The sequence below is a fragment of the Marmota monax genome, unplaced genomic scaffold, assembly GCF_021218885.2.
Source record: "Marmota monax isolate L192 unplaced genomic scaffold, Marmota_monax_Labrador192_F-V1.1 WCK01_AAM20220418_F8-fsc00042, whole genome shotgun sequence".
NCBI lineage: Eukaryota > Metazoa > Chordata > Mammalia > Rodentia > Sciuridae > Marmota > Marmota monax.
Genome location: NW_026693008.1, coordinates 13,587,301 through 13,790,006, shown reverse-complemented (window position 1 = coordinate 13,790,006; position 202,706 = coordinate 13,587,301). Strand labels below are relative to the sequence as shown.

Here is a 202,706-nt window from a genome sequence, read left to right as displayed (position 1 = left end):
GCACCACATGTAAATAAATAAAATAAAGGTCCATCGACAATTAAAAACAAATTTAAAAGAAGGCTGGGGATGTAGCTCAGTGGTAAAGGCCCCTGAGTTTAATCCCCAGTACCAAAAAAAAAAAAAAGAGGGAAGGAGGGCAGCAAGTTACAGAACAACATGAATTTGTATAATCCAACTTGTGTACACATTATTTAAAATAAATTAGTACTAATATATGATAATGCATGCATAGAGCTGGTGCCAGTCCAGAAGGAGCGAAAAAGGCACTGGAGTATATGGAAATGTGGTGCCACTGAACTCAGGTTTCCACATGGGGCCACCTGTCACAACCAGTGATGGGGTAAATAGCACCCTCTGGGGAAAGTTAAAACACTCTCCGCCCTCAACACTGAGTCTGATCTTAGCTTGTGCCACCAAGCTACAATCCAACTGGGTGACAGTTTCTCTCAAGTTTTGGATCATGTGGGCTTAGTTCTTGGTCAGGGCTGCATGTGGCCACCGAGGCCTAGTGTTCTTTAGTGCATCACTTTAACAGCCCTGTTGACACTAACTGGCTTAGACAGCTGTAATCCCAGGGCAAGTCCAAAGAAGTTAAAAGGCCAGGTTACATTCTGTGCATGAAATAAATCCTTCATTTTGAAAAGAAAGAGGAATGTTGTTTTTTTATTAATAGAAAATCCATTTATCCACATTCTGCCTAAATAAATTTTGAATAAATATTTTTAAAATATCAAGTTAAAAAATATATATAAATATTCGATTAAGCTGGACACAGTGACACATGCCTGCAATCTCAGCCACTCGGGAGGCTGAGACAGGAGGATTGCAAATTCAAGGGCAAGCCAGCACGATGGCACACGCCTGTAATCCCAGCAGCTCAGGAGGTTGAGGCAGGAGAATTGTGAGTTCAAATCTAGCCTCAGCAAAAGCAAGGCACTAAGCAACTCAGTGAGACCCTGTCTAAATAAAATAAAAAATAGGGCTGGGGAGGTGGCTCAGTGGTTGAATGTCCCTGAATTCAATCCCTGGTACCAAAAAACAAAAACGAAACAAACACAAGACCAGCCTCAGAAATTTAGAGAGAACTTGCCTCAAAAAAAAAAAAAAAAAAGGCTGGGGATATATCTCAGTGGTAGAGCACCCTTGGGTTCAGTCCTCAGTACCAAAAAAACAATAAAACAAAATCAAGTGAATGGATGAACAATTGTTGCACCCATACAATAGAATAGTGTCTAGTAATGAAAAAGAACTACCTACTGCTACACACAACCACATAGATGAACCTCAAAATAATTGCACTAAGTAAAAGGAGCCAGGCCAAAAAAAAAAAAAGTACATACTGTTTGATTCCATTTTATATAAAATTCTAGAAAATGTAAACTAATCTGTGTTGACAGCAGATCAATGCTGGTCTGGAAAATATAGTGGGTAGGCAGAGAGGGACAGGAGAAAGAGATTACCAAAGATTACCAAAGAGTATGTGGAAACTTTTTTGGTTGATGGATATTTCACCATTTTCATTGTAGTAATGGTTTCATGGAAATACACACACCTCTGTATATGTGTATACATGTATGGGTGGGTGTCAAAACATCGGAATTATAGATTTAATTTTTTTGTGTGAGGTTCTGATGATCAAACCCAGTGCCTCACATGCACTAGCCAAGTACTCTACCACTGAGCCACTACCCCAGACCCTCAAATTGTATACTTTATGTGCAGTTTACTGTACGTCAATCATCAAAGGAAAGGAAAAAGGAAAAGTAAGCAAGTCTATTTTACATTTATAGGCAGAAAATGAGCAATAAGAATTCAAAGCCATACCCACATAAAAATGGTTACTATTTGATACATAACATGTTTGCCTTCTAAATCTTCTACTTCCCCATACCCATCATTGTGAGGACAGGTATACCAAATGTGCTTTGTTTCTGCTGGGCACAGTGGCCTATGCTTATAATCCCAGTGACTCGGGGGACTGCAGCGAGAAAATCACAAGTCCCAGACCAGCCTCAGCAATTTAGTGAGACCCTCAGCAACTTAGCAAGCCCTTGTCACAAAATAAAAAATAAAAAGATCTGGGGATGTAGTTCAATGGTAAAGTGACCCTGGTTTCAATCCCCATTACCCACCCCCTCAAAAAAAAAAAAAAACAAAAAAAAAAAAAAAAAAAACCTCTCTTCCTTTCTTCCCCCAAGAGCAAACGAAGTGGGATCTTGCTGAAATGGAGTCAGATAAAATTTCCTCACCTCCCTTGCTCCTCTCCCTGTGGAGGTTACAGGCTGCAAGGAATGTTGATGACATGTTTACTTTGGAGCAGACTTTGGCCAGTAAATACATTCTCAACTCAGACCACAATCAGCACCTGATAGGAGATTGATAGGCCCTTCCAAAATAGCTAGAGGTGAATCCTCTGCAGGTCTTTAATGGAAAGGGGAGAGGAGGGGTTCAAACTAATACAGAGCACATTTCCTTGGTTTCTCTAAAGGCTGAAGTGGGAAAAACTCTTGGCCACCAAAGCTCAGTGATAAAGAAGAAGAAGACATTTAGAACATGGATGGCCCAGCTCAATGAGGTGAGGTCGAAGTGTGAGACATTTGTTTTTTTTTCCCCTACACTTTTTGGGATGATGGGTAGGTTCCTCATTTTGATTGCAGTACCTCCAATGGTTTGGGCAGCTGAACAAGTTGGTTTGGATGAGACAGAGTCCATTGAATTAAATGGCTTTCTAGAATGCAAAATAACTGGAGATCTGATCCATACCAGGTAGGATGCCAGGCACTGACAATACAAGCATGTATCATAAAGCTCCCGTTCCCAGCAGTACTGTGGTGCACACTGTAATCCCAGCAACTTGAAAGACTGAGGCAGGAGGATTGCAAGTTCAAGGTAACTTAGTGAGGCCCTGTCTCAAAATAAAAATTAAAATGGTTTGGGGATGTAGCTCAGTGTTGGAGTGCCCTCCAGTACTGCAAAAAGAAAAAGAAAGGAAAGAAGGAAGAAAATTCCTGGCCTCTAAGAACCTGCAACGTAACTACAGAGACAGACATGTCAACAAATACTTAGAGCCTGAGTAACAACTGTGATCTACAGCAACCATTTATCAAGCTAAGCACTTTGGCATTGTCTCATGTAACCCTGTAAATTAAGATCACCACCAGCCCTATTTTATAGACATGGAAACTGTAGCAAGGCCTTAAACAAATAGTTATTCCATGTTTTCATATATGCCCAAGGGAAATGAAGAAATATATGGCCATAGAGAGTTGTACTTTTTTTTTTCTTTTCTTTTCTTTTTTTTTGGTGCTGGAGGGTCAAACCCAGGGCTTTGCACATAGTCCATTAAGCAATACTCCTTAGTGCCTACTTGAATGTTTATAGCAACATTATCCATACTAGCCCAAAGGCAGAAATGACCCAAATGTTTGCTGATGGATAAATGGATAAACAAAATGTGGCTTAGTCAGATAATGAAATATTATTCAGCCATAAAAAGAAATAAAGGGCTGGGGCTGGGGCTTAGTGGTAGAGCGCTTGCCTCACATATATCAGGCACTGGGTTCTGTCCTCAGCACCATATAAAAATATGTAGATAGCTGGGCAAGGTGGCTCAAGCCTGTAATCCCAGTGGCTCAGGAGGCTGAGGTAGGAGGATCATGAGTTCAAAGCCAGACTCAGCAAAAACAAGACCCTAAGCAACTCAGTGAAACAGTGTCTCTAAATAAAATACAAAATAGGGCTGGGGTGGTGGCTCAGTGAACTCCCCTGAGTTCAATCCTTGGTACCAAACAAATAAATTAAATAAATGTATTATTTCCATCCATAACTAAAAATTTAAAAAAAGAAATAAAATACTGTAACTTAAATGAACCTCAAAAATGTTATTTTAAGTGAAAGAAACCAGACACAAAAGATCACTTTCTCCCCCAGAACTAGGAATTGAATCTCACAGGTGCTTTACCACTGAGCTACATTCCCAGCCCATTTTATTTTTTGTTTTTTATTTTGAGACAAGGTCTCACTAAGTTACTAAGAATCTTGCTAAGTTGTGGTTGGCTTTGAACTTGTGATCTTCGTGTTTCAGCCTCCTGAGTAGCTGAGATTACAGGCATGCACCAAAGCACACAGACTCTATATGATTTATTTTCTATTACATATCCATAATAGGCAAATCTGAAGAGATGGAAAACAGATTCAAGGTTACTGAGTGGGGGGTGGGATAGAGAGTTCAGGATGTTTTGTAGGGTGATAAAAAATGTTTTATTTTATTATTTTTTTAAGAGAGAGTGAGAGAGAGAGAGAATTTTAATATTTTTTTTTTAGTTTTCGGCAGACACAACATCTTTGTTTGTATGTGGTGCTGAGGATCGAACCTGGGCCGCACGCATGTCAGGCGAGCGCACTACCGCTTGAGCCACATCCCCAGCCCTAAAAAATGTTTTAAAACTACAGAGAGCTGAGGTTGCACAGCATTGCAGATATTCTTAATACTGCTAAATTGTACACTTCTAAATTGTTCACTATATTTTATGTGAATTTTTACCTTAATAAGAAAAAAAGAAAAAGAACAAAAGAAAGAAAGAAAGCCAGCCTGGCATTGTAAATAGTAGAGGTTGGAACTAGGTCCTAAACCTGGGTGGTGTGGCTCAGTCTGTGATCTCAGTAAATGCAAATTTTAGTATAAGTAGTATATTTTTTAGTTCTGGAATTTCCGTTTCATTTTTTTTTTTAGAAAAATAGTTTCTAGTTTTCTGCTATAATTCTTATCATCTAATTTCCCAAATGTATTAATCACAGTTATTAAAGTTCAAAGCCTGAGGGCAACTGCAAATTTCAGGCTTGTCTTTCTGGAACACTTCTAGATGTCCTTGGTGGGAAGGCTGCCCTGATATTAAGACCATGGTGAAAAGCAGGAAGCAGGGCTGGGGATATAGCTCAGTTGGTAGAGTGCTTGCCTAGCATGCATAAGACCCTGGGTTCAATCCCCAGCACCACACACACACAAAAAAAAGAAAAGCAGGAAGCACCTGCCCCCACCCCCACCAGGACTCTTCTGCCTGTGTGGATAAAAACTCCAAAATTAAACAGCAAAATGTGAAATTTCAGGTTGGTGAAACTTCAGTTTTCAAAGTTATATTATTTATTTACTTATTTTTGGAAATTCTACTGCCCCTATTCATTTCAAGGAATACTACACTATAGTATTATATAAACTGAAGGAAATGAATTTTGTGATAATGGCATTTACTGGGTGCTTCTAAAGGACTTATTGTTTGAAGCATTTTACATGTGTTAACTCATGCTCCTCATAACAGCAGGGCTGGGAGGTGTACTTCAATAGTAGAGCATTTGCCTAGCATCTTTAAACCCAGATTTGGTTCCCAACATCACAAAATTAAAATTAAATAACTTATATAAAATAAAAATAAAAGCCCAGGATCTGGTTTTGCTATCACCGTAGCCCTGGTTGAAAGGACCAACTCCAGAAAGGTGACGACACTGGGTCAAAGACACACAGCTTGTACAGCATGGAATAGAGACACAAATCCAGGTCCAGCCAACTGCTACACATTGTTCTTTATGACCTAAGAACAAGGAGTGGGCAATAATAAGGAATCAGAATACCCAGATTTGAGAGGGCAAGGAAATCAGAAAACATTTGCCAACACCACGTAGGAGGAGGAAGCTGTGATCTGGGGGCTGATTTCCATTTAACAGGACCTTGCTTTGAGGACAGGTAACTTAACCTCTCTGGCCTCAGTTTTTTCATCTGTAAAATGAGACTCATGAAGGTACTTATCTCTCTGGGCTGTCCCCAGGACTCCAGCAATCAGCCCCATTTCCACCTCCCCTCTGAACTCCTTTTTGCTGGGGAGGGTTTGGATCAAGGAAAGGAAAACAGGGAGTCAGTCTCTTGGGTCAGGTGCAAAGGTACCTCATTCTGCTTTTTTTTTTTTGTGGTGCTGGGGATTGAACCCAGCCAAGGCCTTGTGCATGTAAGGCAAGCACTCTACCAACTGAGCTATATCCCCAGCCCTGCTTTGGTTTTTTGTTTATGTTATTTGGTTGTCTGTGTGTGCACGTGCACGCGTGTGCTCATGCACGTGCCGGAATGGAACCCAGGGCTCAAACACGAACACTCTACCTCTCAGCTACATCCTCAGTCCTTTTTATTTTGAAACACGTTCTTCCTAAATTGTCCAGGTTAGTCTTGAACTTGTGATCCTCCTGCCTCAGCCTCCCAAGTAGCTGGCTCATCTTGCTTGTGAAGAAACCTGGATTTGGACACCAGACTCAGCAAGGGAGAAGAACAGAGCACTTTCCCAGGTCAAATGAAGAATTCCCTGCAAGTCCCTATAGTTCTACAGGGAAATAGAGCACTTACCATGCAATCACCCCAGAACTTAAAGGGCTTAGGAGAATGCCAGAGCCCTCAATGCTTACTCAGTCCCTCACTGAGTACCCATCTATTAGTCAGGACACTGCTGGTTGATAGTGATGGAAACTCAGATAAAACTCCTAAACCAAAAAGGTGAATTGATTGGTTCCTGTAATCTGACAGTCCAAGGGGTGGATCCTGAATCCAGGAACCTTGATGCATCACCAAGATGTGCCTAACTCCATCCTGGGCTCTGCTTTCCCCTCCAGACTTCCTTCTCAGGCAAGCCCTCCCCATATGGTGGCAAAACAAATATCCCCATCAGGAGACAGAGTTTTTTTTTTTTTTCCCCAGAAAATCTAACCAAAGTCTGGGGCTGATGCTCTGTTGGTTCTGGTTTCTGACCCAATCCCATACACATTGGCTAGCCCTGGATTGCCCTTACCCAGGCACCTAGGGTGTGTCCAACCCCTTATTCATATGAGGAGGCACAAATAACAGATTTAGCAAGCCCTTGCTCTACACCACTGTTCCAAAAGCTGTTCATGCATTTAAGCCTCCCAAAATTTTGTTATCGTAACAGACAATGGAGGAAAGGAGCACAGAGAGATCTAGTTACTTGCCCCAAATCACATAGCTGGGAGGTAGCAAGGCTGGGCCTCAAACCCAAGCACCTATCACTCCAGTGCCCACCTTCCTAACCATTGCACCACCTGGCTTCTGTAATTTCACCCTCTGGCCCTGTCCTCTGGCCGGACTAAATTGCTTTCAGCTCCTCAAATGACAGCTTTCTCTCAGATCCTGGCCTTCCTGCTTGCTGCTCCCTCTGATCAGCACTATTCCTTATCCCTTGGCCTATTTATTATTTTACTATTAATATCTTTTACCTCCAGTACTGGGGATTGAATCTACAGGCACTCTACCACTAAGCTACATACCTAACCCCTTTTAAAATATTTATTTATTTATTTGCAGGACTGGAGATGGAACCCAGAGCTCTCACACTGAGCTATATCCCCAGGCTGGCTGGCTGGCTTGCTTATTTATTTATCTATCTATCTATCTATCTATCTATCTATTTATTTATTGTGGTGCTGAGGATTGAACACAGAGCCTTGCACAGGCTAGGCACCTTTTTATTTTATTTTGAGATAGGGTCTCATGAAATTATCCAGGCTGGCCTCAAACTTGTGATCCTCCTGTCTCAACCTCCAGAGTAGCTGGGATTACAGGTTATGTATCACCACATCCAGGGAATAAGGACATCTTGAGGGGCATTATTCTGCCAGCTGAAGTGGTAAATGTTCAGGATCTGAGCCCAGTGGGATCTCTAGAATCCAGGGGTTCAACCCCTAACTGACTGTATGACCAAAGGGTTTAACGTCCCTATGCTATAGAGCACAAAAGTCAGGCGGTGAGCCAGCATAGCAGGGTGAGGAACTGAAAGCAATTCAGGCTGGCCCAGGATGGGTTCCTGGGAGGAGGTCCTTGGCCTGGAGCCCTAGCTCTGAGTCAACTTCTTTGTAAACTAGAGGTGGTAACGGTCCCTACCTCACAGCACTGGTTGTCACAGTATTAAATGAGTCAAGACATATGAGGAGCTAAGCTCAGTGCTTGGCACTGAGAAAGTGATCAATAAATGTTGGCAATTCAATATTGTCTTAGGGCTGGGGATAGAGCTCAGTGGTAGAGTAATTGCCTAGCATGCATGAGGCCTTGAGTTCAACACCCAGTACTGCAAACATTTTTTTCATCCAGGGGCGTTTTACCACTGAGCCATATTACCAGCACTTTCTATTTTTTATTCTGAGACAAGGTGAGACAAGACCTAGGTGCTTAGGGCCTAGCTAAGTTGCTGAGGCTAGCCTTGAATTTGCAATTCTCTTGCTTCAGCCTCCTGAATTCCTGGGATTATAAGTGTGAGCCACTACACCCAGATTTTTCATTTTTAAAAATTGGTGCATTATAATTACATGTAATGGTGAGGCCTGCTGTTACATATTCACATATGCACAATATATAGCAATATAATTTGACCAATATATAGCAATATAATTTGCCCAGTATTTCTGCTTTCGCTTTCCTCCACCCTCCTGCTAGTCCCTTTTCTTTCTTTTTTTTTTTTTAAATATTTTTTAGTTATAGCCGGATGCAATATCTTTATTTTGTTTATTCATTTTTATGTGGTGCTGAGGATCAAACCCAGTGCCTCACACGTGTGAGGCAAGCGCTCTGTCACCAAGCTACAACCCCAGCCCCTAGTCCTTTCTCTTTGCTGATCTCCCTTGGATTTTCATGAGACCTTTCCCCCCACTATCTTTCTTTCCTTTTTACTCTCTAACTTCCACACATGAAGAAAAACATATGACCCTTGACCTTCTGCATTTGGTTCATTTTGCTTAACATAATATTCTCAAGTTTCATCCATTTTCCTTCAAATAACATAATCTCATTCTTCTTTATGGCTGAATAAAATTCCTTTGTGTATATGTGCCACGTTTTCTTTATCCATTCATCTGTTGATAGACACCTAGGCTGGTTCCATAGTTTGGCCACTGTGAATTGTGTTGCTATAAACCTGGTTATGCATATATCACTATAATATGATGACTTTAATTTTTTAGGATACATACCAGGGAGTCATATAGCTGGGTCGTATAGTGGTTCCATGCCTAGTCTTTTTGAGGAATCTCCATACTGATTTCCATAGTGGTTATACTAATTTACAATCTCACTAACAGTTTAAAAGTGTTCCTTTTGTCTGTGGAGAGGCTTTCTCCCAGATGTCCATGTTGTCTTGGACAGGCTGGGGTGGAAACGGTAACAGCATGCAGGGCCAGGTGAGGCCTTCACCACAGGTGACTGAGAGGAAGGCTTGGCTGCCCAGCACCTGGCACTGAGAGGAAAATGGTGTCAATGGGAAAATTCCTGGTTGGGGCTGAGCAGCTAGGGACACCAGTCGCAATCTCTACTTTGTCCAAGGAAGCTGATGGGTCATGAAGGACCCAGGGTGGGTTGAGCAATGGACAGCAGGAAGAAATGGCCTTTTAAAAGAACGTGGGCCATGAAGACTGTTGTAGTTCTGGGTGGAGGGCAGGGCTCTTGTGGCTTTCTGAGATATTTTAGTTATGAATAATGCTCAGATTGTCAGGGTGGAAAGCGGGGAGAAGTCCCCAGAGACAGGGAAAGGCCAACTACTCTGCAGCAGCTGAAATCTGAGGCCTTACACACATTGCCTCAGGGTAGCTGTGAGAGACAAAGGTTGTTTTCCATTCAGGAAACCTGCAGGGGCCTGGGGCCCATGGGAACAATGTTGTTTTGGACTGGAGGCCAGAGCTCTGGCACACTGAACTCACACACAGAGCCAGCACCCCAGCACCTTCCAGTCTCCCTCTGTTCCAAACCCTGAGGGAACCCAGCTAAAAGAATGTGCCCTGTTATTCAGAGATTGAAACTTGGGACCAACCTTGACCTCAGGTGAAGTTGTGATCCTCCTGCTTCAGCCTCCTGAGCTGCTGGGATTACCACCACCACTGTACCCATCACTCCCACATTTTTTTATTCATATATTACAGTTTTACCTAATGATGGGTTTTGCTGTTACATATTCAGACATGCAAACAATATAACAATATAATTTGATCAATATAACTCCCCAGCACTTCCCCCCAGATCTGTTTTTTAAATGGACTTCAAATAAAGTTAAAGTAGTACAGAGATGGTATGGGCTCCAGGTAGAAGGAAGAGCCTGGGCAGAGGTGTAGAAGGCAGCAGTGGCTGCCACTAGTGAGGGTTCTCTGTACCTCTGAAACTGTGAGAGTAAAGAATGAGGAGACTGTCTGAGGCCAGGGAAAATAGTTTTAAGTGTTTCAAGAATACCATAGAGGCTAAAATCATAGACTTGAGACCAGTATGGTAATGCATGCCTGTAATCCCAGCAGTTTGGGAGGCTGAAGCAGGAGGATTGTAAATTCCAAGCCAGCCTCAGCAACTTAGAGAGACCTTGTCTCTAAATAAAATATAAAAAGGGGTTGGGGATGTGGCTCAGTGTTTAAGTGGCTAATTACCGCTGGGTTTAATCCTCGATTCAAAAACAAACAAACAAACAAACAAACAAAACCAACAGACTCTGCAACCAGTCCTCCTGATCTAAGACCTGCCTTTGATATTTATAGGCTGTGTGGCCCTGGGCCAGTCACCCAATCTATCTTACCTTTGGCATCCTCCTCTTTACAATGGGCATGACAGTATCTGTAGAGATGAAATGAAATTGTGACTGCCAAGAGCCAGTAGGGCCCAGACTGAGAAAGGGCTTGATGAGCCAATCTATTATGGTGTGGATATGAGGTGTCCTCTGAAAAACTCCTGTGACAACACAAGAATGTTTAGAGGTAAAATTATTAGATCATGGGAGCTATGACCTAATCAGTGGATTACCCATTTGATGGGTTAATAATTTGAATGGACTATTGGATGATAACTTTAGGCAGGTAGGGCGTGGTTGGAGGAAATAGGTCACTGGGTGCATGCCCTTGGGGATTATATTTTGTCCCTGGCTCCTAGTGTGTGTGAGCGCTCTCTCTCTCTCTCTCTCTCTCTCTCTCTCTCTCTCTCTCTCTCTCCCTCCCTCCCTCCCTCCCTCCCTCCCTCTCCTGGCTGTCATGTTCTGAGCTGCTTTTCTCTGCCACACCCTTCCACCATGGTGTTCTGCCTCAGCTTGGGCACAGAGTAATGGACTCAGTAGACCATGAACTGAACCTCTGAAACTGTGAGCCGAAATAAACTTTTCCTTGTCAGGTAACTTGGTCACAGCAATGAAGAGTTGTCCAACACACAGTGTATAGGTGTTTGCTTGTCCCCTTCCCTCTCCTCAGTACTCCAAGCCTGATAACTCCCAGCTCAGCTTGGCTGTTCCCTCCAACCCAAAGCCTGCTTGTTCCCTGGTGTGGGGGAGTGCATGGAGATCTCAGGACACTGTAAGGACACCCAAGTGTTCCCCCCATCACTGGGGAAGTTCCACACAAACCTTAAACCCTCTGAGGAAGGGCTATATCCTTCTCAATCACAGCTGTACTCCTCCTGGCCATGGTGTCGGGTTAGCCACATGATAAATGCTGAGTGAACACAGGAAACAAATGAGTGGGTAGATGGATGATGGATAGACAGACGATAGAGCGATGGATAGGTACATGAAAGGATGTCAGGCTGAGGGGCAACTTTCATCCTGCAGGCTAGGACATGGAACACCCACAAATGTGTGGCCTCAAGCCCGACAGATCATGTCTGAAGCATCTACATCCTGTTTCTGCCCTGGGTGGGATGTTTATTCTTAATTCCACAAAGCAATTAACTGCAAACACTGTCAATCCAAGGAGACAGATTCTAGAAGGTCAAACAGCCCTTCCCTCCTTGACCAGGAAAAAAGTAACACAGTCTTGCCATCCACCTGTGGCAGCTTCAGTATCCTGATGTTTGCGTTCCCAAAGGCTCAAGCCCCATCTTTTTATTTTCCTTTATTCTTAGCCAAACATTGTACTCACAAGCCTTTCATTGTATCAATAATTTACAGTTTCTTATGATCTCTTCTACACTTTATTCCCCTAACAGTTAACTTCCACACAATTGAAATCATAATGTACACTGCCCTTGATTTTATTTTCATTCAACACCTTACTTTTCCATGAGGACAGATTCCATTTATTTGTGTAACTGCTTGTGGCTATGGCCAGGCCTTTGCTATACAGAATGTAATTTACTTAACCTTTCCTCATAGTGGGACAATTGGGCTGCTTACAGGGTCTCACTAGTGCAAGCAACCCTGTACTTGGGTATAAAACAGGTGTTGCCTTTGTGTAAAAAAGGTGGAGCAAAATATACCTAATTGCTTGTCTGTGCATTAAAATACCTCTGGAATGATTCACAAGAATGTGGCAACATTAGGGACAGAAGTGAGACAGACATTTCTTTTTGGTATTTTTTGCATTTCAAACCATGGGAATTTTTTTTAAAGCTAATTAAATTAGTATTTCAAAAATAAAGATTTTTCTGGCCAGGCATGGTGGCACACGCCTGTAATTACCATGACTCAGGAGGTTGAGGTAGGAGGATCACAAGTTTGAAGCCAGCCTAGGCAACTTAGCAAGGCCCTGTCTTAAAATTTAAAATGTGGTTTACGCCTGTAATCCCAGCACCTGGGGAGGCTGAGACAGGAGAATCGTGAGTTCAAAGCCAGCCTCAGCAAAAGCTAGGCACTAAGCAACTCAGTGACACCCTGCCTCTAAATAAACACAAAATAGGGCTAGGGCTGGGGATGTGGCTCAGTAGTTGAGTGCCCCTCAGTTCAATCCCTGATACCCCTTAAAAATGTGGTTCAGTGGTAGAGGGCCCCTGGGTTCAAACCCCAGTTCAAAAAGGAAAAAGAAAAAACACTATATTAGACCATTTAAGGAAAAAACAGGTGAAATCCAAATCAAGTCTGTAATTTAGTTAACAACAATGTGCCAATGTTCATTTTTTTAAAATACTTTTTTTAGTTGTAGATGGACACAAAATCTTTATTTATTTATTTTTATGTGGTGCTGAGATTCGAACCCAGTGCCACACACGGAAGGCTGAGCTACAAACCCAGTCCTGACAATGTTAATTTCTTAGTTTAACAAATATACTGTGGTTATATGTCAATAATGGGGAAACTGAGGAGGGAACTCATTATACTAACTTAACAACAGTTTTTAAGTCTATAATGATTTCAAAATAAAAAGTTCATTTTAAAAAATAGGGGTGTCCTAAGTTTTAGTGAGAACTAGAACAGGACAAATAGCCCTATGATAAGCCTTCTTGAATAAAGGTTTTGATTCTCCTTTCTCTCTGTTGGACTGGGGTGTGAGAGCACTTAGCTTGGTTTCAAAGATTCTTCTCTCAATCTATGCACCTTGTCTATGTGAAGGGGCAGCACCAGGCCTGTCTCATGCTTGGCACTTAGAGTGCCCAAATACTGTCAGCCAGATTATTAACAGCCTGGTTACAAAAGGTACAAGCTTATTTTGTGGATTTGTATTTCATTCCATAATAATAATGTAAACTCATTCAAGGAAATCAAGAAAGCAGAATTAAACAGCTTCCTCTTTATGATCCCTTTATGGGTTTCCTTATAAGGCTGCATGCATGTCCCTTAGGAAGGTGTTATCAACATGTGTGGCAACTGGCAACATAGGGCCTGGTTTCTTATGGCCTCAGACAAAATTCCTTCCAGGCTTGGGGCCTGTTTGTGCTAGATTCTACCGCAAAACCCTATTCTTCTTCCTCTCCCCCATTCCCAATTTTGTTTTGTCTCCATTCACCTCCTGCTAAACCAGAAGGACCATCTTTAATTTTATTTATTTTGTTAACTGTAATTTCTCATGTTGTAACAGCCCCACCCAACCTCAGACGAATGCCAGGCCCACATCAGACCTGTGTCAGCAGAACTGAGGCTGATGTGGGGAATGTCCCCATCCTTCCCTGAATCATCAGACCCCAGGATGACCTTTCTTCCCAAGTCCCCTTGCTGCTGAGGTTGGCAGCATTTGTACAATCCCTTCAGCTGGTACCTGGCTTCTTTCTTTGAGGGAAACAACTCCAGGTTAAGGAGGCCTGGAGGCCAGAGTTTAGGTGCCCCTTCTGGGAAGTGCCAACTTGGGTGTGGAGTTTCTGAATTTCAGTTTGCCTACCTAGAAAATGGGTTAACTTCTCTTTCATAAAGAACATAAAGCTGGGGTTGTGGCTCAGAGGTGAGCACTTACCCAGCATGCGTGAGGCACTGGGTTTGATCCTCAGCACCCCATAAACATAAAATCAAGGAGCCGGGAGTGGTGGTGCACGCCTGTAATCCTTGTACCTTGGAGGCAGGAGGATCCTGAGTTCAAAGCCAGCCTCAGCAAAAGCAAGGTGCTAAGCAACTCAGCGAGACCCTGTCTCTAAATAAAATTCAAAATAGATCTGGGGATGTGGCTCAGTGGTCGGATACCCCTGAGTTCAATCCCTGGTACCAATAAATAAATAAATAAATAAATAATAAAATAAAGGTATTGTGTCCACCTACAACTAAAAAATAAAATAAAAAAGAAAAGAACATGTAGGTTGGCTGGGTATGGTGGCACACACCTGTAATCCTAGCTACTCAGGAGGCTGAGGCAAGAGGATTTCAAATTTGAGGACAGCCTCAGCAATTTAGTAAGAACTTGCCTCAAAATAAAAAATAAAAAAGAGATGCAGCTCAGTGGTAGAGCACTCCTGGATTCAATCCCCAACAATGCGCCCCCCCCACCCACATACATAAAGAAAACACCTTGTAAGACCTCAGGCTTTCTACTGAAGGCCTAAGGTCAGGATAGGAAGTGAGGGTTTGAGGGTGGAGATAGGACTAATCAGAGAAACCCCTTCAAAATATGCCTCTTAGGGGTAGGGAGAAAGGAATCTCAGATTTTTTTTTTTTCTTTTCAGTGCTAAGGATTGAACTAGGGCCTCATGCATTCCTGGAGAGGTAAGTGCCCTACAACTGAGCTATATCCCCAACCCTACAACTTTCACTTCTGGGTGGTAGGGTGTGGATTTGATTTTGGATCAAGAGTGAGTCTGATCAGGAGTGGGTCCCACTCCACATCCTGCAGTGGAAGGAAGGAGGGAAGGGTGGATCGGGTCAGGGTGTGTTCACCATGAGAGCAGAACAAACCAATAATATGGGACTGTGGGCCTCCACCCAATCTTCCTGATCTCTCTTTAGGCTGAATCTGACCAGGGGGACCTACTGTTTCTTTGGATCTCCAAGTTCTGGGATGTTGAGGGACAGGGACACTTCTAGCTAAAATCTCCTCCTGAGGAGAAGGGTCCTCAGGCTCACAGGAAAAGAGAGTACTCAGATCCTGGCCTTAGGCTTCAGCCTTCTGCTGTGTGCCTGACTTCCACTTGGAAGCTGGCCAGCTCTTTTCCCTGCTCCTGACCTTACCCCAGATGCTGCCTCTGACCAAGGCCTTGCCCAGGCCCTGCCCACCCCGCCTCCACACCTTTGCCCCCACCTGAAACCACACCCTTTCCAGTGCACCTGTCCAAATCCTGCCTAGTCCTCAAGGTCCAGAGGCCAGACCATCTCCTCCCTAGGGCCCTTCCAACTTCTCAAGCTCCTGAGTACTCAGTCTCCCCTGAACACCTGCATTGCAATAGGCCATGAACAGTCCTACCTGGCCACTGTCTCTTGCTCTCACTGTTTTATGAGGTGTTATGTAGTGACATATAGTAAAAGGTTAAGAGTGTGGGTTCTGGAGAGACCTGAGTTCAAGTCCTGACTCCCCAGTGTCACATTGGGTGCCTCACCTAGCATTCCTGAGCCTAAGTTTCCCCACCTATAAGATGAGAATGGTGTTGTGGGTTTGTTGAGATAATACATGAGGGAGAGAATACTGACCAATGGCTGCTGATATTATTATTGTTATTCTTGTCATTGTTATGACTGGGGATGACAAAGAGGGAATTATGCAGAGGATTAAAGCATCTCAACTGATTTCAACATGACTCTGTATATTAGGCACCATCCTTACCCCCATTTCACCGATGGAACTGCACTCAAGGTAGTTTAACTGAGTTGGAGTCACACAACATGACATGGCAGCTCAGGTTCTCAAGCCCAGGTTTGGGCTGCTTTCTTCTCCAAATGGAGGCAGATAGGTCCCTTCCTGGAGCGTGTCCTTAGGCCCACTTGATTTATATGGCATCTGGAAACCAGTGCATAAATCACAGCAGCAGGTTTGGGAAGGCTAGGAGTGGAAGCCGCTCACCTCTCCTGGCTGCAAGGAGTGATGAGGTCAGGATGAGCCAACCCCTACCACTTTGCCTCCATCCATCCCTCATCACGCCCCTAGCAGGAAGAGGCAAGCTTTAGCCCTCAGGTTTCCCAAAAGTCTGGTTTTCCTGGAAGGCAGGATGAGGAGAAAACAGCTTAATTTACCAGTGAATAACTGGGGGGTGAGTCAGCCCCACACCTGGACCTGGGTGGGGTTAAGTCCTGCCTGGAGTCAAGGGGCTAGATAGGATGACCTCATGGGACCCTCCCCTCCAGGCCTACAAAATTTAAAATCCAAAAAAGTGGGGTGGCTTTAGCCACTCTGGTGGTGGTATCCCATCAATCTTTAGGGTTAATCTCTCCACGATTTTCTGCAGATTTTGTACAGCTCTCTCATTCCCATCTCTACCTCAAATCACCCAGATGATACCACATTTGTACACAACTTTGGTTGTTTTACTAAAAATAAACACACACACACAAAAAAGTTCTGGAGATGGATAGGGGTGATGGTGGCACAGCAATGTGAATACCACCGAACTGTATGCTCAAAGAGGGCTAAAATGGGGCTGGGGATGTAGCTAGTGATAGAGTGCTTACCTCTCATGCCTGAGGCCCTGAGTTCCATTCCCAGCACCACAAGCAACAAATAGCAACAATAAAAAAAGACTAAAATGGTAAATTTTATGTTATAGATATTTTATCACAATTAAAAAGGACAAAAAAGAAAACAAATAAATTTATTATGAAAAATTTAAAATATTCAGTAGTAGAAAAAGTTCATTTCTGTATGCCCTCATCCAAATTCAATCATCATAAGATTTTTTTTCCCCTTGGTACAAGGGATTGAACCCCGGGGTGCTTTACCACTGAACCCCAGGGTGCTTTACCACTGAATCCCAGGGTGCTTTACACTGAGCCACATCCCTAGCCCCCCCCCCTTTTTTTTTAAGAGAGAGGGAGAGAGAGAGAGAATTTTTAATATTTATTCTTTAGTTTTGGGCGGACACAACATCTTTGTATGTGGTGTTGAGGATCGAACCTGGGCCGCACGCATGCCGGGCGAGCACGCTACTGCTTGAGCCACATCCCCAGCCCCCTAGCCCTTTTTTATTTTTTATTTTGAGACAGGGTCTCACCAAGTTGATTAGGGCCAAATTGCTGAGGCTGGCTTTGAACTTGTGATCCTCCTGCCTCAGCCTGCTAAGCAGCTAGGATTACAGGCGTGCGCCACCATCCAGCTTATTTTTTATTTTGAGACAAGTTCTCACTAAGTCACCAAGGCTGGCTTTGAACTTGGTATTCTGGCCTCCTGAGTTGCTAAGTATACTATAGGCATGCACCACCACCAGGGCCTCACTGATAAATATTTAGGCCTAGAAGAGTATAGTGGCCTATATTGGATGTCTGAATGCATGAGTTTACACATTATTTAGGGCAACCTGGAAATGTATCTGAACACAACATAGCAAGATAAAATAGATTAAAAATAGGAAAATAAGAGATGAAATAAAATAAGAATAATAGGGGACAGGAGTGAGGTTGGAAGCCTAAACAGACTTATGAAACCCCCCTCACTTAGTAAAGATAGGTCTGGTTTTGAGTTTCCTAGACAGATGCTTTGTATATTCATTTAACACATATTTATTGGATCCTCATTATGTGCTTGATACTATATGATGAAGAGGGGGATACAGCAGAGAACAGGATGAATATGATTCCTGCTGTCTGGAGTTTATATTTTGCTGTGGGAAAGAGGAGAGATAGATTAAAAAACACTTAATAAAAAAAACCTCTCCATCAAATAAGTAAATAATTTAAATTCAGGTACCAATCAATGCTAGGAAGAATAAAAAAACATCGATAATAGTGATAGTGGTATCTGTTGTAGAAAGGGTTGTCAGGGAAAGTTTCTCTGAGGATGTGACATTTGAGATATGGAGTGATGGATTTTTTGTTGTTGTTTATTTGTTTGTTTTTGGTGATAGAGTTTGAACCCAGGTGTGCTTAACCACTGAGCCACACACCCATCCCTTTTTTGTATTTTATTTAGAGACAGGGTCTTACTGAGTTGCTTAGGCCCTCGCTAAGTTGCGGAGGCTGCCTTTGAACTCTCAATCCTTCTGCGATCCTCCTGAGCCACTGGGATTACAGGCATGCACCATTGTGCCTGGCAAGATGTGTAGTGATTTGAATTTGGGTATTGATATACCCAAAAATTTTGGCTGGGTACATAACTCAGAAGTAGAGCACTTGCCTAGCATATGTGAGGCCCTGGGTTCAATCCTCAACACTGCAAAAAAACAAAACAAAAACAAACAAAAAACTCTTGACAAAAAAAGATCTCAAGATGAGATCTTCCTAGATGAATATGGGCCCTGAATCCAATAGTAAATATGCTAATAAAGAGACAGAAAAAGAGATCATGTGAAGACAGGCAGAGATAGGAAGGAAGGCTGAGGGTTGCCTGTGGCCATGGGAATGGAGAAGAGAACAAATCTATCTCAGCACCCCCAGAAGGCACCAACCCTGCTCACATCTTGATTGTAGAGTTTTGGCCTCCAGAATTGTGAGACCACGTTTTCTCCCTTTCACAGAGGAGGAAACTGAGGCACATGGCAGGTGGTGTCACTTAGCTGGAAACAGCCAAGTAGGGACTTGAGTTTGATTTTGTGTGTGTGCACACCAGGGATTGAACACAGGGGCTCTTAACCACTGAGCCACATTTCCCAGCCCTTTTTAATATTTTATTTAGAGACAGGGTCTTACTGAGTTGCTTAGGGCCTTGTTAAGTTGCTGAGGCTGGCTTTGAACTCACAATCTCCTGCCTCAGCCTCCTGAGCCACTGGGATTACAGGTGTGCACCACCACGCCCTGGTCTGTTTGAGGGGCATCCTGTGTGATCCTAGGAATGCCATGGACTCTGCTGCCTCCCTAGGGCTGGGGCTGGATGGGTTAGGGGTTAGGAGCTGGGGAAACAAGTGGACACCAGACCTTCCTGCCTCTGTGCGTAACAGGAGGAACCACAGGCTGAGGGCATGAGACCTGCCTAGGTCCCACCTGACTCTGTGGCCTCAAAACTCACTCCCTACCTGGCACATGAAGCAACTTTATTTTTTCTTTCCCAGCATTCTAGATCAATGACTGGGAGAGACTTTGATGTGGGGGGAGGTGGGTAAGGAAGGGGGAGGGAGGGTCTCAGAAAACAAGGCTCCCATTCTGAAGTTCTCCATCCCCAATTCCCATTGGGTTTCTCCTCTGTAGGTCTCCTGGGGTCGGCATGTGCTCAGGAAATACCTGTCAAATGGATGAGTGAACAAACAAGAATGAAAAGATACAGCCTTTTCTCTAACCTTACCCTGCTTTTTTCCTCTTGTATTGCTGTATTTCTTTTGTTGTTGTTTTCGTCAAGGAGAAATTTGCAAATATATGGCCTTATGTAATTTTGTGGAATGTTTTCTTCTGGGTCCTCACAATGCTATGATGTCTTGGGAGCCATGATAAGTGTATTGCTGTATTTCATCAATTACAAGAAGGGCATTTTACCATCTCTGCATTAGGATCAATAAGTTTCACAATTGCTATTGGCCAGGCAGCAGTCATGATGAAATTGTCATTGCCTAAGAATTTGTTGTTGTTGTTTTTTGCCTTATTGTGGATGGAATCCAGAACCCCGGTGTGCTTTATCACTGAGCTACATCCCCAGGCCTGTTTATTTATTTGGAACTGGGGATTGAACCCAGGAGCAATTTATCACTGAGTCACACCCCAGACCTTTTTATGTTTATTTTGAGACAGGGTCTCACTAAGTTGTTTAGTTGCTGAAGCTGGCCTTGAACTTGCAATCCTCCTGGCTCACTCTCTCAAATCGCTGGGATTACAGGCCTGTGCCACCACACCTGCCAGTCTATTGGCAGAGTATAATATACTGATACTATATTGAGTGATCCCTGTGCTGTGGATCACCAGGAATTCCAGTAAAAGGGCCACGGGTTCCCTGCCGGGATTATTCTAGATGTATACAAAGCTCACCCCATCTTAATACCTTAAAAATCTATGTAACAGTCACAGAAGATTTCTGTGCAGGTTGGGTGCCTGAGTGCTACTAGGGGCAGAATGGAGGTGAGCTGATGAGATGATCCAGCAGAGATTCATGGAGGTGGCAAATTAAACCCACAAAACTCCAGGGTTTTGGCCAGAATCCAGTAATGCAACTACCTTCCCAGGAGAGCAGGGGCAGGTTTCAGAGGGAGGTGGAGCCCCCATCCACTGTCTGCTTTGTCCCTTTCTGGATGTCCTGGTTGGCCCTTTGGCCCAGACACTGGCCCTGGACCCTCTTCTGAGCTAGGCAGGCTGTGAATGAGGGACACACAGTGCCTGGAGCTGCTGGAGGGCGGATGCCCAGACTGGCTGCTGTGTGCTCTTTGACTGGGCAGGGACGGTTACCAGGCCTCTGTCCTGACAGAGGGTGTCTTCTCCACTCTGAGGCCACCAGCATCTCCTTAGCGGTGCCCTGCTTGGGTCCTGGGCTTGTTTGTTCATGCTCTGGTTACTCATTTAGCACTGGGTTCAAGTTTCCGCTCTATCAGTCATTCACTAGAGTGTGAAGACAGCTTGCCCTGGTGAGCCTCAGTTTCCTCTTCTCTAGAATGAGGGTGTTAATCTTACTCACTTCATAGTAATTCTGGGAGGATTTGGAGACAAGGCCCAAGGACAGTGCTCGGCATAGTGCCTGACACGCTAGGTTTGGAATGGGAGCTTATTGACCTGGTCAGACACTGTGCTGGTATTGGTGCTGAACAGGGTGAGATGTGTTCACAGGGGGACAGAAACTCATCTTTTAGGTTCCCGGGAGGAGCCAGGAAAGCGAGGATTTCTTTGCAGACCTGGATTTTAAACCTTATCAGAACCTCATTTAACGTGTCTGTAAAATAGGGATAAGGGTAGGAGCTGCATCATATGGTCAGGATTCAGTTACGTAATGCATGCATACTGCAGGTGCTTATCAAGTGTCAGATTTGTGGTTTTATTGTTTGGCTCTGGCAAAAACCTTCCAGTTGTCTCAACTTTTCAGAAGATGAAGAGCCCAGAGAGGTGAAGAACTTGCCCTAAGTCACACAGTGATAAGTAATTGAGCAAGGCCTACCCCAGGGAACTTGGGCTGTGCTCTGAGCTCCTTGGGGGCTCAGATGAACAATCAGTGGGTGAAGATAATAAGGTTCAGGCCAGGATAACTGCCTTGGGCACTGCACTGTGATCATCCAACAGCAATGCATAGGGCTCCTGAACCCCTGTCTAGTGCTCATGTGCCACTGACTCAGCCTTCCTGCCAATAGCCACCTGCCCTAGTTTTGAGCTCTAGTATAAGTATACCTAGGGGGGAATTTTTTCCCTAAGATGCTGCAGTCACTAATGGGAGGGGGGGATAGTGAAGCTAGTTAATTGTATTACCACTAGTATGTTCTGTGTTCTACTACAGTTTTTTTGTTTGTTTGTTTGTTTGTTTGTACTGGGGATTGAACTCAGGGGCACTCGCTACTGAGCCACATCCCCAGCCCTATTTTGTATTTATTTAGAGACAGGGTCTCACTGAGTTGCCTAGCACCTTGCTTTTGCTGAGGCTGGCTTTGAACTCATGGTCCTCCTGCCTCAGCCTTCTGAGCCACTGGGATTACAGGCATGTACCACTGGACCCAGCTACTATAGGGCTCTTTTAAGTCTCATAAATTCTTAGTACATTTTTGCTGTTATAACAGAACACCTTACCCTAGGTAATTTATTTATTTACTTACTTTATTATTATTGTTATATTTTGCAGTGCTAGAGATAGAATCCAGGGCCTTCTGCATGTTAGGCAAACACCCTATACTGAGCTACATCCCCAGCTTGTCAATAGAAAATTGCTTTTCTTTGCAGAACTCTACCACTGAACTACATCTCCAATTCCTTTCATTTTTTGAGACAGGGTCTCACTAAGTTGCTTGAGGGTTTAAGTTGCTGAGGCTGGCCTTGAACTTGCAATCCTCCTGTCTCAGACTCCAAGTGGCTGGGATTACAGATGTGCACCACCTTGTCTGGAGAAATTTACTTTCTCACAGTTTTAGAGGCTGGAAAGTGCAAGATTAAAGCACCAGTGGAGTCAGTGGTGCTGTTCTCTGCTTGCAGTACAGCTCCTTGTTGCTGCATCCTCACATGGTAGATGCAATAAGCTTTCATGGCCTCATCACCTCCTAAAAGCCATACCTCTTAATACTGCTGCATTGGAGAATTAAGTTCAACATGAATTTTGGAGGGAACGCACAAATTCCAACCACAGTATCCCCTGAAGCATATGTCGGGTGTCATCAGCCCTGTTTTAACACAGGAAAAATAAAACAGGCCTACAGTCACACAGCTTGGACACAGCAGGGTCAGGATTCTAACCTAGGTCAGTGAGGCTGGGGTGGTGGGAGGAGGCCTTGGAGGATGGAAGTCCTTGCAAGGAGTCAGAGGTTATGGCAGGCCCACAGACTGCCCTCAGAGCCAGATCCTTGTGTGGTTATAGAAGCTAGAAAAGGGAAAGCAAAGGAAGAAGAATCGGGAAGCTCTGTCATGGCTGAGTGTAGTCTCCATAACCTCTTGCTCCTGACCACTTCAGTGTCTGCTACCAAACTTTCAGCTGACAGCATCTGCTTCCTCTGGTTCATCAGAGTCCATCTGTGCCACACAGCAGACCTGACACATCCTGGATTGATGCCTCTCCACCCCAGTGGCCCTCATGGTGTGTAAGTACCCTAGCTCCTTTGTCTGTCAGCTGGGATAACTGTAAGATTCATGTTCCATATTATTTCCCAGGTTTCCTCTGAGGAATCTGGCCCCCCCATTCCCACAGTGACAAGCTCCCTCCCCTTGTATCCTCAGCCTTCCTTCCACCCTCCCTTCCCACTCTTCTACTCATACTCCTGAGATCTTCACCTTAAAATCTGCTGGAATAATCTAAATCAGTAGCTCTCATTCAGTGCTGTTTTATTTTATTGTATTTTTCCGGGTACTGGGGATTGAAACCAGGGTGAACCTAGGGTGTTCTACCACCAAGCTACATGCCTAGTACTTTTTATTTATTTATTTATTTTACTTTTGAGAGAGGGTCTCAGTAAGTTGTCCAGGATGCCCGGGGAACTTTTGATCCTCCTGCTTCATCCTCCCAAGTAGCTGGGATTACAGGTGTGCACCACTGCGCTTGACAAACAGTGTTGGTTTTGTCCCCCAGGGACACTTAGCAAGGTATTAAGACTTTTTTTAATTGTCACAATGGAAGAAGAGGGAAGATTCTATTGACTTACAGTGAATAGAGGCCAAGGATAACTAAACATTTAATAGTGCAAAGGACAAAGGATTATCTGGCCCCCATTTTATCTATTGTGCCGAGGTTAAAAATTCATTAACTAAACCGGGCATGGTGTTGCACTTCTGTAATCCCATAGACTTGCACGGCTGAGGTAGGAGGATCACAAGTTGAAGACCAGCCTCAGCAACTTATCAAGGTCCTAAGCAACTTAGACTGTCAAAATAAAAAAAGTAAATTAAATTAAAAAGGGCTTTCGATGTGGCTCCATGGTTAAGCATCCCTGGGTTCAATTTCTACTGAACACGCGCGCACGCACACACAAACACACACACATAATCCATTACCTAAATTAAGAGAACTGAGTGGCTCCTTTCCAGTGATAACCCTCTATCATCCTTTTTTTTAATTTTTTTTTAATTTTTTTAAATTTTTTATTGTTGGCTGTTCAAAACATTACATAGTTCTTGATATATCATATTTCACAATTTGATTCAAGTGGGTTATGAGCTCCCATTTTTACCCCATACACAGATTGCAGAATCACATCAGTTACACATCCATTGATTTACATATTGCCATACTAGTGTCTGTTGTATTCTGCTGCCTTTCCTATCCTCTACTATCCCCCCTCCCCTCCCCTCCCTCCTCTATCATCCTTGACCTTACAGGAATGGCCAGCAGAGCCTAGGTGTGGAGAAATAGTATGGGTGAGGAGGTAAACCCTAGATGGGGTCTCAAGTCTTTTGCCTGCCTCTGTCTCTTCCACTTCCCATTTATTCCATGTAGTTTGGCTGCATGGGTGGTAAAAGACAGGCTTGACCAATCAGAAAATTTCTTCCACAGACCACAGCAGTGATGTGACTCGAAATAAATCAATCAGAATTTTTTTCTGGGACTTTTTTTTCCCCAGAGATTTTCCACTTAGGGCCAGCAGGCTGGCAGGGCATAAACCTGGGCATCCAAAGGACATCTTGGTTGTCATCTAGGTAACAATGTCTGCCCTGATTGATATAAGCTGAGAGGGCAGAGTCCTGACGTCAACAGATGGTTTAGTGACCTGAGTCAGAACCTTCCCTTTTTCGGAATTGCTTTTCTGTCTTGACTAATAGAGGCTGGTCTCCCCCACTGGGCTGGGAATTTCCTGGGCTTTTATCTCATCTTCAAGTACCACACCCACCCTCCTCCCCTTCAAGAGCCTGGAAGCCTGAGCCAGACAGATGCAGGGTCACCAATCTGCTCATTTCTGAATTTAAATTACTCACTGAATGTCTGGTTCATGGAAAACACCTAATCTGGTCTCTCTGCTCCACCTTCATGAGGGAACTGTGGCTGAGAAGGAACCTTCTCCATCTTGGTGGAATCCATGGGATGAAACAGTGGTTTGCTTAGGCTCCCTTGAGAGGCTATGGAGGGCTTCTGAGGTACTCATACAACTCCTGAAGCCAGTGAGCATGATAGTGCACACCTGTAATCCCAGAGAAATGGGAGGCTGAGTCCAGAGAATCATAAATTTGAGGTCAGCCTGGGTAACTTAGTGAGACCCTCTCTTAAAATAAAAAGGGCTAGGGGTGTGGCTCAGTGATAGACGGGCTCTGGGTTCCATTAGCACACATACAAATAATAGTAATAATGATAACAACAGAACTCCTGAAGTCCATCCCTGCTTATCCTAATTGTTTTCATGTGCTTTTTTCTTTTTTAAGGGAGTTGTCTATGAATTTTGATTTGGACTTGAGTCCTGAATCTGAAATGAACCCTTCCTCTCCCTGATCCTCAGTTTTCTTCATCTGCAATGGACAGTAATACACCAGCTCCCAGGGTGGTTGTCATTGGGTGAAAATTGAAGAAGTCTGCGCAGGCAAAGCACTTAATGTTTGGCATTTGGCAAACAGTCAATACATTTGGGGAATAATATTCTGAAAATATTTTTTGTTTGAAGAATAAATAAAGAGGAGACGCCCTGGGCCACCCCTCCCATTTTAAGCTAGCAGGGTGAGGAATCCTCTCTGTAGCTGGCTGTCAGGAGGGTGTGAAGGCTGGACACTCCCAGAGGGACCTCCCTCTGGCTGGTTTGTTGGTGCAGAATGGCCCAGGGCCTGGTATTTGCAAGCACCCCACCACCACCCGCTGCCACACCCAGCCCCTCGCCCCTGTGAGTCAGACCCACTCCTAAGCCACAGCAAATCCCACAAGTCACTTCCTGGCGGCCCCAAACACAGGCTTAGCACCCGCATTCAGGAACTGGCCCCTTATCACTGTCAGGCCTGATAAGAAGGGCAGGAGGGTCTGAGTCAGCCAGGAGTAGTTCTTTCAGGACTCTCCCTGGACCTGGGCCTGTTCCCAGCCCATCCTGGGGCTGAGCCCCTCCCCTGCCCTAGCTGCCCCAGGGCCACTCGGTCCTGTGTTTCCACCACTCAGCCTTCCAATACACCTCAGGAAGAAACCAGTTCCTGGGAGGAGCAGCAGGCAAGGAAGTGGGCACTCCCCAGAGTTTATCAGGCAAGTTGGCAATTCTTGGCTCCAGGGAGTAGGCCAGGGGACAGGAACAGTGTGAGGAAGGAGAGGCAGGGAACAGGGGAAAGTAGGTTTGGTGTTCCACCTCCTGCAGGACAAGTGCCCCATATGGAGGGGTTCAGGTCGCATACTCCTCCCAGGTCCTCTAGCCTCCCAGCCCCACTCTGATCTGACCATACTCTACCCGTTAAAAGATGTGACTCTTTTAAGCCACATCTACTTTTCCCACCCCTGCTCAGAATCCTGCTGTGGCTTCCTACTGCCTTTGGAGGAAAAGCCAGGTGTTTTAGCCTGTTCAGTTTGCTATAACAATATTCCATAGACTAGGTGGTTTATAAACAATATAAATATATTTCTCACAATTCTGGAGGCTGGGAAGTCCCAGGTCAAGATTCTGAAAGCTTATGCAATTCCTCATAGACCATGCCTCATAGCCACTCTAGCCTTGTAGTGTGGCCCTAGGTTGGATCCCTAGTACCACAAAATACATATATACAGGGGTGGGGTTGTGGCTCAGTGGTAGAGTGCTCGCCTAGCACGTGCGAGGTCCTGGGTTCAATCCTCAGCACCACATAAAAATAAATAAATAAAATAAAGGTATTGTGTCCAACTACAACTAAAAAATAAATGTTAAAAAAATTACACGCATACATACAGACAGACAATCTCCCTGTGTCCCTGTTTCTGGGGGCCTCCTTTCCAAGGGCAGTAATTACATTAATGAGGGCTCTACCCTCATGGCCTAATTACCTCTCAAAGGCCCTATCTTTTAACATGGTCATCTTAGGCATTAAGATTTCAATTCCTCGGGCTCGGGATGTGGCTCAAGTGGTAGCGCGCTCACCTGGCATGCGTGAGGCACTGGGTTTGATCCTCAGCACCACATAAAAATAAAATAAAGATATTGTGTCCACCTAAAAACTAAAAAATAAACATTAAAAAAAAAGAATTCAATTCCTGGATTTTATGGGGACATAAATATTCAGGTTTTCTTCTGATGCTCAAGTCCTCATTCGTTTCATGGTTCAGGGGTGTTTCTCGTGGTTCCTGAAAAGGACCCTATTTAGTTGAGTGCTCGGTGAGTGGGTAGAGGTTTGGAGGAAGGCTTCCTAGAGGAGGAGGCATTTCAGTTGTCTAGGAATTCTGACAAGAATGAAAAAGGAAGGAGAGGAAGGAAGGCAAGACATCATCTCAGTGTGCTCAGCTGCCACCTGAGCAAGGAGCCTGACCTGTTTCCAGACAGGTATTCTCGGGAAACTGCAGGAAGCTCAGCTCTGATCACTGTGCTGTCTTGGACAGAGTCTCTCCCTGTGAGCCTCCACTTTCTTCTCTGTGATATGGGCTAAGGCTCCCTGTCAGGGCTGCTGGTGGAGGAAGGAAAACAGGCAAAGTGTAAATGGCTCAGGTCATTTGATCCATGATGGGGGTTTTCTCTAGGACAGTGTCTTGGCTGCTTCCCTGGTCTGGGTCAGAGGGCCAGGATTGGGGGGAAACAAGGCCAGGCCAACCCCGGATTTTCCCATTGTTCCTGGCTGCATGTTTGCTCTGTGGGGCTGGAAGGAGGAAATTCTCTGCACAAAGACAGGAAGGCAGAGGTGCTCCTGGGGCAAAGGCAAAGCTCACCATTTGCAGTGTGACCTGAGGGCTTTAGCAACTTCAGAGGCAGCATGGGAGTCACATCTCCAGCATCCTGGCATCCCTCACCTCCTCCAAGAGCATCAGGATGTCATCAATGGGGAACTGAGGCCAGAGAGGGTATGAACCTGCCCTTGGTCACATAATGTCCATAGCTTACAATTCAACTTCACCAAATTCTGTATCACTAACAGAGGGCCTCCTAGAAAATACCTTGGAGATGGCAATCCCTCACCAATTGTGGTTTTAAGAGAATTCTGAGCAGGGTGCAGTGGTGCATGACTGTAATCCCAGCAGCACAGGAGACTGAGGTAGGAGGATTGAAAATTCATAAGCCAGCCTCAGCAATTTAGAGGGGCCCTAAGAAAGTTAGTGAGACCTTGTCTGTAAATAAACAATAAAAGGGCTCAGGGGCTGGGTTTGTAGCTCACTGGTACAGCACTTGGCTAGTATGTGTGAGGCACTAGGTTCGATTCTCAGGACGGCATATAAATAAAGGTCCATTGACAACTAAAAAAATATATTTAAAAAAAAGGGCTCAGGATGTGACTCAGTGATTAAGCACCCCTGAGTTCAATCCCTTGTACCAGAGAGAGAGAGAGAGAGAAAATTCAATTTATATATGTACAATTTTAAAAATATTTATTTATTAATTGTAGCTGGACACAATACCTTTATTTGTTTATTTATTTTTTTAATGTGGTGCTGAGGATGGAACCCAGGGCCTCGCACGCGCTAGGTGAATGTTCTACTGCTAAGCTACTACTCTAGCCCCTATATATGTACATTTTAAACAGCTTTGCTGAAGAATAATTTATACACCATACAATTCACTCATAGTAAGTGTAATGTTCTGTGAGTCTTAATAAATTTACATGATAGTGCAACCACTATTATCAACCAGTTTGAAAATATCTCCCTTGCACCATTTGCTCACGTGCTGTCAATCCTACCTCCAGCCTCAGGCTTTATGATCTTTATGTCTATATAATTTTTGTCTTCAGTAGAAATCAACACCTACCTCTAACAAACAAAACAAAACTAAAAAACCACCCAGGAAGAGCTCTTGTTCTCTCCCAGGACTACAAAGGGAAGACTTTAAGGGTTGGGAGGGTATGTTTGAGAAGGGCCCTAGGGAGTCCAGTCTGCTGCTTCCATCTTCAACTCAGAACTCTCAGATGAACTTTGAGTCAGGCCCAGGTGGGAAGGGCTATAGTGTTCCCACCAGTCAAGGTCTTCCTTCCACAGACAGTAATAAAAATGGTAGCAATGGCAGCAGCAGTTACAATAGACACTCTTTGGGCTTGGCCTGGTCACATGCTGTCATCCATCTGAGAAAGGATGCATAGTCTGGATACAGATGACAAGAACCCCTCATTCCCTAGAGGATCAATGGGTTAGGCACTTAGAAAGTGCTGACAGGTCTTATTCCACCCAAATTGGAATGGGAAGGCTAGACCTGATCCCTGCAGGTCTCTAACTGGCCATGCTGGCCTCAGGAAGGCTGCTGTTCTCCAGCCTTTGCTTCTGGGCCCCAAACCACCCTGCCAAGCTTATCATGGGCTATAGATATTCAAAAGGGAAACAGCCAGTTGCATTAACTCTAAAAGACTGTATTAAAAACAAAACTGGAGAAATCACCTTTCAAATCAGTCTGGAACCAGCAACCAAAAGAGCTCATTCACAAAAGTAGGGCAAGTTTGGAAGCAGGGCCAAAGTACTGAGCTGGCCCTATCCTACAGATCCCCGGGGCAGGTGAAAAACAGAGAGATTTCCTTCATCTTAATGAGGAACTGGTCTTGCTGTGCTTTTGCAAGGGCTGGAAAATTTTCAATGAGAGTAATTAGGATGATCATAATAATCATAAACAGTGAACATTTAGAGCTTACTTCCATATGCTGTTTTAAGTACTATATTATGGAGTATGTACTATTGAGTACTTCCATTTCACAGATGAGGTCTCTGAGACCTAGCAAGGTGAAGAAATATCAGAAGTCACACCCAGTGGGGAGTGAGCTAGAAGATGAACATGGAAGGTGACTTCAAGCTTCCCTCTGTACATTCTGTGCAGTGCTGACTTCCCCTAGGGAGACAGCTTGACTTCCACCAAGCCTTATTAACAGGCATCTCAGAATGCCAGAGACAGAGCAAAGCTGACACCAAAATTACTTGTGGCTCTGCTCTTTCTATCACCCCAAATTGCCCTGGGGTCTGTGTTGCTGAGTAATGAATGAGAAATGAGTTTGTAAGGTAGTTGTTAAAAGTTCAATTTTGTCACCCAAAAAGATATGGTAAAGTCCTAACCTTCAGTGATGTGACCTTATTTGGAAATAGGGAATTTGTAGATATAATCAAGTTAAGATGAGGTCATGCTGGATTAGGATGGCCCTAAATCCAATGGCTGGTGTCCTTATAAGGAAAGGGAGATCCAGAGCCTACAGATACAAGGAAGAAGGCCATGTGACTCCAGAGGCAGAGACTGGAGTGATGCATCTATAGGCCAAGGAATGCCATCGACTGCCAGCCACCACCAGAAGCCAGGAGAGAGACTGGGAACAGATGCTCCCTTTTAGCCCCCAGAAGTATCCAACCTTTCTAACACCTTGATTTCAGACTTCTGGCCTCCTGAAGTGCGAATGGATGCATTTCTGTTGGTTTAACCCCCAGCTGGTGGTTATTTGTTATGGCAGTCCTAGCAAACCAACAGTCACTTTCTCGAGTCTCTTAAACTAGCTTTGCAATTTTGCTGGTAAAACACTTGTATGAGATCCCTTCTGAAAATTATACTTTGCTATAGCATATATCCAGAACTGCCCACTGCCTGGTAAGCAATGTCCCCCGTCATTCAACCTGATTTTTCAGATACTGGGAACATCCAGGTTAAGCTCCCAGCTCTCCATGGATGGCAGTCTACACAGAGTTTGGCAGGAGAAAAACAGCCCTCCCATCATTGGTCATTTTAAGCAGCTGGAGGGCAGATCCAGCCTGGGAACAGAAAGCTGAGAGGCAGAGGGCACAAGGAAGGGTGACCTTTTCAAATCTAGCCACATTTGAGGAGTGGGGCAGAGAAAAATGCTCATAAACCCATGCCAGAGGTGCTGGGACCCAGGGCTCAGTGACACAAACCAGACAGTCAAGCAGCCCACTGAGGACTGTGAGGTCATTTTTGAGGCTGACTCATTCAGATTGGCAGAAGCATGTGCGAGGAGGAAGTCAGCTTCCCTGAACCAGATAGGAGTGGAGTTTGTAGGATGGGGTGAACCCCTGGCCCCATTGCTTACTGAGGCTTCAGGCAGGGGCCGAGGATCTAATTGCCTCCTTTCTCTGGATACTTTTAGATCCAAGGCTGAGGTGAGATGGGAGTGGACAGCAGCTGAGTTTGAATCTTCTTTCTCTCATTTACTCAACTGTGTGATCAGGAACATGACTCTGACCTTCAGCTTCCTTATTTGGAGAGTTATCTCCCTTCCCACTAGCTTTCATAGGCCCTGATAGACTCAGGGATGAGAAAGCACAGGGCCTGACACGAGACTGGCACATAAATGTTAAAAATAAATTAAGTCATCTCCAGACACTGCTCCCTCAGTTTTTTTGAGGAAATCACTGTGAGCAGGAGGGTAAAAGGCAAAAGCAACTTAAGTAATTTTTTTTATCCAAAAATGGAAAATATTTTTTAATTTAAAAAATTGCATCATTTGGGCTGGGGTTGTAGCTCAGTGGTAGAGCACTTGCCTAGCACATGTGAGAAACTGGGTTCACTCCTCAGCACCACATCAAAATAAATAAATAAAATAAAGGTATGGTGTCCTACAACTAAAAAAAACATTGTATCATTCCATAGATTCTAAAATGTACATCCGGCCCCCTCCCTAGCCCCCCAGTTTAACATCTCAAAATCTGGGTATAGTCAGGCACTGTGACACATGCCTATAATTCCAATGACTCAGGAGGCTGAGGCAGGAAGAGAACAAGTTTGAGGCCAGCCTCAGCAATTTGGCAAGATCCTGTCTCAAAAAATAGAAAGGGCTGGTGATATAGCTAAGTGGTAAAATGGGGTTCCATCCCTAGGAGCTAGGTGGTAAAATGGGGTTTCATACCTAGTACTGCCAAATAAACAAAAAACCTGGATGTATCTTGCTAATAGATGAAATATATAGTATAATTGGTAGTGGTATCCTTCATGGTAGTACCTAAAATAATGTTATGTATTTTAATAAATGACATCTTAGATTTAAGAAATGTGGTCTAGAATCAATACATATTGTATTGCATAAAGTTTAGACACAGAGGTATACAGAATAAATGTTCTCCCGAATTACACACTCCAGAGAATACTGCCATCCTATGAACAGAGGCCACTTGGTGTGAAAGTATGCACTTCTGTTTTGTTCCCTTTAATTACCCAGCAAATCTCAGACCAGTCACCTACACCTTCTCTAGTTCAGGAGAGCCACATTAATGCTCAACTAAGGACAGCAACACATTACAAATTTGGATTTCATGACCAGACAACTTTCCCACCCACAGCCCTGTCGTGGGCGCTTCCCCTTGCTGCCCAGGCCTGTCTGGAGCCATAGCGCTGTGCCCTGTGCCGACCAGAAGGTGTGGGGCTGAGGAAGTCAATGATTGAGGCTTTTAAAAACATGTACACACAGTGCAGTTTGTAGTTTTACTACTTGCAAGTGACAAAAATCAGGGAGGTGTGGGGCCAGAAGGATTTGGAAAGCAGTGGAAAATGAGAAAGGCTTGTCTTATATAAGGACTTTTTTTTTTTTTTAAATAAACCAGGACATAATTTAGCAGAACCACCAGGAGCCCTCATGCTCAGTTGTATGTCAACTTAACCAAACAGGGAAGAAGGCATTTTCTTGGCCTACAGGAGGCAAACGGCTATCTGGAACACTGACTTGGGAAGGACTCTGAGAATCATATTTTTCAGAAGAGAAGGGGTAAGGGACTTGTCTAGGGTCACTTGAGTATTGATTACCAGAACCAACCTGGAGTGCAGTTTAGTCTATGGGCAGGTAAAGCCAGGGCTCTTTCTATTATGGCCACTCTGCTCCATTCCCATCAGCTATATACAAAATCTCCTTGCCCTATGCCTCCCTCTATGGCCTTATGTGGGTCCTGACTTCAACAGATGCTTGAAAATGAGAGGGAAGGCGAAGGAGGTGTGGACACACCAGTCTGAGAGACCACTGGCTATGAATGAGACTTCTGTTTGCCTGCCCTGTGTGTCTGGAATTTTGTATGAAAACAATGAACTGGAAGGAGGTGAAAGCATGTTCCCCAAAGCAAGGCCACCACATGCCCTCTCCCTCGCTTATCAAAGACCTGCTTTGTTTGGAGCAAAGCAGAGGAGAAGCTGGGGGCTGTGCTGAGGTTTGGGGAAATTCAGGTTTCTGGGGCTGACATGCCAATACCCAGGAGGAAGCAGCCATGAGAAAAATCAAGGGCCCAGCCAGAATCTGGGGTTTCAGACTCCTGATCATCTTCATAACCACACTCATATGTTTGCAAAATGCTGTCTCAGACATTTTCTCAACAGAGTGAGGCTTAGGAAGAGACAAAGAGCACAGATTCATTCAGGCAGCCTTCTATCTTGCTGTCTGGGTGACTGTGGTGTGCCAGACACTGTGGGGACCCCCTTTGTTCATCTCTGCCCCCTGTCCTTGGGTGTCTGACAGACTGGGCGGGAGTCCTGTTTTCCCTTGAAACTTGCATGAATCAGATCAATCATTGCTCCAGCTACAAAAAAGAAAATGCCAGTGGCTGCCTGGCGGGATGGCTGTGAGGATTAAACAAGCTCCTGAGTGGAGGGGCCTGGTTTATGACAAGAATTTTGTAGCTGTTATGGCCAGGCATAGTACAGTCTATCCTGGAAACTTCTGGGTATATTGCCGGGATATAAGTCCCATGTAAAAAACAGGGTGTGGTGGCAGGGAGCTGTATCATGTCAGGCAGGCTGTGGATCAAGTGATGCTCTGGGTGGGGAGGGGTTCACAGGGCTGGTGAACTGGTTAAGAGTCCAAGGAGTTGGGCAACTTTTCACTTCAACTATGCTACACAAGTACTGAGATCTAAAGAGGGTGAGGTTATATCATTGCCTCCTTCCCCCTTACCCTAGGTCCCTATCTCAACTCAGAGAAATAGAAAAAATGCTTATAAGTAAAATACTTTTTAGGGCCTATAGGACCCTAAAAATTTGGTTCCTTTTACCTCCCTGATATCCTCTTCCTCACTCAATTATGCCATGGCCTTTTCCATTGTCCTTGAACACACCAGGCATGCTCCTGCCTCAGGGTCCTGGCAAATGCTTATTCTCACTTCCAGATGTTCTGCCCCAACAATATTCAGACTTCTGCTCAAACACCGCTCAAAGGCGCTGGGACCACTTAATATAAAATAACAATCTGCCAATTGCCCTATCACATTGAAGTTTCCTCAGAGGACTTATGAGCCCATGATATACTTTATAACATATTGTTATCTTTCTCTCCATACAATTTTTGTAGGGGTACTGGAGACCAAACCCAGGAGTGATTTACCACTGAGCTATATCCCAGCCCTTTTTAAATTTTTGAGACAGGGTTGAGTTGTGGAGGCTGATCTCAAATTTGTAGTCCTCCTGCCTCAGCCTTAAAATAAACTGGGATTACTGGCATGTGCCATACAATTTAAGTTCATGAAGACAAGGATTTTGTTGTTTAAATGCCAGGTCTTGGGCTGGGGTTGTGGCTGGGGTTGTGCTAGGTGGAGAGCTTACCTAGCACGTGAAAGACCCTGGGTTTGATCCTCAGCACCACATAAAATAAATAAAATAAAGGTATTGTGTCCAACTACAACTAAAAAATAAATATTAAAAAATGCCAGGTCTTAGTACTATGCCTGTGGCATATAGTGGGTGATCAAAAAAATATGTGTTGAGCCCGGCATGGTGGTGCACACCTGTGATGCAGCCACTCAAGAGGTTGAGGCAGGAGGATCATGAGTTCAAGGCTAACCTGGGCAACTTAGCAAGACTCTGTTTCAAAAATCAAAAACAGGGCCAAGGATGTAACTCAGTGGCAGAGCGCCCTAAGTTCAATACTTAGTACTGAAAACAAAAAACAAAAACTGTTGAATGAATAAACAATAGCTAAGAGAAAATAGTAGGCTGCCACAGTGGTTTGGCATGAGTCCTTTTTTGTCATCTAGAACTGGCACTTGTTAGCAATTGCTTGGTGTTAGGCATTGGACTAAACCCTTGACATGTAATAGCTTATTAGCTTATTTAATCAGGCACTATTATTATCCTGTTTATTTTTTCTTCTTTAATTTTTTTAGTTGTAGATGGACAGCTTGCCTTTATTTCATGTTTCATTTTTATGTGGTGCTAAGGATTGAATCCAGTGTCTCACACATGCTAGGCAAGTGCTGTGCCACTGAGTCCCAGCCCCATCCCTATTTAGTATTTTTTATGTGGTGCTGGAGATCAAACCCAGTGCCTTACGTGTGGTAGGCATGCACCTGCTGAGCTAGAACCCCAGTCCTATCCTATTTTATACAGGAAACTGGGTCTTAAAAGAAAGAAACTTAGTTCCCGCTCAGTGTAGTGGTGCATGCCTGTAATCCCAGTGGTTCGGGAGGCTGAGACAGGAGGATTGCAAATTTGAGGAGGCTAGCCTCAGCATCTTAGCAAACTCCTATGCAAATTAGTGAGACTCTGCTAGAAATAAAATAAAAATTAAAAAAGGGCTGGGGATATGGCTCAATGGTTGAGTGCCCCTGGGTTCAATTCCCAGTACAAAAAAACCCAAAACTTAGTTCTCTTACTCAAGCTAGTAATGGCAGAGCCAGATCTGAAGGAGGATCAGAACCAAGCTGACAGGAGAGCTACATCCCTCCTTCATGTTTTTCTATAGTTGGGATTTTTCCCCTGCAGAAAGTATGTACTGATTTTATATTTGGAAAAAGAAAGAAGTTGTTCTACCTATCTACCCCACCAGGCATCACCCAAAAAGGGGATTCTGGGGCTGAGGTTGTAGCTCAGTGGTAGAGCAATTGCCTAGCACATGTGAGGCCCTGGGTTCGACCCTCAACACCATTATTAAAAAGAAATATATAAAAGAAAGGTATCATGTCCATTTACAACTAAAAATAATAATAAATTTAAAAAATAAGGGACCCTAATGAAGGTGGCTGCCCATGATGCTTCTAAGTGCCCCTGAATCCTAGTCTTTGGAAACTTAGTTAAAAGCAGGAAGGTTTAGGGAACCCCTGCCTCAGATGATGGCAGGGAGATAACTTCTAGGTGGGATGTTAGGATTGCAACTGTAACCTCAGGCATCAAGGGTGGAGGTGGAACAGAAAGCTTCTTCCACAATTTCAACAGTATCACTTCTTCCCCTTCTGGATTCCACTGTTGCTTCAAAAATGTTTCAAAGTCTGCCATTGGCTGGCTTCATTGATGCCACTTTCCCCAAACTATGTTTGGCTCTGAAGTCAAGGCTTGCATTTCACCCAGAAACAACAGGTCGCCTTTTCCACAGATACCCAGCCCCATACTTGTCCATGTGAGATTCTGTCCAGGCAAGGTCTAGTTAGAAGGAAGGGAATTCTGTGACCACTTTTTTAAAAAAAGTATTTATTTTTTAGTTGTAGTTGGACACAACACCTTTATTTCACTTGTTTATTTTTGTATATGGTGCTGAGGATCAAACCCAGGGTCTCGCACGTGTGAGGTGAGCGCTCTACCACTGGGCCACAACCCCAGCCCATCTGTGACCACTTTTTGACTAATTCCTTCAGATACATCAGATGCCCTCCCCCACCTTTTGATTGGCAGTCAACACCATATTAGGGCAAGAAGCCAGAACTCCTGGTAAGTAAAAACAGAAGAGATGCCTTTGTTCTTAGGGAACACACACTACAGCCTATAGAGGCAAAGGTAAACAGCTCAGAAAAAAAGCAAATGGGGCAAATGTAAACAGTTGGTAAATCTGGGTGAAGGGTAAATGTGAGTTACATGTGTTACTGCAACTTCTCTGTAAATTTGAAGTCATATCAAAATAAAAAATTACAAAGAAAAGGAAGTCTATCTGCACTGAATTAGCTAAGGTGATCAAGTTTGGTGCTCAGAGAAGTTGAGCAAAGGATCCAGTTCCCTTTCTTGTGCTAAAACAATGCAGGAACTGGAAAAAAAACTGTGATCACCCCACTCTTCTTCCTGTGGCTTACTCAAGACCCTCTTAAACTTCCTGATATGGAAAACATCCTGCTCAGAAGAGAGATCTAATCAGAATAATGTAATAAATGCCCAGAACTACAGAACAGAATCTTTGCAAGGGACTGTAGGAGATAATACACAAGTGGAGCCAGGCTTGGTGTATGCCTTTAATCCCAGATATCTGAGAGGTTGAGTCAGGATTGCAAGATAGAGACCAGTCTCAGCAAATTAGTTAGGCCCTAAGCAACTTAGTGAGACTCTGTCTCAAAATAAAATACATCTGACCTCCAGGGTTTCATAAGGAACTGTGGATTAGGAGCACATTAGGTACATCCTATTTTTTTTAGGAGTTATAATACCCTTTAAAAAGAAAAGTTTAGGACCTGTTTCTTGCCTTTTGTTTTTTAGGCAGTAGGGAGTGAACTTAATGCCTCTCACATAACTAGCCAAGTATTCTACCACAGAGCTGCATCCCCAGAGACAGGGTCTCATTAAGTTGCCCAAGCTGACCTTGAATTTTCAATTGTCCTGCCTCAGTCTCCTAAATAGCTGGGATTATAGGTGTGTGCTACTATGCCCAGCTCCAATGTGTGCCTTTTTAAAAATAAACAGGTTTGGGGTGTAGTTCATATCAATTACTGGTACTGCTAAATAAATATGTAAATAAACATCCATTTCTCCTTCTTTATCCCACTGAATTTAATTTTCTTTCTACCACCATTTCATAAGCAAATCTGGGAAGCTGGTAATTATACAGCTACTATTTATATTTTCTTTACATAGACAAAGTAGAGTGTTTTTTTGCATTTAATATTATTTCAACTTTATTGGAGTTGATGCATATAAACCCAAGTCATCAACTGTTACATAATGACCCATCACATACTGCAATTCATGTTTCTCTACTGAACATTTTTAGTTTTTTTTTTTTTTTGTGTGTGTGTGTGTGTATGAGTGAGAGAGAGCAGGGGTGGGGTGGGGATCAAACTCAGGGTGCTTTTTTTTTTTAATATTTATTTATTTATTTTTAGTTTTCGGCCGACACAACATCTTTGTTTGTATGTGGTGCTGAGGATCGAACCCGGCCGCATGCATGCCAGGCCAGCGCGCTACCGCTTGAGCCACATCCCCAGCCCCCTCAGGGTGCTTTTTTAATATTTACTTTTTAGTTGTAGTTGGACACAAAACCTTTATTTTATGTATGTATGTATGTATGTGGTATTGAGGATTGAACCCAGGGCCTTGAATATGCTAGGCAAGCGCTCTACCACTGAGCCACAAACCTAGCCCCTCAGGGGTGCTTTTTTAATCCAGGATTGCTGTAACACTGACCTACATCTCCACCCAATGTAAACATTTTTTTTTTTTTTTTGAGACAGGGCCTTGCTAAGTTGCTGAAGCTGGCCTTGAATTTGCCATCCTCCTCCCTCAGTCTTCTGAATCACTGGGATTACAGGCATGCTATCAGTCAGTCATGCCCAGTAAATTTTTACTTTTTTCTGGTGGTACTGGGGATTGAACCTAGGGCCTCACACATGATAGGCAAACATTCTAGCACTGATCTACTTCTCCAGCCCTATATGTAAGTTTTGCTATCACAAAGAATGTTTCAGTGAATGGGGATCTTTGTTTCCTGGTGCATGTTTCTTTAATAGGTATAACCAGCAGAGGGGCTGTTCAAAGTATTATGCATTTTCAATGTTATACTTTTCAACTATGTAAAATATTTGGGGAAATTCCCTCCCTTATAGTCAAGACCATAGATCCAATAGACTCTATATCTTCTATCTTTCAGAATAGCACTTAGGGTTAGTCATGTCTGGAGTTGATCCTGGATGATTTTAATTGGCCTAGTGACTGTCAAGTTAAGCTGTGCGTTCAGGGTACTGTTACATCTGTCAAAGAGAAAATTTTGTGGAAGGTGTGGTTGAAGCATCAAGAGGAACACAGAAATGGGATTTCACTGAGTTTTATTTAATAAAACTGTATTTAATCCCTGAGTTTACCAAATGATTATGATCTGTTTCTGTGCTGTTTACTAATAAATTTGTCTAATTAACATTTACTTATATACTTCAAAAAATATTGTTCAACTGCTTTCCTAAGTGGCTATATTGTTACAGTTCCACCCAAATGAAAGATAATTCCTGTTTTTACATTCTTTGCTAAGAGTATATAAGACGGTCAAGTTTTTCTAATGTGAAGGATATGGAAGATATTTTATTTATATTTAGTTTGCATTTCCCTGAATGATTTAATATTTATTGGACATCTTGATTTTTTTTTCCCCAGGAACTTGCTAGTTATATCTTTTGGAAGAATTAGTTCTTTATATGTTTGGTAGGATTCAGCAATTACATCATTAGGTCCTGGTTTTCCTTTGATGAAAGACTCCCCCTTCCCCTGGTCTCCCCACCAGTACTGGGGATTGAATCCAGGGGTGCTCTACTACTGTACTGTGTCCCCAGCTCTTTTTGAGACAGGGTCTCACTAATTTGCTGAGGATGGCCTTGATCTTGTAATCCTCCTGCCTCAGCCTCCCAAAGTCACTGGGAATACAGGTTTGTGCCACTATGCCCAGCTGGGTTTTCTACACAGATTATCGTAATATCTAATATTATGTCTTCCTTTTCAACTCCTATGTTGCATTTCTTATATCATATAGCATTAGTTAGTTCAATGTTGAGAAGCTGGAATGAGGATGGGTATCTATGTCTAGTTCTTAGCCTTAATGAAAATGCTACTAAAGTCACCTCATTGAGTATGATGATTAGTGTACATTTTTAAAAACAAAAAAGGGGATGATGGTGCATTCCTGTAATCCCACCTACCTGGGAAATTGAGGATCACAAGCTCAAGGTCAGCCTGGGAAAACTTAGGAACAACCTGTTTCAAAAGAAAACTTTAAAAAAAAACTTCAGATGTAGCTCAGTGGTAGAGCTCTTGCCTAGTATGCATAAGGACCTGGATTCAATCCCTAGTACCATAAAACCCAAAAAGAAATGATGTGGGGCTGGGGATGTAGCTCAGTGATAAAGTACATGCTTAGCATGTACAAGGAGCTGTATTTAATCCCTAGTAAAGGAAGGAAGAGAGGAGGAAAGGAGAGGAAGGTGGAAGGATTGTGGGAAATCGGTGGATCTTTATTTATTTATTTATTTATATGCAGTGCTAAGAATTGAACCCAGTGCCTCATACATGTTAGGCAAGCCCTCTACCACTGAGCCACAACTCCAGCCCCAATTGTGGGAAATTTTAAACATGTATCAGGAGCTGAAAGTGTAGCTCAAGGGTAGACTGAGGGTTTAGCATGCATGAGGCCTGGGTTTGATCCCCAGCACCCCCAAAATCCTAATACATTTAAAAGTAGAACAAATAGTATAATGAATCCCCATTTACTCTTCCCCAGTTTTGAGAAATGATGCTAATCTTTTCTATTTACTCAGAATATAGGTTTTGTTTTGTTATTTTCTCTTTACCTACTGGGAATCGAACCCAGGGACATTCTACCATGGAGTTACATCCCATGTATTTTTTTTTTTTTGAAACAGGGTCTTGTTAAGTTGCCCAGATTGACCTTGCACTTGTGATCCTCCTGCATCAGTCTCCAGAGTTGCCAGGATTACAGACACGTGCCTGACAAAAATTAAAAGGAAAAAAAGATTTTTATTAGCAACATGAAGTGCTAGCTTAGAATGCCCAATTTAACACCTATACCAAATTCAGTTTGCTGGGGAAAAAAGTAATCAGGGGCTGGGGATATAGCTCAGTTGTTAGAGTACCTGCTTTGCATGCACGAGGCCCTGGGTTCAATCCCCAGCACCATTAAAAAAAAAAGTAACCAGGTACATAAGTGTTTTCAAGAAAATTAAAATTTGGTTGAAAATATTCAAAACTGGGCTGAGGCTATATTTAGTTAGAACACTTGCCCAGCATGGGATAGGCTCTGGATTTGATTCCCAGAACCCAAAACAAAACAAACAAAACCCTAATTAATTCTTTTAAGATTGGCTCTGGAGTGCAGAAAGGAGAGTGATAGGGGAGGCTAAATAAGAGTAGGCTAATTTTTTTTTTTTTAAAGAGAGAGAGAGAGAGAATTTTAACATTTATTTTTTCAGTTTTCGGTAGACACAACATCTCTGTTTGTGGTGCTGAGGATCCAACCCGGGCCACACGCATGCCAGGGGAGCGCGCTACCGCTTGAGCCACATCCCCAGCCCAGTGTAGGCTAATTATCCAGTAAGTTTTCAACTCAGAGCCAGGTGAAGTGATGCACACCTGTAGTCCTAATGACTTGGGAGGTTGAGTCAGGAAGATTGTGAGTTCAAAGCCAGCCTCATCTACTCAGTGATACCATCTCTAAATAAAATACAAAAAAGGGTTGGGGATGTGGTTAAGCACCCCTGGGTTCAATCCCTGGTACAAAAAACAAAACAAAACAAAACAAAACCCGATCAAAATGATATAACTACGTGAAGATTCTATGAATAGGGATGTAATTTATGGTGGGAATCTGGGATTAAATACGAGAAAATGGTAGAGGTTTTCAGTGCTCTGGGAGCTCTTGTCTGCCGATAGAATCTGCCATTAGGAAAGATTCTCTCAGTCTAGTGGGAAAGGATACTGGTTTTTATTTATTTATTCTAATTTGTTATATATGACAGCAGAATGCATTTCATATTATACAAATAGAGCACAATTTTTCATGTCTCTGGTTGTACACAAAGTACAGTCACACCATTCGTGTCTTCATACATGTAATTAGGGTAACAATGTCCATCTCATTCCACTGTCTTTCCTAACCCTATGCCTCCTGACTTCCCCTCTTCCCCTTTGCCCTATCTAAAGTTCGTCCATTCCTCCCATGCTCCATCCCCCATCCCCATTATAGATCAGCATCCTCATATCAGAGAAAACATTTGGCATTTGGTTTTTTGGGGATTGGCTTACTTCACTTAGCATAATATTCTCCAACTCCATTCATTTACCTGCAAATGCCATGATTTTATTCTCTTTTAATGCTGAGTATTATTCCATTGTGTATATATTCCACATTTTCTTTATTCATTAATCTACTGAAGGGCATCTATGTTGGTTCCACAATTTAGCTATTGTAAATTGTGCTGCTATAAACATTGATGTGGCTGTGTCCCTGTAGTATGCTGTTTGTAAGTCCTTTAGGTATAAACTGAGGAGTGGGAAAGCTGGGTCAAATTGTGGTTCCATTCCCAGTTTTCCAAGGAATCTCCATACTGCTTTCCATATTGGCTGCACCAATTTGCAGTCCCACCAGCAACGTAGGAGTATGCCTTCTTCCCTACATCCTCACCAACACTTATATACTCTTAATAGCTGCCATTGTGGCTGGCATGAGATGAAATCTTAAGAGTAGTTTTAATTTGCATTTCTCTAATTGGTAGAGATGTTGAACATTTATAAAGGATCCTGTTTAAGATGAAAATGAATGCTGTTCAAGTGGCATGACTGCTTCAAATTTTGTGTGGAATGAAAGATGGAACAACTAATCACAAAAATTTAGGATGAAAAAACTAAAGGATGTAATTTCACAGAGTAGAAATATGAATTTCTGCTAAATGAGGTCTGACTATCTAGATACACATTGGCTAGCTCAAGAGGAGAAAATGCGATGATGAGGTGAACAGCAACTGTGCACAGCAGAAGTATAATGAACAAAAGCTTCTCTACTTGCTCCCCCATCTCTCTCCTGGTCCCCTTTGTCTATTTATTCTCAATATTCCTGTCTTTTTTTTCTTTTTTTTTTTTTTTTAAGATTTATGGGCTTTATCTCAGTGTCCTTGCATGATAGAGTAAAAAATCATAGATTTGGAATGAAACATGCTAAATCTTTAGGAGGAAATATGTCACTGCATAATCTAATGAATGAGTGGCACTAAATACAAGCAATAAGAGATGATTGATGAATAAATGCCTCCATCTGCAAGGGATTTATTATTGGATCCATCCAATCATGCCCCAACGCCATCAATAAGAGATTCCTTTCTTTTTGCAGTACTAGGGACTGAACCCAGGGGCATTTTATGACTGAGCTACATGCCCAATCATTTTTTATTTTGAGACAGGGTCTTGCTAAGTTGCCTAGGCTGGCCTTGAACTTATGATCCCCTTGCCCTGCATCAGCTTCCTGAGTTGCTGGGATTACAGGTGTACACACTGTGCCTGGCAGAAGACTCCTTCAAAGAGAGTCTGGCTAAACATTTTTCCTCTGCTTAAAGGAAAAAAAAAAAAAAAGTCCTTTACTAGTTGCCTGTTACTTGCAAGATACAGTTCAAACAATTTAACATGGCAAAATTCTAGGACAGTACTCCCAAAACCTTAAAAATACTTCCCAATCACAATGCCTTTTCTTTTCCAGAGAGAGAGAGAGAGAGAGAGAGAGAGAGAGAGAATTCTTTTCTTTTTAAACACTTATAGGTGGACACAAAACATTTTATTTTTATGTGGTGCTGAGGATAGAACCAGTGCCTCACATCGTATGCCAGGTGAGCGCTTTACCGCTGAGTCACAGCCCCAGCCCTCATAATGCCTTTCCTTTTTCTTTTTTAAATATTTATTTTTTAGTTGTACACAATACCTTTATTTTGTTTATTTATTTTTATGTGGTGTTGAGGATTGAACCCAGGGCCTTGCGCATGCCAGGTGAGCGCTCTACCGCTGAGCCACAACCCCAGCCCCTCACAATACCTTTTCTAAGAAAACTAATTTCAGATCTTAATGGTTTTCAAAATCAAGTACTTCAGAAAAACAGGACTTCAGAGAAATGAGCTCTGCTCTCCAGACCATCTAGAAGTACAACTCACCTTTGGCTTGCAGCAGGATTTCCTGGGCTTGGATGACAGTGTGGTTGAAAGTAAGGGGAAATGCACCTCTCCCCTATGGTTCCAGGCCTCCTGTCTCTTCTATTGCATTGTATTGTGTCAGCTTCCTTGCCTGTATTTCCCTTCTACACTAAAAGCTCTATGAAGATAGGGACTGAGCAGGGCCAGGATCTGGAACAGTGTGTCTTGTATCAGATATTCAATAATTATTTATTAAGTGAATGATTATAAAGCCCTTGAAACTTGGAGACACATGCAGAGTAGCAGAAAAAAGAAATGCATATCTTGGTTTTCATCTTCATAAATAAACTATTATTATGATTCCAAGTAAAAAACTCTCTGGATCTTCTCCCTGATGAGCAAAAAGGTGAGACTGGATTGCTAAGGGTTCCTTGAGCATTATAATTCTATGTACATGCATAAAGCATGTTTAAAATTATAAAACTGTTAAATGACAACTAGAATTCAAATACAAATGAACATTAGCTCCTTTAGACATGTACAAGTTATTCATTTAACTATAAAAATCAACTTTTGAGTCTTTTTGTTTGTAATTTAAAGCGAAACCAAAGTTTTCTTTAAAAATTCACAAAAGCAACATATATTTAATACTAAAAATAATTTTGAAATCATTAATGGGAAGGGTAATAACAGACCATCATGCAAAGACAACCACTACTATTTTCTGGATATAAATTTTTCCAAGTGTTCCAACATATCCTGTATGTCTACATTTTTTTCCTTTGTACAACCCATGCTATTCTACACCAATAATGTTTATTTTACTTAAAACAGTATGAATTAGCTCCCCCATGACCTCCTGCTTTTTTGCTTTTTTTTTTTTTAAACTTGAGTTCTTAGGCTGGCCTTAGACTTGTGATCCTCCTGAGTTCCTGGGATTATAGGTGTGTGCCACTGTGCTCAGCAATAGTGAATTTTTTTTGCATTTTCTTTTCTTTTTCTTCTTTTTTATACTAGAGATTAAATTCAGGGCTTTGTACAAATTAGGCAAGCACTCTACTAACTACATTCCCAGTCCTTTTAATTTTTAGGGTCTTGCTTATTTTTGTAAAGACTAGCCTTGAATTTGTGATACTTCTGCTTTAGCCTCCTGAGTTAATGGGATTATTATTATTTTTTAAATATTTATTTTTTAGCTTTAGGTGGACACAATATTTTATTTTTATGTGGTGCTGAGGATCGAACCCAGTGCCTCACGCATGCCAGGTGAGCGCACTATTACTTGGGCCATATCCCCAGCCCACTGAGTTAATGGGATTATAAGCATGTCCACCATACCTGGCACTAAAGCTGCATTTTTTTTTTTTGGTGTGTGTGGGGGGATATTGGGGATTGAACCCATGAGTTCTTTTACTATTGCCCTTTTTATTTTTTAAGACAGGGTTTCACTAGTTTGCTTAGGGCCTTGCTAAATTGCTGAGGCTGCCATAGCCTCTGGAGCAACTGGGATTTCATTCATGTACTGCTATGTCTACATTTCTTCCTTTATACAACCCATGCTATTCTACATCGATAATGTTTATTTTACTTAAATGTTTATTTTACTTTTCTCTTTGGTAGCAGATTCCCATCCTTTTGATAGTAGATATATACTCAATGGAAGAAACCAAAAGTTACTGGGGTTTAAGTCTAGTGATTAAAATGAGAGATCAAACTATGCATCATTATTTTTTATCTGAAAGCCTCTGACTATACAGCAATGTGACTCAAAATGTCTGAATAATATTATAGTAGGATATCCAAACTGTAATGGGCGATTGGTTCATTACCAAACTAAGTATATTATTTCCCAAAGAGACAACAATGAAGGGGAAGAACTAAGTCAGGTGATAATGCCTTCTTGCGATTTACAATGTTACAATCACATATCACTCACATGCATAAAAATTCTGAATAGGTGAGTCAATTCATTTAAAATAGATGTACTGATTAACCTAAAACTTTAATATTTGTAATAATTTTTCAGTATCATGTTCTCATAAACACTTATTTATCACTTGAATGGTACTTCATATACATTATCTTTTTAATTTTCACACCACCACCACAAATATAAGTATTATTCTCCCCATTTTATAGATCAGGAAATGGAGACTCAGAGGAGATAAGTGATTTGCCCAAGGTAACAAAGCCAATAAAAGGCAGAGTCAAGATGTCAATATAGATCTGTTTAGCTTTATTTATATATTTATTATTATTATACTGGGGATTGAACTCAGGGGCACTTGACCACTGAGCCACATTCCCAGCCCTATTTTGTATTTTATTTAGAGACAGAGTCTTACTGAGTTGCTTAGCGCCTCACTGTTGTTGAGGCTGGCTTTGAATTCAAGATTCTCCTGTCTCAGCCTCCTGAGCTGCTTGGATGACAGGTGTGCACCATGGTGCCTGGCTCTGTTTAGCTTTAAACACCATGCCCTTTTCATTTTCTGACCCTCGTATACCACCTTTGAATAATTCTTAACTGTATCATTATAGAGTGGTGGTTTGATTCTTAACTGCTATGCTTAAAATTTCTTTTTTTTTAATAAAAAACACTTATTTTTTAATTGTAGCTGGACACAATACCTCTATTTCACTTATTTATTTTTATGTGGTGCTGAGGATAGAACCCAGGGTCTCACACGTAAGAGGTGAGCGCTCTACCGCTGAGCCACAATCTCAGCCCTTAAAATTTCTTAATGACTATCACTATGGGGGAATAATCCTATTCTTTATTTAACCCAGAAGACTGAACAAAACTGAAGGTATTGCTTATGAATAGGCTCATTTATATTCTTGAGGAAAAAAACTGGAAGTAACTACAAAAACCCATTTATTCAATTTGAATAAAGTAAATATTGAGACTAGAACTTATTATAGTCAATGAGACTTGTCTGGCAAGTGAGTCACATTTTAACAATAACCGTACTAAAAGTGAAAAACATTAAAACAGTAAGTTAAATAAAAGGCTAATAAAAATTCGAGGAAACAGCTCTGTGTTTTCTTTTAAACCCGTATAACACCAAAGGTATGTTTGCCTAAAGAGTCATTTCAAGCAAAGATTATTAACAACTGAATAGTAGAATCAGCACTAAAAATTTCAATGATGTCCAACTCAAACATGCATAGGGAGAGTAAAGTTATTTTATTAAATCATGCACATCACGTGTGTTAGTGCAAATAGTTTAATCTGTACTCCAGAAATTCTATTGTACTTTATATCTTTACAAAATAGATTTCAAACAATTATTTACTTTAAAAAATGTAATTCTGAAGTTAAGCATTTCAGAACAATATTTGCAATAACCTATATACAAGAGGTACTGGGTACCACTGGCATATTAGCATTCTGTGGTGGAGTGGCTTCCTGCAACAGAAAATGATGAAAATGAACTATATGACAGTATTTTCTATAAGTCATTTGTGACTAATTCCTCCATAAATCTAGTGATCCTCCCAACAGCAACCCCAAATAGCTTAAAATATAACCTTTAAGTATAAACAATAACTGCCAAACATCACAAGGCAAATTATATCCTAAACTCCTATTTCAATATTTGGCTAGACCTGTGAATTCCCACAGAACCTTCAAGCCAATTCACTGATATTCCCTCCCAGTCTTTACTGACTGAAAATTTTAACTATGTGATACTTTAGGATATTCTATGACCTAAATAAACTTTATTGACATAACTATGGTGCTGCACAAAACCATAGCTAAAATTTGACTTATGTGTTTTAAATTTATAAAATCAAGCAGTGTTTAGGTGCTTCACTGTGCATGGAACACTATCAATCTTGGGAATAGTGCTTCTAATTAACAGAAAGTTCCAATTAATAACAATAAAAAGAAAATAACCACTTGCATACCCAACCAAGAAACCTGTTGTTAAGTTACAGCTCACCTTGAACATGAATTAGCTCTGAAACATCATAACCAAATTAAGTCAATAAAAGCTTATCTAAAGAGATATAATTCTTTCTTCAATGAAACATGCTTGGAGGAACAGATGATAGAAAAAAAATCATGCTTCCTAAAATGTTGTATATGAGAAAGTAACTTGGCTTATAAAGAAAATATCTCTTTAAATACATGAGGTTTAATAAAATTACATTCCAATTGACTCAACAGTTTGGTTGACTGCACTGAAATTGTGTAATTACTATGTTTTGCTCCCAGAAATACTTCAGGTCGCTCAAGAAAATACACACTCTCATGGAAAGCTTTTCAAAGTTGATGTCCTCCACATCTTCAAGTCACATTAAGGCAGAACAAGCGTGCACATACTCCCCAAATGATCACTAAAACGGAATATTTTCCAAATGTTTTTTTTCCCTTAAAAACAAAACAAAACAAAACAAAAAACTCACACAAAGAGTTGTCTCTAAGTCTTGTTCCCAATAGCTCAGTGGTTTTATAACAAGTAAAAATGGCGTAAATATGTAAAAAATATATATATATGTGCATATATTTCAAACTGATAGGCACTGAGCACACAGGGCCTCTCTTCCCATGTATGTATAGGTTGTTTGGTTTGGGTAGTTATCGAATCAGAAAAATGAATTATCTGGCCATCAGAATTCAGAGTAAAATACCCACAAATTTAATGGTATAAATAATTTGGTGTACCAAGAAGCCTACATTAGGCCACCATAATATTCAGAATCTCAACATACTTTTTAAAAATTACATGAAAAATTGCAAGCAAATTATTGCTTACAGTAGAATAAACTCACAATTTTATATTCTCTCTATAGACAGATACATTTTATATAATTTAAAGCAATGACCCTACAGTTGTATTCTTGCACTTCTGCTGTTTTAAGAGGTAAAAAAGAAGAAAATGGTTCTGTTTGTCCCCAGCATGAGTGTGATGCCAGCTTCTAGAGGGAGGACGGTGTACGGACTCAAGAAACGCTCTCATGGAGAAGCTCTGGCCAGACCTGGCACATACAGCACGATGGCTGTCACCGCAACCAGGGCAGCCAACATGGGCATCCAGGGCCAGGGTTTCTGTGTGGAAAGAAACCAAGAGTCAATATCACATTCTCCCCTCTCTTTTCATTCCTATTAACCCCTTGGTTCCACAGAGTCCTGAATACTTAACAGAATACTGGAAAAATTTTATCTTTGCATTTTAAGAATAAAGTATAAAAAGAAAGGAAAAGAAAAAAAGGAGAGAAGGAGTGCAAGTATAAGGAGAGCTATATAATAGCAGGGTCATTATTTGGAGGCCTAATACTTCCCAGAAAAGTCCTGGGCAGTTCTCAACTTTGTTATAGTTGACATATAGTAGTGACTTCTAAAAATCCTTTGGGGTTGGCCTGCTTTATTTACTCTGGTACCCACAGATTCCAATATAACTGATGTACATATAACCGATGCCTATAGTATGTTTCTTCCTAAAATATTTATTCTTTTATGAAAACAAGGCTCAGCTGTTAGGATAGTTATACAGTGCTTGGTGACTTAGGTGATAGAAAAAGATGGTCTAGGCTTTGATCCTCTAACTTAAAACCAACGAAGACAAAATCACATAGGTTCAAGATGGGGAAGTGCCATTATGGACACTGCCTATCTGATACTTCTGATAAAGACCTTGTCCAATGTAATAAAGTCATTAAAGTCATGTGATCCATGTCATATGTTCTACTCATATGCATGCCAGTTAGAGGCAAGTATGAATGGGCTATTTCCTGTTAACTTTCAGAAGGCTTTATAATGAAACTTGCTTTGATTGGTACCTTTATTGTTCCAAGAGTCTTGTTGAAGAAGTTGGTTTTCAAAGAAATATTCTGATTTGCAGATCAGGACTCAGAAAAAAATATGGGATAGGGGTCAGATCCCTACAGGTAAATTGTATTTGGATTTGAGATTGTGAGCCAATAGTTCATTATGCCAATTTCATTCTCTTTCATCTTCATAGCTAAAGTGCAAACAGGCAAAGGGTTGAAACAGAGAAACGCTATGCTATGAAAGGTAAAGGAGAAAGAAGAAGGGGGAGGAAAGCTGGCTGAAGACTTCAAAGATGCAAACTCTTCATTTCTCATTCAAATCTGATTAAACACATAATTGGGAAGGGGTACTAATGTAGAAATTCACTGTTTACTCCAGTTTGCTAAAGATAAAGACTTAGTTAAAGGAAGCATATTAACAACTGGTTAGGTTGGAATTAACTCATGGTTAGCATTACTACAAAGGAAACAAGACAAAATGTTATGTGATTAGTTGATTGTTCATTCATTGGTATGACACAAATACATGGCATACTAAATGAAGGGTTTGCTTCAGGTAACAAGATATCAGTGTGGTTTTGCCATGCACTATATTACAAATATGGCACAAATAGGTGACGGGGACAAACAGACAAGGACTCAACAGTATTGCTTGTACCTTTCTCTACCACAATGGACCGAAACACCAAAACAGGAAAGCCAGGAATAGGCCGATGAATACGGCTGGGACGGGTTGTAATATGGAAGGCTAAAGAAGGGAAGGGATATTAAAATCATTTTATGCTATGAAAAAAATCAGATAAGATGATTTAGACCCCAGGAGGGTAGGAGGAAGGAAAGGAAGACTGAGGTAATAGAAATAAACCACTCAGGTTTTGCACTGATTCAAATTTAAAGACATCTAACACAATCCAGAATGATGGACTGTGGTGTGTATGCTGGCAAACTACCACTTTAAAAAGAACATCTGGAGACAACGATCATTGTGGGTGTCCCTAACACTCAAATGAAACCTAGCACATTAACAAGTCAGAGCACTGACAACACTTCACCAAATGATGCTCCGTTTGACAGTATATTAATTTTGTTCTGTATCTGAAACCCATTACTCGATAATGCACTCCTTTTGCAAAAGTTAATGTTTATTTTATCCCTCTATCAAAGACCTTTTGCTTTTTTCCCAACCCTAACTTTAGTTAATGAGCTAATACTACTTTCAAGCTTAAAAATAAATGCCCTGTGATCATGTGTACTTCTTGAATCAGGCAAAAGATGTGTCACAATGTATGAGAAAACACTTGGCATATAACAGAAAGGCAATTGAGTCTCAGGGTTTTCAGTAGGTTTTCATACTAGAATATAATTGAATTTTTAAATGTAAAGAGATTACTTAGAACCATAAATTCAGTATGACAAAAAAGGGAAATTCACCTCCAAGGTGGATTTTTTTTTTTTAACAACATAAATAGTAACAACATGGTTACTTTTGAAAAGATTCTAAATATATAGGGAGGTCCATTCTGATTACGTTAGATGTCTTCATAGGTTAATTTAGCAGGAAATGGACTAAAATTTCATCATCAGAGGGATATGAATATTAAAAAAGAGTAGTAATTAAATCATTATGATCTGATTTTAGAATAATTCTATAATCTACATTTGAAAAACCAAATGCAATCCATTTTTGCTAGAAGAAAGCCTTCACATCCAATTTATCAATTTCTAAAAGGCTTCTATCAAAGCAACCATCTTTTACTGTTTAAATCTAACATATGCTTAAGCAAAGGACAGCTGGACACAACTCATGAGCATTCTGTGTACAACTGTGTAACTGGATGGCCATGCAACATCACTCTTGTACTTGTGCTGTAAGTTAAGCAAAGTGCCTTCCTCCATGGAAGCATGTGGCTCATGTCCACTACAGTGTCCAAGCCATGACAGAGTTTGAAATAAGTCAGAGCACAACCAACCACACTGAACATCCATCAATTAGGGCCCACAAAGGCAATGATCACCAAAACGTACAACATGACATTTATTTAGTATAACATCTTTATAAAGACATTTCTAGGAAATAAAAAACAAATATTGTCAAACTCAATTCATATCAAAACATTCTCCCACCTCTGCCTGTCTGCTTCTCTCTCTCTCTCTCAGCCCTACAGAATTTCACTGAATATTTCCTAATACTTACAGAATGCCAAAGAGACACTGAGCTTTTAAGGAATGTGCCTTAGTGAGACCATTATTAGTATAAAATGAAAACCATCTCAAATCTCCCCTTTTTAATACAATCAAATGCTAAGGATCAATATGTAGTACTTTTTCTTAAATGGGTCCCTGATATGGTACAGTGCTTCATCCCAGCAAGAGATAAATATGAACCAGATGATAGAACTTCAGTCTCATCTGAGAAAAGTTGAAAGTTCTTAGGTAAATTGTTTTATTGCAAACAAGGTTCTTCCTCCAGGCAGTCTTCAAGCTCTTATAGGGCATAAGTGAAAAGGGATAAATTCTTACTAAAAAATCCAACAGCACAATGATTCATCATAGAATGTCATAATGAAGAGCATATTTCATCTATACCCAAGGCCAATTAGTTTCTCAAATCAGCAATAAAGTCCTATGAATATCAATTTCAAGTCTCTCACTTTCCTCTCAATTAAAGCTAAGCCAAGTTAGCAAAGACTTACATTATTTCCTTTCTCTCGGAGCAGCTTCAGGTTGTCTTTACATTGTTTGAGCTCATCTGTGATTGATTGTTTTTCCTGCTCAGTCATTTCAAACTTCAACTTCAGTTCTGAGAGTACAGTCTGTGTCTTTTCATACTAAAGGCAAAGAAAAAAGAGTGTGCAGACTTGACTTAAAATGGGTATGAAGTAATGGTTCTAGTCAGGCTTATATACCAGATCCCATTTAGTCACCTTCAACACCAAAGTCAAGCCTTTTTGTTTTAAGGAGGATGAAAATCATTTGCACTCATAGTAAGAAGTCCTTAACGTTGACTTGATTCTATGTAAGAATTTTCTGGCCCTAGAGTTTAAAAAAAAAAAAAAAAGTGAACAGAAGACATTATTTTGTCATCTGTTTCTAATACAAAAGGTCACTTTTTCCACCAAGTGAGTTATGGGAGAAAAGGGAAATTTCAAACTGAGCAAAAGAAAAGCAGGTGAAAAAAAATATTCATTGCCTAGTTAAATGGCAATGTTAGGAAATCTGAGTTTATATTCTGGTAAGTAAGCAATGTCAGCCAAGCTATTTTAGTTTTGAAGTTAAAAAAAAAACAAAAACAAAAAAACCCAAAAAACTTCCAATAGATCTCCCTTTCTCCAGGTATTAAAGTGTCCTGGCTAAGTGATTTTTTTTTTTTTTTTTGGCAAATGAAGCAAAGAAATGTACCTAAAGTTCCCCCCACCATGATCAGGAAATTTCTCCCCTTAAAATCTATCAACATTAATTAAAAATGATTTTAACAGGGCTGGATTGTGGCTCAGCGGTAGAGCGCTCGCCTAGCATGGTTGGGACCCAGGTTCGATTCTCAGCACGACATAAAAATAAAGGCATTGTGTTGTGTCCATCTACAAAAAAAGATATTCTCTCTTAAAAAAATGATTTTAACAACTTTGTTTCTAATAGAAATTTTTCTATAGAGAAAATGCCACTTTCTAGTTTGAACATGGTTCAAACGTTTATAATATAAACTTATATCCATATAAAATATGTAATACATAGCTATATATGACTGACTTTCAGATAAACTATCCCTAGAAAACAGGTGAGACCAATGTAATATAGTGTTGTTTGCCCCTACTTTAAATATCCCTAGAAAGCTGGTCTTCTAAACTGTTTCCACTTCTAGATATTGCATCTTACATACAAACTGGGCTCCCAAAGAGAAGACTGTTCTGTTGGGCATGCCTTTGTCTCTGTATCCACTGCCCCCTTTGCCATCTCTGAATGATTCAGAAGGAAGACAGAAAGACAAGGACTACAAAATAAATACACAATGGGTATAGATTGTCAGAAAGGTTCCTCTTCCTGAAATATGGCTATGAGGCTGAAGGGTTTCTAGTTCCTCTCTACCTATGCCCTAAAATTCCTCAACAAAGGACACCTTTAGAATGGTGCTTCTGAAAAATTCAAATACCTCAGAGCGACTAGAACTCATCATTGTGTTCAATAAGGATAAAAATGTGTAATTAATAGAGATGGGAGGGAACAAGAGTCAGGGTCAACATGGACATTCCCAGAAAGGTGTAAGAAAGACATGAAAGAAATTCCCTTTGGGCTGGGGTTGTGGCTCAATGATAGAGTACTTGTCTAGCATGTGTGAGGCACTGGGTTTGATCCTCAGCACCATATACAAAATAAATAAAATAAAGGTATTGTGGGCTGGGATTGTAGCTCAGTGGTGGAGTGCTTGCCTTGCATGTGTGGGACACTGAGTTAGATTCTCAGCATCACATAAAAATAAATAAAGAGGGCTGGGGGTGTGGCTCAGTGGTAGAGTGCTTGCCTCACACGTGTGAGGCCCTGGGTTCGATCCACAGCACCACATAAAAATAAATAAATAAAAATAAAGATATTGTGTCCATCTACAACTAAAAAAAGAAAAAAATTTAAAAAAATAAATAAAGATATTGTGTCCATCTTCAACTAAAATATTCATATATAAAGAAATTCCCTTTTACTTTACAATGTTCCCAGAATAAGCCTGAATAGTATGCCAGAGAATGAACTCAGGAGTAAAATTCACAGGCTTTATGACAGTTTTTCTTTCCAGTTGATGTGAAGGTCTGTGGACTTCTTCCTGAAAGCAGAAAGGTTACAGGCAGGCTGCCAAGGCAAAGTCAGTGAACCTAGACCAGTTTCTGTACCTTAGAACGTAATCAATTTTCAATGATCCATGAACTGATTCTTAACAGTGACTAATAAAGTATAAGTAAAAATGCTTTCTTGAATAAAATTTTCCCTTACTTTCCCTTTCCACCATTCTTGCATCCAGACTGCCCTTTACACCAAAGGATTTAATCATTTCTCTATTCCAGGAGTTATGAAGCAGAACCACAGGAAGGCAGCTCAGAAAGATCTTCCTGCTCACCTCTAGCAGGGGAGTGGGTGGGGAGGACTGGCTTAAACAGCAGGATGGTGAAGCCAAACTCTCTCTCTTTTTTTCTGTAAACAGTGCTGGGATTAAACTCAGGGCCTCACACATGTCAGGCACATGCTATACCACTGAGCCACATCCCAGCCCTGACAAACTCAAGAATCTTTGCAGAGTAGACACGTGCTCAATGTTTTAGGAACTCTTAAATTACAGATGTTCCTATTAAATTAAAATATACAGATGCTTTCTAAAATCAAATATAGAGGTGATAGATCATTATTTTCTCTGAATACTGAAATTTAAAATTGATTTTTTTCTATTTTCTTATAAGATATTCATTCATATGACAACTGCCATATATAAAAATTTAATTAATGGAACACAGCACCTTCTGCAGCAGTGGTTTCACACCTTGCCTGGATATCACTTTTTGCTCCATCTTGTTCTTAAACTTTTTTTTGGGGGGTGGTGATAGTGGGACTGAACCCAGAGGTGCACTTTCATTGAGCTATTTCCCCTTATTTTGAGATAAAGTCTCAAAAAGTTGTACGGGCTGGCCTCAAACTTTGGATCCTCCTGCCTCAGTCTCCCAAGCTGCTGGGATTACAGATGTGTATCATTGTGCCCAGTTTTGCTTTCTAACTTTGAGGTGAGAAATGAGCTCAGTCTTGATTAAGAGGGACATATTACATATTACACCAATACCTTTGGTTCTTCTTCATAAAAATAATCATATCTGGGCTTTGCTTAACTTGTAATAGTTTGGCCTGTTACAGTAAAGATACATAATCATGATACTATGCATATTAATATTAAGTATGATTTTGAGAGAAAGGAGAATAAAGGGAAAATGTTGAAAGGGAACAGATGTATATTAATAAAAGGTAATTAATTTGCAGTGGATTACACAGAGATAGAACCTCAGAAAAGAACATTTAGTTACAGACTAGTATCTAATACATTGAAATCAGGACAAACAGAAGGAGCAATTTCACAAGTACAAAGAATATGATGGCTACACATCATTTCACAATGGAAAACAGTGAACAAGAAAATAGGAAACATATTGACAAGCTCAGACATATTTTTAAATGTGCTGCATTTAATGCAATCCAGACTACCAACAGTTTAGACACTGTGACAACATGCCACTGCCATTTGTGGAAACAATTAAAGCATTTTGCACTGATTGCTCAGTGACCCAAAACAGGCGAACAAATAATGCGACAAAATGGTTAAATGCATCCATAGTAACACACAATAGAACCACCTTCCAACCACAGCATTCTTCCCAGATTTTCAAAGAATTATGGCATATGGACTGGAAGGACACAAAGTGCTTACAGTATTAAATACTAGGATATTTACTTTGGCACAAAATTTGTGTTCCAAACAAAAATTATAATTCTCCTAAAACACATATCCTTAGCAAGGTAAAGACAGACACATTACAAAATCAATATGCCTACATGAAAATAAATAAAGTTACACTTTTTTTCTTTAGGAACAAACACAAAAACAGAAGAACAGTAACCATTTCAAAATTCAGGATACTACAAGGAAAGCAAAGCACAAAGAAAAACTGCATTGATTAAACAGATCTTCAAAAAACAATTTTGGGAAAATTCATTATTAAAGACAAAAAGTTGTCTTCAACTTTTTTCTTATTTATAAAGCATCTTTCCTTTAAGTGAGTCTATAGCTGGGGTGGTCCCCGGATGAGCAGATAAGTTTTATCAGCCTTTTCTATTCCCTGGGTTGGCCAGAGACAATGCAGAGAGTGATCTGAGACCAGCAGGATTGATCACAGGTCTTACTGCCCCTTTGTCAACTTAAAGGAAAGGTACCTGTGTTGCTCAGGAAGAAGCTGGGTAGGATCTCTGTTCCAAAGATACTCCTCAGCTTTTTTAACATGATTTTTTAAAAAAAGTCACCCAAATCAAGGTTTTAAGCAAATGCCTTGAAAATTGAGTGTGCATATTTGTGCAGAAGGGGAAAGGAGAAAGTAAAAAGTTAGAAAGTGTGTTTGGCAGGCTGGGTATGAGGTAAATTATAAGTAATTTTTTTTAGGCTAGTTTCACTCAGACATAACCCCATCATTATATAGTATGGCCCCAGCTTGCTTTCCAAAAGAATTCTAAGTTAAATATGATAATCTCTTTGCAAGATAAACAATGGATCAACTGGTAAAGAAAAAATCAAACTGTACTTTTATATATTTGTAATTTTGAGACCAAGCCCTACTAATATATTCTCTATACACGGACCATGCTATACAGGTAGAAATCATCAAGCAGGGATGCTTCAAGTGTCAACTTTGTGACAAGTAATGGACTTCCATTGCCCTTTAATTCTAACTAGCATGGATATCTGATTTGCTTTTGGCTTTAAGTCCAACCATAATTGGGCTCATAATGTCTTTTCGCTTTACCTCTTTCTGTACATCCTTTGCTTGGTTTTCAGCCTTACTGAGAAGAGTTTTTAAATCAGCTGAATCCCGAAGATGCTGCTCTTTCAAGGATCCCACTTGGTTCTCAAGTTCTTTCCTAGTCATCTGAAGGATGCTGAGATCACTGGTAAGCTCTAAACTCTGCTTCTGAGAACTGCAACATAAATATCAACAGTTACTCACAGGTAGAAACTGGACACAGCAAGAAGTCCAAGTTCTTAAATATTTCACTAGGTGAGACAGGATTTCAGAGGAGGAAGGAAGTTTAAAAAACAGAATGAGACTTTTTCAATAAATCAAAAGCATTAAAACACTCTGAAAGCTAAAATCAAATAATATATAAAGGTTGAAATTTTAAAAATAGAAGCCAGGAGTGGTGGTGCGTGCCTATAATCCTAGTGATTTTGGAGGCTGCAGCAGGAGGAGCTCAAGTCTAAGGCCAGCCCCAGCAAGTTAGTGAGTCCTTTTTTCTTTTTTAAAATTTTTTTAAATTTTGGTACTAGGAATTGAACTAAGAGGTGCTTTATCACTGAGCCACATCCTTTACATCCCTAGTCCTTTGTATTTTAAGGCAGGGTCTTACTATTTGCTTAAGGCCTTGCTAAATTGCTGAGGCTGGCCTTGAACTTGTGATTCTCCTGCCTCAGATCCCTGAGCTACAGTGAGTACCTTTCTTAAAATAAAAAATGAAAGGACTGGGGATGTACCTCAGTGGTAGCCTGTGGGTTCAATCCCTAGCACTGCAAAATAAATAAACAAACAAACAAACAGATAAATAAATAAATAAAACAGGAGGTTATTATATATTTTGCTTTATAAAATTATATTAATTATATCATTAAAAGATTGAAGTAGGTTTTCCCTAGAAAAAGAATATATACATTTCAACTACTTTCTTGTATGTTTAAGTACCTGGCAAATATTATGGGTGGAAGGAACTTAAAAGCTTGGTGTTACTATCATCTTATAAAGATAAACCTGCTCAAATGAGAAGCAACATCAAACTGGGAGAAATGCATGGGGTAAAGAACTATGAAGCTGTATCTAGATCCTGGCTCTGTTACTATTTAACGGTGGGATGTTGAGCAAGTCAATTAATGGGTAAATTTTATTCTTTGTTTATTTATTTATTTGCAGTGTTGGTGATCAAATCCAGTGAGACAAGTGCTCTACCACTGGGCCACATCCCCAGCAATACATTTTATTCTTTCTTTTTTAAAAATATTTTTGAGTTGTTGATGTATCTTTATTTATTTATTTATATGTGATGCTGAGAATCGAATCCAGTGCCTCAAACATGCTAGTCAAGTGCTCTGCCACTCAGCCACAACCCCAGCCCCACATTTTATTCTTTCAACAAACATTTCTTGTGCTTAGACCTGTGCCAGGTACTATGTTATACAGATACAAATAACAAAAGGGAAGTGTCAATGTCTTTCAATATCAAACAAGAGGGCTGAACTCAATAATTTCTGAAGTTTAAATTATATAAATACTTTATAATTTGGTATAAAAATATTATTTACACATGAGGAAAATAGCTTGATATGCGTAAATAAAAATTCCTTGTTCAAGCCAGGCCTGGTGGCGCATACCCATTATCCCAGAGATTGAGGTAGGAGGATCACAATTCAAGGCCAGCCTGGGCAATTTTACTGAGATCCTATTTCAAAATTAAAAATAAGAGATGCACATCAGTGGTACAGTGGTTTCTAGCATGTCTGAGGCCCTGGGTTAAATCTCTAGTACTGCAAACAAACAAACAACAAAAAGGTAAGGTTTTTAAGGTGACAGTGTATGGTCTTTCAGAATGGATCATAAGAATCAGAATCAGATTTAATATTGTAACTGAGATATGATACAGTATAAATTCTATCCTGACTATATCAGATTATATGATAGATTCTTAGGGGTGATTCTGATGATGTCAGGGTAATACAGCTAGGAACTCAATGGCATATAAGACCTTGTAGTAGCTCCTTTTCCTAGGATTCAGAAAAATAGATCACTGGTCATCTGAATAAACTTGCATAGAGTATATAAGATAGATTAATTCTGTTTCTTAAAATTTCTGATGTAGTTCTCTAAATTTATTTGGTAAGCCTCCCCAGAATTTAAGTAGTATTTAGAAGGTAGCCTTCTTTTATGGGATTTTTTTTTTTTTTTTTGAGCGAGGACGTAACTGGGGATTGAACCCATGGTTACTTTACCACTGAGATACACCCCCAGTTCTTTTTACTTTTTATTTTGAGAGAGGGTCTTGCTAGGTTGCTGAGGCTGGCCTCGAACCTCTTGCCTCAGCCTCCCAAACTGCTGGGATTACAGGCATGTATCACCATGCCTGACTGCTCCTTTTTTTGAGCTGGGCTTCACTATGTTCCCCACAGTTTCAAACGTCTAGACTCAAGCAATCCTCTACCTCAGCCTCCTGAGTAGCTGGGACTACAGATATGTCATGATGCTTGATTGGAGCCTAGTATTTTTAGGCCATATAATCACAAAGAGTCTGCAGACTTGTTTTTCAACACTTTCTTTAAAATATCAATATTTCTAAAACAAGAATAATTAAAATAATCAACACTAATAATTGAACACTGTTATTTCTTGCTTGCTAGAATATCAACCTAACTGGATTTACCAAGTTCCTACTGTTTTCTAAACATGAAGAACTTTGATATCTGTGCATCATTTTACACACATTTTATACCAAATAATTTGTCCAAATGTGTTCTCTTACACACACACACATACACACACACACACACATAAATATTTGTGTTTTTGGCCTTTATTATGTCTTATTCATATATATGTATATATTAATATAAATATAAATATTTGTGTTTTTGGCCTTTATTATGTCTTATTCATATATATGTATATATGAATAAATATATATTTAATATGTAAATATTATATATAATATTCAAAATAATATATTTTATACACACAACTGTGTGTGTATAAAATAACTTTTTTATTTTTATTTTTTGGTAGCAGGGATTGAACTCAGGGGCACTTGACCACTGAGCTATATCCCCAGCCCTATTTTGAGTTTTATTTAGAAACAGGGTCTCACTGAGTTGCTTAGCACCTTGCTTTTGCTGAGATTGGCTTTGAACTTGAGATCCTCCTGCCTCAGCCTCCTGAGCCGCTGGGACTACAGTCTTGTGCCACTGTACCTGGCTATGTCCTATTCATATTTTTGAAGAGCTTTTATGAACTTTTACATGTTATAAACAAACATCTGTTTTATTCTTTATTATTAATTATCTTCCCATATTCAAAAAGTAACACAAAAAGTATATGAAAAGATTAAGGAAAAGTTATAACACTAGAAGAGAAAATAAAAGTGCTTTATAGATACTTATATTGCAAATTCATGGCATTGTAAGGAGGAACTGCAGAGAAGAAATCAGTACCTCTTGTACCTTCAGTTAGTTAGTTCTTATTTATTTATTTACTTTGTCACTGGGTTACATCCCCAGTCCTTTTTATCTTATTTTTTTAAAAATTTTGAGACAGGGTCTTATTATTTTGTTGAGGCTGGCCTTGAACTTGTGATTCTCTTACCTCTGCCTCCCAAATTGCTGGGATTACAAATGTGTGCTGCTGAGTCCAGCAATTCTTAATGTTTTAAATGTATAATCAACATTACAATTGTTTTTATAAACAGGAAAAAAAAAAAAACATTATTTTCTGATACAGCTAGTACTGTCATTATTTTCCTCTAAGGTTTGTTTTTTATTTTTGCTAAACTTAATGCTCTCTAGGAATGAAAACAAAAGTTAATAAGAGAGTGATTTCCATTTTTGGGTGGTGGAGGAGGGAGCTGAAATTAATTAAGAGTGACTTCAAAAAGAAATATGTTAATTTTTATAATTCTGAATTAGAACACAAACATTGATTTAAAAATTAACATTAATTAATATGGACCACATTTTACAGAAACCAATTTTGCATTTTATTTAAATATGGCAAATGTTGGTGGTAAAATAGGACTCCACTTAATTTGTTGGTGTAAAGCCGTTGCATTTATCAGTTTGCTTGTAAGGTACTGGATACTTGAAAGATTTAGTTGATTATAGGTCAAGTTCAATGACTAATTATAGACCTTTGTTGTTTGTTTGTTTTTTGGCGAGGAGAGGACATTTAATGAATCTGTATTCCATGACTACACCAAAAGGAAAGTATATGTAGAATGATGGTGGTGGAAGAAAAATATGAAGAGGTATTTATTTATTGGCATGGTTACCCAGCTAAAACCCAAACAGAGTTTGGCTGAACATTTTGCTCCCAAAAGGTATTTAAGTATCAAAATTATATTTAATTTAGATAAAAATTTAAGACAAATTTTTTTAAAAAATATTTTTTAGTTGTAGATATACACAATATCTTTATTTTATTTACTTATTTATTTTTATGTGGTGCTGAGGATTAAACCCAAGGCCTCACACGTGTGAGGCAAGTGCTCTGCCACTGAGCTACAACCCCAACCCTTAAGACAAATATTTTTAAGTTAAAATAGAGTTTTTGCATACTTGTGCAATTCTTTTTCTTGCCGCTGCAGTTCTGATGACAGCAAAACATTTTCCTTTTTTAGAGAATGGCACTCAGTTTCCAATACATTCCATTCCTTTCTCAACTTCTCTAGTTCACCTAAAATAGTCCCAAAACATATTATTAATACAGAAACATAACTTCTATTATTATTCAAAGGATAAAAGGAAATATTTTAGAGAACATACTCCCCGACCCCCAACTAAAGCATGTACAGTTTTACATGGCTTTAAAAAAAATTTTTTTTTAAAGATGTTGATGGACCTTTATTTTATTCATTTATTTATATGTGGTGCTAAGAATCAAACCCAGTGCCTCACACATGCCAGGCAAGCGCTATCACCAAGCCACAACCCCAGCCCTACACAGCTATTTTTTTGATTCTTGTTACTTTGCATTTATACCTCAAGGAAGTTCCATCATCTTGAACTCGAGTAGTATTTTTTTTCTACTTCACTTTTGTAAAGACAATTTTTAATACTATATAATTTTTAAATGTATAGTACAGAATTGTAAAAATTGCAATTTATTGTATAACTTGTAGAATAAGATTATATTTATAACCCCATTATACTGCTTCATATAATTGATTGCTGTCAAAGAGAAAAACATGCTTGGTTATTCTGTTTAAGTTATAATGTTATCTTTGTCAGGAGTTAAGAGCTTTATGTAAATAAAATATTTACTCACTTTGCAATCTTGTTGCTTCCACTCTCTGCTGGTCTTCGCACTGTTGACATCGAAGCTGAAAACTGTTCTGCAGACTTGTGATTTCTTTCTCATACTCAGATGCGGCTTTCCTCCACCGCTCAAGCTCAGCTCGCACCTTCTTAAGCTCATCTTGTAAAGAAATAATGTCAGTGTCCCGCTCAGAAGCAGCCTTTGCAGCTGCTTGATGAAGCAGCAAAATTTCATCTCGGGCACTAAGCAATTCATCTCTAGTGCTTGTGATTTCACCATCTTTCTCTTCCCGGAGATTCTCAATATCAATGTGTAACCTCTGCAGCTGGCCTACAAAAGTATATTTATCTATTATTTTATTAGTCCACAGAAAATGATTTTATTAAGAATATCTTATTAAGAATAAAATAACCCAATAAAGGATTATTGCTACTGCACAGCCTACCTGTCAGAGCTGTTGCTGTTGAGTAAATTATATAAACAATCCACATTTGATGCAGAAAATGCCAAAATACAAGAGTGTGTGTGGGGGGATGATCTTTATTTCCCCCACACAGAGAAAATTAATTCTCACATTTTTGGTATTTTCCAGCTTATTCTTACATCTTTATATGCAATACAAAAACATTAAGGAGGGGTCATAATATATATAACACTAAATATATATTATGTTTTATATCCTCCAGCTGATGAAAATCTTTCAACAAAAATAGTTACTCTGTTATTTATTTAACTAATCCTTCATTTTAGACATTTTAGGCTTTCAATTTTTAATCATTACATACAATCCTGCTCATAATGCAATCCTGATAATGTTCTTAGCATGAATCATGGAGGTGGAATTGCTTGGTCAAATGGTAAGCTTTAAACATTTGATGTTAAGAAGATTCATTTTTCTGTTCAAATGTCCCTTAAATTAAAATTTTCCTTAAATTAAAAATTCCTTAAAGAGGTCTTCTTTGATGACTTATCTAAAAATTAGCTATACTTCATTCTGTAGTCCTTTACTCTGCTTTATTTTCTTTCAAAGCTCTTATAGGATAACACATTACATATTTTTTGTTTACTGTTTATCTTTTGTACTAGAAGATACAAAAGATAATGTGTACAAGGGCCTTTGTTTTGCTCACTGCTCTATCCCAAATATCTGGCAGTGCGAACAATAAAAAACTATTGGTTGAATTAATGAACTTACAGAATTAATGAATTTTATCTCTAACTGAAGAGGTGTGTTTCTAAAAGATCAGATCTTGTGCCCTGATGACCCAGCCTGGAAACAATCTGTATAAAGTCATACTTGGCTCAGAACCAGCATACTAGTCTTGGTTACCATAACAACAGGAAATTATGAATACAAAAAGTTCCAAAGGATAATAAAATAATTTAAGAGGACTTAGGGCTTGGGGAGAGGGAGGTTGCAACATAAACACTAACGATGACAATAGACCTTTTAAGTTTGTAGGAAAGATTGAAGTAACAGGTTCAAAATCTTAAAAGGTACAATGGCAATAGATAAGTCTTGCTGATAAATTTTCAAAATATACAAGCTGGCACTAGAGGGCAGTCAATGATGCCTGGGCAATATAGCTTTAAGATAAATGCAGCACTGTCATGGAACTTTTATTGAAAATTGTTCATACACGCTATCTGATGGAAATATAGATGTAAATCAATTTACATGAGCTAAAGGATAAATGGCATTAAACTACAGTAAGAATTTAAAGAGTTTTCAATTTTAAAACATATATACAACCTACCCTAGAAATTCTAATTTGACCATAATAAAATTCAAAAATTTAAATAACTCAAATGTCCCACTTCAAAAATAACAGGACTCAAAAAACTAGTTTTTCTATGGAGTATTTTTGGGTAAATATCAAATGGCTCACATAATGGTTCCCCATCTCTTCTGAAGTTTTATTCCTTGTCTATTTAATTTCTTCTCACTTTACCTCTTCAGCTAAAGTTTTAAAATAATACTGGTTCCTTCTTTGATAATGAAGGCAGATTAATTTTGCTTTAGGAATTTTACACTGACACAGGAAAGGAAGATTTCTCCTGGGTTATCTCAGGATTATAGCTTTATAAGACCAGGGATTTCAGCTTGAAGTAGACATTTGGCAGGCAGGGGTCATCCTGGTGATTTCTTTAATGACCCTGTGATAACCCAGAGAGACAGCAAAATGGTATGTGTGAAGAGCAGCCATTACCAACAAAGGCAGTACAGAAACCATTGTTCTATTCCATGTTGTAATATAGGTGTGTTTTGAGCATTATTAGATAAAATGACACCAGCAATATAAAAGTGCAGAGGCACAAGTGTAGCTCAGACAGATTTCCTGTCCAAAGCTTTCTCCTTAGTAACTCATGGCATAAACCAGAAATTGTCAGTCTTACCCAATCCAAATCTTCACCCCTGCTCTTTCCACTCCAGGTGTCTAATAATGGATTACTGGAGAATCTTCCCTTATATCTTCTTTAAGGAAAAAAGCTCCAAGAGCCAAGTTCTGTCAGGTTCTAAAGAAGAACCAAAGCCATAACAAATGGGGACCCTCTGTACTTTTATTTTCTATTCCTTTTGAATACTAAAAACAAACAATAACAACCTCAAATAGCCTTGGGATGCTCCATACCTTGAAGAACTTGTATTTGTTTAGCAGATTCCTCAACTTGATTTCTATAGGCTTTTCTTTCTTCTTCCAAAAGAGCTAAAAGTAAAAACACAGTATATCTAATTTCATGAATTAAAGTATTCAGAATTGAGCAGCTGAAAATGCCTAAGAAACTCTCCTAAAGCTTACTGAAACAAACAACAGTATTAATACTTAAGCCATAAGTATTATCAGTATTAGTAGTTAGACAGTTCAAAGATTCCAGGAACACAAAACAGTAGTAAATAATAAAGCTATTCAAATGAGTTTTTTTTTTTTTGGGGGGGGGGTTGTTTTGGGTGGTAGGCATCAAACCCAGGGACACTGCCACTGAGCTACATCCCCTGTCCTTTTTATTATTTTTTAAAGTTTGAGATAGGGTCTTACTAAATTGCAGTGGCTGACCTTGAACTCACAATCCTCCTGCCTCCTCATCCTGGGTCAATGGGATTATAGGTATGGAGTAGTACAGTTTCTAGACATCCTACTACTAAGATAGTATCTGGTATTTTTTTAAATATTTATTTTCTAGTTATAGGTGGGCACAATATCTTTATTTTATTATTTTTTTAAATTTTTATATGGTGCTGAAGATCAAACCCAGTGCCTCACGCATGCTAGGTGAGCACTCTACCACTGAGCCCCAGCCCCAGCCCAGTATCTGGTATTCTTCATAAGAAGCATTCTTCATAACTGGTAATCATCCATTTTTAGCTTATATTTAAAAAACATATTTTATATATATATTTTAAATATATATATATTTTTTAAAATAGTCTTAAAATCCTCATGTTTACTGCCAAGCACATAGTAAGCACCGAACTAAACTGTTGCTTACAGATAAATATAGTTTCATTGTAATTAAATATATTAGCCTGGACAGGCATGGTAGTACATGCATATGATCCAAATGATTTGGGAAGATGAGACAGGAGGATCCCAAGTTCAACACCAGCCTCAGCAACTTAGTGAGACACTGTCTCAAAAGATTAAAAAGGGCTGGGGATGTAGCTCAGTGATAAGAGTCCCTCTGGGTTTAATCCTCAGTACCCCCTGCTCTCCCGCTCATATTCTCTCTCTCTCTCTCTCTCTCTCTCTCACACACACACACACACACACACACACACACACACACACACTGCCTGGATATTCAAAAAGTTTCAAGTTAAAGGAACACTGCCAATTCTTTTGTTTTTCTTTTCTTTTTGTTTGACAGTTTTGAGGATCAAACCCAGGGCCACAAACATGCCATGCAAGTACTCTTCCATTGAGCTAGGTCACTATCTTTAAGATACCAATTTCTTTATGAAGCAGGGAATAATAATAAGAAGTTTCCAGTTTCTTCTTGGGATGTTAATTTTCTTCCTGATCAGGAAGACCATCTTAGAAAACATGAGAACTCCATAGGTCATTCACTTTCTCATTTTAAGATGCTCCATGATATTAATTAACTACAAAAAAGGTAATTACTGTGAATAAGTACAAGCTCTGGGGAAACAGCAGAGACTCTACTGGTTGGTGACACTGATAAGTAAGTTACTAGGAAAGAAAGTGGCCTGGATGTTAGATGATTCTATGCCATAATCTTGCTTGATTCCTCTTATTTACTGAAGAATATACCAAAACATCAGAGGGAACATAAATTTCCCTTGTCTTTGTACTGAGTATCTAAAGTTACATGTAACTAAAACTTAGATTTATTTTATGTTTTCTCCTTTTGTTGCACAGGTTGAGCATCCCTCATCTGAAAATCTGAAATCTAAAATGCCCTGAAATCCAAAACTAGTGGTTAAGATCACATACATATATGATAAAATTGTGGACCTGGAACAAGGACCCACACTTCTGGACTCCAAGATTGGGGCCACCTAGCCATATTGAGCTGCCTCCTCACATCCCCTGACAAACCAAAGTAATCTTGATCTCACCTTGAAGTTCAAAGCATTTTTGTTTACTTGCTCTAGCTAGCTCCTGGGCTTCAATCAATTCCTTGCGAAGATGCTGAATTTCTTGTTTTGCCTCAATTTCTGACTGCGCACCCTGCAAGTCATCTGACAGAAACATGTTTAATTTAAAAGCAAGAGTTAGTATCACAACAATCTCTACAATCAAAGACTGGCAATCTTTTTTCATATTTAGACATGCATAGTTAAATAACAGCACAACTGAGTTAAATAAAACTTAGAAGCAAATTATAGTAAGCATAAAAAATTATAGTAAGTATTTTAGTCATTTTACCCTGGAGAAAGAATACAAATACAGTTATATAAACAAACAAAATGATTATGCACATATATATTAGTAATTCATGGTAATGGAATTAAAAATACATATATTAATATATATTAAGTGATATATTTCACTCATGTACTGCTGATACAAGACTGGAATTCCATAAAATAGGCATAATGCCATTCACTGATTTTAAAACTTATGATAAGTCAGAAAAATTTCATTTGGACCTTAACTGGAAATAGAAATACAAAATAAACTTTTCTTCAAGAAGAAAAAAAGAAACATAGAAACAGAAAGAAAAAGAAGGAAGGAAGGAAGGAAGGAAGGAGGGAAGGATAGAAAAAAGAAAAGAGTTTAGCATCATTATCTCAATTATATAACAAAATAAAAACTGGGGCTGGGAGTTCTACTGAGCCTACTTCATCATCACCATTTCCCCAACTCTACACACATAACAGATCAATATATGTTGAACTATTAATGATATAAGTGGTTTTACTGAAATAAATTAAATCTAGCATTACATCTCAAATATGACACTTCCTCTAACCACTTTCCTCTCTGGTTTCGCTGCTCATCTTCCATTCTATTAAATCTTTCTGCTACTGATGGATAAACAAATCAGGCAAGCCATATTCTTCTATTGCACTCTATTTGAGAATGACTTTATTTTACAGGTACTTCAGCCATAAAAACTTTGGTCCTTCAAAATAGATCTGAGAATATTTTTTCACAATTCAATTACTGTAGGTCTCATGGGGCTGGGGTTATGGCACAGTGGTAGAGCACTGGCCTAGCATGTGTGAGGCCCTGAGTTTGATCCTCAGCACCACATAAAGATAAATAAATAAAGGTATTGTGTCCCTCTACAACTAAAAAAAAATTAAAAAAAATTATAGTAGGTCTCAGATATTACTTATATGCATGTATTTTCATACTCATAGGTCACATTCTATTTTCCCTGTCAAAAATTTTGATTCTGGGTTCATTTATGCTAGTCAATCTATCAATTTGTATTTCAAAAGCTCTTTTGGTCAGGGTGGGGAACACAAGCAGAAATTTTTTAGTGGCAGAGACACTGTCATACCAGCTACAAATTTTATTTGACAACTCTTTCCATACTGTCTGTTGAAGTCTGCAAGGTCCTGGTCTATGTCTCTGGATTTAGTCATCATGTAAGGCAGTACCCTAATATTCAGGAGTATTTAAGAAACAAGTGTTGGGCTGGGGTTGTGGCTCAGTGGTAGAGTGTTTGCCTGGCATGCATGAGGCACTGGGTTTGATCCTGGGAACCAGATAAAAATAAAATAAAGATATTGTGTCCACCTAAAACTAAAAAATAAATTAAAAAAAAAGAAAAGAAACAAGTGTTATGATACCTGTATCTTACTTTCAAGTGGTTTGACAAGAAAAACAAACAAACAAACCCTACTTAAAACTGTTGAGTAAATATTTTCCTAGCTGTGTTAATTTCAACCTTTGCACTACAGATATTTTTGGTTGAATAATACTTTACTGTGGTGGCTTCTCTGTGCATCGTGGGATATTTAGTAGTTTCCCTGGTCTCTACCCAGATGTCAGGAGACCTCCCTGAATCATAACAAATAAAAATGTCTTCAGATATTGCCAAATGTCCCCTAGTAGGTAAAGGTCCCATGTCAAGGATTACTGCTCCAACTTGATAAACATAAAAAAAAAACACAAAACAAAACAAAACAAAAAAACAAGCAGACCTACGTATGGCTTTCTTTTCCACAGAAACATTGGCCAATAATTCAATAATTTTTTTTTAATGGGAGGGGGTACTGGGGATTGAACTCAAGGATGCTTTACCACTCAGTTACATTCCCAGTTCTTTGTATTTTTTTATATTCATTCATTCATTCATTCATTCATGTATTTAAATTATAAATTAACATAATGATTTTATTTTATTTATTTTTATGTAGTGCTGAGGATTGAACCCAGGGCCTAACATGTGCTAGGCAAGTACTCTACCACTGAGCCACAACCCCAGCCCTTATTTTTTATTTTGTAACAGTGTCTCGCTGAGTTGCTTAGGGCCTTGCTAAGTTGGTGAGGCTGGCCTTGAATTTGTGATCCTCCTGCTTTAGCCTGCTGCATCACTAGGATTATATAGGTGTATGACTCTGTATCCAATGAATCTATTTCCTGTGTATTCTAAAAACAATCAAAGAACTATACAGTGGAGCCAAGCATGGCAGCACACGTTTGTAATCCCAGTAGGCTCAAAAGGCTGAAGCAGGAGGTTCTTAAGTTCAAAGCCAGCCTCAGCAACTCAGTGAGTCCCTGAGCAACTCAGCGAGACCCTGTTTCACAATAAAAAAGGGCTGGGGAGCTGGAGTTATGGCTCAGCGGTAGAGTGCTCGCCTCGCATGTGTGAGACCCAGGTTCAATCCTCAGCACAACATAAAAATAAATAAACAAAATAAAGATATTAAAAAATTAATATGGATTTGTGTGATACTATGTAAATAAACATACATGTAAACATGGAGGTTGCATATAAATATGTACCCACATCTATTCCTCCCCTCCCCACTTTTTCCTGTTCACAGTGCTGGGGATTATAAATCCAGGGCCATGTATATACTACATAAACAGTCTACCAATGAGCTACATTCCCAGCCCTACACATCTATTTCTTAAGTCTGTCTATTGAGTGGGCTTAGAAGAAATGACACACCAGTAGCAATGAGGACACCAAACACTAAAGATCTTGGTTTCTAAATACCATTTTCTACCAGAGTTCTCTGAAGAAATGGTTGATTTTAGGGATAAGAGAGAGAAAGTACAAGATGAACCTAAAATAACTTTTGGGCCAGAAGTGAGAAAGAGATAAAAGAAGGACTGGGTTATGTAAAAAAAACAAAAAAACAAAAAAACAAACCCAAATCCCCAAAACCCAAATGTCTCCTACTAGCCAAATATATGACAAGCTGAGCATCAAAGCAAATGACAGTGACAGAGTATATAACAGAGTTTATGACAGAATATATTAAATTATAACTCATAAATAAATGAGAAAACTTAAAAAAAGACATACTAAAAAGTTTGCTAATACACATAGACGGGATGATAAAATTAAGAAATCACTATTTGGCAACTATTAAGGTAATGATTCATCAGGCAAGAATCATTAGTAGATGCTAAAACTAAGTGGTTAAAATTCTTAGAGGGTGCTGGGCATAGTGGAGCACTCCTGTAATCCCAGCAGCTTGGGAGGCTAAGGCAGGAGGACTGTGAGTTCAAAGCCAGCCTCAGCAAAAGTGAGGTGCTAAGCAACTCAGTGACACCATGTCTCTAAATAAAATACTAAAAGGGGCTGGGGATGTGGCCTAGTGGTTGAGTGCCCCCTGAGTTCAATTCCTGGTACCAAAAAAAAAAAAAAAAAGTTTGAGAATTTGGGCTGAGGATGTGGTTCAATGGTAGGGTATTTGCCTGGCATGTGTGAGGACTCAAATTCAATCACCATTACTGAGAAAATTAAAAAAAAAAAAAAAAAGTCTGAGGGGTTAGACTTTTACATAGTCTTAAAATAGCTCTGCACAAGAAATAGTTAAAAATAGAAAATAACAACTTTATACTGGAGAAACCAGGGAGACAATACCTTAATCATATACTCAAAGTTAATATCACTAGTGCACAATTCAATATCAGGTATCTCCTGATATAATAATACCTAATATTACTTTGTTGATCTTGCCAAAAACACATGAATTTAATTATGAGGAAACATTAAACATATAAACAGAAGAACATTTTAACTGTCTTGTGCTCTTGAAAAATATCAATTTCATGAAACAGAAAGACTGAAGTGGGCTGGAGTACAGCTCAGTTGGTAGAGTACTTGCCTTGTATGCACAAGGCCCTGGGTTCAATCCCTAGCACCACACACCAAAAAAAAAAAAAAAAAAAAAAAAAGACTGAAGAACTAACTGTTCTAGGCTAAGGGAGAAAAAAAAAGACAGGACAATCGAATGCAATGTATCATGCAGGATTGTCTTTTGTCATAAAATACATTATTGAGATAGCTTTCAAATTGTGAATAAGGTCTATAAGATTTGAGAATAGTAGCATATTTCACTGTTAACTTTTACTTAATTTTGAGAATCATATGAAACAGGAACTATGTATTGAAGTTTTTAGGAATAAAGGCTATAATGTCTGCAACTGACTCAATGATTCAGGCTGAGAAGAGAGGGAAAAGAAAAGAAAGATTAAAATATTAACAACAGATAGGGGTGAAATGTTAATATTTGGAGAATCTGAACAAGCATATGGAATTCTTTGTTCTCTTACTGCACTCTTCTTAAGTCTAGAATTATGTCAAAGTAAAAAGTTAAAATAAAAATTTCTGGGGCTGAGGTTCTGGCTCAGTGGTACAGCGCTTACCTAGCAAGTGTGAGGCACTGGGTTTGATTCTCAGCACCACATATAGATAGATAAATAAAATAAAGGTCCATTAACATCTAAAATAATACAAAATAAAAAATAAATTTCTACATGTGATAAAACAAGAAAAACCAGGTGTGGTGGCACATGCCTATAAGCCCAGCAGCTCAGGAGGCTGAGACAGGAAGATTGCCAGTTCAAAGCCAGCCTCAGCAATGGTGAGGCACTAAACAACTCAGTGAGAACCTGTCTCTAAATAAAATACAAAAAACAGGGGCTGGGATTGTGGCTCAGCGGTAGAGTGCTCGCCTAGCATGTGCGGGGGGGCCCTGGGTTCGATCCTCAGCATCATATAAAAATAAAAAGAAGATATTAAAAAAAATTACAAAAAACAGGGCTGGGGATGTGGCTCAGTGATTGAGTGCCTCTGAGTTCAATCCCTGGTACAAAAAAAAAAAAAAAAAAAAAAAAGGAAAATATGGCAAGCTAGGCAATGTGGTATATACCTATGGTGGCAATTCCAGAGACTTGGAGGGCTGAGGATTGTAGCCTCAGCAACTTAGTGAGACCCTGGTCAAAAATTAAGGCAAAAAAAAAAGAGAGAGAGAGAGAGAGAGAGAGAGGGAGATAGCAGGATGGGGATGTAGCTTAGAGATAGAATGTTCCTAGGTTCAATCCCTAGTATGTCCACACCACCACACAAGAAAATGAAGAAAAAGGAAATATGATAAAACAATAGTTAAATCTAGCTAATGGGCATATATGGGTATTTTTTGTTCTCTTCAACTTTTCTCATGTTTGTTATTTTTTATAATTAGGAAAGGTCTCTTGAAATTACCAATCAAAATGTTATCATCTTAGAAGAAGCCTCAATCATTTCTGCTTAAATTCCTGTATCAACTTATCTTGTCCCTCTGCATTTATTATTATAAGCTTATTAATGGTAAATTAATTACTACAACAACTAAAAGAGGACTGTTATGCTTCAAGGAATCCTTTTATAATGAAGATTCATATGTAATTTCACCTCCATTAAAGTTTATAGTCTATTAAAACAGACTTTTTTGGGGGGATACCAGGGATTGAACTCAGGAGCACTCAACCACTGAGCCATATCCCCAGCTCTGTTTTGTATTTTATTTAGAGACAGGGTCTCACTGAGTTGCTTAGCGCCTTGCTTTTGATGAGGTTGGTGTTGAACTTGCAATCCTCTTGTCTCAGCCTGAGCGCTTGGATTACAGGCATGCACCACTGTGCCTGACTGAAACAAATTCTTGCTATAGTAGAACACTTCCCTTTTTCAATGATGCTGTGAAATAAAACTAATACTTGCTTTTCAAACAAAATAATAATGGAACAGGTTTTATGTCTTATGTTTCAAGAAACAATATCATCAAACCCCTATCTCTCACCATGCATAAAACTTAACTCAAAGTGGATCAAGGGCCTAGGAATTAAACCAGAGACCCTGCTTCTAACAGAAGAAAAAATAGGCCCTAATCTTCATCATGTCAGATTAGGCTCCAACTTCCTTAATAAGACTCCTATAGCGCAAGAATTAAAATCAAGAATCAGGGCTGGGGACATAGCTCAGTTGGTAGAGTGCTTGCCTTGCATGCACAGGCACTGTCCCCAGCACCACAAATTAAAAAAAAAAAAAAAAAGGAAAAGAAAATCAAGAATCAATAAATGGGATGGATTCAAACTAAAAAGTTTCTTCTCATCAAAATAAACAATCTGCCAGATGGGTAGAGAGCCTACATCTTGGGAGCAAATTTTTACCCCTCACACATTAGGTAGAGCACTAATCTCTAAGATATATAAAGAACTCAAAAACTAACACCAAAAAAACAAATAACCCAATCAATAAATGGGGCCAAGGACCTAAACAGACACTTCTCAGAAGATGATATACAATCAATCAACAAATATATGAAAAATTTTCATCATCTCTAACTATTATGAAGACAAACAATAATAAGTATTGGCGAGGATGTGGGGAAAAAGGTACACTCATACATTGCTGGTGGGACTGCAAATTGGTGCAGCCAATATGGAAAGCAGTATGGAGACTCCTTGGAAAACTGGGAATAGAACCACAATTTGACCCAGCTATCCCACTCCTCAGTCTATACCCAATGGACTTAAAAAACAACATTCTGCAGGGACACAACCACATCAATGTTTATAGCAGCACAATTTACAATAGCTAAATTGTGGAACCAACCTAGATGCTCTTCAGTAGATGAATGGATAAAAAAAAATGTGGCATATATACACAATGAAATATTACTCAGCAATAAAAGAGAATAAAATAATTGCATTTGTAGGTAAATGGATGGAGTTGGAGAAGATAGTGCTAAGTGAAGTTAGCTAATCCCACAAAAACAAATGCTGAATGTTTTCTCTGACATAAGGAGACTGATTCATAGTGGAGTAGGGAGGGAGGGGAAGGGAAGGGAGCAGGGGTTAGAAATGATAGTGGAATGTGATGAACATATTATCCAAAGTACATGTATGAAGACACAAATTGGTGTGAATATACTTTATATACCAGAGATAAGAAAAAAATGTGCTCTATATGTGTAAAATGAATTGTAATGCATTCCACCGTCACATATATAAAAAAAAATCAATAAAAAATATCAAACTGGTTGCTGGATACATAAAAAAAAAGAGACAATATAATCAACTCAAAAATATGAGATTATGCTAACTCATGGTCCCACTATCTGCAAATTAATTCTCTGCATCATATAATGAAAAAAATCAGCATTTTAATTAGAACATTTGCCATGTATCAAATTATGCAAACATACAAACTCTTTATAGTGTTGTTTGAACACAGAAGTAGAGATACTTCTATGAGCTTTACAAATTAAGTTTAGTAAACACAAATGACTACAAACTCATAAGTAATTAGTGTGCAGATCCTCTTTCCAGACAACCAAGTGACATTTTTTATTTATTTTTTAACCAAAGACTAATGAGCACATCTTTTTGTGTTAAGGTTGATCAAGGCTCATTGTATTTCACACAGTCGGGTGGGAAAATGCATTATTAGTTTATTGTGGCTTAGGTCTACTCTCATGGGGTCTCTCTCTTGTCCTAGAAAGGGAGTGTTTATTTTAATCTACTTTATAATGTTTAGAAAAGTCTGATGATGCGTATTAATGCAAAATGTTCAGATGAAGGTACATGAAAGCCTTCCTAAGCCAAATCCAGTTTATTTAGATGTACAATTCAAATGAAAATAAATGTTACTTAGGAATTATGACAGGTAGAAAAATTAACAGAATCTGTTTTCCCCTTAACACAAATGGTACATCTTTATAATTGCTTGATTTACAGTATGAGCCAGGGACCAGCTTTTCTTAGACTAAGGCTAACTCATATAAATTCACATAATGCATGAACCCACTAAGTTAATTAGCCCTTGGCCTATGGAATACCAAATATTATTCTAAATTAAACTGTGTGTTACCAATTTAGCTTCAGAAAGGTGGCTGGAGATTTAACTTAAACTCTGATCTTTGCTCTAAATGTGATTGAAATCACTTGGTAAAGGGTCAAATCAAAACATTTTTCCCCCAGTCTATTTGCATGTGCATGCTTGTTGAAGGCTGATCTAGCTAAAACATATGTCATATCAACTGACAGGAGTGATCTAGCTGAGGCAGGAAACACTACCACTGCTTCTTCTTTTAGAAAGTCTTGGCTTCTAAGAACAACCTTCATAATCTTTTTCCATCATGGATATAGGAGGCTGTAGGAGATATTCTCAGGTGGAGGAGGCAGCCTAATTTAAAGGCCTCTTCAAAGTTGATTCTCACCTCTTTGCCATTCATTCTAACCAGCCAGGATTCTTCCTTGACAGTTGGATCTTTTGTTGGCTCCTTTGTCATTCCCACTGGTTCTACTTTCTAGAAATTCCTTCTGCTACCACCATCCATTTTCATGCAGAGAAGTCCCAAACCTGGACACTGTCTTCTGTCTGTCCAAGTCTTATCTTTCACTGTATTTGTTCCATAGAACTTATGCTCCACCACATGGTTGCTCTTGTACACTTGACTCCTGACAGGTGTTATTCCCATTCCAAACATGGATTTGTAAATGTTAGTAATATTTTTAAGAAATGCTTGAGCACTGAAATATATCCCAAGCTCTTTTCCTTTTATTTTTAAGACAGGCTCTCATTAAGTTGCCCAGGCTAGCCTTGCATTTATAATTTGTCTCAGCTTCCCAAATAGCTGGGTTTACAGGCATGTGTAAACCATGAATTTCATAAATGTTTTTTTTTTTTTTTTTTTTTTTTTTTGTGGCGGGTGACGGGTGATTTCAAGTACATAGAGAACTGCAGTTTGATCCACTCTTTATTATCCTTTCAAAAGAGGAATAAATAGTTGCTGGGCATGGTGGCACATGCCTGTAATTCCAGCTTCTTGGCAGGCTGAGGCAGGAGGATTGCAAATTTAAGGCCAGCCTGCACAATTTAGATCCCATCTCAAAATAAAAATAATAAAAAGGGCTGGTGATGTAGTTCAGTTGTAGAGTATCATCGGGTTCATTCCCCAGTACCACAGGGGAAAAAGTCATAAATTGATTGAAATGATTAATATATCAGAAAAAAATGTACTACTGTTATTATAATTTTATTTACATCTCATGATGAATGCTTAGTCTACTTTAGATTATTTTCCCAATCCTAGATGAATAACGTGAAGAGACTATATGATAATTCTCAATAAAGCTTTGCTGGTTTTTTAAAAGGGAAATAATAAAATATGAAAATTATGGCATAGGAAGTTGGATAAAGCATTTTGATGAGAGAAAAAAATGGGCTACTTATATATAATTCCTTTCTGTAGCTCTAAAAGTTGACAGTGAGGTATAAAAATTTATAAACTTCCCTTAGGGGAAAATTATGTCAAGACACTGAAGCTAATTAGAAAGATTACAAAGCATACTCACATACAATAAATAAAATATAACCTAATGTTTGTATTATATGTCAGTAAACACATTATTTTTAAGAAAATTGTAAAACTCTTATAAAAGAAAAACATAATCACCATTTAGAGTTATGGTGATTATTTCTTAGAAGTTCTTCTAAAATATGCCTGCTCTAATTGGATGATTTTTCTTTATATGTAATCATTGACTAATTCAACTTGGGTCTGTTCTTAAAATCAAGATGCAAAATCTTTCAATAGGTGTTGATAAAAATACTATTTCATTAACAAAAGTTGCCCATCATATAGAAAAAAAAAAGGAAAAATTTGAGGTTTCTGTCATCTTAGATAAAGCAAGGTTAAGGAAATTCGGACCCATCTTCATTGATAGCACCTGAAAGAATTACTAGCAGTATTTGCATAGCCACCATCCTTCTTGCACACTCAAATCTCAAACCTCTTTTTCTTCTACAGCTTTCTCTTCCTGCCCTCGCCCTTAGCCCCTAGGCTATATTGTGGAGAATCAGTATCTGTCATTTTGACAGATTTTAGCCTTTCTATGACACTCATAGATTAAAATTATTTTCCTGACATCTGGATGCATTATTTATTGGAAAAGATTCATTACCTAAATGATAAAGTAGGAAATATTTTAAAATCCCCAAATTTTATTCTAGTAATGAAAGTTCTTCAATAGATAGGTTTGGTTTTATCAACCATCACCACTACCATCATGTGTCTTCATTATGGTGGTTGACATATTACATTCCCACTATGGAACATGGTCCATGTATGTTGTTGTATGTACTCTTCACAATAATTCTATGAAGACAGTTTTTCCCAATCTAATAAGTGAGGAAAATAAATGCTAAAGCACAGAAGAGTTAAGCAATTTGCCCAATGACATATTACAAATAAATGGCAAAGTCAGGATTCACTTAGCACTGTGGCTAGAATGTGTTATTTTCCTAATGGTTTTGAGGCTTCATAACTTAGATGTAAGAGGCCTATTATTAATTAATTCATCAAACAACTAAATTTTAATGAATAACTGGCATTGTGGTAGGCAATGGAATTAAAATCGAATTTAAAACAGACTGAAAAAAATAAAAAAAAAGCACTAAATGCTACTTACAAACTAATGTGCACTTGGCTGCAAAAAATATTTCTGGGAGCCAGGCGCAGTGGTGCATGCCTTTAATCCCAGTGGCTCTGAAGGCTGAGACAGGAGGATCACAAGTTCAAAGCCAGCCTCAGCAATGGCGAGGCGCTAACCGACTCAGTGAGATCCTGTCTCTAAATATAAAAATGGGGCTGGGATGTTGCTCAATGGTTGAGTGCCCCTGAGTTCAATCCCCAGTAACAGCCAACCCCCCCCCCCCAAAAAAAAAAAAAAAAAAAGATTTCTGGGAAATTTTTGTAGTACAAAACACCATAAAAATTGCTACTTTTGTATGAGGGGTGTTCATTATTCATTCAGCTCCCCTCTCGCTTTCCATGTTCCCACAAATGCCCACAGGTTCTGACATATTTTTTCAACATCAGAAACAACATTTTATACAATAATGGTATTGTGTTTCTGAGACGAGATTCCTGGACTTCTACAAACATTAACATATTTATTACCATGATACTAGAATAAAAGGATGGCTTGTTAACATCAAAGGTCCCCCAAGAAGAGTATTGATCAGTAAATGTGTTGGAAACCATGACCAAATTTAAGACCAAACTGGCAATTGGCTGCCTGGGCCAGCAGACTTCAGGAACTTCCCTGATTGTGGAATTCAATCAAAGGTAGTTCAAGAAGCCTTATAGTTTTCAGTATCCATGGGGGAAAAAAAAGAAAGCCAGGAGGTCCAGATTAAAGGACACTAAGAAAATCTTGATGATCTCCCTCCATCCCCATCACTATACAACTAGGCCAACAGCTGGGTCATGCAGGGTGAAACTAGGACTCCTTTCAAATATAATCTCAAAGCTCAGGGTCTGACTGTGATATCTCTTAATACCTCAGCCAGAACAATAGGCACTTCTTCAAAAAGAAACTTCCTTAGGCTCTTACTGTTGCTGTGGTCCCAGAGAGCTTCCTGGGTCTACCACTTCTGATATGCTTAACTGACTGGGCTAATAGTTTATGTCAATTTTTCTTGTGTATAATAAGGCAATATAAAAGAGAATAAATGATGATAATCATAGGTTTATCAATAAGGCACCCCAATGTACTTTAAAGACACTTTCATAAATATTGATTTATTTCCTACCCATTTCATATAAACAAATATCAAGAAATAAATGTAATTCCTTTTTAGAGGTTAGACAAGTAAAAGATTTAATTACATGTATTGCTTATTTTAGCCATATATAAAATTTCTCGGTCCAGAATTTCTTGATGAGTGCCCTAAGAACTAGGGAGATTAGAAAATTAGCAAATTTATACTGTTACCATATGAAAACAGCAAACAGGTGATTCTAGAAAGTTAAGGTTTTCACCTTATCATCATTATGTTAATAAGTTCAAATGTAAACATTTCATGTTTTACCACTTACTGCTTTGCCCTTCATAATCTTAAAATTATGATCTGAATTATTCTACATGTTAAATATAATTTTTTAAGGCATTGGGCACCAATATCAACATTTAAAATTTTAGTTTCTGCTACTTTACAGAATCTATTTTAAACTCTTAATTAAAAACTTCACACAATATATGACACAGATTTTTCTGGCAAAAGGTGAATCTGATACCCTGATTTATAATGTCATAAAAACTATTAAAGTACCTTTTAAAAGGGACACTTTAGCAAGAGGTTCATTTAGGTCTTGCTCATCCATTTGGGCGTCTATAGAAAGGTGAAAAAAGAGATAATTACAGACAGCACTCAGAACTATCAGCAATCTATTATTATCAAAATAAGTAACTAAATTTACACAGCTACTATAGTTGGATAGTTAAAAGTAGTTTTTAAAGAAATATCTAACAGTCAAGGGAGTGAATTGACAAATGAAAGCACTATTTTTCCCCTACAAAGTTTGAAATCTCCATCTACATTAACTTGCATACCTAACTGCTATTAACAGCTGTAGATTTGTAAACATTAGGTTAAAACTCACCTGTAGTGTCGTCGCTGCTTTTTTCCTTGCTTGGACTCAGAGTATCTGATAAGTCAGAATCCTTTGCTCTTGCCTGGTTTTCTACCAAGAAAAAACATAAAAGTAAAAATCTTATTATAATTAAATATCTTATAACAAGAAAACTGCTTCAGGGTATGAATGCTCAAAATCTACTACTATGCAAAGTAGTAGATTTTAAAAATTAACTGAGATCACTGAATCTTACTTTGTCACTACCCCAGTCCAAAATGGAATGCTGGTTATTACACGGAGCTCACATTAAATTATAATGTGGATTTTATCTGCTACGCAGAGGGCTGGGTTGTTTTTTTTTTTTTTGTTCAAGGTTGTCCACTTGCCAACTAGAAATAAAAATGAAGCAAGCTTTGTTGAAGTATTCAGAGAACTGCACCAAATATAGCAAAATTACCAGTACAATGTGGACATTGTATTAAGAGGATGAAAGAAAAAGGCTTTATTATATAAAAACACTAGCTAGAAGGTTGCCTTAGTAATATATATACTCATGTAATAAAATCCTATAAAAATCACATTTGTTACAAAATACCTTTAGAATAAGAAAATAACAATCTATTTCTTTAGAAACCATAAATATGGAATCACACTGAGGAAAAACTAAAGTTTGGTACTTATTTGCAAGGGATGCTCTGCCAGGTCCAATGAAGACACCTTAGGCCTAGTTTTCAACTAATTGCTCTCAAAAATCCTAATTATAGGCCAACATTTTATTAAAGATGACTGGTAATTAATTAGGCTCCAGATTCTCATCTGTAATGGCATATTCACATATACTATGCTATTTTTTAGGGCAGCATTTACAAAGAAGGCAATTTCTCTGCCCAAAATCCTGTAGCATTTCCTCATTCTCCACAATCCTTCAGGCAAACTTTATGTTGCAGAATTTAGCTATTAGTCCCACCATTAATTCCCACAGGAGTTTTGCTTGAGTCATGTCAGCTTCTTTATAGGGGAGGTGTACCAGCTCATAATAGTCTACCTTCAACTTGGCCTATTCCTTCTGTAAGATAAAGCTGAAGTCCCCATTATCTCTAAGATACTTTTCATTTCTCCAGGATGATGTTTATTTTTATTACTAATTTTCTGTGTCTTATTTATTTGCAAATGTATGTTTATAGTGGTACTGGGGTTTGGACCCTGGGTGCTCTACCACTGAGCTGTACTCCCAACCCTTTTATTTTTGAAAAAGGGTCTTGTGAAAGTCACTAAGGCTGGACTCAAACTTGCAATCCTCCTGCTCAGTTTCCTGAGTTGCTGGGATTAAAGGCATGAGCCACTATACCTAAGTCTATGTGTATATATTTTATTTTTCTAGTGGGATTACAAATTCACTAAGTGTATGCTTATTTCTTATAATAGTATGTGTTTGTACTATTTGTGGAAATATATATCAAAATTTTAAATGTGCAAACTCTAGTATTTTTTCTAAGGAAACAAAAGTCTATGTAAGGTATATGCAGGGTGTATTGATGCTCAATACTATATTGTTCATTATGGGAAAATGAAATGTGCATACTGTGGAATGGAAAATATTCAAGATACACTTACTATTAAGTAAAAGAGTATGTATAACTATGCAGAAAGATTCATGGCAAACATTTATTAATTTCATATAGTTAAACTATTATTTCACATTTTTGTAGTGACTATATATACTGTTTTCTAATTGAGATATTTTCCATTTTGAAAGAAATTAGAAATACATTTAAAACAGCTATTACTGTCAAAATACTTAATATATTAAAATGTAACTAGTTAGGGGTGTTTCATATTAAAACACTCCTAGAATTTGTGGCTTAATTTGCTTCTTTTTTCATTGCCATTTGTAGTCTAAAAGTCAACTGCTAAGTGACAGGAAGCTCAGATTAGAAGTGATCATCAAGGCCCATGGGAACCTAATCTGTGACCTCTGCTACATTATGGTGTGCCACTGACAGACATTTCTGAATGTTCTGGTTTTGATCACAAAGTTACATTCTCAAATAAAACATGCTTGTACACCTAATCTCTATAAATGGATAGAAAAAGAATCATTCTGGAAGAACAGATAGGAAAATGGCTCTCCCCGGATGTTTGCTGATTTTTGGCAATTTTATGATCTTTACTTTGAAGTGAAACAAGTGTTGATGAACCCAACCTAATTCTATCTTAAGAGATAGAATTGGGAACCATCTTGTCACAAAGTTATTAAAAGTTCGTTTCTGTTTTACTAAGATAACTATTTGGCCTGACCTTACTCTGAGGGCTAATCTTATTTGGAATTCTTTCCCCTGCTCTAAACTCACCTTTGCCTGGCTCTCCTTGACCAGATAACAACCCTCCCTAAAACCTTAGCAGCCCCTCAGAAATTCTGATGTTGGAATCTCAATTTACACCCTACCTTGAAAGCCTGTGGATCATTAATCTGCTATCTGCCTTTGAATTATGCTTGCCAGAATCCTGTTAATTGTAAGTTCCCAAGACACCCCCGTTTGTAAGTTTTTGTGCTATAAAAGCTTTTTTCCTGGAGAGCTGGGCTGCTGTTCTCTGCTTTGGGTGAAACAGCTGCTGGCCAACTAGTTCTCTTGTGTACACAATATAAGCTTGCTTTAATTTGATTTAAAATTGGAGTCGGTGGTCTTTTCTTTGTGTCATGGATTTAACAGTGTGTATATTCAAAAGTATTTCCTTGACTTAGAAGGAAGTTTTGTCCTATATTTAGAGTATTAACTTGTGCTAAAAAATTGCCTTAAATGTGGGGCACCAAATCTTCCATCAAGATCTCACTAAAATGTAAGCTCCTTAAGAGAATGGATTTTTGTCTGTTTCATTAACTACTATATTTTCTATGCATAGAACAGTGCTGAAAGAGATGAAAGAAGGAAGGAAGTTGATTGAAGGTACACATCTACTTTGGAATAAGAATGCAAGATTTCAGGGAGTCAAATGACAGTCCATCATTGTGTGGCCTGATACAACAGGCCACACATACAATATTAAAAAAGGGGCGGGGGGGGGGCCTGGGTATGTAGCTTAGTGGTAGAGAGCCCTGGGTTCAGTCTCCAGCACTGTAAACAAAACAAAACAAAACAAAAAACCCCCAGTGGCAAACCAACTCTATTCAAGAATGAAACACAAAACTAAATGAACTAACGTGAGACTATCTACTTATTTTCAAAACATCTATTCTTCAGTTAGAGCATTAACTTATTTTCAAAACACCTATTCTTCAATTATGAAGGTGCCGCCAATTTCAAGTATTAAAAAAAAATCACTGGGTGTGGTAGTGCATGCCTGTAATCCCAGAAATTGGGAGGTTTAGGCATGAGGAACACAAGTTTGAGGCTAGTTTGACAACTCAAAATAAAAAATAAAGAGGGCTGAGGATATATCTCAGTGATAGAGCACCTGGAGTTCAGTTTCTGTAACAAACCCTCCCCAATCCACCTATTACTGATTGTCTCTGCAGTGCTTAATAAGATGTATATTAATAATATATAGAAAATGGAAGAAAGCTATCAAATCAATACCAAAACTGTTCCCAAACTGGGAATCCTAAAAAAGGTATCTTTGAGTAGACATAATTACAGATGGGCAAAACGAATTTAGTGGTCATATACAATTTCCTGTACCACTGGAACAGGAAAACAAAGTTAAATATAAAAAACGGTAAACCTGATAATAGTGTTTCCTGCTTACTAAGCAACATTTCATTAAATTCCCACAACAATCTGGCAAGTGAAAACTTCATTTTACAAATGAGGAAACTGATGTTTAAAGAGCCACGGTAAGCTGCCTGAAAGCATATAGTTTTTTAATGGTAAAATTATTTTCTTGTATTCTTTCTATTTCTACTTCCAAAGCTACTGTAATGATTAGGTTGAGTTAGGCCTTAAACACAAAACATATAAAACTTATGATAACACACTACAGTAGGTGAAATCTTTAGACGATATACTTAAGACTGTAACAGTTTGCAATTGTCAATTTCTAACAACTGATATTTTCAACGTAAAAAAGAAATTTCACCAAAAATATCACCAATGAAAGCATTAAAAAAAGAGACATTTAGCCAGATTAAACAAAACAAAACAAACAAACACCAAAAAACAGCTTTATAAGCCGGACTGAAAACGTTTAAAATGTAACATATTTTAGCCATTCAGTTTGCTCTAAAGATTAATGGGAACAAATGTTGACTACTGATAGAAAAATCCCTGAGTGTATAAAACTTAGCTTTATATTTTCATTTTTAAAAGATGAATTTTGGGGGCTGGGGCTGGGGCTGAGTGGCCTAGCATATGTGTGTGTGTGGGCTCTGGGGATGTAGCTTAGTGGTAGAGAGCCCTGAATTCAGTCTCCAGCACTGTAAACAAAACAAAACAAAAAACCCCACTGAAACAAACATCCTTGCACATTTGTTCAATTTGTTCCTTAAGATAAAAACCCAGGGCTGGGGCTGTAGCTCCATGGCAAAGCGCTTGCCTAGCATTCATGGGACCCTGGGATCGATCCTCAGCACCACATAAAAATTAACAAATAGGGGGCTGGGTTGTGGCTCAGTGGTAGAGTGCTCGCCTAGTATGTGCAGGGCCCTGGGTTCGATCCTCAGCACCACATAAAAATAAATAAAAATAAAGATATGTGTCCAACTACAACTAAAAAATAAATATTAAAAAATTAACAAATAAAATAAAGACATTCTATCCATTTACAACTACAAAAAATTAAAAAATAAATAAATAAAAACCCAGAAGTGGAACTGCTGAATGAAAAATTTATTCTTTAAAACTTTCAATGCATATTTTATATACAGACTTAATAATAAAATCAGCAGTACTGCATAAAGATTTTTCAATAATGGCACATGATTTGAAGCAAACATACTGAAATTTAGAATGCATTAATTAGAAGCACTAAACAGCAAGGCACTTTTCTTTCATTAAAGAAGCACTGATTCCTTCCCTCCCCTCAAGCTTTAACTTTTATTTCAAAGTGCTGGCTACTGAACCAACTAATCTGAATAGGTATTTAGGTGATGAAGTAAAAAGCTATTTTAAAGTGTGCTCTCATCTCCCTTTAATAAGATGAAATAAATTGCCATTTGTCCTAAAAATAGTTCGCTATTCTGAAACTCAATGCCTGTTTGTCAGAACAATATTAGTGATGCATATTCTATGCATTCTTTCCCCAAATAAGGTTATCTGCTGTGAAAAGAATTTCAGAATAGAAGCCACCAGATATCTGAAATAACAACATCTGTTTAGACATTTTTAAAAAGCCAATGAATCTACTTACTTTAACATAACAAAATGTACTAAAACTAAGTATAAAATTTTTATCATTCATTGTTTTAACAGACCAAAAGGATTGCTAGTTTTACACTGGCAAAGTCTAACAGAAATTCTACTATGACAATGAGCACATCCCACCCAGATTTATTTGCTTAATTTTCCTCATGCATAAAAGTGACTTGACAGTACGATTCGATGCATTAAAACTCACTTTTCTTCTGTAAGTCTGATAATTGTAATGGAAAGAATTAACATAACAAACTACTTTAGACAATTGCTGAACCATTCATTACAAAATGTAAGACAATTCTACAGACAAAAGTCACTATTTTTGTTTAAATCAAACTGAGATATCAAAAATCAACAAAACATGAAATATAAGAAATTTTAAAGGTACTATAACCCCTAGGAGAAACCACAAGCATTTTTCCCTATCATATAAGTTCATATTGTGTTTGATTAAAATTTTAAGATCAAAGCTGAAAATAATGCTGGAAGTGAAATAGATCACAACACAATTTTAATGCCTGAAGAAATCTATAACAAGCTTTAACTTTCAAAAAACAAAAACACACATACATGCCCACTTTGAAAGAAACTTCCCAATCAAGATAATCTTTCCTAAAAGAGAAATCCAACTATTTTATATAACATCTGAAATTGTTACTAGATGGCCATTTTGTAAGCTGCAAAAAATAAACTGATGGTTAAAATACTATGACCTTGAAAATTTACACTTATCTATCTTCATTATCCCAGAGAACTCTGAAAAACCACAGAAAAACAGAAACGAACCTTTTGAAAGCTTTGTTTCTTCTACCACTTTGGTCAGATGCCCCTCTACGATCAGCTTCTCTGCCAAAGAAAATAAATGTTACTATCCAAGCCCAAATGGAGCAGCATTTCCCTGAGCGAGGCAGTGTAACACATTCCATGACCAAATTTAAAGATGATAACATTACTCCTATGACCAAGCTTGAACAAAAACTTGAAACTGGAAGGGGAACTAAGAGAATTTAATCTATGAGAGAGCAATCAGGTTAATGCGGAAAACTGCGGGTAGGGAGACAATTGCATTTTATTTTCATTAGATTGCACCTTATTTAATAAGTAAGTCATTGTGAATTGACTAAATTAAAACACTGTCAATTGACTAAATTGAAATACTGTATGCATTACCTCCATACTTATAATTTTTTGAGAACATTTAAAATCTATGAAATAGCCTATACGAAAATGCCTTGCTTCCATACCTTTCAAAGTTTACTAGTTATTAGTAGATAGTAAACTCCTGTTTATTGCAATGAATCAATTTGTTTTGCCTATACTGACGTATTTTTAAAAAGCTCTAGATGTCTATGTATATTTTCCATTTGAAACAGGATTTAATTATTTGTTTATTCCTATTTGAAGTCATAAGTCAAGTCAAACTATACTATTCTCCAAAATAAAAAATTATTTAAAATACAAAAAAAGCAAGTCTAGATCTTTTTATGAAGGAATCAGAGGAAACAACCAATGCAACCTCCTTCTTTTTCTTTTTCAATTAAAAAAATTTTTTTTTAGTTGTAGTTGGACACAATACCTTTACTTATTAATTTTTATGTGATGCCGAGAATTGAACCCAGCGCCTCGCATGTGGTAGGTGAGCACTCTACTGCTGAGCCACAATCCCAGCCCCCCCATTTTTAAACTCTTATTTTTCAGTTATAGATGGACATAACATCTTTATTTTATTTATTTTTATGTGGTGCTGAGGATCAAACCCAGGGCCTTGCACATGAAAGGTGAGCACTCTATCCCTGAGCCATAACCCCAGCCCCCAATGCAACCTTTTTAAGTCAAGGATATTGAGCTGAAATAAAATAATTCTAAAGGAATTTTACTTAGACGAGAAATAAAAATTTTGTCATACCAATAGTTTACTTTTCCCTGCTGACACAATTCAACAAAGATGCCTATAGAACATACTTCAGGAAAATGAAAAATTCTACAACTTAAATTAAAAAAAAAAAGTCTTGTTTTATGTAAGATTATCAGTAAAGGTATAACGTATCTTCTTTATAATTTATTTGAAATCATACTTTCATATTCTACATTTCACTAGAGAGTATAACTATTCTGAATATCCCTTTTTAAAATCCGGCATGCCAATTGGTATCCTTCAATTTATTCTTTTTTTTTTTTAAAGTAGTATAGGGTGCGGTGGTGCATGCCTATAATCCCAGAGGCTCATGAGGCTGAGGCAGTGAGTTCAAAACCAGCTTCAGAAACAGTGAGGTGCTAAGCAACTTAGTGAGACCTTGTCTCTAAATAGAATACAAAATAGGGCTGGGGATGTGGCTCTGGTTGAGTGCCCGAGTTCAATTCCTGGTATCAAAACAACAACAACAACAAAAACCCAACAAACAGGGGCTGGGGTCATGGCTTAGCGGTAGAGCGCTCATCTATCACGTGCGAGGCCCTAGGTTCGATCCTCAGCACCACATAAGAATAAATAAACAAAATAAAGGTATTGTGTCCAACTACTTCTAAAAAATAAATATTAAAAAAAACCCCAACAAACAAAATAACAACAACAACAACAACAACAAAAAGAGTAGTACTGGGGGTTGAAACTGGAGTTGCTTAACCACTCACCGAGTTACATCTCTAGTCCCTTTTTTTTTTTTTAAAGAGAGAGAGAGAGAGAGAGAGAATTTTTAATATTTATTTTTTAGTTTTCGGCGGACACAACATCTTTGTTTGTATGTGGTGCTGAGGATCGAACCAGGGCCGCACGCATGCCAGGCGAGTGCGCTACCGCTTGAGCCACATCCCCAGCCCGCTAGTCCTTTTAATTTTGTATTTTGAGACATAGTCTTGCTAAATTGCTGTCCTTAAGCTTGCAATCCTCCTGTTTCAGCCTCCTGAACTGTTGGGATTATTGGTGAGTGCCACTGAGACTGGCCATGCCTAGATCTTTTTATTTTGTATTTTGAGATAGGGTCTCACTAAATTGTCAATCTGGCCTCAAACTGGTAAGCCATCTACCTTAGTCTCTCAAGTCCCTGGGATTACAGATACGTGCCACTGGACCCAGCTTCTTTAATCTACTTTTGCAGTTTGTGAAATAAGTGCTGTATTCTTTTACTCTTCAACCAGCTGTAACTTGCCTACACCCATCATTCAGTCACTGAAACGACTCCATGATCATTATAAACTTTTGTCTGCCAAAGCCCATAGCTACTTCACATAACTTTCATTTCTTATTGACTATTTGTCCCTGCTTTTTTAAAAACAAGAATTCAAAGTAAAAGGTTTAGATAATTTTAAAAGGCATCAGTCCTATAAGAAGTAAAATGTAAGATGTCCTACCTGTCCTCTTACTCCATTCTATTCCTGAAATTCACTTTATTCCTACAAGCAACAACTTTTTAACTTTTAGTAATTTTTTTGTTATTTACATTTATATTACTAAATAATAAACTGATTTTTAAACTCTTCCATTTGAGGCATTACTCACTCAAAATCTTTAGGATTATTCTCTGATATGTTACTTACTATTATCATCACAAGAGTTACATTTTGCTAGTCTATAATCAAATATTCTTATTGACTATTTTATATATGTGTCATATAATATGATCATATTTCCTTTCTTACACAACACTTAGTATTTTTGGAGTTTGTAATGCCACATTTTGTTTAATGATTTTTTAAAATCTCTCTCTCAAACACAGTCCAAGTTTTAGGAGAACAATAAAATTCCTCAATACTGTCAAACATCCAGGTAATCTATCACATTATCCATCCATCCCTCCCTTCTCTCAATCTTGTAATCTGTGTGCGTGTGTGTGTGTGTGTTTGCTGGATATTAAACCCAGGACCTAAGCTCTACCACTGAGCTACATTCCCAGCTCTTTCTACTTTTTATTTTGAGACAAAAGTCTCTCTATTTTTTTTTTGAGACAAAAAGTCTCTCAAGGTTGGCATGAAACTTGGAATCCTCTTCCTCAGCCTCCTGAGTGGCTGGGATTACAGGTGTGTGCAATGTACCTGCTCAGTCTTTTAACCTTATTGCTCTAGTCTGTGTTGTATCCTGTACAAAACTCCCTGACCCTAGATTTTAAATCTTCCTTTCCTATTTTATTCTCTTGTTTTTTTGTAACACTTCTGATAATATCCTGAGAAGTGGTGGACAGAGGGTAAAAGCTTTTGTAACTTTGTTCCTCTGAAAAATCTTATTAATGTTCTACCCTCACATTTATTTGATCGACAGTTTTTTTTTTTGTACCAAGGATTGAACCCGGGGTGCTTAACCACTGAGCCACATCCCCAGTCCTTTTTTATACTTTATATTAGAGACAGTGTCTCACTGAGTTGCTTAGGGCTTTGATAAATTGCTGAGGTTGGGTTTGAACTCAAGATTCTCCTGCTTCAGCCTCCTGAGCCTCTGGGATTATAGGCATGTGCCATTGTGCCCAGCTTGACTGACTGTATGATGAGACATAATTCTATAAGAAATAATTTTCCTTTAGAATTTTGAAAGCATCATATTTCCTTTCTTACACAATATTGTCTTCTAGCTTCTACCTAGAAGGTAAGCCTGATGATAGAATGACTCCTGTTCTTGAGTATGCATACATAGTAGAGATTTCTTGTGCTCAGTTATACCTGGTCTGACTATTCTTTCTGAGTACCTACGAGGATTTTATGTCTGAGCTCCTTAGAACTGAGGGAGGTTCATAGAATGCATGCTAGCCAGAGCCAGAGCATTTAAGAGAAAGTGGGACTAGAGTGGGACTATTCTATCCCCTCTCACCTCCCACTAAAGGAACTCTAAAAACATATGAAGACAGCAACACCATAAGATGGCAGGCTCTATCAGTCTAGACCCCTGAGTGACAATGTGGAGCACATCATGCACATGTACCGTGAGTAAGAAATAAATGTTTGTCAAATTAAGCTATTAAGACTTCAGGTTTGGGTGCTGTGGTTGTAGCTCAGTTGGCACAGTGTTTGCCTAGCATGTGTGAGGCACTATGCTCGATCCTCAGCACTACATAAAAGATAAATAACTAAATAAAATAAAGGTATCATGTCCATCTACAACTAATATCTTTTTAAAAAAGACATCAGGTTTTGGGCTGGGGTTGTGGCTCAGTGGCAGAGCACTTGCCTAGCACATGTGAGACACTGGGTCCGATTCTCAGCACCACATGTAAATAAATAAATAAATAAATGTCCATCAACAAGTAATAAAAATAAAAAAAAATAATAATAAAAATAAAAAAGATATCACATTTTGACAAAAAAAAAAAAGAGAAAAATTCAGGTTTTGGAGAGAGGAGAGAAAGATAGTAAAGGAGTAAAAAAGGGATTCCTAAGCTTATTTGCTACTAAATTATAATCGGGGGGGTTGGGGTTGTGGCTCAGTGGTAGAGCACTCCCCTAGCACAGGTGAGCCCTGGGTTTGATCCCCAATACCACATAAAAATAAATAAATAAAGATATTGTGTCCAACTACAACTAAAAAATAAATATTTAAAAAATTTATAATTTGGCTTATTATGATTAATGTGAGCCTTTGTTTTTCTCTTCAAGTTTTCTTAATCTTCCCTTTATCCTAATGCTCTTAAATGTCTTATTCCTCAGCATATGGCCTTTTTTTTTCTTAATTGTGGTAAATTCACCTAATGTAACCATTTTAAAGCAAGAATTCAGTAGTTATTTAGTATATTCATGATGTTGTGCAACCACCATCTGTATCTAGTTCCAAAACATTTTTATCACTCAAAAGGAAGTCCCATACTCCTTAATCATTTACTCTCCACCCCACTTCCCCAGTGCCTGGAAGTGACTCCTCTGCTTCCCATCTCTATGGATTTACCTATTTTGAATATTTCATATGAAAGGAAAAATAGTGTGTGACCTTTTGTGGCAGGGTTAGTTTGTGATCTTTAAAAATATATTGTCCTGGGCATTCAGGGTATCTTTTCAGTTTACAGGATCATATCTTTCAATTCTGGTGTGTGGGAGGCCCTTAAGGGTGACTGAGTTACACTCCCCAGTTGGGTGCTGAGGCGCTCAGTCACAGAAATGGGTGTGTCTTGCTACAGCCCCATGGGTAAAGCTATGCTCACCTGTTCCTTTGTAACATAACCCCTTGCCCTGTTTAGGATAGAATCTTCCATGGAAGTGCCTTGTGTGTGTCCCCTCCTCTTACTCTGCCCTTGGGTGTGGCCTACCAGGTGTCAGTCAACCTGCTGATAGTGGACATCATGAAGATAGACTCAGCCCCCTGAAACCTGACCCCTTGCCTCATTTGAATAGCTTCTCCTCAATAAAAGGGGTCAGCGCGTGCTCTCGCTCTCTCTCTTTCTGCGGACCCTTAAGGTCAGAGGAGCCGTCACAGCAACCCCAAAGAAAAAGGTATTTGTGTCTCTTGTGTGGTTATTTTGTGCAGCCCAGTTAGCCCAGTTTAACTAGAGTGACCCCTGAGCCTTTTAGTTGCGAGAACAGAAACCCAGTTGCGAGAACAGAAACCCGGCACTGGTGAATCATCTTGTATTCTATGTAAATGATAAATTTGGTTGTCTATCCTCCATCTTCTCCCATTCTCCTCCCCTTCTATTCTTAAACTCATTCAGATGTTAAAAACTCCAGTAATATTTCTTAATTTTCTTGAATTTTCCCCTTTTTTCTTAAAAAAGCTTGTCATTTTATTAATTTTCTGAAATATTTCCTCTATTTTCTCATATAACCCTTATGATTAAAATAAATCTAATATCACATTTTAATCTTTCTTTTTCTTCGGTACCAGGGATTGAACTATCCCTAGCTTTACTTTGTATTTTATTAGAGACAGGGTCTCACTGAGTTGCTTAGCGCTTCACAGTTCCTAAGGCTAGTTTGAACTTGTGATCCTCCTGCCTCAGCCTCCTGAGCCACTGGTATTATAGGTGTGTGCCACCACACCCGGCCTATCCCTAGTCTCTTTATGAGACAGGGTCTCACCAAGTTGCTGAGCCTGGCTTTTAACTTGTGATTCTCCTGCCTTAGCCTCCCAAGTCACTGGAATTATAGGCATGTGCCACCGCAGCTGGTTATAGTTTTACTTTTCAAAAATTTAATGTGTACTCTGTTCCTTTAAAAAAAAAATGTCATCTCAGCCAGGTGTGGTGGTACACACCTTTAATCCCAGCTATCCGAGAGGCTGAATGAAGTAGGAGTATGTCAAGTGTGAGGCTAGCCTGGGCAACTTAGTAAGAACCTGTCTCAAACTAAAATTAAAAAGGGGTAGAAATGTAGTTCAGTTTGCCTAGCAGAGCTCTTGCCCAGCATTCATAAGGGCCCTGGGTTCTATTTCCAGTACCACACAAATACATACATACCTATATAACCATCTTTATCTTGTTTCATACATGAAACATTTATCTTTCTCTGAAATTAATTTTAAAAAAGACTTTTTCCTTTTCCTTTTTTTAAAACTTGTTTCCTGTTTCTTCCCTAGTCACATTTTGTTTGTTTGTTTGTTTTTATCATTGTTTTCTTCAATAGAGAATTTCCTCAAAAGTCTGGTCATCTTAGCTGTCTCTTTATATTCACAAGGGGGAGGCAATAAAAAGCTGACACAGTTCAATTCAAATATGCAGGCTTCTTACTTGCTAGGTGACAGGTGGCAATTTATGGGGAGAAAAGATAAAGCTTAGAAACATTTTGTCTTTGTCTGATGGGTTTCTCTGGAATAAAATCCTCTAACCACCGTTCAGAGGGAGTATAAACTTGGTGCTGAGCATTCTGATTTACTACAGAGGCTTTCATTTGTTTCTCCCACTTTTTTTTTTCTCCACTAAGACGCTTGTGTCCACCCTACTCTCAGCAACATGTATATATATTAGCTGTCAATAAATCTTTATTTTTATTTATTTATATGTGGTGCTGAGAATCAAATCCAGTACCTCACAGATGCTAAGCAAGCACTCTGCCACAGTGCCACAACCCCAGCCCCTCTCGGCAACATCTGAAGTATCCCAATCTACAGATTCTCTGTACTTAACCACATCCCTATCCCTCCTAACCCCCCCCCCTTTTTATTAAAGATTTCTTTTTGTTGTTGTTTTTGATAGACCTTTATTTTATTTATTATGTGGTGCTGAGAATCGAACCCAATGTCTCACATAGCCAGTGCACTACTGCTGAACCACAGCCCCAGCCCTCCCTAGCCCTTTTTTATATTCTATTTAGAGACAGGGTCTTACTGAGTTTCTTAGGGCCTCGCTGAGTTGCTGAGACTGGTTTTGAACTTCAGATCCTCCTGCTTCAGCCTCCTTCAAGCAACTGAGATTATAGGCATTATGAGCCACTAGGATTACAGGTGTGTGCCACTGTGCCCAGCACAAACTCCTTTTTAATGGCTTTGACTACCTGCTGCATTTGAATAATTTCTAAATGTTGATGCCAAATTTAACACTATTAATATCCAGAACTCTACTAATATCTTCTCCCAGAAACTCCAGAGGCTTATTTTCACCATGTCTAAAACTGAATTCCTCTTCTCCTACCATCTAAATGGTTTTTTTTCTCTCTCTCTCCTCTCTAAGCTTTCATATATTCATGTCTATATAAAGGTATATTGTAGCTACCAATTATATAAGGCCCACGGTTCCCTGAAGTGTACTAATAATCTCTTGAAATATTTACTTTGCATCAGGAATGGTATTAGTAATTCCCAAGGATTACAAAGATATCTGTGATAAATCTAGGAATTTAGGGTTTAGTCATAGTAGGGAGGTATCTTATCAATAACTTAATTCCTAACACAGATCTGGCACACAATAGATACTAACAAATTACTAACACTCAAACATAATAATAAAACAGTATAAACAGACTTTGAAAACTCTTCTAGTTGTTCTATAGTATACTGAAGATCTAAAGATCAGCTTATAAAAACACATCAAAAACTAATTTATTGCTCAAAACTGTCACCAACCCTTAAAACAAGACCTCAAGTCCTTACCACAATGTACAAAATCTATATGCTCTGCACAGGAAACCGATAATTACAGTCCCACAGGCCAAATCCAACCTGCTGTTTTGTGGAAACATGGCCAGGTTCATTCATTTTCATATTATGATGGCAGAGTTTAGTAGTTCAATAGAAACCTGGTAGCCTGCAAAACCTAAATTTTTACTATCTGGCCTTCTATTTTAAAAAGGTATTTGTGGTGTTCTAAAACTCTATAATCTCAGTCTTAGGTTATCACATAGTTTCTTTCTTTATTTGTATATGGTACTGGGGATTGGACCCAAGGCCTTGTGCATGCTACACAAACATTCTACCAGTAAGCTACATCCTTAGCCCTTTTATACATTTTATTTTTAGACAGTGTCCTGCTAAGTTTGGGATCCTCCTGCCTCAGCCTCTAGAGCAACTGAGGTTATAGGCATGCACCACCTCGCCACATATTTTCCCTGTGTACACACAAAATTTACACAGTTTAATCTCATTTCTGTTCAGCTATATACTACCTTTGCTGCTTCTTATCACCTTAAATTCTTTTACTTTCACTGAGAGAAAATGAAAAACTGGTCGGCAGTTAGAATCTCATTCACTAAGAAAAAAATGCTTTTATTTTTCTTTAATGGATTTACCAATCCCAGTTTTTAAAATTTTGGTCCCTTCAAGAGATGTAAATTCCATTAATACAAAGTTTTCTATGCCTCACTCACTGTTTTGTTTATTTAGTTATTTTTCTTTTTTGGTACTGGTGAATGAACTTGGGTGTGCTATACCATTGAGCTACATCCTTTTTATTTTATGTTGAAGGAAGTTCTCACAAATGCTAAGGCTAGCCTCAAATTCACAATCTTCTTGCTTCGGCCTCCAGAGTTGCTGGGATTACAGATATGAGCCATGGCTCCTGGTTGTCTTATGCATTTTTAAAGCCCCAATAGCTAAAATAATGCCTGGTGTATGTATAGGAGATGCTTAATAAATATTTGTTGAATGCACAGATTGAGTTTGTTTTGTTTTTCTTTTGTTAAGGAGTGCTTAACTGCTGAGCAAATCCCCAGCCCTTTTAATATTTTATTTTGAGACAGGGCCTCAATAAGTTGCTATGGCTGGCTTTGAACTTGCGATCCTCCAGTCTCAGCCTCCCAAGACGCTCCCAAGGATTATAGGTATGCACCACTATGCCCAGCTAAGCATCTGTTTTTAAAGTAATAAAATTTTGAGAAATTGTTTGAATGCTTTCATTATCCTAAAAAACATAATTAATAATTTTATGTATGTAAAAGTTTAACAGTACTGGCATATAAGAGCTAAATAATAATTAACTGCTATTATTATCATATTAAATTATTTAAGGTTATATTATCCAGTCCAATGAATCACTAATGGCCTATAATGAAGGAATTAAAAAATATACATCATTAAAGAAAAATCTCTATTGAGTCTCAAATGTGGAGTGGTGACTGCAAGGCTTTAGGAGGATTGAAAATTACTATGGTAACACATACAATCAAAACAGTTGAGAACCAGATCTCTGCCTTTGACCCTTCCCAAAGAGAACTTCTGTATAATTGTAACTACAGGTGTTTTTTTTTTTTTTTTTTTAATATTTATTTTTTAGTTTTCAGCGGACACAGCATCTTTGTTTGTATGTGGTGCTGAGGATCGAACCCGGGCCGCACGCATGCCAGGCGAGCGCGCTACCACTTGAGCCACATCCCCAGCCCACTACAGGTGTTTTGAAAGAGCTATTTGACTCAGCTCGAGTGAAAGAAAAGAGAGCTTTCGTTTTTCAAAAAAACTTCCTCTGTGAAGTTTACTCCAGAGAGCTAACTATTCATTTTCTCCTATTTAAAAACCATGGGTACCTATTGTTAAAACACACACACAAACACACACACACACACACACACAAAAGGAGAGACACACACAAAAAAAAAAGGAGAGACACAAAAGTATAGATAGATAATATTTTTTTAGTTGTAGTTGGACACAATATCTTTATTTATTTATTTTTATGTGGTGCTGAGGATTGAACCCAGGCCTTGCACATGCTAGGCAAGCGCTCTACTGCTGAACCACAACCCCAGCCCCTAGATAGATAAATTTTTATAAAGCAAATTTCTGTGTGACCACAGTCCATGTCAACAAACAGAATCTTCCCACCAAGCTCCAAAGGTTTCCACATTCTCCATCTCAGTCAAATCTTCCCTCTCCTAATGGTAACCACTATCCTGATTTTTAATTTCTCACAATCCTCATGTAAATATGCATGACTAAATAATAAAATTTTAGTAGTTTTGCATTTCATATAAATGGGATACTATGGCATGTATTCTTATATGTCAGGCTTCTCTCACCCAATAGACTGGAGTATATTTATCCATCTGCTAGTGAAAGTGTTCTGGGCTGCTTCCATTTTTGAATTATTGTGTATATTACTGTTAGAAACATCCCTGAATTTGGGCTGGTGTTGTAGCTTAGTGGTAGAGCTCTTGCTTCGTATGTGTGAGGCCCTGGGTTCGATCCTCAACACCACATAAAAATAAGTAAATAAAAATAAAGATATTGTGTCCATCTACAACAAAAAAAAATATTTAAAAAATAAAGAAACAACCTTGAATTTGAACCTGAAATGTATGGTCAGGCATTTACATAGAGAACCTACCTACCAAGGAGTAGAACTGATGGTTTGACTACATTCGAGAACTATCACCTAAGCATTTAGTTTAGTCCGAGAATAAGTGATAGAGTTACAAAAACTGTTAAATCTTCCTAAAAACTAATCAAAAGAGAACCAAGCTTATTTCTTCGTTGAAAGAAATAAATTATGTCCTATGTTACCACTGAGCACAAAATAAAAATGAAGAATAAGGCAAACAATGACCTCAAAGAAAGCACAGGTGTGCCAAGATTGGATTGAATTCTTAAAGCGAAAGACCCATTTTCCTCACATGACAGCTACAACTAATTGAAATTTTAAAGCAGAATATAAACTCAAATAGCATGGCCTACGTCATACTGATGTTAGTTACTGATGTTAGTTTCCTAAGGACCCCAAACAATCTGGTGGAATAGAAGAGTAGGTAAATATAAAAGAACTAGATAATCTGCTGCTATAACTGCCAACTTTAAAATATTTCTAAATCTCACAGTTGGCTTTCAAAAAATAATGTTATAACTAGGCCATCAAAGCAATGTGCTTGAGACTAAATTTTAAGAAGGTATGCATATGGTAATTTAAATCTCTAGATTATGAGAAAATGTTGTTTTAACATGAACAATAAAAAGTTAGCTAGCCAGGCACATGCCTATAGTCACGTATGCCTGTAATCCCAGTGACTTGGGAGGCTGACGTAGGAGGACTGCAAATTTGAGGCAAGCCTAAGCAACTTAGTCAGGCGCTGTCTCAAAAATTAAAAAAAAAAAAAATTAAAGAAAGGGCTGGGGATATAGTTCACTGGTTAAGTACCCTGGTACTGGCAAGGGTGAGAGTGATAGGGAAGACAGATCAACCGTCTTTACTGTCAGACGATGGGGAGTTAAAAAAAAAAAAAAAAGGAAAACAGGTTATTTTGACAAAAAAGCTACTAACACCTCTCCATGATCCCACCTACCCACATATTTTCTACCTACTACCTAACAAGTGTTTCTGTGTGCCAGGCATTATAGAGCACTTAGTAAATACAATCTCAGTTAATTTTTAAAATAATCCTCTGAGGTAGGTATTACCACCCCATTTTGTAAATGAGAAAATGGAGGTTAATTTGCCCAGAATCACTGCCAGGGAGAGGCCAAATCAGGATTCACATGAAAATCCAATTCTAATCATCATAAATAGAAATGAGCAAAAGTTACCAAAAAGATTATTACAAGACAAATATGGGGGCTGGGGCTATAGCTCAGTGGCAGAGTGCTTGCCTAGCATGTGTGAGGCACTGGTTCTATCCTTAGCACCACATAAAAATAAACAAATAAAAATAAAGACATTCTGTTCATCCACAACTACCAAAAAAAAATTCCTTAAAAAAAGACAAATATGTTAAAGAAACTGATACTAGAACGAACATCATGATACAACAAAAGTAGAAAATTACAATTAATGTTCAACAGCAAGCCAGCAACTTCTCTACCTTCAGAAAGTAGCAATTCACAAGTAGAAATACAGCTTTAGGATTGCAAAGGAAAGGTTCTGTGTTACAATTACAATAATGCAGACCCTCACGAGTTTATACAATTCTGCAGAATAAAATTAGTTAATATAATTCTCTAATGTATCCTAGACTAGACAAACTAAGGACAAAGAAATAATAAATTAGCACCATCTAGTTTACACTCTGTTTCCTATACCAGGGACATAACCTAACATACATCAAGTGCCTTCCATTCTTTGCCATAAATTAACTGTTTTGGCTTAGAGAAATACATTTTTTTAAAAAAAGTTTAATAATCTGTTTCAAGGAGACTATGTAATCAGAATAATCCTGAGATTATTTAGAGAGGCTGACCTCATAGAGGGAAGAAAAGTAAACATTCAGTTACACAGCAACACTGATTCAATACATTCCTCCAAAGAAGGCAATTTCAGTGTGAGAGCAAAGCCCTAGCAGGAAGGAGGGAAGAAAAGAAGTATACAGAGATAGTGCCTATAATTTCAAAATGAGGTGGGGAGCAAGGAGAGAATTTTTTGAAAATTAGGGGACAGCCCAGTAAGACACGAAACGTTAAGATAATTCAATTTTTAACTAATAATAACAAAAACAGTAAACATGGATTAAGAATACAAAGGCGTGGGGCTGAGGGTGTGGCTCAAGCGTTAGCGCTCTCGCCTGGCATGTGTGCGGCCAGAGTTCGATCCTCAGCACCACATACAAACAAAGATGTTGTGTCTGCCAAAAACTAAAAACAAATAAATATTAAAAAAAATATTCTCTCTCTCTCTCACTCTCTCTTTAAAAAAAAAAATACAAAGGCGTGAGGTTCACTTCAGGAGAATTGCTAAATCCACTATCAAGAGGAAGATACTTTGGGGGAAGGGGAAAGTTTGTCTCTAAAAGATAGACTTCAGAGGAAAGTTTCTCTGGTGCCCAGCAGAAATGCCTCTCCCTTCATCAGGACAGACAACAGCAAGAGAAATCAAAGTGTCAGGCAACAGTTCAGAGAAAGATGACTTTTACCATGCCGAAAAGAGATGGAAGATCTCCATGGCCTTGTATTTTCTACCTTTCACCTGTCAATTTTTTGCTCAGTATGTAAGTCAATCAAGCGCAAGAGTTCATGGACATGTAGAAGCAGACTGAGAAGCGCACAATTTGTTGGCTCAGAAATCATTGTTAACAGAATACAAAAGTCTCAATGTATCCATTAAGTTAATACAGTAAACCTGAAATAATTAAAATGTGCAGGGAACGTTGAGTGTGGAGTTCTGACTAAACCAAACTCATGTTCTGAATCCTAGAAAAAAATATTGTTAAAAAATTTGAGCAAGTTTTACTTAAGTTACTTTTTAATTCTAGATTTTATGCTATGAATCTCTTTTTATACAGAATACTACTTTATAGTTAGGGAATTGTGCAAAACTTTTTTTTTTTTTTTTTTTTTTTTAGAGAGAGAGAGAGAGAGAATTTTTTATATATATATATTTTTTAGGTGGACACAACATCTTTGTTTGTATGTGGTGCTGAGGATCGAACCCGGACCGCACGCATGCCAGGCGAGCGCGCTACCGCTTGAGCCACATCCCCAGCCCAAAACATTTAAATTCCAAACTCCTTCTCTTTGATTAAGAACTTTAGGTCAAAAGAAGCATTTTTTTTAAAAATCATCTGTTTTACCATTAAAGGAAAACAAGTCTGAAATGTGTCCCAATTCATTTATTTTCCACAAAATCAAGTTGTCCTTTTATGGAGAACAATTATGTTCTCTTACACACATAAATTAAAAAAATGTATCAATACAATAAAGATAAACATAAAGGATCCAAAGGAAGCCAGGTGTGGTGGCACATGCCTGTAATCCCAGCAGCTGGGGAGGCTGAGACTGGAGGATCTCAGGTTCAAAGCCAGACTCAGCAACTTAGTGAGGCTATTAGCAACCTAGGGAGGCCCTGTCTCAAAATAAAAAATAAAAAGAGCTGGGATGTGGCTCAGTGGTTAAGTGCCCTTGGGTTCAATCTCTGGTACAAAACAAGACAAAAAACAACAACAACAACAACAAACCCAAAACCCACCCTCCCCCCCAAAAAAGGAAGTGACTTATCTGCTTTCTAATTTTTAAAGCACAAGGTGAATTTATTCTATATAAGCACTAGTAAATAATGAAGGCAAAGTATTTAACTTTGCTTTTTTCAAGACTGAAAGGAACTGAGAATCTTAAGTACTACAGTATAATGAATTTATACTTTATGATCAAGATCATAAAACAGTTTATGATGCTTATCAATGAAAGTAACAGCAAAAAACCCCCCCAAAAGTCTGGGTAGGCTTGTCAATAAATACTCCAAAATTGTTTTAAAAGTGCTGAGGGTAAGTTCACCTGAGTATGATGTTTGCTGAATTTGCCTTGTTTGTGATAATACTCATTAAAGTCAACAATTTCTACAATGGCAGCTTGTCATAAAATAATGAAATGTTCCTTCTGATAATAAACTGAGCAAGAACTAACCTATACTATTTTAACTCTGGCTAAACAGATTTAAGGAACTGAACAAATTTAGAAAATTTTGAGATACAAGTAGAATCATCATTAACCAAATGATTGCTACTTGCTACTTGAAATTCAAACCAAACATTTCATAACTAGGCTTTACCCTAGTTATATTAGCTTATGGTCTAAACTTTCACTGTTTTTTTTCGGGGGAAAGTACCAGGGATTGAACTCAGAAGCACTCAAACACTGAGCCACATCTGCAGCCCTATTTTATATTTTATTTAAAGACAAGGTCTCACTGAATTGCTTAGCACCTCACTTTTGCTGAGGCTGGCTTTGAACTTATGATCCTTCTGCTTTAGCCTCCCCAGCCACTGGGATTACAGGTGTGTGCCACCGCTCTGGCTTAAATTTTTATTGTTGGTACTCAGAAATCCAATGGATTCAGATACCTAGGAATGCCTATATTTCATTTTTTCTCATCTTTGGTCCATACTTTGTAAACAGGAATGGGATTTTATATGGATTTTTTTTTCTATGTACCACGTTTAATATTTTCCCATGCAATTACATAGTTCTTATAAACATAATTTTATAAGCTGGTCAAATACTCTAATTGAGAGGATTTATTATAATTTACCTAACTTTTGTGCTCTCACTTATGTTTATTTAGCCCATTTCCCCCCATAACTATGATTCAATAAAAATCTGAAACATCTTTTGCTTTATTTAAAATAAACATTGTTCTGTATTAAAACAACAGATATTTTTGTAATATTACTTTGAATGAAATGTTTGACAAATTATAGATTAAATTTTTTTTCTTAAATAATCAAGTGATAAAAATAAAGGCTAGTGACCTTTTCTTGTCACTAAAGTGAAAGAAGGATTTCTGCAAATTGCAACTCAGTAAAACATTCTTGTGACAATTCTCTTATTTTGGGGGGCTCAAAATATAAATTTTAAAAGTTCAAAATAAAAATAACTTATCCAAGAATCATCACATGTAATAAAAGTATAAAGTTTTTCTTCTAAAAAAGTTTATATTTTAGATTATATACTTTTTTCCTGGTTTCAAAGGATACCAATTATTTTGCCCCAAATCAATGTACTGTTTTTGAATAAAGTGAGATTTTTGTAATTAGAAGATAATAAAAAGATGCACCAATCTTTGCTTTATGAATACTGTTTGAAAGAACAAAAGAAATGCCACATTGACTAAATAAATTGCCTCAAAATAATATTAAACTTACATTTAATACTATAATATTTAAGACTGACAAAATCAGAGCTCTTCTAAAAACATTTAATGAAATTTCTCACTTCCTTAAATACTCTAAGGAGTATAATTCTTGATCTACTGAACTCATGTCTGCTGTTTATATCAGTTGTGACCTTTATAATTCTCAAATCCTCCTAAAATCGTAGATGGATGTGCATAAAAATTTGGAAAACCATTCATTTCAAAGAGAACAGGAAGAGAAAAGTGCTTGAGAGTGTTTGCACAAGAGGAAAAAGCATATACATTATCAGCAATTTTTCACTATATATGTGGCTATCTGCTTGTCACTAATAAAAGAATACCACTCCCCTGAGCTCTTTCTACAAGTTTTTATTTGAGACAGGGGCTTGCTCAGATGCTGAGGCTGGCCTCGAATTTGTGATTCTCCTGCCTCAGCCTCCTGAGCTGCGTGGGATTATAGGCGCACGCCACTGTGCCCAGCCCAAACTGAATAACTTTTTAAGGCTTCATTTAAGAACCTCAAAATTCAAATCGTGATTGAACTACAACTTAAAATAGATTATGGTTACCATCTCTTTATTAAGTATTCACATAAAAGGCTGAGGTGTTTGAAAGTCCTTTTATTTCTGTACAGTAATGATGGCACATTAACAAGTTTTAAATTTCGTCTTTTTTTTTGTATGTGACTAATGTAAAATGCTCTGTGAAGGCTGATACAATAGGAATATGTTTCTCAAAAAAACAAAAACAGAAACAGTCTGAAAAGGTTCACTGCTGTCTAAAGTTGGCTTTGTGTACTTCTGCTATAATAAACATATCAAGATCCTCATTATTACTCTCACTTTTCAACTTCAGTCCCTGACTTTATTAAAATCAATGTGAAAAATACTCTGTACTCACTCTGGCATTCTATGAATTGATGAATAAAAGTGCAGTCCCCGCCACTCTTTGAAAGCAAGTGCTCTAATGAAGAAAGAAACACCTTTAAGGATATAGTTTGCTGCTGTCTTTGAAAACTTAACAGCAAAGACAGGAAAACAAAAATGTATCAACATGGGTAACTCTGAGTAGGATTACTAAAAGTTGAATACACATTTTAATATTACAAGCAAACATATTTTGGAATTAAATGACTGAAAATAGTGATTTTATAACTATTAATTTATCCCCTGAATAGTGAGCTTTTAAAGGTGCAGTTTTTATCCAAAGAGCTCAAAAAACAAACAAACAAACAAAAACCCCAAAACAAAACACCAGACTAAAACAAAACCTCCAAACCAAAACAACAAAAAAATATCCAAACATACTGCCTTAAACAGCTTCTCCCACTTTGAAATATACCTTTCTCCTGTAACCCCAGCTACTCAGGAGGCTGAGACAGGAGGATCAAAAGAGTGCAAGGCTAGCCTGGATAACTTAGAGATGTTGCCTCAAATTTAAAAAGGGCTAGGGATATAGCACAGTGTTAGAGCACTTGCAATCCCCAGCACCACACATACGTGTATATACACACACACACACAGATAAATAAAATAACCCTTTCTCTATGAAAACTTCAGTATTAAAATTATATTTCAACATGGTGTGAAATGTGTGAAAGCATTAAAATCTTCAAAAAAGGACGCATAAGTCAGCACCACTCTCACTATAAAACCCTCCTTTCTCTTCTCTATCTCAGCCTACTTTACCTCTTTAATTATCTCAACTCTGCACGATGGTGCCTCACTCTCTCAACATCCTTCCTGTTAGTTGCCTTCATTACCTCTATTCTCAAATTTATTATTCTTTATCTAGTTACAGAGCACTCCACTTTACAGTAACCATGAAAAACATGAAGAAAAAAAGTCTGATATAACCTCACGTTTTAGAAAGATCAACACATGACTTGGTTACAACATAATACTGAGATACACATCATAAACATGCTAACTGCTACAGAAATTTAAAATTTTAAAAATTTAAACAATTTATCAATCAGAGCCAACTAAAGCAAAAAAAGAAGCCCTTAGTAAAACAGCAACTACAAAGATAAAAAACTGTTTTACATAAATTCTTTCTAAGCTATGATACTTTCAAAACTCAAACTACATTACATCATGTTAAACATCAAAACTCACCTGGAACCAAATTTTAACCTAACTAAAGGATTCTATGAAACTTATCTGAAGCCAAAATTCAGAACAATATCAAAAGACTCAAATTACTGAAGTAGGATATCCCAGCCATATCTGACCAGATAAACATCAACCTTTTATCCACTCTGATTTTAACATCTGAACATGATACTAAAATGTTTATCATACACTTGTTTAGATAAATTCTAGAATTAATATAGATACATACATATCCCTTCTACAAAGGCATCTCTTAAACATTTAAGAAAAGTGTCTTACAGATAGTATACATAAAGCTTTTATATTATGACACTTTTAATATTCTATTACTTAAATTCAGGCCTTTTGGAAATCACTCTGCCAAAGCTACAAAAATGTTTGCCACTGATAATCCAAAAGGAAGTAGATATTTATTGGTGAGAAAAGGGGTCTTTATGATATTAAACAGTGTTGTAGGAATGTAAACAAGACAAATATGGAAATGTAAAGTAGAAAACCACTCTACTTAAAATGAGTTTTATTTATACATGTGAGTTTCCTATGGATTTTAATGTTTTATGCCTATGTTTTCCAATACTACAGTCACTAGCCAGACATGCTATTGAGCCTTTCAAATGTGGCTAGTTAGAATTGAGATGTGCTTGTATGTATACAACAAAGAGATGATGAATTCAACTAGTAAGAAAAAAGTAATGTGCAAGGTTTCAATAATAATCTTTGAAAACTGGTTACATGTTAAAATAACATTTTGGATATTGTGGGTTAAATAAAATATATTATTAAAATTTGTTTACCTGCTTCTTTTTATATTTTTAATGTGGCAACCAGAAAAATTTAAATCATATATGTGGCTCTAATTATATTTCTTTTAGATTGCATTATTTAATACTCTTTAAGAGATGTTCAAATTATAATTATTAAATAAAATACAAAAAATAGCACAAAACCTGTGCTTTTAACAGCTCCATTATATTTAATTTCAAAAATTGCAGTTTTCTAGAAGAAATATTAATTTTAACATATTCAGACATTTTTGAAATATTTTTTTATAACCCTTCTTGGTGTTCTACTGCTTATAGAATAATTTTAGTTAAAAACTCGTAATATTATGGTTCTAGATTTTTGTAATATTGGAGCGCTTGGTAATTGGTTTGTATTAAATGACAAGTGATTCAGAATGTTACTGGTAACCCATCTCAAAAGTTCACTATGTAAATCTGGTGTGATGAAGGTTTTGTGTTTATTCAGAAATTTACTACTTAGCTTTTTTTTAAAAAAAAAATTTTTTTAGTTGTAGTTGAACACAATACCTTTATTTATTTATTCACTTATATTTTTCTTAGTTGTAGTTAGACACAATATCTATTTTTATGTGGAGCTGAGGATCGAACCCAGCACCTCACACGTGCTAGGTGAGCACTCTATCGCTGAGCCACAACCCCAGCCCTACTTAGCATCTTTTAAAATATCCTATTAGTCTCTCTCCACATTACTCAATTTATTATCGCCAAAAACCAAATATACCAATAAGGAAAAAATACTTATAGCACAAAGTTACCTTTAAATATCTAAAATATCTTATTTAATCTTGAATAAAGGGATCCACAATATTCTATAATATAAAAACATTCTACTATTCCCAAATCAGTTGGAACTGGCAAAAACTTCATGCAGTAATTTGACAAATATAAATAGTAAAAAGATGGTTCTGTGTATATAAAAGAATTCTCTCAATTGAAGAAAGAGGAGGTTTTCAGTTTAGGTTAATACTAATCCTATGAACAAATACACATTCAAGTCAAAAGAGTGAGGGACTGATTTAAAAGTGTACATACCAGAAAGAAAAATAAACAAAATAATAACAGAAAATACAAAATCATTTAAGGAAGACAAAGTTTTAGAAGAAAAGGATTAATTCATTTTACATCAGTTTGCTAAGTTTATTAAATGAAAAGTAACAAGTAGTTTTTGTGCAATGAATATAAACTACACCTTTAAAAATTCTCAAATTGAAACTCATTCAAATTGGAATTTTTAAAATTGATGCATTTTACAAAAATAAAGAGAATAGTCAAATAGCAATTGTTAAAGAAACTTTTTCTTAATTGAGAGTTCCAAAATCCATTATAAACACAATATTATTAGGTCTTGACCTTGCAGCTCACATATACATGATCACCTGAGCCTATTTTGCTAGTTCTTGATTAAAAACAAGCCAAACAAACAAAACAAAAATAAACCACTTCCCAGCTTTACCAGAATTTGATTGTTGCTCAAGAAGTATAAAGATATCCCCTGATATATGGAAAAACTATTTAATGGAGTTTAAATATTTTATAGAAGTTTTGGTATGAACCTTGATATCTTCCACTAATTTTTATATAAAAATTGAGATGAGAGGCACATAGTGATATCAGTATACACAAGAAAATAGTTTTTAAAAAAAAAAAAAGAAAATAGTTTTATTTCTTTGGTACTCTAAGTATCTAGTGCAGAATTTGGCATAGCTGACACTCAATCAACGTTGGATGAAAGGGGAAGTGTAAAAGGTGAAAAGTTATCTTCAAGACTAAAAGATTATAGAAGCCATTGAGCAAAAAGTAGTCCATGTAGTAACAGTAAAATCAATATCTAGTGGCTTTAAGTTATGGGCAAGAGAACATCTATGCTGTCTAGAAGAAAGGGTCACAACCCAAAAACTAGTAAAATAATTTTTTTCTGATGGCAGAATAACTGACCTCATTTCCTCTATCCAATAAAAGATGGAAAAAAGAAAGCAGTTTCTACATGTCCAAGGCACAATGGGCTTTTAAATAAACTCACACATTAAAAACAGGGGACCAGCTGGGTATAATGGCACATGCCTGTAATCCTAGCAGCTAGGGAGGCTGAGACAGGATAATTGTGAGTTCAAAGCCAGCCTCAGCAAAAAGCAAGGTGCTAAGCAACTCAGTGAGACTCTGTCTGTAAATAAAATACAAATAGGGTTGGAGAGTGGCTCAGTGCTCAAGTGTCCCTGAGTTCAATCCCCGGTACTCTCCCCAAAAGATGGGGGGCCAAAAACAAAGCTTGATGAAACAAAATGATAGTCTAGCTCTCTAAAAATTACATTGGGAGAAAAACAGTTATACTAAGTCAAGTCATTGCTAATGTTGAACTTTATAATTTTTATCATTTAATGGAAATTTCCATATAACAAAGGATATCTAATAATAGATCATGGCACAAGTCTTAGAAAATAAAGGGAACACTGATTTTAAATGATAGAATTCAATAATGTGTGAGCAGTATGTTTTGCATTCCAAACAGTTAAAACTTTAAAACCCTGAATTTCCTATTCTGCTTAAACAGTAAAAGGTTATCATGAAAGAAAAATATTTAAGTTTTTTACACTACCTTTTTCTGTGCTCCCATTTATTTTAGGTAAGAAGTCATCAACTTGTATCCCTAGGATTAAGACAGTATATCATTGCCTGATCAGAGAAAGTAATGTTTTAAGTATTACCCTTGGTCTGAAGTGTAACCATGGCATTTTGTATTCCTATTCACATTAAGACTATATAAAAGACTTTATATTTATTTTTACAAGAAGGGTTCAACATGCTATTTTTTCCATTAATTCAGGCTTAGTGGCCTTCCAATGAACCTCAAAAGAAAAAGGATTCTACTGTTCATGGATTTAAGTAGAACATCTCAGATGCAGAAATTTCATTTATCTCAAGGACTAAACAATGGTGCCCACTGGTGGCAATCCAGCATATTTAAAAAAATTTTTTTCTTTTTTTTTAAAATATATATATTTTTTAAGTTGTAGATGGACACAATACCTTTACTTTATTTGTTTTTACTTTTATGTGGCGCCGAGGATTGAACCCAGTGCCTCACGCATGCTAGGCAAGCGCTCTACCACTGAGCCACCACCCAGGCCCCTTAAAAAGAAATTTTCTAAGAGTGTAGCTATTTTATACCTAATATGTAAAACACCACTTACAGAAAATAAGAACCTAATATGAAATAATAAACAAAGTCAAAAGTTTAATAATGACAAAATTTAGCTTGAAACAGGAAATTTGGATGATACCTACCTAAGCTGCTGCATTCTTTAAGAGTTTTCTCCTGAAGATGTTCTAACCGTACTGTAAATAAAAGTCCAAGAAAAAGATATTTCACAGACAAAAAGAAAAAAAAAATCAAATCAAAAGAATTTTTATATTAGCTAACTTACCTTGTAAAGCTGTTAGCCTTTCATTGGTGAAATCATTATCAGCTTGCAAAGCTTCTATTTTTGCCTGGAGCTCCTGTTCTTTTTCTTCCATTTCATCTATTTTATGTTGTAATTCTTTCTTCTCAGCTTGTCCCTTCTGTTGGATCTCTTCTTGTCTTCCTTCTGCTACCTGTTAAGGAAGAAGAAGATTTAAATCTGATGCTGTTTTAAGAGGCCTAAGCCAGCACTGCCTTTATTCAACTTCTAAGGAATGTATACAAAATTTCAGATTGTATTTATAATGCCAATTTTTCTTTTTTTAAAAAATATTTTTATTTTGTTTATTTATTTTTATGTGGTGCTGAGAATCAAACCCAGTGCATCACATGTAGCCATTTTTTCTAAACCAGCAAAGAAAATAAAGACAAAGACCTAATGTCAAAAGTGATCTGCATTGGGTTCACTCCTCCATAATAGCACCTAAAAGAAAACCTTGTAGCAAGCAAGCAGTTTTATTACATCTAGAGATAAAGGGTCAAAATGAAACTCTATTTTAAAATGTTTTTGATAGTGCTAGGGATTAGACCCATGGGGCTCACACATGCTAGGCAGGTAATCTACCACTGAGCTACATCCTTAACCCCAAAACACCACAATTTTAATGTGGGAAGTAATATGTTCCCCTAAAATTATTATTGTTTTAATTTTTAAGTTCTAAAATACAATTTATTCTGAAATTTTAAACAAAATCATACTTTGATAAAGGGATGATGGTATAAGTCTTTTTTAAAAAGATTTCCTTTTAACAAGACCAATCTTTATAACCATCACAGCCTATTTAGGCACAGTGATACACACATGTAATCCTAGCTACCTGGAACACTGAGACAGGAGGACCACAAGTTTGAGGTCAGCCTGGGTAACCTAGCAAGACCTCATCTCAAAATGAAAAAGGCTGAGAATGTAGCTCAGTAGTAATAGTGTTTGCATAGCATACACACACAAGGCCGTGGGTTCAATCCACAGAAAGAAGAATGGAATAAAAATAGAACTACCATGGGTAAACCAACCACACAGAAGACATATGCATTGGTCTTCTCTAATAAATTCATATCTTCCAGGCATTCAATTCATGGTTTGAATTATAATAATATGGGTCTTCACTAACTCGGTTATAAGAATTTATTTATTCATTTACAGTACTGGGGACTGAACCCAGTACACTTTACCACTGAGTTACATCTCCAGTCCTTTTTATTTTTTATATTTGAGACAATGTTTTGTTAAGTTGCCCAGACTGGCCTTGAACTTGAGATCCTCTTGCCTCAGACTCCCAAGAGCCTGGTTCAGATATAAGATTTCAAAGGACCAACTAGACATTACTCTATGATGTGATCTCTCCTTATCCTAAATGTGCCACAGCTATAAGGAATGGCAGTGGAAGCAGAATCAACTCCATCCCTAAAGGCTAACAGCAATCAAGCAGATTATTCTAAGATTCATCTGGGCTTATTCCAGTACTAAATAGTTGGGCTTTATCTTTGGAATGGGATAAAAATAAACAGTTTCAGGGTGAACAAAACAAAACCCTGAATATCTTAGGTTTTGTTGATTCTCATTTACTTCCTCTTCTATATCAAAAGATGCCAATTGTGAGGCAGTGACTCAAATTCCTCCAGAGGAAATATATTAGCTTTTACAGGCTTTTAATTATCTCTGGTCATTGAGATTGAACTAAATAGAATAGAAGTACCTTATTTTACAACAACTATTCATCAATATCTAAACAATATCTAAAGCTACCCAGTATGGTAGAGATTATTAGCTTAACATGCTTTTAGATTGAATAAATACATACCTTTAATTTATCAGATAAATCTTTAATCTCATTAACTGCTCCATTATATTTATTGGCTAATTCTCTTAATTCTTCCTGAGTCCGCTCATTCATTTCTTTCAGGTGGGTACATTCATCTTCAGTATTACTCAGACTTCGCTGAAATTCAAATTCACAATTTATTTTGACTAAATGTTCATTTATTATTTAGTATTCCTTCTAAATTCAATTTATAAAAAGTATAACTCCATGGGCTATTCTAAATCAACACATTTCCTGAACTTTATATAAAGCTGACTTAAATAACATAAGGATTTAAATTTATATACTAAAACAATAATAAGATTTAAAAAAAATGTTGGGGGTATAGGGGACACTGTAATTACACCTTTTTTTGTACTGGGGATTTAACCCAGAGGTGCTAAACCACTGAGCTACATCCCCAGCCCTTTTTATTTATTATTTTGAGGCAGGGTCTCACTAGTTTGCTTACAGCCTCACTAAACTGCTGAGGCTGGCTTCAAACCCACAGTCCTCCTGCCTCAACCTCCTGAACTACTGGAGTTATAGGCATGTGTTACTGTACTCAGCTAATCACACTTTTAAAAGGTCAACAGCTGTGACTTTTAGACTTGAAAATACTTTAAGCCTGTTGATTCTTTTTTATTTTGGTACCAAGGATTGAACTCAGGGGAACTCAAGGATTGAACTCAGCCACTGAGGCACATTTCCAGCACCCCCCACCTTTTTTGTATTTTATTTAGAGACAGGGTCTCACTGAGTTTCTTAGGATCTCACTAAGTTGCTGAGGCTGGACTTGAACTCCTGCCTCGGTCTCCTAAGCCACCAGGATTACAGATCCTCTTGCCTTGGTCTCCTAAGCCACCAGGATTACAGGGGTGTGTACACTGTGCCTGGCTAAGTCTGTTGATTCTTAAAGTATGTTTAGTAATATGCAGCAATTAACACCAAAAAGAGAAGACAGCTAGCAACTGTAAATAAATTAAATAAAAATGAATTAGGCGCTCTGGGATAAGGTCACTATAGAAATTATCGCTTTCTAAGGATATGTTACTATTTAGTTTAAGATGGACATTTTAACCAATATGAGGGACAGATAATTTCTGTGTTAATTATAACACACAATAATAAGACCCATATTACAAATTAGGGTTTTCCCCCTAATGCAGTGATAAAAAAGTATATATACTTTATATATGCATATATGTATACACACACACACACATATATATACATATGTATAGACATACACACTGTTTTGGGTTTTTTTTAAACCCATGGTTCTACCAGTGATCTGCACTCCCAGCCCTGAGAATCACATTTTGATCACTCCTAAAAGACCCAGAAAGGGCCTTGGAGAGTTTCCCTTTGAGCTTCTAAAGTATAAGACAATTTTCCTCTCTAAAGGACAGGTAAAGTAAGAACATGTATGTTCTTGGTCTTACAGTGACCAAGAAAAAAAAGCAAAATCTATGCCAAGAAATCAATTCCCTAAAACATCAAGGTCCATTATAGAGAGGCTGAATCCTCATCAGAGTGCAAACAGTAAGATTCCCTGGTTAGGCTTTTTTGTTTGTTTGTATCAAGGATTGAACCACTAAGCCACATTCCCAACCTTTTAAAATATTTTTTACTTAGAGACAGGATTTTCCTTAATAAATTGCTGAGGCTGGCTTTGAGCTTGCGATCATCCTTTCTCAATCTCCCAAACTGCTGGGATTATAGGTGTGTACGACTGCACCCAGCTGGTTAGGCTTTATTTCCTTAGCTAGGGACCATAAGCACCAGAACTCACATGATTATATTGAGAATTCCTATCAATGTAAGCAGCATACATGTTCTTTCCCATTTGAGAGACTGAAAATATTTCCTAGCTGCATAATAATACCTATGTTTAAAGGGCCCTGGAATTTTTAAAGTAAAAACAAACAAACAAACAAACACAAAAATAATACTACTACTTGGCATTTAAAAAAATTAGTTAATTAATTTGTTCTAACTAGATACACATGACAGCAGAATGCATTTTGATTCACAGTACACAAATGGAGCACAATTTTTCATTTTTCCGGTTATACATGAAGTAGAGTCACCCATTAGTGCCATCATACACATATACGTACCTAGAGTAATAATATTCATCTCATTCCACCATCTTTCCTATCCCTATGCTCCCTCCCTTCCCCTTCCTCCCCTTTGCCCTATCTAAAGTTACCACGTGGTATTTTTAAAATTGAAATACCTCAACTTCTGAAAGTTTTCTAACCACTTCAATTTTCTCCTGAAGAACCCGCCTCAGGGACTCTTTGGCTGTTGTCTCATAATTGTGTTTATCCTCCTGTAATGCTATAAGTTCCTTCCGTAAACTATCTTCTGTCTGATTCTAGAATAAAAAAAAATTTACAATTATAGCAAAATTATTTTTTTAAAAGCTTCTACTATTTGAAAAAGCTGTACACATTATGATGCTCTTTAAATTTTGTGTTATACCGCCAAACAGAAACAATGCTGGCCCTGTATTAAATGAAGTATATTTAAAAGTCATATCAGTAAATTATGCGTTGACAAATATGTTAATTCCTGCTTCCAATAGGAAAAAAAAGGCAATTGAGAATTTTTCTTAAATATGTAAAATTAATTATTCTTACATTTGTGATATTCTCTGCAAGTCACCATATTGACATTGTAGGAAAAAATAATTACCTTCAAAAGCACCAAGTATTTTGAGGCAAATGTATTATCTTCTGATAAAAAAAACACATTATTATCCATGAAGTTTTGGCAAAAAAAAAAAAAAAACAACCAACACACACACACACACACACACCCTAAATTAAACCAAATATCTAGATCAAAATACTAATTTATGGAGTGTACAGGAGCTAGAAAAATATTTAAATAACAACATAAATTGAGACAAATTCGAGAGGGCAAATGACCCAGTTTTTGCAACAAACATCAACTGCAATAGAAAAGACAGTTGTTGACATTCATCACACAATTCCTTCTACTTACATGTATGTTTGATATTTCTCATGACAAAAGAATGTTGAAAATGTACAAAAGTTTTAGCATATAGTCAAAATAACAAAAAATAAATAAAAAAAAAAATAAAAAACCCATGTATTCTTCTTTATGTAACAGATTAAATACCTACTTTGGAGCATGCCTGTAATTGGTTTCCCATAACTTCTAACCGTGATAAGAGTCTATCTTCATCTATTAAAGCCTGTTGAAGAAAAATTAAATATAAATAAAATTCCAGAGTAACAAAAAAACAACCTATATATCAAAAAGGTCGACAGCCATCAAAATAAATAAAATTATAAAACTGATCAACAACCACTGTAAATGCTAACTTTTTAACACTTTGATTTGCTACCCCCCCAGTGCCCCTGCACTGTCCGAGGGACTAAACTCAGGTGTGTTCTCTACCACTGAGCTACATCCCCAGCCTTTTTATTTTATTTTTTTAATTTATGTATTTTTGGTACTGGTATCAGGAACTGAATCTAGGGTGCTTAACTACTGAGCCACATCTTTATATTTTATTTTGAGACAGGATCTTGCTAAGTTGCTTAGAGACTCACTAAGTTGCTGAGGCTGGTTTTGAACATTCAATCCTCTTGCCTCAGCCTCCTGAGCTGCTGGGATTACAGATGTATGCCATTGCTCCTGGCCCCCAGCACTTTTGTGTGTGTGTGTGTGGTGCTTGAACCCAGAGCCTTGTGCGTGTAAGGCAAGTACTCTACCAACTGAGTTATATCCCCAGCCCTTTTTAATATTTTATTTTGAGGCAGGGTCTCGCTAAATTGTTTAGGGCCTAAATTGCTGAGGCTAGCCTCGAATTTGCAAATCTTCTTGCCTCAGCCTCCAAAGTCACTGGGTTTAAAGGCTGGCACCACCACACTTGGCCAGAACTTTTTATTTTGAGACAGTCTTACTAAGTTAATAGTGAATTTTTGATCCTTCTACCTCAGGCTCCGAAATCACTTGTATTCCAAGTATGTATTCCATGCACCTGGCATAATACCTATTCTTTAGTTAGGAAATAACTCTCCCCTCTTTTTTTTGGTGGTACTGGGGATTGAACCCAGGGTCATGCACATAATAGGCAAGCGCTCTATTATTAAGCTACATGGGCAGCCCTCTTTATTTTTTAAAAAAATATCTTTTTAGTTGTAGAATGTCACAATATCTATGTTTTATTTATTTTTACATGGTGCTGAGGATCAAACTCAGGGCCTCACATGTGCTGGGCAAGCACTTTACCACTAAGCTACACCTCAGTGCTCCCTTTCCTTTGTTTATTACAAAATTTTAATTTTGATTCATCCAACACCTATGAAATATTAAGTTGTTTAAATGCTTCTTGAACATAAAGGCTACTGGAATACCTGCCAACTGGTATCTGAAGCCTCTTGGGTGATGGCCAGTAGCCGCTGAAGTGTGGCTAACTTCTGTTCCAACATCTGTTCCCGATGTAAGGCCTCCTAATATTATAAAAATCACAAAAGAGATTCTAATAAACTCATCATGATTCCTTTGAAGAATAATCAATTTTCTGTACCCTTCTGAATATAGTCTTATAACCCCTTGACATATTTCAAAGTATTTAAAATTTAATAACCCTTTTAAATATATATGTACCACATTGTTTTAGCTTTATCTGTTAGGCTCTAAGTTAGAAGTACTCTTGTTCCAACTTCCCCCCACAACAGAACACGTCACTTACTTATTTTTGTTTTGTTTTTCCTAATTTGGAAAATGAGTTGTAAAAAACGTAGACTCTAAAAAGCTAACAAATCTTGTAGGTTTGCATTACACACACATACACACCCACAAATGTGCATATACTTCAGAACAAATTTGTCACAAACTAAGAAAAAATAATCTGACCAACAAAGATTACTTTACAATGGCTTAACTGCACAATATATCTAAATAATAGCTTCACATTTTCCCGTTTAACCATGTTATTAAATATAAATATATGTGTATTTAAAGAGAGTATTTACAAACATAATCTACTGCATTTTCAGGTGTTCTGGTCTTTTCCCTAACTACATGTCACTGAGCAGGAATTAATACCCCAAATAAACTGCATCCACCAAATATTGGTTCCATGAAATCAAGAGGCCAAGGAGTTATATTTGGCAGCTCCAAGAAATATTTTACAAAGAAAGATATTGGTGAGCAAAGTCTGATCTCTAGGTGACTTGTAACATTTGATAGCTGTTAATAAGGTCAGTCTCCTTCACTAGAAGTCAAGGTGAAATGCTCACAGGATTGTTTTGATTTTGGCACGTTTAGACCTTCTATTACTGTCATTATACAAAGAACATGTACTATCCTACTGGCTTTGAGTCACCTCAATAGAAAAATGTATACTTTAAACATAGTATTTGACGTTTAAAGCAATATATTGCTCTTTATATCTTTGATAAATAATGATTATGAGAAATCTTGCCTAATCAGAATATAAGTACTCTGTTTTAAAAATCATACCACCTCAGAATCCATACTAAAACTGCATACATTTTTTTTTTGAGAGAGAGAGAGAGAGAGAGAGGGGCAGAGAATGAATTTCTTAATATTTATTTTTCAGTTTTCGGTGGACACAACATCTTTATTTTATTTTTATGTGGTGCTGAGGATCAAACCCAGCGCCGCATGCATGCCAGGCGAGTGTGTTACCGCTTGAGCTGCATCCCCAGCCCCAAAACTGTACACATTTAAAAGAGATTATTTGCCATGTTTAAGCTCCTAAAACATTCATAATACCCAGGAAATTAAAGAGACATAAAATGTTTTACTAAAAAACAAAATCTACCTCCACTAGATGGTGTAATTTCACCACTTATCCTTCAATTCCATTAGTTTCTTAATTCTGAACCACATTAACAGAAATATAGTATTTCCAGGAATGGTCTTTTTAGTTCTATGGCATAAAATGCATCTATTCCAGCTTTTATTCAAAAGGTTCACAATTTACATTAGAACTTCAGCAGTTCAATAAGAATGTATACAGAAAAGACTGTGGGGTGTGATTTAAACAAATTCAAAGTGGATGTTCAAAGAACAGACAAAAAGTCGAAAAGACTCTGAGTCAGGGCATTAAAGTCCCAGTCTATGGTGGCTATTAACAACACAAGATAGTTTCAGAAAATATAAATATATTAATATATTTCTCATAAAAAATAAGTGTACACCAAATTAATCTCAGTTTTCTTCTACCTCTAATAAGGACACCTAAATCAATTAAGGTGCCTTCCTATTGAATGGTAAATGACTACTGACATTTATGGCATACATTCTATGTGCCAGGCACTGTTCTAAGTGCTTTATGTGTATTAATTACATATTTTTCACAATTTGGTGAGGTAGTATTGTTCTACCCTTTTCCGAGCTGCAGAAAATGAGGCCCAAAGGTTTTAAACAACTTTCTTGATCAAATCAGAAATTAAAGTCAGGGATGGAATCTAGAGAATCTGATTAGAGTACAATGTGCAAAAATATTTTCTATGCACCAGTACGTTATCCCTGATGTAAGATAAGATCTAACTAATTCATTCATTATTTTCTGATCATTTTTACAGATGTGTACGTTCTTAACTGAGATGGAACTGCTCTCAGTCATTGAGTCCTGTAAATAAATGTAGGAATCCAAGATCACTTGAATAATTCTATAATTTTAAACAAAAGACAACTGAAAGCCTACACATGTAAAATAACTCACCCAAAGATACAGAATTAACTGAGTAGCAGAACCAAGAAAAAGACTTCAATCTCTAAACTCCTAATCAAGGGTTTTCCTTAACTATTCTCTCACCACAATCCAGCCAAAATCTACATAAACCAGGAAAAAAAAAAAAACACTTGTTGGCTTTTTAAAGATTTGAATTACTCTTTAAATATGACATTAACTGCTTCAGGAGACCATTCCAAGTATCTGCTTTATCAATAAATCTTTCTATGTATCCAGTAGCACAGTATAGAAGATTCAGAGGTCTGACTATCCAATCACTATAAACACAGACTAGGTTCAAATCCTAGATGTATCCATTACTAGATGTTTGATACTATGTAAGTTATTAAATCTTCCTGTCTCTCAGTTACTCCATCTGTAAAAGTGGGAATAAAATATGTGCATCATAGGACTGCTGTAAAGATTAAATGACTTACTATAGGTAAAGTGCTAGAATGGAACTTAGGGTACAATAGTGTTATATAATTATGCGATATTAACATTATTAAGCATCCCAAAATATAATGATATTATTATTTAGCAGGTCTAATTTTATTTAAAAGCCATCTATAGATTAAAAAAATTGTTTTGGAACTTCCTCATATTGAAGAAAAAAATCTTATACAGAAGCTTATGTTCTCTGTATTTAACAATTGACTTCTTTTTTCTTCATAAGACTATTTTTAATCCTTTGTTCTTCTTTGAAAAGATATTTCTTTTGTACTTGTATCTAGCCAACACTTTTTATCCTCTATCTGCATACCGGCAAAATAAAATCTAAGTTGTTTAATGGTACTTCTAAAGACTAAGAATTTTCAAAGTTTACTTTTACCTGTAGATACTGAGAAAGCTGGAATAATTCCTGAGAATACATACTTGGAGTGTTAGCAGCAACCTAGAAAAAGAAGTCAAAGTGTCAACAGTCACAAAAAAAACTTCATAAAAGAAATTAAAGACAGAAGAAAAAAGAAAAAGAAAAACAAAACAAAATTAAGACCAATTTCTTGAAATGTCTATTTAAATATGCACATAAATTTATTTTTCAAATTAACTGATTTCCTTAGTGGTACAACAAGTGCTACTCATGAAAACACTCCTTGATAAGCTGAATCACAAATTTATAGTATAAAGGCCATCCAGTATTTTCTTAATCCAGATAAACCTCCTAAATCCAGAGATCCACATATTTTCCCTTTAAGATTCATCATTAAATAGTTCTTCAATATGTCAACTCACAATTCATTTAGAAGTAACCATCTTCAAGATGTTATTTGAAGTAGGGAGGGCAACATAAAATCTATCAATGTTCAATGGTCAGGGGTAATAAAAATAGTTTTTTAAAAATATTTTTTCGTGGGCTGGGGATGTGGCTCAAGCGGTAGCGCGCTTGCCTGGCATGCGTGCGGCCCGGGTTCAATCCTCAGCATCACATACAAACAAAGATGTTGTGTCCGCCGAAAACTAAAAAATAAATATTAAAAATTCTCTCTCTCTCTCTCTCTCCCTCCCTCCCTCTCTCACTCTATCTTTAAATATATATATATATATATATTTTTTTTTTTTTCGTTGAAGATAGATACAATATCTTTATCTTATTCATTTATTTTTATGTGGTGCTGAGGATTGAACCCAGTGCCTCATATGTGTGTGTGAGACAAGTGCTCTGCCACTGAGCCACAATCCCAGCCAGACCTGTCTTTCTTTTCTTTTTTTTTTTTTTTTTCTCCTTTCAACTATAAATACACTTTCTGGAAAAGATGGAAAATAATGGTGTTTAGTCTTGTTTTTTGTTTTTGCAGTACTGGGATTGAACCCAGAGCCTCTTGTATGCCAGGCAAGCACTCTACCACTGAGCTACATCCCCAGCCCTAATAATGGTGCTTAAACACTACAAATCAGTCAAATTGTTTAGAATCCAAGACTATTAGAAGAGGCACTTTCTAGAAGAGTTTTTCAAGGCTGTGAAATATATATACTTTTTTCTTTTTTTTTTTTTTTTTTGATGGTGGTGGTACTGGGGATTGAACCCAGAGGTGACTTTCCACTGAGCTACATCTTTAGCCCTTCCTCACTAAGTTACTAAGCCTGGCCTCAAACTTGTGATTTTTCTACCTCAGCCTCCTAAATTGCTGGGATTATAGGCGAGCACTACTGCACGGCCCAGCAAGGCTGTGGAAATAGAATCATGGCATTAAAAAAAAAAGAAGAGCACTTAATTGGTTGCTATAATATCTACCCACATCTTCAACACTAATAAGCACTGTGTTATTTGATTACCATATTATTCCTCATTAAGCACAGAAAGTATATTTTTATTAATATGATACTAAAAGAGTTGGCATTATTTTTTTAAAGTTAGTCCTAGATCAGTAAGACCATTATTTACTTCTGGAATAATTTTTGGCATTGCAGAAGTTGATTAACCTCTTTTTAATTCTAATAAAGGAATCTAAGAAACCACTTCAGTCTGAGGTAGGCATTTGCTCTTCACTCAAATGGAAGAAAAGATGCAAAATATTTCCCCAAATAGTTTAATTATTGCACTAAGAAAATAACATCCACATTAATGTTAAATGATGAAAAAGATGTTTTGTTTGGGGTTTTGTTTGTTGGTTTTTATGCTCTTTACCAATGACAGGACTATCTCTTGACAGAAAAAAGAATGTTTTTGTAGCAAGCAATTACTACAGTTTCTAATCAAACTGTGTTAAAACTGACCTTCAAAGATAATAAAGGAATAATTTCTGTAAATTCATATTTCTGTGCTACTTTCCTGTAGGGGTAATATTTTGAGTAAACTAAACTGGGTTGATGCTTCAACAAATTTCTAGAAAGAACTGATTCAGGATAAAAAGTAAAAGCTAACATTTCTTACCTTTGGCTAAGAGCAACACAGGTATTCCTAGTCTACACAGTCAATAGTTTACTCAAAATTATAAGACTTTTTTTCCAAAAAAACATTCATTCTAAATTCTCCAGATACTAAAGATTAGAAGATCAAATTAACTGTATAGTCATATGCACTTCACATGTTTTGTTGTAAAATAAATTCTAGGTAGAGCATATTAAAAACAAACATTTTAAAAGCACAGTTTAGGAAAAAATAATCATTAGCAACTTACTTTGTCAACAGGACTTGGTAATGGAGCATGGATGACACTGAAATGTAAAATTTAGAATTTTTATCTAATTTCCTGACAACAGAGGAAACACAGCATGATAGAACCAGAATATCTTAAACCACAAAATTGATACATTTGCCCTCATATAATTAAAAGAGTATGAAATTTTCAATCCTTTATAAATGGGTGAAATCAGTAGAAAATAAAGTAATACATATTAAAACTTACTTTTTATACATTAATGTATTTCTAACATCAAATTTTTATTTTTTAAAATTTATTTTTTAGGTATAGATGGACACAACACAATGCCTTTGTTTTTATGTGGTGTTGAGGATTGAACCCGGGTCCCGCTCATGCTAGGTGAGCGCTCCACCGCTGAGACACAATCCCAGCCCCACATCAAATTTTTAAATTCAAAATGTACTAAATGTTCTTTGAGGATCGACTACTTATTGTGGGTTATGGTGAATTCCTTGATTTCATACAGAAAAGAAGTACTATTTAAATCATCCATTTGAATTATATACAACATATAAATTATTTTAAAATTAAAACACTCCTATATGGAAAGTTTTAAAAAGTAAAGTTCAACTAAAAAGAAATATTACTTAAAACAAAGCATTAAACTACACACAATGGCATGTGCCTATAATCTGGAGACTAAAGTAAAAAAAAATTGCAAGCTTTAGCCCAGCCTTAGCAGAACACTGTCTCCAAAAAAAAAAAAAAAAAAAAAGACTGGGAATGTAACTTGATGGTAAAATGCCCCTGAGTTCAATCCCCAGTACTAACCTCCGATACATGTACACACAAAATAGAAAAAAATTTAAATAAATGACATTAATTGGTACTAATTTCATTTCTGCCCTGATAAAAATCTATTGACAGGTAATACAGTAGCTGGTAAGCATGCAGGCTCAGAAGCTGTACTATCTGGGTTCAAATTCTGGGTCTACTTACTAGCTGAAAGGCACACTGCCTTATAAAGATAGGTCTTAGCTTCCTCAACCATAAAATGGAGGTAATTATAAAACCAATCCCATTAGGTTACTTTGAGTATTAAATGTGTTAACATAAACAAAGAGCTTAAAACAGTGTCGAAAATATAGGAACAACTGATCATTATGACCACTCCCATGAGAAGTAAGCAGTTGAGGAAGTCAGGGTCTCTATTTGACAATGCTCATATACTATATGTGAGATGCGGGTGGGTAATGGGACATAGAGCAAGGCTGCCACCCATCTACTGGTTGCTATCACTCCACAACTTAGAATCCATTAAAGTGACAGCCAGAGCTTAAAACCTGACTAGGAAAAGTTCCCAGATTCCTGTGGCTAACCATGTGTAAAAGCTGAGAAACTGACTTGTAAAATAGAATATTAAGTACCAGCACCCTTGATATCCTGAACCTATATAATCCTATACTGTACTTCTCTGATTATACATCTGTGTCTCAGGAACTATTATCAATTCACCTCTGCATCCCCAGAAACTATCACAGAATCTAACAAAGCTGATGCCTAGTGAAGGTTTAAAAAAATTATGTACAATTTAAGTTTTTCACTTTCATACTACAAAACTACAACAGACATTTCAAACATAAATTTATTTATTTGGGGGGGTACTGTGGATTGAACTTAGGGGCACTTAACCACTGAGCCATATCTCCAGCTCTGTTTTGTATTTTATTTAGAGACAGGGTCTCACTGAGTTGCTTCGCACCTTGCCATTGCTGAGGCTGGCTTTGAACTTGGGATCCTCCTGCCTTGACCTCCCTAGCCACTGGGATTACAGGCGTGTGCCACTGCACCTGGCCATACATTTACCTTTCTTGATTATATAAGCAATATATATCGATTATGAAAATATGTGAAGTAAAGCATGATGAAATAAATTAAAATTATCCAATACCAGTACCCAGAGATAACCACTTTGAATATATATCCTTTTCTCTTCAGATATGTGCATATAGAAGAGTGAACTTAAGAATGTCTAAATGGAAGCAAATAGTATTAACAAGAATTTTTAAAACCAGTTTTCCCAGAGACCCAAGTACAAATTCTTCTGTTCCCATGAAAATCTGACTAACAAATGAAAGGCTAGAAAATCCTGGTATGCCCAAGGCCCTGAGTTCAATTCCCAGCACAACAACAACAACAACAAAAGGCTAAGTATTCAGCAACACATTCCATAAATGATATTTGTATCTTCCAAAAACTACCTTGGAGATGGTTTATTTTGAGTTCTTTAAAAATCCACATGCGGGCTGGGGCCGTAGCTCAGTGGTTGAGCAATTGCCTTGCATGTGTGAGGCACTGAGTCCGATCCTCAGCACCACATAAAAATAAGTAAATAAAGATACTATGTCCATCTACAACTAAAAAAATATTTAAAAAAATCTACATGAATACAAAAAGCCAAAAAAAAGGGAATGTAGAAAATGAAAACTGTTACTTAATGTTTCAATAATGGGATGATAAGCAATTTCTTTCCCTTTCTTTCTTCTTCCTTTTTTTGGTACTGAGATTGAACCCTCTCATACCTTATCACTGAGATATACCCCAGCCTTTTGTTTGGTTTTTAAGATAGGGTCCCACTGAGTTGCTTAGTGCCTTGTTAAGTGGCTGAGGCTGGCTTTGAACTTGAGATCCTTCTGCCTCAGCCTCCTGAGTTGCTGGGATTATAAGCGGGTGCCACTGTGCCCGGCATTTCTCCATTTCTTATCATCTAAAAATTATTTATGCAATATAACAAAAATGAAAAAAGAAAAAAGTCAGCCTTCTGAGAACGACCTAATGAAGACTTTAAAATCACTGATGGTATTTACACAGTGGACTTAAACTCTAGGTATTCTAGCATATCCAAAACCATGTATATTGTTAATAAAAATTTGGTTATAATAACAGAAACAGCTAATGTTTATTGAGGGCTTATTATATGCCAGATAATACACTAAACTCTTTAAGTATGCAATCCTCACAATCCCCCTAATTACTGCTCAACAGGTACTATTAACATCTTCATGTTTCAAATGAGAAAATTGAGGCCCAACTAAATCACAAAACAAGTCATGTCAGGTTTTGAACTGGACTATCTACTTCTAAAGACTATTCCAATCTTACTCCAGCTTTAGAGAATTGCCTGTTCAAAATTCATTTTCTTTAGAAAGTCAGTCCAATTATATACAATGAAATTTATAGCAAAAATTTGAATGGTGTTAATATTTAACTATATAAGGAAAGTGAAACTATAAGAAGACAGGGACAAAGATTAAAAGGATTGGGGAAACAAGAGCAATAGGGACACAAGTCATGCAATCAGACTTTGAAAAAATTCACATGCTCTACTAGATGGAATCTGAGAACAGATAACTCCTTATGTAACTGCTCAAAGCTTTCAACTTTATGAAAGAAAAATCTCATTCTCAAATACAAATATCAAATTCTTTAAAAAGCCATACATCATCTGTTGACTAGTTCTAAAACAAAAACTCTGGACTCATAATAAAAGCTGTTATGTTAAATTTCCTAAAATTCAATGCAATTTTATTAAGTTAATTTAAAATAGGAAATAATGCTTTAAATTAAAAATGTTTAAAATATTTTCTGCTTTGCTTCAACTATCTTTAAAAAAAAGGTAGCTTCTAATTGATGCATAAAGAATGTGATACAAATCAAAGAAAGCAGACTACCACAGTAATGGAAGGGCCTCTCTCTGCCTCATCTTTCCAACTCATTATTCTAACCTCTAGGTATTGTCATGTAACCCAAACCAAGTTGCTAATAAAAAAAAAGAGGTTATAATAGAAACAGCTTTTTCGGGGGTGAGGGAGGTGGGGAGAGTGGGCACTGAACTGAACTTAGGGGCACTTTATCACTGATCTTTATCCCCATCCCTTTTTATTTATTTATTTATTTATTTAGAGACAGGATCTTGCTAAATTGCCCAGACTCTCCTTGAATTTGTGACTCTCCTGTTTCAGTTTCTCAAATTGCTGGGATTATATGCATGTACCACCTCACCTGGCCAGAAACAGCTTTTGATGGACAGAAAATACTGAGTCCAGAAACAAGCTTTTACTATATTCAAGGGATCCTCCCTGCCCCAAATAAAAAAAAGTTTAAGTTTAAATACTGCTTAACTTCCTTCAACACTGTATAATGTTAATCTGAAAAGGACAGGATTGAAGTGTACCTATACTCCGAACAAAATAAGCTACTAACTATATTATCATCACCAAGGACCTATAAGATGATGACATTGCTATTAACTTCAGAGGCAATCACAGTTGATGAAGCTCTATCTTAAATGAAGATCAAAGAAGATGTTATCGTTCACCAATAACATACTCTAAACATTGTGGAAAGTAACTAATTATCCTTCCAAATATAAATTATAAAGTTACATTTGGAAATAAAATAACCTCTGCCGAGTACATTATTATTTACTCCAATTGCAAATAATGTAAAAAACAATTTAAACAAGTGTATTTCAAAAAGCACCACATCAGTTTTGTAATAATGGTATTATAAAATTATAAAATGACCCTGAAGTATTAGCATCATATCATCTTCTAATATTATCCAAGGTAATTAATCCAAAAACTTCACAGCACTAAATTATACTCACTCTGAGCGGAGCCGGGCTTCCATACCATCTGGTAGAAAAAGTTTTATTGTGGAAACAATACACCCATGGGTAACTGGTTAAAACAAACAAATAACATGAAGTAATTGTTTAAAAATATAAAACTTTGTATCTCTTGTATCTAAACGTATATTTTATTCTTAAAAGCAGTAACTTCTGGGGAAAAATAAGTCTGGTGACTTAATGACAATATTACCCAGGAGAAATATCCCTGTCCATAATGAACCACAATTGCAAGGAAGAATTACAGAATGAATTATTATAAAAAGTATCCTAATTTATTTATTTGTTTATTTATTTATAGATAGATAGGATACATTTTATAACAATAACAGGGATTGAATATCCAATTCTATGAATAAATAAATAAATAGACAGCCGAACATGTGTAAATGCAACTGAAGAGGAAAAAGGCACTTTTGCCCCCTATATACCAACATCAAACATGGTTTGACTCTCTTTTAAAACATAATCCTTATTACTAATTCTCCTGTCCTTGACCACACCTCACACAATGCTAAAATTCTTCAGAATACAGTTAAGAATATACCATTATATCCCCCATTTTATGGGCAAGGAAACCAAGACTCTCATTGCAGCCATGGCAAGGGAACCTGCCTAGATTCCAGCTAGCCAGGTTCAGCTGTTCACATAAGAAACAGACAAAGAAATTTCTGTTTCTTTTTCTATCATTCTCCTATTTCCTATGCAAGCAGGTAGCCAATTCCGGGCAGATTCCCTTGGTTTGGTGGCTGGTTACAAGACCTCAGATATGTGAAAGTGCCTCCACAATTCTATGGTAGTAAATATACAAGAGATGCCTGCTAGAACTCACATGGGAGGTTCCTTCAGTTCAGTTAAAAAAATTTTATTTTGCTTTTTTTTTTTTGGGGGGGGGGGTGCGTGGTACTAGGGACTGAACAAGGGTACTTTACCACTGAGCTACATCTCCAGTTCTTTTTATTCTGAGACAGAGTCTCCCTAAATTGCCAGGCCTGGCTCCAAATTTGCAATCCTCCTGCTCCAGCCTCTCAAATCTCTGAGATTATGAGTGTGTACCACCATGCTCAGCTGTTTTCTTTTCTTTTTTGACGGTGGCGGGTGAAGAGTATCAGGGATTGAACTCAGGGGCACTTGACCATTGAGCCACATCCCCATCCCTATTTTGTATTTTATTTAGAGACAGGGTTTCACTGAGTTACTTAGCACCTTACTGTTGTGAGGCTAGCTGTGAACTCACCATCCTTCTGTCTCAGTCTCCTTAGCCTCTGGGAATACAGGTGTGCTTTGCATCATTGTTTTTCAATTTCTCCTTTTCCTACTGAAGTCTTCAAGAGATAAACCTACCCCAACGAAGCACTTGTACAGAACTTCTTTGTGTGGATTTTATAGGGAAAAAAAAATTGCTTCCTCGTTTAAAGACTGTTTTTGTTTTTTTAAATTTCCCTATTCCTCAGATACTGTACTTTCCAGGGTCTAATTGATTATCTAGTTCAATAAACTGATTAAAAGCTGATGTTGGCTGATAAGAATACACCATATAATGATAAGAGGAGTGATAGTTATGTTGACTGTATACATTTGTCAAATTGACTGAATTGTATATGTAAAAATTGATGTGTGAATAAATTACACTTCAATTTAACTGATATTAAAGAACAAAGCTAATGCATTTGGGGCAACTTATTGGATGATAACATAAGATAATATTATAAACATGAAGTAATATGATTGTCATCTAGTAATGTGTGTTCAATTTAAGGATTTTAGGGCAGTTTATTCAATATTGATCTTCATTAGTCAATTATACAAAAAGTGCTAACAGATCAAGAATCACCTATTAGACAGTCTTTTTTTTTTTTTTTTAATTTTTTATTTTGAAACAGGGTCTCGCAAAGTTGCTCAGGCTGTCCTGAACTTGCTATCCTCCTACCTCAGTCTCCTGTATTTCAGTGTTTTTAAAAGAATCCCATTTGAAAAAGGAGACCATAGGCTTTGGACCATCTTTTTTTCCCTTGTGATACTGGGAATTGAACCCAGGGGTGCTCGACCACAGAGCTATATTCTCAGCCCTTTATTTTTTTATTTTGAGGCAGAGTCTTGCTAAGTTGCTGTGGCTGATCTTGGAACTTGAGATCCTCTTGCCTCATTCTCCCAACTAGCTGGGATTACAGGTGTGTGCCCACCTGCCTAGCTATTAGATAATATTCAAAGCTGCATAGAATATCAATCACTGTCATGAACCATGTGGCTCTTTCCTTTCTGGATTCATCCTCTATCCTGTTACCATAGGCTTCCTGTAAGCCAAGCTACCTGCACTCTACACACACTTTACTTTCATAACCCCATGGCTTTTATACAAACTATCTCTTTTGTCAGTGATGTCCTTTGTTGCCTTGCCTAAATGACCAATACTACTTATCCTAAAGGCTCACACTTTTCTGATTCTTCACCAAAGAGACAGTCTCCTATATTTACTTCCTGTAACACTTATGCACACTGCATTGTGATTATTTATCATTTAAACAACTGCCATCTTACCAATTAGATTCAACTCTTTGAGGGCAGCAAGAATTTGGTGTTTTCCACTTTTTAAACCTGTGTCCTTAGCATAGTCATTTGGTACAAAGTAGAAACTGAATAAAAGCTTACTATGTCAAAGAACATATTAATGCTTAATATTTTACAGCTCCCATTACTCAGGGATAAAGAGGTTTCTAAGTTTTAGGGTTCATCATCATTTATAAGAACCACCCAGCCCCTTTCTTTCCCTAACAGAGACAAGGAAAGGATGGATTTATCCCAACTTTATGGCTTCACCAAAGATTTACTATAAAGAGCTTACAATAAATACAAGAGCACAATATAAGATGAAAATCCAGTTAAAACTACATTTTACCAATATATTTAAATGGTTATTAAAATGTTTTTTTTTTCAAATAAGGGAACTAATTACAAACAAAACTGCAGTGCCAGAACTGATAATTGATGATATATTACATTAGGAACTATGTTGCACAGATATACCAACCTGAAATTCAGCAAATGACTGATACATAAATCTCTGAGGTAAACCAAGGGCTATTACTGGCTGGGCAGAATAGGAATGCCACAGTTTCAGAGACAGTTCAAAGAAAGACCATGTCTAGCTAAGCTGCCAATCTGGTCCATCCAATTCTGCCTTTGGAAAGATCTCATGTCAACCAGATACACAGACAACAGAAATGTTAGCTACCTTTTTGATTTTCAACAGAAAAGTATTTAAATAGCTTCCCAGGAGGGTGAGGGGGCCACTGGAACACTGCCATATTAAATATACACATATATTTATAAGACATATGCAAATTTCAGAAATGTTAAAAACATAAAAACCAGGTGTGTATGAATTGAGAAAATAAGGCATCTGGAAAAACAATCTGCACTTGCCTGCTATAGGTATGAGGCTATTAAATATCAGAGTAACACTAGTGCTGACTGCTACTTGTCTGTTTTTTTCCCTATGTTATCTTATTATACAGACCACCTATTTTGCTCTTGAGTTAACATATTTACTTTGTGCATACACCCAGCCTTTCTTACTGCCTCTTCACACAAATACTACTTAGAGGGCCCAGTTCACTTTGGTAAGTTTAAAACTGTTAAGAGTCCCTGGACCCCATGGAGGACAGAAACTCTGGGGTTATGTTGTAGTCTGGCCCTATCTCCCAACCTATAAGAATTAAGAAGGTCAATACCACTTTACACTTAAGAATGGTCTGAAAGACCTCTTAAAATGATTGGTAGCAATAGGAAGGTCAATGAATGTGACCATAAAAACCTAAGGAACATTTAAAAAAAATCAAGACCTAAATCAGAGGCATAAGCATTTTTAGACTGGGGAATTACTTGCATTAACTGCCTTTTGACTATAAGATAAATAGTTAAAAGAACTCTCAATCTTGATTTTTTTTCTGTATAGAGCTTCTAAGTCTTAGAATTTTTTTTCTCTCATTCTGTCTTCATTTATGAGCTGTAGTGCAGCCATCAGAAAAATTTCCTTCTTTAACTACTTGTTTACCTCAGGTAAAATTCTTCTTTTTCTTTTCCCAGTGCTGGAGATGTAACCCAGGGCCTCATGTGTACTAGGCAAGCATTCCACCACTGAGCTACAAAATTAGCAGTCTCAGGAATACTTTTTACAGGAAAAGATGGCTGACTGCTTTATCCTTTCTCTTTATTCATCTGTTTTCAGAATGATAAATTTTTTCCTAAGTTCTTCCAAAGTTAATAAAACCCTTTTATTGTCCTTTTTAGTATCACTGTAAGCACACTGATCTGAACATATTTGATATTTCAAATCACTACTATTATTATTATTGTTTAATGCTCAAATTGTCCATCTTTGATAAGCAGGGACTCACTTGTGATAACTCCTAGAAGTCCTCTGGACTAGAAGTCCAGCAGTGTTAGATAGGCTCATTGCTTTATGACATGAAAAAACCTTCTAGACTCGGAGTCAGCTATTTTTCCAAAGAATTTTGGTTCTATCCAGTTGGGAGAAGGAGTTCTTTCTCTAAATATAGTTATTCATTTAGTACTTTATTTCTCTGAGCATACCATGGAGTGATATTGCACATGGATCTATTTTTGACTTGTCTGTGGGGAGTGATTTTACCTATTTACTCAATAAAAATTCACTAAGGGATTTACTTGACCTGCTTGTAAACAGTTCAATCTAACCTTTGAAACTAAACTTTGGGAGTAAAAATTTGGTTTATCAAGAAATGAAATAAAAAAATTATGATGGTTGCAAAGCAATATTCTGGGAATGATTATAAAAACCAAGATGATTACGATAGCTAGATCCCTGGCTTTGTGGAGATTTCAATACAGTAAGAATAAACTAGAAATACTTAATATAAAATGAAAGCAGGTGATGGGGGGGACCATAAAGGCTATAAGAAGTACCAACTACTATGGGCATTTGGAATGGGCAAGGTCAAAGAAGGCTTTATGAAGAGTAAAAAAGAAAAAACTAAAACAGAATAAAATTTGAAAGCTGGAAATGGAAGGAAAGGCAGAGAAAATGGCATGAGTGAAGAAAAGGAAGTGAGAAAGTGTACATGTAGGGAGAGCAGTTGGAGAAAATTGAATATAAAGAATATAAAGAAACTACATTTCAAGGTCCTCTGGATGCCAGGCCTCAAAGAAAACATTCATGTTAACTACTTATGATGAACCATGTCAATAGTTACTTTTATTCCCTGTTTTATAGATGAGGTGACTAAGGACAAAGAGGCCAAAGTAATTTCCTTGAGATCAGACCTTTGATCAAAGGCAGTGCTAAGATTCAAAAGAATCTTTTCTACATACCATCTTCTAAATAACCCTGCTTAGCATATTTAAGGGGAGTGATGGGGGGGGGATCAAAAGATTGAAATGAGTACATTTTTCAGGACCTCAAATATACAATTAAGCATTTCAGATTTTATTTATGGCACTGCTTCTCAAAGCAAGAAAGAAGCCGTAAATAAAGCTGTGAAGGAAGAATATCCTAAAAGCAGTAGGTTGTCAGAGTATGATGGCCAGAAGTGGAGAGCCACTGTAACACTCTGGGGTGGCAACCGGAAAACAACGGAAGTTGTAGGGAAAGGAGGAAAATGATCTAGACAACAATACTGTTAGAGGTAAGTAAAACAGGAATCAGAAAAGATGTCGAGTTTGAGCTGGAGTGAGAGAATGAAGGAACAATAAAAGACATTGGGAAGTCAGTAGAATGCTCTGGATTGAAGAGGGAATTAAGTTTTGTACAAAATAACTATAAGACAACAGTGGGACATTCAAGAGAAAACAGCAAGTAGACATCAGGAGTACATACAGGTTTTGAGCCACCAAGAATGGTTTCATAGCAGACAAGGTAATGAGGGAAATGTAGGACTTTAGGACAGGGGAAAGCATACAAAACTGTCGATGCTAGGAACCTATTTCAGCAAGGTTTTTAAACCCAGTTGGACAACAGAATCACAGGTTCCACCCCTGGCAATATTCCTTCTTAGGACAGAAGGAAGGAGTCCAGGCATCTGTAGTTGTACAAAGTTCTGAAGTAAGTCTGGGTTGAGAATCCATGCCATCAGTAAAGTTCCCCTTGGGCCAGGCATGGTGGCATACACCTATAATCCCAGTGGCTTAGGAAGATGAGATAGGAAGATCATGAGTTCAAAGCCAGCCTCAGCAACTTAGTGAGGCCCTAAGCAACTGAATGAGACCCTGTCTCTAAATAAAATATATAAAAAGGGCTGGGGATGTGGGTTAGTGGCTAAATGTACCTGGGCTCAATCCCGAAAAGTTCCCTTAGCCAATATGGTAAATTTACTGCAGTCTGTGCTGAATCAGCTTTGTAATTTCCCTTAACATTTGGAAAGCGGAAATTAAGAGTAACTTTCAACAGATCAATGATGGGTTCCAAAAGACAGACAAAGAACCCTAGAGCTGAATCTACTAAGAAAGAGGGGCAAATTTAATGACAAACAATAACTATACAAACATGCAAAGACTTTAGTAACAACAACACTATTGGGTTCCAAGTCAAGCACTTCATATATACTCTCTAAATATTCACACTGAACATTGTGCCACAAGGTGAAAATTAAACACCGTACCACAAGTCAGTAAGGTAGATAATAAGATCATGGTTTTCATTTTTTTTAAAGAGAGAGAGAATTTTTTAATATTTATATTTTAGTTTTCGGTGGACACCACATCTTTATTTTATTTTTATGTGGTGCTGAGGATCGAACCCAGCGCCCCACGCATGCTAGGCGAGCGCGCTACTGCTTAAGCCACATCCCTAGCCCCATGATTTTCATTTTTTTTTAAGAGAGAGAGAGAGAGAGAGAGAGAGAGAGAGAGAGAGAGAGAATTTTTTAATATTTATTTATTTATTTTTTTAGTTTTCGGCGGACGCAACATCTTTGTTTGTATGTGGTGCTGAGGATCGAACCCGGGCCGCACACATGCCAGGCGAGCACGCTACCGCTTGAGCCACATCCCCAGCCCATGATTTTCATTTTTTAAGATGAAGAAATTAAGGTTTAGACTGGTTAAGGACAGATGGCAGAATAAAAAAGACTGTGAGTGATAATAAGATTGCCAATATCATGTCCTCACATTAGCCTCCGAAGATTAGGAAGAGGGTTGTCAAAATCTTGGTTAAGATGCCAGAAAGAACTTTTATAAAATGGTAGATGAAAATTCATGGAACATTTTGAAATTTATGCAAGCAGTATGTGTCAGGCTGAGTGTGGAGATTCTATAAGGAGGGGAGACAAATTAGCTGTTCTTGTATATCTTACAGTTTAATAAGGAAGGCAGATACATAAAAGGGAAGGGTATGGGGTGTAACAGGGGAATGGAGAGCACCTCATCTATCCTTGTGGGATTAAGAAAGGTTTCTAGGCATGGAAAAAGCAAGTGCAAAGGTCAGAAAAGGCAAGGTCTATTGTGGGAAGTAAATTTAATTCAGTGTAGTTGGAGCAAAGCTAATATAAGATACCAATGACCTTACTTTACCAGGCCTTTTGTTCATTAAGAGTTTAACTGACAAACAAATATCTGTGAGGTGGATCTGGGATAATGAGCTGATCAGAGTTACATATGAAATTTATAGAACAAACTGGTCCAAGATTTGCAACAAAGGGTTACTGTAATGGTTTGTATGTGACCCATAAAACTCACACTCTATCAATTTGTGGTTTGGGAACAGTATTTGGGTGACTAATTCATGGCTTTCTCTCTTTCTTCAACAAAATCTATTAGTATATAAGCCTATTTGTTTACAATGACGGGTTTACAGACAAAGGACACTAGAGCTCAAGCTACTAAAAAGAGGGGCAAATATATTTTTAGTGCATATATTTTGTAGCTATTTTTGCTATTTTTAATCCTATTTTACTTTGGATTTTTATTAGTTTTCTCTTCATCCTATTAATTTATATAACCCCTGAATTTATCCAAATGCCTTTTCAACATCCATGGGTTATTCAGTTATATAAATACTGGTTATATAGTTACATGTTTTTTCACCATTAGTGGATTATGCTGACAGATATTCTAATACTGAATCACTGTATTTTTAGAACAACTTTGTTATTTATTCTAGCTTTGTTTCTGAATTTAACTGACTAGTACCTTCATTAAAATTTTCACCTATTATCACAAGTGAAATTACTTATGGTTTTAATTTTTGTGCTATATCTTAATCATTTTAGCATTAATGATATGCTAACTTATTTTGAGAGTTTTTTTAATCCATGTTTGGGATAGATAATGTTCAATTAATCTGTTTTTACACATAAGATCAAATTGAACTGTGAATCTCTATGATGTCTTTTCAATGGTGAATCTTTAATAGATTTTTAGTCTCTTTCAAATAAATTGATTTATACAGGTTTTCCACTTGGGATAATTTTACTAGGATAACATTATTTTATTTTTTTGGTGTGTGTGAGGTACTGGGGCTTGAACTCAGGGACACTCGGCCACTGAGCCACATTCCTAGCCCTATTTTGTATTTTATTTAGAGACAAGGTCTTGCTGAGTTACTTAGCTCCTTGCCATTGCTGAGGGTGGCTTTGGACTCACGATCCACCTGCCTCGCCCTCCTGAGCTGCTGGGATCACAGGTGTGCACTACTGAACCCAGCAACATCAGTTTATTCTAGGTTTTATTTTTCTTTGCTATAGGTAGACATATAATATTCGCTTGAAATTCTTTTATCTTTTATCTGGTTTATTTCTCCTTTCTCATTCCTCACCTTGCGTATTTCTGCTGGTACGTGAACTTAATTAAGGCATTAAGGTTTATAAATTACATTGTTTGCTTGTTTTAAAAGAATTAGCATTTGGGTTTATTTCTTCTAGAGTTTTCTATTTGTCAATTATTTCTGCTTTATTATTTATTTTTCACAGCCTTTTATTGTTTTTTTTCTAATTCTTTCTAAGTGTCAAGTTCCCTCATTATTTTGCCTTTCTTTAATAGTGAAGGAATTTAAGATTATAAGTTTTACTTGACTAAAGAACTTCTATATTACGATATAAAAGTTTCTTTTCTGAATTCACTTACTAGTTCTAGAAGTTTCTTGGTTGAATTTTTTGGGTCTGCTAGGTATAGGATCATGTCATCAGCAAATAGTGCCAATTTAAGTTCTTCTTTTCCTATATTTATGCCTTTAATTTCTTTCGTCTAATTGCTCTGGCTAGTGTTTTAAAAACTATGTTGAACAGAAGTGGTGAGAGAGGGCATCCCTGTCTTGTTCCAGATTTTAAAGGGAATGTCTTCAATTTTTCTCCATTTAGAATGATGCTGGCCTGAGGCTTAGCATATATAGCTTTTACCATTTTGAGGTAATTTCCTGTTATCCTTAATTTTTCTAGAGTTTTGAACATAAAGGGATGCTGTATTTTGTCGAATGCTTTTTCAGCATCTATCGAGGTGATCATATGGTTCTTATCTTTAAGTCTATTGATGTGGTGAATTACATTTATTGATTTCTGTATACTGAACCAGCCTTGCATCCCAGGGATGAATCCCACTTGGTCATGGTGCACGATCTTTTTGATATGTTTTTGTATCCGATTTGCCAGAATTTTATTGAGGATTTTTGCATCTAAATTAGGGATATTGGTCTGTAGTTTTCTTTCTTTGAGGTGTCTTTATCTGGTTTGGGAACCAGGGTGATATTGGCCTCATAGAATGAATTTGGAAGTACTCCCTCTTTTTCTAACTCCTGAAATAGATTGTAGAGTATTGGTATTAGTTCTTCTTTAAAGTTCTTGTAAAACTCTGCTGTATGTCCGTCCGGTCCTGGGCTTTTCTTGGTTGGTAGTCTTTTGATGGCTTCTTCTACTCTAAGATACTCTAAGATACCATCTCACTCCAATAAGAATGGCAGCCATTATGAAGTCAAACACCAATAAGTGCTGGCGAGGATGTGGGAAAAAACGTACACTTACACATAGATGGTGGGACTGCAAATTGGTGCAGCCAATTTGGAAAGCAGTATGGAGACTCCTTGGAAAGCTGGGAATGGAACCACCATTTGACCCACCTATTCCCCTTCTCGGACTATACCCAAAAGACCTAAGAAGAGCAAACTACAGGGACATAGCCACATCAATGTTTATAGCAGCACAGTTTACAATAGCTAGAATGTGGAACCAACCTAGATGCCCTTCAATAGATGAATGGATTAAAAAATGTGGCATTTATACACAATGGAATATTACTCAGCACTAAAAAAATAAAATCATGGCATTTGCAGGCATATGGGTGGCATTAGAGCACATTATGCTAAGTGAAGTTAGCCAGTCCCTAAAAAACAAATGTCAAATGTCTTCTCTGATATAAGGGGGGGTGACTCAAAATGGGATAGGGAGGAAGAGCATGAGAAGAAGACTACCTACCACTAAATAGGGAAGAGAGGTGGGAGGGAAAAAGGAGGAGAAGGGGAGTTGCACAGAAGATGGAAGGAGAACCTCATTGTTATACAGAATACATATATGATGTTGTAATGAGAATAAGAAAAAAAAAGTGTGTCACATTAGATTGGATAGAGAGAAAGGATGGGAGAGGAGGGGAGGAGTAGGGAGGATAGGAAGGGCAGCAGAATAGAATAGACAATATGATTGATGTATGTACATTCCATGTATATATTATATGTCAAAATACATTCTGCTGTCATGTATGACTAAAAAAATAAACAAAAAATTTTTAAAAAAGTTTCTTTTCTTTTCTATACAGTTTAAAACACTCCTTTTGATTTCTTCTTTGATTTTGGGATTATCCCATAATACTATATAGTTTCAAGAGAAAATCTTCAAATAGTATAAAGCTAAATCATAGTACTATATAGTATAGGAAAAATCCACACTTTTTTTCTGGCCTATAAGCATAAACAGGTAATCTCAACTTGTGACATACTTGTATCCTCTGAATAACATGTTGACTGTTTTAAACCAGTCAGTACAAAAAAACTCTCAACATTTTAAATGAATAAATTTTTCTTTACTTAATTCCTTAAAGCTAACACAGAGGCTAGGATTAGCTCAGTGGTAGACCTTTTGCTAGCATATGAGAGGCCCTGGGTTCAATTTTCCCCAGAACCACAATAAATAAATAAGTAATTAAGCAAGGAAATAAATGAAGTTTCCAAGAAGCCTGCAAGAATCTAATATTGATGAAATGACATTACACTAATAGTATCCCTAAATTTCAGGGTCATCCTTGGCTTTTCTATAGTATTTTCTAAACAGATGTTCTTCAGTCCTAAGTGGGAAAGAAGAATAGAAAGAAGTTTAGAAAGAGCTACATGCTATAATGGCCATCACTCTAGAAATCTGCACATATGTTAGTATATTAAAGGCTCTGCTTACTTTAGATTAACTAAACTGCCTAAATGTATTTGATTACTTCATTTTTTTCATCAATTAACACCTAATAAGTCGCTTAGGGAAATACAAGCCAAGGTAACAGACATTCCTTGAAGAAAAAGACAGTGTAATCAAATTCTTCACCTCTCTGTGGATTACTCACAGCTGGGCTGATTTACTCTTTGTTGAATGACTTGGTACGAGAGGTACATTATAATAACACCAAATACAGGACTATCCAATGCAGCTGTTCCTGGTGTGGTCATACATAAGTTCTTTTAGTAGGAGTAGTTAATTATTTTGCACCAAAATTAACTCTTTCTTTTGTGTTTTACAACTGCAAATAAAAATTTCTAAGACTGTACAAACTCAAATATCAAAAACTAACTTCCCGAGGAGACCAACAAAACCCAGTAAAAACATAACTACTGTTGCAATACCAGTGAATGTATATACACAAATATGGATGTGAATGTACACACACTAACATCTGCATCTTCACCACTATTAGCACCATCAGGCTCACCTCTACTATGCAAAATACCAGAGTCTAATGACTTAGTATATCACCAGATCAGAGTTTGTTCAGAAAGGAGAAACTTGCCAAATTGTTCTATTGTTCCTATTAAAATAATACAGTGGAACTGCACACTTTTGGTTTCTAACCATTTAGTTTTATGATTGAGCCATACAACTTCATGGTCACAAAATATTGACATAGATAGAGCCAAGAAGCTTTAGAATTGTGAAAATAAAAACCGATCTACATTTATTTAGCTAGAGAACTTCTAGTTTCAAAAACTCTAAGACATGAAATTTTTCTTTATAGTTGTGATAGGTACTATTAACTGCATGCCTTCAATAGCCTTTACCTCTTCCTTTTTGCTAACAAAACTCTGATTTGGAATGAGGTAGGGGTGGGACAACAATGCACACACAACCTGAGAAGATAAATCAAAACTGATCTATGTCAGTCATGGGATTTCCTTGCTCTCCTTTGCTGGGTAAAAAAACTTCCCAGGCTTCTTTGTAGCTATAGGTATCTATATATGTGACCTGTGTGGTCAGTGGGACATAAGAAAAAATACGTTGGAAGCATTCTATGAAAGATTTTTCTTGCAAAACAGAGTCACAGAAGCAGTACAGGAGGACATAAGATCCTGAAACCCTGATATCACTGAGTCAGCTGAACAAATGATAAGACGTATCTGCCTCCAGACTTTTCATTAAGTCTCAGTAAATGAATAATAAATACCCATGGTTTATAGTTTATCTTAGTTGGGTATACTGTCACTGTAATAACTGCTTCCTAACTGATACAACACTCTGTTTTCATAATGTGATTACAAATATAAATTATAAATTGATATTTTAGAATTTAAAATTTTAGAAAAGCAACAGGGGTAGTAGTATATTTGACTTCTCATAGTACAGATATAATGCTGTATTTAAATAGCTTTTATAAGCATGTAAAAGAATGTAACATTTTGTAACACTGACAAAACAAAGAAACAATCTTAAAGAGACAAATAATAGGAAAAATCGATCCATACCCGTACCTTTCCGTGTGTTCTCCGTCACGTCTACCCCAAACTGGATAATGTCACCAGAGAGAATTTCACATGGTGGACTTTCTTCAGAGCCTCGACTCAATCTCTGGCTATTTATAAAGGTACCATTACTACTTTTAGTGTCTTGGAGATAAAACTGGGGGGAAAAAAAAAGCCAAAGATTAATAATTCCAAATCTACTTTAAAAAATAAGCACTTCCAACTTTGCAAACTTTTCAGATGGATTCCCCTCATCAATTCAAACTTATTTCAGCTAATGTTCAACATATGAAATTAAAACCCTAAAAATAGTTTAAATAAAATCCAACTACACAAAATGGTGCAACCACAAAGAAAGCATATGATCCAACCACTAAACTCCTAGGCATTTATTCAACAGAATTGAGAACATCTTCACAAAAATTTGTACACAAATATTCATAGGAGCATTATTCATAAGAGGCAAAAAGTAGGAAAAAGCCAATGCTCATCAACTGAAGAATGGTTAAATGTATATCCACACAATGGATTATTATTTGTCATTTCAAAGGAATAAAGTACTGATACATACTGTGACATGGATGAACCTTGAAAACATTATGGAAATAAAAGAAGCCAATCACAGATGACCATATATTAGTCCAAATGTATGGAACATTCAGAATATGCATATTCATAAAGACAAAAAGTACACTAGTGGTTACAAAAAACAATCGTTGGCAGGGAGACTAGGTACTTAGGGGTAAAAGCATTTTGGCAGAGTGAAGAAAATTATCTAAAAGTAGCAGTGAAGGCTACAAAATGAAAACCCAATGAACTGTACACTTTCTTTAAAAAACAATACCTTTATTTTTATTTATTTATTTTTATGTGATGCTGAGGATTGAACCCAGGGCCTCGCATGTGCTAGACAAGCGCTCTACTGTTGAGCCCCAATCCCAGCCCCATGAACTGTACACTTTTAAAGGTGAATTTTATAGCATCTGAATTGTATCTTAATAAATTTGTTGGGCTGGGGTTCTAGATCAGTGGTACAGTGCTTGCTTCGCATGTGTGAGGCACAGGGTCCAATTCTCAGCATCACATATAAATAAATTAATTAAAAAGGTCATCTAGACAAAATTTTTTCTTTCCACTGCACCCTGACTTTACAATCTTTTTCCTAGGGTAACTGGATCCAACCAGAGGAAGCAGTATTTATTGCACAAGCAAGGGCAACTGGTTTTTGGCAATACCTATAATTAATAGCTATCAATTATCTAACATAACTTGCTATCAAGACTGATGCATCCTCAAAAATTCTTTGTGATCAAGCAGATTTGAGATACTAAAATATTGGAATCATCTATGAAAGTACTATTTTCTGGCCTCCCAAACTTGCCTTTCGTTGCTTGGATAATCTTCCCTTTTTAAAAAGGGAAGGAGTAAACCATGTACAGTGGTGAAAACCTGTGATTCCAATTATTCAAGAGGCTGAGGCAGGAGGATCCCAAGTTTAAGGCCAGCCTGAGCAACTTAGTGAGACTATGTTTCAAAATAAAAAAAAATAAAAAGAGCTGAGGATATAGTTCAGGGGTAAAGTGCCCTGTGTTTAATCCCCAGTAAAGATGGAAGGAATAGGAGGCGGCACAGGAAGTCTATCACCTAGCAAACCTAAAAGTAATTAACAACAACTAGGAACACACAACTTATTAGGATGAGAACAACCAATAAAGAATAGATGTACTACCTTTCTTTTTGTATTTTTTGACATTCTACAGTCGTACTTATTCTAACAACATTATTTTCACTGAAGTTCCTTCCCAAGAAAGGATGGAAAGAAGACACCTAATATATATTAAAATATACTTCATGCCATTAAGCCCTTATTTAGCCTTAAATATATGTATGTGCATGTACATACATGTATACATATTTCTCTATATATAAATGTATAGATATGTGCACTTTCATTTATAAACAAGAAAAGTGAAAGTTATAGGCATGCTAAATATCTTTCCAAAGGTTACAAAGCTAGGGAACACTTGAATAAGGATTCAATAATAGAAATAAAAGGGCCACTTTCCCCCATTACTTCACACTGAACTTCATTATTTCATTTATCCTTCACTCTTACCACAGTACTCTTCCAAAATGAAACACAACAAAGACTAAGCAATTTGACAGCAAATGTGAAAATGACATTTCATTTTATTAATTCTTGTGTGACAATTTAAAGGCTATCAGGCTGTCTATAAATGACTTATTCTGTTTATAATTCAACTAGACCAACTGTTACTTTGGCTAGACTTTATAGATTTAATTACAGACTATTAATAAAGAAAATTGTGTTCATATTTTACAGAGCCATTTGAAATTTACAGGCCTTAACATTTAACACCAGGGAGATAAGCACAGGCAATACTTTCAGGTAGGAACAATTATCCTCACTTATTTATTTATTTATTTTCTCCCTGCACTGGCATTTACTGTATATGGGAGTTATTTCTTGTTTTTGTTTTTTAATAAATATATTCTTAGTAAATGTGGCAATAACTAGATTCTGGTTTAGTTGTTTTCAGTAATGTGTGCCTGGACAATTCAAATAAGGGGATTATACCAGATTTATAGTGGTTTCAAACTTCAAGTAGTAATCCATTAGTAGGTTAAGTCAATTTAGTGCATTGCAACTAGCTTAAAAAAATATGAAAGGGGTGGGCTGGGATTGTGGCTCAGCGGTAGAGTGCTCACCTGGCACGTGCGAGGCCCTGGGTTTGATCCTCAGCATCACATATAAATAAATAAATAAATATGTTGTGTCCAACTTAAAAAATAAATAAATATTTTTTAAAAAATGAGGGGCTGGGGATGTGGCTCAAGCAGTGGCGCGCTCGCCTGGCATGCGTGCGGCCCGGGTTCGATCCTCAGCACCACATACAAACAAGGATGTTGTGTCCGCCGAAAACTAAAAAATAAATATTAAAATTCTCTCTCTCTCTCTCTCTCTCTCTTTTAAAAAAAATGTTTAAAAAAAAATGAAAGGGAACAGAATAGAAATTAAGTACATGAACTATGGTTCAGTACTGCTTAGCAAAACCTATTGAAAAACAAATAAATACACGCACATTTGTCGTTCTTATGTAACTCCAAAATAACAACACCTTTTCAAATTTAAAAAAATATAAATCAATTCTAACCCAAGTTCTTTTCATTTTTACATCTATATTACTGTTCAAAGCACATCGTAGTACATGAACCTCTTATTTAAGCTTGAACATATCATTTCCATTATTTGCTCAATCTTCCTCTCTTCTCAACCTGATGGCTTCCATAAATCTTGACTACTGTAGCCTTTAAGGTCCTACATGATCTGGCTTCTGATTCCTTCTCTGAACTCAGTCACTCCATTTCTTTTTCTCCCTTATCCCTCTCAATCACATCAATCCACTTATGTACTTGACTCTCTGCATTTGTGTATCGCTACATGCATTAAGTTTAGTTCCCTGTAGAAATATATGCCCTTGGTTGTTCTGACTGATATTAGAAATAATGATTTTGTACTGTCTATAAAATAATCTGTTAATATTAAATTATATTGTACAGAAGTTATTGTATTTATTATTAAAGATGTCAACTTGTTTACAAGGGATTGGAAAAGGACTTATTTAATAATCCTGGATACATTTCCAGGAAATAGGTGTGTTATTTGGTCCTTTGTCACTTTCAAATCAGAAGTGTTCTCTTTGCCAAGAAACCTCTATCAGGCTCCTCCCTTCCCTTAAAAGAAATCAGCTTTGACCATACTAAAGAAAAAAAAATTAAATCTGTTGAAGTCTTAACTATCTTTCTTTCCCAGCAGCCTAGGAATGCCCTAAGAGCTCTAAGTGTTTGCAGTAGCCACCATTCACTTTGATGTTGAGCAGGTGTGTAAGGAACCCTAAACTTTTTATAAAATCCTTTGTGGCTTGCAGCCAAAGTTCAACAACAGTGCTTTCCACTGTTTTTAGTATTTAATTCTTCATTTAACTCCTTGCTTTCCCCTGAGGGAACTTTAACTTCCCAAAAATCCTCTGAATTTCCTCTGTCACATAGTCATTTTTCCTCAGTCATTTGCTGATTACTTTCAATGACAGACATGGCATTACTCAGATTGCATTTTTTTTTTAAGTTCTGGTTGGACACAACACCTTTATTTTATCTATTTATTTTTATTTGGTGCTGAGGATCGAACCCAGTGCCTCGCACATGCTAGGTGAGTGCTGTACCGCTCAGCCACAACCCCAGTCCCAGATTGTATAATTTGCTTTCTGGCTTTCAGAAAGTTTTTGCTGTAGCTATCAAACACACTTGCATTCTGCATTACTTTTAACTTTGCTACAATTTATAAATACTTTTTGTTTCTGTTATAACAATATACTGTTTCTTTCTAACCCTTTTCTATGTTGATAAATTTGGCAATATCCAAACACTAACAGGTAAGCTAATGCTTCACGACAAAGCACAAACAGCACAAATGCCATAGGTCACCATGAACTCTAAGTCCACATGGCAGAGTACAAAATATGAACACAAAATGGATTCTGTGTAGAAGGCAGATTACAACAGATTTTTAATTTACCTTAATCACCATCTAACATCAAACAATCTAAGATCAAACCAATATCCCATTTACAAAAAGAGTAGGTGAAGCAGTATCCACACAAACTCCAAAATTCAAGTGAACAGGGAAAACTACCAAGAAGCACAGAGCCACACAGTTTCAGTATCTGTGCAGGAGGACGCACATAGAGGCAAGGGGGGCATATGAGAAAATTGAGAAGAGCATCAAAATAGGCACTAGGTAATCACTGGATGGTATGGGGGCCAGTTTGAGAGGAGAAGCTGAAAGCCAAAAGGTCTAGCTCAATCCAACAACAAATTAGTGCAAGCCCCATAAAAGGCTGGAATAGTTTGAGTCAGATAACTCCCTTGGGTGCCTGGGACTGAACCCAGGGCCTTATACATGGTGAGCCAGGTTCTACCACTCAGCTACATGCCCAGTCCCTATGTAAACTCTTAAAACCAACCTGAAGGAACTCAAAGCTGGCTCCCAAGATAGGGCTTTACAATGAGGAAAAGCTTCCAGGAGTGGAACCAAAATTGAGCAGGACAGGAACAAAAGAAAAGAAAGAAAAGGTCCAGATAAAAGTGAAGAAGGAAAAAGGAGGCCACCATATTTTTGAATATTTTACAAAAACAACAGAAGAGGGAGCTCTGTGAATTAGAAAAGTTATTGTGAACCATGACCTTTTTAAAGTACAGAAAAAACAATTTCACATAAAAGTGAGCAATAAAAAGTTATCAATGTCACATCTCATACAGTTATTTTAAGAAAAAAGAGAAAAAGGAGCAGAATAACATCTTATAGAAAATGAAAGACATACCTTGGGAATAGATCAAAATTGTAGTCCATTTCAAAACAAGCTAAAAGCTATTAGGAAATAATTTAAGAAACAAAAGAACAATATCAATCATAACTATAAAACTCTTAAAGAGAAACCTCAAAAAAAAGAAATAGAAATAAAAGGGAAAGAACATTTCATAAATGAACACAAAGTAGGAGGACCACATAAGTGTGGCTAAATATAACAATGTCTGAAGAGAAATATAAGGGGGAAAAAAGGAGGAAATTTTTTAAAATCAAAAAGAAATGAAAGAAAGTATCACCAGCAAAATAGCGTAGGCAACTTCAAGCTTCTGTGACTACAGAGAAACACTGAAAAAAATCAAGAAAACCATCAGAACCAACTCTGGTTTACAGCAAACAAGCAAATACGAATCAAGAAAATGACAACTTAAAAACGTAGGAAGGCTTTGGGCCTAACTTACCCTTGTCCCATCCCTCTCTCCAGCACAAAAGAAGTCCTAAAGTCAGCCACCAGCATTGCTAGTGTGAGATCCTGGTACCTGGTATTCCAGAGGGAGCAGAGCAGACCTTAATCACAAATTATAATGTCTGTTTTAACCTTTCTGGAGGTGACCTGAAGGGCTGAAAAAGTTTCTTATCTTTGTTTGGCCTAACTCAATAACCCTTTTATTTTCCCAGAGCTGGGTCAAACCCAGGGCCTTGCGTGCATGGTAGGCAAATGTTCTACCACTGAGCTACATCTCTAGTCCTTATTTTGCCAACTTTAGAACTCACCAAAGCTGGAAAAGTGACAGGCACTCCTAGAAAAGTGGATTTATCCAAGGTGCTTCAACTTAATAAAGTCTATCAAAGTAACACACCACATTAGTAGAAAGAGAAAACCCACACGATCATCTCAATTTATGCAGATAAGGCATTTGACAGAATGTAATATTCTTTTATGATAAAACACTCAGAAAGTTAGGATTAGACGGGAACTTGATCATCATGAAAAATAGCATTTATGAAAAACCCACAGTTAACCTATTACACAATACTAAAAGAGTGAAAGCTTACCCCCTAAGATCAAGATGAGGACGTCCGATTTTACCACTGTTATTTAACAATGTACCGGAAGTTCTAGCCAGAGGCAAGAAATAAAATAAATATAAATTGGAAAAGAAGAAGTAACTATGTTTATATTCACATGATATGATCCCATATGTAGAAAATCCCACAGAAGGGGCTGGGGTGTGGCTCAGCGGTAGAGCTCTTGCCTAGCATGTTCAATGCCCTGAGTTTGATTCTCAGCACCACATAAAAATAAATAAACAAAATAAATGTATTGAGCACAGATAAAAAACAAATATTTTTTAAAAAAGAAAGAAAATCCCACAGAAACCACAAGAACAATATTAGAGCTAATAAATTCAATAGAGTTGCAGCTTACACAATCAACACATAAAAGCACTTGTGTTTTTAAATTACTGAGGATTTTGTTTGCTAGGCAAGTGCTCTATCATTGAGTTACACCCATAGCTCAGCAGCTGTTTCTATATGCCCAGTAACGAACAATCCAAAAAGGAAATTAAGAAAGCACTTCCATTTTTAATAGCATTTAAAAAAATACCTACAAATAAATTTAACCAAGGACATAACAGATTTGTATATTAAGAACACAGAAAACTATATAAAGAAATTAAAGACAACCTAAATAAAGATGTCTCATGTTCATGGATTGGAAGAATTAATATTGTTAAGGTGTTGATATTACCCCAAACAATCTAAAGATTCAACACAATCTTTTTTGCTTTGCTTTCTTGAGATAGGGTCTCACTATGTTGCCCAGACAGGGTTCAAACTTGTGATCTGCCAGTCTCAGCCTCCTGAGTAGCTAGGATTAGAGGTGTATGCACATCCAAACGCAGCTTCTCAACACGATTTCTATCAAAATTCTAGTAGCCATTTTGCAAATTCAAAAAGTAAATCCTCAAATTGATACAAAATTGGCAAAAGACCTTTAACATGCAAAACAATCTTGAAAAGTTACAAAATTGGAGAATGCATATTTCCTGAATCCAAAATTTATTACAGATCTACACTAACAAAACAGGGTGGTATTGGTGTAAGGATAGACATATAGATCAATGGAAGAGAACTAAAAGAAATAAATACATACATCTACAGTCAAGTGAATTTCAACAAAAATACATGCCAATCAATGAGGACAGGACAAAATGGTACTGGGACAACTGGATAGACACATGCAAAATAATTATCCCTATATTACAGAAAAAGAAATTATAAATAAGTTGGACCCTAGCTCACATCACATACAAAAAATTAACTCAAAATGAATCAAAGACCTAAATATAAAAGCTAAAACCGTAAAATACTTTCCAAGTATTCTTTATTCAGTTATTTTTTCTTTTCTTATCTCTCTCTTCTTCTGAGATTACCAGAATGCATAAATTGGTATACTTGGTTTGGCTCACATAGGTGCCTCAGGTTCTGTTTATTTTTTTCATATATTTTCTCTCTGCTAATCAGAAAGAGCAATTTCAATTGCTTAACCTTCAAGTTTATTGGTTCTTTCTTTCCCTCACTCAAATCTGTGGTTGAACCACCCATAAATTATTTCAGCTATTTTACTTTCTATGACTTCTATCTATATTCTCTGCTTGTTTAGAAATCTCCTGACTTTTCATCGATGGTTTCCTTTAGCTCTTTGGGCATATTTCAGGGAGTTAAAGTCTGTGTCTATCTAGTAAGTTCAATATCTGGGCTTCCCCAAGGATAGTTTCTATCACATTTCCCCTGCCTCCACAGTCAATAGGCCATTCTTTCCTGTTCCTTTGTATGTCTTTTAATTTCTTGTTGAGAACTGCACATTTTGACTACTATAAAGTGGTAACTCTGAAAATCAGGCTCCCCTTTCCCCAGGGACTGCTATTGTTACTTGAAAGTGGCAGACATTCATTTGTTTAGTAACTTTTTCAAACTATTGTCCCTTTTTTTTTTTTTTCCCTTTGGCAAGGACGAAATTCTTTGTTGTATGTGGTCACTGAAGTCTATTCCATTATCTTCACAGTTAATGACCTAACAGATTTCTTTAAACGCCTGGAGCCAGTAAGAAAAGGTACAGGGTTGTGGGGGAATTCTTTTTCTTTGAATCCCCTTGTCTGATGCCAGGTAAGCCACTCCAGGCGGGTAGGTGGCAGGTGTAAAAGGATGGCCATTTTCTGTACTGGCCCCTCGGGAATAAAAAATGGGTTTCTTAACCCAGTTTTCCCCAGGTCCCTATTGCTCACCCTGGGACCACCAAGTCACATCATAAACATGGGTCATTGTCCCTGTGGCTACTGAAAAAATGAGGGATGGGAGATTGTAGCCACTATGCAAAACACCAGAACAGTGAAATTCTTTAAAATTTTACAGCCTTTCTTTATCAAGCATTCTCCTGGATGTTGCAAATGCTTGACTAGACTCCAGAGTTCTGAAATAGTTGCTTCAGTCAATGCACGCTAGTTCAACAGTTGTTTTGGGGGGAAGGAACTAACTCCTGGAGCTCCCCTACTCTACCATTTTACATGATGTCAATCCCATTACTCATCCTTTAATCTACAAATCTTTACTTGGGCCAAATCAAACAAGTTCCTAATCAATAATTGCTTCCATTTACTGACTGCCTGCTATATGCAGGTATTTGACATGCATTATTTCTGATCTTCAGAACAACATTAAAGTACATACTACCATTCTATTTCATAGACTGAGGAACTGAGGCTCAGACTGCCATGGTCTCACAGTTATTGTAGACTTGACACAATTATTCCTACAGAACTTTCCACACTGCCTTTCTTCCCTACTTAGACTAAACACTCTCTGGTCTCTGATTCCAAACCTCTGATGAAACCCCACTTCACTTATGAAGTTTTCTTGAAGCAATTAGAATACATAGAGCTAATTTCAATCTAACTCTATCATTAGTGTGAATCATTTAATCTGTAAACATTTACTTGACACCCATCTTGAAAAAACCACACATCCATAAAATCATATTCAAGGCAACCCTAAACTAAGAATAAATTAAAAGAATATGAATTAAATGTCAAAATCCTGAGAGGCTGATGAGAAATATAGTTAGGCATAATCAGTTGCTAAGATTATGAGTGAGGGTGGTAATTGAAATGAAAAGGCGAGGAGGAGAAGGAACAGGTATTACAGTACATTTATATATAATTAGGGCCCAGCACCAGAGAGTTAACAAAAAAACAAAGGAACAAGTGGAAAAAGGAGAGATAGAATGACTTTATGAAGAGAGGGCCTTAACACTGACCTAAGGAGATGAGATTCTTAAAACAAAAGGTACTAATGAAGGATTTGGTGAAAATACTGTTTTGAGGAAATTATTCTAACAGCTCTGATGATCTTGCAGCTGTGTGTAGGATGAACTGCAGTGGGAGTCACTAGAAATAGGGTGACCTATGACTTCTTCATTTTTGCCGCGAACTATTTAGTTGTTTCATGGAGTACTCATATTTAGTCTTTATAAGCATGTTCAATATAAATGTATTTATTTACATAGCCTTTCCAGTTCCTGTACATTTCAGAAGCTAGAGCTTTTAAATTGTGCCACTGAAGGCAACAGGGGGGATATCAAGTTTTATTCAAAGGCTAAGGGAAAATATACAGAAAATTGCTGAAATGTTTTTCACCAAAATGAAATTGCACACATACTACATTGAAACTTGTCAACTTCTCACTCAAACAGCTTGTAAACATGAATTTGCCAAAATGTTTTCCCCATTTTCCAAGTGACATTCCAGGCACTGTACAATAAATGTTGTGGGGCCAGTTCACAGGGGAAAAAGGAGAAAGAAAAAATATTTGTATCTCTCTACATACAAGCAGAGATAAGATTATGAAGGACAAAAGTAGAGAAGGTAGGAAGGAGAAAGTTTTAAAAATGTAACTGAAACATTACAAAACATATAACACAGGTAGTATTATTATATCTTTCTTAAACATGCTTTCTTATTTTTTGTTTTTGTTGTTATTGTTATCGGTACCAGGAATTAAACCCTGGGGTGCTTAACCACTGAGTCACATCCCCATCCCTTTTTATTTTTTGAGAAAGAGTCTTGCTAAGTTGCTTAGGGCCTCACTAAGTTGCTGAGTTGGCTTTGAATTTATGATCTTCTTGCCTCAAGTTGTTGGGATTATATGTATGTGCCACTACGCCCAGCAAATATGCTTTCAAATTGTGATAATTCTTCACTGAGAATTCAAAACAAAGTAAATTAGATTTCTGAATATCAGCAAGATAAAAACAAACACACTGTGGCTGGGGTTGTAGTTCAGTGGTAGAGGGCTTGCCTAGTATGTGTGATACATTGGGTTTGATCCACAGCACTACATAAAAATAAATAAAATAAGGGTATTGTGTTCATCTACAGCTTAAAAAAAAAAAAACAGATACATCATCAGAACATTACAATTTCAAGAGGTGAGGCTATTGAAAGCCCACACAAAATTCTAATTCTGAGCAGAGTAACCTATTTCCCTCATCACAAAACTAATGTATCAACAAGTAAATTTTGATTATTTTTTTCCTGCTGATAGTATATAATCACAGTAAGGTACCTTTCTTTTTGGACTCCTACTTGGATAATTTTTATCCAAACTCAATCTGTTCAACTTCAAGGTTTCTAATTACTTCAAAGTATGTAAATTCCAGTATCTAAAATAATTGCACATTTATGCAAGTTTCATAATATTTTAGCATATTAGGGACAAAATAAAATACTGTGGTATTTTAAATACACACATATTCTGACTATAATTTATAGGTCAGTATTCTCCTCACAAAATGTTAGCTTAAACCATGTGGAGATCAGCTAAAACAGCAATAAAATAATTGTACCACCATTCTGAGTTAAAACAACAACAACAAAAAAAAAAAAAACAAAAAAAAACCCACTCTACCCATAGAGTAACAGCCTTGCTTGCCACAAAAAGATATCATTGAGATGACACTTAGGAGAAATAAAGAACAAGATCACAACAAGTACATGAAAAAATGCTCACCATCTCTAGCAGTCAGAGAAATGCAAATCAAAACCACCCTAAGATACCATCTCACTCCAGGAAGATTGGCAGCCATTATGAAGTCAAACAACAAGTGCTGGCGAGGATGTGGGGAAAAAGGGTACACTTGTACATTGCTGGTGGGACTGCAAATTGGTGTGGCCAGTTTGGAAAGCAGTATGGAGATTCCTTGGAAAGCTGGGAATGGAACCACCATTTGACCCACCTATTCCCCTTCTCGGACTATTCCCTAAAGACCTTAAAAGAGCGTACTATAGAGATACTGCTACATTGATGTTCATAGCAGCACAATTCACAATAGCTAGACTGTGGAACCAACTTAGATGCCCTTCAATAGATGAATGGATAAAAAAAATGTGGCATTTATACACAATGGAGTATTACTCAGCACTAAAAAATGACAAAATCATGGCATTTGCAGGCAAATGGATGGCATTAGAGCAGATTATGCTAAGTGAAGCTAGCCAATCCCTAAAAAACAAATGCCAAATGTCTTCTTTGATATAAGGAGAGCAACTAAGAACAGAGCAGGGAGGAAGAGCATGAGAAGAAGATTAACATTAAACAGGGATGAGAGGTGGGAGGGAAAGGGAGAAAGAAGGGAAGTTGCATGGAAATGGAAGGAGACCTTCATTGTTATACAAAATTACATATAAGAGGAAGTGAGGGGAAAGGGAAAAAAAAAACAAGGGAGAGAAATGAATTACAGTAGATGGGGTAGAGAGAGAAGATGGGAGGGGAGGGAAGGGGAGGGGGGATAATAGAGGCTAGGAAAGGCAGCAGAATACAACAGACCCTAGTATGGCAGTATGTAAAAACGTGGATGTGTAACCAATGTGATTCTGCAATCTGTATACAGGGTAAAAATGGGAGTTCATAACCCACTTGAATCAAATGTATGAAATATGATATGTCAAGAGCTATGTAATGTTTTGAACAACTAATAATAAAAAAAATAAATTTTAAATGTCAACAATTAAAAAAAAAGAGTTATGTCAAGATAAAAAACAAATACCAAATGTCTTCTTTGATATAATGAGAGCAACTAAGAACAGAGCAGGGAGGAAGAGCAGGAAGAAAAGATTAACATTAAACAGATACATGAGGTGGGAGGGAAAGGGAGAGAAAAGGGAAATTGCATGGTAATGGAGGGAGACCCACATTGTTATACAAAATTACATATAAGAGGTTGTGAGGGGAATGGGAAAATAAACAAGGAGAGAAATGAATTACAGTGGATGGGGTAGACAGAGAAGATGGGAGGGGAGGGAGGGGGGATAGTAGAGGATAGGAAAGGTAGCAGAATACAACAGTTACTAATAGGGCATTATGTAAAAATGTGGATGTGTAACCGATGTGATTCTGCAATCTGTATTTGGGGTAAAATTGGGAGTTCATAACCAACTCGAATCTAATGTATGAAATATGATATGTCAAGAGCTTTATAATGTTTTGAACAACCAATAAAAAAATAAATTAAAAAAAAAGATAAAATCTTTTGTTAATCTTATTTTACATGAAGAAACTGTCTTGTATAGATATTCACATTTTTCATCACCTGATGGTGATAGTATTATGAATAATGTTCTAGGACTCTAAAAAGTCTGACACATATATCCTATCCATTTATTATTTCCATGTAAAAAACATATTATCATGGAACCAATGTATAGTTCAATGATTTTCTAAGATCAATTAACTTCTTATTGCTTTTATAAAAATTTTCTATCAGTTTGTATTATAATAAAAGCATGGGAAAAATAAAATAAAAATCCTCAGCAAAGAGAAAAAAATAAATAAAATTTAAAATATTTTTAAAAAAAGAACAAGATCACTATGTTTAAAGCTTTATATACAGTTTAATAATGCACACAATGGGTTGAACATAAGGAAAGTTGATATTGATCTATAAAGTCACCAAGAAAGAGGTGGGAAAGAGGAACTAAAAATAAAAAATTTCCATTAAAAAGATTGGCAAAATCAGCAAGACATAGAAAAACAGATATTATTTAGGGGAAAAAAAACTTCTTACATATAAAACAATTTATTTGGCCAACAAATTCAGTAAAAATGTTTAAAAATACAAATAGTACATCTCCCCACAAAAGAACATTCATAACTTTTAACAATGCTTTATAAGGTAATGAAAATAATTATGATGACCTTTTTAGTTATCAGGCACAACCACTTAAGTGAACATAATTTTACCGTTTAAAATACCTTGGTCTTTATTTATGTGTCTCCATTTTTGAAAAATTTTTTTAGATATTGATGGACCTTTATTTTATTCATTTCTTTATATGTGGTGCTGAGGATGAAACCAAGTGCTGCACACATGCTAGGCAAGTGCTCTACCACTGAGCTACAACTCCATCCCCCTTTTGTGTCTCCATTTTTATTGATAGTTAATTCCACAGTGTTTAACTCCTCAAGGCTTTGACAATTTATATATCAATGGGAGAGTTCTTTAAAAATTATAATAATTCTACTTTGAAAAAGAAAAAGAGGGCTGGGGCTGTGGCTCAGGGGTAGAACGCTCACCTAGCTCGTATGAGGCCCTGGGTTCAATCCTCAGAACCACATAAAAATAAATAAAATAAAGGTATTGAAAAAGAAAAAGAAACAAAGTTACTGAGGACTAGAAGTAAAGAATGGAAATAATAACAATATAATTTGTGAAACAATCATTTTGATGGAGATGAAAACTTATTCTTTAGACTAAGGAAAAAAAAATTCCTTACAGTGTTGAGTATAGTGCAGAGGCTCAGGGTTGAGTATAGTGCAGAGGCTCCTCATTTTTGGCTGCCACATGATTCAGATGTTCAAACACAATCTATTCCCAATATCCCTCATAATATCCACTGCTTCTCAGGTTAAGTAATGCTTCTAGTAAACAATCACTAATTATTTTAAAAATTTGAACTGAAATTTAGTAATAGTATTACATGCAAATTTTTCCTCCATTTATGGATTAAATATAAGCCCTAATCATCTTCCCCTAGGGCCAAAGTTTGATTTTAAGACCTTGAAAGCACTAACATACAGAATTCAGCTATACAAAAATTTTAACCTTAGAGAGCAAACCAAAGAAAGAATGTTAATTTTTCAATAGTGACAAAAGAAATTCACAATTTATAAAAATCACCACCAGTTTTTGAGTACATACCTTGTCCTTGGATAAACTACTTTGCATGTTTGTTTTTTTTTTACTTAATCTTTATGACAATCTATAGACAAAGAAATTAGGACTCAAAGAGGTTAAGTAGCATGCCAAAGATCCTCCAAAACATTTCAAATTTTTAAAAAAAATATTTATTTTTTTGTAGTTGTACACAATAACTTTTATTTATTTTTATGTGGTGCTGAGGATCGAACCCAGGGCCTTGCACATTCGAGGCAAGCGCTCTACCGCTGAGCCATAACCCCAGCCCCCATTTCAAACTTTTTGATCTCAACCATTCAACACTATGTTTGGTGATTTTATATCTATACTACTCTTGTTTCTCTCAACACTCTATGAAACAGGAATGATTTTATTGATTTTACAGATCAGTAAATTGAGGCTGACCAATTAAGGCAAGTGACCTATCTATAGTCACAATGATGAAAACAATAAGACAGCAATTGGAACTTTAATAAAGGTAAACTAAAAATTTATTTCAGAAATTCATATACTATCTGGTGCCACTTATCTGACACACAATTCTAATAAAAAATTGGGTCTTCTAATTTCCATGTCCACGGAAGATTAGAAGAGAACTAGTATTTGTGCCAGAACCTATGTAGTATGCTTTATATAAATTACCTTAACTAAACTTCAGAATACCATGATGCTAGCAGTATGCCATGTCTAATGAATAGACAGGAATTAAAAGATATTCCCCAAAATTATAAAAAAAAAAAAAACAGGGACAGCAAACAGCCTATTAGACACCTCATAACTACTACAAATTCCTTGAAAAGACATTTTTTTTCATATAAGAGGAAGTGAGGGGAAAGGGAAAAAAAAACAAGGGAGAGAAATGAATTACAGTAGATGGGGTAGAGAGAGAAGATGGGAGGGGAGGGAAGGGGAGGGGGGATAATAATTGGCCATTTGTATTTCTTCTTTTGAGAAATGTCTGTTTAATTCATTTGCCCATATATTAATTGAGTTATTTGATTTTTTTGGTGTAAAGTTAGGAGTTGCATCATTTCTGGTCTAACTCCAAGGTCTTTTTTTTTTTTTAATGTTTTTTAGTTGTTGATGTACCTTTATTTATGTTTTTTAATATATATTATTTATTTACTTTTATGTGGTGCTGAGGATCGAACCCAGCGCGTCGCATGTGCTAGGCAAGTGCTCTACCCCGAGCCACAACCCCAGCCCCAATGTACCTTTTTTATCCATTCATTCACTCATTCATTCATTTATGGTGCTGAGGATCGGACCCAGTATCTCACACATGCTAGGCAAGTGCTCTGCTACTGAGCCACAACCCCAACCCCAAACTCCAAGGTCTCTGATCCAATTTGAGTTGATTTTTGTGCAGGGTGAGAGATAAGAGTCTAGTTTCATTCTTCTACATATGGATAACGAGTTTTCTCAGCACCATTTATTAAAAAGGCTCTCTTTTCTACACAGAAAATGTTGTATGCTTTTGGCATATTTGTCAAGGATTGAATAACTGCAGATGTGTGGGTTTGCCATGTTTTTATGACAGTACCATGCAGTTTTTGTTATTATTGCTCGGTAGTATAATTTGGAGTAGTACTGTGATGCCTCTAGCATTGTCTTTTTTTGGCTTAGAATTACTTTAGGCATTATGGGTCTTAAAAAGAAGTATTTTAAGGGTGGGTTGAAGCTCAGTGGTAGAGCGCTTGCCTAGCATGTGTGAGGCACTGGGTTTGATTCTTAGCACCACATTAAAAAAAAAAAAATAAAGATATTGTGTTCATCTACAGCTGAAAATATTTAAAAAAAAAAAAAGAAGTTTTTTGGGGGGCTGGGGATGTGGCTTAAGTGGTAGTGCGCTCACCTAGCATGCGTGAAGCACTGGGTTCGATTCTCAGCACCACATAAAAATAAAATAAAGATATTGTGTCCACCTAAAACTAAAAAATAAATATTTTTTAAAATGATTTAAAAAAAGGAAGTTTTTAAAATAAATATTTCATGAGTGTAATATATCCAGTCTAGATGTATCTTGTCATTTACCCACCATTTCCTCAATATTTCTGGTCAGAAATTCAATCAGCAGCCATTGGTAATAGAATAAATATGTGATTATCATAAACTAATCACAGCAAAAGCATAGTAGTAATATTAATAAATACAACAGTACCCCTTATTCATGGCGGACATGTTTTAGGACTCCTGGTGGATACCTGAACCTCAGTAATATGAAAGTTACTGTGTACTGGAACATGTTTTCTGTTCATATTTTCTACCCACAGATTTAATGCTTTTCCATTTTAACTAAGCCCTTATCATGCACCATCACCTTAACTTTTGCAGTTTGAGGTACAATGGCAAAATTAGCATAAATTTCTTCCACCTTCACAATTTCACAGAGAGAAGATTCCTTCTTACCATAGATCCTTAGCAACCTCAGCATATAATTTTCTTTGCTTTTACCTTTTCACTTGAAGAAAGTACTTTATGGTTTCTCTTTGACATATCATTATTGCCAACATCATTACTCTTATGCTCTGAAATAATTATTCAGTAAAATAAGAGTCACTTGGGACTGGGATTATAGTTCAGTGGTAGAGTGCTTGCCTACCATGTGTGAAGCACTGGATTCGATTTTCAGCATCACATATAAATAAAATAAAAGCCCATTGATAACTAAAAAATATTTTAAAAAAAACAAGAGTCACTTAAACATAATTACTACCATACCACAACACTAAATCAGATAACTCAGATGGTCACTAAGTGACTATCACTGGGTGGTAGTGTACACAATGTGGGGTATGTTAAACAAAGGGATGATTGACATCCCTGATGGGACAGAGCAGAACTGGGAGAGATTTCATTACACTACTCAGGGCTGTGAAAGATTTCATCATGTTACTCAGAATGGCACACAATTTAAAACTCATACATTGCTTATTTCTAGAATTTTCCTTTTAATATTTTTGGACTATACTTGACCTTGAGTAACTAAAACCATAGAAAGCAAAACTGGGGCAAAGGGCTATTGTGCTATCAGTAATAACAAATATCAACTAGGTTAGGTGGCACATAATCCCAGTGACTTGGGAGGCTGAGGAAAGAGGATCCCAAGTTCAAGGCAGCCTTAGCAACTTAGCAAGACTCTGTCCAAAATAAAAAAAAATAAAGAGGGTTGGGGATGTAGCTTGGTAGTAGAGCACCCCAGGTTCAATTCCTTGTACCCCCACCCCCATCCCACACACACACACCAAAGAAAGAAAAAAAAATCAATAACCCCACAGAGCATCTATTATGTCACCAATTTCTATGAATTCTGGTTCAGTACAATCTCAATTTCATTTTACCTTTCCTTTCCCACTACTCTCCTTTAACCCAGGCCCCCAACTATTGTCAAGATGATCCCACACTTCACCCTCTACAATGATACTGAATTCATTTCCTAAAATACAAACCTGAACACATTGTTTCACTTCATAAAAGGGCTACTGATCCTCTGCTGACTTCAAAATAAAATCCAAGAGCTGTGATAACTTTCAAAGTCTTTCAAAATAACCCTAATCACCCCACTAACAATGATCTTCTACTCTTACTAAAATCATCCATTTCACCCTTGCCTAACTACTAGTAGCTCCCTAAACAAGCCCTGGACCTCTGGGTTTGCTTATGTGGTTCTTGGACCAGAAGAACCCTTGCTTCCACTTGGCCACACTCTCTACCTGTTAAAAGTCTGCTTTTCTTTCTGAAGTTTAATTTAAATATTGTAAGAAATAAAATTTCTCTTTCAGATGACATTTCTCATAAATAAACACACTCCTTGAATTAAATCACATTCAAGGCTTTATTCCTATAAGGTCCTTGCTTAGCATCTGGATGGCCATCTTAAGTGACAGCTGTCATTTTAAGGAAAAAGTTGATTTCCTACCCAAAGGCCAGCTCACCACTCCCTTACACCAACTCAACCCTTAACTGCCTGAATTAGGCCCCACCTGGCTCTGATTCCTGAGCCTCCACCATAAAAGTGTCAGAACTCAAGCCTATTTTGTCTCTGTCTCCTATAGAGAGATAGGCTTTTTGTCAGCTCTGACAAATTAACTCTCTTGTGTATATCTACATGGTCTCCCATCTTTCATTTTTTGCTTACCCATCTCTCATTCCTCACTTTCCCTTCAATTCCGACTAGAGACTAATTTTCAAACCTCTATTTCCAAATCACACTTTGAACAGCACCATCTTTTCCCATCTATAAACTTTCATTTCCTGTCAGAAAGTTTCAGTAGGCACAAGTCACAATTTCTTTAAATGCAGAAGCAATAAATTAATTTATACTCTAGAATGGTAAATATGAAGTTTTGATTTAACACAGAGCAAGCCAAACTATCACATTCAATGAGCTATATGGAGTACAAAACACAACAAAGGTTCTAATTCCTGCTCTAGTACCTTCTAACTTATTGTGTGACTATGAGCAAGTTACTTAACCTGAGATTCCTTTCAGTTACATTTAAATTGAAGATACTATCAGTACCTACTTCTGAGTGTTTGTAGTAAAGGTTAAATGATATAAAGGATTTAGCATAGTATTTGTACATAGAAACTGTTAACCAGTAGCCATTATTAAACTGACAGTTTACATAAATATGTAATCACAGTGATTTTCTTCATTCAGGCAACTGCTTCAAGACTACTGGTTAAGGTTCTTGGAAAAAAAGTTCTTTGCCAAGTTCATTAAACAGTAAATGCCTGATTGATATATAGATCAGAAACTGCTAAAATCTAACACATACAGGTAGTAAAAATAGTTTACCATTGCCTCATTATACATGAACATTATCATAAATAACTATAACCTCTGTATAGAAGAAAAGCCTTTGTTTCAAAGGAAACACTATAGTATGGATTAGAGCACTCCTAAACAAAGTTATATCAAAAGGAAATTATACTCATCTACTGTGTATATGTTAAATATGCTTAGATGTAATATATATACATATATATATATATATATATATATATATATATGTTAGATTAGACTAGCAATCTACAGATCAATTAACAGTGTGAATTAGTCTATGACTAAATTAAGGCAAGTAGTATTTAGCAAACATATTAAGTCCATTTCTAAAACAGAGCCCTCCTTATACTTCTGGACCAGAAAGACAGGGCCGTAGAATGATGCTAACAGAATGCCATAACTCACTCTGTTAAAAATCCAAAATGTTTCTTGGGATACCCTATAAACTATTATGGTAAGATAGGGACTTTCCAGTTATACTCCTCTATACTATTTACAATTTCCACAAAGAAAAAAAAAAAAAAGACATGTATGAGAGGGGACAAATAGGTGACTCCAAAACTGTCAAGAGACTTAAAACTGAGCTGGGGTTGTAGCTCGGTGGTAGAGCACTTGCCTAGCATATGTGAGATCCTGGGTTCGATCCCCAGCACTACATAAAACTAAATTAAAAAAAAATAAAGGTATTGTGTCCATCTGCAACTAAAAAAAAAGACAGAGAGATACAGACAGACCTAATAAGAACAATTTTAGAGGAAAAAAGTTCATTTGGGGCTCATGGTTTCAGTCTACAGATGGCTGACTCCACTGCTCTTGACTAGGTGAAGAACATAGAGAAAAGCAGCTCAGAACATGACAATCAGGAAGCAGGGAAAGCAATCCCCACCAGGGACAAAATATATACTCCAAAGGCACACCCCCAGTGACCCAACTCTAGCCACACCCTACCTGCCAACAATTACCACCCAGTTAATCCCTATCAGTGGATTAATGCACTGATTAGGTTAAGAATTTCATAATCCAATCATTTCACATTTATTCACTGAATGTTCTAGTACTGTCTCACATGAATTTTGGGGGAACACTTCATCCCTAAACCATAACAAATGACACACACGTAATATGTTAGTATAACAAATATGTGACAGCATTAGAGAACAAACTATCCACAGAGTTATCTGCACAAAAAGAAATCTTACAGAGTTAAATGTTAAATTAAGAAGGATATAAAGCCAGGCATGGTGGTTCATGCCTGTAATCACAGGTACTCAGGAGACTGAGGCAGGAGGATCCCAGGTTTGAGGCCAATCTTGGCAATCTAGTGAGACCCTGTCTCAAAATTTTTAAAAAGGAGGGGATGTAACACAGTGGTACAACACTTGCCCAGCATGAAAAAAAAAAAATGACTTAAGAATATAAAGTTTTATCAAATTATAGTAACATGTAGAAAAGAATGTAAAAAAGATGAAAAGGTGGGAACAAAGAAAACATGAGACAAATATTACTATACAATGAGATAAATGCACACAAAAACAGAGAAAAGAGACAAACATCAAGAGAGATGAAAGAGGAAAGACTTGAATACATTCAAAGGGGTTAGTAAACTGTCATCAACCCACACATGTGAGGAACAGAGTTCAGAAGTCAAACTGCTGACACCAGGAATAAAATCACTGATTTTTGATAAGTTTTTACAGTTCAGTTATTCTTTTGTTCTTTCAGATACAGGATCCAGTTCTGAAAGAAATCACTTTCTTTAATAACCCACGAGAGTTTTTTTTTTAACCTAAGGATAATTTAAACCAAGGCACTTGGTATAACTATGGTCTTCCGGATCTTTGCCCTTAAAATAAAATAATGCTATAAAACTGAAAAAGCATAATGTTAACCTTTTATGCAACACAGTACACAGAAAATGATAATTGTTCAGAACAACATTTTCTGACAGACTGGATATATGACATGAAAGAAAGAAGTCAGGAAGGATGCTCAAGTTTGGAGCCCAAGCAGCTTACAAGGATGTAATTGCCTTTACAAGACAGTGAAAGATGGGAAGTATTTTAATTGGGGTGGAGAGAATAGTAGTGGTTCATTTTTGAACATATTAAATTTGAGATATATGTTAGACATCAGATGGGAATGTCAAAAAGGAAGTAGAACATCAAACCTTCTCAAACTTTGCAAAAAGCTCAAGAGGGAAAACTTCCTAACTCATTCAATGAGGCCAGCCTACACTGATGCCAAAGCTAAACAAATATATTATAAGAAAACCAAAGAATATCATGAACACTGATGCAAAATCCTCAAAAATTACTGACAAAATCAATTCATTAGCATATTAATGGAATTAAACATATTGACCAAATGGAATTTAATCCTGGAATGCAAGGATGGCTCAACATAAAAAAATTGGTTGATGTAATATACCACAGCAACAGAATGAAGAGGGGAAAAAAAAAATCACACGATCATCTCAACTCATGCAGAAAAATCCTTTGACAAAATTCAACACTTTTCAATGATTAAAAAAAAAAACACTCAACAAATTAGGAATAGAAGGAGACTACCTCAATATAATAAAAGCCATATATCATTCCCTCTAAAATCTGGAACAAGACAGGGATGCCCTCTCTCTCCACTTCTCTTCAACATAGTTCTCGAAACACTGGCCAGAGCAATTAGACAGACGAAAGAAATTAAAGGCATAAAAATAGGAAAAGAAGAAATTAAATTATCACTATTTGCAGATGATATGATTCTATACGTAGCAGACCCAAAAGGCTCTACAAAGAAACTATTAGAGCTAATAAATGAATTCAGCAAAGTGGCAGGATATAAAATCAACACGCATAAATCAAAGGCATTCCTGTATATCAGCGACAAATCCTCTGAAATGGAAATGAGGACAACCACTCCATTCAAAATATCTTCAAAAAAAATAAAATACTTGGGAATCAACCTAACAAAAGAGGTGAAAGACTTATACAATGAAAACTACAGAACCCTAAAGAGAGAAATAGAAGAAGATTTTAGAAGATGGAAAAATATACCCTGTTCATGGATAGGCAGAACTAACATCATCAAAATGGCGATATTACCAAAAGTTCTCTATAGGTTTAATGCAATGCCAATCAAAATCCCAACGGCATTTCTTGTAGAAATAGAGAAAGCAATCATGAAATTCATATGGAAAAATAAAAGACCCAGAATAGCAAAAACAATGCTAAGCAGGAAGTGTGAATCAGGCGGTATAGCGATACCAGACTTCAAACTATACTACAGAGCAATAGTAACAAAAACAGCATGGTACTGGTACCAAAACAGGCCGATGGACCAATGGTACAGAATAGAGGACACAGAAACCAATCCACAAAACTACAACTATCTTATATTTGATAAAGAGGCTAAAAGCATGCAATGGAGGAAGGATAGCATCTTCAACAAATGGTGCTGGGAAAACTGGAAATCCATATGCAACAAAATGAAACTGAATCCCTTTCTCTCGCCATGCACAAAAGTGAATTCAAAATGGATCAAGGAGCTTGATATCAAATCAGAGACGCGCCGTCTGATAGAAGAAAAAGTTGGCTACGATCTACATACTGTGGGGTCGGGCTCCAAATTCCTCAATAGGACACCCATAGCACAAAAGTTAATAACTAGAATCAACAAATGGGACTTACTCAAATTAAAAAGTTTTTTCTCAGCAAAAGAAACAATAAGAGAGGTAAATAGGGAGCCTACATCCTGGGAACAAATCTTTACTCCTCACACTTCAGATAGAGCCCTAATATCCAGAGTATACAAAGAACTCAAAAAATTAGACAATAAGAGAACAAACAACCCAATCAACAAATGGGCCAAGGACCTGAACAGACACTTCTCAGAGGAGGACATACAGTCAATCAACAAGTATATGAAAAAATGCTCAACATCTCTAGCTGTCAGAGAAATGCAAATCAAAACCACCCTAAGATACCATCTCACTCCAGGAAGATTGGCAGCCATTATGAAGTCAAACAACAACAAGTGCTGGCGAGGATGTGGGGAAAAGGGTACACTTGTACATTGCTGGTGGGACTGCAGATTGGTGCAGCCAATTTGGAAAGCAGTATGGAGATTTCTTGGAAAGCTGGGAATGGAGCCACCATTTGACCCAGCTATTCCCCTTCTTGTTCTATTCCCTAAAGACCTAAAAAGAGCATGCTACAGGGACACTGCTACATCGATGTTCATAGCACCACAGTTCACAATAGCAAGACTGTGGAACCAACCTAGATGCCCTTCAATAGACGAATGGATAAAAAAAATGTGGCATTTATACACAATGGAGTATTACTCTGCATTAAAAAATGACAAAATCATAGAATTTACAGGGAAATGGATGGCATTAGAGCAGATTATGCTAAGTGAAGCTAGCCAATCCCTAAAAAACAAATGCCAAATGTCTTCTTTGATATAAGGAGAGTAACTAAGATCAGAGTAGGGACGAAGAGCAGGAGAAGAAGATTAACATTTAACAGGGATGAGAGGTGGGAGGGAAAGGGAGAGAGAAGGGAAATTGCATGGTAATGGAAGGAGACCCTCAGGGTTATACAGTGGAGGGGGTAGAGAGAGAGGAGGGGAGGGGAGGGGAGAGGTGGGGAGGGGGGAGGGGGGAGGATGGGAAAGGCAGCAGAGCACAACAGACACTAGTATGGCAATATGTAAATCAATGGATGTGTAACTGATGTGATTCTGCATTCTGTGTATGGGGTGAAGGTGGGAGTTCATAACCCACTTGAATCAAAGTCAAGAAATTTGTAATGTTTTGAACAACCCACAATAAAAAATTAAAAATAAAAAAAAATAAAAGCCATATATGAAAATCTCACAGTGAATAACATTCCCAATGGGGGAAAAAAATCAGGAACAAGGCAGAGATATATACGTTCACTACTTCTACTCAACATAGTTCTCACTAGAGCAACTAGGCAAGAAAAAGAAATAAAAGGCATCGAAATTGGAAAGGAAGAAGTAAAATTATTTTTTCCCAGGAAACATGGTCTTATATGTAGAAAACCCTGAAGAGTCCACAAAAAAATGTTAGAACTAATACTAAGCTTAGCAAAGTAGGATACAAAGTCAACACACAAAAATCAGTTGGAATTCTATATACTAATAATGAACAATCTAAGAATATTAAACTGGGCATGGTGGCACATGCCTGTAATCCCAGTTACATGGGAGGCTGAGCAGGAGGATCAAAAGTTTGAGGCCAACCATGACAACTTAGTTGTGAAACTCAGTCTCAAAAAATGCATCTATAGGGCTGGGGATGTGGCTCAAGTGGTAGCGCGCTTGCCTGGCGTGCGTGCGGCCCGGGTTCGATCCTCAGTACCACATACAAACAAAGATGTTGTGCTGCCAAAAACTAAAAAATAAACATTAAAATTCTCTCTCTCTCTTTAAAAAAAAAAAAAAAAAAAAAAAAAAATGCATCTATAATAGCATAAAAATATAAAATACTTAGAAATTAACCAGGAAAAGATTTGTATAATGAAAACTATAAAAATAATACTAAAAGACATTAAATTTAAAAAGGGTTAAAATGATAAATTTTGCATTATATGTTCTTACTGTAATTTTAAAAACACATTTTTTTTTTTTTTTTAATATTTATTTATTTATTTTTCGGTGGACACAACATCTTTGTTTGTATGTGGTGCTGAGGATCGAACCCGGGCCGCACGCATGCCAGGCGAGCGCGCTACCACTTGAGCCACATCCCCAGCCCCATTAAAAACACATTTTTAAAGGCAGCTGGATATATGAGCCTAGAGTTTAGGGGAAGAAGCATGGATTTGAGGTATTAATTTGGTTGCCATCAGAATATAAGTAGAATTTCAAGTCAAGAGACAAGATGAGACTATAGGGAGCAAGAATAGATACACAAGAAGTCTAAGGACAGAGCCCTGAAACAGTGTAAAATTTAGAGGTCAGAGAGATGAAGACCACACAAAGGAAAATTAAAAGAATGGCCTGTGACACATGACAACGTGGAGAAAGTGCTATGTCCTAGAAGCTGTGTGAAGGATATCTTCCAAGAATGTTCGACAGAACAATTGTTGAATGATGCTGATAGATTAAGTAAGGTAAGGAACAATAACTGCCCACTGGAAATAGCAACATGGAAGCCACTAATGATCTTGATAAGAAAAGTATGAAAAAGGAAACAGTAGTGGAAGACAGGTATTGTGGCTCATGCCTGTAATCCCAATAATTCATGAGACTGAGGCAGGAGGATTTCGAGTTCAAGGCCAGCCTCGGCAGTTCAAGGCAACACTTAGCAATTTAGCAAGACTCTGTCTCAAAAAAATAAAAAGGACTGGGGATGTAGCTCAGTGGCAGAGCATCCCTGGGGAGGGGGGAAGAGAAAGAAAAGAAAACAACAGTGGAGGATGACAGCCTAACCAGAATGATTCAAGTGAAAATGAACAGAGAGAAATGAGAGACAACATATACAGACAAATCTTTTAAATTTTGTTCTAAAGTGAAGCAAAGAAATAAATAATAGCTGGAAGGGAAAGTGGGATCAAGAGTTTTTGTTTTGTTTTGTTTTGTTTCTTAAGAGATGGAGTCTCACTTTGCTGCTCAGGTTGGCCCCAAACTCCTAGGCTCAAGCAGTCCTCCTGCCTCAGCCTTAAGAGCAGTCCAAGTAGCTGGAACTACAGAAGTGTACCACTGTGCCAGCTGAGAACATTTTTTTTTTTAAAAAGAAAAAGTATACTGTCTTATACACTAACAAGAATTATCCAGTAGAGAGAAAAGGCATTTGGCTCAGACTTCAGGATTTAGAGTAGGCTTCCTAAAGAGGCTGTCTCCTGCTGAGCCATAAAGCCTGATGGAGGGTGAGTCAGGATGAGTGGGGAAAGGACTGAATAGCATGAGCAAACATGAGGTGTGGGGCTAATAGGGAAAGAGAAAGGCTATTATGCAAAGTATTAAGGCTGAGAATTAAAAGATATGATGGGTAAAGAGATTACCCAACCTCTCAAGACATAAAATACTACAGTCTTTACCAATATAGGGTCTAGGCAGGGAAGTACTAAGATAAAACTGATATTTTGTTTAGGATGAAAATGGCTCTAGGGGTACAAGACTGAAATAAACAAGGTTCTGAACTCGGACACTTGTAAGTGGTAAAATGGGTTTATTGACAGATCCTATGTGCTTAGTGTTAAAAAGATAAGTTTCTAGTTTGGGATACTGGACAGCAATAATGCCATTATTTATGCTCAGAAATAATGGAGGAGGAATGGCTAGTGAATGAATAATTTCAGTTTTGGATATTTACTTTTAGATTCCTCTCCACTCACCCACCTTGGTACTAGGGTATTGAACACATGGGCTCTTTACCACTGAGCTGCATTCCCAGTTCTTTTTACTTTTTTTTTTTTTTTTTGAGATAGGGTATTGTTAAATTGCTGGGGCTGGTTGTGAACTTAACAATACTCCTGCCTCAACTTTCTGAATCACTGAGATTACAGGTGTCCGCCACTATGCCTCACTACTTTTGGATTCTCCATAGGACATCCAATGAGTAAATGTAGGCAGACAAACAGAAAACTCAGACATAGGGCTCAATATGCTGAAAAGCATCATTATATGAGTGGTCAATAAAATTATCATAATATATGAAATTATTGAAAAAGCACACTTACAGAGAAAACAGTGACTGAACATCTAAGAACATTAAAATTTAAGGATCAATCAATGAAGAAAATATTTAAAGGGATTTCAGATACAAAAGTCAGAAAATTACAAGGAAAAATATCAGAAAAAAAATATCAAAGAAGCCAGGAAAACAACCAACGGCTATATTTCTACCAGTCAGGATATAAAGAGAAGCCATAGGTGACCTAAATAAGCTGACAGAAATCCAAAGAGATCAAACTCACATCACATAACAACCTGGACTTCCTAATTCTATTGTATTAACTTTTCAAAAATTAGTAGAATCTATAAGGACATCTCTTCTTGAGTCCTAAAGTAGTCAAGTTAATGTGAATGGAAAAGACTAAAGGGACCTAACAGATGTACTACTACCTGCAGTAGATCATTTACAGTTATAGTAGAGTGTAAATAAAATTCTTACACTAAACTGGTAATATATTTTCAATAAATTAAAAATTGTCAAGTATATAAAATGAAGCCCCATACAGTGGCACATGCCTGAAACCCCAGAAGCTCAGGAGACTGAGGCAGGAGGATTGTGGATTCAAGATCAGTCTCAGCAAATTATCAAGTGAGACCCTAAGCAATTTAGCAAGACCCTTTCTCAAAAAGGGGAGTGGGTGGGTGCTAAGGTTGCGGCTCAGTGATTAAGCACCCTTGGGTTCAATTCCCAGTTTCAAAAACCAAAAGAATAAACTATACTTTTTATCATTCCTGATCTTCACACATTACCTCCTCATCTTTGACCTCACATAAACTCAAGTATTTACAGTATAAAAATCATACAGCTGGGGTTGTGGCTCAGCGGCAGAGCGCTCGTCTAGCACATGCAAGGTCCTGGGTTCCATCCTCAGCACCACATAAAAACAAATAAATAAAATAAAAGGTATTGTGCCCAACTGCAACTAAGAAATAAATATTTTTAAAAAATCATACAGCCCCTTGTAACAAGAAAACATATTTAATGTAGGAAACGTCAACGTAAGTAATCACGCAAAAACATTACCAATGCTAATAATAAAAATTATCAGAAATGAAAGAATCTGGAGCTGGGGATGTGGCTCAAGTGGTAGCGGGCTTGCTTGGCATGCATGAAGCTCTGGGTTCGATTCTCAGCACCACATAAAAAAAATTAAAAAATAAAGATATTGTGTCCACCTAAAACCAAAACAAATAAAATATTTAAAAAAAAAGAAATGGAAAGAATCTTTGATGTTGGGGGAAAAAATGATACTGGGGAAAATAGAGCAAAGACCAATTTTCGTTTCTTGTTTTTAGCTTCTTTATCACTTTTTGATAGATACTTCGTCAAACTAAAAATCACTTACTCTTGGATGACTGTATAACTAAGTAGGAGTAACTCCTAAGTATTTGGCCCCACTCGTACAGAACTCCACAAAGAACTTTAAAAATATCAACAGGAAACATATATTCAGATGAATGCCTACAGCAAAATCAGTAAACAGCAGAAAGGACACACAGAATTATTTGAAATGAAAAAGTTATCAGCGTTTTATTGGAGTAGGGTGGGGCAAACTCCTAAGGTATGAGTCACTGGATTACAGAACAACTGGATTCATGATTTAGTCAAAGCTAGAAAAGCAGGATTCAGAGACAGAGCAAACATGTAGTTCTCTTGTCCAAAAAGAAGTTATGCTGGGTTAGCACCTCCGGAGTTTGGATGAGTCAAAAAGAAAAGAGTGGAGAAAGGCATGATCAGACTTGACTTCAGCCCATGGGAAATTCTGTAACCTTTTTTACCTTTTGGTTTATTCTCTCTCTTACTAATTTACTACTAAACCATTTTAATTATACTCAAGAAAACTAAAATGAAAATTTACCTCAGAATCACTAATCCAACATACAAAGTTCATGTTACCATCATAAGGTAACACTACATATTCTGATTTTGCTAATTTAATGTAACAACCAGTTAGTAAAATATTTATTTCTGTGGTTAGCCCAAGAATGTTTATTCACTTACTACATTGACTACATATATATACAGAGCGAGATGCATATATATATATATATATATATATATATATATACACACATATATATAAAAATAGGTGAGTGTGTGTGTGTGTGTGTGTGTGTATTTATATATCTAGTTTTTGCAAAACGGGGAATGAACCCAGGCCTCATTCATGCTAGGCAAGTACTCTCCCATTGATCTACTCCCTAGACCCTTGAATATAAATCTCAAATGATTTACTTGATTCCTTTGCCTATTGATCTAATCCACTCATCCACTACTGGGGATTGAACCCAGGGGCACTTTTCCACTGAGCTACATCCCAGTCCTTTTTATTTTGAGAAAGGGTCTTTCTAAATTGCTGAGGCTAGTTTCTAAGTTGCCATCCTCCCAAACAGCTGGGATTATAGGCATGAGCCAACATACCTGGGTATAGTTATCTCGATGGTCATTTTTTATATTAGAAAGAACACTTTATGTAATATATTTTTTCATTCATTTTTCTGTCACAGTGAATGCAAATCATGTTCCACTTCTATTTTTCTCATTTTTCATGGAACCAAAGTTGTCAGGGTTTATCTGGATGCACATTCACTTTTTGTGGCCTTCAACTGGTTTTAGGTTCTGGTAGTTTTTCATTTATTAAGAAGTTCTAAAGTTGTCTTCATTTTTATATAGTTATACTGCATGCTTTAGAAATTTTCATTTGCCTGCTCCTATAATCCCACTATGATTCTTTTTTATCATTCAATTGTATGTATATTTCTTCTCAAGTATAGTCCTATCATTTATTCTTTAAAAGAAACTTTTTGTGGCTAAATAATGATGCAAACCTAATGAGTTTCAATCAATTCTACTCCTAGGTATCTACCCAAAAGAAATGACAGTCACAAAGAATTGTATATAAATGTTCCTAGCAGCATTGTTCATGTCACCAAAAATTGAAGAATGTCCATAAACCACTGAATAAACAAAACATGATACATCAGCATTAAAAAATACATTAACTAGTAGTACATTCTACAACATGGAAGAATCTTGAAAATATAGTGAAAGAAGCCAGACACAAAAATTATATACTGTATGATACCATTTATTTAAAATTTCTAAAAAATGCAAACCTATAATGACAAAAAACAGATTGGTGGTTGCCTGAGGCTGGGTGTAGGATTGACTGTAAAGAGGCATAAAGGAACTTTTTAAGGTAGTAGAAATGTTTTACAGTTGGATTACAGTGATGGTTGTAAAGCTGTACAAAATTACTAAAAATCAGGACTAGGTACAGGTCAGTGGTAGATCATGTGCTTAATATGTACGAAGCCTTAGGTTCAATCTCCAGAGTGCCCCCAAAATAAATTATTAAAAATCACTGACATCATATACTTAACTTACACTTACAAGGGATGGATTTTATTACATGTAAATTATACCTCAATAAAGCTATTTCTATTTTTAAGCCAATGAACAGAAAAAAAGATAAAAAAAGATTAGCCAACTACATGTGTATACATTTTAAATGACCTTAAAACATATAAACTAAGGAGATTCAATCTGTTACTAATAAAAACAAAAAAAAAATTAAATAATACATATTTAGTGCTTCCAAGACTGCTGTAAGAGAAACTTTTTACAAACTGACAGTAAGGGGAATATGAATTGGTACAACTTGTCTAAAAAGCAGTTTATCATTATATACTAAGGAATCTTTAAAAACCTGCCCTTTGGCCACATGTTTATAACAGCTCAATTCACAATAGCTAAGCTATGGAACAATCTAGATGCCCTTCAAGAGATGAATGGATAAAGAAAATATGGTACACATACACAGTGGAATATTACTCAGCCATAAAGAAGAATGAAATCAAGGTATTTGCCAATAAATGAATGGAGCCAGAGACTATCATGCTAAGTGAAATAAGCCAATCCCCCCCAAAAATCAAAGGCCAAATGTTCTCTCTCACATGTGGATGCTGACTCACAATAGGTGTGTGTGGGGCGGGGGGTTTCACTGGATGGGGGGATGTGGAATGGGAATAAAAAAGACAGTATAATGAATTAGATGCAACTTTCCTATGTTCATATAATGAATACACGACCAGTGTAACTCCACATCATGTACAAATGTATGATATGTCAAAATACATTCTACTGTCATGTATTATCTGAAAAGAACAAATAAAATTTTTTTTGAAAATTAATGAGTGGAGAAAAAAACAAAAACTCCCACCCTTAGGAAGAAAGAAAGTAAAGGGAAAAAAATAAAAATAAAAACCTGCCCATTGATATACTTCTCAAGATTCAAATTAATAAAAGTTATGTAAAATGATCTGATTTTTAATATATGCAGCAAAACAAGATTAATAATGGTTTAAAAAGCAGAAACCAGGTACACATTCAATAGAAGAAGAAAGGATGTGAAAAGTATAGCCTGTAAATATTATACACCCTTAAAAATGTCTATGGGTGGCACATGTGTATAATCACAGCTACTTCAGAAACGAGGGAGGAGGATGACAAGTTCAAGGTCAGTCTGGGCAGTTTAGGAAGACTCTGTCTCAAAATAAAATAAAAAGAGCTAGGTATGCAACTCAGTGATAAGAATGTTTGCCTAGACTGTGAAAGGACCTGGGCTCGATCCCCAGCACCAAAGGGTGGTGGGCGGGGGGAGAAACAATGTCTGTAGTCCTGCAGCCAAGAGCAGAGAGTGACATCACTGACACTGCTATCTGTTCTGGAGAGGGAGATGCTCATCCCATTTTACCCTGTGGACTCACCCCAAAGCCAGCTAGTACAGTGCTGGTGGGATCCTAAAATATTGCAAATGATGCAAATTTAAAATTATGAAACGGAAGAAGGCAGCCCTCTTGTCACAACAATGCCCAGCATGTAATATGGACTCCAATTAAATATAAATAAATTAGAATGGAATTAAATAGAATTAAAGGTGAATCAGCTGTATGAACAAAAAAACTATTATTTAGTGTCTATCTCTTGTATTATATCAGGAAGATTATTGTAGGGGTATTCAGGCTGAGATAAATCCCACAGTATACCTCATCACAGCTACTGGGTTCATAGTTTTAGCTTTACTTAAAGATTTTCTGTCCCATAAATTCTTTTTTTTTAATATTTTTTAGTTATAGGTGGACACAATGTCTTTATTTTACTTTATGTGGTGCTGAGGATTGAACCCAGTGTCTCACACATGCTAGGCGAGTGCTCTATCTCTGAGCCACAACCCCAGCCCCTGTCCCATAAATTATTTTTTTTTAAATATTTTTTTAAGAGAGAGGAGAGAGAGAGGGAGAGGGAGAGGGAGAGGGGGAGAGGGGGAGAGGGGGAGAGAGAGAGAGAGAGAGAGAGAGAGAGAGAATTTTTTTAATATTTATTTTTTAGTTTTTGGTGGACACAACATCTTTGTTTGTATGTGGTGCTGAGGATCGAACCTGGGCCGCACGCATGCCAGGCGAGCGCGCTACCGCTTGAGCCACATCCCCAGCCCCCCATAAATTCTTGTAGAGGTTACAAGATGAAGAATAGGTTGTGCCAAAGGAAAAGTAGAACAATGCATATAATGCAAGAATTTCTACAGGGGCAATGGCATTGTCAGAGCTCAGATCCATTAGAAACTGGAACTGGTTTGGCCTGAAAGTATAATGGAAAGATGAGATCTGATTGACTTTATATTTTAAGTCTACAGTGTGGCAACTTTGTGGAATTACCTCATATTTTCAGCTGTTTATGAGAATAAAACCTCTACAAAATGGGAGCACCTGCTGAGAGAACAGCATCCAGCACTGATTACTACAAGAGAAACAACTTTATTCCTGGGCTAAGGGTAGAGAGAATGAACATTCAGTATGTCCAGGAATTAATAAGTCTGTCTCTTGTAGATGTGGAAAGGGGACCATACTCTTGGAGCTACAGACTTACCACTATCAAGGAAGAATCCTAGACTCAGTTATCAAATACACAACTTGAAATTCAAGAAGTTAAAACAGTGACTCCAAGATAAAATGGTAAAGATCAATCTTGCTAGTGTTAAAGAATCAAAGGAAACTGACTTTGAGAAAAAGATGGTATCCAGTTTGCTACAGTTGATCCCAAACTACCTGTAGAACTAGGCTATCACTCGTGTATTTTGAAGTCCATGGTGCCTATCAGTGACCAAGTCTAAGCAGATCATTTAAAAGAAGATTATAAATTTATTATTATGTTTTCAATGGATCATTCATGGTCAACTTTAAGAAACTTTATATTCCTAACTCTGTTAAGAAGAGTAAAACCTATAAAACAAACAAGCTTGTGAATCAAATGGTTAAATTATTCCATAAACATTGCATTTTAAAAGTTGGAAAAAATATTCAGTAGGTTCCAAAGGTCTAGTGGTAAAGTCAAAAGTACATCTTCCCAATGTCCCACCCACAGCTTTCCAATTTGCATGGTCAGAAGCAAGTATGTTATCGATCTCTTATAGATTAAGATATAAAAAAATTTTATTAGGGAAAAAAAAACAAAACAAAAACAAAAAGCTCAAAATGTCTAAAGGAAAAGCTCAGAAATTCTGCATTCAGAAATATAAATACCATGTAATGAATGGAACCCAACTAACAGTAGACACAAAGAAGTACATATGTGGGGAATTAGAGGAAATGAGTTAAATCTCTGAGAAGACAGAAAAAGTTAACTGCCATATAGAATAGGAATTTCCTCACATCTACTGTATACTTACATAAACAACTCACCCTTGGATAAACCCAATCTAAAGGCAAGGAAAAGCCCTCCCTTCTGTCAGTAGGTTACAATATCCACTGGCTATAACTGTCAAACCAGAAGACGTCTTACACTCTCTTTCTCCTGTGATGAGGCTTAGCTTGTATGTTTTATGAATAAGTTATTAAATTAGTAGAGAATGTCTTCCATTATCTATGTAACAAATTGTGGCCCTTAACTATGGCAAACTTCTCCTTTGTTTCTTGGCAATGTTGCCCTGCTAATTTATATTCTAAAAGAAATAATGACCCTTCTAGCAGGCTGCCACTAAGTTATACCATATTATAAAACAAAGAGTTGCTAAAGATCTAATAAATGTATTAAAATATAATTTCCATTCTTACCCCTCTAGAGAAAGAAATATAACCATCTTCATTAGGATTGCCACTACATACTTGGATTCCAGAGTGTGACTTGCTCAAAAATTTCCAAAGCAATCCAAGAGCTGAGTGAGTCAATATTCATTGAAGAACTTAATTATTTCATATAGTTGGTGAAAGAAAATGATACAATATGAAAGTAATTTATTTCTGTAGTCTTTGTTCAGGATTCCAAAAACAAATTTCTTTATAGTTGCTGATTCTGAAGGTGACTTTCACATATTTTGATTTATTTTTTACTAACATTTGGATATCTATGCATCAATTGAGTTAAGCTGGAAGTCATGCTCTACCATTTCTAGCTGAGTTTAGGTTATAATATTAGCTTTTCCTATAATGGGGTGGTCAACTGAGTATATTATCTTGGGTTTTATGCCATTTCCTAAATTTAAAACTGAAGATGGTGCCTGTAAATATTATACACCCTTAAAAATGTCTATGGGTGGCACATGTGTATAATCACTTGTAATCTCAGCTACTCATGAGGTTGAGGCAGGAGGATTGCAAATTTAAGCCCAGCTTCAGTAACTTAGGGAGACCCTGTCTCAAAATAAAAAGGGCTGGGGGGCTGGGGATGTGGCTCAAGCGGAAGCGCGCTTGCCTGGCGTGCGTGCGGCCCAGGTTCGATCCTCAGCACCACATTCAAAGATGTTGTGTCCGCCGAAAACTAAAAAATAAATATTAAAAAAATTCATTCTCTCTCTCTCTCTCTCTCTCTCTCTCTCTCTCTCTCTCTCAAAGTAAGTAAATAAATAAAAAGGGCTGGGCTGATGAAGCTCAGTGTTATAGCACCCTTGGGTTCAATCGCCAATGCAGCAATTAAATGATTAATTTATAAAATTAAAACATGTTGAAGAAAATAAAATATGAGATTTTTAGTGCTGAAAAAGTTTTTCAAAATATCTTCATCAAAGAGATAACTCAAGGCCTCAAATAAGCTGCCTGTACAAGAACACACAACAAGTAAGCAAAGCTAGGAGGAAGGGACAAGCCCAAAGTCCAAAATATTCTGCTTCACAAATTGATACCCTCCACAATCTTGAAAATATCTAAGTAGAAAATTAGCTGAAATTTTCAAATGTCAAATTTAAGAACCATCCACTTCACTAAAAATATTCCTGGTAATAAAAAATTTCATTAGGAAAGATCTTGTATACCCATTAAAGCAGTTAACATTTATTGGGTCCTAATGGTGTGCAAGGTGTCCTATATTAAGTCCTTTACATACATTAACTCATTTAATTCTCACAATTATCACGAGATATTATTATTATCCCTACTTCATAAACAAGAAAACTAATGCACAGAGAAGTTAAATTTCTCGCCAAATGCCACCCAGCAATAATAGGCAGAATCAGGATATAAATACATGCAATGATCTCCACTGCTGTACTCCTCACTTCTCAGCTCTTTACTACTCTACTACCATGACTTTTTTGTTACAGTCCAACTCCTCATGTTGTAGATGAGCAAACTGCGTTCCCCATGGAAGAGAGAAATTCATTCAAGATTCATAACTATTTAATAGCAGAACTAATTTCAACAATTTGTTTTTCTATTCACATTGTAAGGTTTTTCACCTCATTTGATCCTCTCCAAAAATAATTTGCTTTTCTAAGTATAAGATACTTAATATTGAAATCAGGAGAAAACAAAGTAGAGAAGAAAATAAAATAACCCCTCCTGGTTTTCAAGGATAACCACGGTTAATAGTTTAGCATAGTTCTTCATACACATTACACAACTAACATTCTACTCACCTTGTATTTTCAAAGAATTCAGGGACATATTCTATACAGAGCAGTTTATTTGACTTTTTCACTTAAATTGTTCCATAACACATATTCTCACACAGCATTAATATCTTTTGACAAAATGACTTAAATGGTCATATTTCATACATTTCATAACCTATTTAAGGTCAACTAACTATACATGATAGACTTTTTGCAATCAGTCTCTTGGTTAAAATTATTATAGGTATGTGTTTATACTGCATTTTAAATAATGTTCTCAAATTGAGTCCCTAAGAATGACATTACTGAGTTAAAGGATATAAGAACTAACACATGATGGTCACTATTGCCAAAATGTTTCAAGCACATCACAAATATTCTAAATTATATTTGAAGTTGTATACATATATTCACAATGTATAAACACTTCACAGCACAGATATTCTAAGTGCTTCACAGAGATAGACTATTTAATCCTTGAAACAATTCTGAGGGATGAAATGAAGGCCTAGAGAAAACCATGACTTGCTCAAAATCATATAGCTAGGATGTTACACAGCCAGAACTGACACCCAGGCAGGTGGGTTCCAGAATCCATGCTCTTATTCACTATGCTAGACTTTTAATTCTACAACCTTTCAACCACATATGTCAAGTCTCCTAGAAGTTTACTACAAATGTACAAAAAACATCTGAGGAATCTGAAGCATCCTAGGTTGAGGGGATGAGGAAAGATGGATGATGGCACTCTGCACACTAGAATGTCAGCTTCGTGGGGACAGGGGATAGGAACTTTAATTTACCTAAAATTGTGATTATCACACAGGAAGCGCGCAATACAGTTAACTAAAAGAATGAACTGAACTTTGAAATCTATAAAATATTTTATATGTTTTATGAAGACACATCTAGAAAAAGGATTTTAGTGGATTAAAAAGCCACAGATCTGAGATCTAAAACTAGAGTTTCATGTAAGAATTTCCATCAAAATACCAAACTGATAGGAACATAAGAAACAAAATAACCTGCTTATGTTATTTTTTAAAAATACTTTTAGTTGTCAATGAATCTTTTATTTAATTTCTATTTATGTATTTATTTATTTATTTATTTGCAGTGCTGAGGATTGAACCCAGGACCTCACGCATGCCAGGCAAGTGCTTTACCACTGAGCCACAACTCCAGCCCCTTGCTGTTATTAAATGCTTAAATATATTAATAAATTTCCTTTTTAATTTGAATTAATTTTAATCATTAAAACAATCCTTAAGTTAAATATTATTATCTCATTTCACAGATAGGGATATTCACCTCCAGAATTAAATAACATGGGCACTATTATACAACTGAGTATGTAGAAAAACTGGGATTGAGACTCACGTGCATTGAACCATGGAACCAATTAGAGGACAACATAAAATAAGATACAGTAGCCAAGAATAGTGGCACACTCCTGGAATGCCAGTGGCTTGGGAGGCTGAGGCGGCAGGATAGAAATTCAAAGCCAGCCTTAGCAAATTAGCAAGGCCATAAGCAACTTAATGAGACCCTGTCTCAAAATAAAAATAAAAAGGACTGGGGATGTGGCTCAGAGGATAAGTGACCCTGGGTTCAATCCCTGGTACCAAAAAGCAACAACAACAACAAAAACAAGATACAGTATAAGTATGTATCTTAAGACTGGTCTAGAGCAGGGTTTCTCAAGCTTACCATTACTGGCATTCTGGACAGGATTGTTCTTTGGAGGAAATGACCCTGTTCATTCTAAGATGCTTGGTAGCATCTTTGGCCTCTACCACCATTTTGTTTTTTATTTTTTTTGAGAGACACTGGGGATCAAACCTAGGTCCTTGCACATGCTAAGCAGATATTCCACTACTGAGCTATATTCTTGGCTCTTCTTTAGTATTTTTTATACTGTCAGTATATTGAAAAATATGAGTTCATGCACTCCTTAAAGATTTAACTATTTAAATGACACAAATAACTATATACAGTTCACTTAGAATTCATCATGACAGAGGTCAAGTGGGGGATATAGCTCAGTGGTATAGTGCTTGCCTAATATAATATGCCTGGGTTCCATTCCCAGCATCATCACACATGATGAAAAAATTCATCATGGTAAATTTAAGGAACACAATATATCTAAGATAAAATCCCCTTAAACAAAAGAGGACACAGCCAATATCTGAGAGATCTAAAGAGGAAATATAAAACCTAACTGTCAAAACCTATTAATATTAACTAAGAATGATGAAAACAAAAGCAAATAAGACAGGCCTCCAACTTAAAGGAATTAAGAAAATTAATTCTTAGAAGAATTAAGAAAGGAATAGACAACAAAAACAGTAATAAATGCTACAACAAAGATAAGACTAATTTTTTTTTTTGCAACTACTCTTACTACTTAGCTACATTATCAGTCCTGATAACAATAATTGACTCAGCTAATTTACTTACAAATTTAAATGGAAAAGAAAAAAAAGATACTGATTTTTTTTAAGAGAGAGAGAGAGAGAGAGAGAATCTTTTTTGTTGATGGACAAAACACAATGCTTTTATTTATTTATTTTTTTATGTGGTGCTGAGAATCGAACCCGGGTCCCGCCCATGCTAAGGGAGCTCTGCTCTACCGCTGAGCCACAATCCCAGCCCAGATACTGATTTTTTTATGAAACATTAATACATATATATAAAAGTTTAAATAGTAAAGTCAGTATCATCCATTTTATATAAAAATCACTAAGAAGATTGCATTTAAAATTTTAATCAAAACAATTATTATAAAATTTTGCTCTTTAAATCCAAGTACTTTATTGTGAGAACAATAATAAATGTTACTAGTTAGTTCATCTCACTTTTTTTTTAAAGATTACTTCCCACATTAGAATACTGCTTCAGATTTACCTATTTTAAGACTTTATCTAAATTTAAAATATGAAACAAAATTTTATATCATTAATGAATATGTCTTTATATGAATCAATTTGAATTCTAAAGTTTGATAAAAGATACACATTATGAGATCACTACTATCCACTAAAATTACAAGTTTTGAGTAGTTTTGAGCCAACTTAGATGTTATGCTCAGAAGCTTAGGCAATTTTTAGAGTTTTTTGCTAAACAAATTCACTGAATGGTTTATTGAAAATACTGAAATGAACTTTTAAATAATAACAGTAGTAACCAGAAAATTGCTCATACCTTAACTTTTTTTTCTGTTCTCAAACTGTTTTTTACAACTTGAAGAAACTAACACTCTTGTTTCAATCATGTTATCTTAGTAACATCAGGATTTACAAGAAGGAAGTGACAATGCAGATTTGGGGTTATGACATACAGGCTTTACAATAGATAAACATTATGCAAGTACAGAATACTAAGGCTCAGAACTACAACATGTGCTAAATAAAATGACGCAGTTTGTTTTTATTTTTTAAAATCTTTTTTGGTTTTTCTTTATTTATTTTGCAGTGCTAGAGATTAAACCCAAATGCACTCTACCACTAAGATACATCCCCAGCCCATTTTTATTTTGAGACAGGGTCTCGCCAAGTTGCCCCGTTTGGGTTCAAGCTTGCCACCCTCCTGCCTCAGCCTCCTGAGTTGATGGAATTATAGGTGTGTGCCACCATGCCTGGCAAATGATGCAGTTTTAAAAAATAAGACTGCTATATACTTATACTGTGCCAAAAACTCATAAAAACCTATTTCTCTAATCTCCTCCTTTCCCAAGCCCTGCCCAAAATGAGTTTTCCATCTCAGAACTCATAAATTGTACTTAAAATGTATATTTCAGTACATCTTTATTATCTTTATATTCATGGATACTTTAAAACTGAAAATATTTTCTCTGACTCCTTTGTTCAAAAGCAATTTAATTATGCTTTTCTACTAAATTTAGTGAATATTTGGCATTTTTACTCTACTTAAAGGTAACTAATTTATAGGTACCTAGTTTATAAAGTATTTCCACGTATATGACCTCATTTTAGACAATATAAAAGAGGAGGAATGATTCATCATGTCTTTAATTGGTAATTGCTTGATATCTTCATTTTTCTTAATGTTGAATGTCTATTTTAGTCAAGAGTCACATATTCATCACTTACCACAAAAACAGGAATGTAAAAGTCAAATATTATTATAAAATTCCATGAATAGACTGGTAAAAGTATTAAATAAATGGTAAAAGTATTAAAAAGTTAAGTTGATAAAGTTAAATTTGATAATTAAAACAGCACTTTACTGCAAACAGATTAATACTTTCACCACACTACTTCACTTTTTTTTTTTTGTCCTGACCTTGGTTTGTAAGTTTTTGTAACGTTTCTTTAAAAGTGAGGTATTTGTCAGGATGGACACTAAAACATTCAATCCTTTTGTTGGATTCTATAAAATGTTAGTTAAAATTTTAATTTTGAGCCATAAGTAAAACCATAATTAGCTGATGCATATCTGTAACCCCAATGGTTCAGGAGGCTAACGCAGGAAGATTGTGAGTTCAAAGCCAGCCTTAGCAACTTAGTGAGGCTCTAAGAGATTCAGCAAGACCCTGTCTCTAAATAAAATATACATATAAATATATATAAGATATATATTTTTAAAAGGGCTGGAGATGTAGCTCAGTAGTTAATACCCCTGGGTTCAATTCTAGGTACCAAAAAAATTAAAGAAAACCATAATCAGTCATCTTCATATTAAACAATCCTGAGAAAACCTCTCATTCATATGTTTTAGACACAGTAAGAACTGAATATATATCTAGCCCCCTCTGCACACACACATTTACAAAGACTTTTCACAGACTTTTTTTCTACCAAAAATAATGCAAAGATAAATTCCTAGCTTTAAAAACTCCAAGCATAAAAAATAAGAATATTACTTATGACTATTAAATTTCTAATTTATGCTGAATTAGAAAGTTTTAACATTTCTATAAATTTGACATCTGTGACTCATGTCCCATTTGCACAAATTATATTTAACTCAATAAGATTTCAACTAACATGTAAGCCTACTGAGGAATTCACAGGGACAAAGAGTGCCTGACCTACATAGCTTTTCTAATGCCACATTTCACCCCTCATGCAGGGCTCTCTGTTGTTTGAGTGGCAACAATCAAAACTAGGGGAAAACCAAATTATCATCCTTAAGTGTACAAACATTTTTTTTTCATATGGAAATGCTTAATTATTCTTGGTACCATCTCACATAAGCACTTTCACAGCATTCACACTCACTAGCTAACCATTCCACTGACAGCCCCCACGCCACAGAAGAGACAAATCCCTACTGGCCAAATCCAAGGACTACTTTCAGCTTTTATAAAGGGACATTTGAATGCTATCCCTTCTCAAAAATTCTTCCTTACCCTGTACCACACAAATCCAATCTTTCCTGGCCTTTTGACCTCTCTTTTCCTGTCAAGTCTGTTTTCTTTTTCCCCAATAGTTGTTCAAATACAAGTCTGTTTTTTTTTTTTTTTTCCCCATTAGCTGTTCAAATACTGGTCATCCACAAGTTTTTCCCCAGGTTCCACTTTTCTAGACATCTACAAACTTCCCTGAGAGTATATTATCTGCAGCCTTCACTATGGAGGCTGATAACTCCCAAATCTATCTACTTCCACTAAAACGAGCCGGATACACTCCAAGAACTAAATAAATCAATCTCTCTCTCTCCCTCTCTCTTTTAAACTGTATCACTTTACCCAGACCCCTTACCTCCAGGCATATATATCTTCCAAATTATCACCAAGACAGCTGTTCAAATACCAAAGATCTAACCACAAGTCTATTGTATAGCTCCTCAACTTATGATGGGGTTACGTGATACTTTGAAATATTTTAAGTTGAAAATGCATTTAATAAACTTAACCTACTGAACATGATAGCTTAGAAACACAGTACAGTATAGAGTACTGGTTATTTACCCTAATTGCATGGCTGTTGCCACTGTCCAAGGAAAGAACAAGACAAAAGAGCAGCTTCTACTGGATATATATTGCTTTTACACCATTATAAAATCAAAAAATCCAGGACTAGACATGTAGCTCAATGGTAGAACATGTGCTTAGCATGCATAAGGCCCTAGGTTCTGTCCACAGCAACCCCAAAAAGAAAAAAATTCCTAAGTGAATCCATCATAAATTGGGGACGATCTACACTTAAAATCTTTTGGAACTCCTGACCACTTGATCCTAAAGTAAAAGGCAGCATAAGATTAAAGTCCTTCACATAGGAGTCCTAATCTCTTGTCCCTCTCATATAATGTCACACAAAATCAGTTTCTCAAACAAGCCATCTTTTTTTTTTTTTTTTTTTTTTGGTACCAGAGATTGAACCCAGAGTCAGGGGCACTTCGTCACACCCCCAAACCTTTTTAATTTTGAGACAGGGCTTTACTAAGTTGCTAAGGCTGATTTAGAATTTGTGATCCTCCTGCTTCAGCCTTCCCAGCTGCTGGGCACCACCAAACCTAGGTGAAGCCACTTATTTTTCATGCTATCACTCAAGATATTTATTAGTTCTGTCTAGAATGTGTTTCCCCTAACTTCCTTGCCAAAAGATACTCTTCTTTAAAGGCTTGTTTCAGTTTTTACCTCTAGAGAAGCCATTCCAATCCTTCCTTCTTCACTGTCTTATTACTGGTAATTCCATCCTCAATATTTCAACTGCAGTTTATTTGAATAGTAGCTTGGTTAGCAATTATTTCACTGTATTATAATTATCAGTATACATGTCTGTTTATGCAGAATCCCTAAAAGCAGGAATCATATCTTTTCACCCTTGGATTCCTGTCAATTGACAAATGTACCATAAAAATGTCCAATAAGCAAATGCTCCATAATTCCTGAAACTCCCTATTTTAAATACTGTAACATCTCACCCCATGAACTAATATGCAAGGTTTTTACTTCAAATGTGATTGATGTAAATTCTGTCCACAACAAAGCAGATGAATATGTAAGATAAAGTAGACTGAAAGATGTGAAAAGAAAAAAACACTTTTGATTAACCTTTTAATTCAATATCAGATGTCAGAATTAATCGTAAAAGATATAAAGTAGTATATCAATCATAGTCTTCTCTCATAAAAAGAAAAACAGTACTTCAAATTATAATTTCATCATACCTTAATTTTTAAAAAATTTTAAAAGATAATTACCTTATAGATATTAGAATGTTCATAAGGGACTGAAAAACGACTTCATTTTTTTAAGTGTTTTTTTGTTGTTGTTGTTTTGTTTTGTTTTTTAACACTGGGGATTGTGCCCAGGTGCACTTTACCACTGAGCTACATCCCCAGTCTCCCGGTTGCTGAGGCTGGCTTTGAACTTGTGATCCTCCTGCCTAAACCTACTGAGTTGCTGGGATTACAAGCATGTACCACCATGCCTGGCTCATATGCATCCTTGATAGCTACCAATGTTACCTAACTTTTGCTTGAGAAATTGGAAACAAAGCTGAGTGTGGTAGAATGTATTACCATACTCAATTATTCTACAGCTTTTTCCTACATGCGATTAATTATACTTCCCTGATCAATTCCATCAGGTATGGCCACATGACATACTTTGGTCAATGAAATTCGAGTGGAAGGGATAAAAGCCCTTTCTGAGCAGAAACTTTAATTGTAATTTTGTATTTAATATATAAGTTTAGTTATTTTGTTACTAAATAAGAATTTAGGAACATAGGAATGACTGACAAGGAAAACACAATAATCCAGAAGAACCAAAATATAAACATACATATTGGTAATCTTTTTAATATATATATATTTTTTTTAGTTTTCGGTGGACACAACTTCTTTATTTTATTTTTATGTGGTGTTGAGGATCGAACCAGCGCCCAACGAATGCCAGGCGAGCGCATTACCACTTGAGCCACATCCCCAGCCCTATATTGGTAATCTTAAAACATGATAATCTAAAGTCACTTAAAGCTGGGGCAAAAAAAAAAAAAAAAAATTTATAATCTCTCATGCCCCTATGTATGTAATTCTATTAGTAGATACAACTAGTTCACTAAGGAAAGGTTAAACTATACCATTTATTCTTTTTAAGATAACAAGGAAATGGGTTTGATCACTTCTGAAAATCTACCATCCAAAAATGATTTGGGCTGGGTGGTGGCACATACCTATAATCACAGCTGTGGCAGGAGGATCACAAGTTTGAGGCCAGCTTGGAAAACCTAAATGAGATCCTGTCTCAAAAGTAAAATATCATATTTAAAAAGGGCTGAGGATATAGCACAGTGGTACAGTGCTTGCTTTATCACACTCAAGGCCCTAGGCTCCTTACCAAGTACAATTTTTTTTTTTTTAAAGATCTGGATGCAAAAGGTGTATATTCTCATCTGATCAAAAAATACAATTTGCTAAAATGACTCATTCTCTAAGATTCTCAGGAAACTATGGCATCATTATGACTGGTGTAATCCCTAACCTATCATAAAATTGAGTTTTAAATTATATATATATATAATTAAGAGATGTGCTCAAATTTTCTAAAACAAAGTACATGCTTATGTTTGCTGAATCTTGCTACCATTTTATCCTATAACTGTATATTCATTTAAAAACTAACATTAAGCTAACACTACAAAGTGAACCTCAACTTTTGTAATTCTCCTCAACACTCATACAATTCTTGCTCTAAAGCACCAAGACTAAATTAAAAAGTTTATAAAAATAGTTCCATATTCATTTTTCAAATAAACTTTTTTTTAATTTTTTTAATATTTATTTTTTAGTTCTCGGCGGACACAACATCTTTGTTTGTATGTGGTGCTGAGGATCGAACCCGGGCCGCACGCATGCCAGGCGAGCGCACTACCGCTTGAGCCACATCCCCAGCCAGATAAACTTCTTAATAAAGTTTTAAAAAGATAAAAAGGAGCTGGGTGCAATGGTGTACACCTGTAATCCTAGCTACTTGTGAGGCAGAGGCAGGAAAATCTTAAGTTCAAGGCCAGCCTCAACAATTTAGCAAGACCTGTCTTAAAAGAAAAATGTTTTCTCTTCTATATCAAAGGCAAAGCTCTGTAGTAAAATGCTTGCCTAGCATTCGTAAAGTCCTGGGTTCAATTCCCAATACTAGGGCGGGGAGGGAGTTAAGAAGAAATAGTTGGACCACATAAAAACACAGACTTTTCTTATTTTTTAAGTAAATGAAAACTCAGTCACACTAACAACACAGTCTTTACACTGTTTAAATATAAGGTTATAATACTAAAGTAAAGTTTTGCTTATAAATGCACACTGTCCAAAAGATGCAGAAGACAATCAAAAAAGAATTTAAATGGCACTAGAAAAAGGGAGACTCAGTGCCTCAAAAAAACAGACAAACAAGACAAAGAGAAATCATTAAAACAAATTTTCTATTCACCCAACACCCCAACACTCAGCTTGAGAAGCCCCTTTCTGTTCTCCATCATTGTGGGAGGCCATCCTTGCACGTGTCTGAGTTACCTCCCCGGCTGGGTGAGAGGGGCTCAGACACTTTTTTTTGTGTCAGAGCTTTCCCCACCTTTCTTGGGTCCAAGGACTTGTCTGTGTGGAGCGTGGCTGACCACGTCTCACCTGACCTTGGAACACTGACACCCCCTTAACCTTCATTGGATGGGATTTTCCCCAGAATTTTTTGTTCCCCAATAAAAGTCCTCCCCTTGGTGCGCTCACTGTCTCTCCCTAGCCTCTTCAGTAAGCCTCGTTACTTTAATGGGTAACTTGAGGCTGGGGGTTCGAGGAGCCCTCCTAGAGCTGGTTTAAAGGTAATTGGAGTCTGTGTCTTTAATTTAAACTCCCTTAGGATTTTCCCGCATGGCCGAACCTTCATATCATTTGCGCTGGCCACGGACTAAACATCAGGACAAGCAGTAGGGCTTACTTGTTAAAAGTATAGACTTGAGATGACTCCTTGGATCTGATTACAAAGACTGTTACTTATTAGAAGTGTGACTTTAGTAAGTTAAGATTTTTCTGCTTCTAAGCTATAAATAACAAGTACCTGCTTTAAGTATTAAGAAGTGACGAATAAGTAAGTATATATTTAACAATAATTTAAAACATATAATATGTAAAATGTAGCTATTTTTGTATTAACTTTCTGTCTTCCCCACAAGGAAATACACTTACCATTCTATTACTATGGATAGTAGTAAAACATGAGTAAATAGTATGATTTTTAAAAAAAATTATATTAAACAGCATCAAGTATAAATATTCCTTTGCAACTTATTCTTTTCATTCAACATTTCTGAGATGATCCACACAGATATATGCATCTACTATTCATTCATGTTCACTCCTGTACAGCCATCCATTGTGTAAATTAACCACTTTACATATTCCTGTCTATGAACATTTTCATTATTTCATTTTATGCTACTATGAAAATTCCACTACAAACATGCTTGAAAATGAATCCTGATGCTGATATAAAAATTTTTTTCAAAGCTTTCTGTTAGATCCCAGCAACACATACACACACACATCATAGAATATATACCGAGGTATAAAACTGCTGGGTTATTAGGTAGATATTCAAGTTTAGCATTAAACTATGTCAAACTCTGTCAAAATGATTATTCAATTGGGGTGTGATGGTGACTATATATATATATATATATATATATATATATATATATATATATATATATATATATATATATAAAAAATAACGACCATAATCCCAGCTACTCAGGAGCCTGAGGTAGAAGGATAAAAAATTCAGGTCTCCCCCTGGGGAAACTTAATGATACTCTGTCTCAAAATAAATTTTTTTAAAGGGGGAGGGGGTCTTTTTAAAGGGGGAGGCGCTAAAAGCATGCAATGGAGAAAGGATAGCATCTTCAACAAATGGTGCTGGGAAAACTGGAAATCCATACGCAACAAAATGAAGCTGAACCCCTTTCTCTCGCCATGCACAAAAGTTAATTCAAAATGGATCAAGGAGCTAGATATCAAATCAGAGACTCTGCACCTGATAGAAGAAAAAGTTGGCTCCGATCTACACATTGTGGGGTCGGGCTCCAAATTCCTTAATAGGACGCCCATAGCCCAAGAGTTAAATACAAGAATAAACAAATGGGACTTACTTAAACTAAAAAGTTTTTTCTCAGCAAGAGAAACAATAAGAGAGGTAAATAGGGAACCTACATCCTGGGAACAAATTTTTACTCCTCACACTTCAGATAGAGCCCTAATATCCAGAATATACAAAGAACTCAAAAAATTAGACAATAAGATAACAAACAACCCTATCAACAAATGGGCCAAGGACCTGAACAGACACTTCTCAGAGGAGGACATACAATCAATCAACAAGTACATGAAAAAATGCTCACCATCTCTAGCAGTCAGAGAAATGCAAATCAAAACCACCCTAAGATACCATCTCACTCCAGTAAGATTGGCAGCCATTATGAAGTCAAGCAACAATAAGTGCTGGCGAGGATGTGGGGAAAAGGGTACACTTGTACATTGCTGGTGGAACTGCAAATTGGTACGGCCAATATGGAAAGCAGTATGGAGATTCCTAGGAAAGCTGGGAATGGAACCACCATTTGACCCAGCTATCGCCCTTCTCGGTCTATTCCCTGAGGACCTTAAAAGAGCATACTATAGGGATACTGCCACATCAATGATCATAGCAGCACAATTCACAATAGCTAGACTTTGGAATCAACCTAGATGCCCTTCAATAGATGAACGGATTAAAAAACTGTGGCATCTATACACAATGGAGTATTACGCAGCACTAAAAAATGACAAAATCATGGATTTTGCAGGGAAATGGATGGCATTAGAGCAGATTATGCTAAGTGAAGCTAGCCAATCCTTAAAAAACAAATGCCAAATGTCTTCTTTAATATAAAGAGAGCAACTAAGATCAGAACAGGGAAGAAGAGCATGAGGAAAAGATTAACATTAAACAGAGACGAGTGGGGGGAGAGAAAGGGAGAGAGAAGGGAAACTATGGAAATAGAAGGAGACCCTCACTGTTACACAAAATTGCATATAAGAGTTTGTGAGGGGAAAGGTGAAAAAAAAAAAAACAAGGGAGAGAATTAAACAACAGCAGATGGGGTAGAGAGGGAAGATGAAAGGGAAGGGGAGGGGGGATAGTAGGGGATAGGAAAGGTAGCAGAATACAACAGTCATTAATATGGTATTATGTAAAAATGTGGATGTGTAACCGATGTGATTCTGCAACTTGTATTTGGGGTAAAAAATGGGAGTTCATAACCCACTTGAATCAAATGTATGGAAGATGATATGTCATGAGCTTTGTAATGTTTTGAACAACCAATAAATAAATAAATAAATAAATAAATAAATAAATAAATTTTTTTAAAGGGGGAGGGGGTCTGGGGATGAGCTCAGAGGTAGAACACTCCTGACTTCAATCCGCAGTACCAAAAAAAAAAAAAAAAAGTGATACTCTTACTAAAGAGAAGAAGGAATGGAATTTACCCAAGGAATGCTAAGTTGGTTTAACATTAAAAAAAAAAAAAAAATCAACATAATTCATCATATCAATAACACAGTGTGGGAATTCCTATAGCTAGTTCTACAGTGTTACCTATAATTGATGCTCAACTTCTTAAATGATGAAAAATGGTTATCTCATTGTTTAGATTTACAGTTCCCACGTTAGAATAAACATCATTTATTGGCCATTCTTATGTCTTCAGTGAAATTCTTATTTGTATCTTTTAACTATTTCTTTTCTGTTTTTTTTAATTTGGACAAGTTATTTCTGTATTCTGGTTACTAATCCTTTACAAGGAATATGCATTACAAATCTCTTATCCAATATTTTTCTCCTTCACTTTTGAAAATTATTTAACAAAATTAATTTTAATGTATTTTAATTTATCAATCTTCTCCTTCAGTGGGTCCTTTTTTTGTAAATTACTGATATCCTTCCCAACCCCTAAGGTCACAGGAATATTCTCCTACATTTTCTTCTAAGAGGTATTTAAAAAAAAAAAAAAAGCTAGGACTTCTATAATTTGAGGAGAAAGGCACTGTGTTTTTTAACTACTTGCCAGGGACTGTACCTGTATTGTAGAACTATAACACAATAGACTATTAAAATTACCTTTAAGCAGATTACAGGTTGAACATAACTTATTCAAAAATATTTCGAACCAGAAATGTTTGGGATTTTGGATTTTTTTCAGATTTTATAATATGTGTAAATACATAATGAGATATCTTAGGGAGGAGACCAAAATCTAAACACAAAATTTACATTTCATATACTTTATACACAGTCTGAAGATAATTTGATACAATTTAAAAAATAACTTTGTGCCATGAAATAAAGATTCATGCTATGAGATTTTTCATTTGTGACACGTTAGCATTCAAAAAGTTTTGGATTTTGAAGCATTTCAGATTTTTGGATGAGTGATGTTCAACTTGTATAAACCAAAGAGCTAACCCAAAGCAATATATACGTAATGGTTAAATTAAGGGTTAAACATGATCAAAGTTTAAAATAATAAGGGCAGGGACAAATCAACGAGAATTATGATAATTAGAAAAATTTCATGAATAAACTGTTAACTTTCCCTTAATAATTCTGATTTAGGATAACAACAAAATCCAGAACTTGTCTAAAATATATCCATACTTAAGAGTCATTGATAAAAACCACAAAGTATGAATTAGTATAAAACCTGGTATGTGATATCAACAGGAAATGGGAAATGTTTATAACAAGAGTAATAATGTTAAATTATATAAAATTAGGCTGGGATTGTAGCTCAGTGGTAGAGCACTTGCCTTGTACACACAAGGTCCTGGGTTTGATCCTCAGCACCACATAACAATAAATAAATAAAAATAAAGATATTGTGTCCATCTACAACTAAAAAAACATTTTAAAAAATTATATAAAATTTTTATTTTGTGTGCCTGAATTGCTCACATATATAACTCAGATTTACCCAGTCCAACAATGCAGACAACTGGGAAATTCAAAGTCTGGGAATGTACTTTAGAGATAGAGCATGTACTTAGCATGTGTAAGGCCCTGGGTTACATATCTAACATTACACACACAGAAAAAGTTGACAGGGTAGATGACTTAGAGAACAGTATTAATTGCTACTATTATCAGAGTACTACATAGTCATAAAATGGAGCTATGGCTTGATTCTCAAAAGAAGAAAGAATAATCTCTTCCAGTAAATCATGTTAAAGTGGCTAAACTTGAAACATAAGCTTTTCTCCACCAGCCCTAACATTCAGATTATCAACACTACAAATACGTGGTTTGGGGAATAATATTTTTGCAGCAAGATTTATATATAAAACATAAACACTTTATGTGTGTTTGTGTGTGCACATGCATGTGTATATTTATGTATAAAACACAGAAGATAACAGCCAATCAGCAGTATAGCAGCCAATCAAGAAAATAATTCTCAATAATATTAAAGTATATAATTTCCTTAGTGCACCTAAGCATTCACATTGCTATGTGATAAAGCAATAATAATAAAGATTTGTAAAAGGAAGAAGCAATAATGACTAATTTTAGCAATGCCACAATTTAATACAAATGGTTTTTAATCACTTTCTCACACACTATTAGAATAGCTTGCCTATTGTATCATCTTTCAAAAGAGCTACAGCCGAGTCACACAAATGAGAATTTTGTGATTTGACACAATTCTCAAATAAGATCATAGATCATTGGTAAGAGAGAGGTAGAAAAAAACTACTAATACCAAGTATAGTATCAGTATATTGTGTTTTTTGTAATTTTTAAAAATATTTATTTTTCAGTTACATGTGGACACAACATCTTTTATTTTTTATCTTATGTGGTGCTGAGGATTGAACCCAGTGCCTCACAAGTGCTAGGCAAGCACTCTACCACCAAGCTACAACCCCAGCCCTAATGGAGAGAATTTTTTTTTTTTTGTAGCAATAGACGGACAGAATACCTTTATTTTATTTGTTTATGTTTATGTGGTGCTGTGGATCAAACCCAGTGCCTCATGCATGCTAGGCAAGCGCTCTGCCACTGAGAATTTTGAATATTCCTGAAACACAAAGAAATGACATACAGTGCTGAGGTTGTAGCACAGTGGCAGAGTGTATGCCTTGCATCTGTGAGGCCCTAGGTTCAATTCTCAGCACTACAAATAAATAAACAAATAGACAGATAGATAAATAAATAAAGGTTCATCAACAACTAAAAAATTATTTTAAAAAAAAAGGAATGTATATGCCAACTGTATATGCCAATTACCCTAATCCAATTGTTACATTCTGTATGCGTATTACATGTATTGAAATATCACAATGTATGCCATACACATGTACAATTATTAAGTATCAATAAAAAATAAAAAACAAGTGTAATGCCAATAAACTTACCCGATGCTCATCTGAAAACTCTGCCTCCACATACTTAGAATTATGAGTAAATCTCGATATCAATCTAAAATGGCAAGACTAGAACTACTATGTAAATTTTGTTTCAAAATATATTTCATTTTGATATTCTGAAGTAGGTACTATCACTTCATATCTGCCTTTCATACCAGCCATCATTCCTGGCAACTTCTTTCAGCTTTCATTCAAATTGTTAAATTTATACTTCTAACAATATGAGAAATGGAATTTAAATAAATTTATTGCAAAATTTAAAGTGATTGGCAAAAAAAACCTCAAAACAATGTACATAAGCATAATAACATGCCAAGATAGAAATAATGTTGAAAATAAGAAATCATATTTTGTAATGTCTTCAAGTCTTACCTATTCACTCCCTATACCTGTGAATCCAGTATTCCTCATTTTCTAATCTTCTTATTATGAAGTCTGCATGCTAAAGCAGATGAGTATTTCACAATTCACCTCAAAACATACTAGTTTAGTTATCAGGATTACCTGCATGGATTTCAGGGAAGCATAGCTTTGCGCATACCTGCAACTCCAAAATTCTTTCCCCAAGGTTTATGTCTTAATTTCCTAAAGATTTTTTTCCTTTTGCCCCATTAACCATGTACCTCCACAAACTTCTTAAAATGGAACAAGTTTATCTCTGTCATTTAACCTAACCCAGCTGGTCAATCCAGTTGCAGGGTTCCTTAATACACAAACTCTGCTTGATGAGAACAATGGTCATCTTCCCAGATACCAGAATCTAAAATTCCTGAATATGACTGAATAATTAACCAACTTGGTAGGAAGCAAAGCCTACTCTCAACCAAAAGCTGAAATGTCATATACTGTCTTTACCCCCAGTCCTAGACTACTTTTTATCAATAAAGACAACTCCAATAAACTTGCATATGCAGATCTTTCCTTGAAATACATTCAGTTCAGTTCCTTTGGATATATAATCAGTAGTAAGACAGCTGGATCATATAGTAGTTCTACATATAGTTTGGGTCTTAAATGTCTCCAAATGCCTATGTGTTGAAGGCTTGGCTGTCAGTCTGTGGCATTATTAGGAGATAGTGGAACCTTTAAGAGGTAGGACCTAGTCAAAGTTAATCACTTTAATTTAGCTTCTCAATTAAACTGGAAGCATGCCTCCATGAAGTAAGCAGCTTCCTCTGCCACATGCTCTACACCATCATGTGCTCCCTTACTATAGCCCCAAAGGCATCAAGGCCAAGTGACCATAGACTGAAACCTCTGAACTTTGTGAGTCAAAAATAAACTTTTCTTCCTTATAAGTTAATTTATATCAGGTATTTGTCACAGAGATAGAGAGTTGACTAACACTAAGTCATGACATATAACCTAGGCTTAGCCAATCAAACACCTCTGACCCTACATGAGGAGTTAGTACCACAAATATACATGTTTGGTGGCAGAGTAGAAAGTACACACTTTCCAGAGGTAGCAATGACAACCGTGCCAAAAGAATCATCCCATTCCAAATGTCACATTATAAGGGAAGATATCTAGTGGTCAAGGAATGCAGCAGCATCTCTACACCAGACCATTTCTGTGGCATGATTTTGGCTACGGATCTAGCATCAGAGTTTCCAAACCTGGATTCCCAGCCTTTGAAGAATTCTGTGAGCTACCCTATGTCCTTTCAATACACTGATGTTCTGCTTAAATCAGCTACAGATAGTATCTATGATACACAACTAAAATTCCAAATAATGTGCAGCTCTTCTAGACTCAGTTGCCTTCTGATAATTACTCTGCTCTTATGTCTTTTAGTGCTAGGCTTTTACATGTCAAAGATATGTTATTATTTATCTTAAACTTTCAGGTTCTAATTCCAGTGCCCCTTCCTAGACAAATAAGCTGAACCTATCTTGACCATACAGTGCTTTTAATTCCATTTACAACTTAATTCTTCCCTAATTTTTAACAGCAGTTAGCTTTAGCTTCTCAATTAAACTAAAAGATCCTTGAAGACTGAAGTAACATCATAATACGTTTATTATGATCCATTGCCTATTATGGCATTACAAACTTTGATATGTGTTTCCTGATTGATTAGATTCTTGTCTTTTAGTTTACTGAACTCCTTTAATTTCATAACTTCAAGTAAGACAGACCAAGCATGCTACTGATATTTCCTGCTTTTAGAGTGAAAATACATAAACTGAGAGTATGGAATAATAGGTATTACTAAAAGACTTTAACACATTCAAAAATTTCACACATGTAAAATAATTTGCTTTGTTTAGAAAACTCTAAAGACAACTATTCAAAGAAGGAAATTTTTAACAATGAAAAAGTACTTGTACAGAAAATAAGCATATAAGTATTTTGTGCAAACACAAAACAAGAAAAAATTATAATAGCCACAAGTTATTGAATACTTATGTTCTAGACATCCTGTTAAGTGCTTTATATGAATTCTTATTAAATCTTGCTATTAGCTTTCTTTTAGTTTTTGTTTTTTGAGTTGCTGGGAATTGAATCCAGGACCTTGAGCACACCAGGTAAGGACTCTGTGGCTGAGCTATAACCTCAGCCTGAGACTATTTTTACAGAGGGGAAAATGAAGCACAAAAACTCCCCAAGGTCACTCATCTGGGAAGCAATGGAGCCATGATTCCAACTCAGGGAGACCAACTCCAAAAAATTTAACTACTCCTCAATCAGGCCTATGCCAGCAGTGTTCAGGTACCTCAGAGACTTGACAGTAGTTTTATTTCCCCTCCCCAATTCTGTTAACTTCTGGATTTGTGTTTCCCAGAATATATCATTCTCTTTTAGACTTTCCTGCCTTAAACTCATGCTGTTGTCTCAGGCTAGAATGCACTGCTCTTTTTTATCCACCTAGCAAAACCCTACTCAATTTTCAAACAGTGGCTTAAAAACAACTTTCTCTGTGAAGCCCTCTTCATTCCTCCCACACTTTCTGCCCCCATTCCTGGGGGAAGAAACACATCACTCCTAGATCCCTGGAAACAATGAATCACAGATACTTCTATTGTTCAATTTATTTGAATTATAATTATATTTTTACAGAGCTACCTACTGGACACTATATTACACTGCAAGCTTTAGACTAGAATGCATAATGATCCCAGTTTAAGTTCAACTACAATTTAAGTGAATAGTTTCTAATAATCAAAACAGCATCATTTGCTAGATGCAATGGCACATACCTAAGGCAAGAGGATCAAAAGTTTGAAGCCAGCCTCAGCAACTTAGCAAGACCCTAGGCAACATAGTAAGCCCCTGTCTCAAAAAGGGCTGAGGATGCAGCTCGGTAGTAAAAGCACCCCTGGGTTCAATCCCCATCCCCTCCCACCCGCTTAAAAAAAAAAAAACAACAACCAGCATCATTCATTCTAATAATATTTTACTAGGGCTGGGGTTGTGGCTTAGTGGTAGAGCACTTGCCTGGCATGTGCGAGGCACTGGGTTCGATTCCCAGCATCACATATAAATAAATCAATAAAATAAAGGTCCATTGACATCTTTAAAAATATATATATATTTTACCAATCTCTATATGGCCATATACCTCAAAAATCATTGATGAGTAAAATTACTATCTTACACTTCCTAAGTTCAGAAAGGGAATTTTAAACTGCATCTTACCAATCATTTTTCAATGCCCACATTAAGACTCTAGCATTACAATTTCCAAATAATACCACAGTTGTAGCAAATTACAAATCTTTTTTAAAATATTTTTTACTTGTATAGATAGACACAATACCTTTACTTATTTTTATGTGGTGCTGAGGATCGAACACAGTGCCTCACACATGCCAGGCAAGTGCTCTATGACTGGGCTACAACCCCAACCCCACAAATATTTTTTAATTGGAAATACTCCATCCACTATATTTGTTAAAGCAAAGGTCCAAGAATAAGACATTTACACTAACAGAGACAAATCAAACTATATTGCAAAAGATGCTGAATTAATCCACATCTGAATACTCACTCACTCTCTTCCATTCCTATATCCTAATTTGTTTCACTAAACTAATACTAACTATTACTCCATCTAATGTTCCTTTTTTTAATAAGGGCTTTCTTGAGATATAATTTGCCTACAATACAATTTCCTATTTAAAGTATATAACTTAAGCCAAGCATGGAAGCACACACCTATAATTCCAACTATATGGGAGGCTGAGGTAGGAGGATCACAAGTTCAAGGCCAGCCTAGGCAATTTTGGAGAACCTACCTCAAAATAAAATTCTAAAAAAGAGCCAAGGCTGTAGTTCAGTAGTAGGGCACTTGCTTAGCATGTGTGAGGACCTAGGCTCAAACACCAGTTTGGGGGGAAAAAAAAAAAGGTAAATAAATATATTTATATGTGTGTAAATAAATTATAGGATTCACAGTTACACAACTATCACCACAGTTGATTTTTCATTTTCATCATCTCCAAAAGAAACCTGTACCCATTTAGCAGTATTTCTCTATATCAGTCAGGGTTCTAGAAAAGCAGAACCAATAACATGTGTATGAAAACACACACACACACAGAGATTAATGTTTTTAAATACCTTTATTTTGTTTATTTAGTCTTATGTAGTCCTGGGGCTCAAATCCAGTGCCTCATATGTGCCAGGCAAATGCTCTACCACTGAGCCACAACCCCAGCCCCCAGAGAGATTAATTTTAAGAAATTGGCTCATGTGATTGTGGGGCCTGGCAAGTCTGAAATCAGCAGTGTCAGACTGGAGAGTTCAGGAAGAGCTGTTATTGCAGTTTTAACCACTGGTTCTCTGGGGACAGAATTCCTTCTTGGGGGCAGGGGTCTTTTCTCAGTCTTTTCTCCTTAGGATTCAACTGATTCAACTGATAATGGCCTGCTCACATTACAGAGGAAATACACTTTACTCAAAGTCTATTGGTATGTTAATCATATCTAAGAAATACCTTCACAGCAACATCTAGACTGAGTTTGACCAAAAACACAACCTAGCCAAGTTGACCCAAAATTAATAATCACACTCCTCATTACTCCCTGCCCCTACCAACCTGTCTCAAAATAAAAAAGACTGGGAATGTAGCTTTGTGATAAAGTGCCCCTGGTTCAATCCCCAGTGGTGGGGCGGGGTGGGGAGTGAGAATTTAGAATAAGGGTCTAGTACTTGGTTTTTATTTTGGGGATAAGAAATCTAGATTCTAGTTTTAATTACTACTAAATGACCTTGTGCAAATAAACTCTAAACAAACTCTTTTTGGATAAAAGGAGCCAGACTATAGTGTTCTACTTACTTTTTAAGAGTGTTAAACAAGTGTTCTACTTACTTTAAAAGAGTGCTAAACAGATCAAATAAAATAAGAAAATACTTTAAAATACTTCCTTTAAATACCCAAGAAAGTATTATTCTGCATGAGTGTATGTATGTATATTCAAAACTAATATAAACCACATGATTACCTACAGTCCCAAAACACTTAGCAAAGTGTCTTGAACATTATTATTCTCAATCAACAATGATTTATACAAAGACTATATACTGGTAATTGAGTCCATGATCTCAAATTGAGAACTAACTTGAATGACCTTCTGCCCTTTGACTCTCCAGGGGCTTGTAGAAATACAACTACTCCATTGTTCATATTTCATTTACTCAAAATTTATATAGTACCCACTCCTTTGTTCTCAAGTGTTTGCCTGAGGGAAATAGTACATTTGCATCATGGTTATTTTGTTGTCTATATCCTATAATGAAATTATATACAAAGTTCTATAGGAATATAGAGAAAGAAGCAATTAATTCTTCAGTTAGTGGGAGACAGGAAAAGTTTCACATTGGAACAAAGCCTCAAGGGATGAAGGAGAGAGGTCATTCTGGAAGGGAATACAGCAAAAGGCACTTGTAGAAACAGTAAGCATTGTCAAAGGGCTGGTACACAGTTTGGGATAAAGAAAAAACTGTAATAAAATATAAAGCTGGGAGGAAAAAAGAAAACAAGGAACAGATTTTAATATTAAACATTAATGGGGCAACAACCAAGATTTTTGAACAGGGGTATAAATCGTCTACCTGAAGTACCAGTAAGAGAAGCGTGGTACCCAGGAGAGGAAAGAGTACTGACAACATTTCAGCAGCTAATAAATGCCAACCTTTTTCTTGATTCAAATAATCACCAAGTAACCAACATACACTAAGAACCAATCTTGCAATCTTTTCACTTAAACCCTAAATGACAGACACTCTCCTCTCTATTTACCAAAGAGAATGGATACTAAGCTCTAACATAAATACCACTTAAGAAAACCAAATAAGAGCCTGAGAAGCTAGAGTGAATTTAACCTTACTTACAAATAAGTGGAGAAAAAAATGGTTTTAAGTGTACTCACCCATAAAATTATACATATGTATATTTTCCCCACCCTGTGGTAGCTTGGAACTCAGGGCCTTGTACACACTAGGCAAGTACTCTGCCATTGAGCTATATCCCCAGCCCATTTTATTTTCTGACAAGGTCTAGCTAAATTGTCCAGATTGGCCTTAACTTGTGATCTTCCTGCCTCAGTCTCCGAAGTGGCTAGGATTACAGGCATGTACCCACCTACCACTCATACTTTTTTTGTTTTTGTTATTAGAATTGGGGATTAAACCCAAGGCTATGCATGCTAGCAAGCATTATACCACTAAGCTACATTCTCAACCCACCACCCATACTTTTTTAACTACTTGAAATAACAGAGAAAATAGTTCATCAATTTCCCACTATTGTAAAAAGTAACACTGAGTTGAGCACAGTGGTGTACACCTATAATCCCAGCAATTCTGGCAGGAGAACTGCAAGTTTGAGGCCACTCTCACAAATTTAGTCAGGCCCGGTGTGGTTGTGCATGCCTGTAATCCCAGCACTAGGGAGGCTGAGACAAGAGGATTGTGAGTTCAAAGTCAGCCTAAGCAACTTAGTGAGGTCCTATGCAATTTAGCAAGACCCTGTCTCAAAATAAAACATGAAAAGGGCTGGGAATGTGGCTCAGTGGTAAAGCACCTCTGGGTTAAATCCCCAGTACCCACCCACCCACTCAAAAAACTTAGCCAGGCCCTAAGCAACTTAGTGAGACCACAAAAAGTAACATAGAAATAAATAAATATGTGCTTTATACTGGCTTTCTATCCATGTTAACATTAACCTTAAATATAGTGTGTGTCAAACAATTTTCTCACAAAAAAAACAGCACCTTTTAATGACCTTTTTACTTCTGTGAACAACAACAAAAAAAATTAGTTATCTGTTAAACACACAAAACCAGTGAATGTATAATCTACCTATCTCAAAAGATATTGCCAGGATCTTTGCAGTCATGTTTAAACATGCTAAAGAAAAAGGAAAGAACCAATCTTGGTTTTTTCCTTTGCAAAGACTTCCTTGCAATGTCATTGGAACATGTCCTATCCTTCCTCCTTCTTGCCTTTGCTTAAGCAATTCCTCCTTTCCTTGATTGACTCTATCTAAATAGAGTGCCCTTTATTAAAAATGTTAAGGTCTAGAGACTGGGGTTTAAAGCTCAATGGCCACCTTGCCTAGTAAGAGCAAAACCCTAAATTCAATCTGCAGTAACACACTCACACACACAGTCCTAAGGTCAATAAAATCTTTAGTTCTTACAGTTTCTCTCTTTGCTGAAGTTCTAATGGACAATTTAACACTCTTGTCTGATTTCATTTCTGGCAATTAATCTTTTTATTCCAAATGATCTTACAAAAATCACATCCTAGCTAAAATATTACAAAGTCTTGGAATGGCTTTGGTTATGAGCTCAGGCTCTAGAGTCAAGAGTAAAAATATCTGGGCTCAAATCTCAGTTCTACCATTTACTAGGTAGGTGAACTTGGGCAAGTTAACCTAACCTAATTTCTGTGTCCCGATTTCCTCATTTGTGTGGGAAAAGTAAGCACCTATCTCAAAGAGTTGAGGATTAAATAAATAAGTTAAAGGTAAAACAGTTAATTGAATCTCTTTTGTCTTGTCTTGGTCCTGGGAACTGAACACAGAGGTGCTCTACCATTGAGCTATATTCCCATCCCTTTTTAAGTTTTTCTTTTGAGATAGGTCTTGCAAGGTTGCTAAGGCTGGTCGCAAACTTGTGATTTTCCTGCCTCAGCCTCCCAAGTTGCTGGGATTATAGGCTTCTGTCACTGCTCCTGGCATGTGTGAAGCATTTAGGACAGGGCCTGGTACAGGGCCTGGCATATAGTTAGTGCACAAGTGTTGGTTAAACACTTACTCATTTTTCCCTGTTCCAGGTCAGTCTATACATACTGTTCTTGCATTATTTTTTCTTTCTTTCTTTTTTAATATTTCTTTTTCAGTTGTAGTTGGACACAATACCTTTTATTTTATTTCTTTATTTTTATGTGGTGCTGAGAATCGAACCCAGGACCTCACACATGATAAGCAAGCGCTCTACCATTGAGCCACAACCCCAGCCCACATCATTCTTTCTTAAATGGTGGTTTTAGTGTCAGTGCCTCTGCTCAGAACTCTCCTTGACCTTTACTAAAACAAAGGTGCCACATTCTTGGCTTGGTAATGAAGGCACTGCACAACCTGACACCACACTACTCAGATTTATTTACTCAAAATCTCCTTTATACAAAATAGTAGGAAACAGACACATCTCCTCCAGGGTCTGATAATTAACTACAAAGACACAAACATAAAAACAACATGTCACCCATAAAATGGATGATGTTTACCCATAACTCTCCAAAAGAACACTCCAATATAATAAAATCAGTTTCCTCAGCAATGCGAAGATGCCAAGCTGATTCAAACATTTCTCCTTTTCTTTTATTCTACCCACATCCCCTGAAAACAAAAACAACTAAAAAAAGCTTTACTTTTATTTATCCACCCCATCACTTTCTTATGATTTAAACACATATATTATCATCTCAATCAACTGTTTTCAAGGTGAATAATCACCCTCTCTATATAATATATAATAAGCTCCTACAAAGAAAAAATAATCACTTCTTAGGAGTTGCCATTTCTTCTCACCTCAATACCATATCCTTCATTAAAACAGATCATGACAGAACAGGTGCTCAAACATATGCAAAGTGAGAATGGCAAGACAGCCAGTACTACTAAGTAAATTACAATGAGACTATGGTAGACTACTGTGTCAACCACTAGCCTGTCACCAGTGCCCAAAGCCTCAAATCAAAAGGTACCATTCAAATCACAAGTCTTTTCACCAACTCCTTCTATGCAACTACCGTATGGGTTGATTTGCTTGCTCATGAGCACTTTTGAGTCAACTGAAGGACTAATAATCATTTTGTTACCTAATTTGAAGAGTCTGAACTCCAAAATGGAGTGAAGGATGATACACAGAGCCAGGACAATTGTTACATCCCTGAGAAGATGATTTGGGAAAGATATTAAAAACTACACTTTGTGGCAAACCTGTCATCCTCCAACATGCAGGTTTAAATACAATGAAACATTCCATGGATTTAGCATTAAAAAGTGTCAGCTAGATTTCCATCTGCCTACATTTTGTCAGTTTTCTATAATGAATGTTATTTGTATAATCAAAAAAGTTTCAAGTATTTATTATTTCTTCAAACTTTTAATGGCCCTCCCAAGTTACCCACAAATTGAAAGTCAAGTCAACCAAAGGGCATATTACTCCCATTTCCAACCCCCCAAGCAAAATGTCTACTTGGACAAAGTTATCAACTTCATTAGTTTCTATTTTTAAAATTACTTCAACGTGTATCACATTAAAGAAAAATGATTTTTCATTAGCTTCCTAAAATTGCATAGCACAATAGCAAATTACAAAGTGCTATTCTGTCAAGAGGATTCTCTGTTCCCCCACAAACACCCTCCTCCTTCTCTGAGTACTGAGCCCTTAATAAGGGCCAGGCACAAGGTGCTAAGTGATTTACATAATTATCTCAATCCTCAAAACAATGAGAGGGGGGCTGGGGATACAGCTCAGTGGTAAGCTTCTGCTTTGCACCCAAGCACCAAAAAGAAAAGAAAATTGAAGCTTAGAAATGTTTAAACAACAAACTTCTTTGAAATGATACTTATAGGAGAGGATTCTTGTGTTTTATAATTTGCTAGAGATATATATTAGGCCTGAGGATTTTTGTTATTAGCTGATCACAGCATAAATTTCCAAACTACAAAGTTCACATAGAAAACAGTAAATGATGATATTTGGTCAAACTGGTATGGTTTTTCAGTAACTCCCAGCATCTGGCACATAATAGATGCTCAATAAAAACCTGTCTAGTCAAATCAAGCTTTAATTCCTAAACAAGTTGAAAGCATGGCAAGATCTGAGAGGTTATTATTTTAACTAGACTATGTGGTAGTTAGTTAATAATTCTATGTACACATTAATTGCCTCATATCCTGAATGTTATTTTAGCTAATAAGGCAAAAGAAAAAAACAGGTGAAAATGATAGAAATAAAACAAGTCTATCCTTCAAAAATAAGGTTTTTGTTTGTTTGGGTTTTTACATGTGTGCGGGAGAGTGGGTACTGGGGATCAAGCCCAGGGCCTTGCACATGCTAGGCAAGCACTCTACTGAGCTATATTCCCAGCCAAATGATAAAAAGTTTTCCTAAATAACAAATTCCATTTAAATTTCAACATGTCATCTAAATTCATAACTACTAATACTGATATATTCTTAGTCATCCCAAAATAGTTGGGTTTTTGTTTGCTTGTTTGTTTTTGTGGTGCTGCATGCTAGGCTAGTGCTCTACCACTAAACAATCTATCCCCCAGCTCCTATTGATCTATAAATTAACCTACTATGAGGGTTTTGGTATAGCCATGGGAAGCACTGTGCATTCAGCACTATTTTAAAAAAAGAAAAACTGTAGTCTCCTTTTAGTGTTGAATCAAAGAAAGTATATTTAATAGCATACACTGTGAGCAAACCTATCATCTGATTAAGTTGGACCAAACTGTTGTCCAGGGACAAAAAGGCAAAAATGTAAAAGCTGGTTGAATTAAGACACTAGTTAACTGATACTTAGTTCAACAGCTGGAAAGATGAGCTCCAAGAACACTCATTTTAAAGGATTACAGAAAATGTATGAAGTCTTTGAAGCACCCAAGCTTTAGCTTCCAGGGAGAAAAAGGAGTCTGTTCCACAGGTAAATGAGCAGCTGGTGTTAATACAGAAAAATTGACATAATTTTTCAGATTTTATCCTACACAGAGTAGGTTATAGGTATTATACAAGCACACACACTTGGGCAATTTCATCCTCCTCTATTTAAAAGGTAATTTATTTAATAATTCTTTAAGTCAGTAGCCACAGAAGTATTTTCTTGCTTCGATATGAGGCTCATGTTTCTTTCATTTCAAAAAACTACTCTTGAAGACTTATATTCTTTTAAGAAAAGCTTGATCATTTAACTCAAAGAGGGGGCAAAAAGTCAGGAGATGAAACCTGAGATATTCCTATTAGCCTTACATAACTTACTTTAAGTTGGAATTGATTCAGTATAAATTGATTCAGTTCAAATAAAACCTCAGGTTTAGGCACAAAGATGAACTCTTTGGTATACATACACCACCCCCATACAAGATTAAAAAACGAAAGGATCTTACTCTTTTGATTTCTTAAATTAAAAGCACATGCATACATTAATTAGAGTGTCAACATAAAAATGCCAAAATGTTTACACTTAAAATGAAATGCACTGAACTCATTCTGTTATATTTAAGTAATGCTGTAATTGATAGCATTGGATATAATTTCAGAAAATAAATTAATTTCCTAACACTAATGTTTTAATATCACCCTGTAAGTAAGCATTATGTACTAAATAAGTGCTGCAGAGAATATCAAAAAGTGATTTTCAAAAATAATAGGTATATTTTTCACCCAACTTGTAAACAAAACTCTGAAAACAAAAATTTACAGTTGTTCACACTTAATTAAGTTGCTTTGGTTATTGCAAATTATTCCTTCAAAAGTATAAATACGTAACAGACCTTTGAAAAACATTAAGCTTACACAAGCGATTAGATTATCCTTACTAGAAAGGCCCTTATCTGAACTCAACTAAAAGCTGTGTTAACTACATTTCACCACAGGGACACTTGAGCCCCGGTGTAATACAGGCCAAATTTTCCGAATTGCTTTGGGAAAGGCTACTTGCTTAATCAAGCACTGAAGTGCAGATTCACCTTTCTAAAAAGATTGAAAGCAAGATGCCAAATTTCACTATCTAGTTTTCCGAAAAGAATTAGGGTTTGAGATTTCACTGGGAATGACCACGTTATCAAGATGCCATCGCCCTCCTGAGTCATTTAATTACAATACCTTCTCTGTTTTCATTCAACCACCTCAATTAAATTTCCACTAGAATAAGGCACACAAAAAGTTGGTTCCATGGCCTTTTTGACAGTGTCCTCTGGATGCAACCCTGGGATCCTGCATACATTATGGCTCTCAGCAAAGAAACACTGAAAAGATTGTTAGACAATGTGGTGAAATTACCTTGCCAGTCTTGTGATCAAACCAGACGAGAGCATGGTTCCTTGACAGCACTTTGCAATCAAAGGTGGCATTATTCTGTGCTGGTCGACAGCGTGCCACCGAGCGGCCGATTTTGATGGGCTCATCCAGGTAGACATGACGCTCCTGAAACGGGTGCGAGTTCGGGCGGCAAGTGAAGATGGCCAAGGCAGACGGCATCGAGGACAGACTGGGGATGTCTCTCCTACCAGGGACAACAAGGAGTTCCTCTAGATTCGGAATGCTCTTCACAAGCCAACACCCCTATCCCCCCCAAAATTTTAAATTAAAACAAACTGCACATTCTCTAAGCATAACCAGTGAACATCAACAACTCTTCACTTGGGTGGGGAGACAAGCAAGCCCAAGTCCCATCACCTCCTTTAAAACACAGCAGCGCCCAGATCACAAAAAGTCCCCAACCAGCATCTTTCAGTCCATCTTCCCTGGGAAGAAAAGGCTCAAACATCGGGCAGCTTCGGCCAAGAAAACTCCTGGAAGACAGTTTGGGGACTGAAGGTATCCAAGCAGATGAGTCACACACCAATTCTTGTGTTTTGTTTGAGATCGCGGGCGCTTCTCCCCCTTGGTGGCGGAAACGTTGCAGCACTGCAGCATGAAGGAAGGGTCGGTTTGGTGCGGCCAGGAAGGTCCTTCGAGGCCAAAGAAAGGTGTAGCCAAAGCACCTCTGGGCAGCCACCGCTGGTGCTCAAGGGCCTCAGGGGTGGAGAAGCGAAGGCGACGGCGAGGGGGTCTAGAGGGCCAGCGGGACAGTCTGCATTGCCACTGCTGCGCGGAGGCCGCCCGGGAGTGGGCAAGGGTCCCCGGCCAGGCACGAGCCGAGGCGGCGGTCCTCAGCGCGAGGGGTGGAGGCCCGCAGGGGCTCTGGAAGCAGCCGAATCCGGACTCCCGGGCACCTGGCGGACGTCCCCGCGACCAGGGCGGGGACCCGGCTCCGCAGGCCGGTGCGGATTGAACGAGGCGCTACCCCAAGGAGGCTCGGACGACCGGGTCGGCGGGAAGTTGGTTCTTGGACGCCTGAGCTCTCGGCTGCCGCTCAGCACAACCCCTTAGGATCGCCCCCCGGAGGGTCGCATCTCAGGCACGGCAGCCGCAGATCCCGGAGGACGAGGAGGTGGGGGAGGGAGACTGGCCCGAAGGTTGAGGGAGAGGCCTGGAGGCCCCGGGTTGGGTCCGCCGCAGCCTCCACCACTCGCGGCCAGTGGGGCAA

The 202,706-nt window shown here is 37.0% G+C and overlaps 1 protein-coding gene across 32 annotated transcripts; it reads right to left on the bottom strand.

The window, feature by feature from the left end:
* Window positions 1-46,866: 46,866 nt before the first annotated feature.
* On the bottom strand, window positions 46,867-202,425 carry Slmap (sarcolemma associated protein). 32 transcript variants are annotated; one of them, XM_046452768.2, is made up of 24 exons: window positions 201,458-202,425; window positions 137,498-137,651; window positions 124,522-124,594; window positions 119,889-119,925; window positions 117,599-117,661; window positions 114,416-114,511; window positions 113,176-113,247; window positions 112,261-112,401; window positions 110,019-110,156; window positions 108,182-108,350; window positions 108,042-108,092; window positions 107,353-107,403; window positions 102,743-102,805; window positions 85,746-85,805; window positions 79,639-79,719; window positions 79,308-79,367; window positions 66,853-66,975; window positions 64,907-64,981; window positions 62,283-62,603; window positions 61,574-61,691; window positions 57,015-57,186; window positions 52,170-52,304; window positions 50,135-50,224; window positions 46,867-48,754 (listed from the first exon to the last, which is right to left on the bottom strand). In XM_046452768.2, the coding sequence occupies exons 1-23, from the start codon at window positions 201,653-201,655 to the stop codon at window positions 50,141-50,143; spliced, it is 2,535 nt and encodes an 844-aa protein (XP_046308724.1). In that variant the 5' UTR covers window positions 201,656-202,425; the 3' UTR covers window positions 46,867-48,754; window positions 50,135-50,140. The 32 variants fall into 32 exon arrangements, with proteins under 32 accessions (XP_046308724.1, XP_046308725.1, XP_046308719.1 ...); XM_046452769.2 differs by having other exon boundaries at window positions 137,504-137,651; XM_046452763.2 differs by lacking the exon at window positions 50,135-50,224.
* Window positions 202,426-202,706: the final 281 nt, after the last annotated feature.

Coding starts and splice junctions, on each gene's coding strand:
- Slmap (XM_046452763.2), bottom strand. CDS start 201,655: ATGCCGTCTGCCTTGGCCATCTTCACTTGCCGCCCGAACTCGCACCCG. Junction 66,976..79,307: donor TAAAGTGTCCCTTTTAAAAG/GTACTTTAATAG, acceptor TGTTTCTGTCAG/ATGACTTGCAGGGTGCGCAG. Junction 61,692..62,282: donor GGAAGCAACAAGATTGCAAA/GTGAGTAAATAT, acceptor GGACTATTTTAG/GTGAACTAGAGAAGTTGAGA.